Here is a 288358-nt window from a genome sequence, read left to right on the forward strand (position 1 = left end):
ACTACATTCCATTATCCTCGTTTTGCTTTTGTTGATGTTCATCTTATATCCTCCCTTCAAGACACCATCCATTCCGTTCAACTGCTCTTCCAAGTACTTAGCTGTCTCTGACAGAATTACAATGTCATCGGCGAACCTCAAAGTTTTTATTTCTTCTCCATGGATTTTAATACCTACTCCAAATTTTTCTTTTGTTTCCTTTACTGCTTGCTCAAATTGCTCAAATTAATAATAAGTTGATTTTTATGCATTGGACAGTGCTGTAGAATATCTTCTTACTTGGCTCACTTTGGATGCGATTATCGAAACATTTCGAATCGACTGTAGAGTGTACGTGGTGGGAGATTCCGCCAAAAATGAAACAGAACCGTAGGACAAGAGCTTCATGTAATGGGAATTTACATGAAAACCTTGTAGATATTACTAATGAGGCGCATATAGTGGAAAGGTGTGAGGACATTATTTCCTGATCTATCTTTGGAATGCATTAAGATAATTGCTTTCATTCATGTTATGTGAATAATCTTAAATTTCAATTAGAAGTCTTGGCCTTACTGATACCTGTTACACTGCGTTGTTATTGACTATGCTCCTACGTATGACTGAATTGAAAATTATTTTAACATAACAGGTAATTTCATTTTTTGTAGGGCTCGTGTCAAAAGGCGGAAAACCTGTACAGGTAATGTTTCGCAAAACAGCTCGAGCAGTGTGAATGAAACATGGTCAGCTATTAATTCGATGGGACACGACATTCTGGAAGAAATGGGAGTCGGTGAACTTACAGAAGACCCAAGTAGTGACTCCACCCAAGCCCCTAAGGTGTGTACGAACTTCACAATCAGTAAACTTGAATATTATAGACTTGCACTTAGAACGTTGTATGACATGTGGATTGATCATACTTTCAGGAAAATACAGTTCTTACTGTTAGACTAAAGGTTAGCTGTGTGACAGTGATGTAACGTTATAAGCGAGTAGTGGATTGCGTGGTTTATTTTGAAACTTAGTCATTTTTCAGCTGCAGTTCAAAGTTTTCATTTGGTAAATTCCCTGTTATAAATTGAGGGCGTTATGGACGTGTACCAATTAACTCTCAGCTTTTTACTTATGACAACGAATGTCGTTCGCATAGAAACATGTACTGAAGTACTTGTGAGAAAAGTGTCGGCGTTCTTAAATCCTGTAGCCTCCTGCTTGTTGCCATAGATTTTTATGCATTTTAAAGTAAAATAGTGTATTTTACAGATTCTCCATCACTCTTAAAGTGCATGCATATAGGTCGTAAATTGGTGGGGGCTACTACTTATCATTCGAAATGTACAGTCGAGCCCACTGACCAACAGGTGGGATCTTGTAATTCAGTACTTCAGTTACCCTAAAATTATGTAGATAAGTGATGTGTTGAGGACATCTCTTGTAATGTGTGTGTCGCAGGATAGAAATGTCAATGTGTTTTTCATCACTACTTTTGTGATGTTCAGTGTGACCCACTAAACAGAAATAATAGCTTTACTGTATGGGTTAAGTGGGGCTTGTTGATTGCTCTGTCAGTCTATAAATTGAAGGTGGTTTGATGTCTGCCACTTTCTGCTCATCATACCATTCCCACCCTTAAAACACTGAGCACATATCACTTATTAAACAATGAGAAATGCCAGATATGTAATGTATATCCTACTAGTATGTTGGCTGCCCATTGCAGGTCTTATCTTGCAGCACAGTGCCATCCTGATTACAACATTAAAGAGCTTGACTAGACTCAGATACATATTCATGCTACATGTGCTGATGAATAGTTCAGTAATCTACGTATCCTGTTAGACTGGGAGGCGAGTATTTGGATCGGCAGGTTTCTTGATTGTATCCTGGTTATAAATTTACTTTTGAACCATTAAAATCAAAAGGTGTATGTGCCGGAGCCGGTAAACTTCCATCATAGACAGCTTATTGCTGAGCTTTGCTAACCAGTTACATTAATGTTGCAGTGTGTCTGCTTGTGACAGCAATGGTTCAGCAATAGCCGCAGCTATGTCATAATTTCAAGCAAGTGATTCAGAAATATTGAATCTGCCTGTTTTAATATAATCACCACAATGAAATGTGCATGAAGTACAACCTCCAACACAACAGTAATTCCAATTACGTAACATAGAAGTAAAGTAAATGTTTTCCGTGTCCTGTTCTATCATTGTTTGCCTGCATGTATGTAACCTCACAGTACTTCAGACCAAAGCTGACAACCGGTACCACTAGTGTCATGTGAGTCTGATTTAATAAGCAGTGTAGTGAATAAGGCATTATGCAATAGTGTGTGTGGTGGTAGTGTCCCGTCACCTTTTCCTGAAATCGTGGTTTGGCGAAACTGATAATGTAGCCTTAGGTCTAGTTTTCATTGTAAGGTGAGATTGCTAGAGATTTGGCAAAGCCAACAAATGTGAATGTGAGATAAAGGGACATTCTGTAGTGACTCATTACATTTTGAAATCAGTGTTTTATTGTGTTGACTTATCAATGTCAATTACGAGTGTAAACCACAGACTGCCGGCTGCTCCAGTTGCAACATCACGTGAAAAATTAACTCAGCATCCACCGATAAAGATAGGTCCATTAAGAATAACAGATTGTGCAGTGCCATTTCATCCAAGTTTATTTTCGAGGCTGATTATGTGTTTGTAAACTGGCATTTGGTGGTGGTGGTGGTGGTGGTGGTGGTGGTGGTGGTGGTGGTGGTGGTGGTGGTGGTGACGATACGTCGACAGGGCATAGTTCTTCAATGCTGTTGCAGATCAAGCTCACAGCAGAATGGTTCCGCTAGCAGGCCGGTTTATTTTTTAAATAATCATTATAAACTGTTATTCAGGCAAAGATGTTGAAGTGTTATTTAAGCAGGGAAGAGCATTTAAATTAAATAATAAGAATGTAATTTGTTGTGACTCATGTTACAAATTTGGGACATCCTATTCCTAACGTGCATTTTAGGTCAAGTGTCCTCCATTCAAACGACAAGTACTAATTTCTAAAGGTATTTATACTGTGTGAAATATTGTAATAGATTGAAAAAGGTGCATGACTCAATGTTACGTGACTCAATGTTACTTGCTACTTATTGTTGGAAAAACTTTCTCTGCAAGCAGAGAAATGAAACTGACATGTGCCAAAAAGGTAAACTTAACATTCACTTTTCAAACACTATGAAAAATTATAAGAACTTGACATCTTGGATAATGAACTGTAAATTCAATTAAGTCAGAACTGAGAATATCCTCTTGCATTGACATCAAGTGGATTTATTTTCTTTATAATTTCATCACATTTTACAGGCTATTTCCAATAGTGACCAGCACACTCCATTGCACTGATTAAGTATGAATTTCCAAAAGACTGCACATACTTCTCCAGCATTGAATTTACTGTCATATCCTACTTTGTACAAGTCTCCAATTTTCTCACTTTCCATAGTTTCTTCAGTATGATGATCTGTAGCAGCAAAAGTCTTTGTAGACCGCAGATATGTTTGTAGTACTCCTTCCCTGTAGTGAAAGCGGTGAATGCTTTTTATGTTTGGTACTGATGGTGCTGAAGAAAATATTTGAGCCAGATTAAGTTTCACATTGATTCTTGAATTTCAACAATACACATGAAAAGCCTGCACAGTTGTGGTACCTGCAGCTACCTGAGTGAAAGTTGATGCATTACCTACTGTGAATTTTCACTTTTTTACTGCATTCCCCACTATCCGTTATGCAACTGCACCAATTCCATCTAAGGCTTTTTTACCATGGGATGTAGTAAATAAGTTCCAATAGATTTCCACATTATGAAATGATTGAAATTGAGGTACAGTGGCAATAATATATTTGTTTTTAAATTGGCAGGTCCCTCTGACCAGATTGAAACTACCTTTATAGTTTCAGGTATAGTTGACAGTACCTTGCTAATGTAAGAAATTGCAGCACTCTAGCACTAAGTGACTTACAGGGTGACAAACTTGCTTTACTAGGTTGCTGATCTTGCATCTTATGTTGCCTAAGTTTTCTCTCTCTCTCTCTCTCTCTCTCTCTCTCTCTATGTGTCTGTCTCTCTCTTTTAGCTCGTCTTCCTTCTAACAACAGTCCTTGCTTATGTTGACTTAACTGTACAAACTTTTGTTTCTGCTTCTACTGGCCTTTTCGAGCTTCTTTCAGATACTTCTTCTTAAATTCCATATTTTCCTTCACTCTGTAACCTTTCCCTCCTCCTGTCTTTCTACTGATGCTGCTAAGGCATCCTCTTCTTTTGATCTTAAAATAATGCAACTGTGACTCAGATTACATAACTCACATTACACATTTAATTTTCTGTTTTTACAGTATTGGTTGAAATTGGGAAATTTGTAGTAGTGGTAGTAGTTACTCATTCACATTAAGAAGTAAATTACTGAACAAGATAACTTTCTCTGATATCTCTCTTGGTCTAAAAACTTAATTACATGAAAGTTCATGCTGTTGTATTGTATTGAAGCTATAATTTACCTACTTAAGTTTTATACTCTTTATCCAATAGGTTAGGGCATGTAACAGTAATATAAATGATATGCTAATTCTTACCTGCCAATTAATTGAAATGAAAGTCCAAAATCTCCAATAACTCACTCTTTCACATGAAAAACGTATGACATTATAAGAAGGGCTACAAATTATGGAGGGAAGGCAATAATGAGTGACAAACCACTGTTACCATACAGTAAAACGTCCAGCCTCTTCAAGAAATATATAAAAAAGTACCAAATTTTAAACTTTTAAATATTGTGTGTCCTCCTTTATGTGGAATATCCCTAAAAGTTCTGGCAATACTGATCTGTAAGCCAGCTTGCTCTTTGTTTGTTAAAAATTTAATGCAGTTTTCATTCTGAAAACTGAAGCTGCAATGTAATTTCAGAATCTGTATTACATAATAGGAAAATCTGAATGTTTTGATACAAATTATGTACATACATTACAAATCACCAAAGAAAATGTGTGGGGGAATGGGCACTATGTAAATTCTATTGACCTCATGATCAATGTTTCGTAGCCACATTATACCCAATTTCTAGCCCAGTCGAGCCCAGCTCCAGAACCCACAACATGATTAAAGGATCCATTTTGAGGTTCAAGTAAACAAAGGTTTCAGAAATGAGTATGCAACATTTTCATATCTTTGATGATGGGCAACAAAATAAAAATGTTCAAACTCTGATATAGCCGGTGTCATTAAATTTCTAGTCACTTGGTTTGTTTGCTGAATGTTTTAGTTGCTGCCAGTGTAAGGAACTGAAGTTACTTAAAGTTCCTTCTCATTCCAGGGACCTCTGTGTGGTGTCACAGAATTAATGTTTGAGGAGCAAATAGGAGAGGTTCCTGGTTTGAGCAATCTCAGTTGGCTTGTGTGATATTGTTTTGTTTACTTAGTTGGTGCTATCAGTATCCTCTTTGGCTGCATGCACAAGACTGGTATGACTGGTGTGTTGGGCTGGTATTTATTTTACCATGAAGTGTGTAGTTAATTTTTAACATATATGGGGGCTTCCGGAGGGCTGTGGGTAGAAATAAATGAATCTGTGTGGTAAAGTGTGGAGGAGGGAGTGGGGAAGAGCGTCTTTTCGTCTTTTTTGTAATTTATGTTCACTCAGTTTGATATGACTGAGCATATTTATTGGTTTATATTAGTGGCTGTTGTGTAGTGTGATCTGGTGGCATTAGTTTGTGGGGGTGGTGGTATTGTGGTTTTTGGTTGAGTTATATAGGTCAAGTGAATTTTGCAGTATGGCGTTTTTAGGTTGTATAGGTGTTAATGATATCAGAGGCTATATAGCTGATGCAAACTATTTGATTCCAGTTGTTTGTCATTTGCATTGTGGGTTGGTTTAGGTTTCAAGGATTTAGTATTATTTTTGGTTCGTTCTTGTTTTGGAATTGGGTCATTTTTATTGTAGTATGTTTAGTTTGTCCCCTCCTATTATAGCCTAATTTCTGTTGTCCCATTAGTTTCATGTTTTTGCTCAAGTGTGTTTTTTGTTTGTTCACGAATGTAATGAGTGGTGATGGGTTGCCATATTGAATATGCTGAAAGTATGCTTGGCCACCATCTTGACATCACAGGTCAAAGCAGGCAGATGGAATAGGTACTTTTGGTAATCCCCAAAGTCCTGCTTTCATCTTATACAGCCCAATACTGCAGCAACAGGTGGGAGTTGTTGACAGTGGGCAGTAGGGCCAGGAAACAGTGTGTTAAACATACAATTTTGGCTTTAGTTCGTTCATTTGTAATCTTCTATCCTAATTTTTATATGCTGGATATGTTCTACAAGGAAGTTCTAAACTGTAGATTCTCGCTGGTAGTGATACCAGCAAGGCTAAACTCCATTATTTTGCAACAAGGCAACTTTTGTAGCCTTATGGTAACATTTCTATGATTGTTGTAATTCAGTTAAGATTATTTTAACCATTAAGGTATTGGTATCTCTGTGGAGGATAAGTCAGTTTATGGTCGACACATTTTACTGAAGCCTTCCGGCATTAAAAACTTGAAAATATCTGGCCACAGTGGTAAAATAAGGGGTTTTCAGTGGGGACACAAATATAAGTGTAGCATATGCGATGAATATTTTAAAATATTGTCACACATTTCTTGGCTTTTCAAACTTAACAAAACAGTGGCCTTCCACCCTGTGTAGACCTCGAGTTATGCTAAAGACAAGCATCACCCAATATTTGTTTTAAAAAATGTATCTTGTTGTTGAACACTTGTTCTTTCCAACTTGGTGTTCTAACCTAACTTACACCCTGGACTACAGCACAGATAATTGTCACCACAACAAAGCGAACATTATCACTTGCCGAAGCAGATTGGCAGTATCTCAGTATTCTCTACACCTTTTTCCAAAACTTATTTTCTTATTGTGATCTTTAATTGGCATGTGCATGTATCTTATTATCTAACATAGCTGAATCATTGTTCTGTTGGTAGTCTAATAAGAGAAGTACTGATAATGCAGTGAGTGGTGGACAAAGCACAGTACAAGAAAACAGTTCTGAAGTTCCTGCACATAGCAAAAAAGTGTGCACCATGGACGAAGTTAAAGCTGACGATGATGGTGCCATTTCCAGTGACTTCTTTCTCTATCGAAGAGCTCGGTCTTCTGCCATTCAAGGTGAAGGTAAGGTCCTCAAAAGTATTAGTAAAATTAAAATAGCTGATTCACAAATTGTCACAGTTAATGTATAGTTTATCTAAATAGAAAAAATGTTACATTTTGTTTTGCATCATTGGTAGTTAAGTTTCTTCTATGTATTTGCATTATTATATAAAGCTTTAGGTATTAGTTTGTGGGAGGAGGCACAGGGCAGATTTGTCATGGGCAAAAATATTTGAACGCAAATACATATTGTTATGCTCTTTCACATGTAGTAAATAGAGCAAAATGTGATGTGACTGACAGATAAGATACTTGACGAGGGGAAGTTTATTACTTAGTCAGCCAAAGCAACTATAGTCATATGTATTAAAACTGTAGTGATTAACTGCAGAACTGACAGTGTCGGGTTTGAAGAGCTCCTAGAAAGCAGTGGAGCTCACATATGGAGGTGGTTTGATAAGTCTGGTAAAAATGCAAGAAAAATGTTTGTCATGAACTCACTTTCTTGACAGTCTCCTTTGAGTGATATACACTTGTTCCAGTGATTCTGATGCCCACTGGAAAAACAGGTTCTGTCAAGCTGTGCAAAATACTAGTGCCTGCAATTATTGTTCCCTCATTTGTTGAAAATTTCTTCCTAACAAGGGAGAGTTTAAAGTTACGGAACAGGAAGGAGTCACTTGGAGCTAAGTCTGGTGAATAGGGTAGATAAGCAACCAATTCAAAGCCTAACTCAAGCACTTTCACCATTAACTCTGTGTGGGTTGGTGAATTACCCTGGTGAAATAGGATGGTGCATTACCCTGGTGAAATAGCACCTTTCTCCACACCAACCTTTCTTTTTTTGGCCAGAAAAAGTTTCAGATGACCCAACGATGATGCATGAAGGGGTCCAGTTATGATTCTGCTTTTTTCTAAGTAATTTGTGAGGATTATTCCATGGGAATCTCTAAAAAACTAGCCATCACATTGGCAGCTGACAAAATTCTTTGCCTTCTTCGGTGAACTTCCACTAGCCTTTGACCATTTTGTCTCTGGCGTGTAATAGTGGATCCAGATTTCATAAACAATCACAAATTGGCAGAAAAAAATTCGTGCATTGCATTGAACATTGCCTGATGTGTTGAGATGCTATGCCAGATGTGCTTCTAGTCAACTGAGAAATCGTGGCAGCCACCTCTCCCACAGCTTCTTCACAGCCAATTCTCCATGCAGAATTTTATGCGCTTGCTCATTTGAGGTGCCTATAGTCTCGGCAATAATTATTTGGCAGTCTTGCATTACCGTATCGTGGATTTTAATGGTTCCCTTTGTGTGACCTCAGTTGGACAACTGGAATGCACTTTGTCTTAGGTGTTCGTCCAACCATGTTTAGATTCATTTATCTAAAGTAAATAGTCTTAAATTATGGTGTACTCCCTGTGAACTTGATACAGTTCTGTTTTGATTTGTGCAGCAGACCAATACTTAAAATAAAAATATTTAATAACAACACGAAAGTAGGTTTTCTTCATTTTCTATCACAGTCAACACACCAAACAATTCAGATGGCTATCAACAATAAACTGTGTGTATTACAGTGTTGAAATTCTTTGTACGATCCTTGGAATAATCAAGCTTGCTTACCATGAAGGTGCTACAATAACACTCCATTATTTCGTGGAAATTTTTCAGATTTATCAAACTACTCTTGTACTAGATACAGGAAACTGGTTAGAACCTGAAATAGATAACAATGGTATGTTGGGGGGAAGCTTACACATATATTGAATAGATAGACTATTATGTGATCAAAAGTATCCAGACATCCTCAAAATATACATTTTCCATATTGGATGCATTGTGCTGCCAGGTACTCCGTATCATTGACCTCGGTACTCATCAGACATTGTGAGAGAGCAGAATAGGGTGCTCCGTGGAACTCACGGGCTTCGAACATGGCCAGGTGATTGGGTGTCATGTCTGTACGTGAGATTTCCTCTCTCCTAAACATCCCTAGATCAAATGTTTCCAATGTGGTGGTGAAGTGCAAATGCAAAGGACACGTACAGCACAAAAGCGTACAGGCCGATCTCATCTGTTGACTGACACTGTCAACAGTTGAAGAGGTTTGTAATGTGTTATAGGCAGACATCTATCCAGACCGTCACACAGGAATTCCAAACTGCATCAGGATCCACTGCAAATACTATGACAGTTATGCGGGAGGTGAGAAAACTTGGATTTCATGGTCGAGCGGCTGCTCATAAGCCACACATCGTGCTGGTAAATGCCAAACAATTTCTCGCTTTGTGTAAGGAGTGTAAACATTGGATGACTGAACAGTGGAAAAACATTGTGTGGATTGACGAATCATGGTACACAATGTGGCGATCTGATGGCAGGGTGTGGGTATGGCGAATGCCCGATGAACGTCATCTGACAGCTTGTGTAGTGCCAGCAGTAAAATTAGGCAGTGGTGGTGTTATGGTATATTCGTGTTTCTCATGGAGGGGGCTTGCACCCTTCGTTTTGCGTGGCACTATCACAACACAGGCCTACATTGATGTTTTAAGCACCTTCTTGCTTCCCACTGTTCAAGGGCAATTCGGGGATGGCGATTCGATCTTTCAACTTGATCGAGCACCTGGTCATAATACACAGCCTGTGGCAGAGTGGTTACACAACAATAACATCCCTGTCATGGACTGGCCTGCACAGGGTCCTGACCTGAATCCCATAGACCATCTTTGGGATGTTTTGGAATGCTGGCTTCATGCCAGGCCTCACCAACCATCATAAATACCTCTTCTCAGTGCAGCACTTTATGAAGAATGGGCTGCCATTCCACAAGAAACCTTCCAGCACCTGATTGAATGTATGACTGCGAGAGTGGGAGCTGTCATCAAGGCTATGGCTGGGGCCAACACCGTATTGAATTCCAGCATTACCAATGGAAGGAGCTACAAACTTGTAAGTCATTTTCAGCCAGGTGTCCAGATACTTTTGATCACATAGTGTAGGCTAATGGTAAGTGGAGGTGGTGTTTGTCACAGTAGATAGTCAACACCACTGAGATGGAAACTGCATGTGAGACTGTTTGGGCAAAACTCAGTATCAAGGATCCTTCTGTCAACCACAAGGCTCACCCCCGATATTTCTCAAAATATAAGAGAAGGCGTAAGTTCATCAGTGCAAAAGTTTCCCAATCATACTGTCACAGGAGAAGACTTCAATCGTCCAATAATCAATGAGGGGCAATTGGTTTTGTAAATGCTGGGCATTACGAAACATTACTACGGTAAATGCCTTCTCTGAAAACTACCTAGGGCAGATGTTTCAAACTCCATCTCACGATGGAAACATAATGAATCTAATAACAAATTGACCTGACCTCTTAGAAGATTTCAGCATTGAAACTGGTATCCATGTCTGAAACAGCTGTAGCAACAAAGATTAACCAAAGTACAAAGGGCAACTGAAACAAGTTGAATTTGTGTGTTCAACAAACTAGATAAAGATGCAGTAGTGTCGTATCTTAGTAAGGAACTTGAGATGTATCTGTGAAGAGGACCTGTGGCTCAGGTATAAAAGAATAGTTGACCTTGAAATTGAGGTGTGCCTTGGAGAACAGTTCATGATTGGAGGGCCACTCAGTGGTATACAGTCACCCCAAAGAAACTTCTAAAGATCGTACAACTGCATAATAGTTGTAAAACAGTGTAGGACTATAGGGAGAAGCTGTTTGAAATGTATTTGGCTGTCAAGAGGTCAATGTATGAAGCCTTCAACGAATGTCTGAGTAAAAAGTTACTGGAAGGCCTCTCATAAAACCCAAAGAAATTCTGGTCATATTTAACGTTTGTCAGTGGTATCGAGGTTGCCGTCTAAAAACTCACAAATGAGACAGGCTACAATTAAGGGTAGTGAAGCAAAATGCTGAATGCCATTTCAAATGTTCTGTTACAAAGTAAAATCCAGGGATACTGCCCCATTTCAATTCTTGCACCACTGCAAGGATGAGCAATACAGATGTTATCAGGGGTTTTAAGAAGCTGCTGACATCGCTAAAATTAAACAAAGCCCCAGGGTCTGCCAGAATCCCTATCAGATTCTATATTGCATGTGAGTTAGCGCCCCTGCCCCCCTTTAAGCAAGAGGTAAATACCACTTTAGTCTGTGACACTGTAGTTATGAGCTCTGGTCTGTAGACAAGCCACTGGAATTGCCCAAGTATGTATTACTTTCTACAGTCACTTTACTTCTAATGCTTCCTTAACAACAGTTACTCCACTTCTGGTGTTTGTGCTGTTACTTCCTCTGACAGTGTTTTGATTTCTGCTCCAGTGAAGCTTTTGTTACTTGTTGCCACAAAATGTTTAATCTGTGCCCAAATTACTTTGGTGGCACTGAAGTGGCAGTGGAATGGTGGAAGCCTAAGAACCTTGTGGCCATTTCTTTAGCTACCTCGCCCACAACCTATAGTTGAAACTGTCGCTTCTTTTTTTCACAATTTTCGTGGGCTCCGCCTTAATAAATCTTCCTGAATTTTCTTGTTGTGGGCTTCAGCCATTCAAAAATGTCTCCTTTTATTGTTGCCATCATTGGAGCTTTCTTCATTAATTGAATAATGTGGGACATTATCCATTACAGTGCAGACAGCCTATTTGTTTTCCAATAGTTGCCTGTTAAGCCACTTCAGAAAACAATTGTGGGTCACCACCCTGTGGCTTGCTTTCCTCAATTTGAAACCAGGACACAGATAGGAATGAAAGCAGATGTGGTTCATGCATATTAGACAACTCTTGTTCCCTTTCCCACGGGAACAACAGAACTTCCACATATGTCATCTTCTGTCCAGTCTTTTCTGATGGAATGGCTGGCATTTATCCAGGTTTTGTTGAGCCATGCAGTGTCTTCAAATGGCACATTAACAATATTTTTTAAAAATGGACAACACCACATTAAGATATTGCCTCTTTGTTATAATTTTCTGTCCATCAAGTTATTCACACCAAAAACTGAGATTGTGGCAACTGTTAACAATTATGTCTTGCTGCCACTGAATAACTCTGTCTCAGAAAGAGTAACATGCAGCTTTTTTTTGTAGTTGGATGTTCTTTTCTCTCGTAATATCCATATATGTGCTGACAAACATGTTGTTGAAGAGAATTCCGGTTTGTTATTCGTGGTTCTGTCCTCTTCTCCGGGTTTCCACTGTTTCGATGAACCATGCTCTTCTGCTTCTGCATACTATTTCTCCTTACAAATTTTGGCAACAGTATTCTTGTGTATCTTCAAACTGTCTACAGTTATACTATCTTCATTAGAGACAATAGAGTTGCACCATTCTCTCTCACTTCCTTGAAATATTCCCACACCAAGCACACAAACTCATGTCTGACCACACAAAACATGAGCAGATTGCTGAACTTTAAATTTAGCAGCCAATTTTTTTCACATTTCCACTATAAGCTTCAAACATTCTGTAGTGCAAAATAAACTTGCCACACAGAGAAACAAAGTGCACAATGAAATGGACAACTGTTTAAGAGTGTCGTATGCAGCTGGCTACAGTAGCCATTATCAGCAGTGACAGATTTGACAACAGTAAATGGAACAGGTATGACCAAGTGTCTTCTGTGATTGGCTGATGCAATGGTAGCAGCCCTGTAAACAGCTAGATGTCACTTTATTCTGACCTGGGTATAAGTTCAGTAAGGATTAGTTTTAACACACAATTTGTTTCTAAATGTACTACATTCTGGTAAGAAACAGGTCCCTATATATCGTATTTACTCGAATCTAAGCCGCACTTTTTTCTGGTTTTTGTAATCCAAAAAACCGCCTGCAGCTTCGAATAGAGTACAAAGCAAGTGGAAGTTCTGAAAAACGTTGGTAGGTGGTGCCGCTGCAACTAACTTCTGCCACTGAATATATGTAGCGTTACACAGGCATGCTTTGTAGGCACAAAGATAAATACTGGTGCCAAAACCTCTGCGTCAGTAAATAAATTTAAAAAAAATCCAACAAAGTAAATACAAATTCCATATTGTTCATCTTCGAATGTAGCAGAATTTTAATGTACTACGAAAATCCGACAGGCAAGACTGACTGGGATGTTTGTCAATATGGCCAACTCTACGTTCTGAATTTTTTCCTAGCTGTGAGAAGAGATGGTTGCTAATAGGAACCTGACGAAATGTGAATCACATGCAGTATTCTCTTCAACATAAGAAAGAATATGGATATAAACATTTTGCCACGTATTCTTTCATGTTTGCTGCTATCTCATTTAAATCCTGTCTGCCTAATAAACTACGAAACTAGAGTGAGACAACAGCAAATGCAGAATAATATACATATCGTGTCATGTTTATATTTGTATTATTCTTATGCCTAATAGTGACACAGTCAGAAATGAAGCACGGCAACTGACTAGATTTTTAAATCTAAGATGACTCTAATTTCTGTGCAGAATTTGATGTACTAAAGAAGTGGCCGTAAAGATTTTCAAACTGAGAATAATTTTCGCCTAACTCGTTCAGAACATGTTCTATCATACGCAGTCTATTATTTGGTTCTTGTTAATCATTATCAAAGAAAGCAGCAGTGTAAGTAACAACAAATAGCAGTCTCTTGCCATTGTTTCGCTAATGAGACGATTCCTCTCTTTTTTTAAATTGTAAGCGGCGGTAGCGCGCACAAAAGCAAGCCATGCCGTGAGCGGCGACAGGCCGTAAACACGCTCTATCAGATGCGACAAACAATGCATGACACAGTACAGTAATGCATTTTTAGCTTAATGGCGTAAACACCTATAACAAAGAAAATGGCACTTATCAGATCAAAGCACAATAAGCAATTGATTCAAACCAAACGAAGCACGTGAGAAAGGAATGGTACCCGTATAAATATGGATGGAGTGCCTGGCGATATAGCAATGGCTATCTGGTAAAGCTAAACTGCTAAGCTTAAGACTCGAACCAAACTACTGTAGCTGCATCATCATTCATTCGAACTAAATTGTCTTGTATTACAATGGACCAACTTTGTTTCGATTTGGAGGTGCAGCCTAAAACTCTTCTCTCCCCTTGAATTTAGAGTCTCAAATTTCACGTGTGGCTTAGATTCGGGAAATTTTTTTTCCTTTATTTCGAGTATCATTTTTCAGGTGCGGCTTAGATTCGAGTAAATACGGTACTGCCACAAAATAGTCTAATACATAAATTACTTTTGTTTTATTTCATTTTTGTTCTTATGTTTGAATTTAATTAAACATATAACATGCAATAGCTCAAAAATATGGCCTTATAGTTAGCAATTACTTCCACCGACCTCTTCAGATATTCACTCAGTTCATAGTAAGATTTTGAAATGGTGTATGGATTGGTAACTTTAAGTGTTCAAAATTTGAAACTGTGCACTTCACGAAACAAAAAAAAAAGTATCCTATTACCAAAGTAGCAAACGACCTTGCTACAGTGATAACACCAGTTCGGTCAGATCACCGAAATTAAGCACTGTTGTGCTGGATAGTACTTGGATGTGTGACTGTCTGGGTGTGCAGAGTGCTGTAGCAACTGTGGTGCACTCAGCTCTTGTGAAGCCATCTGATGACCTACATCTTTGAGAAGTAGCAGCTCCAGTTACGAAAACTGCCAACAGCCATGAGAGTGGTTTGCTGACCACGTGCCTCCTATAAATCTGCATGCAGTGATGGCTATGGGCTGAGGATGACACAGTGGTTGATCAGTACCACGGGCCTTCTGAGGCCTATTCATATGGAGTTTTGATGACTGCAGCAACAGTAAGTTACAACTGGAATCAGTCAGCTGATACAAATGCCAGTGTATAATATTTTGTAGGGGTACACATAGGCCCAGTCGCACGAAAAAGCAGGTGGCAGACTTCAGTTTGATAGATTACAAGGGAAATGCAATTAGTCTACAAAGGAGATTAACAAATCACACATGCAATCTATTCTAGAATATCATTGTGTGACCTGTATCAAATAGGACTAACAGGGTATATTCAATGTATACAGAGAATAACAATAAGAATGTTCAGATTTGACCCATGGGAGTGTGTCCAGAGATGTTGAGGAAACTGAACTGGCAAACTCTTTGAAGATAGTTGCAAACTATTCTGAGAAAGACTACTTACAAAGTTTCAAGAATTGCCTTTAAATGACGACCATAGGAATAAACTATGTTGCTCTCGTAGGGATCATGAGGACAAGATTAGATTAACAGAGTGAGGTGGTGCAGTAGTTAGCACTGAACTCACTTTGGACTGCAGTGGTTCAAATCTCAATCCAGATTTAGATTTTCCATGGTGTCCCTAAATTGTGCCATAAAAATGATTGTTCCTTTGAAAGGATAAAATTTCCTTCCCCTTTCTTGAAATATTCAGAGCTTATGCTCAGTCTCAAATGACATCGATGTTGATGGGATGTTACACCCTAATCAGCAGCAAGTTGTTTAGGAATGTCCCTTCAATGGGGCCCATAAAAGGTTAGTACAAAAGGAACCATTGTGATATCCATAGCATATCTCTGCTTGATCTGTAGGTGTGGCTCTCAAATGTGAAGTTGTTAAAGAGTAAGTATGAGTTGGCTGAGTAATAAGATATTGTAGACACACTTCTGGGTGGGTATTGACTGAGTCAGTATTTTAGGGTTGAAAGGCCATGTGTATGTGGGATATTAGCTTGGGTTGCATCAGCAGTGACAGTGATGGACCACAGATGTGTAGGGAGTAGGAATGGGCTTGACATTCCAGTAAGTGTTTGGTGTCTTAGGTAGGATGGATGTTGCTAAGCTACCAGGACTGAGAGCAAAATTGCACAAAATCTTTATTCATAATGAGTACAGGAAAAATTTTCATTATTCATAAATAATAACTTTTGCTTGAACTGTTTCTTGTTTTAACTAACATCTAGCATCATGTATATGTATAGTGTTGACTAGTGAGTGAGTGTATGAACTGAAAGTTGCCTCTTCAATATGTCAACAAAGTCATGAGAATGATCACTGCAGTGGGCCATTATTGTGGTCAGTATGTTTTATGACAAGTTGTCATGCCACACATCTAAACACTACTGATAAATTTAACATCCTCTGTGGAGTTCTGTGGTGTAAAACAGCAGATATTCAGATTTTTGTGTGAAAATGTTTATTGCACTGATTCTTTGATTTATAAAACAAGTGTATTTTTGTTACCTTCAGATTAGTTGTCAGAGCAATTCTTTTTTTTCCTCTTTTTAATGTTTAATCACAGTTCGGCTTGGTAAGATCAGCCATTGAATATCTGACCCTGGGAGTATGCGTGACTATGCTGTATTGTGGCTGGGGGTGGAGGGGTGACTACAATCCAGGGTGGCAGACGGTAGAGGTTTGAGGTGGCATAGGAAGCTGCTGAAGGCCCAGAGACACTCATCTGTTGGGCATGTGGAGAGCCAAATGACCAGTGAGATGGCAACCAGCCAGCTGACTGCACATGTGCACCATACTTTGCTGATGTCTGTGCTCAGTGTGTTACAGGTGGTTCTGTTGCATTAGTGGCACACAGACAGTTGGGAATCTTGCTGTGGTAGCCAGTTCTGCAATGAATGTCTGCTTCCCAGTGACTGCAATGACAGACGACTGCCATGTATGGGATATATTGTTGACCCCTGGAAGGGAGTGCAGTTTGATGATGGGCTGAGGCTGGAATGGCCTGCTGCACTGTGGTTTTAAGTCTGGAAGATGGACTTAGTGCAGCAAGTTGGTACAACAGTGGAGACCGGAATTTACGACTTCTGCTGGTGACTCTGTGTGGTCTCTTTATCTGACAGTCCTCACATCCTGTAGAAATGCTGGGCTGTGAATGAAATTGCTAACAAGATAATAGCTATTTATGCAAGTTAGCAACATATGAGCTTTGCCAATGTGCTGCTTCCAATCATGTTCTCAGCAGCGCACATGAAACCCAGTGGGAAAGAAATCCCTTGCCTGTACTGTGAGAAATGCACATTACTGCTGCACTGGCTGGTTGTGCCAAGTGAACCTGGCCCACCTTGCAAAATTTAAACAGCTCTGTCCCTATAAGTGAAAAGACAATACCATGTGCTTGCTAGCCACCAGTGACTGCTGCAATACTCCACCACATATTCCCACAAATTTGCAGACTGCTTCAAACTGCATATATAAATCATAGATGTTTGAGACCTGAAAATGTCTCTGTAACTATGTAGTTTCATTTGACCTGTCAGTTGATTGCCAGTGTATCGTCCTTGCCATTTACAACTGTATCTGGAGCAACGGTAGGTTTCCATCTGAGGCAAGAGTGTGATCTCCCTGGCATCAAAACTACGTAAACACTCACTTGATATGGACAGCAATTGCCAAATTAGTGTGGTATCTAGAGTCTCAGGATCTTTTGGTTGTGTTCCAGGGTGGTTTTCACCAAGGCTGTTCTACTGCTGACAGTTTGGTCTGCCGATAGTCCATTATCTGGTCAGCTTTCGCCTGGTATCAACACCATATCACTGTCTTTGACTTGCAAAAGGCTTATGACACCATCATCAACGTAATACTATTTATGTTTAAGAAATGTTTAACATGGTGTATATGCAATGCTGGGCCATGGTGAGGCATAAAATTTCTTGTTGACTGTGATATTAAAATGGAACGCTTCTCTTTAACCTTGTAAGCATAGACCCTAGCTTAACTGAATTGGACATTGTTTGAGGAGTGACTGTTTATTGAAGGAAGGAATAGAAGGAATGGTGGAGGGAAAAATGGGAAGAGGAAAAAGAAGATATCAAATGCTGGACAATATCAAAGGAGGCAAATATTCAGAAATGTAGACTGGCTATGGACACACAAAAGTGGAAGAGACTTAACCCATGACAAGACCTGCCGTAAGGCAGAATACCGTACTACTACTATTACTACTACTACTACACCAAATGGCGTAGGGGTCCTGGGTTTGATTCCTGGTGGGGTCAGGGGTTTTCACCTGCCTCAAGATGACTGGGTGTTTGTGTTGTCTTCATCATTCATTGAAGTGGTGAGATTGGACTGAGCAAAAGTTGGGAATTTGTACGGCCACTGATAATGGCGCCACTGTGCGCCCCACAAACCAAACATCAACCAAATGGTGTGATTAGTCTCATTACCATATGTGAGTGGGGTTCCAGCAACTATTCCAATTTTTGTCCTGAACTTCTTGCCACACCATACTTTCTGGGTTCAAGTTGGTGCTTCCCACAATACCCTCCCCTCACCTAAATATATAAGAGAATGTGGTCCTGCAGGCCTTTGTATTGAATATGTCTTATCGAGTGGCTGTCAATGGTCTAGCTGCTGCTGTGGTTTCTGTAGAATCGCTCTTCCTGTCTGCTGATGTTCCTTGCCTTTACTATTGCTTCTCCACTGAGAGGTTACTGAACATGGACTGCAGGGTGCCATATGGTGCCATTGTGGATGCTGGACCGAATCTACCATTTGGGGTCCAACTTGTGACAGGTGCCTTTCAGGCCAGTCCTATGAACAGCCTATTTGCAGAAGCTGGGATTCTTTCATTACAGATCAGGTGCCAGAAAATGCTGCTCAATTATGCGGTACACATTTATTGCTCCCCTGAGCAGCTGAACTAATGTCCTTTTTCCTAGCAGGGAGATCCACTTGCCACAACAGTGGCCCAGGACTCAGGTCACAGTTTGCAAAGTGTCCCTGCTCTGAACTGCAACTTTCTTCATTGTTAACCTTGTCCTGGATTGGTTGCTGATGCCCAATGGTGTGTGCCCCAGGTAGGCTACCAGGATGCCGACATTGGAGATAGTACTGGATCTTCAGTTGACTCTTCAGTCTGTTGTTGTAGGCTTGGAACAGACTGGTGTGCCCTTGTTTTCCGAACAAAATACGAGCAATGAAGGGGAACATAACCATGTGGCAGTCTTCCCTTTGTGCTTCTCACAGGGAATCTAGTATCCTGTGTCACCTTTGTATTGGCTACACTTGGCTGACCATGGCTGGCCACATCCTATAGCTGTTGACGTGATGTCTGTCTGTTGGTGGTCTATATCTTGCTCAATTGCTCCAGTTTGATCACCTTGTGGCAAAATGTTTATCATGCTGACATGCTGCATCTGATGTTACCAGGTGACTCCAAAGCAGCTGACCTGGTTTTACATTTTACTTGCGAAGGTGGTTTCCAGGCATCCTGGTGAGGTAGGACACACAGGCCTCATCAGCCACTTAATGGCTTGAAGAGCTGCCTCTTTGCCTGATCTAATCCAAGATGCCTATGGCTACCAATGCTTTGTGGTTTGGACTGGATCCTGCCTTTCCCATCACTTTAGTTATTTTTATTTTTTACACCTGGCTTTTGTTTACTGTATTTTACTTGCGAAGGTGGTTTCCAGGCATCCTGGTGAGGTAGGACACACAGGCCTCATCAGCCACTTAATGGCTTGAAGAGCTGCCTCTTTGCCTGATCTAATCCAAGATGCCCATGGCTACCAATGCTTTGTGGTTTGGACTGGATCCTGCCTTTCCCATCACTTTAGTTATTTTTATTTTTTACACCTGGCTTTTGTTTACTGTATCATTGTCATTTTCTTTCCTGAGGTTTTGTCAACTCGTCCATGTCGTTAGTTTTCTTGTGGTAATGGAGAGTGAGGAAACATTAGATGCAGAGGGTGTATCCCAGTGCATGACATGTCCCAGTGACCTCCAGCAGATTTCTAGTTGGAGCAACTCACCCACCTTCACCCTGTTGTCCTCAGCTGCTTTCCTCCTCTGGAAACAGCAGCTTGAAGCTTCCTGCATGTATTTTACACCTTGTCAGGAGGAATCCTGCAATGAACCTTTTACTGTATGAGAGCTGCTTCTGGCCCTGTCTTCTTCCCACTATTCAGCTCCTGGCCCAGATTCCATCCATAACCAATTGCTGAAATACCTCAATCCTCCATGACGACAATATGTCCTCCAGGTGTTTAACCATATTTGGCGCCAAGGCATTTTTCCCCTTCAATGGAGACACAGTAATGTGGTTTGTCCTCAAGCTTGGCAAGTATCTATTGTCCCTTGATAGTTACTGGCCAGTCAGCCTGACCGATGTCCCCTATAAGTTACTAGAATGGATGGTGGCTCATCTGCTCAATTGAGTCCTTCAATCGTGGGGCCTTTTATCTCCTTACTAGTGTGGCTTTTGGAAGAGATGGTCTCCAACTGATTATCTGCTTCAACCGGAAACCGTAGTTAGGCAGGTTTTGCCTCATTGCCACCACCTTGTTGCTGTCTTCTTAAATATTCATAAGGTGTGAGACATAGCTTGGTGCTTCATATCCCCCTTATGCTGCACGGGTGGAATAATGGGGTCACCTCCCACTTTTTATTTCCCAGTTACTGTCACACCAGTTGTTGAAAGTCGGGATTGGCACTGTTCACAGCTCTCAGCAGACCCAGGAGAATGGCATTGCCCAGGACTCGGCATTAAGTGTCCTTTTCCTAGTGGAGTTGTAGCCTCTACCGGACTGGTCACCCCTGTTCTGTATGTGGATGATTTCTGTATTTGAGATAGGTCCCACTCAGTGGCCTGTGCAGCACTACAGCTCTAAGGTGCCATCTGGCACACTTCCACGTGGACGCACTTGCATGGTTCTCAATTCTCTCCCCTTAAGTCAAGGGTGGTGCATTTGTCAACATGCTGCAGTCTATCCTGACTTGGAGCACAAGCTCAACGCCCAGCACCTGGTCGTGATTCCCCAGTTCCGTTTGAGTCTTCTTCTTGACAACAAGCTTACTGGGTTGCCCCATATCAGTCATCTGAAGGTTGACTGTTTTCGTAAACTCGATGTTCTTCACTTCCTTGGCCACAAGTGGGTTGTCCAACCCTTTCCCGCCTACACTGGACATTAGTTCTCTCTTTTCTGGTCCACGGTTGTCAAATTTGAGGATCAGTTGCTCTTATTGGACCTGGTTCACCATAATGGAATCTGTTTAGCCACCAGTGCCTTTCACACTAGCCTTTAGTCTTCTGGTTGTTGCTGGGATCCCTCCCCTTTAGATTTGACTGTCCCAGCTCCTGTGTTCATATGCCATCACTATCTGCTCTTCCCCTGCTCACCCCTTCTCTCCTGTTCTTTTGCGGCTTCGGGCCATTACCCACTGGCTGCCCCCCCCCCCCCCCCCCCTCCCCCCGCAGGTCCGGGAGTTTGAATAGGCCTGAGGTATTCCTGTGTGACGTAAGAGGGGACTAAAAGGAGTGTCTCACCTTTTGGCCTTTGTGATGCTCCCCTGTCAGATTTGACCTCCATCTTTCTAAATTTTGCCGAAGAGCGAGCCAATTGGGAAGTGCACGTTACATAGTGCATCGTGTCCATCGTGCATTGAGATCTTTAGCCCACTTTCTCGTCGTCGAATTTCAGTCCCGCTCATTCTCCATCTCTTGGGCGAGGAAACCTTCTGGGGAGCCTTCTCCACCTTGCACTATGCAATGTCACTTTCTGTGCTGACAATGACCATGGACTTCTTAGCACCTCATATCCAGCACGGTAGCCAGTCCGTTGTGGTGGGGCCACCATGTACCGTGTTGGTTGTAGCCCCCTGACAACACAGGGATCGCTCTACTGATGCCTGCGCCGTTAACACCCCTTACGTACCGTGGAGTAGATGCCCATCTCCCTGGGGCATCGAGACTCCCGGCAATGGCCATCTTGCCAGGTGGCCCTTGCTGAGGCTGGGTGGTGCCCATGGGGAGGGCCTCTGTTCGGAGTGGGTGGCATCAAGGCGGATGATACGCCATGAAGCATAGTATGTCATCTCTTGTTGGTGGTCCGCCACCAGCAGTCTCTAAGTGGCTAGTATAACTTCAGTGCTAAGAAATATGACCCCAAATTGTTCCCCTCCCTTTCCACACCATGAGAGGAAAACCAGGCTAAGGATGGCTGTGAAGCTTATTCATCCCGGTACCCCGTATGCACGAGACTTAATTGGGAATCTTTCTTGTCCATGAAGACTCAGTTTTTTGGGGAGCATTTGCAGGACAAGTTTGGGGAGATGCAGGGCTTGTCCAAACTGCGCTATGGGTCAGTCTTGATAAACAGTATCCTCTGCACAGTCAGGGGCATTGCTTGTGACAAGTTGGGGGATGTTTTTGTTACCATCACCCCCCATAAGAGCTTAAGTATGGTCCAGGGTATTAAATTCCACAGGGACCTTCTTTTGGAATCTGACGATGAGCTGTACGCCAATTTAGAGCAGTGAGGTGTTCATTTTGTGTGGCGTGTCCATCATGGTCCAGGGGATAATCAGGTTGCCACTGTTGTCTTCATTTGGCCTTCAAGGGTGACACATTGCCCAAGAAGGTCAAGGTGATGATCTACCGCTGTGACGTCAAGTCATATATCCCTCTCCCAATGCGATGCTTTAAGTGCTGGAAGTTCAGCCATGTCTTCCCACTGTACTTCCAGCATCACATGTCAAGATTGTGGACACCCATCACATCCCAATACGCCATGTGCCCCGACTCCCGTCTGTGTCAACTGTGAAGAGCTTCATTCACCTTCCTCGCCAGATTGCACGTTTTTACAGAAAGAGAGGAAAATCATGGAACATAAGAACCTTGACCGACTGACCTACACTGAGGCTAAGAGGAAATTTGAGCACCTACACCCTGTGGCTAGGACCTCCTTTTATGCCACCACTACGAGAGCAGTTATCGCCCCATGAGTTCCTCGCATTCCTGTCGCCACTCAGAAACAGAAGACTACACTTTGATGGTGGGGGGCACTTCCCTCCATTGCTCCCGCACCACTTACTTCAGGAGCAACACCCCTCCAACAATCGGGGACATCAGTCCCCACTTCTGAGTCAGAGAAGTGTAAGTCTTCTTCGGCTTCTCTCACTAGGAAGGGGTCCTTTGGGTAACTCCCTTACCAGTTTCCTCGTAGTGGGAAACAGGACACCTGCCAGTGGCTGAAGAGCCCAAAAGCAGCTGGGTGTAGGGCTTCACACTTATCCTTAGTCCTGGAGACAGTCGTTGAAGTCCTCCCAACCCAAGGAGCAGCGAGAGAAATCCAAAAAGAAGGTCCCCAAGACCAAGGGAATTGTGGTGGCACCCACACCACTGCTTCCTACAAGCTCTGCATCTGTGGATGAGGTGGAGATGCTGGCATCCTCTGAGGGCCTAGATCTTGCCGGACCCTCAGCCACAAGACATATAGACTGCTCAGGCAAAAAGTCAGTGGCAGCAGGTGACCCTGAGGTCTAAACTGCCTCATTGAATGTTCCATGCCTTCCCAGTCTCACAGTGACATCATCCTCCAATGGAATTGGGGTGGTTTTTTCCACTGCCTGGCTGAGCTATGGCAACTGTTAAGCTTTACACCTTCTTTCTGCTTTGCCCACCAGGAAATCTGGTTCCCGGCAATGCAGACCCCTGCCCTCTGCAGCTATAAGGGAGACTACAGGAACCGTAGCAACTATAATAGTATGTCGGGTGGAGTTTTCGTTTGTCCTAAACTCAATCTGTAGTGAAACTGTAAAACTTCAAACCCCTCTTGAAGCTGTGGCTGTCAGAAAAAGGATGACACAGGAAATACCTGTCTACAATGTATATCTTCCTCCAGATGGTGTAGTATCCCTGAATGTATTAGCTGCACTGATTGCTCAACTCCCAAAACCTTTCCTGCTTTTGGTAGATGTTAACACTCATAACCCCTTGTGGGGTGACACCATGCTTGCTGGCCAAGGCAGAGATGTCGAAACTTTACTGTCTCGGTTTGACCTCTGCCTCTTAAATACTGGGGCCAGCACAAATTTCAGTGTGTCTCATGGTAGGTACTCAGCCATTTATTTATCGATTTGCAGCCCAGGACTTGACACATCCATCCACTGGAGAGCACATGACCTGTGTGGTAGTGACCACTTCCCCATCTTCCTGTCACTGCTCCAGCATTAGGCCCACGGACGCCTGCCCAGATGGGATTTAAAGAAGACGAACTGGGAAACTTTGACCTCAACTGTCACCGTTGTATCTCCCCCACATAACATCGATGTGATGTTTGAGGAGGTGACAACAATCATTGCTGTCCCAGAAAACACAATCCCTCACTCTTTAGAGTGCCCCACGCTTGGTGGTTGCCGGAAGTCGCTGAAACAATTAAGGAGTGTCGGCAAACTACAGCGGCATAAGCGACACTCTTCCCTGAAGCACCTTATAGCCTTTAAACAGCTCTGTGACCGTGTTCACCAACTTAACAGATGACGGAAGGAGGAATGTTGGGAGAGATGTCTCGACCATTGGGTGCCATACGTCACCTTCCCAAGTCTGGGCAAAGATCAAATGCGTTTTCGTTTACCAGACCCCAACAGGTGTTCCTGGTGTTAACATAAATGGCGTGTTATCTACCGATGCAAGCTCAGTTGCCGAGCACTTTGCCGAGCACTTTGCCGAGCACTTTGCCGAGCACTTTGCCGAGCACTTTGCCGAGCACTTTGCCGAGCACTTTGCCGAGCACTTTGCCGAGCACTTTGCCGAGCACTTTGCCGAGCACTTTGCCGAGCACTTTGCCGAGCACTTTGCCGAGCACTTTGCCGAGCACTTTGCCGAGCACTTTGCCGAGCACTTTGCCGAGCACTTTGCCGAGCACTTTGCCGAGCACTTTGCCGAGCACTTTGCCGAGCACTTTGCCGAGCACTTTGCCGAGCACTTTGCCGAGCACTTTGCCGAGCACTTTGCCGAGCACTTTGCCGAGCACTTTGCCGAGCACTTTGCCGAGCACTTTGCCGAGCACTTTGCCGAGCACTTTGCCGAGCACTTTGCCGAGCACTTTGCCGAGCACTTTGCCGAGCACTTTGCCGAGCACTTTGCCGAGCACTTTGCCGAGCACTTTGCCGAGCACTTTGCCGAGCACTTTGCCGAGCACTTTGCCGAGCACTTTGCCGAGCACTTTGCCGAGCACTTTGCCGAGCACTTTGCCGAGCACTTTGCCGAGCACTTTGCCGAGCACTTTGCCGAGCACTTTGCCGAGCACTTTGCCGAGCACTTTGCCGAAGTGTCGGAGAATTACTCCCCGGCCTTTCACAATCTCAAATGGCGGCTGGAAGAGGAAATCCTCTTGGTCACTACACGCCACAGTGAATCCTATAACACCTCATTGAGTGGGAGCTCATCAGTGCGCTTGCACGTTGCCCTGACACAGCTCCTGGGCCAGATTGGTTCCATAGTCAGATGATTAAATATCTCTCATCTGACTACCAATGATATCTCCTCATCATCTTCAACTGGGTCTGGTGCAATGACGTCTTTCCATTGCATGGGGGAGAGCACCATCATTCTGGTGCTCAAACCTGGTTTACCCACTTGATTGCGGATAGCTATCAACCCATCAGCCTCACCAACGTTCTTTGTAAGCTGCTGGAATGTATGGTGTGTTGGCGGTTGGGTTGGGTCTTGGAGTCACATGGCCTACTGGCTCCATGTCAGGGTGGCTTCCGCCAGGGTCACTCTACTACTGATAATCTTGTGTCCCTTGAGTCTGCCATCTGAACAGCCTTTTCCAGGCCTCACCACCTGGTTGCTGACTCTTTTGATTTACGAAAAGCTTAAGAAACAACCTGGTGACATCATATCCTTGCCACATTATAGGAGTGGGGTCTCAGAGGCACGCTCCCGATTATTATCCAAAACTTCCTGTTTCTTTGTACTTTGTGTCCAAGTTGGTGCTCCTGTAGTCCCCCCCCCCCCCCCGTACTCCTCCATATCCAGGAGAATGGGGTCCTGTAGGGCTCTGTACTGAGTCTTTCTCTATTTTTAGTGGTCATTAATGGTCTAGCAGCAGCTGTAGGCCCGTCTCTCATCTCCTCTGTATAAGGATAACTTCTGCATTTCATACTATCCACCAGTACTGGTGTTGTCAAGTGACGCCTACAAGGAGCCATCCACAAGGCGCATTCATGGGCTTCAGCTCACGGTTTCTAGTTTTTGGCCATAAAGTTGTGTGTTATGCACTTCTGTCAACGTTGTACTATTCATCCAGAATACACACCCTCTCTGGGGCCAGATGTGCAGCTTTACATCAAATCCCTTTTTGCTGAATTGTGAGCTGACTCTTAGGAGGCAGCCCCTCTAATAAAATTTGCACTATCTAGCAGAATCCCACCATGTGGTGTTCTTCCCTTTGCCCCTCCTGGCGGGAATCCACCATCATGTGTTTTCATATTGGCCACACTACGTTTACCCATTGTTTCTTACTCTGCAATGAGCCGCGCCCCTTCCACCCTCCTCCGCCTTTCGTAGTTCTGGGATTCTCATAATGGTGATACATATTTTGCTGGACTGCCCCACCTTTTGGTCCTTTGTTCAAAATAGGCCCTCCCACATTCCTTGTCTCGGGTGTTAGTGGACAACTTTTGAATGATTACATCTGTTCTCAGCTTTCTTCGTGAAAGTGGTTTGTCCTCTCAGGTATAAGTCCTTGAAGTTTCGTCTGAAACTTGAGTCTGTCAATTAGTGTGGGTGTTGGTTATGGAGGCCTTGAACTTGGCTCCACACCAATCTGATTCTCCCCGCCTGTTCTGTACATTTTGTTTGGTCTGTTGTACTGTTTTGTTTCCCCTTTTCTTGTGTCTTTTCCTAGTGTTGTCACTGTTATATCGTGGTAACAGTATGATGTGGGTGTCAAATGGGTCGATGCTGTTGCTCCACTGTCTGTAGTGTTTCTAGGGTGCACCTGCTCTCCCCACTTACATCCACCTCCCTGTTCTTTCATCTTCCTGTTGCCATGATGTCCATTTCCTCTCTTTGCCTGTTATCCCTTCCTCTTGACTGGATTGTGCTCTTTTTGTTGTTCCTCCCTTGATTACTGCCATCATAGATCATGAGACCAATGGCCTCTCTCTTTGGTCAGCCCCCCCCCCCTCCCCCAAATCAGCCAGCCTCTTACCCATGTCTCTTTCCTTGCTTCTGTCTCTTGGTTCTATTAATTCTCAGTTACAATAAGGTTTACCAGAATTTGTTTCCTGTGTCCTTCCTCTGAGTACTCTTGCTTGCTTGACACATGGAGGGACTGACCTTGTAGTATGGTCCCTTGAACCCTATCAGTCCACTCCAGTCCAATTCAATTCTAACATCTGACAGACACAGAGAAGTGCCACTCTTATGTACTGGGAACTAGTGAGATGATCAGAACGGACATCTTTATTCCGAGATAATTAAATTGAAGTCACCATAATTCATTATGCTCCTGTGGATCTTTCAAAGGACAGGATATGTCTTAGTAGGGTATGTGATCACTATGGATGTAATGTGTTTCCAAGCTAGCAACAATGTTGGTAAGGAATTCTTGTGGTAGGGCATTCCATTCCACCTTCAGTGCAGTAAATTGCTGGATCGTCATTGATCCGTGTAGATTGTTTCTCCCCAACTCATGCTTGGTGGGATTTTAGTCAGGGGAAGGAGCAGACCAGTCCATTCACCAAATATCATTACAAGCCCTCCACCTGTGCATTTCAATGTGGTCACATATTGTCATCCATAAAAATGAAAATACACATTTGAAATGATGCAAATGGGGAAGCAACAGTGTCACAATAACTTTGAACAGTGAGTGTATGGTGTTCAAAGATTTGGAGGTCAGTATATGTATTCAACATTTTCCCCACAAAACATGTGGACTGCCAAGATGTTCATGTTTGACAGTGTTCCAGGGTGCATTGTGTGTTTCTGCCTCACTGTATGAGGATGTCCAGAATCACTGCTCAGAGTGAATCTGCTCGTATACTAGAAGAGTACATAACCCCACTTCTCATTGGTCCAGTCTCTTTGCTCACGGAGCCCTTGTAAACAGTGCTGCTGATGTGCAGGTGTGGAGCAAGGAGACGAATACTGTGCGCTCACCATGCCACTGTGGAATGTGAGATTGCATGCCTTGCAGTCTTGCTAAATGCAAAACTGTTAATTGCACCTACTGTTTCACGTGTCCTGTCTTGCCTGTTGCCCACTGTAGTGATTATTTGCTGCTGTAGTTGAGTGTGGTTGACTAACACCTCTCTAGGCAGCAGTGCTTGTGGTTTGAAAGGCTTCCCATGCATGTGAAATAATCCTGTGAGCAGTATCAAACTCCTTGTCACACTTAGTTCTTCCAGTCTCCTGCTAATTCTTCTCCATGTGAAATGCTCCGGATGTTGTGGGACCATGTTGTAATGATCTCCACCATCACGACAGTGCACCATGAATGCTTACTGATTGACTCACATGTCTTTCCCCATTTCTTAAACTGCATTGAGTTGTGGGCCAGCCCATTTGGCTTTACTGTAATGCTGACACCCAACTTCTTGTGCATCACTAGAAGACTTCTGGCAACATGCTCCCGCACTTTCATTTGTTTCCACAGAGTAATTACTATGTTATGTTACTTTATCTGTCTTGTCCTTAAGTTTTGTGGAGCAATGTATTTTGCCACCTTGTGATTACAGCAAACAGTATCTTGATGGTGTTTAACAGGAATTCCCAAGAGGGAGATTTTCCCTAGTCAGTGGACAGAAAGTGCCATTGTACCAATACTGAAGCCTGGTAAGAGACACAATATAAACTGGAAGACAATCTGAGCAATTCTCTTAGATTGTTTGCAGATGATGCAGTCATTTATTGTCTAATAGTCGTCAGGGGACCAATTGCGAAATGATTTAGACACAATACCTGTATGATGCGAAAAGTGGCGATTGACCCTAAATAATGAAGAGTGCGAGGTCATCTACATAAGTACGAAAAGTAAATCATTAAATTTCGATTACACAATAAATTGCACAAATTTAAAGGCTGTTAGTTCAGTTACATACATAAGAATTACAATTATGATTAACTTAAATGATAGATAAAGCTGTTGGGAAGGCAAACCAGAGACCGCGTTTTATTGACAGAACACTTAAAAGATGCAACAGGTCTACTAGAGACACTGCCTATGTTTCATATGTCCATCCTCTGCTAGCGTACTACTATGCAGTAGGGGATCCTTACTAGACTTGATTGACAGAGGACGTTGATAAATTTCCAAAGAACAGCAGAACAGCAGCTTGTTTCGTATTACAGCAAAATGGGGAGTGTGGTCATGAATATGATACAAAAGTTTGAGTGGCAATCATTAAAACAAATGCATTTTTTGCTGCAGAGAGATCTTTTTGTGATATTTTAATTTCCAACATTCTCCTCCGAATGCAAAAATATTTTGGTGACACCCACCAATGTAGGGAGAAATGATCGTTGTAATAAAGTAAGATAAATCAGAGCTCGTGTAGAAAGGTTTGTGTTTGTTTTTCCTTTGTGCTGTTAGTGTGAAGCGGTAGAGAAATAGTCTGAAAGTTGTTCGATGAACACACTGCCAGGCATTAAATTGTGATTTGCGGAATAGTGATCTAGATGTAGACCTATCCATTTAAGTGACCCCTTTGCAAACTCTTGGACTAGACGATCAGTCAGACTGTCTTGGTGTCCAGAAACAAGTTTATTTTCACCATTTAAATGTGGATTTGGAGGTTCAGATCCGAGGCAACCACTTTTAATGACTAGAGTATGCTGATGGGGAGGCATTTATGGTTCAACACACAGTAGCGGTCTACCTCTAATTACAAAGGCTTGTGATACAACAAGACACCACTTAGGTATGCCACATTGTTAGAATTAGTGACACAGCCTATGAACTTTCATTAAAGACTTCTTGTCCCATGGACACTTCAGAGTTTGATTTGGTATGGCCCTTCCTAATAAATGTGTACAGAAAGGTGGGTTTCCACAGGATTCAGTCTTGAGCACTATTCTCTATTATAGTGTTTCATAACCTTTTCAATCAGGGGAACACTTTTTAATGCATTGTTTTATTGCAAAGCCCCAAGATTGTTTTTATGGTATGTTTATTTATTGTTTCATGTAGTATTTACAGTGCTAGGCCCATGCATATTTGGCCACCACACTCATGGAAAAGCTTAGAGGGCCAGAAGAGTGTTGTCTTCCCTCCAAAGTTTCCAATTTGGGCTCAGGAAGCATTTCTGTAATACTTGCATGTTGATCAAATCACCTGGTAACAAATCTAGCAGCATGCCTCTAAATTGCTTTGATGTTTTCCTTTATCCCAAACCAATAGGAATCCCAAACACTCAAGCAGTACTCAAGAATGGGTCACACTAGCATTCTATACACTGTTTCCTTTTGTAGATGAGCTACATTTTTCCAAAATTCTCCCCACAAAAAGAAGCTGAGCATTCGCCTTCCTGACTGTCAACGTGATGTGCTTGTTCTGTTCATATCACTTTAACGTTACACTTAGATATTTAATCAGTGTGACTATGTAAAGCAGCACATTGCTGATGCTGTATTCCAGTGTTGTTTTTTGCTGCTCATCTGCATTAACTTACATTCTTCTACATTTAGAGCAAGCTGCCATTCACCACACCATGAGAAATTCTAAGTAATTTTGTATCCCCCTGCAGTCACTCAAGGATGACACCTTCCCATGCACTACAGCATCACTAGAAAACAGCCATCATTGCTATTTATCCTGTCCACTTGGTCACTTCCCTGGTACACTCCTGAGACTACCCATTTATCTGAACATTTGCCATCAAGAACACTGTACTGGTTCTGTTACTTCAAAAGGCTTCAAGCCACTCGCATATGTAGGAACGTATTAGATCTGCTTAGACTTCCATCAACAGTCCTCAGTGGGACAGTTCAGATAGCTGAGAAATCAGCTTGACTAATAGAAAACATTATATCAAGTCTTTTCATTGTGGTATCAATCATAAACAAAATGGAACATTCTCCATGGATTTCTTGTCTTCATTAGCTGGGGCTGTCCCAAATGCAACAGTGAACTGCAACCAATCAATGCTGCATAGAGCCTGCAATTAGTCATGTTGAATTTTTCGAAGAGGAGACTAATAAAAGCCCTCTTGGTTGGTGAACAGTTCTTTACTTCCACAGGTTTGCCTGCATTTGAATCCTATAAAATGAAGGGAATCATCAACTAAAACTTAAAAATGAATCTTGAGTTCAGGTATTTTATTGCAACAGTTAAACCATCAGCAAAAACAGCTAAATTTTTTCTTGGTCATCAGTGCAAGCACGAAACACACAATTATCTGAATGAATCTGTTTGAAATCCAAAAATTTGATAAAGTAAATGTTTTCCTTCCAACATCAAGGAAACTGCTTCAGTCCATTAAGGCATTCTTCAATTTCCAGACTAAATTTATGTTATCTCTGTTGAATCCTGAAAAATGCAGTTTTCACACCAAATAGCTTTATGTCCATCTTATACACCCTAGCCAAAGCCAAAAGAATGAGCTGATTCATACCCAACAGGTGAAAAAGTTTCTTTGTAACCAATTGTAAGTTTCTGGGAATATCCTTTTGCATATAATCTAGCTTTATACCATCTCGTTTCAATTTAATTTTATAAATCCACTTACAGCCAACAGCCTGATGATTTAGAGGTAGGTCAGGATGTTATTTTTGGTCACTGGAGACATTTCATCTTTAATGATACATGGAATATGAAATTATCTAACTAAATAACTTTAATTTCTTCATACTACTTTTCAGAGTTTGTGGATGTCATTACCCCTTTGAAAGTTTCTGGTTGATCAGTGACTGCTGTGCAAATCAATAGTTTTTGAAAGAAACTGGAGGGTGAAGGTAATCTGTTTCTATGATTATTTCCTAGTTGAACAACCATATTGGTAGCACAGGGTTCTTGGTCTTGTGAACTTAATCATTTTTAGCAGGTTCTTGAACTCCATCTCGTCCTGCATCGGTTGGGAAGTTGTATTGATATGGAATGTTGTCCTGATTTCTGTAGGATACACTTAGATATTTTTGTTAAATACCATATCTTATGAAAGTCATTTTCTTTGTTGAAATTTGGATCAAAACTGCTTAGAAGTGTGCATGAAGCATTTGCTCCAAATCTTGTCATAGGCTTTAATGATGTTTTCTCCCAAAATAATTTCTCATGTGGTATCTTATCACAATTAAACTTACATGAACAGTGATTTAATGTATAGACTGCACAAAGTGTCTGTGGAAGGCCAGAATTGAGAAGTAATGTATGAGCACTTTCTACAATAGATATGATTTCACTTTCAACTTCACCATTCTGCTCTGGTTTATACTGTGAACTTGGTTCATGGATGATATCAGTCTTCTTTAAATGATTATGAAGTCACTGATTAACAAACTCTGTTCTATTATCCAATTTCATGACTGCATTTCCACCAACGGAAACACTAAGAAACAGAAACATCACTTTTGTTTCTAAAAAGAATAGCCTGATCTGTTGAAGTACAATCATCTGTAAAAATAACAAATAGAAGACTTTTGTCAACAAAAATTGCTACATTGTTTACTGCCAAGCCTCCTGCAGCTACCACAGCATCCGGAGAGGGTGCACGATGCACTGATAGGTGGCATGCAGATCGCAGTAAACAACACTAAAATTGCAGGCACCTATTTGCATCCGTGTTGTCACTTGTCGACGTGGCACCATCTATGTATCCCTCCACTGGCCGCTACTTAGGTCACTGCTCAGTTCCTCAATGGCCAGTTCAGTTGTGGGGCCCCACACTGATTGCCAGCAGTGCTCAAGCCAACACTATGGACAATGTCTGCCTTCACCAGAATCCCAGCTGCTGTTGTTGGACAGCCACTTCAGAAGAACCTGCCTCCTCAGCTCATTGCCACTACTGACAATCACAGACGTTATCATAGTGGACACTTGCTATGCATCAGCACAGAATGACATTTCAGTGTATTCTTGTGTGCACCTTCATCCTCAAATCTTTAACAACCAACTGTGTTTCTCAAAGCATGTGTAACCCCCACTGCCACCACCACGATAAACTCAGCAGGATACTTTAGTTCTGCAGTGGGATTATTCGCGACAAAAATTGTAATTATTTCAAATAATGTTTGTTCACCTCAAAAACTAATTTCAAAATTAACAAAAAAGTGCTTAAAATAACTTAAATTTACAGTCATTAAATGGGAGTTTTAAATTTTAATGATATGGTTTTTATTTTTTATGAGGTGTAGCATGACCATTGTAACCATTCGTTTTAATTCCCTATGCACACCAATTGTGCTAGCTGGATTGCTGGTAGCAATTTGAACTCGCAAGTGTTTCCTTCTGCTGATTTTATGAGGTTTTTTAAACTGTATTCTGCGATATTCAATAGTGCATGCCCATCAGTACATGGGGTCCGAGTGGTTTTTGTTTAACTGTGGTTGTTCCTTCATGTTCACACACATGGTGATTGCGTGTCAACTCATGATCATGAAGTTCCTGTGAAAAAAAATATATACTAGACCTTTATATCATAAGTGTTAAGAAATAAAGTATTTTTGTTTTATCTTAATTTTTATGAGTGGTATGGCCCTTTGAAAATTGTGTGTTTCGTAAATAATTCTTAACAGTAGAGAAATAAATTTAACTAATAAACCAAAAGTACTGGAGAACTGGTAGATGTTTTGCGTTAAAGCTCCCACTCAGTGTATTGAAATTTAGTTACCAACCACACACTTATGGGCTTCCTTTAACTTAAAAATTTAAGACGAAGATATGAAATTTAAGGTAATTTTTCCACTTTTTTTCTAATTTGGAAAGTCAAAGAATGCTATCTTTTCTGTCATATTACCAGATTTTACTGACATAATTATAAACAGTGTCTTCTCTGCTCCAGCTATTTGTTATGTAAATATTTATTACTGAAAATGTAAAAAAATTGCATTTTTACGAATTATTTACTCGAAAACCCCCAATCCAAAAGCTTTTGAGAATTAAGCAAAATATTGTTTGGTTAATGTTAGTAGTCAGTGCAAAGACGGTGGTCAGTATTTTTGGTATTGGCAACACTGTTTCCAGTGCTCTTCTGTTTATAACAAACAAGTGAGACCTTGAACAGAAACCATTCTGTAGAGTTTTGTTTGGTTTGAACTTTTTTAGATACAGTGTCAGTGAGGAAATACAGTTGTAAAAGAAGAGTGTGTACTATAAAAAGACACAAGGTGGTGTTTAAGAAAAGTGAAAAATTTTCAGTTGTTGGAAATCTGCCTGAGGTATGCAGAAATATCTTGGTCCTCAAGTAATGGTATTAGCATCACATCCATTGTGCAGGATAACCCACCTGAACTATCATCTGAATGTGAAACTGAAGATGACAGTGCAGATGTTTATATTCCTGGGTGTGAAGTTGTGTTAGCATTTCTACTGTAGCCCCTACTATATCCCCCCCCCCCTTAAACGTCCAGGAAAGATAAGAAGAAAAGCATGTAAAAAGAAAAGTGAAAGAAATTGAAACAATGTTTACACAAGCACCATCATCAAAACTCTGTGAATTGCATAATGTAGATGCACTTGGTGCAGAACCTGAGAGGAGAGTTGGAGGAGACAGTGGATCCAGAGAACTTCATTAGAAGTTAGGCTTTGGGTCATGAAAGGAATAGCTCACCATTATATCTGAGGATTCAGAGACGGGCAATATGAGTAAAATCAGCCACATCCCATTAGTTCTTCATTTTGACTTTGCTGGGAACTGATCTGTTGCTTTGCAGAATGAAATTCAGAGTTACAACTGGCACACATCACAGGTATCAATACTCACGTGTGTTGCTCACTTCCTTAGAACATAGCACACAGTTTTGCTATTGTCAGTGATCATCTCATTCATGACAGTGTACAAACATGCTACGTTGTCAGCGTGATAATTGAGGACATGGCATCTAGAGGCCATGCATTTCCTAAACATGCGTATGTGATTGACGGTGCAGCATCTCATTTTAAAAACCGCTTTCAGATTTATGGGCTTGGCCAACACTGTAGTGCATAGATTAAAACAAAAATGGATATTTTCAGCAGCAAGTCATGCAAAAAGTGCATGTGATGGTGTAGGTCTCTGTAAACATCTTGCAACAAGATTTAATCTCCAGCATGAAGCTGTTGATGCTGTAAGAGATGCTACTGAATTTGTTCACACCATATGAAAATTAGTAACAAACGTGAAACTCTTAATTCTAAATGAAAGTACATTAAGGGATTTGTGTTAGAAAGGAGGGGGGTCTGCTATGAAGCCTGTGGCAGGAATTTAATCATTGTGTCCTGGAGTGGCACATATATTGCAAGAAAAGTTCTCCACAAAATGCAGCCTGTTACTGTGTGTGAAATTCAGAGACCACAGTATAAATTAGAAATATACATCTAGTGAGCCACTTCATTTCTTGTGTGTATGACAACCAATGGGGGGTGGGATAGACAAATGTCTGTCATGAGCTGCAAGGTATTACTGTTCCCTTTGACATCTCATGGTCCTGCTAATGCTTTCAGATGGCTATCACCAAAGATCAGTGTGCAGTTCTCATTTCCCAAGTACTGCTGTTATTGGATCATCCTTGTCCACGTGCAAATCTAGCTCAGCTAGACAAGTTCAATGAGAAGCAGATAAAAAGCAAATGAACTCTTCAACAGTGCTATGTTGATCGTTACATTGTAGCCCATTTTAATTCATGGAAAGTCATGATGTAAAGTCATGACAGAAGACTATAATAATTTGATAATATCAAAAAGAAAAATGGGTATAAATAGTCTGTATTTCATTTTTGTAATGAAATGCCTTCGAAAAAAATTCAGAGTTGTCTTCCCATTTAAATTTTGTAAAGCAATTATTTTGATTCAGAAATACCAGTTTTGCACAACATTTACTTAAAATCAGCGATAAATTTAAATATTTAAGTGTCTGTGATTTTTTGAGCTTGAGAGTAGTTACGTCAATCTAAAAAAATTCTCACATTTTGTACGGACAAGTATTGCCCACTCTGATGGTTCGTTCCCTTAGTACAATGACCAACTAATGTACCATGAAATTTTTAGAACCTTTAGGATGGGGGTTTTGAAGAAAATAATTTCTAAATAACCAAAAAAATTTGATTCTTTCATCTTTATGTACAAATATTTTGATAGTTTAAGAATTTCATGCATTAATATCAAAGCTGACAGTAATCCTTCCAGTTTATAATTTCTCAAGACAGTTAACATCCTGTGACTTCATATTTTCAGAACATAATTTTGAAATTCACAAAAGTTACAAATTTTCAGTTTTTTTTTAAACGCTCAGAAGTGTGTGTGTGTGTGTGTGTATTAATCATGCTTCATAGTATTGGGAACAAAGTATTTATTGAAAATAAATTCAGCTCTCTCTCACTTTTGGTTTCTTTATTACAATTTTTCAATTTTCCCTTTCGTTAAGACAGTTTCACAAATACTCTCATTGATAGGTCCTTAATGTTTTAACAAATCATCAGAAAATCAAAATATTGTAGTTTTGGAGATGTATCATGTGGAACTTCAATACATATTTTTTTCAGCAACCTTTAAAATAGTGATGTGATGCATTCACTCTTGACCACTATTGTTTGAGAGGAAATTGCCCATCAGTCACCACTAGTCGACTTGGGTCAACTTTAGAAGGTTAGAGATGCCACTGATGGATTTATTACTCAGGTGACATCCTATGATTAGTCCATGTTTGAAGTCGCTGAGCATTCCTGGCCAACTGATTCTGCCCTTACTGCTTCTCTACTGAAAACACAATACTGATTGCCCCCTTTTATACTGGTTGGTCCACTTCTGACATCTAGTGGTCAATTCTGTATTCCTTAGATGTGTCTAGACACTTCTGATAGTGTGAATGTAGTTGCAAATGGTAAAAGTACCAACATAACTTTTAAAACAATTATGAATATAAATCCTTTAAACTGCATTGGAGTTCCGCTAACAACATTGATTTAAATATTTCTTCCAACCATGAATTACATCTGTTTGGTCAAAATTTCGTATTCCTCCGCTTTCGTGGTCAAAGGTTGTGCATTGACAGTTTTTAACCTAAAATTTATTTTGATATTTAATCTGACCACCACCCATTGACCCATAGATCTAGCTGTTGGTGGAGTGGCTTGTATGCCTCAGGGATGCAGATGGCTGTACCATAGGTGTGACCACAATTGATGGATATCTGTTAAGAGACCAGACAGTGTGTGGTTCCTGAAGAGGGACAGCAGCCTGTTCGGTAGCTGCAGGGCAACAGTCTGGATGTTTTGGGTCTTGTACCACAGGAGCAAGAGAGGGGATGTTTGGTTGCCGGTGTCCTCTTTCTACAACACAACTGCACACATGTATTAACAGGGTTCTTTATTTACATTAACAGAAAGCTGCTTATCTTAAGAGTGTCCAGGTCTTATGGTATTAGCTCTAACCTCACTGCTGGTGAAGTAAAAGTCCTGCTATGCGATGAGACAGACGCCGAACTGGAATGAGAGTTAGTGCGCCAGTGACTTGGCAACTCTGTGCTTGACTGAGACTGAAACAGACTGACTGGGACTAAGCTAGTAATTGAAACTGGACCAGACTGAGGCTGGATGACTGAGCCCTCCATTCTGCGGAGGTGATCTAAATACTTGCGGTCGAGAGGGCGTTGGTGGAGTGTTGCTTGCAAGTATCTCTGTGGCCTCTCTCCTGATACGCAAGCTTGATTCAGTGCCTACTGTCAATCTTAGTGCTACATCTTTGTTGACCAGTGTACTGGTGACAGCTTAAACTGTTGTGTAGGGAAGATGGCAACGACAATGGAGATGGAGGCAGGACACTGGACGTAGAGATGAGCCGGAAGCCGTGACTGTGGAGGACGGTGTACTCCTTACTGTACTCTGCCATCTGGCTTGCGAGGCATCAGGGACATCATCCCAAAAACTGCTACCATGGCACACATCCAGGCCTGAGGGCGTGTTGTGGGGCAATGACTGATGGCGATAGTGGGCCCAGGTTCCTTTGGTTGGCAAGTGGTGATGGTGGGGGGTAAGGGCAGATTGTCCATCCACTCCTCCTGGGGTGCCCTGGTGGCACCAGCGGGCAACTGTGAAGGCCGCATGGACACATGGGGTCTTGAATCTGGGGTAAGAAAAGCAGCAGAATCACAGGGCAAATAACACGCACCAATTTGGTTCTGGTGGCGGTGTTGCAAACCATCGGGACCTGCAATCAAGTTCATAAAAGAGCCAATGTGTTCCTGGATCACACCTGTTTCCCAGCACCCATGGTTGCCATAAACTCTGAAACGAACAAGATCATGCGGTGCGAAGCGATACTTTCGGATCATTGGGGGCACCTGATGCTGTGGTGGGTATAGCAAGTATAGCAGCGTCCGATGGTGGTGGCCATGCAGAAGTTCCACCAGTGATAGTCTGTCTCATGGATGTGAGCGATGGGAGGCAAGAGTTGCAGCGCTTGTTCCCATGTGTGGTTGATGCGAAGCATTGCCGTCTGTTACTTCAGTGTGTATGAAATGTTCTGATTCTCCATTGGACTGCAGTTGAAATGGAGCACTTGTTGGATGATTAATGTCATTTCAATCACAAAACTGTTCAAAATCGTGTGAAGTGAACTGTGGTCCGTTGTCAGACCAAAGTACTTCTGGCAAATCTTCTATACAAAATATGGAGGACAACGCTTGAATGGTGCTGCATGATGTGGTAGAAGCCATAGGCACCGCAAATGGGGACTTGCTAGAAGTCTACCACTGTGAGCCAACGAGTGTTCCAAAATTGTCCTGCAAAGTCTATGTGCACTTGTTGCCATGACGATTGAGTCTTGGGCAAAGCTGAGAATGTCTATGGTGGAGCAGATTTGTTTTCTGTGCACTTGACACAGTGATGTCATCTGTTCAATGTGGGTGTCCATGCTCTGCCAAGCACAGTGCCATCATTCTAATCGTTTAGTGCGAGCAATTCCCCAATGTCCTGGTGGAGCAACTGCAACACATTCTTTTGCAACACTTTGGGATTAAGAATATGCGATTGTCCACTGTCATTTTGAACTAGAATTACACCATGCACAACTGCAAGGTTATGCCGACGTGCAAAATATCAGTGTTCAACTGAATTCTGGATGCTGTTCAATGAACAAGGCCAAGATGTGTGAATATAATGCAACAAAATTTTAGATCTGGGTCTGCTTCTGTGGCCTATGCAATTTTTCTGGAGTGCAAGGGAAAAGATTCCAGCAATTAAGAGTCCTGTGCATTTTGGCAACAAGATGCGGCAGATGCATCAAGCTCAGTCTGGGCCAATTGGAAGGTGAGATAGGGCATCTGCATTGCCATGCTTTGCCTTAGGTCAGTATAAAATTTCATACTGATACTGTAAAAGCAACAAAACCAATCGTTGCAATTTTTGAGCAGTGCGTGTAGGAACCAGCTTTGACGGGTGAAACAAGGACTGCAAAGGCTTTTGATTGGTCACTAAATAAAACTTGTGGCCATACAAATAGTAATGGAATTTTGTCACATCATATCCAATAGCGAGAGCCTCTTTTTCTATTTGAGAATAATTGAACTGAGTTTGAGTGATCAATTTTGAGGCAAAAGCAATGGGTCTGTTTTGTACACCAATTCTGTGCAAAAGCAAAGTGCCAGTTCTGTAGGAAGAAGCATCGACTTGCAAAATACAGGCTGGGCAGGGTCAAAATGCACTAAACATCTGTCACTAAGCAAAACATTTTTGAGTTTCTGAAATGCGTTTTGAGACTCTTTAGTCCACACAAAAGGTAAATTTTTCATGCAGTGGAGCCACAATCTGAGTGGCATTTGGTATGAACCAAATGTAGTATGTCATCTTGTCTAGTACTGACTGCAGTTGAGACACCTTGCGAGGAACAGGCAGGTTACAGATTGCAAGCAAATGAGATTGGACGGGGTGCACACCGTAACAGTTTCACATGACCTAAGTACTGTAGTTCAGTTTGAAAAGTCACTTTTCGAGACAACACTTGAGTCCTGCTTCTGACAACATTCAAAAAAGAACATGCGAATTGGCAATGTGTTCCTCTGGTGTACAACCTGAGACAATAGTGTCAAGGTAGTTTGAACAAAATGGCACTTCTGCTGTTCAAGTTACATTTAAAAACGGCGGATGCAGAAGCTCTGCTGAAGGGCAAACACAAAAAAACTTGAAGAGTACTAAGTGTGTATTTACCACACTCACTTTCTGTGATTCTTCATCCAATGGAATTTGCAAGTAGGCATCACACAAATATCTATCTTAGAAAAGTAATGTCCTGCACCAAACCTGTCCACGAGTTCCTCAGGTTGAGGTAAGTGTCCACTACTGTCTGTGGGTTGACTGTAGACTTGAAGTCAACACAAATACAAATGCGACCAGAAGGTTTAGACAACAAAACAAGATGACTTGACCGTTGACTAGCTTGAATGGGAGCGATTACACTGTTATTTTGCAGTTCTCTAAATTCACTGGGTGCTTTCTCTCTTGAAGCAATTGGAACGGGGCAGGCCTTGAAGAACTTAAGATGTGCATTGTCTTTCAGTGTAACCTGCACTATTAAATTATTAGCTTTTCCCATTCCTGCTGAAAATAGTTAAGGAAATTCTTTAAACAAGCTAGCGACATTGTCTTTTGCATCAAAAGCTGACACTGAAAGGACATTGTCTTGGATGCTAAGGCCAAACAAATCTAAACCAAAAATGTTCTCACCGTCTCTGAATTTCAACACAGTAAAATTCACTGTCCTAGTGTGATTTGTTAGTGGCAGGCAAACTACAATGTCCGACCACTGGACTTTCCTGTCTGTTGTGAGCAGTGAGCTGCTTGCTAAATTAAGAAAGGCCTGGTGAGCCTAACTGTTTGTACATGGCACGAGTAAGCAAAGTTATTGAGGCACCTGTGTCTAACTGGAAGTTCCCATGATGGCCAGCAATTCGTAATGAGACAAATAGTTCGTTCAAACGTCATTGCACAGCACTAGCGTGAGGCGACGGCTCAACCTTGATCTTGCTTTTGTCAGAATCTGTTGTAGGTTTGAAAAACACAACGTTCATTGCATGTGCATAGCCTATTTTCTCTGGGAGTAGGCAAAATTGGCATTTTTGTGCTATTGCAAACAAACTGCTTGGACATAGCCTTTTTTTCCACTGTAAATCACTGTAAAAGTTGCCACAGCTACATTTAAATTTACACTTCCTAGTCATGCCTGTTAATTCTGTGTACCACTAGCAGTACATATGTTCTAGCTTTTTCTGTAAGTGAAAAAACTGATATCTAGCTGCAACTACTTGGACTTGCTGGTCATAATATTGAGTTAATGCAGCGATTACTTGGTCATAACTGAGTTCGTTGGGAGATGCTGTTGGGAATAGTTTTTAAATTAACCTGAACACTGGGGACCCTCACAATTGAAAGGAAGTACTTGACAGTACCATTAATATGATGAACTTCACAATGTGCTTGGAACTGAGTCAGGTATTCGTTGGTATGTCAGCCAATGCAGCTTGTGCAGCCAGTTGTTGTTGTTGTTGTTGTTGTTGTTGTCGTTGTTGTTGTACTATCATTAGTAGGACAGTAATTTGTTGGTTCTGGAACTGAAAAGCTTGTGTTAGATCCATCACCTTGGCAATCTGTGGCTGAGGTGTGGGGGCAGGGGGTGGAGGGAGCTGGGTAGACATGGTTCACACAAATACATGAGAGCAAAAACCAAGTAAAGCTTCTGAAAAGAAAATTTTGATTAGTTCTGCAGCTCCCCTCCTGGAATACATGAAAGAACGCAACAACAATTGAGCAAATAGTAATGAGGGCACTTGCAGGCTAAAACACGAGAAGCAAGCAAAATCTTTGGCCAAGTTGATTAACTTCAATCACTACTGAATTGTCCTCATCGCCACTTTTGGGCTTGTACCATAGGAGCAAAGCAAGGAAGAGGATGTTGTTTGGTGGCTGGTATCCTCTTTCTACAACACACATGTATTAACAGGGTTCTTTATTCGCATTAAGGAAGCTACTTGTCTTACGTGTCCATGTGTTGTGGTACAAATACTTCAATATTAGTCCACATTAGCCTCACAGCTGGTGAAGTAAAAGTCCCATTATATGATGAATGACAGACTTCAAACTAGAATGTGAGCTAGTGTGCCAGTGATGACTGCACAAGTGCCTGAGACTGAGCTAGTAACTGAGACGGACTGACTGAGCCATCTGGTCTGCAGCAGTGGTCGATCTAAATACTTGCAGTTGAGAGGGCATCATGGCATGTTACTAGTGAGCCTCTCTTTGGCCTCTCTCCTGATAAGCGAGTTTGATCCAGCGCCTACTACCAATCTTCTCGCTACATCTTTGCTGACCAGTGTGCTGGTGACAGCTTACACCAGCACATTATGATTGACTGATATGGCCTTGTAACATCAACCAAAACAGCCTTGCTGTGCTGGTACTGCAGACAGTTGAAAAGCAAGGGGAAACTATAGCCATAGTTTTCCCAGAGGGTATGAAGCTCTACTATATTGATAGATGATGGTATTCTCTAGGCTAAAATATTCTGGAGGAAAACAGTCTCCCATTTGGATCTCCAGGTGGGACAATCAGGAGGATGTCATCAGGAGAAACAAAACTGGTGTCCAGCAGATCAGTGTGTGGAATCTTAGATCCCTTAATGAGGCAGATAGGACAGAAAATTTAAAAATGGAAATGGTTAGGTTAAAGTTATAGTGGGAATAAGTTAAGTTTGGTGGCAGGAGGAACAGGACTTCTGTTGACGTGAATGCAGGGTTATAAATACAAATCAAATGGGGGTAATGCAGGAGTAGATTTAATAATGAATAAGAGACTTGGAGTTCAGGCAAGCTACTATGAACAGCATAGTGAACATATTATTGTAGCCAACATTCACGGATCCCACATCCATCACAGCAGTACAAATTTACATGCCAACTACCCTCACAGATAAGATTGAAGAAATATATTATGCGATACAAGAAATTATTCAGATGATTAAGGGAGCTGAAAATTTGATAGTGGTGTGGGACTGGAATTAAATAGTCGGAAAAGAAAGAGAAGGAAAAATAGTACGTGAATATGGACTGGGGCAAAGGAATGAAAGAGGAAACTGCTTGGTAACAAAGAACTTAATTGTTGCTGACACTTTGTTTAAGAATCATGAAAGGAGGATGTATACATAGGAGACCTGGACAATGGAAGCTTTCAAATTGATTCTATATTGTTAACACAAAGATTTCAGAACCAGATGTTAAACTGGAGACACATCCAGGGGCAAATGTGGATTCTGATCACAATTGAGTGATTATGAACTGTAGATTAAAATTGAAGCAATCGGAAAAAGGTAGGAATTTAAGTAGATTGAACCTGGATAAACTGAAAGAACCAGAGGTGGTTGTGAGTTTCAGCAGGAGCATTTGGGAGGCATTGACAAGAACAGGCGAAAAGAATATAGAAGAAAAACAGTTAACTTTTAGAGAGGAAATAATGAAGGTAGCAGAGGATCAAGTACGTAAAAAGGTAAGGTCTAATAGAAATGCGTGGGTAATATGAGATATTAAATTCAGTGGTGAAAGGAGAAAATATAAAAATGCAGCTAATTAAGCAGGCAAAAGAGAATTCAAATGTGTATAAAATGAGATTGACAGGAAGTGCAAAATGGCTAAGCAGAAATGGTTAGAGAGCAAATGATCTAGTAGCATATTTCACTAAGGGAAAGATAGATAATGCCCATATGAAAATTAGAGGCCCTTAGAGAAAAGAGAAGCAGATGTATGAATATGAAGTCAGATGGAATACCAGTCCTAAGCAAAGAAGGGAAAGGTGGAAGGAGTATATAAAGGATATATACAAGAGAGAGGAGCTTGATGGCAATATTACAGAACTGGAAGAGGATGTAGCCCGGGTTCCCGGGTTCGATTCCCGGTGGGGTCAGGGATTTTCTCTGCCTCGTGATGACTGGGTGTTGTGTGATGTCCTTAGGTTAGTTAGGTTTAAGTAGTTCTAAGTTCTAGGGGACTGATGACCATAGATGTTAAGTCCCATAGTGCTCAGAGCCATTTGAACCATTTTTGAAGAGGAGGTAGATGATGTGATGGAAGATATGATTTGTGATAAGAATTTGACTGAAAGATCTAAGTCGAAGCAAGACAAAAGTGGTAGATGACATGGACAGAATTACTAACAGCCTTTGGAGAGCCCTCTGACAAAACTCTTCCATGTGGCGTGCAATGTGTAGGAGACAGGCAAAATACCCTCAGACTTCAAGAAGAATATAATTATTCCAATTATGTAAGCAGGTGCAGACAGGTGTATTACCGAACTATCAGTTTAATAAGTCATGGTTACAAAATAACATAGATTATGTACAGAATAATGGAAAAACTGTTAGAATCCAACCTCGAGGAAGATCAATTAGGATTCTGGAGAAATGTAGGAAAACGTGAGGCATTACTGACCCTACAACTTCACATAAAAGGTAGGTTATGAAAAGGCAAACCTATGTTTATGGTATTTGTAAACTAGGAAAAGCTTTTGACAATGTTTACTGGACTGCTCTGTTTGAATTCTGAGGGTACCAGGGGTAAAACATAGGGGGAGAGAGGCTGTTTATAACTTGTACGGAAACCAGGTGGCAGTTACAAGAGTGGAAGGAGAGGAAGGAAAATGAGAGGGAAGCAGTGGTTGAAAAGGGAGTGAAAGGGGGGGGGGGGGGTAGCCAGTCACCAGTTTTATTTGATCTTTACATTGAGCAAGCGGTAGAGGAAACCAAAGAAAAATTTGGAGCATGAATTAAAGTTCAGGGAGAAGAAATAAAAACTTCAAGATTGTTGATGACATTGTAATTCTGCCAGAGACAGCAAAGAACTTGGAAGAGCAGTTTAATGGAATGGACAATGTTTTGAAAGGAGAGTATAAGATGAACATCAACAAAAGCAAAATGAGGATAATGGGATGTAGTCGAACTAAATCGGGTGATGCTGATTGAATTAGAATAGGAAATGACACACTTACAGTAGTTGAGTTTTGGTATTTGTGCAGCAAAATAACTGGTGACGGCTGAAACAGAGGATATAAAATGTAGATTAGCAATTGCAAAAAAGAGGAATTTAATGCCAAATATAGATTTAACTGTCTTGTTATTCAGATATGAAGAGGCTTGCACAGGATTAACATGGAGAGCTGCATCAAACCTGTCTTTGAAGACCCCCAACAGCAACATTTAATCTACTCTTCATTTGGAAATACTAATTAAAAACTTCATTTCAACATTTTAGGTGCCAGATAACTTCTTCAGTAAATTTCTCTTATTTCCACTTCTTCCTCTCACTAGAATGCATACATTGTCCAGAATTATATATTCTTCCTGAAAGCAAATGTTTTTTGAGAGCTGTAAATACATTTACTTGCTTGTCTTAAGAGTTAAAAAAAAGTGCATTGATATATGTAAAAATGTTGCTTAAATAGGTAACATGAAGTGGACAATTTCTACCAAATAATCTTTCAATTTGAAACTGTGCACTAAAAACCACATACCTCATCCCTCATCTAAAAGTGAGTTATCAATTCTTGAGATAAGCATTTGCCTTCAATATGGAAAGTGAGATGCAATTTCTTCTGTGGTTTCAGGTAGATCCCATTTCATTAGGTACAACAGATGCTTTTCCCATGTCCTCATTACTATCTTGAATAAAGGATTATAATGTTGTAGTTTTTATGATGTTGATGACATAAAGCACTTTCTTTTCCTTCCTATGGGTCATTCTGTGGATACGAGAACAGTTTTTGGTAATATTTTCAAACAAAGGAAAATCCAAGACGGAATGTAACAATATAACGTCCTCCCATCACCACCTACCAGAGTCCCGACACAAACATCACCTATCCCATCAAAACCAGTCATTTGATCTACAAGCCAAGCTGCATTGTATATGGGCATGACAACCAACAAGTTGTCTGTCTACCTGAATGGCCGCCGACAAATTGTGGTCAAGAAACAAATGGACCACCCTGTTGCTGATCAAGCTGCCAAACAAGGCATCCTTCATTTCAGTCGTGGCTTCACAGCCTGTACCATATGGATCCTTCACACCAACACCAGGTGGGAACTTTCTCTGCAGTACATCCTATGTTCCTGTAACCCTCCTAGCCTCAACCTTCATTAGTCACTGTCATCACGAATCCAGACCCTTCGCTGTTCCCATTTCAGCACGACACAGCTGTCATTCCACCATCTCATCCAGTCTTTTTACTTCACTCCTGTTCCACTACTCCCTACCCTCTCTCCACCTCTCTTCTGCTTTCCATCTAACCTGCAGCACTTCACTGTCCGCCACCCCTACCATACATCCCTCCTCCTCCCCACTCCATGCCCCAGCCTCCTCATTAACCCCACCCAGTCGCCACTCCCATCATGCGCTGGTGCTGCTGCTCACAGTTTGGTTTCAGTTGCCTGAGACTGCAGTCTTGTTTGTGAGTTGTGTGTGTGTAGTCTATTATTGACAAAGGCCTTATGGCTGAAAGCTTTGTGACAGTCTTTTTATTGTGCCTGTCTGTGACTCAACATCTCCACTTTTTGGTAATATTTTAATTTTCTGTGCAACATTATTAGTTATGCCTCTCACATTCTTTGTTCCACTGGCACAGCAATGCAGTTGCCTTGTGGTATTTTACTCTCTTCGAGGAAAGGATTTAGGAAATCAAATATTTCACCTCCAGTATTAAACGTTTGTGAGCCTTGCATAGAACAACCTCCAGCAATGAGATGTCTTGGTGGTACCTAACAATTACAGTTAACACTGAGAGACTAACTACGCTTTTGTGAAGGAAACTTTAATGACTTTTTAAGTAAAGTAGGTTCATACTTTATATTGGTTGCTAAATTTATGATGCACTGAGCTGCCCTGTTGTCCTAAAGGGGGATTCTATCTGTTTCTTTTGCAGACTGTTCAGCTAAAATACATTTTGCTGTCTCTGTAAGTTAAGGTTTAATATCATTTTCTGCGGCAGAGTAGACTTGACCATATTGAGTTCTCATAGCCAACTTAAGTAAAAAAAAAAACCTTGATTGCGGTTTGAACCATAAACATTATTAATTTTAAATGTAAAGTCACATTTTCAAATGAAGGATTCAATTTTTTCTGTAAGCTCACCGTGAGCAGGTTCCTAGTTTTTTAGTACTTGCCTCATAGAAGCATTAACTGGCATAACTGCTGTTGAGGTACATCCATTGGTGTCATTTTCATTACTACTATAGTTCTCTTTAGTTAAAGAGCAAGGTATAAGGTTTGAAGTACACATTATGTTCTGCAATAGAATGCTTTAGAGACCTCTCCATCCTGCAACAAACTATAGTCGCAGCTACATTTTAAGATTGAATGAAATTTGGAGGGTCTCATTCACAATATTTTTAACAGCAGAAATATAAAACTCAAAGGGAACTATTAATACAGGCATTCACTTTTATGATTTCATTAAAAAGGTGGATCAGGGGAGTTTTATAGGAATTGATAACAAATGTACAAGCACTCGTCATTTATAAATAAGGTTTACAAAGCATAATTCACCTGGTCTCTAAAAAATACACCCTTATTCAGTATCATGATTCATACCAATTGTACAAATTGGTAAGTGGATGTGAGGGTTAGCTGTTCTATTTTTTAGAGGTGTTGATTTTTGTTTTTGAAGTTACATTATTGAGTGTTATAAAAGGGCATGTGACTTCCACAGGACCGTTGTGTAATCTCCATGGAACCCAGAGTTCAGTGGAAAACAGTTTAAGAAACACTTCTTGATGCAGTTACCATAAACAGAATTGCTGCTGTTGTAGTATTAATTGTATTGTTGGTCTCTTTTGATGACTTTTGTCTGCACTGTGGGTCTATGACTTTAAACTCAGCAGAATGTCTTCTTCAAATAGCAAATCAGGAGGCATGTTATGGATCCAAAAATCACGGGTGTAGTATTCATGTGCATTTCTGTGTAATTTGATCAAAGGGTTATTAGTAAACTCAAAAACCATCAAATGCTGTCCTTGCACTGTTTCTAGGTATAGACTCCCAAGCTATTAAGGGAGATGGTTTCTTTGAAGAAGGTAGCTCATAAGTCTGTTACAATGAGAAGGTAATACATTTTAAAATGACCATGTTTTAGATAGAGGTACACTGATTTATTACACTTCCTGAAAATGTGCTAGAGTAATCTGAAGAATAACCCTTCAGTTTAAATGCGATTGGCTATTTTGACTGGAAGAAATGCAGTTATTTATATTTCTCATCTCGTGTCATAAGTCTCCCCTGACCTGCAGTTCTTGATGGCTTTCCCGAAATCTACCCCTTTTCCTAGACCTCTCCAGTCCTTTTCCTTCACCTCTCTTCCTTCCCATTCAACAGTTTTGCCTGAAGGAGGAGCCACTGGCTCTGAAAGCTCGCCTGATTACAATCTCTTTTGTGTGTGTGTTCTGCTGCTGCTTGGTGAGTAGATTTTTTACCTATCCAATTACACTATGCTGCTTAACTTTGTTAGACAAGATTATTCTCTTTGTCCTTATCTACTGTGATTTAGAATTAGTGAAGATTGTGGGAATCAGATTATGTCTAATGTGTAATGTATTAAGTGAGCCTTGAAACAGATATTCCTGAAGTGTGTGCTTTTGCTGTAGATATGTTCAACAAACTATCAGATGAGATGGTATTAATGGTGTTCCGTTGGCTACCAAAAAAGACACTTGCACTCACAGCACGTGTCTGTAAGAGATGGAAAAGGATTTCCTTAGATGAAGCATTATGGACTCGTATAGATCTTGGATCCCGCGTTTTACAGCCTGGAAGTATGGAGCATATCATGAAAAGAGGTGTCCTGATTCTTCGTCTTTCACAGGCAGTTGTAAGTATTTAATATTCTTGCAATTTCATTATGTTTGCTCTATACTTCAGAATTACCAGAACAATAATTTGTTTGAAAATAGTAGCCTATACATTTATTACACAATAAAGCTCTTCCCATGTTAAAGAAATACACACCAGACATGTGCAAAAGAATCCTCAAGTTTTCATTTATCTTTGCTACAGTTGTTTGTTTCTGTAGCTGGTAAATGTATCCACTTACTCTTCAGTATTGTTGCTAACAATAGAAAGGCTCAGTGTAATGAAATGTGAAGTTAGTTCAAGATGATCTTTGAGCTTGTTTTTGAATCGAGCTAGGTTTTCTGATCTGTTTGAGGTAGCATGGAAGAAAAATAGTTTGGAGAGAAGCTGCAACCTTGATAATGTGTATATAACATTTTAAGGAGACAGTATATCTGGCCAGAATGTGTTAAAGTGAAATGTGTGGTCCTCCACTCTAATAAGACATGCTGAACAATTCGTACTTAGTTGCAGAAGCGCTTGAACATTCCTCCATTACAGAGATAAGATTTTCTGTAGTCATTACAAAATTCAGTTATTACGATCAAAATATTATTTAGAACCATTAGGCTGGAAGAACCTTCAGTATTCTTAAATGGTCTCTCATTAATATTTTTCCACATATCTTTGCCATGACAAATTGCCTTTTCACTTCTGCCTGTTTCTTCAGCAGACATTAGTTTGAACATTTTTGTCACCCGCCTGCATGAATGGCTGACATTGTCAAAGCTTCACCTTCCAATGCTGATGGCAGACTAGTCGAATTTGTGACTGCAGATAAGTCCCTGGCATGCCAATGTCTGAGGCTTTTTCTGTGGTTGTTACCACTGTAGTTATCTGTGCTACCTGAAATAAACATTTGCTGCAGCATGGTAATCTAGGATCCATTCTCCTTGAGGCTTTTCTCTTTCTTGTTGTTGTGTATGGATTTCTATAGCTACGTTGAATGAGTGTGTTTGTTAGCTCTTACCTTCAGCAAGAACACCATCACTTCACACAAGGAAGGTATCATCGACGTAGCTGCTCCACACCTTAATTTTACAGTCTCTCATCGTGAGACATGCATGAAAGAGCTATTTCATGTAGAATGGCAACTTTACGAACAGCTGTAATGTGTCTACATGGGTAGTCCACTTAGTCAGGTGGTGGCAAACTACTTCATAGGACATTTCGAAACATAGGCACTGGACTTGAGATGTTATAAAAGTAATTTGTGGTACAGATACATTTAAGATTCCTTCATTGTTGGGAACCATGGTGAGGAACAGCCCATTGTGTTCGTGAGACATCTGAACAATCTTGATTTCAACATAAAATTTACTATTGTGATAGAAAAGGACCAACAGCTAAACTTTCTAGATGAGGGGTGGTGAAAACCTGGAACACAGTGTGTACTGAAAACTAACACACACCGACTGATGCCTGCATAATCTCTCATCCACTACCTGAGCCAGACAAGAGGGTTGATTAACACCACTAACTTGGTGGGGAAGGCCGGCAGACTTAAATACATTATAAAATGCTCCGCATGTGGGGACAGCCTTTGTCCTCACCCACGAGATTTGCATGCTGTTTTTTTGTCAGGGCACTGATTACCATGATGTTGAGAGCCCCCATCAACATCATTAGGGATGATTAATACACTCGTAAATCTCAAAATATAAATGTGGGAGCCACAATACCTTATATGTGAGATGTGACACCTGAAAAGCATTCTGAAGAGCAATGGGTACTCCATTAGTTATGAAACAAGTGTCATGGAATCACTCGGCAATGACATGTTGGAAGAAGAAACGTTGCATACCGACTGCCTGCCATATATTCCCGGAGATACAGATTCAGCAGTCTATTGCATAAACAAGGCCTAAAGATAATGTCAAAGATGATCAGAGGTCTCAGATTTGCAAAGGATAAAAGCCACTTGCAATGTTGTGAGTATACTGCATACTAGGTACATGTGGTAAAGTCTGTTGGAATGACTGGATGATCAATCAACACCAGGATCACCGAAAATAAACAGCGCTGCTGGTTGGGACAAATAGTCAGTTGTGGCAGAGTATGTGCTTTGTAAGGCTTACCACATAATAAAATTTGCCGACATTGAAGTTCTTGGCGTGAAGAACAGCTACCACACCCATTTTTTCAGGGAAGCTATAGAAATCCACAAAAATAACAGCTTAAAGAGGAAATCCTCAAGGTGAATTCAGCTTGGATTGCTGTGCTGAAGTGAACAGCCATTGCAGGTAGCAAGGGAGGAACCACAGTGGTAACAACCATGTAAAAGCCATAAGCTTTACTGCAGTCCACCACTATCAGCGGACAGTGAAACTTCAACATTGCCAGCCACTCATGCTGCTGAAATGTCAGAATAATCATCAAACATTGCTCACAGAACCTGAGACAGAAACCAAAGGCAATTTGTCAAGAAGTGGCTATGTAAACATAACAATTTTGCATGTTTGCCTTGTTTTTGAAAGTGAAAACTCATAATTGATATGGATGAAGTGTCTTTGGATGTGGGAAGGTCCATTTCTTTCTAACGGATACCAATTATGACTACATTTCAGTTTATAAAATAAACATACTCAGTAGTGAAACTAGAATCGTTTGCAAGTTTTTCTACTGTGCCCCCTCACAATTCCTAAAAAGTCCATTGCTGTTGACATAAATTGATAGATAATACTATTGAAGTTTTTGCCAAATATTTAATCATGGTTTTTGTATCTTAAAAGCTTAATTTTTCCTTTTTCTTTTTCAGATTCCTGACCCGGTTTTCCTATCCAGCAGTCCACTGACAGAAGAATGCAGACTACAATATTTAGACCTTAGTATGGCTAGTGTGTCTGAAAAAGGTAAAGCCAGCTTGTGGTTGTGTGGATGTTACATTTGGTGACTTTTTGAACTGTTCGTATGGTAAATATTTTTGATAGTTGCTGAACTTCCTGCGATATTTCATTGCTTATAGTGAGAAATGCACTAAATCCTTTATCTATGCAATGTAAGGTGTTTTGTGTAGATGGTTTGTATAATGTCAAGTGGCACTGAAACTTCATGCAAGCCATTATTGAGAGCTTTGAGAGTTTATGTACTTAGAGTTATTTGGTTTCCTGTGTTGTATTAAAACATAAAATCTTGTAAGAGTAGACCCCTGCAGATACAAAAGTGATTGTCATACATTATTTGTGGGATAAAAAAACGTTAGCCATCATCCAAACTGCATTTTTGTGTACACTGTTGTGTCTAAAGTTAAATGCAGTTCTTTAGTTTTTGTGCACAAGTGTATTAATGTGCCCTAAACATTTCACCTTACAAAAATTAATTTTTGTTCCTAGAATTTTATCCCTAATAACTTCAGAATTACAAAGTGTGAATTCCAGTCAACATTGCCAACTTTTGTTAATTTTACAAATGTTGTGTGTTTTTGTCTCCCCAACTTGCCATTGCTGTTCAGTTTAACTTTCTCACTTCTTGTATTTTTTAGTAGGCCTAACAATGCAATTTGGACTCGGTTTACTTATCAAACATTGATGTATCCTGCATACCAGGTGGAACAGTTTTACAGTTGATTCTCCCAAGGATCTAAATAGTTCAGAGTGAATATCTACTCCAGGTATCTTGTTTTAACACTTTGCTGTCAGTGCGTCTCATAAAAAGTTATTTGCTTGGTGCTGGCAGCGCTAATTTGGATTACTTGGTTTGTCGCCAGCCGTTCTTGAGTTTGAGAGATAATAAATTGTTAAGTTTTACTAATCTCATAGTTAGATCTCATAAGTTCTCAACCCTGTTCCCCCACTTTCATGAAATTTCAGTGATACACATACGCAAATAAGTACAAAACTTGGTTCATATATTTATTTGCATTGTCTTTGGTACTTAGTATTTATCTTTTATATGATATGCAACAAAACAGTCTCCAAGATGTAATGCAACTCCACAGGACTTGCACTGTAAGTTTGTTGTTCTGTTTTGTTTCTGGACAATGTATGGCAGTGTCTTAGTTTTCGTTTCGGAAATATGGAGGCCTATTAGTTAGTGTTGCTTTATGTTACCGGAAAGTATGTCAACCGGATCATGACCCCCCAGGGGTCCACAACTCTTTTGTGGATACGTGCGTAGCGAGCACGGGACCCCGAGCTAATGTGGCCTTCCTTCCTTTCTGGGCTGCATACCTTCCCTTTCCGCATCCTTCCCCATCCCCTATCTTCGCCCCTCCTCCCCTCACCTCTGGCTCTTTCCTTCCCTTTCTCCCCATCTGGGAGTATGGTTTGTGCCTACGTCCGGAGACGGACGCTCTACACTGTTACAAATTCCTTGCTTTCTATACTTGCAAGTCTTCGTCCTTCCTCTGTCCTTCTCTTTTCCTTCACTTTTCCTTCCCGCTTCTCTCTGCACTTTTCTCCGCTGCAGCGTTTGAGACTTCTCTTCTTTCCTTTCCTTTCTCTTTCTCTTTCTTCCTCCCTGTGCGTGTCTGAAGGCCGACCCACGCCTTTTTGTGCGTAGCCGGTGACGGGGTAACGCGTAATTCCCCGCCCCGGGTAGACAGGTAGGACACGTACGTACCCCCTGGTAACGGCCAGGCCCAGGGAGGGGTGATTACCTGAGCTGATACCTTCCGAAAGTGCCGATTGGTCCCTCCGTCCGTTTGTCGGGAGGTGTGACCTGAGGTGTGAACAATCACCTAAGGCGGGAGTGCCCTCAGAGAGGGCCCCCACAAGGGAGGAGCGCGCCATCGGAGACGCCGGTAATCATGGGGGATTCTTCCGCAATGGTTTCCTCACCTTCCACTATGTCTGCTCACATGCGTAAGTATACTGAGTCTCAGCCACAGACGGTTCTTCCATCGTTGCCACAGTTCCTTGTTGCTTCTCGGTCTGACGAAGGTCACGACTTCTCCACGGTCAACCCTTTCATTATTCAGAAAGGTGTCGACGCAATTGCAGGTCCTGTAAAGTCTTGTCCCAGATTACGGAATGGCACCTTGTTGTTAGAAACACACAGTGCCCTCCAGGCACAAAAATTGCTGCGTGCTTCACTGCTCCACACCTTCCCTGTCCAGGTTGAAGCGCACCGCACTTTAAATTCCTCGCGTGCAGTCGTTTATACACGCTCCCTCTATGGATTGTCTGACGAAGAAATTCAGCACTATCTTTCTGACCAGGGCGTAATGGCTGTTCATAGAGTTATGAAAAGGGTTGACACGAACATCATTCCCACCCGCACTGTCTTCTTGACATTTGACAAAGTTCAACTCCCATCGAAAATCAAAGCAGGCTATGAGATAATTTCCATTCGCCCTTACGTCCCAAACCCTACGCGTTGTTATCGGTGTCAGCGGTTCAATCACACCAGCCAGTCCTGTTCCAATCCGGCCAAATGTGTTAAGTGTGGCAAGGATGCCCATGAGGGTGCTTGTCCACCTCCATCCCCTCGCTGTATCAACTGTATGGGTGACCACGCTGCTTCCTCTCGAGATTGCCCCGTTTTTAAGGACGAAAAGTTCATCCAGGAAATCACAGTGAAGGAAAAGGTGTTGACCTTTGCTGCTCGAAAATTATTCGCCAGTTGACAGCCCACCGTGCCTCAGACAGGAAAATACAGCACTGTCCTTGCTTCTCCTCGGCCAACAAAGGAGGTGGCCACGCAGACTTGCGACCTCACCTTTAGTGCCACGGTCGTCAGATCGGCCAGCGCAAAGATCGTCCGTTCAACCTCACCTCTTTCGCCTGCCCACTCTATGGCTCACCCTTCATCGGGTTCTGCTAAATCTCGAGCCCAAAAGTCCGAAACCAAGACTTCGAAAAAAGAGCATACTCGTGAAGATTTTTTACGTACCCCAACTTCACAACCATCGGTTCCTCCTTCATCTAAACATCATAATTCCAAGAAGGCTACAAAGAAACCCAGTTCATCTCCTTCTCCGCCAAGGCGTGTCCCATCTACAGCACCACCTGGCGGAAATCGCCCTCGGCCGTCTTCTGTGTCGCCGAGGCGCACTGCTGGTGGCCGGTCAACCGGCCGATTGCTGGTGGCAGGAGCTGCTCCTGACCAACCTATGGATCAGGATCTTCTGCCTTCGGCTGAATGCCATTCCATGCTGTCGGTCGCTAGCTCCGAGCAGTCCTTGAGTTGACAGCAACTTTGGTCACACTCCTCCATTTTCTGTTCACCCCATGTCCATTATCCACTGGAATATCCGCGGCATTCGAGCCAATCTGGATAAATTGTCGGTCCTCTTACGATCCTACTAGCCGGTCATCTTCTGTCTTCAGGAAACAAAGCTGCGTCCCCATGATCGCTTTGTTCTCCCTCATTTTCAGTCCGTCCGATATGACCTCTCCTCTGTTTAAGGCACTCCAGCCCATGGAGGACTCATGATTCTTCTCCATGATACTCTCCATTATCACCCAATCCCCTTAAACACTTCCTTCCAAGCTGTCGCCGTCCGTCTTTCCCTTTCTGGATACACGTTCTCTCTTTGTACTGTATACATTCCATCGTCCACACCAATGGCACGAGCTGATCTCCTTCATCTTCTTGGTCAGCTTCCACCCCCCTATTTGCTGGTTGGGGACTTCAATGCCCACCACCCGCTTTGGGGATCTCCACATCCTTGTCCACGTGGCTCACTATTGCTAGACGTCTTCCACCAAGCGGATCTAGTTTGCCGCAACACTGGGGTCCCTACCTTTTTGTCTGCCTCCACGACACATTTATCCCATTTGGACCTTGGGGTCGGTACTGTTCCGCTGGCTCGGTGCTTCGAATGGTTCGCCCTTGATGATACACATTCGAGTGACCACTTTCCATGTGTCCTTAGACTGCAGCCTCAACTGCCATATATGTCAGAGATGCTGGAAGTTTGCCCAGGCCGACTGGACACTTTTTTCGTCTCTAGCGACATTCGATGACCGTCACTTTCCCAGCGTTGACGATAAGGTCACACACGTTACCGACATTATTCTTACAGCTGCGGAACGTTCAATACCACGCACCTCCAAATTGCCCCCCCCCCCCCCCCTCCCCTCCGTTCCAAGAAGGCAAGCTGGAAATTCTTTATTAGCTCATTTAACACCTTCACTCCCTCCTCGGAAGTTTGGAGTCGGCTTCGACGGTTCTCAGGCACGCCTATTTTGTCCCCGGTCTCTGGGCTCACTGTCGCGCATGATACATTAGAGGTCCCCGTCGCAATTTCTAACTCATCGGGTCAGCTCTTTGCTGAGATTTCGATCTCTTCAAATTACCCGCCAGCGTTTCTCCCGAAGAAACGTGCAGCGGAAGTGCGACCTCTTGCTTTCTCCTCTCAAAATTGCGAAAGCTACAATACTGTTTTCTCCATGCAGGAACTCCAACACGCACTCTCTTCTTCTCGCTCCTCCGCCCCAGGACCGGATGGTATCCACGTCCAAATGTTGCTGCATTTATCAACCCATAGTCTGCGTTACCTCCTTCGCCTTTATAATCGAATTTGGACAGACAGTACTTCTCCCAGACGATGGCGGGAAGCTATCGTCGTTCCTGTTCCGAAACCTGGAAAGGACAAACATCTCCCCTCTAGCTATCGCCTCATTTCTCTCAAGAGTAGTGTCTGTAAGGTTTTGGAGCGTATGGTGAATTACCGTTTAGCTTGGTGGCTGGAATCCCGCAGTCTAACACCTGCCCAATGCGGATTCCGAAAGCATCGTTCTGCAGTTGACCATCTTGTTGCTCTCTCCACTTATATCATGAATAATTTTCTCCGGAAACGCCAAACAGTAGCAATATTTTTTGATCTGGAGAGAGCATACGATACCTGTTGGAGGACAGGTATCCTCCGCACACTGTTCTCTTGGGGCTTTCGAGGTCGGCTGCCCCTTTTTCTTCGCGAATTTATGGCAGAGCGCACATTTAGGGTGCGGGTGAACACTACTCTCTCCCGTACTCTCCCCCAAGAAAACAGGGTACCCCAGGGCTCCGTGCTGAGTGTTGTACTGTTTGCCATTGCCATCATTCCAATTATGGATTGTCTCCTTCCTGATGTCTCGGGCTCTCTCTTTGTGGACGATTTTGCGATCTACTACAGCTCTCAACGGACCAGCCTTCTTGAACGACGTCTTCAAGGATGTCTCGATCGCCTCCACTCTTGGAGCATCGAAACCGGCTTCCGTTTCTCTCCCAGTAAGACCGTTTGTGTTATTTTTGGCGACGTAAGGAGTTTCTTCCACCCTCATTACATCTAGGACCTGTCAACCTTCCGTTTTCGGACGTCGCTAAATTCTTGGGTCTTACGTTTGACAGAAAACTGTGCTGGTCCTCCCACATTTCCTATCTTTCGGCTCGCTGTCTGCGATCGCTTAACACCCTCCGTGTCCTGAATGGTACCTCCTGGGGAGCGGACCGAGTGGTCCTTCTCCGCCTCTATCGCGCCTTAGTGCGCTCGAAATTGGATTATGGAAGCATAGTCTACTCCTCTGCTCGGCAGTCTATTCTTCGGCGTCTCGACTCTATCCACCACTGTGGATTACGTTTAGTGTCTGGTGCTTTTTACACTAGCCCTGTGGAAAGCCTTTATGCTGAGACTGCTGAACCTCCGCTGTCCAATCGGCGAGCAGTCCTTCTGAGTCGTTATGCTAGCCATCTGTCTTCCATGCCTGCTAATCCAGCCCATGACCTTTTTTTCGACGCCTCCTTTGATGTAGGGTATGCAGGTCGCTCCTCCTCCCTATTACCCCCGGGAGTCCGCTTCCGTCAACTGCTCCATTCTCTTTCCTTCCGCTTTCCAAAAACCTTCTTGACAACTTGGGGTACAGCACCGCCTTGGCTCCGTCCCCGGATGTGCCTGCTCCATGACCTTTGTCGATTTCCCAAGGATGGTACCCCTTCACTTGTTTATCGTCGGGCATTTGCTGCTCTATGTGCACAAATGACGGACGCCACATTTATTTACACCGACGGCTCGAAAACATCGTTAGGTGTAGGGAGTGCCTATATTGTTGGCGACACTCCAAATCAATTTCGGCTTCCCGACCAGTGTTCGGTGTATACTGCGGAGCTTTACGCTGTTATCCAGGCTGTCCACTACATCCGCCGCCATCAGCGGATACAGTACGTTATCTGCTCAGAATCTCTCGGCTCTCTCCTCAGTCTCCAAGCTCTTTACCCTGTGCACCCTCTGGTCCACCGGATTCAGGACTGTCTGCGCTTGCTCCACCTGGGGGGCGTCTCGGTGGCGTTCCTCTGGCTCTCAGGACACGCTGGTATCTGTGGAAATGAGGCGGCCGATATAGCGGCCAAGACTGCAGTCTCTCTTCCTCGGCCAGCTATTCAGTCGCTTCCCTTCACCGATCTACTGAGCGGTTTATGTCGCAAAGTTGCTCAATTATGGCATGCGCATTGGTCAACACTTCCCGATAATAAATTGCGCGAAGTGAAAGCCCTTCCTTGTGCTTGGACCTCTTCCTCCCGAACGCGTCGTCGGGAGGAGGTAATTTTAACTAGACTCCAGATAGGGCACTGTCTTTTTAGCCATCGACATCTTTTAATCGGCGATCCTCCCCCACTATGTCCCCACTGCTCTCAGCTGTGGACAGTAAGACATCTTTTAATTGAATGCCCCTATTTTAATCCGTTACGCTCCCGTCTACAGCTATCGCCTGATCTATCGTCGATTTTAGCAGATGACACGCGCTCAGCCGACCGCGTTCTCCAGTTTATTAGTGACAGTGAAATGATGTCAGTCATTTGAAGCTCTTTTTTTTTTTTTTTTTTTTTTTTTTTTTGACAACCAACCCCTTTCTGTAGTGGATTTTTAAGCATTCCTTCTGCTTTTCGTTTCTCCAATTTTATGACTTTGTTCCCATTGCTGTATGCTCTGTGCATTCATCGTAAATAATTGTATCATCTCTTTCGTCTGCCACGACGAAAGTGCACAAATACTTACAAAAACAAAAAACTTGTTGATGTATGTAAGTTATTGTTACCTAAACAGAACACCAACAAAATGCAAAAGATAGTAAAGTGCTGTCACTGGCCGCCGTGCGATACTATGCCCGCGACACACGTGGTATTGCCGGACGGCAGTGTGTTAATTTAGCCGTTTCAGTGTTTTGTCTAATTTTCACATCTCCCTTCCCATCTTCATTCCTTTCCATAATATTGTCTTAGTTCATTACCTTTCCCTTTAATATATACCTTCCATCTTCCAGCTTTCCCTTCTTTGCTTTGTTTTGGCTTGCTATCTGAAAACTTTATATTTATGCAGCCCTTTTTTTTTTAATTTTTTATTTTTTTAAGATGTCTTCTATTTTCCTACATGGGTTGTCCATCTTTCCCATAGTCATGTGTGCTTCTACAGTCTTCCGTTAGTTGTCTCACTGTCCTTGATATACAATTTTGCACTTTCTTTCATCTCATATTTTAGATATTAGTTTTCTGTTTTACTTACTTCATTTGCTGCCTTCTGTATTTTCTTCTAGTTGTTCCTCTGCTGCCTTCACTATTTTATCTCTTGAAACTACTCATTCTAATTTTACTGCATTTATTTATCTTTTGTCATCCAAGGACCCTCACAATGATAGGGGGTTTGTCAAGGTAATACAGTGCCAGTTAATTGACCAAAATATGATGCAACATACATACATTCATAATGTGCTTTAAGAGGATAGGACAGGTAGCCTGTGGTGATAGGACAGGTGGTCAGCCGTGGTCTTGATTAAGGAACCATCCCAACATTTGCATAGCAGACCAGGAAAAAGCCCAATCAGGACGGCTAAATGGAACAGCTCCATCTTCCCAAATATGAGGTCAATGTCTAACAGCTGTACTGCCTCACTCAGTAATTCTCTATTGTATAGTCCAGTCACCATAATTTCCTACAGCAGTTTCTTCAGTTTCAATCTGTCATCCAAACAATAGAAAATCCAGTATGGAATACTGACAACATTATGAAGAAGATATTTGCTCCTCAACATGTAGCAGAGATACTGAGTCACAGATAGGCACAACAAAGGCTGTCAAAGCTTTTGGCCAAACAGGCCTTCATCTGAATAAATCTCTAGCTGTCAAGGCCAGACTGTGAGCAGCAGTGCGTGATGGTAGAAGCACGCTGGGTTGTGGAGTTGTAAGGAAGAGGATGTGGTGAGGAGGACAAGGACAGCAGAGTCAGGGTGGGGGACAGTAAAGTGCTGCTTGTGGGAGCATACAGGGATATAAGGTGGCACGAGGGTAGGGTAGCTAGGTGCAATTGGGAGAGTGGAGGGAGAGTTCAGTGCAAAAGAGGTAAAGACTGCAGGTGCATTGATGGAAAACACAGCTGTGTAGTGCTGGAATGGGAACAGGGAAGGGGATAGGTGGATAAAGGACAATGACTAATAGAGATTGGGGGCCAGGAGGATACAGGAATGTAGGATATACCGTAGCGAGAGTAACTACCTGTGCAATTTAGAAAAGCTAGTGTTGGTGAGAATGATCCAGATGGCACAGGCTGTGAAGCAGTCATTGAGATGATTATGTTGGGCAGTATGTTCAGCAACTATATGATTTGTGCAGACAGCTTGTTGGCTGTCATGTCCATCTAGTATTCAGCATAGTGGCTGCAGCTTAACTTGTAGATCACAGAACTGGTTTCACAGGTAGCTCTGCCTTTTATGGGATAGGTAATGCTTGTGACAGGACTGGAATAGGTGGTGGTGGTGGTGGTGGTGGTGGTGGTGGTGGTGGTAGGGACAGGTCTAGCATGTCGGCCTGTTAAAGGGATATGAACCATGAGGTTAGGGGTTGTGAACAGAGGTTGTGTAGGCAGGGATATTGATATTGTGAAGGTTCAGTGGATGGTGGATTACCAAAGTGGGAAGGGTGGGAAGGATAATGGGTAGGACATTCCTCATTTCTGGGCATGATGAGACTGTCGAAACCCTGGCAGAGAATGTGATTCAGTTACTCCATTTCTGGGTGGTGCCAAGTCATGAGGGAAATACTGCTCTGCGGCCAGATGGGGCTTTGGGAGGTGGTGGGTGACAGGAGAGACAAGGCACGGGAGATCTGTTTTCGTACTGGGCTGGGAAGGTAATTACATCCTGTGAAGGCATATGTAGTGATGAGCAGTCCCTCTTTAAATATACTGAGTGTATTTAAAGGAGGACTGCTCATCACTATATATGCAACAGCCCTGACAAAAGTCCCCAACAGCCCGTCAAGTGCTGTAGCAGCAACACTCTCAACTGGTATGCGGTTCTTCTTGTCTCCAGCTGTTGTGGCGAACTCGATGTTCTGATGGTTTTATACACTGTGTCTAGAACGGCGACGATTTCTCCTGTAAGGCATCGTGTTCATGAGTGAAGGGAGACAATTCATATGATGAATCTATAAAATATACAATCTTCCACTACCTTCTTGAACTTGTTATAATATTATCGTGTTACATTACACAAAGGCAAATCATAAGTCACTTCACGTAATGTAGCATGGTAATTTTGTAGCAAATTCCAGAAGGTACTTGTTGTTGTTGTTGTTGTTGTTGTTGTTGTTGTGGTGGTCTTCAGTCCTGAGACTGGTTTGATGCAGCTCTCCATGCTACTCTATCCTGTGCCAACTTCTTCATCTCCCAGTACTTACTGCAACCTATGTCCTTCTGAATCCGCTTAGTGTATTCATTTCTTGGTCCTCCTCTATGATTTTCACCCTCCTCGCTGCCCTCCAATGCTAAATTTGTGATTCCTTGATGCCTCAGAACATGTCCTACCAACTGGTCCCTTCTTCTTGTCAAGTTTTGCCACAAACGCCTCTTCTCCCCAATTCTGTTCAATACCTCCTCATTAGTTACGTGATCTACCCATCTAATCTTCAGCATTCTTCTGTAGCACCACATTTCGAAAGCTTCTTTTCTCTTCTTGTCTAAACTATTTATCGTCCATGTTTCACTTCCATATATGGCTACACTCCATACAAATACTTTCAGAAACGACTTCCTGACACTTCAATCTATACTTGATGTTAACAAATTTCTCTTCTTCAGAAACACTTTCCTTGCCATTGGCAGTCTATATTTTATATCCTCTCTACTTCGACCATCATCAGTTATTTTGCTCCCCAAATAGCAAAACTCCTTTACTACTTTAAGCCTCTAATTTCCTAATCTAATTCCCTCAGCATCACCAGACTTAATTCGACTACATTCCATTTTCCTAGTTTTGCTTTTGTTGATGTTCATCTTACATCCGCCTTTCAAGACACTGTACATTCCATTCAACTGCTCTTCAAAGTCCTTTTCTGTCTCTGATAGAATTACAATGTCATCGGCGAACCTCAGTTTTTATTTCTTCTCCATGGATTTTAATACCTACTTCGAATTTTTCTTTGTTTCCTTTACTGCTTGCTCAATATACAGATTGAATAACATCGGGGAGAGGCTACAACCCTGTCTTACTCCCTCCCCAACCACTGCTTCCCTTTTTCGTGTCCTGCAACTCTTATAACTGCCTTCTGGTTTCTGTACAAATTGCGAATAGCCTTTCGCTCCCTGTATTTTACCCGTGCCACCTTCAGAATTTGAAAGAGAGTATTCCAGTCAACATTGTCAAAAGCTTTCTCTAAGTCTACAAATGCTAGAAACGTAGGTTTGCCTTTCCTTAATCTTTCTTCTAAGATAAGTCGTAGGGTCAGTATTGCCTCACGTGTTCCAATATTTCTACGGAATCCAAACTGAATCTTCCCCGAGGTCGGCTTCTACTAGTTTTTCCATTCGTCTGTAAAGAATTCGCGTTAGTATTTTGCAGCTGTGAGTTATTAACTGATTGTTTGGTAATTTTCACATCTGTCAACACCTGCTTTCTTTGGGATTGGAATTACTATATTCTTCTTGAAGTCTGAGGGTATTTCGCCTGTCTCATACATCTTGCTCACCAGATGGTAGAGTTTTGTCAGGACTGGCTCTCCCAAGGCCATCAGTAGTTCTAATGGAATGTTGTCTACTCCCGGGGCCTTGTTTAGACTCAGGTTTTTCAGTGCTCTGTCAAACTCTTCACGCAGTATCATATCTCCCATTTAATCTTCATCTACATTCTCTTCCATTTCCATAATATTGTCCTCAAGAACATCGCCCTTGTATAGAGCCCTCTATATACTCCTTCCACCTTTCTGCTTCCCCTTCTTTTCTTGGAACTGGGTTTCCATCTGAGCTCCTGATATTCATACAAGTGGTTCTCTTTTTTCCAAAGGTCTCTTTAATTTTCCTGTAGGCAGTATCTATTTTACCCCTAGTGAGATAAGCCTCTACATCCTTACATTTGTCCTCTAGCCATCCTTGCTTAGCCATTTTGCACTTCCTGTGGATCTCATTTTTGAGACGTTTGTATTCCTTTTTGCCTGCTTCATTTACTGCATTTTTATATTTTCTCCTTTCGTCAATTAAGTTCAATATTTCTTCTGTTACCCATGGATTTCTACTAACCCTCGTCTTTTTACCTATTTGATCCTCTGCTGCCTTCACTACTTCATCCCTCAGAGCTTCCCATTCTTCTTCTACTGTATTTCTTTCCCCCATTTGTGACAATTGTTCCCTTATGCTCTCCCTGAAATTCTGTACAACCTCTGATTTAATCAGTTTGTCCAGATCCCATCTCCTTGAATTCCCACCTTTTTGCAGTTTCTTCAGTTTGATTCTACAGGTCATAACCAATAGATTGTGGTCAGTCCACATCTGCCCCTGGAAATGTCTTACAATTTAATACTTGGTTCCTAAATCTCTGTTTTACCATTATATAATCTGATACCTTCTAGTATTTCCAGGATTCTTCCATGTGTACAACCTTCTTTTATGATCCTTAAACCAAGTGTTAGCTATGATTAAGTTATGCTCTGTGCAAAATTCTACCAGATGGCTTCCTCTTTAATTTCTTTCCCCCAATCCATATTCACCTACTATGTTTCCTTCTCTCCCTTTTCCTACTCTCGAATTCCAGTCACCCATGACTATCAAATTTTCGTCTCCCTTCACTACCTGAACAATTTCTTTTATCTCATCATACATTTCATAAATTTCTTCATCTGCAGAGCTAGTTGGGTTATAAACTTGTACTATTGTAGTAGGCGTGGGCTTCGTGTCTATCTTGGCCACACTAATGCGTTCACTATGCTGTTTGTAGTAGCTTACTCGCATTCCTATTTTCCTATTCATTATTAAAGCTACTCTTGCATTGCCCCTTTTTGATTTTGTTTATAACCCTGTATTCACCTGACCAAAAGTCTTGTTCCTCCTGCCACCGAACTTCACTAATTCCCACTATATCTAACTTTAACCTATCCATTTCCCTTTCTAAATTTTCTAACCTACCTGCCCAATGAAGGGATCTGACATTCCACGCTCCGATCCACAGAACGCCAGTTTTCTTTCTGCTGATAACGACGTCCTCTTGAGTAGTCCACGCCCGGAGATCCGAGTGGGGGACTATTTTACCTCCTGAATATTTTACTCAAGAGGACGCCATCATCATTTAACGATACAGTAAAGCTGCATGCCCTCGGGAAACATTACGGCTGTAGTTTCCCGTTGCTTTCAGCCGTTCGCAGTACCAGCACTGCAAGGCTGTTTTGGTTAATGTTACAAGGCCAGATCAGTCAATCATCCAGATTGTTGCCCCTGTAACTACTGAAAAGGCTGCTGCCCCTCTTCAGGAACCACACGAAGGTACATGGAATATTGTATATATCCGCCGTATGTACTGTAGTCTCTCTCTACCCCCCTCCATTACACCTTTGTTTTCCCCTTAGATTAGATGATGGCAGCATAAGACTGTTGAAACTAGTCATCTTGTAGCAATAAGTATTTGCACTGCGATCACACACACATGGTGTGTTCATTTTCAGTTTCTCCTTTGTATTGTGGTTCTTCCCCTTTTCTGTACCAGCAATTGTTAAGATCTACAAAAAGTATTATTATAGGTTGTATTCACAATATCTGATATTACCGGGCTTACAGCTAAATAATTGCCCCCCAGGGGGTCCACAACTCCTTTGTGGATACGTGTGTAGCGAGCACGGGACCCCGAGCTAATGTGGTCCACCTTCCTTTCCAGGCTGCATACCTTCCTTTTCCGCATCCTTCCCTCTCCCCCATCTTCGCCTCTCCTCCCCTCGCCTCTGGCTCTTTCCTTCCCTTTCTCCCCCTCGGGGAGTATGGTTTGTGCCTACGTCCGGAGACGGACGCTCGTAAATGTACCGCATTCTTCGCCTTCTCTGCTTGTATGTCTTCATCCTTCCTTTGTCCTTCTCTTTTCCTTACCTGTTCTCTTTACCCTTTTCTCCGCTGCGGCGTTTGAGACCTCTCCTCTTTTGTTTCCCTTTCTTTGTTTTTCCCTTTCTCTTTCTTCCTCCCTGAGCGTGTCTGAAGGCCGACCCACGCATTTTTGTGCTTAGCCGATGACGGGGTAACGCGTAATTCCCTACCCCGGGTAGACAGGTAGGACACGTACGTACCGCCTGGTAACGGCCAGGCCCAGGGAAGGGTGATTACCCGAGCTGATACCTTCCGAAAGTGCCGATTGGTCCCTCCGTTCGTTTGTCGGGAGGTGTGACCTGAGGTGTGAACAATCACCTAAGGCGGGAGTGCCCTCAGAGAGGGCCCCCACAAGGAAGGAGCGCGCCATCGGAGACGCTGGTAATCATGGGGGATTCTTCCGCAATGGTTTCCTCACCTTCCACTATGTCTGCTCACAAGCGTAAGTTCACTCAGTCTCGGCCACAGACAGTTCTTCCATCGTTGCCACAGTTCCTTGTTGTTTCTTGGTCTGACGAAGGTCATGACTTCTCCACGGTCAACCCTTTCATTATTCAGAAATTTGTCGACGCAATTGCAGGTCCTGTAAAGTTTTGTTCCAGATTACGGAATGGCACCCTGTTGTTAGAAACAGTCAGTGCCCTCCAGGCACAAATATTGCTGCGTGCTTTACTGCCCCACACCTTCCCTGTCCGGGTTGAAGCGCACCGCACCTTAAATTCCTCGCGTGGAGTCGTTTATACATGCTCCCTCGATGGATTGTCTGACGAAGAAATTCAGCACTACCTGTCTGACCAGGGCGTAATAGCTGATCATAGAGTTACAAAAAGGGTTGACACGAACATCATTCCAACCCGCACTGTCTTCTGGACATTCGACCAAGTTCAACTCCCATCCAAAATCAAAGCAGGCTATGAGATAATTTCCATTCGCCCTTACGTCCCAAACCCTACGCGTTGCTATCGGTGTCAGCGGTTCAATCACACCAGCCAGTCCTGTTCCAATCCAGCCAAATGTGTTACGTCTGGCAAGGATGCCCATGAGGGTGCTTGTCCACCTCCATCCCGTCGCTGCATCAACTGTATGGGTGACCACGCTGCTTCCTCTCGAGATTGCCCTGTTTTTAAGGACGAAAAGCTCATCCAGGAAATCACAGTGAAGGAAAAGGTGTTGACCTTTGCTGCTCGAAAATTATTCGCCAGTCGACAGCCCACCGTGCCTCAGACAGGAAAATACAGCACTGTCCTTGCTTCTCCTCGGCCAACAAAGGAGGCGGCCACGCAGACTTGCGACCTCACCTTTAGTGCCACGGTCGTCAGATCGGCCAGTGCAAAGATCGCCCGTTCAACCTCACCTCTTTCGCCTGCCCACTCTATGGCTCACCCTTCATCGGGTTCTGCTAAATCTCGAGCCCAAAAGTCAGACACCAAGACTTCGAAAAAAGAGCATACTCGTGAAGATTTTTTACGTACCCCAACTTCACAACCATCGGTTCCTCCTTCATCTCAACATCATAATTCCAAGAAGGCTACAAAGAAACCCAGTTCATCTCCTTCTCCGCCAAGGCGTGTCCCATCTACAGCACCACCTGGTGGAAATCGCCCTCGGCCGTCTTCTGTGTCGCCGAGGCGCACTGCTGGGGGCCGATCAACCAGCCGATTGCTGGTGGCGGGAGCTGCTCCTGAACAACCTATGGATCAGGATCTTCTGCCTTCGGCTGAATGCCATTCCATGCTGTCGGTCGCAAACTCTGAGCAGTCGTTGAGTTGACAGCAACCTTCGTCACATTCCTCCATTTTCTGTTCACCCTATGTCCATTATCCACTGGAATATCCGCGGCATTCGAGCCAATAGGGATGAATTGTCTATCCTCTTACGATCCTACTCGCCGGTCATCTTCTGTCTTCAGGAAACAAAGCTGCGTCCCCATGACCGCTTTGTTTTCCCTCATTTTCAGTCTGTCCGATATGATATCCCCTCTGTTGAAGGCACTCCAGCCCATGGAGGACTCGTGATTCTTCTCCATGATACTCTCCATTATCACCCAATCCCCTTAAACACTTCCTTCCAAGCTGTCGCCGTCCGTCTTTCCCTTTCTGGATACACGTTCTCTCTTTGTACTGTATACATTCCATCGTCCACACCAATGGCACGAGCTGATCTCCTTCATCTTCTTGGTCAGCTTCCACCCCCCTATTTGCTGGTTGGGGACTTCAATGCCCACCACCCGCTTTGGGGATCTCCACATCCTTGTCCACGTGGCTCACTATTGCTAGACGTCTTCCACCAAGCGGATCTAGTTTGCCTCAACACTGGGGTCCCTACATTTTTGTCTGCCTCCACGACAAATTTATCTCATTTGGACCTTGCGGTCGGTACTGTTCCGCTAGCTCGGTGCTTCGAATGGTTCGCCCTTGATGATACACATTCGAGTGACCACTTTCCATGTGTCCTTAGACTGCAGCCTCAACTGCCATATATGCGCCGGAGACGCTGGAAGTTTGTCCAGGCCGACTGGACACTTTTTTCGTCTCTAGCGACATTCGATGACAGTCACTTTCCCAGCGTCGACATTATTCTTACAGCTGCGGAACATTCAATACCACGCACCTCCAAATTGCCCCGGCGCCCCCCCACTTCCTTGGTGGAACGAGGCATGCCGTGACGCAATACGTGAGCGGCGACGTGCTCTCCGCGTTTTCCGCCACCATCCTATTGTGGCCAACTGTATCCGCTATAAGCAGTTCCGAGCACGATGCCGTCATGTCATCCGCGATAGCAAGAAGGCAAGCTGGAAATACTTTATTAGCTCATTTAACACCTTCACTCCCTCCTCGGAAGTTTGGAGTCGGCTTCGACGGTTCTCAGGCACGCCTATTTTGTCCCCGGTCTCTGGGCTCACTGTCGCGCATGATACATTAGAGGTCCCCGTCGCAATTTCTAACTCATCGGGTCAGCTCTTTGCTGAGATTTCGATCTCTTCAAATTACCCGCCAGCGTTTCTCCCGAAGAAACGTGCAGCGGAAGTGCGACCTCTTGCTTTCTCCTCTCAAAATTGCGAAAGCTACAATACTGTTTTCTCCATGCAGGAACTCCAACACGCACTCTCTTCTTCTCGCTCCTCCGCCCCAGGACCGGATGGTATCCACGTCCAAATGTTGCTGCATTTATCAACCCATAGTCTGCGTTACCTCCTTCGCCTTTATAATCGAATTTGGACAGACAGTACTTCTCCCAGACGATGGCGGGAAGCTATCGTCGTTCCTGTTCCGAAACCTGGAAAGGACAAACATCTCCCCTCTAGCTATCGCCTCATTTCTCTCACGAGTAGTGTCTGTAAGGTTTTGGAGCGTATGGTGAATTACCGTTTAGCTTGGTGGCTGGAATCCCGCAGTCTAACACCTGCCCAATGCGGATTCCGAAAGCATCGTTCTGCAGTTGACCATCTTGTTGCTCTCTCCACTTATATCATGAATAATTTTCTCCGGAAACGCCAAACAGTAGCAATATTTTTTGATCTGGAGAGAGCATACGATACCTGTTGGAGGACAGGTATCCTCCGCACACTGTTCTCTTGGGGCTTTCGAGGTCGGCTGCCCCTTTTTCTTCGCGAATTTATGGCAGAGCGCACATTTAGGGTGCGGGTGAACACTACTCTCTCCCGTACTCTCCCCCAAGAAAACAGGGTACCCCAGGGCTCCGTGCTGAGTGTTGTACTGTTTGCCATTGCCATCATTCCAATTATGGATTGTCTCCTTCCTGATGTCTCGGGCTCTCTCTTTGTGGACGATTTTGCGATCTACTACAGCTCTCAACGGACCAGCCTTCTTGAACGACGTCTTCAAGGATGTCTCGATCGCCTCCACTCTTGGAGCATCGAAACCGGCTTCCGTTTCTCTCCCAGTAAGACCGTTTGTGTTATTTTTGGCGACGTAAGGAGTTTCTTCCACCCTCCTTACATCTAGGTCCTGTCAACCTTCTGTTTTCAGACGTCGCTAAATTCTTGGGTCTTACGTTTGACAGAAAACTGTGCTGGTCCTCCCATATTTCCTATCTTTCGGCTCGCTGTCTGCGATCGCTTAACACCCTCCGTGTCCTGAATGGTACCTCCTGGGGAGCGGACCGAGTGGTCCTTCTCCGCCTCTATCGCGCCTTAGTGCGCTCGAAATTGGATTATGGAAGCATAGTCTACTCCTCTGCTCGGCAGTCTATTCTTCGGCGTCTCGACTCTATCCACCACTGTGGATTACGTTTAGTGTCTGGTGCTTTTTACACTAGCCCTGTGGAAAGCCTTTATGCTGAGACTGCTGAACCTCCGCTGTCCAATCGGCGAGCAGTCCTTCTGAGTCGTTATGCTAGCCATCTGTCTTCCATGCCTGCTAATCCAGCCCATGACCTTTTTTTCGACGCCTCCTTTGATGTAGGGTATGCAGGTCGCTCCTCCTCCCTATTACCCCCGGGAGTCCGCTTCCGTCAACTGCTCCATTCTCTTTCCTTCCGCTTTCCAAAAACCTTCTTGACAACTTGGGGTACAGCACCGCCTTGGCTCCGTCCCCGGATGTGCCTGCTCCATGACCTTTGTCGATTTCCCAAGGATGGTACCCCTTCACTTGTTTATCGTCGGGCATTTGCTGCTCTATGTGCACAAATGACGGACGCCACATTTATTTACACCGACGGCTCGAAAACATCGTTAGGTGTAGGGAGTGCCTATATTGTTGGCGACACCCCAAATCACTTTCGGCTTCTCGACCAGTGTTCGGTTTATACTGCGGAGCTTTACACTGTTCTCCAGGCTGTCCACTACATCCGCCGCCATCGGCGGATACAGTACGTTATCTGCTCAGATTCTCTCAGCTCTCTCCTCAGTCTCCAAGCTCTTTACCCTGTGCACCCTCTGGTCCACCGGATTCAGGACTGTCTGCGCTTGCTCCATCTGGGGGGCGTCTCGGTGGCGTTCCTCTGGCTCCTGGGACACGTTGGTATCTGCGGAAATGAGGCGGCCGATATTGCAGCCAAGGCTGCAGTCTCTCTTCGGCCAGCTATTCAATTGATTCCCTTCGCTGATCTACGGAGCGTTTTATGTCGTCGTGTTGTTCATTTATGGCACGTGCATTGGTCGACACTTCCCCAAAATAAATTGTGGGACGTGAAAACTCTTCCTTGTGCTTGGACCTCTTCCTCCCGAACGCGTCGTCGGGAGGAGGTAATTTTAACTAGACTCCGGGTAGGGCACTGTCTTTTTAGCCATCGACATCTTTTAAGCGGCGATCCTCCCCCACTCTGTCCCCACTGCTCTCAGCTGTGGACGGTAAGACACCTTTTAATTGAGTGCCCCTACTTTAATCCGTTACGCGCCCATCTACCGCTGTCGCCTGATATATCATCAATTTTAGCAGATGACACGCGCTCGGCCGATCGCGTTCTAGAGTTCATTAGTGCCAGTGAAATGACGTCAGTCATTTGAAGCTTTTATTTGGGGACAACCAACCCCTTTCTGCAGTGGATTTTTAAGCCTTCTTTATGCTTTTAGTTTCTCCAATTTTATGACTTTCGTTCCCATTGCTGCTGGTTTCCATTTTCGGTTTTTACTGTTTCGTAAGTCACAGACCGGGCGCTAATGACCATAGCAGTTTTGCGCGCTAAAACCAAAACCAAAACAAAACAAAAAAAAGCTAAATAATTGTTAAAATCTCATATCTATAATCTTTCAGTTTTGCAAGTTTGTGAAGTATTTGGAAGGTCCCTTAAGTCGTGCAGATAAAAATGTAAATGAGACACGATAGGCATAACATAAAAATGAGTTATGTCATTATGGCTGCTCAGTGCCATCTGCTGTTGTGCATGTGGATTACTATTTTTCCAGTGCAGCTGAACTGCAACACTCACTTTGGAAAATGCACGACTGTCAGTCTCAGCACAAATCTTTCTTTGAGCTGAACTCCCTACTGTGGTCATAAAATGATCCATTCAATGGGGATTTACTAATTGTTGTTGTGGCATGAAAAAGATATCGGAACTTCTCCCCTCTCCTACAAAAAAGTTAATCTAAGCTACATTATCTACTTTACTCAAAGTACTCGTTATGGGAGTAGTATGACAGGGTGCATACGACCCGGGAAATCTGGGAAAAACCTGGGAATTTTTTCATCCAGGAGAAAACCGGGAAAAACCTGGGAATTTTTTGTAATTTTGACTGGTAAGAATTGGTTCTCTAGCAAAGAATGTTACTGTATCCTGCTACTGGAGAATGATACTGCATCAATAAAATATGAGAGGAAAAAAATAAAACTTTAGTGGCAACGGAAATGCTCAATTTACAACAAAAACACTGTGCATGCACAAGCGTCTGCAAATAGCAAAAATATGTCAAAGGCTGTAGGGCTAAGATTATGTAATTCTTCGCAACAATAAACTGCTTGCTGTGAGCATGACGTCGCAACTGTTAACATTAGGTTTATTTGACCACTTGCCAGCGGGCTGATGCGCATCCGTAGTTGACTCACATATGGGCAGTACCTTCTCCCGCTTCCTGCTACTTGAAGTGTGGCTGTTAGCTGCTTCTCTTGGTTAACAGCTCCCACGTCAAATGAAAACAAAATGGGTTACTGTGACTGGGAGCTATCAAGTGAACTAAAATACATTCTCATAATTACAGAGGGGGGAAAAATATATTATTAGTTTTCTGGTTTTATTTCCAAGTTACTAGCAGTCAAGCATTAATTGCCTTGCAGAACAGTTAAGTTATTTTTGCGAGTTTGCTAAAGAAATTTGGCTTTATTAAATGTTCCACTGAGGCAACATTTTATTTGAAACAGTGTTTCATTCCACAGTATTGGCTAGTTCCAACTGTTTGCTGAATTTGAAGTGCACATCATCATCTTCTTCTGCCTTGTATGGCATTATGCCATAATAAAGAACCAAAATTGAGATTGTAGAGTATCAGATGGAACCTGCTTCAGTGTGAACCTGGAAAAACCAATGTGCACTTAAAGCCGAATTATGCCTTTCAGTATGGTTTACGAAATTACGATGCCCTTAGGAGTATCCTCTGATGCCTTGTTTCTTTTATGGTGTAATATAAGCTCTCTTACTGCTCTATACATACAAACATGCGGGCTTCCTACACCACTGCAGCTGCACATGTGCAATAATGCCTGTTTCTGGCGCTCTCTGGCAACTGGTAAATCGAACCTATTTCTAAGTCTCCAGATAGTATTGCAAACAGTGGTTCAAAAAGCGTTACTTTCAAAGTAAATTTCTTTTTACCCAAGATGAATTATGTTACGTGTGAGAAAGTGCGATGAATTTCTAAATCGCAGAGCATTTAAAACTGAACACTTTGAGGACCAGCCACTTACAAGAATTTCGAGCCCAGACATTTATGTCATAATTTTAAATTTATTGGCACGTTTGTTTGATGTATCTTAAAGTATAACACTCGCAAAAAACATCAATATTACATGTGAAAGCTTAGCTTCTGTTGTAGCTTGTTAATTGTAGAGACCAATATTATATGTGAAAGCTTAGCTTTTCTTGTAGCTATACTATGTATATTTATATAAACCTTTAACTTTTCCTCTTTGTGTGTTCGCACTACGTAACCAGTGATCTGGCTATTGGCTGACTATAAGATGTGTCCTATGCTCTGAATATCTGCTGTCATTGGCTAGCAAGATCACGTGGCATGAGATATGATTGGCTTACAAAAGGACATCACAACCTCGGTTTCAACTCTCCTGGAAACTAACACGCTGTGTTTGGTGCAATTTTAATTTATACTTTCGTAATACGAAAATATGCAGCGCATATGTTGCTGCAGATCAAAGGTCTTTCCAAAAACTTCTCTCCCCTGTCATTTCCTTAGTTTTCCGGGAAGTTCTAAATGTGTGTGTATAACATTAACCATTGAAAGTATTTGTAAGTTTTACAGCTCCGAGGGAAAATCTACGGAAAACCTACTGTCACTTAGCACGGAAAAAGTGTATTTTTGCCTGGGAAAAAGCATATTTTTTTAAATGGGATATCCGGGAATAATCTGGGAGTAATCAGGGATTTTTTTTCCTTGTCCCCGTGTACACCCTGTATGACAATACTGTTCTTTAATTTGAATGTATGAGCACTTGGATTGAAGGAATGGTTAAATACAGCTGTCTTGTGGAGAATGGTTGCATTGTTAAGTACTGATACTGTTATTACATAAATGGTGTGTTGGTATCTTATCTCGCTGGTAAGAATCTGACCAAGTATTGTTCCCAAACAAGTTCTTTAATTACTAAATTGAGGTAGAGGGTCTGCCTTTTTGCTATAGCCAATGTGGGGATTGAGGGACGGCTATGATGCAGGATAGCAGACCAGTGAAGGCCCAGAGAGACCTGGCTGTCGATATTAACACTGTATTTTACTCGTACATTTCTGCTAAATCAGTGTCTGGTAGCCTCCACTCCACCTGGGGAGAACCTGGTGGCCAGCGAGATGACAGCCAGCTTTCAGACAGCTGGCTGCAGCTTTGCTTATGTCTGTGCTTGGTGTGTGATACATGAGCCCATTGCACAGCTCATAGTGCACAAAGGCTGTTAACAAACTTGCTGTGGTGAATGAGTGTCCCAGCGGCTGTTGGTGTGCAGTACACACACCACAATAGTGGAAGACAGCTGTCGTGCTACCCCTGTGGGCAAGAGTCCAGGTTGCTGATGGAGTGTGCCTGGGTTGTCCCACTGTACCGTGGCACTAACCAGGGAACCGCATCTGCACGCCATCACCGATATTATTCAAATTTGTGGTATATGCATGTGATTGAAGTGGGAGTTGAGGATGACGAAGCATTAAGAAAAAAATAGCATGTCTGACATGAGTCAAGAGAGTCAGGAGCTCCAATGCGGCAGTTGACGCAGCAGGAAGTGTATAGAATGTTAATTGTAAGGTTATGCGATAACCTCTGTTTTTTATTTTCGATTTTTTTATGTTGCAAATTAACCAAAATAGTTCTCAGTATATTATATTTATTATTATTTTCATAATAGACACAAAAAGGAAAGAAACAGGAAAATTTAGATTTCAAATAAATTTTTCAAGAAAGGCTATATTTAAAGTGTCCACAATTACTCTAAAAACGTTCTAAGAGGTGCTTGCAATTAAAACTTAGTTATAAAAGTGGTGTTTGTAACTTTAAAGATGTTGAGAAAATTACTGCTTGCCCTGTTTTTATGATGAATATCACCACAGTGTGTATAAATTGACAATTGTAAAATAATGTGTGTCTGATTTTACATATGGAGCTCTCATGTATGCCTTAACATTCCTTCCTGGAAAATTATTTGCAATCCATATTTTTCCCTTGTCTTTCCTTTTCATGTCTCTTATGACAATGTATAAATACCATATACTGAGCATTACTAAGGTTTGTGGTGTAACATGAAAATAAAAATAAGATGGTCCGTATATGAACTCAAGCCCATGACCCTTGAGTTAGCATTCTGTACTCTTTTCGCTGCCCCGAGTGCTGCCTGGGAGTACTCTACCACAAATGGCTCATTCATTGCCCGACCAGTGCCAAAAACGCTGTTTTTTCTAAACACATGGCTGTCTAGAGCTTCCACTTGCGACATTCATACCTGGTCAAGCCCTGCCTACACCATAAATTCAGGTGAGATTGATGATGATCAGTAGGCATGGTCCTTTTGTAAGTTCAAAAGTTGCATTTAGAGCAGGAAGGTGGTACTGTAGTGGAGAGCCAAACACGTGACAGCAGCTTGCGGCTCCATGTGGTCTCCTCATCTGGTGTAATCCCCATGTCCTGGTAGAATTGCTGGTCTGCAAATGAAACTGCTGCCAAAAATGACAGCAGTGCACCTGTTATGCCAATGTGCCACTTCTAGTCATATTCTTGGCAACACCACTGGAACATGTTGGTGGAGAAATTCCCATGCCTACATTGCAAGAATTGTGACCACTGCACTGGCACATTTCACTAAGTGAGCTTGGTCTGTCCTGCTATAATTCAACAGCTTTGTTGCTGTAAGTGAAATTCTCCACCACAAACTCGCAGATTTCCCCATGAAGTGGTAGTGGCACTATACTGCTATCATATTTTTGGATTAATTAGCACCTATCCAAACAGCCTTTTTTAGCAGACTGTCCATAGTTATTTGATACATAAGGAGTTTCTTGTGAGCTGCGTAGCTAGTAGGTAACAGATTTTATGCAGTAATAATCACTTACACTACAAAATCTCTAAAATAATCACAGAAATATGTAATCTCCACTTATTCAGTATTAAAACAACTGAGTTTGAAGTAAAATTTGCTCTAAATGCTTAAAATGTTAAATAAGGCTACAAAACATGTCATAAAGTCATTATTTTTCCTTAAATTTTACTGTAAAGTATCATTTGTACAGATATCCACCTCCCTTTTGTTCCAGAGTGTAATGAAATTTTGGAAGAATTCAAAGATAAATCCCTTCCTTTTGTTTATAACAGGAAGAACTTCTTTTTGCGTTACAAGGATTTAGTAGTTTGTGTAAAACAGTACTTGCTTGCTCTGTTATGTATTGCTCATAAAACAGTGTCAGTTAACGTCTCCAATATTCAAAATTGGATGTATCCTAAGTTTCTTGAAGAGCATTGCAGTATTTAAAGAGCACTTATGCAATATATTTTTTAAATTAAGCAACCATAGCTGCTTCCTTGGTGAGATTAGTTCTCTCTCCCTTGTGCAATACATCTGCACATTTGCCATGTTCAGTTATTTGAGTCAGCTGTATCAGGCCAAAGCCCCAAGATCACCAGATGAGAGAACCATGGATTTTGGAAATTATAGAATATTCAAAATTAAAAACAGACAAGAGTCCTTACAAATACTTGATTTGGAGCTACCTTAATATGTTCTTAGTTAGGTAATTGTGAACAGACTGTATCAAAATGTGCAAATAAAATGTAGAGTGGAACCTTGTGTGGCGTTTATAATTCGTTCCAGAATTTTACTCATACTGTGAATCACTCGTTAAGCAAGACAATTTATCCCATATAAATTTATGTAAAATGTTCCATGCAGAAAAAGTATTAGAAGTTTTGTTTTATTCATACTATTTATTCAAAGAAGATTATACATAGAGTATTATGTACTTTATTAGTCACAATACATAACTAATTATTGTGTACTAGGAAGCTATCTGTGACCATTTGCTTCTGCTGACACTTCAACACTTGTCAAAAATGTGACACAGCATTATTGCCAAATAAATTTTTAGCATGTGTAGCCACTGCTTTATTGGCGTGATTTTCAGTGTACAAAGCAACTTATTTCCATGCTTTCAACATTTCTCTTATTGCGCCCGATGATGATGCTTTGCAATTGCTGCTGCTGCCTCTTAGGAACTCCTCTCCACAACTTCCTGCTGTGAAACACACTGCAACTCCATAAGCTCTTAGTGATCATTTCTTGGCTGTGATCTTCCACAAGCTTATCAATATTGTTGTTATCCACTTCTAGTCCCATGATCTTGGGTAAAGACACAATCTTGTTGACTACAGGCTCCACAGGCACTGACTCAAATGCCTGTCACATTTGACAATGCACTCAGGCCAAGCAGAAGAGAGTCATCTTGGTAACCCCTTCTCACACCTTGTTGATAGCCTTGATGCAGTCAACAACATTGAAGTGATAATTTTAAAAACTCTGAGAGTGAAATTGGTAGCTTTTCAGTCAACTCAAAGCAATGCTCGGAGAGTGTTTGAGTGTAGAGCCTATTAAAATTAGAAATCATTTGCTGGTCCATAGGCTGATTGAACGGAGAACATTAATGAATGTCTTCATAGTCAGCTCCATGCATTCACTGCAGGACACAAAGATATTGAGCATTTTTGGTCGGAATTTAAAGGTATTGTCCACCACGTGCTAGAGAAGTATGTGCCTAGCAAAAATATACCACCTTGGTACAACAAACATATTAGGAAGTTGCTGAGAAAGCAGAGAATTTTGCACAGTCGTTTTAAACGTAGTCACTGTCCCGCTGACAAACAGAAATTATGTGAAATGAAATCAGATGTCAAAACGTCTATGGGAGATTCTTTTAACGAATTTGAAAGCAATATTTTATCTGCAGATTTTAAAAATAACCCCCAAAAATTTTGGTCCTACCTAAAATCTATGAACACTACAGATAATTCAACACCTTCTCTTGCTGACAGTATGGGTAATGTAACGGATGATGATAAACAGAAGGCCGAAATTCTAAACCTAGCTTTCGAAAACTCGTTTACGGTAGAGGACTGCAGCACCATTCCCCCTTTCAATTATTGAACAAACGTAAGAATGGCTGACGTAGTGTTTAGTGTATCTGGGATTGTAAAACAGTTAATATCCTTAGACACCAGGAAGGCATCTGGCCCAGACAGTATCCCCATAAGATTTTATGTTGACTGTGCTAAAAATATAGCACCATTCTTATCCATCATCTATCTGAGATCAATGGAAGAGCAGAAAGTTCCATGGGACTGGAAGAAGGCCCAGGTCATAGCAATCTATAAAAAGGGTAGAAAAGTGGATGCACATAATTATTGGCCAATTTCACTGACATCGATTTGTTGAAGAATTGTGGAACATATTTTGTGTTCAGACGTAATGACCTTTCTAGACTGAGAAGCTCATCTGCAGGAACCAGCATGGTTTTAGGAAACAGCGGTTATGCAAGACACAGCCGGCCCTCTTTGTGCATGATATACAACAGGCTCTAGATACTGGCTCCCAGGTTGATGCCATGTTTCTCGACTTTCAAAAGGCATTCGACTCAGTGTCGCACTGTCGCTTGCTTCAAAAAGTGCGCACTTACGGTCTGTCCGATGACATATGTGGTTGGATAGAAAGTTTTCTGACAGACAGAGAGCAGTATGTCGTCCTGAATGGGGTGACTTCAACAGAAACTTCAGGTGTGCCCCAAGACAGCGTAATAGGTCCACTGCTTTTTACGATTTACATTAAGATCTGGTTGATGGTATTGACAGCAACATTAGACTGTTTGCCAATGATGCTGTAGTCTTCAGGAAAGTAGTATCACATGAAAGTTGTGAACAAATCAATGAAGATTTGCAGAAAATAAATGTGTGGTGTAATGACTGGCAGTTATCTCTCAATATTAGTAAGTGTAACCTACTGCGTATAACAAGGCAAAAATCCCCATTAATGTAAGAGTACAAAGTAAATGCCCAGTCTTTGGAAGTGGTAACATCTGTCAAGTAAATGGGTGTGACTATTAATGATCTCAAATGAAATGATCAGATTACACAAGTAATGGTCAAGATGAACTCTAGATTGCAGTTTATTGGTAGAGTCCTGAAGCTACGCTGTCCTTCAACAAAGGAAATTGCTTACAATACTTTAGTTTGTCCAGTCTTAGAATATTGTTCGTCTGTATGGGACCTTTATCAGTTGGGTCTGATTCAGAGAGATTGAGAAGGTCCAAAGAAGAGCAGCAAGATTTGCGACTGGTACATTTAGCCATTGCGGGAGTGACACAAATGTCATAGAAAGTTTGAAGTGGGACACACTTGCAGGTAGACGATGTGAGAAACGGAAGGGGCTGCTCACTAAATTCCGAAATCCAATCTTCACCGAGGATGTAGGATGTATATTGGTACCACTAACTTTCAAACCGCGCAGTGATCACCATTCAGAGATAAGGGAGGAGGCGTTCAGACAGTAGTTTCCCCTTGCACGATCTGCGACAGGGATGGGGGGGATATGACTTTGGTGGGAATAGTGCCCTGTGCCACACACCACTTGGTGGATAGCGGAGTATATATGTAGATGTAGTTTCCTTCCAGATTTTTTGTCAACCTTGAAAATAAACAGTGCTGTCAAGCAGTAACTGCTGTGCCATCGTACCTCGTGTTTAATTTATTATGCCTTCTTTTGCACGTTCTGTGTGTAACTATTTGTTAGCTAATTTCTTCTGTAAAAATGTATATTATTGCTGTCAGTTATTCAATTCAGACTATATTTTGATGCAGGTAGATTGCAGTTGAAACATGGTATATGTTGATAAAAAGCAGGCAACACAACAAAATTTGCTGCCCTTTGCCACTACCTTCTCCATATTCAGGTGTGATAGTGCCACTGCCACCTATCCCACCCTTCTGGAATCATCAAAGTAAATATGCATGTGATCTCGACTCCAAGCTTCATCTATGGCCATAAGTCAACCCCTGTACTGCAGAAACATTCTGTGTATATCTCATCATATGCACTAGATAAATGTTTGGCCAACACAGAGAAGAATAATTAAGGACAGGCACTAACAACAAACAATGCTGTGCAATATACAGACATCCAGCAAAATGTGGTATCTGCGTAGCAGAACAAAGGATATTCTGCTAGCATGTCCATTGGCGGAGAGCCATCTGCCAACCTGATTTGCCCATACTATTGTGATTGTCGTATTAATAATTATGTATTTGACATAAGCTACAGGGCACAAAAGTAAGACATTCCCAGTCCACTATCTACCGACCCAGCGGATTGAGAAAAAAAGTTAGAAGAAATTGACGAAATCTTGTGGGTTACCAGTTACCGTACACCACATGGTGATGTGTAGTGAAGAACAGACAATTTGTAGAATATAACTAATGGTTTGAGAGAAAATTCACCTTAGGTGCATGGGGAAAAATGAAGACACAGTAGTGTTGTATTTCACAGATCCAGCAGCAGCTTATAATTAGGACTGGTTTCTTTCTCCTCTAAATCTTCTCTAATTCCGTACATAATGCTAAATGGTTTTCCCATAACCTCTCCAGTTATTTGTCTCAATGATCACCTAATTTCTACCCCCTCCCGCAAGTTCTGCTCGTGGTTTGTTCCTTGCAATTATGTCCGTAATACAAAGGGAACAAACACCTACACCAAAACTATATTTTCTGCCTCTAAACACACTTAATTCCTACATCTGAGTTTTAACCCTAAGCACTGACTACCTTCTCTGACATAATGTCCAGGTGTCCTGTTGTGGCTGTTATACCCTGTGTGCGCAGCTGTATCATGTGAAAACCAGTTCTTTCCACTTACCACATTCAAGGGGGGGACATCATCAGCTGTGGAAATGCTGCCTTGTGCTACAGCAGAAATCAAACCTTTTTGCTCAGGAGCCAGTACCAACATTGTGGGGTGGTGCCTTGAGCTGCATATTGCAGTTTTTATCAATTGAGAACTTACATAAATTGTAATGAGCACACAATAGACTAGCTGTAGTAAGGGCGCAACACTTGACAGCCAGCCCAGCTAGTACTGATTGTTAAAAATTGGCACCATTCCTAACACTTAGTGTCAACTGTTCCCCATTTCAGATTGCTGCCAACCTTAGTGATCCCAGAGTTGTGACACTGTAACATTGTCAGACAGTGTTGTCTGTGTTAGCAGACAATTAATTACTTAACAACAGTAAATGCCTTCTTCTTCTTACAGCATGTCAGCTGTGTGTAGGTCTACTCTATACAAGTTTCCTCCATTCTGCCCTCTCCGGCACACTTCCTGTTCTTCCAGTTTCCATCCTAAGGACATGTCCAAGCCAGGCTATTCTCCTACTTTTGTTCTTACAATGTTCGCTCCTTGTATGAGGCGATCCAGCTCAGTATTTGTATTAGATCTCCAGAAACCATTGTTATCTTGAACTATCCCATAGAGCTCGCACAGAACCCTACATTCTAATGTACTAAGCTGCTGCTCATCAGTACTTTGTGACCGTGTTATGATATCTAGGAACAACAACAATAAGAATAAAACTATACTTATCTTTAAATCGATTATGCAGTATGAAACGGTCACAGATGTTTTCTAAAGGCCTTGAATGTTATTTTTCTTCTACACATTGCATTTTATTGCAACAACCTCAATTAATTTAATGTTCCTTGCTACAAATTAGTACTGCATATGAAAAAAACTGTGTAATGCGCATTCATGAATCCATGTAACTTCTGTGGAAAAAGTTATACCATGTCAGGAAATCTGTACTAGGCACACAGGCCCGTGATATCTACTGGAAGACAAACCACAAAACATTCCTGCTCTCTTACACTCTAAACTGGCAGTGGCCAAGCTACTTACCCCTCGGCCCTGAGGTAAGCGGCCAGCTTTACACAGCTTATGGCAGAGTTCACTAACGTCAATTAAAATTTAGTATGTTGTGAAATATTACTCTCTCTGTAAGTATTTTTGTTTGTTACTGAGCAGGAAAATTGCACTTAATGAGAGAGAACTGTGATTTTAATAAGCTGTTAGTGTTAGTTGACATTTCTGGAATGGGGTAAAAGTTGATAGATGCATGTCAGTACAAAATACAGTTGAGATCCACATGCCGCAAGAATACTGGATTGGGGCACATGCGGCCCACAAGCTGCCGTTTGATGACTACTGTGCCACAGCTTGTAGCAATAGAGTGCACTGCTGATGGTAGGATACCACACTGTAGAATGGTACAGCTGCATTATTGCAGGGCCTAGCGGCAGAATTATGTAGGTGGCTGGCCTGCATACCCTTGCAGGTTGCAATGGTCTGATTGAGGCCAATGCCGGAACAACTGTTACACAATGTGTAAATATTGACCTTAACAATTAATGCTTTATCTTTTACTGAAACACTAAATGGTACAAAATCCATGGTAAAATTCAGGGTGAAATTTCAGAACATTTTGAAATTGAAACAGGAATGAGACAAGCTGATGGACTCCCTCCATTGCTTTCCAACTGTGTCTTAGTAGTAGTACTGTATTTAAACAGAGTAGAAGACGACCCTTCTTTTTCTCAAGAAGCTTCTTGAGAAAATTCTATTTTTAACATATTTTGACTAATCAGTTACAAAATTTTGACAAAGTATCTGCCTAAAAAGTCAACATTATACCTGTTCTAAATTTGTCCCCTTTATTGTCTACATTTGAATAATACAAGAAGAAATAAAATAAACAAAGAGAAACAGTTTACATTAATTTGCGGACCATTTTCTTTCCTACATATTTTGCTTTCTAATCCTGCTATCTGTGGTTTCACAATTTTTAATCATCGTGCAAATAGCACAGTGTGAAATTTATATCTTTGATTCCCATATCTTTGGCTGTTTCTTCTGAATGTTGATTTCCGAGGTTGTGGTTTCTGTGGGACCAGAGAACACATCAATTTTAATTTGAACACATCAGATTTTGCTACTATACTGACATAATGGTAGTGGCTCTTGCTTTCAAATGTATTGTCTGCTCACCACTCTCTCATTGTTTCCATAGAACCAGCAGCTGACACGACGACTTGAGTTTCCATCATAAGTCAGCTGAGTGTTGACAGCATTGCAACACGAAACACACACACACACACACACACACACACACACACACACACACACACCACTGGCCCCATCTAGATTTTTGCAGTCTCCTGAACACATGAAAACTATGTTGAGTTTTTGTCCAATTTTAAATTCAATTCAGACTACAAATGGATTCAGGCAAACTGCAGTTTAAACATTGTAAATGTTCCCAAAATCCAAAGTACAGGTATAGATTCCCACAGTTAGTAATATGACATAATTTGCTGCTAGCTCACTGCTCCCCTCTATGCACTTGTCTACTTCTTAGCCAAAACTGGAACCAGTGTTCCTCCTCCAACCCTTCTATAGTGCTGTGCTTGAGCAACTGTGAAATATGAACCGCAATATCTTCTAGGTTGCAGGTCATAGGTAACAGCAACTAATACGTAAATAAGATCTCGTACTTTGTTCGTTTCTTTGAGCTACTCATGAGTGGTACTATCTCCACAACGGGTCTTTACACTGCAATTTATTCTCGTGACAATAATCACAGTTAATAGGATTTATTGTGTTTTTTAAACATGTATTATAGATTAATTTTCCTTATGGTTTCATCTGAATGTCACCATAATGTTCTAAAGCTGATTCAAAGCTGGTAGCATTTTTACCTGGTATTAATACGTGAACAGCGAATGAATGTATTTGCAACCTACTTAATAAATTATTACAGTCTCTCATAAGCAAATAAAATACTGATCTGGGTTCAGAATAAAGTAATATTTCTTGAAGGACATTATTTCTAATTTTGAATGTTACTTATTCTTAAAAAGCAGCATTCATTTTTGTACATGGCATCCATAGATGTATGAACTTTTACTCCAAACCTGTTCAGGTACAACAAGAGTTTGTGAGATAGAATTTAGTGCTATTCCCTCCTGTGCCTCACAAAATTGTCGAATTTTAAGCAGATCAACAGATTTTTTGTAGTGGCTAGTTCATAGTTTCTTGTGTATTGTGTGTACTATGGCGTGAGAATAAAGTGTCGTGTGACTGTTCGAGCACCATCGATATTGTATCAAGCACTTCAGAAAATCTTGAGCCTGTTGGAACACAAGTATCATTTGCCCAGCCCTTCAGATTTCTTCAAAATAAAGCTGCACATGACCTCGATAACCAAAGCTTCATCTGTAAATGTAAGACAATCCCTATATACTCTATTAAACTACGTCAAAATGTTAGCATCCGCAGCAATCATTTAATCTGCAGATGTAAGATAACCCTGTATTTTTCAAATGACAAATCTGGGAAAAAACTGTCTTATATTCAGGTAAACATGATAATCCAAGTGTGGCAGAAACTAAAATCAGTTAAAAATGAATGAACCAGTCAAATTAGGAACAAGACAATATTAGGATAGAATGCTCAGCTTTTTCAGACAACCTGGCAGTTCCATGTCACGACAGTGAAACAGCAGAAAAAATAGAAATTCTTGAAGGAACAGTGGGAAGAGTAGGCTTAAAATTCAGCACTTTTCAAAAAACTTTTACTTACTTTGGGGGCACTTCGATATAAGAGATTTTTCACAGTAGCAAAGATTAAAAAGTGCTCATAGTTCTTAAGGTTGTCATTTTAGAGCCCATATTTATGAGACATTTTTGTTTTAATGTGTGGAACATGTCCACAAAGGTTTCTCGTAACACACTACATTGTATGAGGAAAAAAGATACATGTCCAACAACAACCTGCTATCTACAATTCTGAAAACTAATATGGGAAAATTTGAGTTCAATTAAAGTATTTACTGTATTTTATGGATTGTAAGATGTTATGGACTATAAGATGCATCTTAATTTCAGGCATTTTTAAAAATTTTACAATTTTTATTTGATTACAAAACCAGATAGTCTTAGGTCATAAAACTGAACTGACCTTTAAAATCCTGGAAAGTAATGTGTGTGTGTGTGTGTGTGTGTGTGTGTGTGTGTGTGTGTGTGTGTGTGTGGCGCGCGCGCGCACACACACACACACACACACACACACACACACACACACACACACACACACACACAGTGTCACCCAGAACTGTGCGTCAGGGGAGACTTACTGGCTCTTTCCTTCTCATCCTGTCTGGTAAGTCTTCCCTGACCCACAGTTCTCGGTGACTATTCAGAAATCCACCCCTTTTCCTTCACCCCTCTTCCTTCCCCTTCAACCCTTCTGCCAGGAGGTGGTGCCACTGGCTCAGAAAGCTTCTGCAAGTATAACTTTCTTGTGTGTGTGTGTGTGTGTGTGTGTGTGTGTGTGTGTGTGTGTGTGTGTGTGCTGCCATCACTTGATGAGTAGGCTTTATCTTTCCAATTACATTGTTGTGTTGCTTGATTGTAGGTAGTTTCAAAGCTACCTCTGGAATGAATTCATGTTGGGTTTCATCCATTTGTTCCATTTCTCTTGTTTACACTTTAAATGATTCATTTATTGAGACATGAAGAGGTTACAGTTGTGAAGTAAGTCCTCCCAGAATAACAGCAAGCTCTGTATTTTCCTTTTTTGTTTCTCGTTAATAGAATTTTTCAAACGACTAGTAAACTGATCTAGCACAAGAAGAGAACTTCTATTCAATAAAGCACCTTTCCTTATCTCCCAAAATGTTGATCCATAATTTCATACCAGCCTTGTCCGTCCAATACTTGTAATGTACGTGAACACCACCTGGTGGTATTTTGGAAGGTTTTGGCATAGTTTTGTGCTTGACAATTATTGTTGGATTAAGATTAGTATCAGCACAACATCAAAGGACAACAGTGTAGTGCATTTCTTGTCCACTTTTTTCATAGTAATAGTTTTAGCACCTTTCATGCCAACAGTTCTGTTATTTGGCACATCAAATGTCAGAAGTACATATTTGCTATTTGGCTTAGTTCCACGTTGATTTTCTTTTGATGTTGAATAATAAAGTGACAGAAACAGATTACTCTTTATACTCTTTATGGCATTTTCTGAGATATTTTGGTTTTGGTTCGCATGCTAAGTACATGACGCTTCGTAAACCTGTACCAACAACTCCACCCTTACACTATAGCGCTAACTTAAGAGTGTGTATTTGAATCATTTTTTTAAATTAATTTCAATGCCATTTTGATGGTATGCTTGAATCCATTTCAATACGTGCTCTTCTAGTTTTGGCGATTTTGGATTCAGTGCTCTATTTGCGCATTTAGTCTTCCTAAATTTTTTCAGTCCTATGCTAGTCCACCAATCGTGAATGGTTTTTTTCTGTTGGTGGGGGACTGAAGTGCCACTCAGCTGCTCTGTTACCGTGTTCTGCACATGCTATTAATTTAAATTTGTAGCCCACATCATATGAATACCTTTTTATTTTTTCCATTACAAAAGTAGCTACTATCACTTTCAATTCAGGATGCCAAATTAAAAACCTTTCAGCCAAACCTTCCTTTACTTGGCAACCAGTTTCAGTGTTTCGATACGCCATCTTCAGGCCCCTGACTCGCGTGTAGGAAGATTCTACCTCGGTTGTGATCAAAATAGGCCAGCAATACTGGTATTCGTAGATTTGCTATAGCGATCACTTCAGCCCTCAAGATAGCATATTAAAATGCTGAATGTGGTTGCCAAATAAAATAAAGTTGGAAACTAGATGGCTGAAGGGTGTTTATTTTGACATCCTGTATCAAACAGCTGAGTCCTGCAACCATCTCTGCAAAGATGAATGTAGACTTTGTTCAATTTCACTGGTGCTGTAGACTGCAATGATGCATCATAGGCTAGATAGTGTTCCGGGTTTTTGATGACGGTGCAGGAGGAGAAGACTGTTAGCGAGCTTGTGAATCCCCGCAACTCATGTTGGTCGCATTGGTGCTCTGCTGCTACCAGTTGAATCCAATGTTGCCAGATAAAGATAGGTTTTACACATCATTGAATATATGGCCATTTTTAAAAGTGACAGGAATTTAAAATCAAACACTGGACATTTTTATATTAGAGTATGATGGAACGTGAATTTCGGAGACAATTTTTCGAAGGAAGAAGTCCATGTTATAGTCCATAAAATACAGTATGTGGCAAGTTTTCAAAATGCTGGCATTGCATGCACTGTAGTGGAAGTCATTTTCTGTATCATATGAGACTGCTCTAACTATGCTACTCTACTATTATTTATATTGTGCCAGAGATTTTTTCAGTTTATGTGTGGATGCTTGTGCTCAGTTGGGTTGTGTGTGGATTCCATTGTGAGCATAGCAGATAGTTTGGCTGTGGTGACAACATGGATCAGAATTCATTAATTGTAAGTAGAACTTAGGTACATGATCCAGTTCTGATTTATAGTGGCAGGATTTATTGGAGTTGTCTTATCTAGTGGCTCACAGGTAAACAGTTCCCTCTTCTGTGCTGTTGGGTGGTTGTTGTGTTGTATCTGTGTTTCTGCAGAGGAATAAAGCCTCGCATTGTTGTTGGATGCTTAAACACCAGTAGTCCTTGCGGACATCTGAGTTGAGTAGTTTTGAAGGCAACATAGAAGGTATTACCTTGCCTCAAATACCAAGTGGTGCAAACAAGGATTCGTAGTGTCATATGGTATGGGATGCAGTGAAATATAATCTGCTATACACATAAATATTGGCCACTGAAATTTTCTGTATACAGTTCAGATTCTGGTAGTATGTTCCTAGAAAGCTGTCATAGTATTGAGCTTCTCATTGATTTGTGTTCGTCGTTTGGGGTTCTAAGTGATTACCATTCTCAGTTGCTTTCTGGTGTCCGTCTGCTGTGACCAGATGGACTGAATGTAACAGATGGGTTTCCTTTTCACCCACTTTTGCTTCACTTGCTGTAGTGTACATAGTAAGCATGAGTGTGTGCTTGCAACAACTCTGCAGCTATTGCATGAAGTGAAGTGTCACAGATAATGGGCATCTCTGTTCTATGGCTTGTTTCATCTTGATGGGTTGTATTAAATGTCAGTCTATTTTTATTTTGGAATGGGTGCCAGTAATGCCTTGTTCAGTTATTTTGGTTGCTTTCTTGCTGAAGCGCATTCTAGTTACTTAAAGCAGAAACACACACTCCATGAAGTTTGTAGCATGCAACTTTCAGCTCATCACATTGTGGCAACATGTGTCCTATATACTGATATTAGGGCAGTCCTCAGTCTCGATGGAGATCTGCCCACCATCCTCACAGATACTGAGTCCAGTGTTAAAAAGAGTGGTGAAATTTTGTGAACTGTCAGGGCTCCTCCCTAAATTGTTGGGGAAAGGAGGCAGACTTTAATACATTATGAACTGTTCCGCATGCAGGGACAGCCTTCGTCCCCATCCGTGAGATTAGCATGCTGACTTTTCGTCAGGGTGCTGATGAGCATGATGTCAAGTGCCCCTCACCTTAAATCATCGTGATATTCCAGTGGTAAAATAGCCCCCCATTAGGATCTCCAGGTGGGGATTACTCAGGAGGAGGTTGTTATCAGGAGAAAAAAAACTGGATTTCTACAGAAGGTTAGAAAATTTAAAAAAGAAAATGGATAGGTTAAAGTTATAGTGGAAGTCAGTGAAGTTTGGTGGCAGGAGGAACAGGACTTCTGTCAGGTGAATGCAGGATTATAAATACACAATCAAATACGAGTAGTGCAAGAGTCAGTTTAATGATGAATAAAATAGGAAATGCAGGTAAGCTAGTATGAGCAGCATAGGGAACACACATGCCAACTAGCCCAGCAGATGACGAAGAGATTGAAAAAATGTATTATGAGGTAAAAGAAATTAAATAGTTGAGGGAGCTGACGAGGGACTGGAATTCGATAGTAGGATACTGCATAGCATACCATTCATTTCTGGGATCATTTCAAAGAATATGATTGAGTTCCTGCAACTGTCTTCCATCTTTTGGACTGACTGTATGAAAACTTGCACTATTTTATTCAAGACCAGGAAGATCTCATTTTAAACTTCGAAAGGCATTTCAAGGAGGAGTGGACATATTTGCACCACTGGAAGGCTTCACAGAAAGGCATCCATCTCATTCACTGACGTTTTATCACATTACATATAAGAAAAAAATTTTAAATTATTTTCAGATTTGTCTAATGGGTCACCAGGCCGAGATTCCTGACATCTGTTAACACAACATTACAGTAATACAAATGGAAGACACAAAAGTTAGGGGTCCACTGATAGTGATGTGGAAGCAAAAAGTAAAAAATGTAACTTCTGTCTAGTTCATGTTTTTCAGTAAGAATCTTTTCCCATGAACATTAGCTTTCTTACTTTGTGATGAGTGCTTGAAAGGTCATGAAAAAGGAATAAAAATTTGTTCATTTCATTGTCTAAAAGGCTTCTGTTTCTTGTTTACCACCTAAGTAGGACCTAAATCTTCTCATTTAGTTTTCAGTTAGTGGTCTATGTCACAGTCTGTAAGTGTGTGATCCGCTAAAAATTTGTGATCAAAAGCTTCCTGTGGTAACCGATCAATAACAACTTAAAATGGTATTATAGTTATGCGAGAGTTCTTGTTCTGACCACCACTTGTTGGAATAAATAATTAACTGCTTGAATTTTGAAGCCAAGCCACTTAGATGTGTTACAAAGCACAATACCACCAAGTCATCTCCTCAGTTGTCATCCTTCGCTACACTTTTAACTGTATGGTTATCCTCCTTGGGATAGTGTACAGTCATAATAAAAGTCTATAGAACATGTTTGTAGAATGCCACACTACTTTGAGAGAGTGATAAAAACTCTGATTCATGGCACAAGTAACAGTTCTTTTATTGCTATCAGTTTAAGCACTTTCCTTATTAATGGCATTCAGCTTGTATGCTGTCAGTCAGTACTTAATGAAGTCATTTCTTTCAGAGGGTCTGACTTCTGTTGGTCTGATGCTTGAGAAATTTACATGTGGAGCTTATCACAAGCATGGCAAACATCCTTCAGTGGTTTCTTGATATGAATATTCAGCTGGTGAAACAGTTTTGGATACACAGCTAAATGTACGGGCTGCTCAGGCTCAACATGTGTGGGTGTGTTGTTTGTAGTGAGGTGGGAGGTAAGGTTTAACTTTTTCTTGTATAGTGACTTCCGTATAATGATGTAGTGTTTATGCGCTACATTCCTTACAGCCTTGCCATCTGTGGATATAATCTGCAGTGGAAAGCAGGTGGTGCTGAAATATACTGATAACCTTACCAGAGCCTTCACTGTCGGCTCATCCATAAACAAATCTCTTGTGCCGTCTGCTCCTCTGAACCGAGCGAGGTGGCGCAGTGGTTAGCACACTGGACTCGCATTCGGGAGGACGACGGTTCAATCCCGTCTCCGGCCATCCTGATTTAGGTTTTCCGTGATTTCCCTAAATCGCTTCAGGCAAATGCCGGGATGGTTCCTTTGAAAGGGCACGGCCGATTTCCTTCCCCATCCTTCCCTCACCCGAGCTTGCGCTCCGTCTCTAATGACCTCGTTGTCGACGGGACGTTAAACACTAATATCCTCCTCCTCTGCTCCTCTGACGCCAGTAAACCTGTTAACTAGCCTCCAACCAGTATTCTTCTGATCATCCAGCATCACTGTGACATTGAAAAGCTCACCATATCCTCCACCAGGGTTTAGACTACCTTTTGTCATCCCCTGAGATAAGGGATATCCTACTCACATCCCCCAAAGTAGTGTTCCACCACACACGCAACCTAGAGACCATCCTTGTCCATACCTGTTCCAAAGCTGCATCCCATGGGTCACTCACTTGTGGTTGGCCCAAGTGCAGAACCTGTCACACCCCCACCTACCACGTGCTACTGTGGTACAATCATGGACTTTCCTTTCCAATAAAAGGCAGGGATATGTGTGAAAACATATCACCTGTGCTGCAATTACTGTACAGCATTCTATGCAGGCATGACACGTAACCAATTCTGTATTCTCATGAATGGCCACCACCAAATAGTAGCAAACTGCAAACTTGGCCATCCAGTTACCAAACAGGCTGAATACCATAGCACAAATGACTTCAGCAGCTGCTTCATTATGGAGGCCCTACAGATACTCCTTTCTAGTGTAAGTTACTCTGAACTGCGCAGATGGGAATTCTCTCTTCATCAAATCCTGTGTGCTCTCAATCCCCTTGGCCTAAATCTCCCCTGTGATGTGGGTGTGCATGATGTTTTTTTCCTATCCTCAGTGCTCTTTGCATCTTGTTATGCAAATGTGGAGTCATCTGTCCAAAGAACTGCCTGTTTCCCACTACCCCCATTTTGTATCCTCCTCTACCGTCTCTCCTCATCTCCCTTCAGCTCAGGCAACTGCTTTTATTGATCAGGTACCAATAATCAGTAGTGCCATGGCCACAGGAGTGTGAGAGAGACTGTGTGTGACGGTGGGTACTTCTGCTAGAAAAAGATGCATGAAAGTGTTAATGTCGTTGTCTGTTACGTGTTTTTATGCTCTATGCATCAGTCTAAGGTGACTGCCTTTCTTCTATTTTTCACATTACATTTTACATATTACTCCATCCAGGAGTTTCCATTATTGTTAAATTATAACTAATTTAACTTCAACTTGTTCCATAAATATTTATTTATCTTCACATTTCTAGTGAAAGGCACGTTCTAATTCCCGAAAATACATGCGAAAACTTTAGTTTTCTGGCTGTAGAAGTATCAGATGAGCTGTTCGACAAACAGTTTGTTTTATTTTTTCAAACAAGTTAGTGTTCTCTTTCTGCTTCAGTGACCTCCCATGTGCTTGGTCAAATGCATTTTCTGTTGTCACCAAAACCAAAAATACACTGCTGACCACCCAAAATGCAACATTCTGAAGGAAGCAACCAAATCTGGTGAAATTTGCAGCACGTTTTTCTGGCAGTGAGAGCTGCGCGTGATTATCATTTCAGCGAAGGTACACATCATGGGTGCCAGTAATGGCATGTGCAAGCTCTACATAAAGAGGAAATAGATGGGCATGTGGACATACTGGAATTGTTCTTTCATGCAGTTGTTTTGCATAAGCAGCTTCAGTATGCCTCACAGAAGACAGCAAGCATCATTAGTGCATGTTTTGGAGTTAGACCGAGAAGAAATAGTTGCCTGCAGGGATTGTGGTTTATCCTCCAGAGACATGGGTGATAGTGTCAGACAGAACCAAGCAACTGCTAGATGCAGGGAGGAACGATAGACTGATGGGACCAATGGAACCTCCTTGTTGCACCAGTACACGTGACCACAAGCATATTGCGTGCATGGCATTGATGGATTGCTCTGCCACATCGTGAACCATATAAAAACAAATCCAGTCCATTGCACAACAAGCAATGTCCACACATACCATTCAGCATTGTTTGTAGTAGAGCAGACTGTCCACAGGATGTTCATTGCCATGTTTACGGCTGAGTCAACACCAAAGACATTTGTGCTGGCAATGGTGCGATGAATAACAGATGTGGACAAGAAAATGGAACAACATTCTTTTCTGACAAATCCCAACTCTGCTTGCACCACTATGATGATTGGATTAGTCTCTTGACAGATTGTGTTGAGAGACTGTTGAACTGTTGCCTTATGCATTGCCACACTGGTCCTGCAGCTGGTATTATTTGGGGTCGTATTTGATTCCACTCCTACACCCCCTAGTACGCATTGCCAGTACTCTAACCAGCTCTGAAATGCTGGAGCCTGAGCTTGCGGACAGCCACATTGCAACAGGATAATGCACAATCACGTGTGGCATGCAGTGTTAAAGTTAAAGATAACTTTGTCACTCATCGGATTGTGCTGCTGTCTTGGCTTCCCTTTCCTCCGTATCTGGTTGATGACTGCAGAATGAATGCTACATCAGATCAACTTTGGCAATATGTGGAAGCAGTGTGAATTACTACACTGCATCAGCGCAACCAAAGCCCGTTTGAGTCAATGCTGAGATGTGCAGCAGTAGTTATAGCCAGCAACGGCAGCAACAGGCAGTATTGATTTCATCATTTTACTCACTTCATGGGGGCTGTATTTTCAACTGTGATTTTTGTACAGTGTATTATCCCCCAAATCTGACTGGCTGTGATATCTCTGGTCATTCTTGGTGTTGCATTTTTGATGGCCAGCAGTGAAGATTATCCTTCTACTTACGTTCTAAGGCTGCGCAATATTTCCAATGACCATCTTGTCCATTTTGGAGTCAGACTTTACTCTGCTTTTTCTCTTGATCAGCTTCTTCGTGTTTTCATTCTTGTCATATGGAACAACCAAAATTTCAGTGTCAATCAGGGCACTGCAGACTTTCATACAATCATCAAAGTGTACAGAATTGTCAAATGTCACATTTTTTCCCATCATGAGGATGGTCCCGGGTGTCATGATTAAGTGAATGAATTTCACTGCTCTCTTGTTGTGGCAGTTGGTTCTCTGGCTCATTGATGATCAACATTTATTGGAACAGTTCAAAACTGTCACAGTAACTTGTTTCCATGCTTACCAGTAATGATCATCACTGCCAAAACTTATGTTCAACATCATATTTAACACCATCCAACACAATTGTCTCAACTTATTTGCAGTACAAAGTTTGAAAATTCTGAATTAGTCTGTGGCCAAGCAGTTGTAATTTCAAGGAGGGGTTCTCGGGTAAACAGTAAGTACCACATTACCTGGAGGTGGTGGGATAGTGTAAACTGTGCAATTGTCTAGAAAATGCTCACTTTCACATCTGCTTCCCCATATTTTTGTCCAGGTTCAAGGGCCACTGTTGGAGCAATAACAGAGGAAATCATCTAATACCCATGAACTATCTAACGTTACCAGCTTTTATTACCACAAGACACTTCAGTTTCTTACACCCATCCATGTTCATTACAAGCAACAGTGCTAACCTTCTTTGTCATGTTTTCTCCCTTCCTGTAGAATGACACAGATCTTATCTTTGCCAGCAGCCAAATTACTTGATTTTTCCATGCTAAATAAACTGTCATCAGTGCTCACATTCTCACCATAAAGCATCATAAAAATTGTTTTTTTCTTTTTATTTCTTAACAAGGTACCCCTCACTAGCAGTGAATGACTTAGCCTTATCTACACTCCTGGAAATTGAAATAAGAACACCGTGAATTCATTGTCCCAGGAAGGGGAAACTTTATTGACACATTCCTGGGGTCAGATACATCACATGATCACACTGACAGAACCACAGGCACATAGACACAGGCAACAGAGCATGCACAATGTCGGCACTAGTACAGTGTATATCCACCTTTCGCAGCAATGCAGGCTGCTATTCTCCCATGGAGACGATCGTAGAGATGCTGGATATAGTCCTGTGGAACGGCTTGCCATGCCATTTCCACCTGGCGCCTCAGATGGACCAGCGTTCGTGCTGGACGTGCAGACCGCGTGAGACGACGCTTCATCCAGTCCCAAACATGCTCAATGGGGAACAGATCCGGAGATCTTGCTGGCCAGGGTAGTTGACTTACACCTTCTAGAGCACGTTGTGTGGCACGGATTACATGTGGACGTGCATTGTCCTGTTGGAACAGCAAGTTCCCTTGCCGGTCTAGGAATGGTAGAACGATGGGTTCGATGACGGTTTGGATGTACCGTGCACTATTCAGTGTCCCCTCGACGATCACCAGTGGTGTACGGCCAGTGTAGGAGATCGCTCCCCACACCATGATGCCGGGTGTTGGCCCTGTGTGCCTCGGTCGTATGCAGTCCTGATTGTGGCGCTCACCTGCACGGCGCCAAACACGCATACGACCATCATTGGCACCAAGGCAGAAGCGACTCTCATCGCTGAAGACGACACGTCTCCATTCGTCCCTCCATTCACGCCTGTCGCGACACCACTGGAGGCGGGCTGCACGATGTTGGTGCGTGAGCGGAAGACGGCCTAACGGTGTGCGGGACCGTAGCCCAGCTTCATGGAGACGGTTGCGAATGGTCCTCGCCGATACCCCAGGAGCAACAGTGTCCCTAAATTGCTGGGAAGTGGCGGTGCGGTCCCCTACGGCACTGCGTAGGATCCTACGGTCTTGGCGTGCATCCGTGCGTCGCTGCGGTCCGGTCCCAGGTCGACGGGCACGTGCACCTTCCGCCGACCACTGGCGACAACATCGATGTACTGTGGAGACCTCACGCCCCACGTGTTGAGCAATTCGGCGGTACGTCCACCCGGCCTCCCGCATGCCCACTATACGCCCTCGCTCAAAGTCCGTCAACTGCACATACGGTTCACGTCCACGCTGTCGCGGCATGCTACCAGTGTTAAAGACTGCGATGGAGCTCCGTATGCCACGGCAAACTGGCTGACACTGACGGCGGCGGTGCACAAATGCTGCGCAGCTAGCGCCATTCGACGGCCAACACCGCGGTTCCTGGTGTGTCCGCTGTGCCGTGCGTGTGATCATTGCTTGTACAGCCCTCTCGCAGTGTCCGGAGCAAGTATGGTGGGTCTGACACACCGGTGTCAATGTGTTCTTTTTTCCATTTCCAGGAGTGTATAAGCATATACCGTAACCTCCAATAGGCATATTCTGCCACTCTGTGTCCTACGGGCCCAATAAACTACTGCTTTTCTGTGATAGACCAACTCCTTTGAAGATAGTTTTACTACATAATTTATGTACTGTGATATGTTACATATTGTTGAGTAAGCAAAGGGATATTGCAGTGGCTTGAAAGACTACCAGAACAGTTAAGTGTTGGATAGGTACTGGCTTTGAATAAGTGTTTTCTGTTTCCTGGTGATGTGTTGTGACAACCATTTCAATTTGAGTGCACCAGAACACAAGATTTCTTTGATTTATTGGGGCTTTTTTGCAAAAGCACAAGCAATTACTGAATTTATTGAGGAATTTGATTCATCAGGGTTTGAATTAGGAAGAGTAGATTTAATACCCTATTGATAAAGTTATTCCCTGGAAGGAAATACTATTATCTTATTTTTCTTTTTTTTTTTTTTTTTTTTTTGTCTTACAACTTTCCAACCAAAGAAAAGTGAATTTCTTACATAATCCATACACCATCATCTATTACCTTATTTGTTACATTGAAATTACAGGCATTAAGAATCTGTCTCCCCCATTGTTAACTGTGGTGATTTTTATGTGACATTTCTCACAATAGTAAATTGATTTGTATATATTTCCCTAGGAATGGCCCAGCTCCTGTCAGCATGTCACTTGCTGCGCAAACTTAGTTTAGAGAATTGTTTTTTGAATGCTGATTGCTGTGCAGCCATTGGTGAGAATTCTGGTTTGGAAGTCCTTAACATGTCTGGCTGTGAAGGTGTGAATGAGAGAGGAATTACCAGTATAATCACTGGTTGCTCCAGGTACGTTTGTTTAGCATTGTGTAGATAGACTGTATATCAGTGATATAAGTAAACATTAACTTTAATATTTTCCCTTGCCTGTCCACAACAGTAGATCATAAACTATGTTTTGGTTCTTTTCAACCATCATTTTATTATCTGAAGCAAAAGAGAATTTGTATGCCAGTAATAAATCAATACAGCACAAGAAATTAAAGTAATAAAGTTAACTACATTTAAATATTTTGCTTTCTTAGCTTTTAAGTGAAACCTCAGAGAGGAAAGGATGTAAATGTTTTGCTAGCTCATATTTGAAAGTATTGGACGTTGTCGCTCAGTGAGACTTCAGTCAGCCCCAGGCATTTAGAATGAGCCCATTTCCTCTGTACCTGGTCAGCTGAAAAACTTTCACGCCAAACATCACCACCACGTGGAGTAATAAGCATACAAAATAAAGCTGTTCTATTCTACACTTGTTTATTAATATATTTGACTTTCACATCCATAGCTTCCACCTAAGTCGCAAAATGTGTTCAGAACGTAACACAAGGTGTTGCTATAACATTGCACCATATTTAACTGAAAGTTGTTGTTTGCTGAACTGAGAGTGTTAAATGGTTTGACTGGAAATACTCTCTTCTTGAAGCAATGATTAAGAGTGCAGCATGGGTTTTAAAATTTGTTAGGAATCGGGGCTTGCCTCAAATTGTTAGGGAACAGATTTAGCAGTTGATTGGCTAGTTACTTCATATATTTTTTATATCGATACTCAGCTAGTCACATGTGCCCCCAGGAAAGATTGAGCCTAACTAACCTTAATTTCACAAAGTAATATTTTATGTTAAAATTGCCATCATTTTGCATGGAAGGACATGTTCTTGAGTGTACTTGGTACCACAACCACTGTCATTCATACTTTTATTCTTTGTTTTAATATATTTCTTATTTTAAAGTGTAAAAAATTTTAAATGTATAAAAAGTAACCTTTGTGTTTTAAGGCTACCCATCCAATGTAGGTTTTTTTAACTAAGATGATGATAATGAGATGGTGTTGGCATTTGAGTGTTGGCTCTCTGCATGTCTTGTAATGCATACTCTCTCAGAAACTGACATCATAAAACTTTGTCAGAAAACACTAATTTACACTGCTGGAAAAAAGTACAGTGCTCAAGGACTGTGGTCAGGAGCACTGAGGTATAAAATGTGTATACTGAAGAGTTCGTGTTGGTGATTCATCAAGTCAGATGGTGCTCAAGTGACCTGTCTGGGCACCCTCAGTTTGGACTCTGCGGGCAGTAACTGTGCCAAGTTTAGAGGTGAACAGTGTTGGCATAATTCATTGTAGGCTACAACTATACCCCACTAAATAGTAGATACTCCTGCTGAACAGCTTCAATCACTAGAAGTGGGTCCCATAGTGAGCATGTGGGAAGCTGGAGAGACATATCAACAGATTGCTGCACATATTGAGCACAGTGTATTGGTAGTGTCACTGCTTTCAACAGTTGTCTGCGGAACATTCCCACACCTGGTCCACAGGTTCTGAACATCTGTGTAGTACAGATGCATATAAAGATCTTTGCTGGCCTACAGATCATCCATGGATGTAATTTGGACACATGTTTCACCTCCTATGTCATCAGGGACCATTTGGCACCATCTGCTTGCGGCAGGATTAAGATAAAGGGTGCCTCTGGCCAGGCTGCCACTCATACCACAACACAGCCAAGGATGGCTACTCTGGTGTTGTGAAAGAGTTGACTAGAGAGTGGAATGGTGTGCTGCTGTTTTCACTAATGAGTGTAGGTTCTGTCTGTATGTGAATGATGGACATACCTTCTATGGCATAGACCTGGTGAGCTGCCTATTCCAGAGTGCATTTGCCCAAAACACACAGGTCTGATATCAGACTTTATGGTGTGGGGTGCCATCATTACAACTTGCAGTCACATTGATATTTCTACAGGGTAAACTAACCAGTGTCTGTTACTTTGCAGAGCCTATTAGCCCCACACCACTGCCATTTCTTCGACAGGAAGGTGACATATTCTTTCAGCAGGACAATGAATATCCACATACGGCTGCTGTGCCACAGCATTCCCTTTATGATGTCCAAGTGGCCTGACAAGCAAGGTCACATATGGAACATGATGAAATGGGGACTTACTACAACAAAAGTTGCGAGCTGCTAGGAACAATTTATAACAAGATGCCATTTAACACCTTCATGATAGTTTGCATACAAGAATATACGTATGCGTCCCTTATAGAGAGGAGGGTACACTATGTGTCAATAAGACTATTTAGGTACCCTTTACTGTGACATCTTTCCTTCATTCCACTACTGGTGAGGTGCAATGTAAACAATGTCAAAACAATAGCTTAAATTAGTGCAAGTTACTAATTTTTCTACAAAAAAGAATTTTCGGTGTATTCAAATCCAGATAACCAGAAAAAACAAAATCAAAGCAGCAGAAAACACTCCAAAGGAGAGGGGGCGGGGGCAAGGTGTCAGCAACCTTCAAGGCACAGACAATGTGCCAGAAACAAGCAGTGGTCCAGCCGTGCATACTCTACACTTGTTCGGAAAGGACTGTACGGGCAGTATGTAAAATTTACACATGCACATTCAGCAAGGGTGCTGATAATCAAGCCATTGAGTACCCTAAAACTAGAATTGTCTTCATTCATCCATCTTCTCCTCCTCCTCCTCCTCCTCGTCCATCATCATCGTATCTTGTCGCACAGGAATAGGGCACAGTTATCCATGGTAATAAGGTATTTTCAAGATTGAACTTATCGATGCGTTCAACCAGTACCAATTCTACTGTACGATATTTTGAGAACTGCAGTTTGCACAGTATTTGGTCTGTATGAATTTACCTGAATGCCATCTGGGCTTCTTGGCAAAGCACAAACCCTTCAGCTATTCATGGATGTACATTTAGCATTCTGCTATATGTATGTTGATGGCATCTACACTCATGATGTCGCAAGGGTCTCTAAACTCATTTTGAGTATGCATGTGGTGGGCATGGAGCCCCAAGCCATTGCTGTACTTCCTTCCTGTGCTGCAGTCTCTCTCTCTTACTGTATTTGTACTCAGGCATAGTCTCTTAGTATAGGTTCCCTGTTGTAAACTAAGCTTGTTCGAAGGACATACATTGTGGCCTGTACAGCACTCTTGGATTTTACACATTTGTCTTCCACAACTTCAGAGCCAAAACCAAATATTTGACATTGAATGCTCAGATACTCTGCATTTGTTTCCAGTCTGTCTTTCTAAACAGGACAATTTTCCGAACTTATTTAACATTCCTTGTTAAAACTGTAGTCACTGGTGTTATAACTGCTGTTTAATCCCTGTTTCTTTTCTCTTTAACTATTTTGAAAATTTTAAATTTTTTAGTTACTCTGAAGTCATACTAGAAGTCTCCAATATTTGCGCTGCTGCCGAAAATGAATTACTGCACAACGTTCCAGTTTATCAGTTGATTGTGTCATTTTGTTTTGGTTCTTTCAGCCGCATGCTGTGGTACTGTGGCATGAGGATTTCAGTGGTTAGCAGGAATGGAAACATCTGCCTGCAAACAAACAAAAATTACCTAACTTTGTTTGAGGTGATTACTAGAGCTAACTACACCTAGTACTCTAACCTGAGTAGCAGCTTCTGTTTTGTAGTGTACATCTGACTTCTTGCACGGAGCCCTACAGTTGTACAGCCAATATCTGAGTTTAAGATGACTACATTGGAAACTGTCATAGAATTGTCTGAGCCTGCTTGACTGCAAACCAGAGGATCACAATTGAGTACAATACTGCGAAAGGGAGTCATGCTTCTACCATCTATGTGAGGCTAGGTGTCTTGTCTAATTCAGTCAGCAGTTCAAACTATCAGGATGGTCTCAGAGCCGAGGCAGTGACCATAAGCTTTCTTGCCAAGGTCTTTCTTCAGAGTCTAAATTATTTACAATTGACAAACTGTCATGCTTGATGTACAAATCAACAAATTACTCCGTCAGGGATATGACTTTCTCAAGTCAACCCATGAAATGAGATCATCCCTTAACAAAATTCTCCCCACACCACCCAGAGTTGCCTTTCGTCGCCCCCCTAACCTCTGTAACATCCTTGTTAAACCCTACAATATTCCCAGACTACCTTCTCTACCCAGCGGTTCCTACCCCTGTAACCGACCCCGCTGCAAAACCTGCCCCATGCATCCCCCCCACAACCACCTACTCCAGCTGCGCTACTGGTAAAACATACACAACTCAAGGCAGGGCCACGTGTGAAACTACACATGTCATTTATGAACTGACATGCCTGCACTGCACAGCCTTTTACATCGGTATGACAACAACTAAACTGGCTGAGCGCATGAACGGGCACAGACGAACTGTCCGCCTAGGAGATGCCAAATACCCAGTAGCGGAGCATGCCCTCCAGCATAATTCTAGGGACCTAGGAACCTGCTACACTGTATGTGCCATTTGGCTTCTCCAACCCAACACCAGTCCCTCTGAACTGCGGAGACGGGAACTTGCACTCCAACACATCCTTTCATCCCGCCATCCCCCTGGACTGAACCTATGTTAAACAACCTCACTCCCATTTACTCTTCAGTCTTCTCCTCTTTCCCTTTCCTCTTTAGCCATTCATGCATCTTTTCATCCTACATAGTTGTGTTTATCTTTATACTATATACCTCTTTACTTCTGTATGCATCCTCTTTGGTTTGAAGCTGACACAGTACTTACAGAAGAATATCTTTGGCTTCCCTCTGACAACCATGCCTCCATCCTTGCTACACTCCTTGTTTTCCTTTCCTTGTTGCTTCATAACCTGGGTTGTGAGTAACTGAATCTACTTTCCCTTCTTTCCTTTCTTTCCTTTCTTTCCCCTCTCTCCTCCCTGATGAAGGAACATTTGTTCCGAAAGCTAGGAACGTAAATTTTCGGTTCTGTTTTTTTATCCAATCTATTGGCTGTACTGAGCTGAGGTAAGTACTGGCCAGCCCCTCTATCTCTTTGTTAGTATTTGTTTCAAATCTTTATATGAGATCTTCCATTAATCATTTAGAAATATTAGACATGTCTATCATCCCAGCAACTTTCCTGTATATTGCTGATTTTATGGAGATAATTTTGGCCTGGTCTGGAAATTGTCTGGTGTGATAGCCCTTGAGTGGATCAGAAACTGTCCATCACATACTAGTGGAGTGGTGCAGTTTGGTGGCCTTCAATGAAGATTGTCAGACTCCTTGTCACTAAATTGCAATACAGTAACCATAGCCACTGCATTTATGATATTCTGAGAACTCTGTGTATCATTTTATTGACGTAGCTTTGCCAGTCTATTATCTGTAGGTTACAAATGAAGTATGTGCCAATTTTAATTTGATGACAGGAACATGTTCTGTAAGTAGTGTTACCATCACCCGACCAGCATGGTTGGCTGAGTTGGTGCTGAATCAGGAACTTCCTTATGCAGATTAAAACAGGCTGGAATACGTGGTGGTCTTTTGCAGTCTGTTGTCCATTCCTCCAGGTAATGTGGTTTCACATACCAGCTGAATCACTTTGAATTAGTTTTCAGTGTCTGTAGCATTACTACTGCAGTGAAAAAGCAGCCATTTTTTCTCAAATTTCACTCAGTGCTGAAATAATGAGATGAAACAAAATACAATGGTTGCTGTATGTCTGCCACATTTTTCTAAATGATAAATACTCGGTGACTGAAAATCACAGATTGGTATTTGTAGACAAAAGCTGATGTTAAAGCTTTCAAACCTGATGATTGGGGAGGGACTCTTTTATTTCCATATCCTAAAACACCTTCCCGACTGGATGAGGCATAGTAAATGGGAAAGCAAATCAAAGTTAGCTTTTGTTTTTGGGTTCCACTCAGTTACTGAGTAGGGTAGCTCAGTTTTAGCACACTGGACTCGCATTCGGAAGGACAACAGTTCAAACCCAGGTCCAGCCATCCTGATTTAGGTTTTCCGTGACTTCCCTAAATTGCTTAAGACAAGTGCTAGGATGGTATCTTAGAAGGTTATGGCCGCCTTCTTTCTCCATCCTTCCCTAATCAGAGCATGTGCTCCATCTCTAATGACCTCGTTGCCGATGGGATGTTAAACACTAATCTCCTCCTCCTCTTCTTGGTTACGTCTTAGTAAATAAGCAGTTTATACCTTTGTTTCTAGTTTGCAGTGCAGCTGCTTTATCTAACAAGAGTTGCTGCTCATAATGTGTAACTGTAGTTTGATCACATACTTCCATGTCAATCTTCTGGACTTCATCACCAGAGCTGTATATATTCTTTTATACGAAAAAAAGTTGTTTCTTTGACACTAAATTTCACAATTAAATTTCTGTACCAATTGTAATCTAACATTGGATGTATTTGTCAATATGTAAGGTGCATTAATACCTTCAAACAAAGCTGAGATGTTATTTCACAGTTAAGTAGCTTTCTCTCTTCCAAAAGTTTGTCTAGTTTTCTTTTCAGTATGATTGTTTTGTTGCTATATTTTTTCTTGCAAAATCTGTGTATCTCCAGGATAGGGTGGCAATCCGTGAGATGCTTATTTCCACGTCCTACAGATATTTCTTCTTGCTAAAACCCCATGGCCGCTGTCTCATGCTGAAGATGTGCATTGTTCCTCAATATAGCTCTCCATATGCACAACAAAATAAGATAATGCAAGATAGCTGAATCTTGATATTGCATGTCTTATCCTAAGTTGCTATTTTCTTAATACATAAATTACTGTTGTATCATTCATTGGTGACATGTAGGGATACACCTCACTTCCCTAGAGTGATGTGTAATTCTACAAGTTTTGTTGCTTTTGTAGATGTCACATTTTAATATTAAGACTTTCTTTGCTTGCCATAGATTATCATCACTGAATCTGGCCTGGACTAATCTCAGTAAAGGTGCACTAGAAATGTTGTGTTCTAAAGTACCAAAATCACTCCAAAGACTGAATATAAGTGGCTGCAAAAAAACAATGGAGGACAAAAGTAAGTGATTAACCTTGTAGAGCTTTGGTATTAATATTGTTGTAGTAAAAAACTAATACTATTTATTTAGAGCAGTGGTTCTCAAATTTTTTGAACTTCGGGTGCATTCAAAAGGCCACAAATAATTGTGGGTGCACTACAGACACATTTCTGAGGAATATTTTACAACAGTCAATACAGGAAAAAATACTGTGATAAAATAACAATTAAGGTATTTATTTTGAATTTTCCGCTGATACTACAGAAAATACAACTTATGTCAATAAAAACCACGCAATTATCACAATATGAACAAATAATTTTTGTATAAAAAATGAGTCATGAAGCACAATTTTTACCCAAATGTGACTGTAGAGTGCATTTTGCCTCCTGCCCTGCAAAGACAAAAGGCAAGAGAAACTATTAAGTGAAGCATATTGAAATGAAATAATGCAATAAAACTAAAGATTAATTCAGACTATAGAGAAAAGTAATAATGCAATACAAATGAAACGTACCTTACATCTACTCTTTCTAGTGATCATGAGAAACGTGGGCCTGATATGTCCTCGTAATTTCTTCAAGGGTTGGAGATATATTTTAAAGACAAACTCTCATTTCCTCATCAATACATTCAAGAGTTACTCTTTTTTTTACATTTAATTGTGGTGAGGGCAGAAAATCCCAATTCACATAAATATGACATTGAAAATTGAAGTAAAATGTTGAAAGACTTTTTAGATATTGACACACAGTATTCTTTTATAGAAATCCAAAAGGCTTCAAGAGACAATTCCTTGAGCTTAATCATCAGTCCATAGTCAGTAGATATAGCTGCCAGTTCTTCACCTGTTAAGCCAAAATCACCTGAAGTTTTCATGAATGAATTTCGAATCCAATTGTACTGTTCAGTGTTGAGGGATGAAAAATATGAGCTCAGTTTCTCCTCTAAACTTATTAAATGATCTACTGCTATTGGAAGTATATCATTTATGCACATGCTTGTTACCAATGGGAACATTTCCAACAACTTTTCTCTTCCATATTTGTAGTTTTCTGTGAAATGCTTTAATTTTGTTGAATGTGAGGATATTTTCTTCTTTCCCTTGCATGCTAGTGTTCAAAATATTGAACTGCTGAAATGTCGGCCAAATACTGCACAAAGGCAGTCAAAAATTCACTCTGAAGGAGGTTTCAAAAATGTAAATGTTCCAGATCTTCGAAAATCACGAAGTCCTTGTTGTAGCTCATGCACACAGGTAAGTACTTCCCCCTCAACAACCACCTGACTTCTATGTGTAAAAGCAATCATCTCCGTTCCAACTCCATGTCGATACAAAGTTTTTCGAATAAACTGATTTTGACAGGTTTTGTTTTAATAAAGTTTACCATCTGAACAACTTGGTCGAAGACATCTGTTTTCTTCCATTGATTTTGCTTTTAACACCTACGTATGAAGAAAGCAGTGAGTTACGATAACACCTTCATTTTGTTTTTTTTTTTTTTTTTTTACAAAAGTAGTGAGGCATTTAACACAGCCTACCATTGAAGGGGGTGCCATCTGTACAAATGACTACACATGACTTCCATGTTAACTGCCACTTATTAAGATGATCATTTAAAATGTTGAAAACCACCTTACCTTTAGTAGACATATTTAATTCTTTGCAAAAAGAAACTGATTTACTATTTGATCTTGATTAATGAAATGGACAAATGCTAAGAATTGATTGGTTGGTAATATCTGTTGATTCATAAACTTGCCATGCAAAGTTTGAGTGCTTGAGTTTATTACTGCATACAGTTTTCTCAATATCAGTAGATATTTCTATAATATGCCTGTGAACTGTATCATTCGACAAAAGAATCTTGCTTTTCATAGCTGCTTCATTTCCTAGCATCGTCATGACCATTTGTTTACAAGCAGGCAAAATAAGTGACTCACCTATAGTATGAGCTTTCACACTATTTGCTATTAGTTCAGAGCCTTGGTAGGAAGTGATCAGATCTTTATCAGAAACTGACATTACACTTTTGAAAACAATTTGCTCCTTTGTTTGCTGTTCAGACAAGCTCTTGAAATACATTATGGGCTTACCTTGCAAATGTCAGTGCATTGTTTTAAAGTGCTTGCTCAGTTTACTAGGAAACAGATTCATTTGCCCACATACTAAGCATTGTGGGAAAGGATAATCTTCACTCACAGTCAAAGTGAAACCATGACTTAAGTAGCTTTCATTATACTTATGAGTAGCCTGCTATTTTGCACTTAGTGTGTCACTTCCAGAATCGGATTCTTCGATGGCATGCTTGTTTTTTCACTTTTCTGTCTGCCTCAGACATATATGCATAATCGTTAAAGCCAGGTTTGTTGAGAAGAGAACACTCAATGAAAGCAAATTCTGAGAACATGGAAGTCCAAGTAAAATGACGGATCAAAATACAAGAAACAGAATATCACTGATGATAGCTCTTGCAATAGACTGTATTAGATTGAATTGTGGCTGCCTGACATGACCCTTTGCTGTTGCTACTCATCATAAATGAGTTGCAAAAAGGAACAATGAAAACCAATCCCTCCAACCAAAGACAATCTAATCCTAACATTGAATCCTGCTTCTCCCAGTTTGTACCTCCTCCTCACCATCCTTTCTCAGCTTCCTTCCTAAGAACACGAACAGTTCAGCAGAAGAAAGAACAGCCACAAAACTGATCCTCACCTAATTATCTTACTTGCAGACAAAGGTTCCACCAGGCAGTGACTGCCTGGCAGAAGGCCTGTACCAGTTGTCTGACTCATCCACCTATAAATTCTGCCATAGTGGTCCCACCTCAGAAGTCCAACATAACCTCCAATCCCTGCTTCAAGCTTTAGATCCTTCCCAGAACCTCCCCTTCCAGGAATCATTTCCCTCCATCCCCCCTCCCTGCGGGTGTGGGGGCTAGAATAGGCCTGAGGTGTCCCTGTATGTCGTAAGAGGTGACTAAAGGAGTCTCTTACTTTTTGGCCCTGTAAGTTCCGGTCCCATATTGTGGTTTGACTTGCCACTTTCCAAATTCTACAGAAGTGTGGGCCATATGAGGAAGGACACCTCAAGTGGTGAATGGATTATCCATAGTGTCATTAGATTCGACCTCCTGAACATCTTCTCATGGCTTTGCATCTCCCCTTGCAATTCAACTATCTGGGCAAGGACACTTTCCGGGGTATGTCATCTACTTCCGTTGTCTCCTGTCCTCTTTTTCCACCATGACTATTGGATTTCTCTTCACCCAATATCCAGCACAGTAGCCAGTTTGTTGCGGTGGGGCTGTCGTGTACCCATTTGGTGGTAGCCCCCTGACAACACAGGGATCCCACTGCTGATGCCTGAGCTGTAAACTCCCTATGTACGCCAAGGAGTAGATGCCTGTCTTCCTGGGACATCAGGACTCCAGGCAACAGCCATAAAGCCAGGTAGCCTTTGCTGTGGCTGGGTGCCGCTCGTAAGGAGAGCCCCTGATTTTAGGGGGTGGCATCAGGGCAGATGACCTGCAATGAAGTGGACTAAGTCATCTCTTGCTGGTGATCGTACAGCACCAGCAGTCTCTAACAAGGGCAAGATCGAGTACAATGCTGACAGATATGACCCTAAATCGTTTCCCTCACTTGCTACTCCATGGGAGGAACGTAGGGCTACAGAAAAAGTGTGTCATATTCGCCTCAGTATTTAGTCTGTAGCAGAATGGGCAGGGACTGCTTTCTACCTATGAAGTCTCAGTTTTTTGTTGAAAAATCTTGAGGATAAGTTTGAGGAAGTGACAGTGCTGTCAAAGATGACAAGTGGTGCAGCATTCCCAGCCCAATCCCTGGCGTTACTCGCTTATGACCGGTTGGGTGACATTCCTGTTTGTCACTCCCCATGAAAGCCTCAACATGGTCCAGGGGGTCATTTTTCATTGCAACTTCCACGTGCAGTCTGATGATGAGCTCCACACCAATCTAGAACGGTGGGGTGTTCATTTCATTCGACGCGTTTATAGGGGACCCAAAGACAACAGGGTTGCTACCGGTGCCTTCATCTTGGCCTTTGAGGTCAAGGTGATGGTTTACCACTGTGATGTTAAACCATACGTCCCTCCCCCTATACGGAGCTTTAAGTGCTGGAAGTTCGGGCAATTGTCTTCCCGCTGCACTTTCAATGCCACACGTCAAGACTGCGGACATCCACTGCATCCAGATACTCCCTGTGCCCCTACTCCCACTTGTGTCAACTGCAGAGAGCAGCACTCCCCCTCCTCACCAGACTACACAGTACTCCAAAAGGAGTGGAAAATTGTGGAGTGAAAGACCGTGGACCGGTTGACTTACCAAAAGGCTAAATGTAAATTTGTACGATTATATCCCATTTGGTTGACAACCACATACGCTGCAGCTACATTACCATCACAGTTACCAATTGTATCTCACACTGTGCCACGAACAGTGGGCCCTCTGGGCCTCCAGAATACATCTTCCCCTTGGAGGTAGGGGGAAAATCTCCTCCTGTTGCTCCCAAAGTACATACTTAGGGAGCAAATCCCCCCCCCCCCCTCCCCCAAGCACAGGGGACATTGGTCCCTCCTCTCCAGCCGGAGAAGCAACAGCCTCCTCTGCCTCCTCTCATGTGGAAGGGGTCCCTTGGGACCCTCTCTCCCAAGGTCTCCACTAATGCCACAGCGGACACTCGCCTGTGGCTAAAGGAGCCAAAAGCTGCTAGACAAAGAGCTTCACAATCCTCCTCGGTGCCTGAAGCTACTCCAGATAAGTCCTCTCAGTGAGCACCTAAAGAGAAGTGAGAGGGCAAGCAAGCAAACAAACAAAGAAGTCTGCTAAGAAAAAGGATCCTCCGGTGGTGGCACCGCCGCCACCACCACCTACCAATTCTGCACCTGCAGATCAGGTGGAGATATCAGCATCCCCTGACGACCTGGGTCTCACTGATTCCTCATCCACAATAGGAATGGATACAAATACTCAGTCGGTGGCAGCAGGTAACACTGAGGTGTAACCTGCCTCTTTGCATGCTTCATGCCTTACCAGTCTCAAGATATCATCCTTCAGTGGAATTGCTGTGGTTTTTTCGGCCACCTGACTGCGCTACGGCAACTGTTAAGCTTCACACCTGCTTTCTGCATTGCCCTCCAGGAAACCTGGTTCCTGGCAATGCAGACCCCTGCCCTTTGCGGCTATAGCGGATGTTAAAAGAACTATAGTGACTATAATAGTGTGTCAGGTGGAGTTTGCATTTATGTCCTAAACTCAGTCTGTAGTGAACCTGTGCTCCTTCAAACACCTCTCAGAATGACGACGATGCAGGAAATAACTGTCTGCTATGTATATCTTCCTCCAGATGGTGCACTACCCCTGAATGCAATGGTTGCACTGATTCGTCAACTCCCTAAACCTTTCCTACATTTGGGAGATTTTAATGCCCATAACCCCTCTTGGGGTGGCACTGTGCGTACTGGCCGAGGTAGACATGTCAAAACTTTACTGTCTAGTTCGACCTCTGCCTCTTAAATACTGGGTCCTCCACACATTTCAGTGTGGCTCATGGTAGTTATTACTCTGCCATTGATTTATCCCTCTGCAGCCCAGGACTTCACCAGTCTGTCCACTGGAGAGCCCATGATGACTAGTGTGGTAGACCATTTCCTGTCACTCCCCCAGCGCCATTCCCCTGGACATATACCAGGATGGGCTTTAAACAAGGCAGACTGGGATGCTTTCACCTGTGCTGTCACAGTTGAATCTCCCCCACATGGTATCATCGATGTGGTAGTCGAGCAGGTCTCTAGAATGATCATTCCTGCGGCGGCAGACACGCACCCTTGTTTAGTGTGCCTCCAGCGAAAATCGGTACCTTGGTGGTTGCTGGAAATCGCTGAAGCCATTAAAGAGCATCGGCAAGCCCTACAGTGACATAAGCAACACCCTTCCTTATAGCACCTAATAGCTTTTAAATAGCTCTGTGCACACGTTGGCCAACTTATAAAAAGACTGAAACAGGAGTGTTGGGAGAGGTATGACTCTGCCATTGGCTGCTGTACATCACCTTCCCAAGTCTGGACAAAGATCAGACGTGTTTGTGGGTACCAGACCCCGACAGGTGTTACTGGCATTAACTTCAATGACATGTTATCTACCGACACAAACGCAATTGCCGAGCACTTTGCTGAGCACTATGCTCGAGCCTCCACATCAGAATTATCCCCCAGCATTTCGCACCCTCAAACAGGGGATGGAAAGGAAAGCCCTCTCGTTCACTGAACATCAGAGTGAACCCTATAATGCTCCATTTACAGAGTGGGAGCTCCTCAGTGTCCTTGCACATTGCCCTTACACAGCTCCTGGGCTGGATCAGATCCAATCAGATGATAAAACATCGCTCGTCCGACTAAAAGTGACATCTCCTAGTAGTCATCTTCAACCGGATGGTGTCTTTCCATCGCAATGGCAGGAGAGCACCATTCTTCCAGTGCTCAAACCCGGTAAAAACCCATATGATGTGGATAGCTATTGGCACATCAGCCTCACCAACATTCTTTGTAAGCTGTTAAAATGTATGGTAAGTCAGTGATTGGGTTGGGCCCTGGAGTCACGTGGCCTACTGTCTCAATGCCAGGGTGGTTTCTGCCAGGGTCGCTCTACCATTGATAATCTAGTTTCCTTCAAGTCTGCCATCCAAACAGCCTTTTCCAGGCGTCAGCACCTGGTTGCTGTCTCTTTTGATTTACGAAAAGCTTAAGAAACGACCTGGTGACGTCATATCCTTGCCACATTATATGAGTGTGGTCTCCGGGGCCCGCTCCCGATTTTTATCAAAAATTTCCTATCGCTCCGTACTTCCCATGTCAAAGTTGGTGCCTCCCATAGTTGCCTCCATATCCAGGTGAATGGGGTCCTGCAGGGCTCTGTAGCGAATGTATCTTTATTTTTAGTAGCCATTAATGGTCTATCAGAAGCTGTCAGGCTGTTGGTCTCATCTTCTGTGTATGCAGACAACTTCTGCATCTTGTACTGCTCCTCCAGTACTGGTGTTGCCGAGCGGTGCCTACAGGGAGCCATCCACAAGGCAGCCATGGGCTCTAGCCCACAGCTTCCAGTTTTCAGCCATGAAGTCGTGTATCATGCACTGCTGTCAGTGTCATACCGTTCATCTGGACCCAGAACTTTACCTTAATGACGGTCCACTCATGGTAGTAGAGACCAATAGATTCTTAGGACTGATTTTCGATACCCGATTGACGTGGCTTCCTCATCTTTGTCAGCTGAAGTGGAAGTACTGGCAGCACCTCAATGCCCTCTGTTGCTGCAGCTCTACAGAGCTCTTGTTAAATTCCGCCTTGACTGTGGGAGTCTGGTTTATGTTTCAGTAGTGCTCTCAGCACTGAATTTACTTGACCCAGTGCACGACTGTGGTGATAGGCTAGAGACTGGAGCTTTTAGGATGAGTTTGGTGACCAGCGTCCTGGTGGAGGCCGGAGTCCCTCCACTGAAGGTTAGGTGTGCACAACTGCTCACTAGTTACATTGCACACGTTCATAATTCTCCTGAGCATCCGCAGTGGTTCATCTTCTGCGTTGGACGCCCAGGTCAGGGCTTAAGATAGCAGTTCGCGTCCGATCTCTCTTGTCCGAAGTGGAGTCCTTGCCTTTACCACCTATACTAGAGGTCCATTCACATACACCTCCATGGTGTACACCTAGGTCGTAGCTTCACCTGGACCTTTCGCATCAGTTAAACCCGCAGCTCTTTGCTGTCCCTTCCTCTCAATTCTTGACGTGTACCGCGACCATGAAGTGGTTTACACTGACGGCTCAATGACTGTTGGTCACGTTGGCTTCGCGTATGTTCATGGAGGACATATTGAGCAGCACTCCTTGCCACTGCAGAGCTGGCGGCCATTTCTCGTGCTCTTGAGCACATCCACTCATGTCCTCGCGAGTCGTTTCTCCTCTGTACTGACTCCTTGAGCAGCCTGCAAGCTATTGACCAGTGCTACCCCCGCCACTTTGCTAGCGACCATCCAGGAGTCCATCTATGCCCTGGAACAGTCCAGTGTGGTGTTTTTGTGGTCCTCAGGCCACGCCGGAATCCCAGGAAATGAAATTGACGACAGGCTAGCCAAACAGGGTACGTGGAAACTGCTTCTGGAGATCGACATCGCTGTAACTGACGTGTGATCATTATTACGCCACAACGTTTTTCCAGCTTTGGGAGACTGAATGGCATAATCTCGGTACGCACAAGAAACTGCGTGCCCTTAAGGAGACTATGAATGTGTGGAAGACCTCCATGCGGGCCTCTCACAGGGACTCTGTGGTTCTCTGCTGGCTCCGCATTTGCCATACATGGCTACCTCTTCCGACACTGACACATCTCGGTGTCACTGTGGCTCACATATGACTCTTGTCCACATCTTGCTGGACTGTCCACTTTTAGCTGTTCTGCAGCAGGCTTTCAACCTTCCCAGCACCCTACCTTTGGTGTTCGGTGACAATGCCTCAACAGCAGACTTAGTTTCAAGTTTTATCCGTGCGGGAGGGTTTTTATTGTACCATCTAAGGGTAAGCATTTAGCCAACTCTCCAAGGTAGCCACCCTCCCTCCATTTTAACTCTATCGCACTTTCTTTGCATCAGTTTGTCTTGGTGGTCATCTTTTCCCTACATGTGTTCATCTCAGCTTGTCTTTTTGGGGTGGACATTCTAATGTGTTGCAGAGTGGCTGGCTCACTGGCTCATCCTCTTTTTATTATTGTGATCAGTTAGCCCATACCTTCTGCTCTACATGGTTTTAATACCTTCTTCTACTTTTCCTTGTGGTCCATGTTTCCCCCTTTTTTTTTTTTGTTTGTTCCATTTGTTTGGTGTTGGGTGTTTTTTGTACCTTGAGCCTTGCTTGTGTCAGGAAAAAGGGACTGATGTCCCTGTACTTTGATCCCTTTGTACCCTCAACCAACCAACCAACCAACCAACCAACCAACCTGCTCACCCTCATGAAATGCGTGTGCCCCCTGCCGCGCGCGCGCACGCACGGCACTGAAAGAATGTTGGCCCTCGTTGACCAGTGCCTCAAGCAAATTGCCTTATATCTAGCCTCCCATGTCAATGATATCAACCACTTTCTTCACTGAATCTTCACCATCCCCAACCCTTTACCTCCTGGATTCAGACTCATCTTGTTGATGCCTTTTCCTTACACACCAACATCCCTTATGTCCATGATCTTGCTATTATTGAACACTACCTCTTCCAGTGTCTTTCAGACCCCAAACCCGCCATCACATTCCTCATATGCCTTACTAATTGTATGAACCTAACAAATAACTACTTATCGTTTGAAGCGAAGGAATACGAAAAAAATAGGTGGCACAGCCATGGACACTCACATGGCACCCTCTTACACCGTGTTGTCATGTAGAGGAAACCTTCCTAGTCTCCCAAAACTCCAAACACCTGCTCTGGGTCAGGTTCATTGGTGATATCTTCATGATCTGGGCTATTGACAGACATCCTACCCTCATTACTTCACAACCTCAATACCTTCTGTCCCATTCACTTCACCTGGTCCTACTCACCCTGCATGTCACGGTCCTGGATATTGACCACCTCATCTCTGATGGTTCCATCCACACCTCTGCCCACATTAAGCCCACCAACCACCTGCGATTACCGTATTTACTCGAATCTAAGCCGCACCTGAAATTTGAGACTCGAAATTCGAGGGGAGAGAAAAGTTTTACACCGCATCTCCAAATCGAAACAAAGTTGGTCCATTGTAATATGAGACATAATTTAGGTCGAATGAATGACGATACAGCTGCAGTATTTTGGTTCGAGTCGTAAGCTTAGCAGTTGTGCTTTACCAGGTAGCCATTGCTATGCGTCAGGCACTCCATCCGTATTTATACGGCTACCCTTCCTTTTTCGCGTGCTTCGTCTGGTTTGAATTGATTGCTTATTTTTCTTTGCTCTGATAAGTGCTGTTCTCTTTGTTATAGGTGTTTACGTCACTCTAAGCTGAAAATGCATTATTGTACTGTGTTATGCATTTTTTTGTTGCATTCTGATAACGAGTGTTTACGGCCTGTCGCCGCTCGTGGCATCGCTTGCTTGTGTGCACGCTACCGCCGCTTACAATAAAAAAAGTGGAATTGTCTCATTAGCGAAACAATAGCAAGAGACTGCTATTTGTTATTACTTACACTGCTGCCTTCTTTGATGATGATAAACGAGAACCAAATAATAGACTGCGTATGATAGAAGATGTGAACGAGAGTTTAGCGAAAATTTTTCTCCGTTTGAAAATCTTTGCAGGTGCCTCTTTAGTACATTACATTCTGCATAGAAATTAGTCATCTTAGATTTAAAAATCTACCGTATTTACTCGAATCTAAGCCGCACTTTTTTTTCCGGTTTTTGTAATCCAAAAAACCGCCTGCGGCTTAGAATCGAGTGCAAAGCAAGCAGAAGTTCTTAAAAATGTTGGTAGGTGCTGCCACAACTAACTTCTCCCGTCGGATATATGTAGCGCTATAAAGGCATGCTTTGTAGGCACAAAGATAAATACTGGCGCCAAAACCTCTGCGTCAGTAAATAATTTTTTAAAAAAAAGGGTGGAAGACGAGCTTTTTTCTCCGCCCTGAGTTTCGACCACTGCATTTTCATACATTATTCAACGAAGTAAGTACAAATTCCGTATTGTTCATCTTCGAATGTAGCAGAATTTCAATGTACTACGAAAATCCGACTGGCAAGACTGTTGGGATGTTTGTCAATATGGCCAACTCTACGTTCTAAATTTTTTCCTACCTGTGAGAAGAGATGGTTGCTAATAGGAACCTGATGAAATGTGAATCACATGCAGTATACTCTTCACCATAAGAAGTAATGCGAATATAAACATTTTGCCGTGTATTCTTTTGTGTTTGCTGCTATCTCATTAAAATCCTTTCTGCCTAATAAAGTACGAAACTAGAGTGAGACAATAACAAATGCGGAAGAATATACATATCATGTCATGTTTATATTCATATTATTCTTATGCCTATTAGTGTTACAGTCAGAAATGAAGCACAGCAATTGACTAGATTTTTAAATCTAAGATGACTCTAATTTCTGTGCAGAATTTAATGTACTAAAGAGGCGCCTGCAAAGATTTTCAAACGGAGAAAAATTTTCGCTAAACTCTCATTCAGAACATCATCTGTCATATGCAGTCTATTATTTGGTTCTTGTTGATCATTATCAAAGAAAGCAGCAGTGTAAGTAAAAACAAATAGCAGTCTCTTGCTATTGTATCGCTAATGAGACGTTTCCTCTCTCTCTCTTTTTTTTTTTTTTTAATTGTAAGCGGCGGTAGCGCACACAAAAGCAAGCCCATGCCGCGAGTGGCGTCAGGCCGTAAACACGTGCATCACAATGCGACAAACAATGCGTGACACAGTACAGTAATGCATTTTCAGCTTAGAGTGACGTAAACATCCATAACAAAGAAAACGGCACTTATCAGATCAAAGCAAAGTAAGCAATCGATTCAAACCAGGCGAAGCAAGTGAAAAAGGAAGGGTACCTGTATAAATACGGACGGATCGCCTGACGCATAGCAATGGCTACCTGGTGAAGCTTAACTGCTAAGCTTATGACTCGAACCAAACTACTGTAGCTGTATCGTTATTCATACGACCTAAATTGTCTTATATTACAATGGACCAACTTTGTCTCGATTTGGAGGTGCGGCCTAAAACTTTTCTCTCCCCTTGAATTTCGACTCTCAAATTTCACGTGCGGCTTAGATTCCGGAAATCTTTTTTTCTTTTATTTCGAGTCTCGTTTTTCAGGTGCGGCTTAGATTAGAGTGCGGATTAGATTCGAGTAAATACGGTAGTCAGTTGCCGTGCTTCATTTCTGACTGTATCACTATTTGGCATAAGAATAATACGAATATAAACATGACATGATATGTATATTCTTTCGCGTTTGCTGTTGTCTCACTCTAGTTTCGTAGTTCATTAGGCGCATAGGATTTAAATGAGATAGCAGCAAACACGAAAGAATACATGGCAAAATGTTTACATTCGAATTATTCTTATGGTGAAGAGAATAGTGCATGTGATTCACAATTCATAAAAGTTTCTATTAGCAACCATCACTTGTCACAGGTAGGAAAAAATTCAGAACGTAGAGTTGGCCATATTGACAAACATCCCAAACAGTCTAGCTAGTCTCAGGGCGTAGGAAAAAAGCTCTTATTAAATTTTTTTAAATTTATTTACTGACGCAGAGGTTCTGGCGCCAGTATTTATCTTTGTGCCTGCAAAGCATGCCTGTGTAGCGCTACATATATTAGATGGCAGAAGTTAGTTGTGGCGGCACCTACCAACATTTTTCAGAACTTCCACTTACTTTTCTCTAAATTCTAAGCCGCAGGCGGTTTTTTGGATTACAAAAACCAGAAAAAAAGTGCGGCTTAGATTCGAGTAAATACGGTAACCTTTCCGCATCAAAAAATCACTCCCATACAGCCTTGCCAACTGTGAGTGGCTAGTATGCCAAAGGTCTCACAAGGACATCAACAGGTGCATGTTTTTTCTTCCCTGAAGAAGGCTTTGACCAAAAGCTCAATTTGTAACAGACTTGTTGTGACTGTCTGCAACTCAATGTGTCATCTTTATAGTGAATGGCAATCTATCCTTTTTATAATATTGTTTGTATACCAATTTGGACTTTCCAAAGTGTGTACTTACCTATTACTGAAAGGGGAACAATAGGATGCAAATTATTTTTACTACTGTGTGTGTGTGTCTTTTCCTTAGTGGAAAAAAAAGTTTAACATTAGGTGCTACATATGCTGGAAGAAAATATTGCTCCAAACGCAGGACTGATGGAGAGACAAGCGGCAGTACGAATTTAAAAATAACAGTGGGGTGATAAGGTGTTCGTAGAAGGTGGTGGTGGTGGCAGCGGCGGCGGCTTGTTAAGCTCCTTATATGGATTGTAATACTTGCTACATCCATAGCATATTTACTGGTATGTCTTGCCTCAGTGCCATACAGTTAGCAGTACAGAACATATCAACAGTGATGGAGTTTTGATTTGGCAAAGCTGAGGTTCACAAGTTGACAGTTAATTAACATTACCATTAATTTAAAAACATAAGCTGTGAGTGTTCTTTTGTGACCACCTTTGGGTGCTGTGGTGGAATGTTGCCACTGGGACCTTGGCTTGGCTACCTGTTTCACGAGAATGATAAAGGCACAAGTTCTTCAGAGGTTAAACTACCAAAAAACTGGAGAGTTTTGAAGCCTTTTGGATAGAGAGAGAGATCCCAAGGCATTGTAAAGAAAAGACTGAGGTAAGAATTCCTGAGTTAATCCTTTGATTGTATAGGTGAGCACCTGGATGATTTCAGTATAGGTTCAAGGTGTAATGAGAAGTAGGGTTCTCCAGGACAGCAAATAAAAAGTTGCCCAGGGAGTGACAAAAATTGCACTTTTTTTGTTACCAGCTGCCATGACCCATGTTAATCAAACAATTGCTGAAGGAAGTGGGTAACACACAAGCTGTAAGAATGAAATAGTTTACAACTACACTTTCTCTACGTGATAGGAAATTTAACACTGTCCATGACATCTCTCTCTGCACCGAGAATTCTTTTTAATCTCTCAAGGAGCACAGTTTCCTTACAAGGAGGCAAAACATGCTATTCAATTAAAACTTGGGGAGGGCCCATATCTGCATCGTGAATAGTATTGCTTTTGCTATTTGTTTGGAGTAATGCCTTAGGTTGGTTTGTCAATTGCAGCCTTGTCTGGATCATGTAATCGAGCAGTTTCTTATTCACTTTTAGTGTAGATTCAGACCACCACCAGGCATAACCTGACCCTGCTGGATATGGCTTTGCAAAATACTTTCTCAAAGAGGCATGAGAAGTGGTATGGCTCTGCTTGGAGGCTCAATATCCTCATAAGTTGTAGGGACATCATCCCTGTTTAATTACTAAGTTGATAGCATCTTGTGATTTCATTTCATGTCAAAGAATTGTATGCCTAAAGTAACTTTAATTGTGAATTTCTTGAATGGTTGTAAATATTGTAAGATACAGTGGGCATCCTATTAAATGTTCCTAGTTTATGAGGATTTTTAAATTTCCTGCCCTTCTACTCTCTCAGCATTTGCGTGGCAGTTGTAGTTAGCAACTAGCAGGCTGGATGTGTAAGGAAAACCAGTTCAAAATTTTAGCGTGAGAAATCGGCGTGTGTTCTTCTTAACCGTGACATTGATGTTAATCTTCCTGAAACTTAATATGACACCATGTCATATTTGAAAGATTCAGTTGGTTCTCTAGGCCTTACTTTCAGTAAGTAGGTTCCCCAGTTGCCTTAGCTGAATGAGCTGTAAAATGGTTGATCATTGTGTTTGATATTATATTTTAAAATTCATCAGGCACAAAACATGGATAGTAGGAAAAAAACTCCTCTGCATTTGGTTTGGTTATGTTTGCACAGCAAATGAGTCTGTACCCACCATACATGTGATGTCAAAGCAGGAAATCATTGGCAAAAGTCAATTGTTGCTGAATGTTCATACAAATCTTAACACGCACAAAAGATTACTGATATGTTTTTGTGTTAGTTATATCCTGTTGCAGACTTGCTGTCTCTTACTGTTATCAATTAATCGCAGCACTGTGCAGTTCAAAACCTTTCATATCAAATAAACTGCTGTTGGATTACCCCTTGCTCTGAACAGAGAACATGGTGATCATCATCCTGACTGTTGCTGATAGTTACTGAATATTTATTCTAACTGAACTTGATGCTGACCATATGCACAGTGCTGTCAAAAAGTTTCTAGTCTAACAAATTCAAAATCAAAGGTCTAACTGTTTTAAATGTTTACTTCCACCAAATAGAATCCATTAGAAGCAATAATCGGTGCAGTATTAGTTTGCAATCTCATGGTGTCACTGTCAGAAGCTTCTTTTCATTAAGAATTTGTAGATCATAACTTTCTGGATCTCCAAGAGTCACACCTTGTTTTAAGTACTGGGAAGAGAAAATATTCAGGAGCTGATATATCAAATGACTAAGGTGGATGATGTTATATTGACTTTTTATCTAGAAACTGGTGGTTCATTGCTAGAAAATGAGTGTGGTATTGCCATGCAGAGTGCAGGCGCACACACACGTGCGCGCGCACGCGCGCACACAGGGGAGTGCCTAACAGTGGGTAGTAATAAGCCATGCATGGTGAGGTCCAGCCATCACATTCATCATACCAAACACTATGGTGCAATGCAGTCAGCCTGACCTCTTTCTGACTAGAGCACTGTCCATTAACATAAAACTGCACCAGAACAACCCCCCCCCCCCCCCTCCCCATCTACACGCTGGACATCAGCCTTACCTTTTAAGCTAGAAGTTTAAGTGTGTTAGAGTGGTTCGCGTGCTCATTTTTGGTTCATAGGGGACTAACTACATTTGTGGGTTTCGTTGGTTCCGATCTTTCAATGATCACACGTGCTCGCTGCCGCCGCCATACATACACACTTGCTTTTAAATGTGTTTAACAAGTAAACCAAAAATACTATAATTTTTTTAAGTGATTGATCGCTTTTATTTTCCAGATGTTGAACAGTTAGTTAACAGGTGCCCAGACCTTGTAGAACTGGATTTAAGTGATTGTATTAACCTGACTGATGCTACATTAACAGCCGTTTGTCAACTAAGTAAAATAGAGTATGTTGCTTGCAGTCGTTGTTATGGTATAACACCAGCTGGATATTAGTAAGTAATTACACAATATTCTTTATGATAACATGTTCTATGTACCATCCTTTTGAGGTAGAATTAGTGCCAGTACTATAAAATGTGACTCTCAAAAAGAAATGCTGTTGGATTTATAGTAGACATTACACATACTAATATGTCAACAAAAACAATTAATTTTTAAAAATTTATTAAGTGGCTATATTCTGGTACTACTGATCCACTCTGTGCTATCCTCATCTCGAATGTATTAATAAGTTACTTCGACAAGGCCATAACTTCCTAAAATTGTGCCCTGATGTTGTTGTGGTCTTCAGTCCTGAGACTGGTTTGATGCAGCTCTCCATGCTACTCTATCCTGTGCAAGCTTCATCTCCCAGTACTTAGTGCAACCCACATCCTTCTGAATCTGCTTAGTGTATTCATCTCTTGGTCTCCCTCTACGATTTTTACCCTCCACACTGCCCTCCAATACTAAATTGGTGATCCCTCGATGTCTCGGAACATGTCGTACCAACCGATCCCTTCTTCTAATCAAGTTGTGCCACAAGCCCCTCTTCTCCCCAATTCTATTCAATACCTCCTCATTAGTTATGTGATCTACTCATCTAATCTTCAGCATTCTTCTGTAGCACCACATTTCGAAAGCTCCTATTCTCTTCTTGTCCAAACTATTTATCGTCCATGTTTCACTTCCATACATGGCTACACTCCATACAAATACTTTCAGAAACGACTTCCTGACACTTCAATCTATACTTGATGTTAACAAATTTCTCTTCTTCAGAAACACTTTCCTTGCCATTGCCAGTCTACATTTTATATCTTCTCTACTTTGACAATCATCAGTTATTTTGCTCCCCAAATAGCAAAACCCCTTTACTACTTTAAGTGCTTCATTTCCTAGTCTAATTCCCTCAGCATCACCAGACTTAATTAGACTACATTCAGTTATCCTCGTTTTGCTTTTGTTGGCGTTCATCTTATATCCTCCTTTCAAGACACTGTCCATTCCGTTCAACTGCTCTTCCAAATTCTTTGCTGTCTCTGATAGAATTAAAATGGCATCGGTGAACCTCAAAGTTTTTATTTCTTCTCCATGGATTTTAATACCTACTCAGAATTTTTCTTTTGTTTCATTTACTGCTTCCTCAATATACAGATTGAATAACATCGGGGAGAGGCTACAACCTTGTCTCACTCCCTTCCCAACCACTGCTTCACTTTCATACGCCTCGACTCATAACTGCCGTCTGGTTTCTGTACAAATTGTAAATAGCCTTTCGCTCCCTGTATTTTACCCATGCCACCTTCAGAATTGAAAGAGAGTATTCCAATCAAAATTGTTAAAAGCTTTCTCTATAAGTCTACAAATGCTAGAAACGTAGGTTTGCCTTTCCTTAATCTTTCTTCTAAGATAAGTCATAAGGTCAGTATTGCCTCACGTGTTCGAATATTTCTACGGAATCCAAACTCATCTTCCCTGAGGACGGCTTCTACCAGTTTTTCCATTCGTCTGTAAAGAATTCACGTTAGTATTTTGCAGCTGTGACTTATTAAACTGATAGTTCGGTAATTTTCACATCTGTCAACACCTGCTTTCTTTGGGAATGGAATTATTATATTCTTCTTGAAGTCGGAGGGTATTTCGCCTGTCTCATACATCTTGCTCACCAGATGGTAGAGTTTTGTCAGGACTGGCTCTACCAAGGCCATCAGTAGTTCTAATGGAATGTTGTCTACTCCCGGGGCCTTGTTTAGACTCAGGTCTTTCAATGCTCTGTGTAACTCTTCACGCAGTATCATATCTCCCATTTCATCTTCATCTACATCCTCTTCCATTTCCATAATATTGTCCTCAAGTACATCGCCCTTGTATAGACCCTCTATATACTCCTTCCACCTTTCTGCTTTCCCTTCTTCACTTAGAACTGGGTTTCCATCTGAGCTCTTGATATTCATACAAGTGGTTCTCTTTTCTCCACGGATATCTTTAATTTTCCTGTAGGAAGTATCTATCTTACCCCTAGTGAGATAAGCCTCTACATCCTTAAATTTGTCCTCTAGCCATCCCTGCATAGCCATTTTGCACTTCCTGTCGATCTCATTTTTGAGTTGTCTGTATTCCTTTTTGCCTGCTTCATTTACTGCATTTTTATATTTTCTCCTTTCATCAATTAAATTCAATATTTCTTCTGTTACCCAAGGAGTTCTACTAACCCTCATCTTTTTACCTACTTGATCCTCTGCTGCCTTCACTACTTCATCCCTCAGAGCGACCCATTCTTCTTCTACTGTACTTCTTTCCCCCATTCCTGTCAATCGTTCCCTTATGCTCTCTGTGAAACTCTGTACAACCTCTGGTTCTTTCAGTTTATTCAGGTCCCATCTACTTAAATTCTCACCTTCGTGCAGTTTCTTCAGTTTTAATTCCCACGTTTTAGCAGTTTCTTCAGTTTTAATCTACAGTTCATAACCAATAGGTTGTAGTCAGTCCACATCTGCCCCTGGAAATGTCTTACAATTTAAAACCTGGTTCCTAAATCTCTGTCTTACCATTATATAATCTGTCTGATACCTTCTAGTATCTCCAGGGTTCTTCCATGTATACAACCTTCTTTTAATGATTCTTGAACCAAGTGTTAGCTATGATTGCGTTATGCTCTGTGCAAAATTCTACCAGACGGCTTCCTCTTTCATTTCTTTCCCCCAATCCATATTCAACTACTATGTTTCCTTCTCTCCCTTTTCCTACTCTCGAATTCCAGTCACCCATGACTATTAAATTTTCGTCTCCCTTCACTACCTGAATAATTTCTTTTATCTCATCATACATTTCTTCAATTTCTTAATCTGCAGAGCTAGTTGGCATATAAACTTGTACTACTGTAGTAGGCGTGGGCTTCGTGTCTTATCTTGGCCACAATAATGCGTTCACTATGTTGTTTGTAGTAGCTTACCTGCACTCCTATTTTTTATTCATTATTAAACCTACTCCTGCATTACCCCTATTTGATTTTGTGTTTATAACCCTGTATTCACCTGACCAAAAGTCTTGTTCCTCTTGCCACCGAACTTCACTAATTCTCACTATATCTAACTTTAACCTATCCATTTCCCTTTTTAAATTTTCTAATCTACCTGCGCGGTTAAGGGATCTGACATTCACCACCCCTATCCGTAGAACGCCAGTGTTCTTTCTCTTGATAACGACGTCCTCTTGATTAGTCCCCGCCCGGAGATCCGAATGAGGGACTATTTTACCTCCGGAATATTTTACTCAAGAGGACGCCATCATCATTTAACCATACAGTAAAGCTGCATGCCCTCGGGAAAAATTACGGCTGTAGTCTCCCGTTGCTTCAGCCGTTCGCAGTACCACCACAGTATGACCGTTTTGGTTAGTGTTACAAGGCCAGATCAGTCAATCATCCAGACTGTTGCCCCTGCAACTACTGAAAAGGCTGCTGCCCCTCCTCAGGAACCACACATTTGTCTGGCCTCTCAACAGATACCCCTCCGTTGTGGTTCCACCTACGGTACGGCCATCTGTATTGCTGAGGCACGCAAGCCTCCTCACCGATGGCAAGGTCCATGTTTCATGGAAGGCATGCCCTGATAAGAGGTCCATTTTACCTGACAGAAGGGTTTTTCCACGACATGCATGTGGGCTGCCGAGCTATCTGCTCAAGACAATTTTCAGAAAACATGTTCGTAAGTATTTCACATGACTTGTCTGTCTGTACCCCCCACCCCACAATGAATCCAGACATCCTAGTCTATATTCGGCAGGTTAAAGTCGCCTCCAACTAGTATTGCATGATTTTGGTAATTGTACGCTGTTGACTGTAGACTTTCTTTGAATGACTCTAGAACACTCATAGCAGAAATGGGTGGCTGGTAAACACATCCAGCAATTAACTTAGTTTCACCTTACCTGTTACATGCAAGATGATTTCACTGTCACACTCGGCTTTGACTTGACTAGAGACAATAATTTTGTCAACTGCAATGAACACTTCTCCTCGTATGGCCTCTAATCTGTCTTTCCAATGTATGTTCCATGACTCACTAAATACCTCAGAGCCTTCCACTTCAGGTTTCAGCCAGCTCTTGGTACCAAGAATAATTTGCGCATGAAAACTTTCCTGGAGGGCAGTAAATTCGATAACTTTATTATTAATACTACAATAGTTTGCTGACCTATCAAGAGGTGCCCTACAAATCCCCACACGATTCTTCTTGCAGACTTAAGTTTCTCAGGACTCCGCAAGTGAAAACTGGCGTTATAACATGTCCTTGGTTTTCGCCACCCACCTGGCCTCCGTTTACGTAAATTTCTTCGGTTTGGCATTTATTTTCAGTAAGTATTGCTTTTTTCCCTGCCTTTAGTTTTCTATATATTTTACCTTCTGACTTGTCTATTTTTCATTGCCCCCACCCCCATCTCCTCCTGTCTACCACATAAAATACACTTAGCTTTCCACTCTTATTACATCTTGCATGATATTCTGTCAAAATCTCTGTCTTGCTTATTACCCTTCTTCATCATCAGAGCTATCATGTTCTCAAATCCTACCCATTGCAGTCTCCAGCAGTCGGCCTTTCCTTCTCATTCCATCAGGTAAGTCCCCCCTCTACCTGAGGGTCTGGGCAACTTTGCAGCAACTCTACCAATTTCCTAAACCTTGGCAGTCCTTTTCCTTCATCTTTCTTCCTTCTTCTTCAATCCTTCTGCCAGGAGGATCCAAAAGCTTGCATATTTCCTTACCTTTTGTGCCTTTCCTCCTGCTGCTGCTGCATGGTGGATAGATTTTTTACCCATATAATTACATTACATTACACACTCTTAATTTTTATAATGTTTATGTATCACCAGTGTTTGTGAATAAATGTTCAATATACACAGTTGTGTCCTTCTGCAAGTATTCCAAAAGCTGTTTTTAATACAGGAACTGCTGATCCAGGAGCCTGACTATACAATGTTAGAAGAAAGATTCTCGTGATAAAAGCGGCAATCTTTTAATGTATTAAAACCACTGTTATTTGTATTTGCTTACCATTACTGGTACTTTGATTTATAATGTAATTGAAGTAATTGGATAGTTAGTCTACTCACCGAGTGGCAGCAGGAGAACACACACAAAAAAGGTTTTACATGTACAAGCTGTAAGACCCTGAACTTCCATCCTCCTGAAGGATTGAAGGAGAAGGAAGAGAGGAGTGAAGGAAAAGGTCTGGAGAGATTTAGGAAAGGGTTAGAGTTTGGGAATGTCATCCCGAACCCCTAATCAGAGGAGACTGGAGATGGGATCCTTCTCATCCCATCAACTATTTCTTGCTGCCTCAGGAGGTGCCCTATCAACCTGTCATTTTTTCTTCCCATTTGCTTTAGTACCTGTTCGTTGGTTATTTGATCTACCTGTCTGTTCTTCAGCATTATGTAGCACCATATTCCAAAAGGTTCTGTTTTCTTCTGTGTTTCACTTCCACATGCAGCCACATTCTAAACAAATACTTTGAGAAAAGACTTCTTAACACTCAACTTTATGAATACTAGGCGTTGTGCTTCAGTGAATGTACACAATATAAAAATAAAAATGACATTCAAATCACAATTTACTTTCATTCTGCTGGAGGCAGTTGGTATCAGTTATATTATCAAAGGACCAAGCTAATCTGACGACTTAGTTATAGAAAGAAGTTACCTCCAGTAGAATGAAAATAAACTATGATTTGGGCTGTAACTGTCTCTTACTACTTAAATTTATATTCAGTGTTAACAAATTACTTTTTCAGGAAAGCATTCCTTGTTATTGGCAATCAGATTTTGTATCCTGTTTACTCCTGTCAACAGTTATTTGCTGCCCCAATACCGAAGTTACATACTACTTAGTCTCATTTCCATTTAACTAATCGTAGTCTGTTGTAGTCTTTTCCAGATTTATGAAATTATTACCAAAGCTTAAATACTCTTCCTCCTGAATTTCGCTTCTCTTTCCAAATTTCTCCTTGGTTTCATTCTCTGTTTGCTCGGTGTATAAACTGAATGACATGAGGGATAGGTTGCAACCCTGTCTCACTACTTTCTGAACTATTGCATATCTTTCACATCCTTCAGCTCACATAATTGCAGTCCATACAAAAATTACTTTTTTTTATTACTTTTTTTTTTGCAAGTCTAACTTACATTGGAACAATTTCTTTGACAAGAACTCTAGTACATATTGAGCAAGTAGTGAATCTTAAATATTAGATCCTCATATGTTTGATGATGCTGGGCTACAATAATACCCAAATGTGTGTTGGAAATCCATTCCTGGTTAATGGCTAATAGGCTGACATTAAAATACATAAAACACATTACATTCAGCTCCACACCTGTCTGATATGGATGACATTTTACTTATCTACAAAGAAGATTAGTGAATTATTTTAATGATTGAGGATAAACACATGTTGCAAAATAAGTTTAATGCAATTCCCTTTTTTAATTAGAATATTTTCCACCTTACCTGTGATACATGTAAACTGGTTTGCTTCACATACTCCCTTCCCTAAATCGTATGACATATGTTGGGGTAAACCAGTATAGTTGTAAATGACATTTTTAGTTTAAAAGTTTGCTTTTGGGCCCATGTGGCATTAATATATGAAACTCTTGTAGATGACTGTTTCACAAGCTGGTGACACTTATTCCATGATCACTATACATCTTCCCTCCAATGAGATATGTTAATAAGTGCTAATCTGAAAATGACTTGGAGGTATCTGTATGTGCTGCACAAGTTTTTATTTGCTATCAAGATAGTACAGCATATGTTTTAAAGAGGGCTTTTACATTGTTCGCCATTTGTCCTTGACAACAATCTTGTTTTCAAGACCAAGTGAATATTTTTCTCATGGTTAACTTCTTTTCTCTGATAAAGCCCACTTCATGTTATCAAAATGAAATTTCAAACATAATATTTGCGTAATAACTCAGCTATGCTACTTAGTTATCTTGATTTCTCTCTCCCAAATCATTCCATGTGAGTGCTGTGACAGTTATCATTCAACTTTAGCTGTTACTATCCCCATTGTCAGCCATAATTAGTAATTTGATATTGACATCTTAAACAACCATGTCATTTTTTGTATTTATTCTTCTCTCAGTATAGAGCCATGTCCTGTGCTTATTGCCAAATTGTCATGGTCCTGCAAGTAAAATCTGTTTGTAATTTCTCAGAGGTTATAACTGAATGCAGTCTGTTGATGCCAACTGAAATCCTTGTAAAAGGGAAAATAATTTAAGTTTTATTGTGGATACAATAGGTGTGATTTTCAAATTAAAATTTGGTGGTTTCCAAGGCATTTGTGATACCAGAACATTTTGACAACTACAGGGTTTGTTCAAAAAATATTTAATTTGCTTCTTTCTCCGTAAAGCGATGCTTTGTGCGGTGAAGGTGTAGTTATGGATATTCACATGCAGTTGTGAATTTTTTTCACTAGCAGAATGTGCTACTTGCAGGAAGTCAACCTATGAGTAATGTTACGTAGTGAGCACTCGTCAGTTTTCAGTAAGTTGTAATACGACGGAAAGAAGTAGAGCAGCGATATTGCATTAAATTTTGCCAAAAGCTTGGTGATACACAAGCTGAAACTATTTGCAATATTCAGCTGCCTTCCAAGGAGGTTGCCGAGAGCAACTAATGGGTAATGGAGTGGTATAACCGCATCGAAGATGGCCCCATCTGTGGACAATAAACATCATTCAGGCTGATCGCCAACAAGCCTAAAAGGCAATGTTGTTGAACAAGCATGCATTTTGGTTGTGGAGGACACTGTATCACAGTAGGAGAACTTGAATGAGTTAGAGATAAGTGCTGAACTGCTACATTCAATTATGACCAATTTGTGCTTGAGGAAAGCATCTGCGAAACTTGGACCAAAGTTACTGGCAATGAAGGAGCAGCAATGCCATCTGGAAATACCATGGGACATGTTGGAAAAGGGAGTTACCCCAACTTTCTGAACACTGTGAGCACAGGTGATGAGACATCGGTTTGTGGATATGACCAAGAAACAGAGATGCAGTCATCACAATGGACACATCTGTCATTCCCAAGGACAAATAATAAAATTTGCAACTTTGTGGAAATATTGAGGTCAAATCAACAGTTTTCTTACATTCATGGGGTGGTGCATCATGAGTATGATGCCAAATGATCACAAAGTAATGTATTATGAGGTCATTCTTCACCATCGTGGTCCTATACAGTGCAAATGGTCAGATCTGTAGGCACAAAAACTTGGTACCCATCCTTTCTGGGCATCTATTTCAACTTTCCTCGCCAAATAAAACATTCATGTTGTTATTCAGGCTGTCTGCTCCTATGACATATCTCTGTGACTTCTATTTCCCAATCTGAAAAGTCACTAAAAGGAACATAATTTGAGTCAGGAGAAGACAGTGCAGAATATGATGGCCTTGACTCATCATTATTCCAGAATACTTTTCCAGGAGTGTTACCAACAATGGTGTCTGTGCTGTTAGAAGTGTGCATGATACCAAGGAGCTTTGAAGCAGATAAGAGTTCTGTTCTTTCAAACCAATAAATGTATTTCTGCTAACCAAAGGTCCAATACTTTTTGGACGAACCACATACATACCCTAATGTTCTGTTCATGCAAAATACTGTTATTAGGATGGCGCTACTTGTCTTTATTATTGAACAAAGTAAGTTTACTCTTCAATATTGTTTAAAGTACTTTCACTGACTAATATTTTTCTTTGTGTGTTTTTATTTCATATAGCCAGTTAGCATCAGTTACTTCACTGGCATACCTGGATATATTCAACCTCTTTCAAAAGCCAGCACTTGCAGCAATACAGTTAAAACTACCAAATGTTGAGATAAACAAGTTCCTTTTCTCAAGTGTTGCCCGCCCTACGGTTGGTATACGTCGCACTAGTATATGGGGCTTACGTGTACGTGACTAACATGCTGCTTATTCTTGTGATTTTTGGATTGTAGTACTTTCATAGAACAGTAGTTGTGAAATATGCTCAAGTATTGAATTGAAAGGTCTATGATCTCAGTTTCTGTGAAACCGCTTAAGAATGTGTTCATACATAATAGTTCAAAAGCAAAAGTATTTCATAAGGTGTCGTGAAAATGAAGAATTTGCATTTTGATGTGACAGTATGTTTATTTATTATTGTTTAGTTTAAGTTAATATTTGTTGTACTGCGGTTGAGGATTGTACATGTGCGTGGTTTGAATTTAAGGTCCCTCCCTCCACAAGTCATAATATCAGAGTAACTTACCTTTAGTGCCAGAAGCTTGTACAAAGGTTTATTCATATTTACTGTTTGTACGGACATAACAAAGTTAAAGAGATTGTGATTTACATGAAGCCTGTTTGTGCAGGGCTATTCTTTAATTTTGCACGTTGGTGACGATTTTTAACCAAACGGAATCCAAATTCAAATATCTGTGATAAATTTAATATTGTATATTTGCTGCATACTATCTGGAAAAATTTTTTCCCCGAGAGTGACTTTAATTCAATATTTTTGCAGCTTATTTTTGTTAATATGTTGTTAAAAACATTTTCGTATTGGATATGAAATCTGTCATATTTTTTAGACCTGTTTTATCTGTAAGTGTGTGTGTGTTTTTTTTAAGAATAAGTTTACATAAATTTGTTGCGAACCTTCCAGAAATATTCTTTTCAGCTGTGTAATATGTTTGTAAAGTGTAATATTGAAGTTAACTGCATAATTATCAGCTGAGTATTTGCAACAACCCCTCATTTTATGCTATTGGTTGTAACATTTTTTTATGTTAAATTTCAGATGTGTTGTACTGGTTAGTGTAAATAGAACCGGATCTATGTTATGTGACTGGGTGATCATTTGATCATCAAGTCTGTGGTATGTTTGTAATAAAACCATTATTTTGAAATTTGGTTTATCAAATTTTTGTCCCCATCAGTTCACATAGTTTCAGTGGTCACTTGGGCAATAGAACAGTGTGACAAGTGTAGACTACAGTGTGATAGCTACAATGTTACACAAATGGGCCATATAAGATACTTCCTGGACGTGCATTACAAGTGATACCCCTTGCATGTTCTCACACTCTCATGTGTGAATGTACTTAATGTTGCATAAACAACACAGAACATTTCTAAGCTTCCAGACAGTGTCCCCCTCCTGAGCAAACTAGTAACAGAATACTCATACACCTGCATGACTACACTGTCACAGCTGGCTACATTCTAGTGACATTATAGTTCACTTCGGTTGAGTGGCTGTATTGAGTGAAGCTGGTTATAGGAGAAAGGTATGGGCTACAGTGGTTACTAAATCCATCAAGAAGGCTAAGAGAGGTTTTATCCTGGATAGAGCAAATAAGTGGCTGTTAACTTCTCACTTAATGAACAGATGCGATTTAGTTCTAATATGATGAACATACAGAAATAACGGATCAAGTTTAAAGTGTAAATTGTACTCTTGAGAAATATGTTCCAAGTAAGCGAATTATGGATGAAAAAGACCCACCTACGTTTAATGACAAAATTACTGAGAAAAAAAGATTGTTGCAGTCTCTGTTCAAAAAGACACAAATGTCACCAGGTGAAAGTTAGTAGAAATTCATCTGTTCATGAAAAGAGCCATGAAAGAAGCATAAGACAAATTCTGCAGTCATAGGTTACCAAAATGACATGCTGAGAATCCTAGAAAATTGTGTTCCTGCATGAAGTCGCTAAGTGTGTTGAAGCCTTCTGTGCAATCATTTCTACACCAATCTGATTTGGCAGAAGAAGACAGCAAAGGGCAAGCTGAAATTCTAAACTTTGTATTTAGAAAATTGTACACGTAGGGTTGTACGCATAACATCGTTTGACCACCTCCCACATGTAGGGCATAGTAGTAGCATCCCTGGTGTCGAAAAGCAGATGAAAGAGTTCAGAACAAATAAGTTGCTAGGTCCAGATGGAACCCACAATTCAATTTTACACTCTGTGGTTGGCCATTACTTAGCTTGCATGTATCGGAAAAGTCGCACCAGGTGGAAAGTTCCAAGAGACTGAAGAAAGTGCAGGTGACTCCCATGCAGGAAAAGGGTAAAAGTACATGCCCCTCAAAATTACAGGCCAATATGTTTTAACATTTGTGTGCTCCAGAATTCTTGAGCACATTAAAAGTTTGAGTATAACAAATATCCTTGAGAGAAGAGCTCCAATCTGCATATCGATACGGATTTAGAACACATTGCTCGTGTGAAACCCGGTTTATTCTCTTCTTTCACAATGGCGTACAAACCATATATAAAGGGCAGCAGGCTATGTTCCATATTTCTAAATCTCTGGAAAGCATTTGACACTGCTGACTGTTAACAAATGTCTGAGCATAAAGAATAGATCCTCAGATATGTTAGTGGCTGAAAGACTTCTTATGTGATCGAACCCAGTATATTGTTCTGTGGTGTGTTCATCAGAGACAAAGGTACCATCAGGAGTGCCTCCAGAAAACGTGATATGACTGCTCTTTTTCTCCATACACACATACATATACACTCTGACAGATGGGGGTGCAAACAATGGAAAATCCAGGATGGAATGTAACAATACGCAATACATGAAAAGGAAACTTGCTACTCATCATATAGTGGAGGTGTTGAGTTGCACGTGCACACACACACACACACACACACACACACACACACACACACACACACACACTGCAGCCTCTGGCAGCTGAAGCCACAGCGATCAGGACTGTTTGCTGATGTTGCTGTCGCTTGCAGGACAGTGTTGTCTTTGGTAGGATGAGACAAGATGTCAAGACAGAATTTTTAGGTGGTGTGATGAACAGCAGATTGCTCTAAATGTATAAAAATGCAAATTCATGCAGATGAGTAAAAACAGTCCTGTAATGTTTAACTATAGCATTAGCAGTGTGTAGTCACATTGATTAAATATTTGGACATAACTTGCTGAATGACACACAATGGAATAGGTGCAGAAGGTTGGTTGCAGGGAATGTGAATGAACGACTTTGGTTTATTGGGAGAATTCTAGAAAAGTGTGGCTCATATAAACTGAAGAACCAAAGAAACTATTACACTTGCCTAATATCCTGTAGAGCCCCACAAGCACACAGAAATGCCACAACACGATGTCTCATGGACTTGACTAATGTCTAAAGTAGTGCTGGAGAAATTGACACCATTAATCCTGCAGGGCTGTCCATACATCTGTAAGGGTACGAGGGGGTGGGGATCTCTACTGAACAGCACATTGCAAGGCATCCCACAAACGCTCAATAAAGTTGATATCTGGGGAGTTCGGTGGCCAGCAATGTACATTTAGTGTAGGGACCGCAACAAGATGATGAGAAATTGAGGCTCACACAAAAGCATACTGGTAGTCGTTTTTCCCTCACAGCACCAATTTTGTCAAGGTAGCAACAGTGGGAATGCTTCTTGCATACCTTGCTTATTTTAGATCTCTACCAAGTTAATACAGCAGGTCGTCTGAATCTAAATGTAATTTGACCTAAACAATTTTATAAATGAACAAATTCTTAGCAGCACCAGTAGTATACATTTCTATGGGAGACACGTGAACTTTGACATAGTTAGGTTCACACAGCACAGCCGAAACATGGGATCATAAATGAAACAAGAGGTTCAACTGTGGTGCCAGAGCAGTTATTCCTTGACACCATTGTTGATTTTCAAGGTTGGCAACAAATGATGTGGAGCACTCTTAGCCCAAAGTCTTCAATTTCTGAAAATTCAGCAGTGAGGAGCTGATAGAATAACATATTATTGTTATTCCTTTGCTTAATAGGAACAGTAAATTGTGGTGATAGCTAATAGATGCAAATCACAGCCGTCACTCTATTGAGAAATTTTGATCGAAGACTGTGCTGTTCATAACTTAAACAAACAATACAAAAGTAATTTTAAGTTAGTGGCCGTTTTGACACAGATGACAAACAACAATGCAGTGGAAGAAAGTTTGATTTCACAAATGCAAAAGTTTGTAGATAGCATCAAATGAAGAATGATTTATTGTTGGTAGTTCTACATGCCATGCTTTGAGGACCAAATTGGGAATTAAAAAGTACAAGCTGATGCATGATGAAGAGGAGGGCTGGAATTAAGTTACAATGCATAAATACTCTAGATCAGAGACTTCTTGCAGTTTTTACTGAAAAACTACATGCATGTCTGTGTCCTACACTGTAAAATCTAAGAAAACAGTATGACTCTTTTAAATAGGTACTGTTAATGTTTTTAGGTGTTCTTAAGATACCTTATCAATAAAATGGTTTACAAATTTGATGTGAGAAATAAAAATTTCTTAAGCAACCTCTTCAAAAAAGGGTTATCTTATATTCAGGGTTGGCTCATTGTCTGGGAAATAAGATAGTTTTATTACCCGTGAAGTTCCTTACATCGCTCATTAGATGGTCAAAAATTTTTTTTTCTGGCTGAATGCCTCGTTCCTTTGTGCCACACTGAGGGTTAGTGGTTAACAGTGTAAACCATTTTTCCTGCTATTATTTTTATGAATGTTGTTGTTTCCAAACTGTGATTGAATGTTTGTTGACTACAAACTACAGCAGAGAATAAATGTACTGTCAGTATGCCCAACTGTTTAAAAGAAGTGTCTACAAGAGATTCGAGAGTGGACACTACACATTATCCTTCTGCTTATGGGGAACAATAACTTTTCAGGGTTCCATACCTCAATCAGTAAAAGTAGACACATTATTGGATGCTTTATCAATCTGTCTGTCCATCTGTGAAGACCCCTTTTTTTTACGGGGAACAGATAGATATTACATTGAAATTTGTCAAATACTAAGGTCTTTAGTCCATCGGTAATGTAATGTAAAAAAAAAAGCAAGCTTCTAAGTCAGTGCAGTGCAGATACTGCTTGCACTTGCCTGATTTTTTTTTTTTTTTTATTTTATTCCCCCCTCCCCTCCCTCAGTGATGAGTTACCCCAGAAGTGATGCTATATGACGTTCTATTACTTTATTTCTTGAACTTTCGATGTCCATTTTCTGAACTGCTTCAAGGAAATGATTTTTAAATAAGATTGCCTTCTAACCATTATGATTTATTATTTGGCTTTTGCATTATTAGTGACGTCCTCACATTCCTTAACTGTTATGTTTCCCTTTTAACTAAGCCATATAAATTTAATTTCATTATCTGAATTACTGATTTCAGACATTGTGCAGAGATTTAGGGTTAAAAATAAGTTTTCTTGAGACAACACACTATTTCCTTTAATATGAAATTAATCCTACTTCTGGTCGTCCTAACTATTTCAATTTCATTTTACTTGCACATGATTTTAATCCCTAAAGCAGCTGTTAAAGATTGATAGTAACCTGTATGTAAAAATATATTTGTGATTGGTGTTTATTCCATTATAAACACACCTCCAGTCAGTGTCTTGTAAGGCTGCCTTGAAACTTTCTGTTGTCTGTTCATTAATTACTGTTTCCCATGATACCACTTCATTTTAATCGGGTAAGTTGTTTGGTATGACTAGTTGTGCATCATGGTCAGAGACGATTCTCTATGGGATAAACTTTTATGTTTGTAGGAAGTACAGTACTCGGTGTAGTAGTTATGTATAACAGTGACTAATATGTACGATTCCAAACAAATAAATGTTATTGTGTACAAGGTACAAAGCATATTGTCACAAACATGATTATAGTGAACTAACTGCAGGTCCTGAGAGGATAGCTGAGCTACCTCACGGCAGCTAGGTTTTTCTAGACGACTCCATGGAGTTACGTCCCCACACTAGCAGCTCCCCCTCCCACCCATAGTGTGGAGCATGTGAGAGAAAGCTGTGTGCGCTAGTGGGATGTTGGTGCAGTGGAGGTGTTAATCACTGAAATATTGTAACCTGCAATGTGCACCAGTGGGCATAAGGTGCGGCCAGAGTGTGAATTGGGTGGAGTCGCCGGAGGCTGAGGTGAGGGGGATGGCGATATGGTGGAATATTGGTCTGCAGTCGGCGAGGCAGCAAGAGGCATGACATCGGCACAGAGGAGGGGGTAGCATACCAGGCATGATGATTAGAGGCTTGCAAGGTGGCAGGAGATACAGCATAGTGAGTGGCAGGAGCAGCGTATACAGGGGCAGTGGTGATGAGGGCTCTGTTGGTCATGAAGCGAAGTGTTAAACCCACTGTAATAGTGGAGAAGGGTAGGGGCAGGGACATAGCATGTTTGATTGACCTGGAGACTACATTAAGGCCTGCCTGCCTTTTTGCAAAACTGTCAGAGATGACTAAACAGTGAGTTGCGTAGGGTGACATAAATATCTTACAGCAGAAGGTGACTCATATTTACTTGTACTCTTTGAAGTGAATGTCTGTTGGTTGCAGGGCATGCCACCGGAGAATTGCTAAAGTCCGTTCAGGCTTCAGTCAGTTTAAGGACACTTTAGTGGTCTTTCCCATGATGATGTCAAACGTGTTGGTGCCCTGCTTGACTACACATTATGGGCCGATGTAGGGAGGATGCTTGATGGCATCTGTGCACAGCATAATGTGAAAACTTATGTTTAAGTCCATGTGAACAAATATTGTAGGCTTTGAATGAGGGGAAGGCGGTGGCTCGCAGATGATGTGTATATGCTCACGAACTCACTGCATTAGTTCGTCGGTCATGGTCCACTGTAGCTACAGCTTGAGTGACAAATTATGCAGTGAGGCAGAGCATCTCATCATATAGGACCTCAGCAAGCGAGGCTTTCAAATCTTCTTTATGGGCAGTCCTAATTCAGAGAAGCACCCAGAGTAGGGCAACAATCCACGACTGCAAGTGGCAGATTAATGCTGCCTCGAGCATAGAGTGCCATTGTTTCACTAGGCCATTTGACTGTGGGTGGTGAGCACTCGTATGGAAACAATGGCAACCACAAAGTGGGCACAGTTCTTTGAACAAGACACTCATATTGCCAGCCTTGGTCTGTTGTTAGCAATGTAGGGCAGCCGAACCTCATAATCCAATTGCAAACAAAGGCCTTGACAACTGTGTGGGCTGAAATGTCTTAACGCGGCAGCCTCAACCCAATGCGTCATACAGTCAGTCAAGCATAAGACTTACTTTGAACCCTCCGACTTGGGGAGTGGCTCAACTTAATCAATATGAACATGTTTGGGATGGGGATTATCCCAAAGGGGGGACTGAATGTAGCATTCTACCTTTGCCTGTTAAAGGATGCAGGTCCTGGTCCATGAAATGCAATCCTGCTTAACCTTGGGCCAGTCTAAACGTTCCATGACTAATTTGAATGTGGGATGTGTCAGATTGTGTAGCAAACTGAAAGCAGTTTTACGATAGGATTTCAGGGCTAATGGTCTTATCTCGCACCAAACAGGTTTGGTGGCTCCTGGCAGAGAGCACTGTCGTTGTTGTAGCTCAGTGTCTTGTCCAGTGAGTAGTTGCTGTAGGTCAGCAATGGCCTGTGTGTCAGTGGTAAGATCAAAGTCCAGCTGAATGGATGTGGCTGCCAAGTGAGACAGGTAGTCCGTGACTGTTTTCTGCACCTCAGACATGTCTGATGTCGGTAGTAAATTGAGAGACCAGGCTGAGGTGGCTTGGGATTAACAGAAGGGTTTTTGATCAAATTGCAAGAGCCTTGTGGTCGGTGCAAATGGTTACAGATAATACTTCAGTATCATCCTGAAAATGCAGACAACCTTATAGATGGCCAAGAGCTCTCTCAAAAGTTGACCACTACTTCTGATTTATTTCAACCTTCCAGCCAAGTAACACAGTGGCTGTGTTACACCAGTGATCTCTTATTGCAGTACCGTGCCAGTCGTACAGTCGTTGGTGTCTGTGGTGATCACAAGGTGGGTTTCTTGTGATGGAAGGGCAAGGGTGATAACCTGTGCGAGGCCAGATTTAAGCTTGTCGAAAGTGGTTTGTATTTCAAGCATCCACGTCAGGCGTTGTTTACCAATAGTGTTCTTGCCGCGCAGTGGCTCAGTCAGGGGCAACAGTGTTTCAGCAGCATATTGGAGATGACAGCTGTAAAAACTGATGACTCCAAGGAAATGTGGTAGTCATGATAGTCGGGGGGGGGGGGGGGGGGGGTAGGGTAGATTTATTCCCTTTTGTTCTTACATGTGGCATATCCCCAAAGTGTCAACCAAATATCCAATGAAGGTGACAGAATTGCCATAGTTGGCATTTATTGTTATTAATTATGATTCTGTGTGCCCCTAACTTGTCAAACATGGTACGAAAATTAATCTTGTGTTCATCGGGAGACTGCAAGAAAATTATCACGTCATCTATGTAAATATAGCAGAAGGACACATTAAATAGTTCAATGAATCTCTGCCAGGTCTGAGCTGCGTGTTTGAACCCATATGACACAAATAAAAACTTGAACGGACCAAGTGGTGGGATAATTGCAGTTTTTCATATATCCTCATCAGCCATAAGTATCTGTAAATAGGCAGTTTTACAGTCAACAACATGGAATATAGCGGCACCAACAAGTTTGTGAGCGAACTCTTGTAAGTTTGATACAGGGTAACTGTCTTTTATAGTCTGCGCATTGAGGTACCGATAATCACCACACAATCGCCGAGTGTTATCCTCTTTGAATAGAAGCTTGATAGGAGAAGCCCACATACTGTCAGATGGCCATACAATACCAGCATGCAAGAGTTCATTCACGATGGCTTTTGCCGCTTTAAGTTTGTGGGAGGTAGGTGTGGGGACAATAGCGGACCGGCGGGTCTGGGATTGTGTTGATGCATCCCATCACGGATGGTACAATTAGTCTATGGCTGGATGGGCTGGCTTGCAGTTGGGACCAAGGGCATAGCAACAGGTGTTGTAACACCATAGTCAGCAGACAAACCAGTCACGGAGGCACCATCAATAACACCGGGTGTGATAGGGCGAGCACCATTAGGTAATGGCACTTGACTGACATGTCTTGAGTCTGACATTATGTCTTCGTTGTTGGGCAGTGGATGTAGATATTGTAGAACGGTGAGTTGCTATTGAAATGTTTGAAGCTGATTACATGTCTTGGCAATGCATGAGTGGAGGTGGTCATTCGTTGCTCACATATCAGAGTTATAATGCTGGAGATCTGAGTGCATGGTAGTGTCATGCGGTGCTTATATGGAAGCGTTTTGACACTTCCAGATAAGATTGAGAGGCATCTCTGACTACGAAGTAAGAGACGGAGGTGTATCATATGGGTTCCACCGTATCAGCCAAGTACATCCAGGGCATATGTGCGTGGTTGCTGAGACCGAAAGTGATGGAGGTGGTGCCAGGCACTGATATCAAGGGGGTCATCAGCTGCACACAGTTGCATGGACGAGATAAAAGTGTAGGGGGAGCAAAAGACAGTGGAATCGTGCTGACATTGACTCCATTGTCAACCAGAAGGTAAGAATTCAGTTGTGTGTCATAAACGATGAAGTGAGAGCCATCCGATCAGGAATGAGACCTGCAGCGCTATCACAAAGTAGTGATTTATGGCGATCTAAGGAGGACAAGTGACCTGGTGCACTGGTATCAGACTGAGAGATCTTTGGGTATGAGCAAGGCTGTCTACAATGTAGTGCGCTGGAGCCGAAGCGATTGTGGAACCAGCACAGGCAGTGCGCATGGTTAGGCATAGTGCCTGGCCGGCTTGCATTGTTTTGACTGTCAGGTATGGGTAAGTGACTGGGTGGAGGCACACTGATATTAGTCTGCACTGTAGGTGTTTGTTTATGTTTGTCAGCTGGCAGACCCCATGGAGCAGTAGCAGGTGCCAGATTGGCTAAGTTCAGCAAGTCAAGGTCGACATCAGATGGCCGGTGTCTGTGCGGTAGGAGGTGTAATGTAGTGGCTGGGACTGCAGCCAGGTCATTGTCTAGGCCCGCCCGGGGTTGTATGTTGTCAGCATTGTAGTTGAGGTCTTTGTCAGCTGTAGTATGGTTATGAAGAGAATTAATAAACAAGTGATGCTGTTGGAGTGCTAGCATTATGTCAGCCAGGTGTAGTTTGAAATCTACTTGAGTGTCCTTGTACTTAAACATAGCCATTTGAATGCCCTCCGGCAGTTATAATAGCCATAAGATTTACAGGGCACGATCTGGGTGTAGGCTCGTATCAATTTGCAGGCAAAGCTAGCACCATAGCGCAGAAGGCGTACTGTGACAGTGAGGTTTCACTTATAACTATGTGAAGTTGTTGCTCTGGCAAACAGGATAGGCATTGAACCAGAAGTGCTTTGATAGTCTCATAATTGTTTGTTTGTGTGTGTACAGGAAGCAGAAAGTAACTAATGAGATCGATGATATCACCGAGGTGGTTGAGAAGTACTGCAAATTTGTCGTCTTCCTTAGTGACGCCTGCAGACTGCATTAGGCACTCACTAGGTGCGAATCATATGTAGGTGAGTCCATGTCCAACAGGGGGCATTTTGACCGAGGACGTGCAGAATGCTAAGGGCTACGGTTATTTTAAGCTTGCACCATCATGATGTGAGCATAGCCCAGCATAGTAGATGTGGCAGGAGAAGAGGCATTGTGGATCAGTGCATTATAAAGTGGTGAAGAGATATGTGACACAGCAGGCGCGGAAGCATTGGGAGTGGCGCTTTGTCTAATGGTAGAGAAATGCAGAAGAATCAGGGTGGAGTGCGTCATACTGAAACAGGCGTGTGCAGCATGTTAGACGCGAGCCAAGCATGAAGGTAGACATGATCAGCAGTTGTGATTTGTAGTGCTGGTCCACGGAAGGTGCTGGATGCAGTGAGTATGTGATATGCTCATGAGGTTATGAATCTAGTAAGGCAGTTGCATTGAATCCTGGCATTACACAACATGGAGGAGTTGGAGTGCCTGTGCGTTGTGTGTAGTGGTGGCAGCTGCAAGCAAACATGGTGTGGGTGGCGGAGTTGTGACGTCACTCAGGTGATGTGGTGGCCATCACGACACAGATGACAATTGCGAATGTTGCTTGATGATATAGTCCGTGTTGGGTAATTCACTTTTACAGCCAGGAAGACCTCTCGAACGCATGTTATTTTGTTCAGGATGTGGTAAATAGTTGGAAACGATTTGAGGATTGTTTAGCGGGGCCATTGTTGACCAACTGTTGTGGCATTCTGGTGGATGTCCATGTAGTTTTGCAAAACACTGGGAATGTTAATGGGCGTTAATTCACTGGCACCAAAGGAATGTCCATGGGAATAAATGTCATTATTTCCTGCGTGAAAGTTCAGGGCACTATGTGTACTGAGGAATGGGGTGGCAGGAAGCCATTGTTCATGCAGAATCTAATTCGTTGTAGCAGAAATGCTAGGTAAATAGTAGTCACCCAGCCATTACAGTGCTATCACTGATAATGACACATTGAGAATTCGAGACACATCATCGACCGGTTTGGTGTGAAGTGGCAAGAGTTTGACACGGTAGACGTGGAAACAGTGGAAGCATTTTCATCGGTTCACTACACGCTGCTGAATCGGAGGTTTTTTTCAGCTTTGACGAAATTGTACCAAACTAAGGTATGGAAAGTTAGTGAAGTTCAGAAGCTCTGATAAAGAGGCGAGTGTGACATCCCTCGAAGTAGGAAAGGTTGAGCTGGAGGAAGCTGTTGCATTACAATGGACTGGTGCAAGAGATTTTACATTTTAAACAAGGCGCGGTTGAAATTTCTGGCACCACTATAGGAAGTATGACACTTGGGATAGCAGTTACATGTAACAACAGAAAACAGGTCGTACTATTCCACACAGATATATTTTATTGTCCTACAAGGTACAAAGCATGTTGTCACAAACATCAATCAGAGCTAACTAACTACAGGTCCAGAGAAGTTAGTTTAGCAGCCTCAGGGCAGCGATATTGTTCTGGGCGACTCCACGGAGCTATGTCACCACATGTTATTAAGATCACGTACAAAAATGTTGTCTATTAGTTTTTGCTTTCCTGTTTAATACTGTAGGAAGATTAACAGAACACATGTTATAAGTGTTAAGTAATGTTTCCAAATCATTCCTTTTATCTGAACATTCCAGGAAATTAATGTTAAATATCTCCCCAGACTATAATTTCCTATCTTTTGTCTGCTTGGTGGCATAATGACAACTCACATTTTTGTAAGACTATTTGAAAGTTTTTCAGTGGGGGTATTACATACTTCAATAATTATCGACGACTTTTCTGGTTGTATCAGTTAGCAAGCACTGGCTTCCAATTGTTTTTCTAAGCAGAAACTGCTGATATCAGTAGAATTTAACTTTACATTAATTTACATACACAATAATTCTCATTTCTCCACATTTTTCATACGGAATTGACTGTTAATTTATAGTCCTATGTTTAACATATGGATGTCCGCCACCGTAGCTGAATGGACAGTGCATCGGCTTCTCATGCAAGAGGGCCCAGGTTCGATTCCTGACTGGGTTGGAGATTTTGGGTGTTTGTGTCATTTTCATCATCATTATTTCATCCTCATCAATGCGCGTGTCACCGAAGTGGCGTCACCTCAAAAGACTTGCACCAGGCGTTTAGGCCTACCTGCTGGGAGGCCCTCGCCACACGACATTGCATTTCAACGTATAGATTCCTGTTTTTGCACGGCCCTCATAGACATAATACATAGTTCTCTAATGATCTTATGCATAGTGATAAAGTCATTCAAAGAAGTTTCTTTGTTTTTGGCATTTTATTTACCAGGACGCCTTTTAATGAATGAGATGTTTAACCTAAAATAAGGCTTACCTCTCTCACCTTTAATCACATAAATTCTACCATTGGTGACAGTATGCCCCGCCCTCTACCCTGTTTTGTTTCCAGCCATCAGTATGGCTAATCTGTCTTGCCTCTTCCTGTTAAGTTGTAGACAATGTCTTGTGTAGTCCCACCTCCCACTAGTAGCAGCTGACACAGCACCAATGTGACCTCATTTGTCAGTTCCTGGTAAATGCTCCTGATGGCTTTGTTCATCCAGGGTTGATTGTTTCAGTGCTGGATCCCACGGTTGTTTGTGATGTTGCTGCACGTAGCTTCTCAAGGTCATTCTTGGTACTGTATTGTCTATTTTTGACCAGGGTGTTGTCTGCTCCCTCAGTTGTCAAGACATGGCTCTCTTCTCTTAGAGCGGTGGTCTCGCGGTTCTGGCGCTGCAGTCCGGAACCGTGGGACTGCTACGGTTGCAGGTTCGAATCCTGCCTCGGGCATGGGTGTGTGTGATGTCCTTAGGTTAGTTAGGTTTAGGTAGTTCTAAGTTCTAGGGGACTTATGACCTAAGATGTTGAGTCCCATAGTGCTCAGAGCCATTTCTTCTCTTAGATCCCTAGAATGTGCCTCAATATCCTCTATTACTTGGCCAAGGCTAGTGCTATGTTTTAAAATAATTGTGACCTGGTACCTTGGACATAGTACATCCTGCAGATGTTGTCATACACCTATCCTGTGGCTGAGTGCTACCTAGCAGCAAGACCTCTCTCTTTCTATTCATCTTAATAACCTATTTATCCATGGGACGGCCTCACTATGAATCCCACCTTCTGTCACACTGCAGTCACCTCAGTGAAACCATTGTTCAGCCCCTACACACTAATCTCAAACTATTAACTAACCTATTGCAACATGCACATTTGTCTCCCGCAGTTGTACCATTATCAATAATTAAGCTGATAGCTGTTTTTGTGTATTAGTGATGCAACATGCAAATTTGTCCCCCTTGGTTGTTCTATTATAATTAATTACACTGGTAGCTGTTTTTATGTATTAGTGACCTGTTACGGTTGTGTTTACACTGACTGATCCCTCTAAACAAATTATGCCTAAAGGTCGTGACTTCTAACACTGAGTAAACTTACATAAAATTGACCAAAATCAAACCTGCATTAACTTCTGTTTATAAACTCTAAGGGTTTTCTCACTTAATCTTCTATGTGAAATGTAAATAAATAAATAAATGAAAATGAATTTTAACCCATGTTTAATAAACAAATTTTAGCATGTGATTTTCCTTCTAATGAATTTTTTTTAAATTGATAATACAGCTGCAAACATGCAACATTTTTATTATGAACTGGAACAGGCACAAATACATTTATTTACTATGCAGTATGGACACAGTTAATTGTTAAAATCCAACTAATAATGCAACTTCGCAGTAGCGTAGAATGACAGTATCTCATCTATTATAATGTGCTGCCGTAGTTACCGGTACATGAGCATATGGCTTTCACTCATGTGATAGTGTTTTTCGTACATGAACAGTATCACAATTGTTTGGAGTAATATTTATAATATTTTATCTTACTTATAACTGCTCAGTAAAGAATGTTTATAGGAAAGAAAACAGAATTATTATCTGAATGAAATCATGAAAACAGCATTATTTTGTGTACCAGGATGGCGAGTCTTCTAGAAAACCTAGAATTCTCAGTGAATAAAATTATACCTATAAAAATCGGGGAAATATCTGGGAATTTCATAAAATCTCAGGGAATTTTGTGCTTTTAACCTAGCATTGAAATTTGATTTTTAGTTTTATAAATCACAAATTTTAAAATACATAATACTTCAAAGTGTGTAAATTATATGAATATTATTCCATATAAATTGCTGATGTTTAAAAACTGAGGTTAAACTACTGTTCATGGTTAGTACATCTCAGCTGAGAAGAGAGGAAAGTTGTTACTGTGGCAGGCTACCCCACCCATATTATCCCACCCTCCATACTCTCATACTCACTGCCCCCCCCCCCCCCCCCCACTGTTAATTTATCAGGAGCTTATTAAGACAACATTTTCCTCATTTCCATGCATGGAACTCGCAGTGATTCTTAATAGCCACACTGTGTGTGGACATATATCACAGTTTATCTGCTTATGGCTACTTGTTGAAAATGAAGATGCAAGTCATTATGCAAATGTCTGCTTGTGTCTGTGTATGTGCAGATGGATGTGTGTGTCTGGGGAGGGGGGGGGGGGGTGCGCGCGAATGTATACCTGTCCTTTTTTCCCCCCTAAGGTAAGTCTTTCCGCTCCCGGGATTGGAATGACTCCTTACCCTCTCCCTTAAAACCCACATCCTTTCGTCTTTCCCTCTCCTTCCCTCTTTCCTGATGAAGCAACCGTTGGTTGCGAAAGCTTGAATTTTGTGTGTATGTTTGTGTGTCTATCAACCTGCCAGCACTTTTGTTTATTAGATTTGATAGGTTGGAGTATTTTTCAAAAGTGTGGTTGAAAAATTAACAAAACCAGTATGAGGGGACTTCAGAAATTAAGTCAAGTAATAGTAAATGAGTCAGAATGTTTTACCAATCATTCAGTTCATCTACAATAGAAATCTGCTCCTTGGTCCTGGAGCCATTCGATAACACCTGTGTGAATGCCATTGTTTGAACATATTTTTCATATTGGTCTTCTTTCAGCATGCCAAAAAGTTGGAAATCGCATCGTGCAGGAAGTGAACTTCCCAATAAGCTTAGCTCCATCTGTGCAGCACATTGTTGGCAGAATTTCACTATGGGATGTGACATTGCATTCTGTTTGTATGCTGCCAGTACTCCATGTTGAATCTGTATGCACTGTAGATTTGTGCCCAGAAGAATTATACAGTCTTGCATACTTCAACTTTAGAGTACATTTCCAGTTGGCACGCCATTTGTGTTGTGCACTATGATGCATCTGTTTTCAATACCACAGTGGAACTCTGTCTGCAAGAAACATTGAACATATTCTCTCTTCTGACAATGTGCTACTCTTGTTGCACAATGGTTGTGGCGTGGGACATAACTTCAATTATTTGATTTTTTCATCAATCTCAATGCCAGGTAAGATACATTTGAATCCAGATATGGGAAGAAAGTTTGAAGACTGCAAATAAAAAAAAAATTAAACCAGTTGCTAAATATACTTCTTATTCATGTTGTAAACACAACGCAGTCAACTGTGGAACAGACATGGCTGACTATGTTTCAGAAATTCAAAGTAGGAATAGACTTCACATAGTTTACAAGATTCATTGTGACCCAAGACTAATTTTGACTTGTTTGTTAGACGATTTTCATTATGGCTGCTAATATCAGTTACATCCAAGCTTGTATTGGCTGATGCACATTTTGGTACCCAACTCTAGGGCATGTTCTCTCCATTCTGAAATTTACCAGATTATAAACTGTTATCTCAAGATTATATCTCCGAGTGTGTAGAGAAACTGTTTGTTATTTCACACTTTGGTTGAATGCATATATTAAAAGTCCCCCTTCCATTTTGAAATTTACGAAGTCCTGCCAACTTTGTGCCTGCTTAAGTTCATATGTATGGCTGTATCAAGAGTGTTTTTCAACTCTCACAAATCAAATTCAAAACTTGTATAAACTTATAAAAATCGCATCTCAGTGCTGGTTGTCTGTAATTAATTTTCTAAACGGAGAAATGCCCTGAAAATCCTTGTGTGAACCACATATTTGTCCATGTGAGCTGATAAAACTTAAATCAGATTTCATAATAATTGGTGCTTCTGACACAATTATGTTCAACTACTTTTGCTATGTCTAAGTTTACATTGCACAAGCCATCTTATTGCCTCTGACACTAATGAGAGATATTCAAGAATATAAGGTGGTTTACCATTCACTCTTCCTCCAGTCATTTTGTGAGGCATATTTGGTAGTAATCTTGTTTGATTCTTCTAAAACTTACTCAAAATTTTAATGCTAAATCATTCCTTTTACAGAGATCGTTTCCAAAACACTTTCAGTGCATAATTTGGAAATTAATTTAAAACTATAACTTCTAAGACTTGTCTCTTCATTTGTTGAATGGAACCTCATGCCTCTAAACAGGTTCTTTCTTTGCGTTTGATCCTCTCTTTTCATAAAAAAGATCCTGTCATTTAAATCCATATTTAAACATTTACATGCATATTTTATCTTGTTTATAAATAAAGCTGCCCATCACAGTGGTTTTATAATTTACCTGTTCAGAACATTTTATACTAACTAAACGTTTTTTGTGCAAAAAAAAAGTAATAATTAAAACAAAGTCTTATGGGTCTGTGCTGGAGTTGCATATTTCAGTACTACAGCTTCCACCAGTTCTATCATCCGAAAGGCAGCTGGATGCATAGTAGTTTGTCTCCTGTTGTGTGATGTCATTTTGTGTTCCACTAACTATGGACTGCTGCTTGAAAACTCAGAATTTGGTAAATGCAAAATACAGATTGTGAGGGAACACATTGACATAAAATCTAATTTGTTTTATTCTCATTTTGTGGTTCTGTATGCTTTTGTACCTTATCATCTACTTCCCTTGTAAGTAAACATGGCTAGTTACCAATGAAATTAATGAAAACAAATGTATTTGAACTATTTGAGTTCTTAATACCTCTTGATATCAACTGTACTCTTGCAAACTGAGATTTATAATCTGTTCATACAAACTGCTTTCCCAGAAATACTTTCTGTGTTACATTTGATTAAAGTTTTCTCTATTAGTTTTATTCTCTCTGCTGCTCATCAAACTAACTGTTATAAGTATTACTTACATACTTACCTTTCTTCTTGTCATGTCTTTTCTTCTACTTCTGAAGTAGAACAGTTATAGATTTTCTCCCTAATACTTCATAGATATTCTGTAAATAATTTTGCAAGTTCCTTTCATATTACTTTACCATCAGCTATTAACATTTCTGTTGAAATACCATCCCATTTTAGTCCTACCTAGAATAACTTGTTTCTTGTAATTTTGCATTACTTCCAGAATGGCACTATTTTCATTACAAATTACCTGTTTTCCTAATTCATCATTTGCATTATAACATACATTCATTTTGTTACTGCGTCTTTTGCTGTCTAAACTGATGAAGTAGGGTCTTCTCATCAGAAGTTTGTTTTATCTTCATACTATTACTGTTATCAGTTGTTTATCTAGGTCAGGTTTCAATATATCTTCACATATCCTCTAAAAGACAGATTTTTGAAAACTACACTGTATTTGATCTTGTAGTACCAGATTCAACTGTCAGGCATGTGACAAAGCTTCTTAGAATTCTCGTAGCCCTACTAAACATATTTTCAAAATAGTATTGTTTTCTCGCCTTCATGATACAGTTTCTTGGCCCAAATGAGCTATCTACATGAATGCACAATATTAACAGTGCAATTTATTTTTTGTGTATACGTAATAACCAGACACTTTTGGGATAATTTGCATAGGAAATACACCAGATGTGTTCTGGCACATAAGAGACAATTGCTCACTAAGTTAACTTTCATTGATGTCACTGAGCACAATCAGTGTGACCCTATGTTCTGGGATAATTTGATTTCACTTTTAATGACCTCCCTGGGCCCTTTGTCTCAGGCTTCACAGAATCAAACTGAGTGTATTTGCATGACTCAGATACATTTTGTATTCGCTTTGTGGGACAAACAATGACTTGTACTGGCTTGGCACTGCAGTGACTCCATGGTGGAGAGTAGTACTTCCTCAAATCCTTCATCATCTTAAATGACTGAATTGACTTAGGAAAGATCCATTATAAAGAATCTATAACCTTAATGTTACATGCCAAAGTTCGTCACATATGTTATCACTTATCATACAAAACACAACAACTGATTTAAATTACACACACCAATTTTCTATTAATAGTTCTCCAACATATTACATTCATGCAAATGTTCCCCAATAATCTTTCTCATAGGAAGAACGCAACATAGCTATAACCGAAAAATCCAATAACTAATAAATGGATACAGCAATTCAGCTTTTAGTTGAGGCAGTGCTTCTGGTTCACCTTGGAATGGGTGAATTCTACTCAAATGGACAATTGTACGGGTTGGGAATCATATTTTAGTATTAACTGGGGATGTTGCTTTGACTTCCTGGTGGGATCTTTGGTACTACAGAATTAACTATTTTGTTTTCCTCTTTGGAACATAGTGTTTAGATATCGTAATCTACTGCCCAATTTGATAGCTTGATTTCACTTTTTTATTGTGATTGTTTTCCTGTCTTTCTAGAGTCGTTGTGTTCCTTTTTTTTGACCTGACATCATACTCCTTTTACCCTTTTAGTAAATCATGAAATAGGATACATCCTCCCCTGTAGTAGTTCAATGTAATACAAAAGCTGAGGGCATTTTCTGAGCAAAAACGACCTTGTAGGGCTAATTACCCATGTTTTTGTAGACTTATGAATCGTATGTGCTGACAACATAATGTAATAGGGTGTCCCAATCATTGTAGCTACTATTCACATAACAAATTTGCATTTTACGCAGTGTCTTATGAGATCTCTCTGTTCTTCCATTCACTTGTGGGTGAAGGACACTGGTTAGTAACTTCTTGATGCGCAATAGTCAACATAGCTGCTTAAATAGTTCTGACATAAAGTTCGTGCCTTAGCCTGTTGTCATTGCTTTTGGTGTGCCAAATTTCAGTAGCCAGTGGTTAATGAAAGCATGAGTCACAGTGTCTGCTAGTAGATATGGTATTGTGATCATGTCCAAGTGATGTCAGAAATGATCAATCGTAGTTAACACATCTGTTTCCCACTGGTGTTTGTACAAAAGGTCCAAGAACGTTAAGGCCGACCCTTTGGAAAGGTTTCTCTGCCACAGGCAGTCTTTGCAATGGGATTAACTGTCAGCTCAGCTCGGCACTTTGAGCGCAAGAGATACAGTTCCTTAAGTAACATTCAATGTATTGTTTCCTCTGTAGCAAACAGTAATTTTCCATAATACTTTGTCCTGTAAACAGGCTGGCAGCACAATGTGACGGCTATACCATTTTTGCTTGTAAAGCTCTGTCACCAGAGCTGAACGGCTTATGTTTTGTGTACTGCTGACAATAGAGGTTGGCAGCATGAGCTCTGTGCCATTCCTCTGTGCTTATTCCAATGCATTCCATCGCTTGTACTTTGTAGCTTAAACCTGTCAACTGATATGAGACTTCCCTGGATGATGTATTGCCTCAAAATTGAACTCACTGAGCCTTAAGGCCCAGCATGTCTGCCTACTGGCTGTATCCTTCAATTCCAGAAGACATTTTAGTTCAGCATGTTCTTTTATGACATCAAAATGCCTCCCATACAGATAGCAACCATAAAATGAGATACCAAATATTACTACCAATATTTCCTTTATTGTTGTTGAATAGTTCTTTTCTACTTTATTCAATTGCCTGGCAACATAGCCTATGGGGTGTTTCTTCCTATCCACTTCTTGGCTCAGAACACAGCTGAGGGCATGGTTGTTTGAATCATAAGACAAAATCCAGCTGTTTTTTATAGTCTGGAAAAATGAGAACTGGAATCATGGTGAGTAATCCTTCAACCGTTGACATGTCTTGACAGTCTGGAATCAAGTTAAATTTTACACCATCTTTAGCAAATGTCTAAAGGGTCTTCCTACTTCCCCATATTTTGGAATATATTTTCTGTAGAAAATCATGATCCCAATACACAATTGTGCTTCTTTTACCTTGCTAGGCATTGTAAAATTGAGGGTCAGTACACACGCTGTACTGGTCAATAATGTGACCAAAATAGCAGACTTCCTGCAAAATAGAGTGATAATTTTCTGAGTCAGATGTGCTGCATGAATCCATTCAAATACTTCTCGCAGTTGCACCGTGTGCTCCTGGATGACCTTTTAGTGTATTGTTATGTTATCTAGATACACTAGGCATTGTTGTGGTTTTAGGTCTGTGAACTCTGTCTAATAAGTGTCTGAAAGTCGCCGGCATGTTTTTCAGACCAAAAGGTATTCGATGATACTGGAAGTCTATAACCAGGACTGAAAATGCTGTCTTGGATGATAGCTACTGCATAAATCTAAGGTTGTGAAATAATGGAATTGCCCCAGGTTGTCTAATGTTTGTCTAATATTAGGCATGGTATGCACCAGTGAACTTCACTGATTTAGAAATCTATAATCAGAGGAGAATCTATAAGTGTTTTTCCCATCAGAGAACTCCTTGGGTACAATTACTACTGGAGCTGACCAGAAGCTAGTACTTTCATCTATGATTCCTTCCCGAAGCATTCGGGAGGACGACGGTTCAATCCCGCGTCCGGCCATCCTGATTTAGGTTTTCCGTGATTTCCTTAAATCACTCCAGGCAAATATCGGGATGGTTCCTCTGAAAGGGCACGGCCGACTTCCTTCCCAATCCTTCCCTAATCCGATGAGACTGATGACCACGCTGTCTGGTCTCCTTCCCCAAACCAACCAACCAACCAACCTTCCCGAAGCTGTTGGTCAATGATCTCCTCCGTTACCGATTGCTAATGGTCGGGGACATGGTATTGTTTCTTGTATACTGGTTACTCTTTCCCAGTGGTAAATCTGTGTTGTACCAGAAATGTAGCTGGTAGTGGTCCAGGTGGATTAAACAATCATGCACATTCTTCTAATAAATTCTCTATATCTTCTCTATCACATCCTTTGAGTGATACATTTCTCCTCAGTGTAGTTAAATTGACACTGTCCTCGCTCCTGATTTTCTGCACTGAAATCCCTTTCTAATTCATCCTCTAAAACCAGTATTTCTTCTGAGAAAAGTACTGCCTCTGAACCAAAATTATCTATACCAATAGACACTACTTGGCTACCATTTAACTCTTTCACATATGGCAAATTACATCATACGAAACATTGCACCCGATCCAGTACCTCATTCTCTGACAAGCGATCAGCCACACATATAGTATTAACTGGCAGATCAGCTCCTACATTCGCCCAGACCAGTCTTCCTGTGCCTTTTGATATTGTATTCCATGAGTAGATTCTAAAAGACTGTTCATGCTGTGCACTGGGCTTACCCAAAGTCTCAGGTGTTCTTTGCGAAAGTTTGGCTCTTTCAGTCATAAAATCAAGACAGTACAATGTCTCATCCAGCTCTACTGTGGGCTGTGCAGATCGACTTTGGCATGACGTTTACTCAGGAAGTCCAGACCCAGCATGATGTCATAGCTAACACCCATGGAAAGCAGAACTACCACACACATTGACTCAAAAACTCACATGTGGAACTGAGAGAATTCACACTTTTACCACCCATACCACTTAACCTACAATGTGGTGGGCTGAGACTCACCATCTTACATGACTTTCCCTTTATACTGCAAATAAACAAACTTATTTTGCACCAGGTGTCCCATAGTTGAACTTACTGGGAGCATTACACATTGTCACACCACCCTCCTGGCCTGTTTAACCAAGGAGCCCCTGTGCTTCATAGATTGCACCACCTATGCACCTGTGGACATTTCTGAATAGAATGTTCCACTTGCTTGCACTTCTGACATTGTGGCTCCATGCAGAAATGTTGAATGTGGCCTAGAGCACCACACCTATAACATGCAATGTCTGCGTTAACTACTACCCATTTTCAGTTATAGAATCAATTTCAGTCAAAGCTACTGCAGTTGCCACTGCCTCGTCCAGGGTTCTCAGAAACTTCATTTGTACATTCCAGGTGACAGTTCCCACAAAAACTCGTAAGTGTCCTTTGTTCTGCCTCCTGCGCAGTGGCTTTATTGACACGATTACCATTCATTAATTCGTACATACTGACCCTGATATTCCTGATGCGATCCACAAAACTCTTTATTCATTCTCCTTGCTTTTACGTTACACCAAGACCAAGTGTCCCCGCAATTTCTCTATGCACATCAGGTATGTCCTGACATCCCCTACCAATCTAAGAAGCGCTATACTTAACAACCATTTATCACTCCAGTTCCCTAATTTTTCAACTGTATGCAAACTAACCAATACAAAAATATCTTCCCCAGACTTACTGGGAAACAGTGTCATCAATGATAGGTGAAGGCATGCCTGAAGATTGCCCTTGCCTTCTTTCATCCTTAAAATGATTCGCTTTTCTACACACTACTTCATTGTCAGCTCTAATCTTAGCTACCTCATTTAGTAGATGCTGAATTGTCTTCTGGGTTGTTGCTTTCTCAGGGACATTCATTTCAATTGGAACCACCACAAGCATATAATATACCCAAGACAGAAGGGAAAAGACTCACACACTAGGCATCTGACTTGTGAGCAGGACAACCAGGTCCGAATCGCAGATGTGGCACAAATTTTAATTCGACACTTTAGTCTGCATATATACAAGAGTAAGACAGGCCCAAAACAAAACACTGGTTGCCGGTACTTGCTTGAAAACATGCTCTGAACCCCAATGTTGCTGCACCACCTCCTCCTCAAGGCTCCTTTGGACAACCAATTCCAACCCCAGCAGGTATTCTGACACCAATATGGTAACAGATCATCTGTACGGAAAGTTGTGGACAAGTGGTTCTCTGCTGGAGATTAGTGATGGAGCAGGAGAAGAAGGTGGCCAATCAGCTGACAGAACACTTTGACAGACGTGAACAGGAATTGTTCAGCAGTTCCGAAAGACAGACAGACGCCAGATGAGAGGGGTTGATCCTTGGACCTCAACACATCAGTGTGGATGTGCTGATCCAGATATTCCCTGTGGAAGGTGGCAGTGGCCCAGCTTCCATAGCGTGCTGGCACATGCAGCTGATGGCCGCAAGCATGTGGCGTGGCAACAAGTGGACACTCAGGCAGCGGTCGTTGGTTTGCAGCCAAACGGAAGCAGTGTCATAGGTGCCACGAAGACTGACACAGACTGTGCATCATTGGATGGCCCAGTTGTGATGACTTACTGACCAGATGATCCTGATGGTTTAAGTATGCTTTCTATGTGCCGACAGTTGTGGCAGGCCCCTGTGTCTGGACCCCCCAGGGACTCGTGGTTCTTTAGTGAGTTCGTGCATGGCACACGAGGCCCCGAGCTATTGCAGCCCATTTTTCCTTCCCTGGCTGCATTTCCTTCACTGTGCCCCCCCTCCCTCCCTCCCTCCCTCCCTCCCTCTCTCTCTATCCTCACTCCATTTTCTATTTCAGATTGTACTGTTTTCCAACAGATCACTTTACTTTTGCACCATTTGTTTTAGGTGAAAGGGCAAATGGTGACATCTTTACTATTTTTAATAAGATCTTAGTTTTCATAATTCTGAACCTAAGAACCTTGTTGCCTTCATAATCTATTTTTAAAATCACCCAAGCTCTTCTCTCCGTCGCCACCGAGTGAGGGAGGATGACGGTTCAAATCCACATCCAGCCATCCTGATTTAGGTTTTCTGTGATTTCCCTAAATTATTTCAGGCAAATGCGAGGAAGGTTCCGTCAAAAGTGCATGGCCGACTTCCTTCCCTAATCCAATGGGACGGATGACCAAGCTTTTTGGTCACCCTCTCCTGAATCAACCAAGCAACTAACAAACCTCTCCACCCCAGACATTTCTTCTTAAATAAAAAGCATTCATTGCAGAACAATGAGCAGTAAAAATCAAAGTGCTGTATGGATCCAAATATCTGGGGATTGGTCTCCAGGTAACCCCACAATTTTTGTCAGCTATCACTTCTTTCAGCTTTGGCAATGCCTGATAACGTGAAAAATGCTGACTTGCCCCTAGGTCCCTGGTAATTGGAAGGACAAGTCAGTTCAAAGGTCTGAGAAAGGCAAAGGTGTACCATTTCCCACAGGGCCAAGTGTGGCAAAGCTCTGTGATTTTCAAACAAACCATTGGTTACGTAACAGCACGTTACATACTAATGTTTGATGTAGATGACTGTTTAATTAATTACATATGCTAATAGCTTTACAATACATATATTGCCTTGTGATGATTATTCTTATTCACTGTTGAAAAAACAGCAGTCATTTTAAAATTTATAATAGAATTTTTTAAAGTCACAATTTAATGTGAAAGAAAAATGTTTATTAAGCAATGAAGAAAATCAAAAATTTCTGGCGGACAATAACAACCTCATTAAGCACTCTACTTATTATAAAAGGAACTCTTGAGTATTCTGTTGACAATAAAGTCAACACTATAAAACGTTTTTGGAGTGTGGCATCAATCTACAGGTTTCTTGTTTCGTGGGAACCTGTCCCCATACACATTCTCCAGCTTCTCTTTCATCTGCTCATGTCCTAAGTCGTCTTTTATTGATACTCTGTTCACTGTTCTTCATAAGTCCTTTCATGTGACATCATCAGAGCTTTTGACCCCACTCTATCCTTTATTACTCGCAAAAGTCGACTGTTGACTCATTATTATTTATTTAGCATATGGCTAATACAGACATATCATGAAATTAAATTACATATACATATTATGTACATATTGACACACAAGAAACATAAGTTTGTCTTTACAACTGAATATCCAGTCCTTCAATCCAGCGCACTGCATCTGGAGTTGCTGGCAGGAAGTCCTCTTTGGCGCCGTGATAGGCTCGAATCGTGCATTAACTGACAATGTGGTGAACAATCTGGTATGGAGCCCCGCAGTCACAGGCTGGATCAGGCAGCTTCTTCCACTTAAAGAGAGCATTCCTGCATCGACCATGGCAGGTACGGATTCTGTTGAGAGTAGTCCAGGTCTTGCGTGATAGGTCGAATCCACTTGGAAGTTTAGCACTTGAGATGATGTTATGCAGGTGCACATCTGTCACTGCTTCCCACCGACCTTTCCATTCTTCAAGAGGTTTGAAATCTTTAGCAGCCATGTCAACAGCATCGCACAGAGCTGGATGGCGTGATTTCAGCCTCTTGTGATTTAAAAGTGACAGGTCACTATGTACGGGTAGGTTAGAACTCCTGGAGATCTTATGGAATTCTCTCATAAGGGCAGTACATCTGCGTAGATAAGGAGGCATTATACCGGTTAACAGTGGAAGCCAATAAACTGGAGTAGATCTGATTGTGCCAAATATTATGCGCATTGGGTATCAACAAGCCTTGTATGATGACTGTTCATCCAAACAGGTGCACAATACTCAGCACTTCAGTACACCAAGCCCAGAGCTGAAGATCCCCAGGTAGTTCCGCATAGCCAATGGAGGATGTTGTTTCGAGTCCTCAACTTCTGAGCTAAGTTAAGAAGGTGTTGTTTGAAGCATAGTGTACGATCCAGGATGACACCAAGATATTTTGGGTTCCAGTTATGACGAAGAATTCTGCCTCTGAAACTTACTTCCATTTTTACGTTCGCCAACCGGTTATTTAGATGGAAGCAACACACTTCTGTTTTACTCACACTGGGTTGGAGTCTCCAGATTTTGAAGTAATTATCTAATGCAGACAGGTCAATTGGCTAGAATCTCTTCTGTTGTCTTCATTTCCTGGTGTTTTACGGCTAGAGCCAGGTCATCGGCATAGCAGTATTTTCTGGATGAAGTGTCAGGTAGATCAGATATATATAGGTTGAACAGTAAGGGTGAAAGGACTGACATTTGAGGCAATCCGATGTTCAGCTTCCTCTCCTTACTTATGTTGTTTCCAGTGATTACCTGGAACTTCCGATCACTTAGCATGCTGTTAATCAGTCGAGCCATTGTTCTGCAGGGTATGATGCGGAGAAATTTGACTCACTGATCATGGGTTAGAGAGACTAATAGTGACACTTTTGTGTCGCTTAGAGACACCATTCATCACCCCCATAAATATTTAGGTGTATAGGTTTTGCTGATCTATATACCTAGCAATCCATAATTGTGCCACATGACTTGGGTTGCTGGATTGTAGTTGTGCCTTGAACAGTGTAAATAAGCAGTCAGTTTTCTCAGGTGTAAACCTCAAACTAGTGTGTGCTGCTGCAGGACTGAAAGAGCAAAATATTGTGAAATCGTGCAAAAATAGGGAGGTCTGTACTGGCTCCGTAACTGTGGACACAATGCTGTTAATAACAATGGCAGAGGCGCTAAAGCTCAGGACACATCAATGAGGTACAATTCACCTACTCAAACTTGTCTCTCATAACTTCTCTAACCCAGTACCTGGAGTTTATTATTTATTTAGCATACAGATAATAAACACAGTTGTCTACAGATGTAGACATTTATGCAAATGAGGAACAATGAACTTGACAAGGTTACATGTGTTTCATAACTGAATGTCCAGTTCTTCAATCCAGTGCGCATCATGTGGTGTGTCACTTAGTCTGGTATGGAGTTCCACAGACACAACTTGGAGTGGGCAGTGTTTTGCACTTGTAGGGTGCACCATTGCTCTTGCCATGGCCCATTTGGATTCAGTTCAGGGTAGTCAGTCTTGAGCGATAGGTGAAGTCCACTTGGGAGTTTAGCACCAGAGACGATGGTATACAGTTACACATCTGTTACTACTACCCACCAACCTTTTGGTTCTTCAAGTGGTTTACAACCTCTGGCAACCTTGTCAGAAGAATTGTGCAGAGTAGGATGTCATGATTGTGGTCTTTAAAGATTTAAAAATTGCAGGTCACTATGTGTGGGCAGATTAGGATTCCTTGAGATATTGTTGGATTGTCTTATAAGAGCAGTAATTCTGTACAATTCAGGTGACTTAATACCTGTTAACATTGGAAGATCTGAAAGCACCAGATATATTCACATGGTTGTATTCAGTTGACTGTTGTCACCAAACTCAAGGCTGAAGATGGTTGTGTGGTTCCTGATGATCGCCATGTAGTTACACACAACTTATGGAGGATGTTGTTGTGGTGGTGGTGGTGGTGGTGGTGGTGATGGTGGTGATCTTCAGTCCTGAGACTGGTTTGATGCAGCTCTTCATGCTACTCTATCCTGTGCAAGCTGCTTCATCTCCCAGTACGTACTGTAGCCTACATCCTTCTGAATCTGCTTAGTGTATTCATCTCTTGGTCTTCCTCTATGGTTTTTACCCTCCACGCTGCCCTCCAATACAAAATTTGTGATCCCTTGAGCCTCAGAACATGTCGTACTAACCGATCCCTTCTTCTACTCAAGTTGTGCCACAAACTCCTCTTCTCCCCAATTCTATTCAATATCTCCTCATTAGTTACGTGATCTACCCATCTAATCTTCAGCATTCTTCTGTAGCACCACATTTCGAAAGCTTCTGTTCTCTTGTTGTTGGAACTATTTATCATCCATGTTTCACTTCCATACAAGGCTACACTCCATACAAATACTCTCAGAAACGACTTCCTGACACTTAAATCTATCCTCGATGTTAACAAATTTCTCTTCTTCAGAAATGCTTTCCTTGCCATTGCCATTCTACATTTTATATCCTCTCTACTTCGACCAACATCAGTTATTTTGCTCCCCAAATAGCAAAACTCCTTTACTACTTTAAGCCTCTCATTTCCTTATCTAATTCCCTCAGCATCACCCGACTTAATTCAACTACATTCCATTACCCTCGTTTTGCTTCAGATGATGTTCATCTTATATCCTCCTTTCAAGACACTTTCCATTCCGTTCAACTGCTCTTCCAAGTCCCTTGCTGTCTCTGGTAGAATTACAATGTCATCAGCGAACCTCAAAGTTTTTATTTCTTCTCCATGGATTTTAATATCTACTCCGAACTTTTCTTTTGTTTCCTTTATTGCTAGCTCAATATACAGATTGAATAGCATCGGGGAGAGGCTACAACCCTTTCTCACTCCCTTCCCAGCCACTGCTTCACTTTGATGTCCCTCAACTCTTATAATTGCCATCTGGTTTCTGTACAAATTGTAAATAGCCTTTCGCTCTCTGTATTTTACCACTGCCACCTTCAAAATTTGAAAGAGTATTCCAGTCAACATTGTCAAAAGCTTTCTCTAAGTCTACAAATGCTAGAAACGTAGGTTTGCCTTTCCTTAATCTATCTTCTAAGATAAGTCGTAGAGTCAGTATTGTCTCACGTGTTCCAATGTTTCTACGGAATCCAAATTGATCTTCCCCGAGGTCGGCTTCTACCAGATTTCCATTTGTCTGTAAAGAATTTGCATTAGTATTTTGCAGCCGTGACTTATTAACCTGATAGTTCGGTAATTTTCACATCTGTCAACACCTGCTTTCTTTGGGATCGGTATTATTATATTCTTCTTGAAGTCTGAGGGTATTTCGCCTGTCTCATACATTTTGCGCACCAGATGGTAGAGTTTTGTGAGGCCTGTCTGTCAGTAGTTATAATGGAATGTTGTCTATTCCTGGGGCCTTGTTTTGACTTAGGTCTTTCAGTGCTCTGTCAGACTCTTCATTCAGTATCATATCTCCCATTTTATCTTCATCTACATCCTCTTCTGGTTCCATAATATTGCCCTCAAGTACCTCGCCCTTGTATAGACCCTCTATATACTCCTTCCACCTTTCTGCTTTCCCTTCTTTGCTTAGAACTGGATTTCCATCTGAGCTCTTGATATTCATACAAGTGGTTCTCTTTTCTCCAAAGGTCTCTTTAATTTTCCTGTAGGCAGTATCTACCTTACTCCTAGTTAAATAAGCCTCTACATCCTTACATTTGTCCTCTAGCCATTGCTGCTTAGCCATTTTGCACATCCTGTCGATCTCATTTTTGAGACATTTGTATTCCTTTTTGCCTGCTTCATTTACTGCATTTTTATATTTTCTCCTTTATTCAATTAAATTCAGTATTTCTTCTGTCACCCAAGGATTTCTACTAGCCCTCATCTTTTTACCTACTTGATCCTCCGCTGCCTTCACTACTTCATCCCTCAAAGCTACCCATTCTTCTTCTACTGTATTTCTTTCCCCCATTCTTGTCAATTGTTCCCTTATGCTCTCCCAAAAACTCTGTACAACCTCTGGTTTAGTCAGTTTATCCAAGTCCCATCTCCTTAAATTCCCACCTTTTTGCAGTTTCTTCAGTTTTAATCTACGGATCATAACCAATAGATTGTGTTCAGGTGGAAATGTCTTACAATTTAAAACCTGGTTCCTAAATCTGTCATACCATTATATACTCTATCTGAAACCTTCCAGTATCTCCCGGCTTCTTCCATGTATACAACCTTCTTTTATGATTCTTGAACCAAGTGTTAGCTATGATTAAGTTAAGCTGTGTGCAAAATTCTACCAGGCAGCTTCCTCTTTCATTTCTTACCCCCCAATCCATATTCACCTACTATGTTTCCTTCTTTTCCTATTCCTACTATTGAATTCCAGTCACCCATGACTATTAAATTTTCGTCTCCCTATCTGAACAATTTCTGTTATCTCATCATACATTTCTTCAATTTCTTCGTCATCTGCAGAGCTAGGTGGCATATAAACTTGTACTAATCTAGTAGGCATGGGCTTCGTATCTATCTTGGCCACAATTATGTCTTCACTATGCTATTTGTAGTAGCTTACCCGCACTCCTATTTTTTTATTCTTATTAAACCTACTCCTGCATTACCCCTATTTGATTTTGTATTTGTAACCCTGTATTCACCTGACCAAAAGTCTTGTTCCTCCTGCTACCGAACTTCGCTAATTCCCTCTATATCTAACTTTAACCTACCCATTTCCATTTTAAATTTTCTAACCTACCTGCCCGATTAAGGGATCTGACATTGCACTCTCTGATCCATAGAACGCCAGTTTTCTTTCTCCTGATAACAACATCCTCTTGAGTAGTCCCCGCCCGGAGATCCGAATGAGGGACTACACTCCTGGAAATTGAAATAAGAACACCGTGAATTCATTGTCCCAGGAAGGGGAAACTTTATTGACACATTCCTGGGGTCAGATACATCACATGATCACACTGACAGAACCACAGGCACATAGACACAGGCAACAGAGCATGCACAATGTCGGCACTAGTACAGTGTATATCCACTTTTCGCAGCAATGCAGGCTGCTATTCTCCCATGGAGACGATCGTAGAGATGCTGGATGTAGTCCTGTGGAACGGCTTGCCATGCCATTTCCACCTGGCGCCTCAGTTGGACCAGCGTTCGTGCTGGACGTGCAGACCGCGTGAGACGACGCTTCATCCAGTCCCAAACATGCTCAATGGGGGACAGATCCGGAGATCTTGCTGGCCAGGGTAGTTGACTTACACCTTCTAGAGCACGTTGGGTGGCACGGGATACATGCGGACGTGCATTGTCCTGTTGGAACAGCAAGTTCCCTTGCCGGTCTAGGAATGGTAGAACGATGGGTTCGATGACGGTTTGGATGTACCGTGCACTATTCAGTGTCCCCTCGACGATCACCAGTGGTGTACGGCCAGTGTAGGAGATCGCTCCCCACACCATGATGCCGGGTGTTGGCCCTGTGTGCCTCGGTCGTATGCAGTCCTGATTGTGGCGCTCACCTGCACGGCGCCAAACACGCATACGACCATCATTGGCACCAAGGCAGAAGCGACTCTCATCGCTGAAGACGACACGTCTCCATTCGTCCCTCCATTCACGCCTGTCGCGACACCACTGGAGGCGGTCTGCACGATGTTGGGGCGTGAGCGGAAGACGGCCTAACGGTGTGCGGGACCGTAGCCCAGCTTCATGGAGACGGTTGCGAATGGTCCTCGCCGATACCCCAGGAGCAACAGTGTCCCTAATTTGCTGGGAAGTGGCGGTGCGGTCCCCTACGGCACTGCGTAGGATCCTACTGTCTTGGCGTGCATCCGTGCGTCGCTGCGGTCCGGTCCCAGGTCGACGGGCACGTGTACCTTCCGCCGACCACTGGCGACAACATCGATGTACTGTGGACACCTCACGCCCCACGTGTTGAGCAATTCGGCGGTATGTCCACCCGGCCTCCCGCATGCCCACTATACGCCCTCGCTCAAAGTCCGTCAACTGCACATACGGTTCACGTCCACACTGTCGCGGCATGCTACCAGTGTTAAAGACTGCGATGGAGCTCCGTATGCCACGGCAAACTGGCTGACACTGACGGCGGCGGTGCACAAATGCTGCGCAGCTAGCGCCATTCGACGGCCAACACCGCGGTTCCTGGTGTGTCTGCTGTGCCGTGCGTGTGATCATTGCTTGTACAGCCCTCTTGCAGTGTCCGGAGCAAGTATGGTGGGTCTGACACACCGGTGTCAATGTGTTCTTTTTTCCATTTCCATGAGTGTATTTTACCTACGGAATATTTTGCCCAAAAGAACGCCATCATCATTTAACCACAGAGTAAAGCTACATGTCCTCGGGAAAAATTACGGCTGTAGTTTCCCCTTACTTTCAGCCGTTCGCAGTACCAGCACAGCAAGGCCATTTTGGTTATTGTTAGAAGGCCAATCATCCAGCCTGTTGCCCCTGCAACTACTGAAAAGGCTGCTGCCTCTCTCCAGTAACCACGCGTTTGTCTGGCCTCGCAACAGATACTCCTCTGTTGTGGTTACACTTATGGTACGGCTATCTGTATCGCTGAGACATGCAAGCCTCCCCACCAACAGCAAGGTCTATGGTTCATGGGGGGGGGGGGGGGGGGTATTGTTAAGAGTCTTCAGTTTCTGGGCTAGGTTCAGGTGGTGTCCATAGGAGGACAGCTTTGGCTGAAGATGGCTTGTAGACATTTTGGGTTAGAGTTATGATTAGGTACCCTGCCTCTAAAACTTACATTCAGTTTCGCATCTGCCAGATAATTATTCAGAAGTAAGTGAAGCATCTATGTTGTGTTCACTTGTGGATGGAGACTCTAGATTTTAAAATAAACACGTGTGTGGTCGGTATCTTTTCTGTTTGTTCCACTCCCTCATGTTGTATGGCAAAAGCAATGTCATTGGCATAGCAGAATATTCTAGTCTGGACAGTATCAGGAAGTCCAGACAGGTATAAGTTTAACAGTAACAGTAACAGTAATAGTAAGAGAACTGCTCTGTGGGGCAGTCTGTTGCTGAGCTTACTCTCCCTGCTTATCTTGCTTCCAGTGATTACCTGGAATCTCTCACTTAGCGTGCTGTTAACAAGTCATGTCAACTTTATGCAGCATATAATTTGAAGTAGCTTATAGATTACGCCTTCCCTCCACACTGTGTGGAAGACAGCAGCGAGACCAAACACCATGGATATTTTTAGCTTTATTTGGAACCCTGTAAGAGACAAAATTTGGTCACAGTAGCTGCACTGTGGTTTGTAGCCTGCCTGAACAATTGGAATGTTCCCTAGGACAGCATTACTTATTCCATTATAGACGAGCCTTTCAAAAAGCTTGTAGCAGCAGTTAAGAAGGGCTATGGGGCAATAGCTTTCTACCTCGTTGCTAGGTTTACCAGGTTCCAAATTATATATTGTTTTCACCTTCTTAAACTCCATTGAAGGCGACAAGTAACCAGGACATCAGTAAAGAATTCTGTCAGATTGCTTGTTGGCTTACCTTCCCATATGAATCAGGAATTCAGGATGTATGCCATCAGATCAAGTAGCCTTAAAAAGTTTGAAGTCCTTCTGTGCTAAGTCAATGTCTGGATCTGTGAGGGCCTTGCATATTTTAATGGAGATGCAGATGTTTCCAGATCATAAAACTGACATCTAATACAATTGGTGTGCAGTAATGATGTGGGAATCAATGTGATCTGCTGTCACTTGGAAAATTTTCTGCACACTGGTCCACTTCCTCGTGATCTTCTCAAAAGACTCTGCTTTCCTGCTCAAGTGAGTAAAGTCCATATCCCTGACTGTACTGCCCACTTTTGTCCTGGAGATAGGTCCAAGCTAGATAAAAGTACAGTTGCTATCTCAGGTCCCCACTTTGCTGGAAGTATTGATACAGTGTTTCACTTTCTATCCCAGAATTTAGTCTTTTCGATATCCTCTTGGCATAAACATTCTACCTGTTGCCGTGATTGAACCCGTGAAGCATTGGTAACTGTCATGTGATAGAAGGTTACAGCAAATACACTTGTCGAGTTTCTACAGAAAACTTCTTCCAGTCATATTTTTGGAAGTTCATTGAGCATGTGGAGCTGATCAGATGACAGGGGCTGTGATGCCAACTTTAGTAATAAACGTTTGTTGCTGCCTGTGAGGAAAGGCATGTATCACTTGTCTTGTGATGTTTATGGGAAAGCCCTTTTCATTGTATCTAACAAAATATATTGTGGAAGTTGAGTTCGTGCGCTAAGCAGCTGACCTGAAAGTACCTTGATTTGTTTGCCTCAAAACACCTTTCTGCAAGCATGCATCATTGATGGAGTACTTCCAAAAGTTGTTGTGACTGTTGAAGTGTCTTGCATAATGGCAGGGTGTTGTGTAGTCTGAATGACAAAATTGGAGAATTGTCTTAGGTTGTATGTAAAAATTTGTGATATGATACAACAGAATTTTATGACAACAATATAAATCTCTGTCTACACATTTTCACTAATTGGGGAAAGCCTCATTTGTATTTCTACAGACATATATAGCAACTCCATATGACCTGTGGTAAGTTACTCCAAGCTCAGTGTAACCAGGAATTTGACATCTACTTCAGAATTGTTTGTTGGAAGCAAGTGTTTACTGAATGGTGACAATATCAATATCATTGTCCAGCAAGAATTTTGACAAGTAGTGACACCTTGCTTCACTAATACTTTTGAAGTTCATTTGACGGAGTTGGTTAATTGGTCCCATGTTCCTCATTAATGATCTCTGAGAAGAACTGTTTCTGCTGTTTGGTTGATGTGTCGTGTGCAACTCCTGGGAGATCCAGAGGATGGTCTGGGTTCCAGTATCGCTGTTGTTCATTTATCACTAGCCAGGAATCATGTGTTGCTTAAAGAATTCTATGAATGTGAACAACTTTACCTCACAATATCTGGAGTATCAAAAAGATAGGAAGAACCATAAAAAGGTGAGGAAGTTTACCCAGCACCAATACTGATTTTGTTTTCCAAGGATGTTGCACCTCCCCAAGTGGCATTACAGGCCTTCTAAAGATTGAAAAATACACAGACTAGGTGATGTCTGCATAGGAAAGCCTGCTGTATAGCTGTCTCAAGTATTCAGGTTATCATTGGTCATGTGATACCTCTTTAACCACAATTGGAAGCAGACTAAATAATTGTCTGGTTTCAAAAACATACACCAAATGGCAGCTCCCTATTCACTCCAGAACTTCCCCATGTGAGGTACTACTACTACTACTACTTCTACTACTACTATAAAAAATACAGTGCCCTCCTAGTGCCAGGAGTGGCAATTAGACTGCATCCTCAGTGTGTTGGAAAGGGGTTCTGTGTCCCCCTATTAGGTTGCAGCATAGTTGAAACAACCCTGGGCCAACCCACTTGTTGCCACACTTGTATAGAGTATGCAGCAGATGTTTTGTTGGGACACCCTTACTCGATATGGTCCTGATCTCTCCACCCAAGTGATTTCCATATTTTTTGGAGCCTTGAAGAGAGACATCCATGGCTGTCAATTTGCTTCAGATGAAGAGGTGCATGCCTGGGTATAATCATGGTTCTGCAGGCAACTGCAAATATTTTTCCATGAAGACACTGGCCATTGTGTCTTACAGTGGAATAAATGTATTAACAGTTATGGAGATTATTTTTGACATAGTAAACAGTTTACTTACTTTTTTTTCTGTCTGTCTTGTTTTGACTTTACTATCTCTTATATTTTATTGTAACTAGATACCTTGCCATGATGAGTCTACCATGCTGACTGCAGCTTCCAGTTAAAGAAGGAGCAGTTAAGAAATTCCTCATTCACAGAACAAAAACATCTATTGCCTTGTCAATTACGGCATTGTGCTTCTGTGAAAGTGATTTCTGGCCAGCTATAGTTGTCTCTCTGGTTAAAAGTTCTGTGATTGTGTTGTTTCTCATGTTCAACTGTAGACTATTATTTCAAATTGGCTCAGTAACTGGGCACTTTCCACCATGTTCAGAAATGTTCCTCATAGTTACCCATGCAGTGGTGGACTTGGTGATATGATTTTGGTGTTAAGCAAGTCACGTCACAATCTCTTCCTGTTCTTAATAATTTGGCTGTAACTACCGGATAAACTGCAATATTTTCTCCAGTTAATTGGCATTTTAATAAAATCAGAGCATTATGCCAGTCCTTATTTGCAGAGCCACACTCCTAATTTAACCAAAAGTCAGTCTCTCTGTCTTTGCCAATTTTGGTGACTTCCTTTCGGGCACTGTTCAGTCTGTTAGGTGATTCTAGGTTGGGAAGTTGGCACAGGTGTGCATATAGTTTTCCACTTTCCTTTGAGAAGAAACTGCAAGAGTTGGAGAGCCTAATTTGAAATTAATGACAGATGACATCCCCATAGGAATACTGAAACACCCAGTGCATCCTATTTTGTCTAGAAAAACCCCCTGGGGCAGAGGGGTTAGAGCACCATAACATGCCATGTACAAATAAAGTTGAGAAGTATGTTTGTCATGATGCTGATTTAAGAACTAAAAAGTAGCTACAAACACACTCAACTTTGATGTCGTCATGACTTACATGATATAAAATCAATGCGTACTCTCATAATTAGCAATATTTCACTTAGCGTTAAGACTGTCAACACAGACATGCGTATTAAGCCAATGAGGCCATGTAAATGGATGTAAAATCAGTCTTTCTGTTACTGAGTTGCTGTGTTTCCCTTACTGTCTCACCTTACTGAACTTCCTGTGAACTGCTGGTTCATCATGTATGGTCATAGTAACGATGCCAGGTATATTCTCAGGACCGGGTGTGGTCACATTGTGGAGGGTGCCTTGATTATTTTCTGCAGGCTGTTACGCAGCAAGCCTTCACTTGGACTAGACTTCAGGCAGCTAACTTTATTAAAATGTTCTTGTAATTTTTTTAGAATTTCTTGTCATTTTGACGACACTTACTTTTAATTTAACTGCATGTCAGTTAAGAAGTTTTGTAATTGATATGTAGAGAAATATAAATGCTTTTAATAAAATATTCAACGGGTTGCATTGTGGGATGGGGGGCTCATGATCATCTGTGACTGTCATCCCCTTTCCCCTGAAAACTACTCATGGTTGTACCATTATAAAATATGTTTAGAAACTGCTGCCAAAGTAAATTTGTAACCACATTTAGATACAAGAAGAGAAAAGGATCTACATAGATTTTGTAGAGACCATAGAATCCGCAGATCGATCCACAGGGTATGAAATGTCATATGCGCTATTTAAAACAGTGTAAAGTTATTCGTGAATGAAGGCAATGCACACACAATTCTACAATACTATAAAAACTACTATATATTTGTATCTTTTCAACTCCTTCCTTTTTCCCCCAAAAGGTAGCATACTGAAGATATCTTGCATTAGTATAACATTTTTTTGTAATATGGGGTATTGCTGTGTACATATCCATGATGATTTCTAGTTCCATAAATAACTTGGATTGATGCTACACTGCTGGCCACCGTAAATGCAACACCAAGAGAGACAAGAGGTAGCACAACAAAATTTATTTTGTAGATAACATGTTGACCAAGTGATAAATGATTACGTTTACAGACGTCTGTGACATGTGGTTCCTGTCAGAATCAGTAGCCAGAGTAGCTGCTACACGTCTCGGCATTGAGTCAGAGATGTTGGATGTGTTCCTGGGGTACAGCAGCCCAAGCAGCTTCCACACGTTGCCAAAGATCATCTGGTGTGACAGCTGGGGATGTAATCTGGGTCACTCGTTGAGCAACCATGGACCACATGTTTTCTATCGGCGAAAGATCCGGAGAGCGAGCCGGCCAGGGAAGCAATTCAATCTGGTTATTGACGAAGAGCCTTTGGACATTGCGTGCCACGTGTGGTCGAGCATTATCCTGTTGAAATATGGCTGTGGCCGAGCCCTGAAGGTAAGGAAGGACAACTGGCTCCAGCACCTCGGATATGTAGCGCCGGCTATTTAAAGTACTGGCAATGCATACTAGAGGTGTGCGAGAGTAATATCCAATACCGCCCCATACCATAATACCCGGTGCAAGACCAGTGTGGCGGTGCATAATGCAGCTGTCCTGCATCCTCTCTCCACGGTGTCTCCACACTCGAATCCGACCATCGTGGTGCTGCAGACAGAAGCGTGCCTCGTCAGTAAAGACAACGTCATTCCATTCTGCCGTCCACATCCGTCTGTCATCACACCATTGGCGACGGAGACGTCTGTGGTTCTGTGTCAATGGTAGACGAAGCAATGGACGTCTTGCGGACAGACCACCCTGCTGTAAATGGCGTCGAATGGTACGCGCAGACACTGGATGATGCGTTACAGACGCAATGTGCTGTGCTATGGTTCGGGATGTCACTGAGCGATCCGTCACTGCCATGCGCACAATTTGCCTATCAGCACGTGCAGTGCCCGGCAGTGGTGCACCGAGGTGAATGCGATCGACCACGTCGGTCGGTCGTACCCTCCTGCATCCAACGGTCACATATCCGCATTACAGTTGTTTGGTTTCGTCCAACACGACTAGCGATTTCTCTGTACAATAATCCACAATCTCGGTAAGCCACTATCCTTCCTCTGTCGAACTCGGATACTTGATCAAAAGAAGTTCGTTGTCTTCTACGAGGCATCGTCTTGTGAAACAACCACAAGGTAAACACACGTGCCGAACGTACACTCGTCGAAATCGCTAAGCCTTAAATGGCGCTATGAGGTGGCGCCACAGGCGCGCGTGATGTGCGTCTGCGCTGAAATTCTAATCAGCTGCATATCTCATCGCTGCAAACTCGTGGTGTAAATTTCACTTGATTCGGATGCTTCCTTCAGGGTGTTGCATTTACGGAGGCCAGCAGTGTATAAATGCTTAATTAGACAAACATGGTTTGGTGAATCTATCAATAATTACTTTATTTCTCTAAACTACTATCCCATTGTAGGTAAATGGCTATTTGTATATTAAGTTCACGCCTTATTTTCAGAAAATATGGACTAAAATAAAACAAACTTTCCAGGTCTTTACTTAAGCACTGTAATGATAAAATAATAAGATCTTTGCACAGCAAAAAATATATATCTTTGGTTGTTAGGTCTGCTGAAAGTGTTTGTTGATAGTGGTTCAATGCGTGTGCCAACCGTGCACGTCAGTGTCAGGTATAGTGATTCACGGACAAAATTGGAACGGAAGCATGGGTGTTGTCAGTTTTTAAATAGTTCTGTGTTTCCTTGTCTTTTATTTCGAGGGGCTGTATAGCTCTTAATATAGTAAGAGGCCGAAAACTACAAAGTTTTTGTCCCGAAAGGTACTGGCCTCAACGAGCCCAACAGAATTGTGGAAGTATAGTGTATACGGCATGGAAAATTTACTGGAACACGAGCGAACAGCTGGTGGTGTACCAAGTGTGTCACCAGATGTGAGAATTAACATAGAAGGAAGAACGGAAAATAGTCTTCCGACAAGTAATGTGGACAATATTCTTTTGTCAGAGGGTGACAACAATCGGAATCCCGCCGGAAAACCATCGAAAGACCTAAATGCAGCGTTTATTCAAAAGGAAAGTGCAACAACAGATGCTTTAGGAAGTGCGAAAAGAAAGCGTAATAATAGTTCAGAAAGTTTAAGTAATGCTGATGAAGTAGAAGGGGAAGGTAAGTATATATTTTTGACACTTCTCATTCAGAACTGGTATTACACCATAACGGTTGTTAGGAAGTGGGCACATGTTTGGGCTTGGTTACATTAGCGAACATTTTGTGATTATTGTTAACGCCCGTAACGAATAAGATCATTCAAGAATGTGAAACGAATCGAGGTTGACATTAATATGCGAAAGACGCCGCTGTCTGACAACAAATTATGTATACGATTACCGATGTTTGTTATTAATAGGTAGTCTTTGAAATATACTTCTACTAAACCGAAATGACAATTTCTTGCTTGGCATAAAAGAATCTGAGCAGAAAACAGAACAAAATTAGAGATAGTTAAAAACCAATGCTACAACGAATAGGAAGCAATGACAGCTTGGAATACAGACAGTAAAACTCCAAGGTGAAATCTGGACAATTCTTTGACCAATACTATTTTTAAGAAAGGTAGGAAAATAACATAATTTATTAAATAATAGGAATGTACATCTAAGTCATGTAAGTGGTGGCATTTCTTGCACACAACTTTTCGCAAATTTACTACTGGACGTGATACTAAGTCTCGGTGAAAAAAAAAAAAAAAAAAAAAAATGTTACTACCGTCTGAATTTGTGAACTGAATACCGAGATTGCATGTGTAACCGAACGTTGGCTTCGCAAAGACTATGTTAGGTCAACTATGTTCCCTATATGCAAACTTTCCATTTATTTATTACAGAACCAATAGTAAGTGTGATGGAACAGCTATTTTTGAAAAAGATTATTTAAATTTTGCAGCAGTAGAAAAGTATCAAAACCCGACAAGAAATAAGTGTGTGAACTATCTGTAACTAAATGATATAAAATGTGATGAAATGAAATCGGTTGTGTGTGGAAGTTTAAATGTGGTCTTTTTGAAAGAATCCGATTATAGAAATGAGATGTTAAATGTAGCCAGCAGTTTTGGTTTTATACAGACAGTAACTCTCCAACTAGAATTGCTGTCAAAAGTGTAACTGCTGTTGACCAAATTTTTGTAAGACTATGTGACCTTAACTATAACATCAACATTATAAATTTAGGTTACAGTGATCACAAAGCTCCTGTCCTTTGAACTAAACACTGACAGTAAATGCGGGCCAAGAACTAAAGTAATTGATCGGTGAGAGTTCAGTGATGACAGTATCAGAGTGTTCAATTTTATGCTGTCAGGGCAAACATGGGAGGAATATCTACTGTAAAACTGAAGTGAATAGTGTATTTGACAGTTTCCACAATGTGTATCTGGATCATTCCGTGGTAATTCATGTTACAAAGTGATGTTTATATTATAGGTTTTGGACGATTAACAGAAGGAAGTGTTTCTATTAAATATTTTTTACACCTCTAAACATACCTTATACAGAATGCTCTATAAACCTATATCACAATAATTGTTACATTACTACATTTATAAAACCATATCTTATAATTATTCTTGGTAACTCAAGTTACATTTCCAAGATATGGCTTTCGCATATGATACATTTCTTGTAAGATTTACACACAATACCAGAAGATCTTACAAGTGTTTTATCAAAGTTCCAAACATTTAATCTCCAATAAAATAAATATTAAAACATAATGAACAGGTAACTCGCATTGCAACATATGGTAACTCACGTTACATTGTCACAGATCAGTCAAACTTGAAATAACCACGGGAATTTACAACACTTGGAGTGCTCACTTTTCTGACAGGCTTGTCTTTAGTGTAGTATATCTCATCTATAATTTTAGGCCACTTCCAAAACTTCCCATCTTTCATCATAACATCAACTATAAACTCACCATTTCTAATTTTAGTAACATTACCAGGAAAATATGAATTGTCACATTTTACCACCACCCAGTCATCTACTTGTATATCTAGTGATTTTTCTGTTCTGTTAGTGTTTTCCTCTGCAGCTGATGTAGTGGTGTGTCCTACAACTTAATTATTATAGAGTTCCAAGTGATTAATTTTAGAAATGTTCAAGAAAGGTTTGCAGTTCTTGATTAAGTCAGAGAGATGTAGTTTTTTGCTTCTTTGGCTAAAGTCTTATTCACCCATAAGAACTGCTATCACATTAGAAGAAGAATTCAACAATGCTTTTACAGAAATCTTTTGCATTGTTTCCAACACATGTCCTGCTTTTCACATTAGACCAAACTTGGCATTTGACAGCCCCACCAATTCCATCCACTGGCCCCTTCCCATGAGAAGTTGCAAAGCTCTTCCATGTAATTCTTTTGGCATGACTTACTCTTACTTAGAACTTTTATAGCCTCTGCAATATATCTTTTTTAAACTAGGAAGCAGGACCATCTGACCACATTGTATCTTCTCTAATATTTTTTGGCAGTTCTTCAAGAAATCTATCAACATAGGGAACGACAGTGTTTTTTGTGTGGTCCATATTATCAGATATCGTCACGTAGGGGTGAGAAGTACCTGATTGCCAAATCATGGCAGTAAAAATACTAATTTGATTCTGCTGTCAATGTGCACATTGAATTTCATCTTGACTTACACATGTAAATTTTTCAGAAAAGTAGATTTGCATCATGGCAGTTGGCATCGCAGAAGGCAGTGATTGCTTATCACTCTGATAGTTCTTGGATTGCTCTCTCTTAAAGTAGCTGTGCTCTAAAAATTTAAGTCCCATGGTAAGAATATGATCAATAAGATTCTGTAATGTACCTTCTTCCTCTACCTTCAAAATTCTGCCATCACTCTCCTGCCACACATACTATTTCACACCATACTCTTGCACACAAGTATATAAATCGAGAAGTTTGACTGCCAATAAATCTTTACATTTCATTCACTTTCTCATACAACAATTGGCTGTAGGCTCCGCACATAGAAAAAAATCTGGCAAGTTACTGGTGTACTTTGGTATTTGAGGTACTGGGCTATGAAGAGAGTTAATAGCGCAGATGAAAATCTCATCTCTGCGTGCACACACACACACACACATTATGTGGAAGTTTATTGGCAAGCATGACATGTTCGGGTCTTAATCCTGCGAATTTATTTTTACCAATCACTTTGCCATTTTCTTCACAAAACATTGCACGGGCTTCTTTCAAAGAAAACATGAAGTGTTGTGACTGTAAAAGATGAGAAAGGTAAGAGTAAGTTGCAAATACAATGTCGTTGCGTCCAGGGGCCTGTCTGCTAATGTCATCCCTTTCATAGAATTTGCTCACTGCGCTTACTATTTCATCACTTATTTTTTATTTAGAGATTCTTTCTATTTGTAAAGGTTCAACAAATGTATGATACAATGATCTAATAACACCTTTGTTTTCTGGGTGGTGCGGGAAGTACACGTTTCACTTTTGATATGGCTTTTCCCATTGAAGACCTATTTTTATATTGTGGAGAAGCAAAACTATTTGGTGCAGCTGAAGATGCTTCCTTTAGCCGCTTCCTGTACTGGGCAGCTCTTTCTCTAACATTCCGTTTCTTGACTGCAGCAATCCTTTCTTGTTCTCTTGTACTTAAACATTTTTCCTGCTTCTGCTTCTTTTCCCTGAATTTTTTCATAGATTCCTTGTGTTTGATTTTATACTCTTCATATCTGCCTTTGTCTTTCAATTTCTGCCTTCTTCTTCTCATCTTTTTAGCTACACTGAAAGGCATTCTGCAAAAAATTGCAAATTGTTGTAAAGTAGAAATTTGCTATTCCCTATGAGATTTTATGTGGCATGTGGAGTTAAGTATACATTAAGTTTGTTGAAATATATTGTTAGTTGTGTTGCATGTAATTCAGAACCAATCTGACAGCTCAAAATTATATAACTAATCCTACAACAATTATTGTAACTCACATTACGTAAGTAAAGATAACTCATGTCACGTGAATTAAATATCCTATACCAGAAGGCTTCCAGGAGGAAATTTATTTGAGATTCCAAATTATCAGGTACACTCATGTGAATGACAGCATGGCATATAAGTTTCTATACTTAAATGTATTTTGTGAAAATCTTAAAAAAATTGGCATTTGGTAACTCATGTTACACATTTTGGGTTACGTTATATAAATGTTTTTATGTTTATCATGATTAAATTGTTTGCTTCTAGAAATATACCAAACAGAAGACGTTACACTCTTTAAAGTTATATATAAACCATAAAGAATTATTATAAATTTCATGATTTTTTTTCTTACATTCAAATTGATCAGATCTTCTGCATGAACAGACTCAACAATATAGTCTTCAAAACAATGGCTCCCACAAGTAAACAATAGGTCTTGGAGGGAAAAACCAATCTTGCCAACAAAATTCAATACCCATCCTACATATGTAATGGATATTCAAGAAGGTTGTAAAAGATGGCAAATAAGAACCACATTTCAAAGTGCAAAAAATAAAATGAAAGCTGTCTTGAAGGCTATTGGAGCAGAAGCTGGCACAGAATGGTCTTCATCAAAGAATATATCTCTGCAAATTGAAAATAACTCGCTCACAGATCCAAAGGAGGTAGCTCATAAGTTTAACGTGTATTTTATGTTTATAGCAGATCAGTGTGAATACAGACCTATGTGGCTACCAAATTTATTTAGGCTAAATACTATTGTCAAGTTGTGTTCCTTCAAGAAGTCAGAGAGAGAGAGAGAGAGAGAGAGAGAGAGAGAGATATGAAGCAAATACTGAGGTCACTCAAAAACAAATATTCTTGTGGGCTGGATGGTGTGCCAGATTGCATATTCACAAACTCCTCTCATTATGCAATAAAATCACTAATGTATGTTCTAAACATACCCTTATCAACTGAAATCTTTCTCGGAAGTGTAAAAGCAGCTAAAGTAACTCCTCTGTTCAGAAAAAAGGGGACACTGAAAATGTAAAAAACTATTTTACAGCATCACAACTCAATGTTTTCTCAAAAATAGGTTTCAAAGCTACACTACAAAAAAAAATTCATTACTGTCACTAAATCAGCATGGCTTCAGCAAGTCCAAATCTTCATTAGGCCTAACAGCTATGTATGAGTACTTAGCTCTTTTTAAAGCACTGGATGCTTATATTTTTGTAGGTCTCTCAAAAGCATTTGACATAATTGACCATTACCTTTTTTAGTCACAAATTAGCTCAAAATGGTGTCGGAGGGATCCCAAATCAGTGTATAAGATTTTACATAGAAGACAGGCAGCAGATGGTGATTTTAAGGCATAATAACATTAAAGAAAATGTCATTATATCAACATCACATCTATCCTATAAACAATCAATAAAGTGTGGAGTGCCACAAGGCTCCTTGCTAAGAAGTTTATTTTTCCTTCTTTGTATTGATGATTTAAATGGCCTTATTAAAGTGAAAAAATAAATCTTACATAATGGCGGTGAAGACACTGTGCAAGTTCAAAAAATCACAGAAAATGACTGGGAAACGACAACAGTAGTAAAACTCGACGTGTTATCACACCTCAAAGAAAGGAGACAAACACCCAACATCAAAACCATTACAAGTTGTAGATTGTGCAGCAGACCACAGCTACCAACATAAACATTCAGTAGTTTCATGTGAGAAAGGAAACAAAGTAATCCACCGAAGATAGCACAAAAAAGTGATGCAACATGTCTGGGTGAGACAAAATTCCAACGGTCTCTTGCATAAGGCAGGATTCCTCATCCAACAGTTAAATTATTCAGCAGCCCACCTAATGAGTTAAAATTGCAGCAACATAAAAATATATTTAAATATAAGCACACGCACACAAATAAGTTTGACTTGTCTTATATTCAGTACACCATTTAAGTATGTAATGAATCAAATGGACCAAATAAATGAAATTAAATGTCAGATCAGGTGGAAGTTTACTAGTTTGTTATGTTTTTATTTTTGTAGTCAACGGAAAATTGCATTAGGTAAGTACAAACAAACCAAATTGTATTCTATGAAAAACAAGTGTGTGTGTTGATGACACAAGCTTTCATATTTTTCATATGAAAGTGAATTTGCTGATGGAAGCCACTACTGTTTATGCCATTTCTTCTCATTTTCTGCCCTACTGTTAGATAAGTTGGAAAGGATTAATTTACTTTACCCTTTACTTGCTAAATCATTTTTTTCATTGTGATGCAGTGTAACAAACTAGATTCTTCATACAGTTATTTCCAAATGATTAAAACTTTTAATGCATGTTAAAACTCACATTACCCAGTGTTTCACTAGCAGACACATAAAATGGACACGCTAGTGATAACCCTTTTTGCTGTTAACTGTACATACTGAGTAGCTCCCAATACCTTGTCACATTTACATTTAAACACTGAGACCCATACTACACTGGGAAAGAATTTTGTCAAATATTTCTTACAAAAGACATTTTAGAACATCTTTGACAGTGTACTGGAGTATTTTTATCATAACTTTTTTAAAAGTTGAAGCATTGTCCTTGCTTTCATAAAAGGTCTGTCAAAAATCTTTGACAGTGTAACATAGAGCTAGTGACCTACCCATGACCGATTTCACAGCATAGCTAGGTACATAGCCTTTTTCGTAAAGAAGCCATCAGTAATGCAAATTTCATTTAGTGCAGTTAATTAATGATTCCATTTTTTATACTTGCCTCGCATGACTCATCTTGGTAATACTGGAGTCAAAGATTTGTATGTTGGCATAAGAAATGTTCGTGTAGTATGATTGTGTTTAGTGCCTATTTTGTTTCCTACTGGGTAATAATATATGAATATTATTGTGGTAAGGAAATGCCAAACCCTTCTGCCTCTACATCACAAATGACAACATCAAAAATTTGTGAGTTGTAGTTAGATACATAGTTTTTCTGTTTATAACGGATGTGAGATAGTGAAGTTTGGTCCTCCTCAGTTTAAAGTGAATAGGCAGACATGTTAAATATATGCTATGTCTTTACACACAGTTTTAGTTGTCACTTGGCTAATATTTTTAAGCACCGACATCACATTTCCTGAAAGACTGTTGAAGCTGTTTTAGCTTAAGCAGAGGAAGACTGTGGTGCAGTTTGGAAGTACTTAAGCTACAATCAAAATAATTGTGTGGCTTAATTAGTGAAGTATAAAGTGACAGTGATAGAAGAAACAGAGAAAGTCAAACAGATCTCTTGTATTTTCTAATTACCCATTCTGTGTCATTCACCAGCCACAGCTGGACAGACAGCATCAAGTTTACGGTAATATTAGTACAATAAAATGATATAATGTTGCAGTTCAAACTATGACATTAAAATGAACACTATAAAATATAAAGTTAAGAATTAGATTACAGTATACTTTACAGTAAAAAGATAATCAGTATTAGAATACAGTGTAGTAAAATATCAGAATTGCTGTTTTGATAATCATTAGAGTTCCAGCTCAGATAGGCACTGTTTTATTACCAGAGAAGCATTCTTCAGTACTGTACAATGGTTACTCTTTTAATATGCAAAAAAAGTTCTAAATTGTTTGATGAGTAATGAATGAATATTGTTAAGTAGAGGATGAATAATGTTAGTGCCACCAATGGGAAGCCAAAGTGTGCCTTAGTTGACAGACATGCTGACCTGTCTATACTGCCTTTGTAGTGAGTGCTGTATTGATGAACTTCTTTTCTCTTTCTGTGGGTCTTATTACTGGTCTTTGAGTGAACAAAACAACTGAAAGTATATTGACTGAAAACAGTCGGGTCTCTTAAACTGGTTTGCAATGGTTTTTTTTTTTAATATATACTCACCCCAAAGGTCATAAAATGTCAGTACATGAAATTACAACAGCCAAAAAAGACAAGCCATAAGTTTAAGTAAACACTATCAACCATATAACATAGGAATCAGCTTAATTTTTCAAGAAACTCCTAGACAGAATAGAGGGAAATTTTTCAGTCTCATTTGAAGCGTGTGGATTACTGCTAAGATTTTTGAATTCTTGTGATAGCTTATTGAAATTGGATGCAGCAGTATACTGCACACCTTTCTGCACAAGTCAAGGAAATGCGATCCTAATGCAGGTCAAACTGCTCGTTTCCGAGCCAAAAATATTCTTTGATAATGGGAAGAGTTACCCAAAATATAATACCTTACGACATAAGCAAATGAAAATAAACAAAGTAGACTAATTTTTGTGCCTTGTGATCATTTAACTTCAGATATCGTTTGAGTGGGGGGTGGGGAGAGGCAGCATTAAGTCTTTGAACAAGATCTTGAGCATGGGCTTTCCACGACAATTTACTGAACACCTAGAAATTTGAACTTTTCAGTTTCACCAATCATATGCCCATTCTGTGAAATTAAAACATCGTGTTTTGTTGAATTGTGTGCTAAAATAGTAAAAACTGGGTCTTATTGTGATTTAGCATTAGTTCATTTTCTACAAGCCATGTACTTAGGTCACGAACTACCCTGCTTGAAACACAGCCATTGTTGCACATAACATCCTTTACTACCAAACTGGTGCATTAAACAAACAGAAATATTTTACAATTACCTATGATACTCTAGTATTACAGGCATATCATTTATATAAATAAGGAACAGGAGTGGGCCCAACACTGATTCCTGGTGCATCCCCAATTTGCTGTGCCCCACCCAGACTCAACATCACACCATTCTCAACACTGTGAATAATGACCTTTTGCTGTCTGTTGTTAAAGTAAGAGGTGAACCAATTGTGAGCTACTCTCCGTATTCCATAATGGTCCAACTTCTGGAGCAATAGTCTGTGATCAACACAATCAAACGCCATAGTTAAATCAAAAATTCTGCCTAGCATTCGAAACCTTTTGTTTAACCAATCCAATACATCTTGGAGAAAAGAGAATATAGCATTTTCAGTTGTTAAAGCACTTCTAAAGCCGAACTGTGCATATGATAGTAAATTATGTTATATTAAAAAATGATCATTATCCTTACTTTTCAATAACTTGAGCAAACACTGATGGCATAGAAATAGGTCTAAAAATTATCTACATTAGGGTCAGTCCATTTCAAATCACCCAGGCGATGTTGCTCAACATTCTTGATTTTCTTGATTTTTTTTATCATGACTTCCCTATAGACAGACATTCACAAAACACTGTTTTAAAAAATTTTATAAGTGATTTTCTGGCAGCAGTTTTTACAATGGCAGTTGGGCAAATTTTAGTGGAAATCGACGTTTGCCATGTTATTTTAAAAGATATCAGAATAATTCAAAAACAAGTGTGCTCAGCATGAAATGAACTTCAGGCATATTTTTTTTTTTTAATTTTTCTATCATGCAAGAGTCACTCAAACTCTTTCTGTAAAGACACTGATAAAATTTATCGATCTTCACTTTTTAAGGCCTTCAATTTTCATGAAGGAAGAGACACTCACTAATAATATGTTATCTCTGTGTTGTGTACTTACATAACTACCTGCAGTAAAAGTTGCAGTCCTGAGAATGCACTCCTGTTTTTTCTAGAGCTTTTAAAAAATGGCCAAAACCCTTATAACGTCAATTTTCGCAGGTCAGTATCTAAAAGGGGACTGAATGAAAACAAGTGAAAATTTTACAGAATGTTCTTTATTCTCATGGGAATATCCCACAAAAAAATTATGACTGAGACTCAACTACATTGAGAGTAATAGAGCAGCAAATTTCAGTAAAAACGCTACCCCTCTACATGCTCGTGCAGTGCCAAGTTAGCAAACAAGGGCTTGAAATTATTACAGTTGACATTGGTCAAATGATGTTTAAATCATTACATACAATAAATGATCAAATATTTCTACTTTTAAATAACAATGGACAGAGATTACAATTGGTTAGAGTTCTATTTCTTAAAGTTAACGGTACATTTGTTGTACTACACTTGCGTACAGTATACACATAATAATGTTTCTCCATGTACACAGATTTAAAACTTCAGTTGTAACTACTTGCAAGCTGCAATTTTCGTTAGGGAGTGAAACAAACATGATATTTCATTGCATAGTTTATCAGTTATGTTGTGTGTTCTACCGGACACTGTTGTGAGTTCCAGTGGAGTCAGCTTTCGTACTATTTTATTTGCAGGCACCCAAGCAGTGTCATTTTTGGAAAGTTGGAAGGCAGTTCTTGGACCAGAAGGGTGAAAGAAATGCACTAAAACATCATTGTTATCTTTGCTTTTCTCTTCAATCTTTCCAAGCAACCACTTCTCATCATACGTACAAACAACAAAATCGTTATTTGTAAATGATGATGCATTTGTAAAAAGTATTGAAGTTTGATGATCATCAAAGTTGGAGCCTTTGGAAGTAACAAAACATCTTATTTGATTGTCACTTATGGGGACATATCTGTGATAGCTTCTTGTTCCTTTCAGTGGTAAACAACAATCAAATCTCAGTCAGCTTTGTTTTGATTTGTTCAATTCCAGTTGAAGAAACAAATATATATCGAATTCCACTAATATTCTGTTGACAATATTTGAACTAATCGTGTGGAGTCAGGATATGTTCGCTGTAAGGTCTTTGAAGGGAAGCTCGTGTAACTTCTCTTTTTGTTGTTCCGCCTATCCCATCGCAAGAATTCTTTCTGTGTGATGAGGCAAAGAAATTCCACTCTGCTGGTAAACCAAAATCATTTTTGTGTTGGCAGATATTAATGAAGTTTTTCTTATTTTTGTACTGGCTGCTTGCATCATCACTAAAGTAGATTATCTTTTCAACATTACATATGATATTCTTTATTTCTCTAATGAGGTGATGTTGAAATGCATACACAGTCATGGTATTATGTTCCAGGTGGTCACTAATTACACAAATAGATTTGCAACACAAGTTGTCTTCTTTTTTTAAAGTAGATGACAAACAGATGCAGTGTCGCTTGTGCATTAGTCCAGTGAAAACTTTGAATTTCATCCTGTACTGTAAATGTATAGTTTTCTGCAAAATCACCAATCACTAAACAGTGGGTTTCTTTCAGGTTTTCTTTCGTTTCCTTAAAATATTGGGCTTGAGCTTTTGAGATAAAGTGATGGGATTTTAAAAGCACCAGCTTATCGACAAGAGACGGTAAAAATTCCTCACTGGGCATTACCTTTGTAATAAGGTCAACTCTATCAGTTTGTACCCATTGTTTGAAAACTACTTCATCAGGCAAGATTTGAAGTTCATTTTTTAAGATATCAAGTAGGTATCTGGTCCAGGACATCCTGCACATATGTCAATCATACATTTTTTATTATCAATATCACATACCATGAAAGCTATCAGGTCTTTATAATTCGCATTAAGCTTTGCTCCTTCCATCATAAGCTTTGCGTTTTGATGATGTTTGCAAACACATACAGTATGAGTTCCTGATGAACCCGGAAGAACACACCACTTTGGTCATAGAACACAAAACATAGAGCGACCAATTTTGTTATCTGGGTATTTTTGTTTATAGAGGCTATAGAGCTCATTCAGCGAGAGAAGAATTAACCTTTTCTGCTTTGCATCTTAACATTGTCAATCACAGTTGAAACACATTCCTTTTTACCAGGACACATGCGACTATTGTCATCATCCTCGTAAAATTCTTTAACACTATTAATAACAACTTCACTTATTTTGTTGGCAAATTGTCTTTTCAAAAGATGTGGTAAGATACCTTGATCCATAACTAGCTGCCTAGTTAACTTCACCCTGTATTCAGATGCACCAAATTCCTCGATTATTTTTTTCTTTGACCATGATCTTGGCAAGAGGCTAATTATCTTAATTTTGTCATCTTTACTGGAAATTTTGAATTTTTCGTTCATTTTGGTGATAAGTATATCACACTCACTTTGTACATTTTCTGTACTATTTCCATTCTGAGCATCTAAGTCATTATGGAAAGATTCTTCCAATTTTCGCTTGACAGCACTTTTATCAGTTTTTCTTTGTAAAGCTGATAGTCGCTGGTCTTTGTTGAGCTTTGTTATTTTACATAAAGGAGATAATTCCAAAGTTTCACAGATTGATTCTACTTGATGCAAAGGATCATACTCAACCAATTCAAAAGGCCCAGGAAGAAATTCAGGATCATTCTCAACACTAATTGCCACTTTTTCAGCTGGTTTATTTACAAATATTCTTGATGTGCAAGTTGGGCATAGAGCTTGTCCAGGAATTAGGTTAATATCCACTTTTTTTTTGTTTACGTGTTCAACTACTATTTTACGCAAACCATTTTTAACTGGCTTTTTGTGAGTACCAAATGGGTCACAACACTTTTTACCAAAAATGTGGTTATATTTGTCTAAATATTTATCTTTGTGATAATAACAAATACTAGAAATTTCTTTCGAACTTATTAATTTTAACAAACATTGTTCTTCAGCTGGCAAGTCACTCACTCTTATTAATTCTTGATGTACTTTCTTCTTGTAGTGTTGTTTATGGCACTGTTCACTTATTAGTTCACCCACAAAACAACTCATTTCAATACTTGAAAAATCTACTATTCTTGAAAACAGTTGAAGATTGGAGACTTCAGATCTACACTTACAAAACTACTATTCACTTGTTTATTGGCTTGGGTCCTGCAAAGAAAGTAATATGAAAAGTAACTCCAAAGGAATTCACAAAGTGTCTGGTAGAACACACAACATAACTGATAAACTATGCAATGAAATATCATGTTTGTTTCACTCCCTAACGAAAATTGCAGCTTGCAAGTAGTTACAACTGAAGTTTTAAATCTGTGTACATGGAGAAACATTATTATGTGTATACTGTACGCAAGTGTAGTACAACAAATGTACCGTTAACTTTAAGAAATAGAACTCTAACCAATTGTAATCTCTGTCCATTGTTATTTAAAAGTAGAAATATTTGATCATTTATTGTATGTAATGATTTAAACATCATTTGACCAATGTCAACTGTAATAATTTCAAGCCCTTGTTTGCTAACTTGGCACTGCACGAGCATGTAGAAGGGTAGCGTTTTTACTGAAATTTGCTGCTCTGTTACTCTCAATGTAGTTGAGTCTCAGTCATAATTCTTTTGTGGAATATTCCCATGAGAATAAAGAACATTCTGTAAAATTTTCACTTGTTTTCATTCAGTCCCTCTTTAGATATTGACCTGCGAAAATTGACGTTATAAGGGTTTTGGCCATTTTTTAAAAGCTCTAGAAAAAACAGGAGTGCATTCTCAGGACTGCAACTTTTACTGCAGGTAGTTATGTAAGTACACAACACAGAGATAACATATTATTAGTGAGTGTCTCTTCCTTCATGAAAATTGAAGGCCTTAAAAAGTGAAGACTGATAAATTTTATCAGAGTCTTTACAGAGTTTTGACCTTGTGCTGTTAACCACACTTTCTTGGTAACTGACCGTGTAGTTGTAATTTTATCCTGTGAATTAGCTATTGTTTTTGTGTACCACACACTCATTGCCTTCCTAATAACATTTCTAAGTACCTTACAATACTGTTTGTAATGGCTACTGTAGCTTGATTGTGACTTCTCTAACATTTTGATGTAATTCCAACTTTGCTCTACATGATATCCCACTAGTCAGCTACCCAGGCTGCCTCTTGCTGCTAGTCCTCTGTTTAGAGCATTCTACTGGAAAGCAATTTTCAAAGAGCATGAGAAATGTGTTAAGGAAAGCACTATATTTGTCATCTTTGTTATCGGCATTATAAACATCTTGCCACTCTTGTTCATTAACGAGGTTTAAAAGCACTCTGTTGCTGCTGATTAGCTATCCTACATAGTTTGTAATCATATATAACATTTGCTTGAGTACAAAAGCCTTTTAGTGTTAAAATTTGTGCATCATGGCCATTCACCCTTTTACTAGTAGAATGCCCATCTAGTAATGAAGAATGAATAAAAATATTTTCTACGGCTGTGCTACTGTTCCCCTGCTTCATGGTTGGAAAAAAACCCAATCTACATCAGATCATATGAGTTTAGGAGATCTACCAACATCATTTTTCTTGCACAATCATATACAAAATTAATATTGAAGTCACTACATATAGCTAATTTTTGGTACTCCCTATAAAGTGAACCATGAACCCTCTCTAGCTTGAGCAGAAATGCTCTGAAGTCAGAGTTAGGGGACCTATAAAAAACAATTAAAAGCTTAGTTTCATGAAATTCAACTGTCCTTGCACAACATTCAAACATCTGTTCAGTGCAGTGCTGTGATAAGTCTATGGACTCAAATGGAATACTGTTTTTTATGTTCAAGGCTACTCCCTCAGTCTGCAAAGAACTACTTGAAAAACAGCCAGCTAATCTATATCCTGGTACAGGAAGCCTCTGAATTGTCAAATTACTTAAGTGGTGCTCTAATAAACCGGTAATGCCTGAGTCAACATCTATAAGCAGTTCACTATTTCTCTAATACTTGTTATATTTTGATGAAATATGCTGATTCCTTCTCTACATGGATACCTGACCTCCTCTGAAGGTGATTTCTTTGTTAGAGGGACTTCCTTTAAGCAGATATACCTAGCTGACTTCTGTCTTTAAAAAAAAGGTGCAGTCTAACACCAATTACTGCAGGAATTTTTCCTAAATGATCCCACCAGCACCCACTACACTGTCACCTATAAGCTTTGCCAGCCTTCCCTTCCTACACATACCGAGGAGAAAGCCATGCCTGCTGAAACTCGACCTATTGATACTCAGCTAGCATCACCGCAATGTGAGCCATGCCCTCCGGCCTCCGCCATCAGTGCTCTCTCCAGCCTCAAATTAACACATCTTCCTGCAACATTAAGCTGATACTGATCATGGTGCTGAAACAGTTGCACATAGTGCCACCAGTTTGAGTAGTTATCTTGACCAGGTCACCACATAACCATATTCCCTGACCCTACCAAGACTGTTCCCGGCTCCACCCACAATCTCTACCTGATCCTCTTTCATAAAATTCCTACATAACTTCCATATGCTGTCAGTCACTTGAGCCAACCCTGCACTAGGCTTCACAATGCTGGTGGCCTGGTACTCACTCCCCAAACACTTCCTGGCAACTGCTATCCCGCACCTCTACTGTGCGAACTATCTAGCAGCAGAATCTTCTTCTATCTGTTAGAATTTGCAACTATGCTTCCTAACTTCTGAGGACTGTTGCATATTTCCTACACCTACACCTACAAGAGGCTCACCTCCTCTCAACTCTGACAGTTAGTCAAATCTATTGCATAAACACGAAGTACAACTGTATGAATATCTCGTTCTCCTAGTTACCAAGTGCCAGTTTCCATTCCCCAGCACCCTTGACCCTCCTCAACCTATGTAGTTCCTCCTTTGTGTCGTGTAACTGCATCTGAAAGGTCCAGATCTTACACCCCCCGCTCCTCTATCAACTTAACTCTACTACAGATTCTGCATTCTCAAGAGAGGATCTCGCTAGAATGCCCACTGGCTTCCCCACTGCATAACCACCCCCCCCCCCCCCCCCATGAAAATACTTTGAACACATCCAACACCATAACCCACTACTCACAAACCTACGACAAAGCCCACACTTCTCACTATTGGCAAAATTTTAACAGTTACTGAAAAAACTAAATGCTTACGTTACCTAAGTTCGATTATATTCTTTAGTTTCCTTGAAATGTATAGAACCTGCGAGTGTTTGGAACATTCATATGTAGTGTGTTGTTGCCAGGGTATTTGTATTGGCAAAAATGCCCAGAAACTTAAAACCTGCTGTCACCCAGTGCTTCAGTACCAGCCTCAGTGTTTTGCCTTCATTATCTTTCACCTTGTTCATAATAAAACAAGGCTACAGAATAGGACTTCGACTGACAGCCTGAACTACATTCTCCCCTTTCTTATGTCATTAATGAAAATTAAGAACAAGAGAGGCACTATTATTGGTCCACGTGGCCATGTGGCATACCGAATTTTAACTTCAACTGAGTCTGTTCGTCTCCTTGCACTGATACAATATGTTGTCTGTTATTTAGATAAAATTCAGTTATTATTAAATTGTCTTTTCCAAATCCACTCCAGTTGTCCAGTTGCAGAAACGAGACCTACAGAGTAACATGGAAACCGAACCAACGTGTTGTTTCATGTGACTCCTCACATCATTGAGAGGTGAAAGCTAGGTAAAACACAGACTGAAAATTCTGTGGCCCAACTGGGATTCAGTCCCACAACCTCTTGGTTACTGCTAGATCACCAGGCCCGACTACAGGGCCTTATTTGAGAACAATCAAATGCCTTATTAAGGTCGCTTAATGCCATTGCTATAGACTCCTTGCCTTAAAAATGCAGACTATTTTGTAACTAACACCCATGTGGGCCCCGGTGTTAGAATAGGCCCGAGGTATTCCTGCCTGTCGTAAGAGGTGACTAAAAGGAGTCTCACACCTTTCAGCTTTTATTTGATGGTCCCCTGCAACGTTTTATCTCCATTTTTCAAAATTTCCCGAAGAGCAAACCAATTGGGGAAGGGTGCCTAACGTGATGCATCATGTCCATCATGCATTGAGGTCTTTAGCCCACTTTCTCGTCGAGGCATTGCAATCCTGCTCACCTTCCATTTCTTGGACAAGGACACCTTCATGGGTGCATTTTCCTCCATCCAGTATGCAAAGTCGTTTTCTGTGCCAACGATGGCCATGGAATTCTTTGCACCTCATATCCAAACACTGTAGCCAGTCCGTTGTATTGGGGCCACCATATACCCTGTTGGTTGTAGCCCCCTGACTACACAGGGATTGCTCTGCTGATGCCTGCAACATTAACTCCCCTCGTATGCCAAGCAGTAGATGCCTGTCACCCTGGGGCATCGGGACTCCCGGCAATGGCCATCCTGCCAGGTGGCCTTTGCTGCGGCTGGGTGGCGCCTGTGGGGAGGTCAGAGTGGGTGGCATCAGGCCGGGTGACGCGGGATGAAGCGTACGACATCACCACTTGGTGGTGATCAAACACCAGCAGTCTCTTAAGCATTCCAAGTCTCAGTACAATGCAAGGAAGTATGATCCTAAATCATTCCCCTCCCTGGCCACACCACGGGAGGAAGGCTAGGCTAAGGATGGCAGCGAACCTTATTCGCCCCGGAACCTCATATGTTCGAGAGCTGATGGGGGCTCTTTGTCTCGATGAAACCTCAGTTTTTTGTAGAGCATTTAGAGAACAAGTTCAGGGAGGTGGAGGGCTTGTCCAAAATGCGGTCAGGTTCAGTCTTGATGAAAACAGCATAGTCTAGTCACAGGTATTACTCACTTGTGAAAAGCTGGGGATGTTTCCGTTACCATCACCCCTCATAAGAGCTTAAATATGGTCCAGAGTATTATATTCCACAGGGTCCTTCATTTGCAGTCCGGCGACGAGCTGTGCGCCAACTTAGAACGTTGAGGAGTTTATTACATCTGGCACGTCTCTTGGGATCCAAGGGATAATCAGGTTGCCACCCGTGCCTTCATCTTGGCCTTTGGGGGTGACACATTACCCAAGATGGTCAAGGTGATGGTCTGCCTCTGTGATGTCAAGCCATATATCCCTCCCCCAATTTGGTGCTTTAAGTGCTGGAAGTTTGGCCATATGTCTTCCTGCTGTACTTCCAGTATCACATGTTGAGAATGTGGACACCCATCCCATCACAATACTCCAAGTGCCCTGCCTCCCATCTGTGTCAGCTGCGGAGAGTGTCGTTCCCCTTGGTCACCAGACTGCAGGATTTTACAGCGAGAAAGGAAAATAATGGAACACAACACCCTGGACCGACTGACCTACACTGAGGCTAAGAGTAAATATGAGTGCCTACATCCTTGGCTGTGACCTCCTCTTATGCTGCCGCTATGAGAACAGTTGTAGCCTCCTCAGTTCCACGAGTTCCTGTCAGCTCTCAGGGCCAGAAGCCTACACCTGCCCCCTTGATGATGGGGGGCAGTTGCCTCCCCGTTCCTCACGCACCACCTACCTTGGGAGCACTGTCCCCCCAACCATCGGGGACACCAGTCCCCACTTCTGAGCTGCAGGAGCGTAAGTCTTCTTCAGCTCCTCTCACTAAGAAGGGGTCCCTTGGGTCACTACCCTTCCCAGGTTTCTGCTAGTGGGTAAGATGACACCCCCACAATGGCTGAAGAGCCCAGAAGCAGCTGGTCGTAGGTCTTCACGATCATCCTCCATCCCGGAGATGGACACCCTCCCAGCCAGAGAAACCCAAGGAGCAGCAAGAGAAATCCAAACCAAGGGAAATGTGTTGGCACCCACACCACCACTACCTACAAGCTCTGCGTCTGCGGATGAGGTGAAGATTTTGGCATCCGCTGAGGACCTAGATCTCACCAGACCCTCAGAGACAATGGATATAGACTGCTTAGGCAAAAAGTCGGTGGCAGCAGGTGACTCTGAGGCGTAGACTGCCTCATTGAGTGTTCCATGCCTTCCCAGTCTCATGATCACGGGTTATCCTCCAGTGGAATTGTCGTGGTTTTTTCCACCCCCTATCTGAGCTATGGCAACTGTTAAGCTTTACACCTGCTTTCTGCATTGCCCTCCAGGAAACCTGGTTCCCCTGATGCGGACCCCTGTCCTTCGTGGCTACAGGGGATAATCTAAGAACCGTAGTTAATATAATAGTGTGTCAGGTGGAGTTTGTGTTTATGTCCTGAACTTGGTATGTAGTGAACGTGTGCCCCTTCAAACTCCTCATGAAGCTGTGGCTGTCAGGATATGGACAATGCATGAAATAGCTGTTTGCAACATATACCTCCCTCCGGGTGGTGCGGTACTCCTGAACATATTGGCTGCACTGATTGATCAACTCCCGTAACCTTTCCTACTTTTGGGAAATTTCAACAGCTAAAACCCCTTGTTGGGTAGCACCATGCTCACTTGCTGTGGCAGAGATGTCGAAAATTTACTGCCCCTACTCGACCTCTGCCTGTTAAATACTGGGGCCGCTATACATTTCTGTGTGGCTCATGATAGTTACTCGCCCATTGATTTATCAATTTGCAGCCTGGGACTTCTCTTATCTATCCATTGGACAGCACATGACAACCTGTGTGGTAGTGACCACTTCCCCATCTTTCTGTCACTCCTCCGGTATATGCCCATGGACGCCTACCCAGATGGGCTTTAAACAAGGCAGACTGGGTAGCCTTCACCTCTGCTGTCACCGTTGAATTTCCCACACACGGTGCCGTCGATGTTGTGATTGAGCAGGTCACTACAACGATTGCTTCTGTAGTGGAAACGCAATCCCTTCTTCTCTAGGGTGTCCTCGGTGAAAGACAGTCCCTTGGTGGTTGCCAGAAGTCGCTGAGGCAGTTACAGAGCATTGGCGAGCTCTACAGACATAAGCGGCACACTTCCCTAGAGCACCTAATAGCCTTTAAGCAGCTCCGTGCCCGTGTTCACCTGCTTATAAAACGGTGGAAATAGTAGTGTTGGGAGAGATACATGTCAACCATTGGGTGCCATATGCCACCTTCCCAAGTCTGGGCGAAGATCAGACGTCTTTTTGGGTACCAGATCCCAACAGGTGTCCCTGGCGTTAACATCAATGGCGTGCTTTCTACCGAAGCAGGCACGATTGCCGAGCACTATGCTCGAGCCTCTGTGTCGGAGAACTACCCCCCAGTCTTTCGCACCCTCAAACGGCAGATGGAAAGGGAAATACTCTCGTTCACTACACGCGACAGTGAACCTTATAACACCCACTTTACAGAGTGGGAGCTCCTCATGACTCTTGCACATTGCCCCAACACAGCTCCTGGGCCAGATCGATTCCACAGTCAGATAATTAAACATCTCCCATCTGACTACAAGCCATATCTCCTCATCATCTTCAACCGGGTCTGGTGCAATGGTGTCTTTCCATCGCAATGGCGGAAGAGCACCATCATTCCAGTGCTAAAACCTGGTAAAAACCTGCTTGATGTGTATAGTTATCAGCCCATCAGCCTCACCAGCATTCTCTGTAAGCTGCAGGAACGTATGATGTGTCGGCGGTTGGATTGGATCCTGGAGTCCGTGGCCTACTGGCTCCACGTCAGGGTGGCTTCCGCCAAGGTTGCTCTACCACTGATAATCTTGTGTCCCTCGAGTCTGCCATTCAAACAGCCTTTTCCAGATGCCAACACCTGGTTGCCGTCTTTTTTGACTTACGTAAAGCATACGGTACAACCTGGTGACATCATATCCTTGCCACATTGTGCGAGTGTGGTCTCTGGGGCCTGCTCCTGGTTTTTTTATCCAAAACTTCCTGTCGCTCTGTACTTCCCGTGTCCTTGTTGGTGCCTCCCATAGTTCCCCCCATTTTCAGGAGAATGGTGTTCTGCAGGGCTCTGTATTGAGTGTATCTCTATATTTAGTGGCCATTAATAGCCTAGCAGCAGCTGTAGTGCCGGCAGTCTCCCTTTCTCTGTATGCGGATGACTTCTGCATTTCGTATTGCTCCTCCAGTTCTGGTGTTGCTGGTGTGGCACCTACAGGGAACCATTCACAAGGCACAGTCATGGGCTCTAGCCCACGGCTTCCAGTTTTCAGCCATGAAGTCGTGTGTCATGCACTTCTCTCGCCATCGTACCATTCATCCGGAACCATCTCGGCATCGTAACATTCATCCGGAACCAGAACTTTATCTCCGACGGGAGATTTTAGAACAAGTCCGGTGGCGGGCGGAGTCCCTCCATTGTGGATTCGGCATGCACAACTGCTCGCCAGTTATGTTGCACACATTCATAGCTCTCCTGAGCATCCGAATTACCGTCTCCTTTTCCCACCCGCAGCAGTCCATCTCCCGCATTGGCGGGCCAGGTCAAGCTTACAATTCCGGTTCACATGTGATCCCTTCTCTCCAAACTGGAGTCCTTGCATTTACCTCCTCTATTAGAGGTCCATTCACGTACACCTCCATGGTGTACACCTTGGCCGAAGCTTCGTGCAGACCTTTTACATGGGCCATAAGGACTCCATTAACCCCTACGCTCTCTGCTGTCACTTCCTCTCAATTCCTGACATGTTCTGGCGCTATGAAGTTGTTTACAGCAATAGCTCGATGGCTGATGGTAATGTTGGCTTCGCCTACGTCCTCAGCATTCCTTGCCCGCTGGCTGCAGTGTATTCACTGCCGCGCTTGTGGCCATATCTCGTGCACTTCAGTACATGGAGTCCATCTCTGCCCCGGAACGATCCATTCGCTCAGTGGTGTGTGTGTGTGTGTGTGTGTGTGTGTGTGTGTGTGGGCGCGCGCGCACACTTTAACTTTCCCAGCACCCTACCTTCGGTGTTGGGAGACAGTGCCTCAACAGCAGCTTTAGTTTTACGTCTTATTCGTAAGGGTGGGTTTTATCATTTGATCTGAGTTTTAGAGCATGTCCTTTGTCCCTCTGTGTCCTTCACCTTAGGACTTTTAGGGTGGAGGCTTTCATGTGTTGCAGAGTGGCTGGCTTCTCGTGTTGCAGAGTGGCTGGCTTCTCCTTTTTTATTCTCATGGTCAGTCAGCCATGGTAATACTGCTTTCTTGTTTTTAATCTCTTCTTCGTGTTTATTGCATGTCTCTGGTTTACTTGTCCTGCTTTGCCCACTGTAGTGTTTGTTGTCCTTCTGTCGTTCTTCTGGTTTTTCCTTTTCCCTGTTATTGTACTGTACGTCTTTGTTTTCTACTTTTTCTTGGGATTGTTCTACTGGGAACAAGGGACCGATGACCTCGCAGTTTGGTGCCCCCCCCCCCCCCCCCTTTTAAAGCAACCAATCAGCCTAATTTGTAACTAAATCAAGTACCTGCTGCTGTTGTTGAATTTCTCCACTGAAAGCCGTGCTGTGTGTCATAAAAGAGGTTATTTCCTTAATAACAAGTTAATAGCTGGTAAAGAAGTGGTAGTAAGGGCAATGCAACACCTGTACTTAGATGGTGGAAAAAGAGGATGGGAACCAAAACAAGTTGGTGAACTGGTGACAATGGCAGGTACTTAAAGCACCCTGGAGATAATGTTAATGCATACAAGGTATGCTGTACTGAAATGATCTTTCTATAGGAAGGAAGTGGTTTGGCTATTTAGTTAACATGCTGCTGCCCAGCATAAGGTAAAAGAACATCTCCAGGATCTGTTCTGCCAACTAATCAGGGAACCTTGAGACCCACATGACTAAGTTATTGCCCTTGAAAGTGGCATTATTCTCCAATCTGAGCTGTCTCTAAAGATCTTGTTGGCAAAATGTTAAATGCTAGCCCGCATCTCGTGGTTGTGCGGTAGCGTTCTCGCTTCCCACGCCCGGGTTCCCGGGTTCGATTCCCGGCGGGGTCAGGGATTTTCTCTGCCTCGTGATGGCTGGGTGTTGTGTGCTGTCCTTAGGTTAGTTAGGTTTAAGTAGTTCTAAGTTCTAGGGGACTGATGACCATAGATGTTAAGTCCCATAGTGCTCAGAGCCATTTGAACCATTTTGTTAAATGCTAACCTTCATTCCTTCCTTCTTTCTTTCCAGCAGAAAACTTAAGATTCACCTAAACTGACATTGATATAACAAGATAGCCAGAACAAGAATAAAGAAGTGTTAACATTGGATTTACAACCATGTGCATTTGACTAACTGATTCTGTAGCCTTTTCTTGGTCATACGGTATTACTGTGTGTGTTGGGTGTTGCACGTAAGATGGACACACCTGTTATTTCATTAAAAATAAATAAAAATGTTGAGGCATAGTCCATATCAATTCAGGCAGGCTAGGAAAAAATCTTACCTTCATAGTCTTGGATGTTTTTGAATTTAGCATATGTTAAAATGAAAGACTAAGTAAGGTTCACATCCACCCCATCCCCCAGCACTGCGCATATCATTTTGAAGACGCAATTTTGGGAAAAAAATTTAAAATGCTGTATATCTGGAACAGTTCTATTGGTGGTGTTTTTTTTAAATAGATAGTTGCTTTATGATTACAGAGAAATCCTCCTTTTTTTCTGTTGGTTAGTGCTATATTGTTCTACATTCCCTGAAAAGGAGAGCTTCCACTTTTAGGTTGAACAGGTTTTTTAAACAGTTGAAATTTTTGCCGTACATAAAACCTGTTTTATTATCACATAACAGGCTCATAAAAATCAAAACCTAACCTTATTTAACATAATTTTAGTTTTGAAGGATGCGTAAGAGACTCATTTTTCAAGCATTTTAAATGGTTCCAAAATGTATGTGAAAGGTCCAAAGACTTAAAGGTTTCAATTTATGCAACTTCTGTGCACTCTGTTCTGTACTGAAATTAGCCAGTTAATGAACTAAAAATGTGTTCCACTGCTTCAGTATCTTTCTATGATATAGGGCGATGCCTTCCTGTTGAACCAGTAGGAACTGGAGCACTTACAATCTTCAAAACATTGGGACAGGAAGTGAGCACTGATGGTGTCGTTGCTGTCCTTCAGCTGGAAACCTATATCCAGCAGCTGGTGCATGTGATAGCATAAAGATCACTCATAACTGGTGTCTGTAATCTATGCAATCCACCAGTCACAGTCATACACACTCGCTACAAACATCCCCCTTCTTAGGTTGTGAATCTGAATATTATCCTGTTGTTTCTGAGGTGTTGGCTGAACCAACTTGCTCTTTCGAGTGCTTGCAATATGAGTTCACCCATCACTTTTGAGTCCACAAAGTTGTCTTCTGAATTCCTTTCACAGGAGTAGTTTATATGGACCATTCTTCTTTTTTCTTCTCACAGAATTCTTCAATTTCCTCTTTGGACAAAATAATGAGGGCTGTGGATGTGTTAAGATTTCACGACTCTCGTAAAATCCTCAGCATTCTGAATCGCAGCTGTAAGGCCCCTTCCCTGACCAGTAGCACTGTATAACCAGTCAGTTGGCATAAACGACTTACTCAATTCAAACAGCTGGTAATGATTTTTAAAATGACTAGGAGCACCATCAGAAATAATGATGGTCTTCTCTGCCCCTGTTTGCAGTTGAAGAATTTTGCGCATTGCCAGCAAAGCATGTGCCGAGTCATGTCTTGTGACATCACTTATAACTGCAATGCTTGTGGTATTGTTTTGAAAATATGTCACTCCTGTAAAAATTGAAACCTGATCATTGCTCCAATGATCCCTTGCATCCCTTGTACTTCTTGTGGTAGAATTACAGACCAGTTCACAGCAAAATCACAGTGAAGCACTAAACATAGTTCTTCAGCTTGTACACAGCCTTTCACTTCTGCAATGTGTTGTTGTTGCAATTTCTTCAGATACTGGTGTGTTGTTGCTTTCACTGACCATTTACCATGTTCCTCAATGAAACTGTCAAAGGCAACAGTTTTATTAATTAGTTTATTTTCCTCCCATGTTGCATATGTAATTTCTACAGAGTTATCTGCTACGTCTTCCAGGCCAACTGTATGTAAAGACAGTCCTCCCTTTCGAGGGCAGTCACCACATTCTTGAAACATACAAGTCTCTCACTTTACGTCACAGACTACCAATGACTTCATACGCCCAACCAAGGTGTCGTATGTCACGTGCTCCAGTAAGTTCTTCAAAGTTACCACACATAGTTCAAAATTCACGCAGTACACACGTAAACAGACATCTCTAGGCAGGTGTGGAACTATCCACTTAGGTCGTAGTGCATAAAATTTTGATCTTCCAATATATGAAGTTGTGTAGTTGCACTTATAAATTGCAAAAGTTTCTTTAATACTGCGAGTCATGTACCACTTCACTTCCACAACTTTTTGACCTTCAACTGTTACAGTTATAGTGTCTTTTCTTTTCTTGGCATTCTGGCAAGAACAGTCCCATTTATCTTCCAGTTAAAATGACTACACTATTTGCACTTGAGCTGCTTCTACAGGATGACCATAATAGGGATCTGGTTTTCCAAAGACCCATTTTACAGACCCCACATTTCTTGATTTGTCTACCATGTACTTTGATACCGATGGAACATGGTTTAAAAATTGTATTCTTTGAAAATGTCTCTGGAATAATAATTAAAACTTGCACCTTTTCACTGTAGGATGCACAGTATTCAACAGCTGAATTGATATTTGTGAAAAATTCCTGCCAAGAGATGCAAGAGTGCTTTGCTTTATTTTCTTCTGAAAATGGAATTTCTACTTTGAATAGTGTGGTCAGTTTTGCTTTACTAATTTCTCTGCACTTTTTTGATGCATAGAGCTAATGACTTGACTTCACTGACTATGGTTTTTAACAGGACTGACACCTACCTCTGTAGTTGACTGATTCAGGGTATTTAATTCTTCCTCTATTGATGCAAAATCTTCATCATCTGCACCATGGGAGGCTTCACCTTGTTCACATACTATCATTGTTGTTATTCTGTCAAAACATTTAGAACTGAAAAGCTGTCATTGAAAACATCTTCACTTTGAAACAGTCTTCAAATGAGAACACTTATTCCCAACCTGAACAAAGTCTGTTTTTTTGTCTGTGTTATATATTGCTCTTTTAATGATATGCAAATTGTCAGCTCTCTTCACTCTCCTGTGGCCCCAATCAGTGGTCCCAGTCAGAAGACATTTCAAACAGTCCTTTCCACAAAACACATTGCTACTGTGTGAACTGGCAAATTCCTCATGAAAATGCATAACTCACTGGATGGTCTCAGATTTATTAGAAGCCTCTTCAGTGAACAAATTAGCACTGAACAAATACAAGACAGAAACCTGCAGTGAACAACGATAAAGAAACTGACAAGAAACTACAACAAAGTGTAGGGTATATCTGCAACAATGAAAGTGAAAAGCAATAAGTGCAACAAAGAAAGAGATAAGAAATAACTGCAACAAAGACAATAGAAATAAACATTGTAACAAAGAAATTAGCAACAAACAACTTCAGTGAAGACATACGTTACCCTTGAAAGTTAAAAAAATGATTTTTTAAAATAAAACCTGTTCAGCGTGGAAATGGAAGCTCTCCTTTATAGAGAATATAGTACTACATCATACTAATCAACAGAAAAAATTGAACTTTTTTGGATTGGCATTTTTGAAGAAAAAAAGATTTCTGGGAATTATAATAAAAATTCGAAAGGCGACACTAAAAGAACTTTGACAGTTATATCCAAACAGAGGATACTGTTGTAATCATAAAGCAATTATCTTTCAAATAAAAAAAAACTCTAACAAAATATCTAGAACTGTTACAGAAATACAGCATTTGAAAATTTTTTCTGAAATTCGCATCTTCAAAATGGTGTTCGCGGTGTTATCTTTGGTGGCCTCTATCTCGGGGCAAGAATTTTTTTGGAGAAAGCATGCGCGTTTCTTGCTTTCTCCTGAATTTTAACATGTGCTATATTCAATAACATCAGAGACTGTGAAGGTAACCCCCCTGCCTGAAGTGATACGAGTTATGCCTTGACGATATTGTCACGTGCAGGGACCAGCGTTTCGTGTTGTACGTGCTCGAAGCTCTGCCAAGAAATTCAAGTAGAGTTGTGTACTGGTCTGAAATAAGTGAGAGTGTAAAGAAAAGTGAAGCCTAAAGTTATCAGCACAGTGAAAATTTGCAGCCATTAATATGTAAACAAATATAGCATTGCTTAAACTTAGTTATGTCCAGATTTACGACTAACTTTGAGAAACATTTAACTGCAGAAGTTAACGGGCATTTTTGCTTAACACTGTAATACCATAGCTTTAGATGATGTTAAAAAACCTGCAAATTCCTAATGCCTCCCATAATTTCTGAAAACATGTTGATATGAACCATTTATGAAATGTTAGGTGTATCCAAGTTGTGTGTGACACCATGTATAAAATAAAAACAGAGATTCCATGACTTACCAAACAGGAAAGCACTGGTAGATAGGCACAATAAAAAACAACACACAAACACACACACAAAATTTCGAGCTTTCGCAATCCCCGGTTGCTTCGTCAGGAAAGAGGGAAGGAGAGGGAAAGATGAAAGGATGTGGTTTTTAAGGGAGAGGGTAAGGAGTCATTCCAATCCCGGGAGCGGAAAGACTTACCTTGGGGGAAAAAAGGACAGGTATACACTCGCGCGCGCACACACACACATATCCATCCACACATATACAGACACAAGCAGACATATTTAAAGAATATGAATGAATATGAATAAGAATGGTCTTTAAATATGTCTGCTTGTGTCTGTATATGTGTGGATGGATATGTGTGTGTGCGCGCGAGTGTATACCTGTCCTTTTTTCCCCCTAAGGTAAGTCTTTCCACTCCCGGGATTGGAATGACTCCTTACCCTCTCCCTTAAAACCCACATCCTTTCATCTTTCCCTCTCCTTCCCTCTTACCTGACGAAGACGAAGCAACCGGGGGTTGCGAAAGCTCGAAATTTTGTGTGTGTGTGTGTGTGTGTTTTTTTTTTTTTAATTGTGCCTATCTACTAGCGCTTTCCCGTTTGGTAAGTCATGGAATCTCTGTTTTTGATATATTTTTCCTATGTGAAATGTTTCTTTCTATTTTATTTATAACATGTATAAAATAAAATACATTAATTAAATTTTATTGTTGTTCAACTGCTAAAGCAGTAGATTGTCAAGTTACAAATGTACACACACAAAAAAGTTTTGCATCATCCTGTTTCCCAGAGCTCCTGAAGATAGAAGTTGACAGTGGATATTGTATCACCGACATAGTCCCTTCGACTGTTCATAAACGTCACTGAACCCGCCCAAAGATGTAAACAACCATACATGAGCAGTGCATATTAGAGGGAGGGGGTCTGACAGCCATTCAGTTCCAGTCGTTCCACTAGGAAGGAGGTACACAGCTCAAGTTGTCTGTAGTTCAACCATGCCTAGGTGGTCAATACCGCAGTTCTATCGCGTTCACATTGCTACTTTGTGCCAGGAGGGCTCTCAACAAGGGAAGTGTCCAGGCGTCTCAGAGTGATCCAAAGTGATGTTTTTTGGACATGGAGGAGATACAGAGAGACAGGAACTGTCGATGACATGCCTCGCTCAGGCCGCCTAAGGGCTACTACTGCAGTGGCTTGGAGGAACCATGACAGCAATGCCACCACGTTGAATAATGCTTTTCGTGCAGCCACAGGACGTCGTGTTATGACTTAAACTGTGAGCAGTTGGCCGCATGATGCGCAACTTCAATCCCGACGTCCATGGTGAGAACCATCTTTGCAACCACGACGCTGTGCTGCGTGGTACAGATGGGCCCAACAACATGCCTAATGGACCGCTCAGTACTGGCATCACGTTCTCTTCACTGACAAGTGTCACATATGCCTTCAACCAGACAATTGTTTGAGACATATTTGGAGGCAACCTGGTCAGGTTGAACACATTCCACTGTCCATTGAGTGCAGCAAGATGGAAGTTCCCTGCTGTTTTGGGGTGGCATTATGTGGGGCCTACATACACCGCTGGTGGTCATGGAAGGCGCCGTAATGGCTGTACGATACGTGAATGCCTTCCGCCGACCGATAGTGCAACCATATCGGCAGCATATTGGCGAGGCATTTGTCTTCATGGATGACAATTCGCGCCCCCATCGTGCACATCTTGTGAATGACTTCCTTCAGGATAATGACATCGTTCGACGAGAGTGTAGAGTGGCCAGCATGTTCTCCAGACATGAACCCTATCGAACATGCCTGGGATAGATTGAAAAGGGCTGTTTATGGACTATGTGACACACCAACCACTCTGAGGGATCTACACCAAATCATCGTTGAGGAGTGGGACAATCTGGACCAACAGTGCCTTGATAAACTTGTCGATAGTATGACACGACGAATACAGACATGCATCAGTGCAAGCGGACGTGCTACTAGGTATTAAAGGTACCAGTGTGCACAGCAGTCTGGACCACCACCTCTGAAGGTCTCGCTGTATGGTGGTACAAAATGCAGTATTTGGTTTTCATGAGTAATAAAATGGGCAGAAATGATTTTTATGTTGATCTCTATTCCAATTTTCTGTACAGGTTCCAGAATTCTCGGAACCAAGATGATGCAAAACTTTTTTTGATGTGTGCATATAAATATACATTACATACACAAAGAAGATTAGTTCATAAAAGCTAAAACTTTAATGAGTTAATTTTCAATAAAGTACAATATTTAAGCTGAAACAATTTGACCAAGATGTCTTACATTAACAACACTAAAGAAATCATGGTACACTTACCAGACAATAACTACTAGGCTATCACATTTTCACATTCATAAATTCTTTAACCGAGTAAAAAGAATTAAGGGATAACCAACAGTACAATCTGTCATTAAACAAGTTGAATGGAGCTTCTGTTCATTCTAGAGCCAGTTATGCTGTTACAGGCTAGTGTGGTGGTAGAATGTAGCAAAAGGTAAAGCCGAAGTTTCAAATTTCACATTTAAGAAATCTTTCACACAGGAGCAACATGCATTACACCACTTCAAAAAAATCTCCAACCTGTTCACCTCCTACTCTCACCTTGAATTACAACTATCCACCCCCTCTGGAGAGACTCCAAACCTCCCTCACCTCCCTTCATAGCCGACAAACCCTTCCTTGCAAGCCTACTACATTTACCACACCCTCAGAAACTCCTTCCTACCACCATACAGAATCCAGAACCTAAACAGACTCGAAACACGGCCATGAACCTTTCTTCCAAAAGCCGTAGTCCCACAGAAGTATCAGTCACTTCCAAAAGTCTTATTTTTTGCTCCACTCCCAAGTTTAATCATGCTTGACTTGTTGACAACCTTCTCCTGGTCCGTGGAGTGGAAACACTTTTTCTCCACCAACCTTACCAATAAGACTCATTCCAAAACCAATATTTAACCCTTGCTCCATTGATGTCCAGTTGCAGCTTGAGCTTTGCATTCCCTGCTGCTGGTATGGGCACCAGCAATATAGCTTGCAGCACACTAATAGTCAATGTTGTTGTGGCCAAGGCAGATACTTGCTAGGTGCTCCAGTTCGAAGCATGCAAAACGGGTGATGTCATGTAAATGACAGTGACTTTTTTGATGCCATGTGTCACAATCTGAATACAATTTTATGGCAAAAACTTTTTGGTACCTTTTGATGATGGTGAGGAGGAAATTGGGCATGAGGCTCTGCTCGCTTTGGGATATGCTGAGGGTAAACAAAGCGCTTCTGTTTCTGTGCGTCCAGTGACAAAGAGGGCCGTGGTCCCCTAATTACTGTACTAACTGCTGAATCTTGTGTAGCTGGACTACCGAACAAACGGATACTTGGAAAATCGGATGATGAGGTTGATTGGAAGTCGTAAGTTGATCGTAGAGCACAGTGGTGACTAATACCACTAACAATGTTGATACCAGAGGAATCATGTAAGATAGCTTATGCTGATGCAATATTTCACACAGGGTTGCATCCTACGACTAAAGCCTTCGCACCAACTTCTCTGACAGCATCGAGATGTATAATACTATCGCAGATTAACGATTCTGCATGCAATGCAGCGCACTGTTTAAAGGTAAAAGCATACTTGTGTGCCATGCCTTGCAAGTGAGCAGCTCATGCTGTGTAGGATTGCTTACATCGCTTAAGACTTTGATTAAACTGTAACCTAGCTGCGGTGGCGCAAACGACAAACCTCAGAGAAACTCTTAACTACTAGGATTTGAGAGTGGGTGTAGTTTCTGCACCACTTTGTGAAATTTATTATTAAAAGACCGTAAGAGTATACACTTATGTTCAGGCTCAGTTATTTGACTTGCCTTGCAGTGAAGAATAAAGTGAGGTACATAGACCTCCCGAGTCTCATTTGCCTCATTTAAGCAAGCATATGGTAGAGGGGGAGGTGAGGAAACTGCAGCTGCTTACTATTGTGGTTTTGCAGCAGTTGTAACAGGAATATCTGCTGTTGCTGGGTAAATTGCCCCTGTTTTAATTACTGTTACAGTCATTGTTGCTTTTGCAGCTGAAGCTGCTGCTGCCACAACTTTAGAAACTCAAATCCATGCTTCATTGGAATAATTGCACATTTAGAAGAAAAGGGGGCTATACATTCGTCATATGTGGATGAGTTGAAAATTTGGTTCTGATGGGAGGCATGCTAGGGTAGTGGATGACCATTGTGTCTGGATGGCCTAGCGGTCAAAGCAACTGCTGGTAAGCAGGAGACCGGGTTTGAATTCTAGTCCAAAACAAATTTTCGACTTTTCCCATTGATTTACATCAATGCCCACTTGCAGCCAATGTCTGTAATTCATTTGTGTATGGAAAGTTCTTATCGCCACCTTTCTGTTTTACTCTACATAGGTAGAACACAGTTTATGACCACTCACATTGGTGGTAATGCAGAGACCAGTGGAACCAAAAGGCCATTCCTTAGGTCTATGACAGCATCTTTAGTGCATTCAGCAGTTCATGGGGCTGTCAAAATCACAAATGTAATGTAGGAAGATCAGAATTACTGTTCAGAGGTGCGTAACTAAAGGCTTTAAAGACGGTCAAGTGTCAGGCCATGGTGTTTACAGCGAGTCTCTCATCAGTGGATGGCTCCATGTGATATGCTTGCTACAGGGGCAGTGCCTTACCCGGAAGCAAGCTGTGGCTGGAGTATGTAGCCCAAATATCTCTGACCTGTTCTCCATATCGACACTCGGGCTGGGCAAAGAATCCAAATCATTCAGATATTGAATTAGGTTGAAGCAATAAAGGCTCCAGATGATTTCATCTGTGTGGTGTTGCTCATGACTCAGCAAATGTGGGCCCTGAATTGTTTCATTGTGGCCGTTCATAGCCGTCTCACATTAAACAAGCTTTAAGCAGTGAAATATGAATGCTCAGATATGCTATAGAGCTATATGCTACGTCACACCATGCCTTGTTGCCACTGCAACTCTTCCATTCACCCCTCTTCAGCTGTAGTTTTTAGCACCTCTGCCCTAATATTTGCAAAACCTTCTGTCTCTTCATTTTATTGTGTTTTCCATTTGGTATTGTGTCTCATTGACCCATTGCTTTACAAAAGACCTAATCAAGTTTGAATACTGTATGGTCGTTTGGATGTGACTGTAAGGGATTGTTCTGCTGCCAGATTCTGATACATATGAGCTTCCAGCTACAGAACCGTATTACTAGATGACTGAATGGCAGGATACACATTGCAGTTGCTTCTCAGTTGGTATCATCTACATCACATCATCTCTGCTGAGTGAAGCATCACAGTGGTCAAAAACACTGGACTCACATTTACAAGGAGCGGATGTCAAATTCCTACCCAGACAGCAAATTTTGGTATTCCTATGTTTTCCATAAACTAAGGACAACGACAGGAAAGGATGCAGCTAATACTGGGCCATGTTTTTATCTATAGATGTTACTAAATAAACATCCCCACCACTTTTTTCTGTATGTATGTGAATATTCACCTCAAGAAACTACTGTAGGGGTTTTTATACTGTTTTAATAGGTAAACTGGTTCACCAGAAATGTTTGTGTATATAGTTTATTAATGTTTTATGCAAATTGACTGAACTAAAATGATTTAAAATCCCCTGCCACAGCCGAAACGTGCGATCCATTTCAAAAGAAATACCCGTGCCACCGGTAATGGAACCTCGTCCGCCCATCTGATGAAGCGGTCCACTGCAGTGAGGAGGTAATGGTATCCTTCCGATGGCAATAGAGGTCCCACGATGTCCAGGTACACATGTGTGAAACATTGCGTCATACGTGCTTTGTGCATGTGTCGTCCAATCTTGACCCTCTGACAGTCTAAGCATGTTTTTGCCCAACTACGGCGGTCCTTCTTTATGTTGTTGTTGTTGTGGTCTTCAGTCCTGAGACTGGTTTGATGCAGCTCTCCATGCTACTCTATTCTGTGCAAGCTTCTTCATCTCCCAGTACCTACTGCGGCCTACATCCTTCTGAATCTGCGTAGTGTATTCATCTCTTGGTCTCCCTCTACGATTTTTACCCTCCACACTGCCCTCCAATACTAAACTGGTGATCCCTCGATGTCTCAGAACATGTCCTACCAACCGATCCCTTCTTCTAATCAAGTTGTGCCACAAGCTCCTCTTCTCCCCAATTCTATTCAATACCTCCTCATTAGTTATGTGATCTACCCATCTAATCATCATCATTCTTCTGTAACACCACATTTCGAAAGCTTCAATTCTCTTCTGTCTAAACTATTTATCGTCCATGTTTCACTTCCATACATGGCTACACTCCATACAAATACTTTAAGAAGAGACTTCCTGACATTTAAATCTATACTCGATGTTAACAAATTTTTCTTCTTCAGAAACGCTTTCCGTGCCATTGCCAGTCTACATTTTATATCCTCTCTACTTCGACCATCATCAATTATTTTGCTCCCCAAATAGCAAAACTCCTTTACTACTTTAAGTGTCTCATTTCCTAATCTAATTCCCTCAGCATCACCCGACTTAGTTCGACTACATTCCATTATCCTCGTTTTGCTTTTGTTGATGTTCATCTTATATCCTCCTTTCAAGACACTGTCCATTCCATTCAACTGTTCTTCCAAGTCCTTTGCTGTCTCTGACAGAATTACAATGTCATCGGCGAACCTCAAAGTTTTTATTTCTTCTCCATGGATTTTAATACCTACTCCGAACTTTTCTTTTGTTTCCTTTATTGCTTGCTCAATATACAGATTGAATAACATCGGGGATAGGCTACAACCCTGTCTCACTCCTTTCCCAACCACTGCTTCCCTTTCATACCCCTCAACTCATAACTGCCATCTGGTTTCTGTACAAATAGTAAATAGCCTTTCGCTCCCTGTATTTTACCCGTGCCACCTTCAGAATTGAAAGAGATTATTCCAAACAACATTTTCAAAAGCTTTGTCTAAGTCTACAAATGTTAGAAACATAGGTTTGCCTTTCCTTAATCTATCTTCTAAGATAAGTCGTAGGGTCAGTATTGCCTCACGTGTTCCAACATTTCTACGAAATCCAAACTGATCTTCCCCGAGGTCGGCTTCTACCAGTTTTTCCATTCGTTTGTAAAGTATTCGCGTTAGTATTTTACAGTTGTGACTTATTAAACTGATAGTTCGGTAATTTTCACATCTGTCAACACCTTCTTTCTTTGGGATTGGTATTATTATATTCTTCTTGAAGTCTGACGATATTTCGCCTGTCTCATACATCTTGCTCACCAGACAGTAGAGTTTTGTCAGGACTGGCTCTCCCAAGGCTGTCAGTAGTTCTAATGGAATGTTGTCTACTCCAGGGGCCTTGTTTCGACTCGGGTCTTTCAGTGCTCTGTCAAACTCTTCATGCAGTATCATATCTCCCATTTCATCTTCATCTACATCCTCTTCCATTTCCATAATATTGTCCTCAAGTACATCACCCTTGTATAGACCCTCTATATACTCCTTCCACCTTTCTGCTTTCCCTTCTTTGCTTAGAACTAGGTTCCCATCTGAGCTCTTGATATTCATACAAGTAGTTCTCTTTTCTCCAAAGGTCTCTTTAATTTTCCTGTAGACAGTATCTATCTTACCCCCTAGTGAGATACCGGTACGCCTCTACATCCTTACATTTGTCCTCTAGCCATCCCTGCTTAGCCATTTTGCACTTCCTGTCAATCTCATTTTTGAGAGGTTTGTATTCCTTTTTGCCTGATTCATTTACTGCATTTTTATATTTTGTCTTTCATCAATTAAATTCAATATTTCTTTTGTTACCCAAGGGTTTCTACTAGCCCTCGTCTCTTTACCTATTTGACCCTCTGCTGCCTTCACTATTTCATCCCTCAAAGCTACCCATTCTTCTTCTACTGCATTTCTTCCCCCCATTCCTGTGAATTGTTCCCTTGTTGTCTCCCTGAAACTCTGTACAACCTCTGGTTCTTTCAGTTTATCCAGATCCCATCTACTTAAATTCCCAACTTTTTGCAGTTTCTTCAGTTTTAATCTACAGTTCATAACCAATAGATTGTGGTCAGAGTCCACATCTGCACCTCGAAATGTCTTACAATTTAAAACCTGGTTCCTAAATCTCTGTCTTACCATTATATAATCTATCTGATACCTTTTAGTATCTCCAGGGTTCTTCCATGTATACTACCTTCTTTCATGATTCTTGAACCAAGTGTTAGCTATGATTAAGTTATGCTCTGCACAAAATTCTACCAGGCGGTTTCCTCTACTTTTTTATTCATTATTAAACCTACTCCTGCATTACCCCTTTTTGATTTTGTATTTATAACCCTGTATTCACCTGTCCAAAAGTCTTGTTCCTCCTGCCACCGAACTTCACTAATTCCCACTATATCTAACTTTATCCTATCCATTTCCCATTTTAAATTTTCTAACCTACCTGCCCGATTAAGGGATCTGACATTCCACGCTCCGATCCGTAGAACGCCAGTTTTCTTTCTCCTGATAACGACGTCCTGTTGAGTAGTCCCCGCTCGGATATCTTAATGGGGGACTATTTTACCTCCAGAATATTTTACCCAAGAGGACGCCTTCATCATTTAATCATACAGTAAAGCTGCATGCCCTCGGGAAAAATTACGGCCGTAGTTTCCCCTTGCTTTCAGCCGTTCGCAGTACCAGAACAGCAAGGCCGTTTTGGTTAGTGTTACAGGGCCAGATCAGTCAATCATCCAGACTGTTGCCCCTGCAACTATTGAAAAGGTTGCTGCCCCTCTTCAGGAACCACACGTTTGTCTGGCCTCTCAACAGATACCCCTCCATTGTGGTTGCACCTATGGTACAGCTATCTGTATCGTTGAGGCACGCAAGCCTCCCCACTAACGGGAAGGCCCATGGTTCATGTTGGGCCACACAAATCTGTCCGTCATCAGTTTGACGCTGGTTTTTATTCCTGGATGAGCCAGCTCATGGACGCTGCCAATAATTGCCATCGCATTTTCGTAGGTACGAAAGGTCTTGGTTTTCCCTGTGATACATCGCCCGAAACTCTCAGACGTTCACCAGCAGGTTGTCTTTGCTGCAGACATAACCCAGATGTGTTGTCGCAACAGAATTCGACGAGTTATTGGTCTGTATCTTGCGCAGCAGCTAGCTCCTTGTAGTCAGTATCCCGAGAGATTGAATCCAACTGAGACAGGAAATCTGCCATGACGTGCTCAGATCCTTTTATATGCTGCAGGTCAGTCATGAATTGAGCGATGAATTCAAGTTGTGTAAATTGTCGTGGTGAGCAGGCATCCTTGTTCCTACTGAAGGCGAAAGTAATCGGCTTGTGGTCTGTGAAAACTGTGAATGGCCTGGCTTCCAATTGTGGCCGGAAATGTCTGACAGCTTCATAAATTGCCAGCAATTCCTTATTGTAAGCACTCCATAGCACTTGTGACGACGTAAGCTTACGGGAGAAGAAGCTCGGGGGCTTGCAGTGGCCTTCGACATGCTGGGGTAGAGCTGTGTCGGAGTCACTACTTTGGTCACTACAGCTTATCTCTGTCCGCTGAAGAAATACAATGTAGTAGTCAAGCAATAACTTTTTATTAACTAAAGCTTGAACACAAATCAACTGCACAACATGAGTCAATACAAAGAATACTTACAAAAATCAAAGAGTAAAACAGATTGTCCGTTATTACTGCTATGCCACTCAAGTCTGTGCAAAGCCAGGGCAGGTAGATAGTTTCATTTAAGAAGGTACTCTACTTCAAATGACCTCTTCAGCAAGAGGTGTTAAATCTCATTTTGTTGCCTTCACTTCTCTCTCTCATCTCCTGCATAGAATGAGTGTTATATCCTTGACTGTAGTTATTTCCAGTGATCCAACATCTCTGACTGACGTGGGGCTGCAGATAGACAGTGACATAATGGTTGAAAACAAATCACCTTTTGGAAAGAAATTGTTATTTAGCTTCTTGTACTGTGGTGGGCACTTAAAAGTTTAGTACCATTCAACACATACAAGGGATAATCATAAAGCTTTAATTACATCCTTACAAAAATCTCAAGTTATGTAATGTACGAGGGCAGTTCAATAAGTAATGCAACACATTTTTTTTCTGAAACAGGGGTTGTTTTATTCAGCATTGAAATACACCAGGTCATTCCCCAATCTTTTAGCTACACAACACTATTTTTCAACGTAATCTCCATTCAATGCTACGGCCTTACGCCACCTTGAAATGAGGGCCTGTATGCCTGCACGGTACCATTCCACTGGTCAATGTCGGAGCCAACGTCGTACTGCATCTATAACTTCTTCATCATCCGCGTAGTGGCTCCCATGGATTGCGTCCTTCATTGGGCCAAACATATGGAAATCCGACGCTGCGAGATCGGGGCTGTAGGGTGCATGAGGAAGAACAGTCCACTGAAGTTTTGTGAGCTCCTCTCGGGCGCGAAGACTTGTGTGAGGTCTTGCATTGTCATGAAGAAGGAGAAGTTCGTTCAGATTTTTGTGCCTAGGAACACGCTGAAGTCGTTTCTTCAATTTCTGAAGAGTAGCACAATACACTTCAGAGTTGATCGTTTGACCATGGGGAAGGACATCAACAGAATAACCCCTTCAACGTCCCAGAAGACTGTAACCATGACTTTATCGGCTGAGGGTATGGCTTTAAACTTTTTCTTGGTAGGGGAGTGGGTGTGGCGCCACTCCATTGATTGCCGTTTTATTTCAGGTTCGAAGTGATGAACCCATGTTTCATCGCCTGTAACAATCTTTGACAAGAAATTGTCACCCTCAGCCACATGACGAGCAAGCAATTCCGCACAGATGGTTCTCCTTTGCTCTTTATGGTGTTCGGTTAGACAACGAGGGACCCAGCGGGAACAAACCTTTGAATATCCCAACTGGTGAACAATTGTGACAGCACTACCAACAGAGATGTCAAGTTGAGCACTGAGTTGTTTGATGGTGATCGGTCGATCATCTCGAATGAGTGTGTTCGCACGCTCTGCCATTGCAGGAGTCACAGCTGTGCATGGCCGGCCCGCACGCAGGAGATCAGTCAGTCTTGCTTGACCTTGCGGCGATGATGACACACGCTTTGCCCAATGACTCACCGTGCTTTTGTCCACTGCCAGATCACCGTAGACATTCTGCAAGCGCCTATGAATATCTGAGATGCCCTGGTTTTCCGCCAAAAGAAACTCGATCACTGCCCGTTGTTTGCAACGCACATCCATTACAGACACCATTTTAACAGCTCCGTACAGTGCTGCCACCTGTCGGAAGTCAATGAAACTATACGAGACGAAGTGGGAATGTTTGAAAATATTCCACAAGAAATTTCCGGTTTTTTCAACCAAAATTGGCCGAGAAAAAAAATGTGTTGCATTACTTATTGAACTGCCCTCGTAGTTATTTGTCTGTAGTTTTGGTACACATTGAAATCACTGTGCCCCAGTTCTGCAGTACACTGGTAGAGGAGCAAAACCGAATGGGTCAGGCAACTGATAAACTGGAGATGGGCTGTGGTGCTATGTTTTGCCTCCTCTAGTGTGTGCTGCACTACCTTAGCATGGGAATTTCAGTGTGTACCAGGATGGAAAAAATGTACCTGCAGACAAACAAAATATTAAATTTGATGAGACTTTATTTTATGACTTCCCCTTGTAGAAGCAGACTTTTGATTGTGTCATATTAGCCTTGCATCGTGTACTGTGGTGGAGTATAGTAACATTTTTAATCCTACCTGCTAGGCATAGATAAGTGTGTAGAAGACATTATACTGATGCAAATTCTACCCACCTCATGTATTCCTTTCATCTGATAGTCTCGTAGAATAAATGATTGTGCCCATGTTGCTACAATTAAAAAATTCTCAAGTTTACTGTATGCAGAACTTTTTCTTGGGCTATTGTAGTCACATGATAAGTTTGATCACAGGTAGACTTCACTTGCACAAAGACTGGTTCCTTTATCTTTAGTAGCATGCTTCAATATGAGGAGAACAGCCTCAGTGAAAATCTTTTTTCCGAAATGGTATCGGAATATTGAGATGAATTCTGTGATTATCTTGACCTGTCTGTCTTGTATATTTGTCTTTAGGTGTTGCACAAAGTGTCATTTTTTTTAAAATATTTTTATGTTTTTGCTGCAGCAATAATATTATGGTAGCCCTTGTCTTGTGAGTATTATTGTATTCCCCAGTACTATTAATTAAGGATGTTACTGTTTGCTTGAACAGCAGGAGCCAGTCCAACCATAAAGAAAAACTGACTAACAAAAAGCCCAGAGAGTTGTTAAATCACTGACTGTACCTTTTGTATAATTTCTCCTAAATATGTCATGAGAAGTGTGTACCTCCATAGTATCTAACCAGAGAATTTTTTTTTCACTTGAAGCATGTTATGTGGAAAATCTGATTTAAATTATGATAAATTGAAGCAGTTGTGATTCTCGAAACAGATCAATCCTTCAAAGTTGAATTATAGCTCCGAAATGTGTTGAACTAAAATAGAAAATTGAAATATTGATATTGGAGACTGATTTGAGGGAATACCTGGAAACAAAGTAATTGTTAATTGGGAATGAACTACTTCTTGTTTATGTTATCCTGACAGTCAGATGCAAAACATAGACAAGTGATGAGATAGTGGAAGCACAGACAGAACAAGTTGCACTTCTTTCACACATTACTGGGCCTACACATATGCTTACTGCTTTGTCACAGCATAACACGACTGCAACTTCATAATGGCTGTTGTAGACATATGTAGTGGATTTTGAGATTGCCAATATTGACTGTCACAAAACACATATAGCCTGTAGTGTAACATCTTCAGCCAGTCCAGAAATAGGGAGCCCTTGGTCAAGTTGCTGTTTACAAAAAGTATGTGTAACTATATTTGCAGATCTATGAAGGATCTATTGAAAATGCACCAAGACACTTGTTTACATATTAGGAAGGCTAAAATGTTGCAACACGATGTATATTTTCATATAATAGAATGGACTAACAAGAATAAAAGAAGTGCAGGATGAAGAATTAGAGAATCGTTCTGACGTATTTTGTAGTACATCATAATCACTGCGGAAAATCGTAACACGGTCCCTGACTTCAGCCGTCGCACGGACGCCAAAATGGAAAATATTGAAATAAACGATATCGGAATTGAAAAACAACTGCTATCACTTAGTAGCGGAAAAGCATCCGGACCAGACGAGATACCCGTAAGATTCTACAGTGATTATGCTAAAGAACTTGCCCCCTTTCTATCAGCAGTTTATCGTAGATCGCTGGAAGAACGTAAAGTACCTAGCGACTGGAAGAAAGCGCAGGTCGTTCCCATTTTCAAGAAGGGTCATAAATCAGATGCGAATAATTATAGGCCTATTTCGCTTACGTCAATCTGTTGTAGAATAATGGAACATGTTTTGTGTTCTCGTATTATGACGTTCTTAGATAATACAAATCTCCTTCATCATAACCAACATGGATTCCGCAAACAGAGATCATGTGAAACTCAGCTCGCCCTATTTGCCCAAGAAATTCACAGTGCCGTAGACACTGGCGAGCAGATTGATGCCGTATTCCTGGACTTCAGGAAGGCATTTGATACGGTTCCGCACTTACGTTTAGTGAAAAAAATACGAGCTTACGGAATATCGGACCAGGTTTGTGATTGGATTCAGGATTTCCTAGAAGAAAGAACACAACATGTCATTCTTAACGGTTCAAAATCTGCAGATGTAGAGGTAATTTCGGGAGTACCGCAAGGAAGCGTGATAGGACCTTTATTGTTTACAATATACATAAATGACTTAGTTGACAACATCGGTAGCTCCGTGAGGCTATTTGCAGATGACACGGTTGTCTACAAGAAAGTAGCAACATCAGAAGACTCGTACGTACTCCAGGAAGACCTGCAGAGGATTAATGCATGGTGCGACAGCTGGCAGCTTTCCCTAAACGTAGATAAATGTAATATAATGCGCATACATAGGGGCAGAAATCCATTCCAGTACGATTATGCCATAGGTGGTAAATCATTGGAAGCGGTAACGACCGTAAAATACTTAGGAGTTACTATCCGGAGCGATCTGAAGTGGAATGATCACATAAAACAAATAGTGGGAAAAGCAGGCGCCAGGTTGAGATTCATAGGAAGAATTCTAAGAAAATGTGACTCATCAACGAAAGAAGTAGCTTACAAAACGCTTGTTCGTCCGATTCTTGAGTATTGCTCATCAGTATGGGACCCTTACCAGGTTGGATTAATAGAAGAGATAGACATGATCCAGCGAAAAGCAGCGCGATTCGTCATGGGGACATTTAGTCAGCGCGAGAGCGTTACGGAGATGCTGAACAAGCTCCAGTGGCGGACACTTCAAGAAAGGCGTTACGCAATACGGAGAGGTTTATTATCGAAATTACGAGAGAGCACATTCCAGGAAGAGATGGGCAACATATTACTACCGCCCACATATATCTCGCGTAATGATCACAACGAAAAGATCCGAGAAATTAGAGCAAATACGGAGACTTACAAGCAGTCGTTCTTCCCACGCACAATTCGTGAATGGAACAGGGAAGGGGGGATCAGATAGTGGTACAATAAGTACCCTCCGCCACACACCGTAAGGTGGCTCGTGGAGTATAGATGTAGATGTAGATGTAGATTATTTATTCCTGCTGCATAGTTTTGATATTCTATGCCTTTCACTTTCATATAAATTGTCTGGAGAAAATATTCTGCCTCTCTATTAACTTCTGTTAAACCTGAAGACTTACAGGAAAAGGCACAAACTTAAGTAAATGAAATAGCTCCAGTAAGTCGTAGAACTGCTTAAACCAATATCCAAACATCTGTTTGTGTAGTGTTACTGCTAAAATTTAAATGGCAGAAAGATATTTTTATTTGATATAATAACAATTTAATGAGTATCAGATTTTTTTTACTTTATTTGTACTGAGTAACATTGCTTCTAGCCGAATTTCATGATTCGGTGTCAGTGAGAAGTACCTTATGGGTTTTGATGAGTGAGTTTGCAAGTGCCAAAATATGTGACATATACGACTGAATCTTTTGATTGCATTGACTTATAACCTTAAATTTTTTACTCTGCCAAGGGGCCATAGAGTTTAGTACCATGACATAAATTTGAACTTGATACACCAATCTACTTGAAAGAAAAAGAAGTCTTATAAGATGAACAGCCAGACAGGCAGCTAAAAAATGACAAAAAAATATATGTATTGTGTGATCTAATAACAAATTAAGAATTTTTGGATTTTTTCCTGTACTTGTACTGTGAAACCTTGCTGCTTGCCACACTGCACAATTCTAGGTCAACAGAAAGGACCCTATAGATTTGAATTTTCAAGTATCAAAGAGTTACAGATGCAAAAGTAGGGCACAAAAACTAAAAATATCATTTAGCACACTCTCAGTAGTATCACAGTACTTTCAGTAACATGTACTATGAACTGTTCTGTGGCAACCACAAAAAATTTTAAATACAAGTTTCATTAATTTTTGTTAATTTTAACTCTCAGCATACTTTTTTAAAGAAATATTAGCATGTAAGTAAAGCCCTAAAGCTGAAAATATTGTATATGACATCACTGGAAAAAGTGACATCTACTACTAATACTTCACTTCTTGTGTTAAGTTTAACTGAAAAATTTCTCTTCTCTGGTAAAAGAAGTAATTAAAAACATTATTTTTTAAGAGTTTTAAAATATAAAAAACTAATTAGATTTCAGTATTTTCAAAATGTGTACCTAAAGTACTCCCCCCACCCTTTGTATTGTGAGGATTAATCTAAACTGTACAGAAATTTCCTAGGACCTATGTCACCTAAATTTTTTTCAATTAACCAATTTGTGGTAGCAATCAGCATGTTTTCATTAATTTTTGAATAAGGTTTTGACGTGCAAAATTCTATATAATTAGAGAATACTGAAGAAAAACAATATTACGAAGGAGTGAAAAGTGAGAGATTGGTCAAGAACATAGGCCTACATCGGCCTTAGAAAGACACTGGCTAAGATAATGAAAGGATTCTGATATGACAGAAACTTTTGGTTCATACTCTTGAAAAGAAATAGATATTGTCTAGGTTATTCAGTATCAATTCAGAAGTAATCCAGTAACATAATTAGAACTCTCTCTCTCTCTCTCTCTCTCTCTCTCTCTCTCTCTCCCTCCCCCCCCCCCCCCCCCCCCCTCTCTCCCTTTCTTTCTCGTATGTAAAAGTTTGACCTAATCTACATAATGTTTAAATATTACCTTGTGGTGAAGCTTCCAAACATAATAGTTCAGTGAGTGTAGGCAAACAACGCAGAAATACAAGCTCATGGCTGTGAGATAGATGTAAGCTGTTTAGAAGTTGTAAGGCTTCCATGGCTTAACTGGGATGCCTGCATACGTTTTACTGAATGTAGTGGCGAGCTCACTTTTCTCTTTAATCCAGCAAAGATGCCACTGGTGCTTAAAAAGAGAAGAGCAAAATTTCATATCAAGGGTAAAAAGTGTAATTAAAGTATTAATTTATGTACTGAATGTAGTTTTCACCCTGTATGGTATTAGAAGTCTATTGTAAATTTCAGAAAACTGTGTGAAAGTAATGTATTAATGAAGTTGTTTTTTAAACAAAAAATAAAAAAGGCTGTCTGTACAGTTAGTTGGTGTATTTCTGTCACAACCTTTTGTTTAAGAATATCCAACATTTCCAAAAATAGTTTCAGGTATACTGGAAACAGCTTAAGAATAGTGTAGTATTTTTATTTCTGCTGCATATCAACTTCCTCTGTACCCCATGTGTCCAAACATATAGCAAGAATTCATTACCACATATCCTTGTAGCACTTCTTCTTGTATGTTTGCTTTCAAGACCAGATTGGCCTTTGGAATACACAGCATGTTATTTGACTGTACTTGTCAAGAATATAATACTTATCTTAGTGCATTTGATACATGGGATGACCTAGATGCAACAGTAAATCATCATGAAATAGCAATTTTCAATCCATGCCCAGTACATGCTATTACTATGTCATTTGCAGTGGATACTTTGCCACAAAGTGAATGTGTTTCTTCTGGAACAGATCTTAAGCTGTACATAAGCCTTTCTCTGACGATCTGTTATTCTGCAAAATGATTCGAAGGAACATAATCATGGATTTTGGAAGAAAGTTGGGGGTGGAGGAGGAGGAGGAGGAGGGGTTAGCAGCAGCAGAGTGAGACTTTATGTTGCCCTTCGAGCTGTTCTGAGGTAGATAGAATGGCTGTGAAAGCCAGAAATTGTTTTTGTGCCCTAATCTAGCACATTGATTCAGTAAGTCTCGTTCCCCAGAAGTGAATCATTTCAGTATGCATTGTAGAGCCAAAATGATTGTAGCACACAGTTCACCAAGTAAAAGAAAACTATAAGATTACCTGCTCCCATCTATATACAGTTTCTGATTATTCATAAAGTGAATGAGCTGAGAGTGGGAAATGTTATCTATTCTTTGGTAAGTATTTCAGTGATGATAAATAGAGAAAATGGATGGTGTTTTGGTTTTCATTATGAGTATTGCCACCATTTGTCTTTATGTACACAAATTTGACAAAAAATCATATACTTTCATTTTGTTAGATTGATTACAAAACGAAGTATGAGGGTAATGTTGGTATTTCAATGGTTTGTAGAGTTTGGCCAGTTGAATAATAGTCTTGAGAGTTGCAGAGAAATGTAGCATTATAATTACATGAAATTATTTTGTTATATTAACACCAAGAATTTTATTAAAAGTAATTGTTGTAAGTGATGATTAACGTGTTGAAGTTTAACTTTCTGTCAATAAGATTTTAAACCAAAGAGAGACAGTAATAAGCTCAAAAAGAAGTAACATATTTGCATGAACAGTGGGCTCTTGTTTTTTTTAGGATAGGTACAAGCCAATGGTGCAGGGTAGTGATTTCATCCATCTTTGTTTTGAAGCTGCTCAGATGATTATTTTACAGGCTCTCTAATGTACTCGGGCGAATTTTGTCAACTATATATGACTACTGCAGCTGTCTTTCTTACCTTAAAATGATGACAAACTAATTTTTGATAATCATTTGCAGAAGAGAGTGTAGCATCTGGACTGGAATCAGATATAGAAGACAATGATTCTGATTTGGACACTAAGAAAATACCAATACTTCCAACATCTCTATCAGCATATGACACGTCCATTGACAAAAATCTGCCTGATACAGTAACATTATTGACAACACCTGCTGGCGCCAAAGTATATCTGATTGGCACTGCACACTTCAGTGTGGAAAGTCAGGAAGATGTCTCGAAGGTAAACTACATCTTTTGTGAAATTCAATCTTTCTTTTTTTCTGTCCTTGTCATAATTATCAGAATATGTTACAGTTACACATTTCACTGTTAATTTGTTTTAATTTTTGGCTAATAAGGATTTGTTTATACTGTAGATAATAAGAGCTGTGCAGCCCCACATCGTTCTAGTGGAATTATGTAGAGCACGTGTCAATATTTTACAGTTGGATGAGAAGACTATTTTAGAAGAAGCTAAAAATATAAATTTTGGTAAGATATTCTTTTCCGCAGTATGCAGGACTTTACTATTACTGTGGAAAACACTTTCCAAAAATTACTCTTATTCTTTTTTTCCCTTCATAAATTAATACACTCACCCTAGATTAAATGCTTTTCGCCTTTCTTCTTTAAAACTGGGGGTGGTGATCTAAATATTCTCTGTAATTGTGATGCCAGAATCCATCTGCAACCATTTACGCACAGAAGTAACTGACAAATAAAAGTAAGTATCCGATGTGCAGAATCTTCTGCATTTACAGTATTAAAAGTGTATAAAGTTGACACGTGTGTACACACCTCCAATTGTGAATAATAGTGGGGCAGTATCTCACTGTTCTGGAAGGGTGTTCACATGTTTGCAAAGCTTTCCCAGTGCTTTAAAAGTAGTTTTTGTGCCTTAAAATATTTATGAAGTTGGCACAATTCAAATTCTGCTTCTACTTATACTGAGATTGTTAAATTGCCTGCTGTACCATCTAGAGATTGTTAAATTGCTTGCTGTACCATCTTTGAAAGTGAAGATAATTGTTCTTAAAGACAAATGTAATATTGCTTTGCTTTTCTTTTCTTTTAGAGATTGTTAAATTGCTTGCTGTACCATCTTTGAAAGTGAAGGTAATTGTTCTTAAAGACAAATGTAATATTGCTTTTCTTTTCTTTTTCCTGTTTCTTTGCGTAAATACATGCAACTATACAAAATTTCTTCAAATTGTTTTTCTTCTTTGTCCAAACATCATAATTAAATTGTATGTAGCTGTAACAGATATTAATATTAAATTAAACAGTGGAAAATCCAGGATGGAATGTAACAGTATTATGAAACGGATAGTTGCTACTCACCACATAGTGGAGATGCTGAGTCGGAGTTATAGAAACAACAAAAGGACTGTCAAAAGTGAGCTTTCAGCCAACAAGGTCTATGTTGAAAATAGACAACAAAACACACACACACACACACACACACACACACACACACACACACACAGGCAGCCAGCTGATGCCAAACTGCCTTCTGGCAGTCAGTCAGTCAGAAGGCACTCTGGCTTCAGCTGCCACAGATTGTGGTCAGATGTGTGTGTGTGTGTGTGTGTGTGTGTGTGTGTGTGTGTGTGTCTTTTCAACAAAGGCCTTGTTGGCTGAAAGCTCACTTCCGACAGTCTTTTTGTTGTGCCTATCTGCAACTCAGCATCCCCCTTATATGGTGAGTAGCAACTATCCTTTTCGAGATATAAATGCTATTGTTTTTAATGTACACAATGACATGAAGTGTTTAGTGAAGTCATGTGGTTATAAACACAAATTATTGACTGTAATAAATACTCACAAGGAGGGGATTAAAACAATTTTAAAATAGTTCAACCCGTCTTCTTTCAAAGAAGGAAGGAAAAAAATGTTGCTGGATAGAAGGTAAATGACTTAGTCCAACAAATTGTTTTGCAACAACCAGAAAAGGCACTGTTATAGGGTTTCCTCATGTAATAACTGTTTGAAAGGCTCTCGGGTATATTGTTGTATGCTGTTGTGGAAACTACACAGTTTTTCAGCAAATAAGTAGTTCATCATCTTCAGGTCCTCTAATGAATAGGCAGTTCCTTGCACATTTTGACTGGGCCCCTCTGATTGGTGGAAGGTGACACTATTCATGGTGCTCCAATATATTTACGCTCGATGCCAACCATAGCTGTGTAACAGTGTTGTGTGCCGTTACAATAAGTAGCCATTGTGAACATAGTGTTGTTCTGTGTGCATTGTTGTGTATAGTGATTGCTAATATTATTTACAAAAATGAGCAAGCTTCTGCGTCACTTCTGCAATGCATCAGTCCATTACATGTTCATTTCTTTTCTAAGCTATGAGCTGGCTGCTCTGGGAAAAGTAAACTGGGCTTGTCTCAGTAGCCAGTGGACTACGAGCTGATAGCAACCTTCTGCTCCCAGAATCCTCCACTAAGGGCCAAGTAAAAGTGTGCAATCAGTATTACTTCAGTTGAAAAGTGCAGGAAGAGAAGAGAGGCTGTAAGATCATCATGTAAAATGTGATGTTAACTTCCAGAACCCTCTTCTGCAGAAACAGACTACAAATCACATTGTGATATCAGACTGCTGTCAGTGGTTCCTGTGAAATCCAGTTCTTGTCGATTAAATAATTCACCATACATATTTTGACCACTTCTGTAACCCCCCTGTGGGTCCGGGTGTTAGAATAGGCCCGAGGTATGCCTGACTGTCGTAAGAGGCGACTAAAAGGAGTCTCACACTTTTTGGCCCTATGAGTTCAGGTCCCATTCTATGGTTTGACCTGTCACTTCTGAAATTCTACAGAAGTGCGAGCCATATGAGGAGGGACGCCTTACGTGGTGCACTATTGCCCTTAGATTCAATCTCCTGAATCTCTTGTCGCGGCTTTGCATCTCCACCTGCGATTCAACTATTTGGGTGAGGACACTTCCCAGGGTATGTCATCATCCATTGTCTCCTGTCCTCTTTCGCCTCCATGACAATATAGGATTTCTCTGCACCCAATATCTAACACAGTAGCCAGTCTGTTGTGATGGGGCCTTCATGTACCCATTTGGTGGTAGCCCCATGACAACACGTGGATCGCACTGCTGATGCCTGAGCTGTAAACCACCCACATACTGCCTGTCTTCCTGGGGCATCAGGACTCCCGGCAATGGCCATCATGCCAGTTGGCCTTTGTTGTCGCTGGGTGGGATCCATGGGGAGAGCCCCTGGTTGGAGAGGGTGGCATCAGGGCGGATGACCCACAATGTAGCAAACTGTCATCTCTTGCTGTTGACTGCATGGCACCAGCAACCTCTAAGAAGGACAAGATAGAATACAATGCTGATAGGTATGACCCTAAATCGTTTCCCTCCCTCCCTACGCCATGGGAGGAATGTAGAGCTACAGAATGGAGAGAGCCATATTCGCCTCAGTTTTTAGTCTGTAGCAGAACCGACCTGGACTCTTTTCTACCGACGAAGCTTCAGTTTTTCGTTGAATGCCTTGAGGATATGTTTGGAGGAGTGACAGCGTTGTCCAAGATGCGAAACAGCGCATTCTTGATTCAGACAGCATCCCCAGCCCACTCCCGAATGTTACTCGCCTGTGACAAGCTGGGTGATATTCCTGTTTCCATCACTCCCCATAAAAGATTCAACATGGTCTAGGGGATTATTTTCCATAGTGACCTCTTGCAGTCTGACAATGAGCTCCGTGCCAATTTAGAACGACGGGGTGTTCATTTCATCCGGTGCATTTACAGGGGACATAAAGACAACAGGTTTGCTACTGGTGCCTTCATCTTGGCCTTTGAGGGTATTCATTGCCTGAAAAGGTCAATGTGATGGTTTACCGCTGTGACGTTAAACCATAATCCCTCCCCCAATGCGGTGCTTTAAGCGCTGCAAGTTCGGGCACATATCTTCCCGCTGCACTTCCAGCACCACATGTAGAGACTGCAGATGTCCACTGCACCCAGATTCTGCATGTGCGCCACCTCCCACTCGCATCAACTGTGGAGAACACCACTCCCCTTGCTCGCCCAACTGCCCAGTTCTCCAAAAGGAGCGGAGAATTATGGAATACAAGACCCTGGACTGGTTGACTTACACAGAGGCTAAACGTAAATTCGAAAGATTACACCCCATTCAGTTGATGTCGGCATATGCTTCAGCTACATCACCATCGCCGTCCCAAGTGCCAGTGGTTCCTCACTCTATGCTACGAATAGTGGCCCCTCTGGGCCACCAGAATACATCCACTCCCTTGGTGGTAGGGGGCAAATCTTCCTCCGGTGCTCCCAAAGCACCTACTTCAGGAGAAAGTCCCCCCACCCCCCCAAATGCAGGGGACATTTGTTCCCTCCCCCCTACCAGAGAAGCAACAGCCTCCTCCGGCTCCTGTTGTGCGGGAAGGGTCCCTTGGGGCCCTCTCTTCCAAGGTCTCCACTAATGCCATGGTGGACACTTGCCAGTTGGCTCAAGGAGCCAAAAGCTGCTGGATGAAGAGCTTCACTGTCTTGCTTCATGCATGAAGCTGCTTCAGAGAAATATTCCCAGCAAGCCCCTAAAGAGAAGCAAGAGAGCAAGCAAACTAAGAAGTAGTCTGCTAAGAAACAGGACCCTCTGCTGGCCCCAACACCACCACTCCCTATCAATTCTGCATCTGAGGATGCAGTAGAGATATTAGTGTCTCCTGTGGACCTGGATCTCACTAACGCCTCATCCACCATAGAAATGGCTATAAATACTCAGTTGGAGGCAGTAGGTGACCCTGAGGCATAACCTGCTTCCTTGCACGCCTCATGTCTTCCCACCCTCATGATAACGTCATCCTCCAGTGCAATTGCTGTAGTTTTTTCCACCACCTGGCTGAGCTACGGCAACTATTAAGCTTCACACCTGCTTTTTGCATTGCCCTCCAGGAAACCTGGTTCTTGGCAATGTGGAACCCTGTCCTCCACGGCTATAAGGGATACTACAGGAACCTGTAGCAACTATAATTGAGTGTTAGGTGGAGTTTGTGTCTATGTCCTGAACTCAGTATGCAGTAAACATGTGCCCCTTCAAACCCCTCTTGAAGCTGTGGCTGTCAGGGCAAGGACAATGCAGGAAATAACTGTCTGCGATGTACATCTTCCTCCCGATGGTGTACTACCGCTGAATGCATTGGCTGCACTGATTGATCAAGACCCTAGACCTTTCCCACTTTTGGGAGATGTTAACACTCATAACCCCTTGTGAAGTGGTACAGTTCTTACCGGCCGAGGCAGAGATGTCAAAAATTTACTGTCACAACTCGACCTCTGCCTTTTAAATACTGGGGCTGCCACACATTTCAGTGTGGCACATAGCACATATTCGGCCATTGATGGCTCAGTTTGCAGTCCTGGTCTTGTTCCATCTATCCACTGGAGAACACATGATTCCCTGTGTGGTAGTGACCACTTCCCCATCTTCCTGTTACTGCCCTGGTGTCAAGCCCACAGGTACCTGCCCAGGTGGGCTTTAAACAAGGCGGATGGGAAACTTTCACCTCTGCTGTCACCATTGAATCTCCTGCACATGGTAAGATCAATGTGGTGGTTGAGCAGGTTACTACAGAGATCGTTTATATGGCGGAAAACATGATCCCTCATTCTTAAGGGTGCCCCCGGCGAAAGACAGTCCCTTGGTGGTCGACAGAAGTCGCCGTAGCAATTAAGGAGTGTCGGCGAGCTCTACAGCGGCATAAGCGGCACCCTTCCCTGGAGCACATCATAGCCTTTAACGGCTCCATGCCTGCATTCGCCAACTTATCAAACAACGGAAGCAGGAGTGCTGGGAGAGATACGTCTCAACCATCGGGTGCCATACGTCACCTTCCCAAGTCTGGGCAAAGATCAAACGCCTTCTCAGGTACCAGACCCCAACAGGTGTTCCTGATGTTACCATAAATGGCGTGTTATCTACCGATACAAATGCGTTTGCCAAGCACTTTGCTTGAGCCTTTGCATCAGACAATTACCCCCAGCCTTTTGCACTCTCAGACTGAGGCTGGAAGGGAACATCCTCTCGTTCACTACATGCCACAGTGAATCCTATGACACCCCGCTTACAGAGTGGGAGCTCCTCAGTGCCCTTGCACATTGCCCCGATACAGCTCCTGGGCCTGATTGGATCCACAGCCGGATTATTAAGTATCTCCCACCTGACTACAAGTGACATCTCGTCATCTTCAACACTATCTGGTGCAATGGCGTCTTTCCATCGCAATGGTGGGAGAGCACCATCATTCCGGTACTCAAACCCAGTAAAAACCCACTTGTTGTGGATAGCTATTGGCACATCAGCCTCACCAACGTTCTTTGTAAGCTGCTGGAACGTATGATATGTCGTCGGTTGGGTTGGGTACTGTAGTCACATGGCCTACTGGTTTCATGTCATGGTGGCTTCCGCCAGGGTCACTCTACCATTGATAATCTTGTGTCCCTCGAGTCTGCCATTCAAACATCATATCCTTGCCACATTGTATGAGTGTGGTCTTCGGGGCCTGCACCCGATGTTTATCCAAAATAAATGTCGCTCCGTATTTTCCGTGTCCAAGTTGGTGCCTCCCATAGTTCCATCCACATCCAGGAGAATGGAGTCCCGCAGGGCTCTGTATTGAGAGTCTCTCTATTTTTAGTGGCCATTAATGGTCTAGCAGCAGCTGTAGGGCCCTCTGTTTACCTTCTCTGTATGCAGATGACTTCTGCATTTTGTACTGCTGCTCGAGTACTGGTGTTGCTGAGCATCACCTACAGGGAGCCACCCACAATTTGCAGTCATGGGCTCTAGCCCACGGCCTCCTGTTTTCAGCCGCAAAGTTGTGTGTCATGCACTTCTGTCTGCATTGTACCGTTCATCCGGACCCAGAACATTACCTTCATGACGATCCCCTCACTGTAGTGGAGACTATTGATTCTTAGGACTGGTTTTTGACACTCGATTGACTTGGCTTCCTCACCTTTGTTAGCTTAAGCAGAAGTGCTGGCAGCACCTCAATGCCCTCCGCCACCTGAGCAACACCAATTGGGGTGCATATCGCTCTATGCTGCTGTGGCTCTACAGAGAACTTGTCCAATTCCGAATTGACATTGGGAGTGTGGTTTATGGTTTGGGATTGCCCTCAGCATTGCATTTACTCCACCCTCTGCACCACTGCGGGGTTTGACTAGTGACAGGAGCTTTTAAGACAAGTCCGGTGACCAGCGTACTGGTGGATGTTGTGGTACCTCCGTTGCAGATCAGATGTGCACAACTGCTCGCCAGCTATGCAGCACACATTCATAGTTCTCCTGAGCATCCAAATTACCGTCTCCTTTTCCGCCCACAACAGTCCATCTCCCGCATCGGCAGCCCAGGTCATGGCTAACAATTGCGGTTCGCGTGCGGTCCCTTCTCACCTAACTGGAGTACTTCCCTTTACCACCTATGCTTGCGGTCCGTTCATGTACGCCTCCATGGTGTACGCCTCGGCCTAAGCTTCGTCTGCACCTTTCACGTAGCCCTAAGAACTCCATTAACCCTGCGGCTCTCCGCTGTCACTTCATCTCGATTCTTGACGTGTTCTGTTGCTCTGAAGTGGTTTACACCAACGGCTCGATGGCTGATGGTCGCGTTGACTTTGCCTACGTTCATGGTGGCCATATTGAACAGCATTCCTTACCCGATGGCTTTAGTGTATTCGCTGCAGCACTGGTGGCCATTTCTCATGCACTTCAGTATATCTGTTCATGCCCTGGGTTGTCTTTTCTTTTATGTACTGACTCCTTGAGCAGCCTGAAAGCTCTGGACGAGTGCTACCCTTCTCATCCTTTGGTAGCGTCCATCCACGCCCTGGAACGGTCCAGTAATTTAGTGGTGTTTATCTCGTCCTTTGGTCATGTCTTAAGCCCAAGAAATGAACTTGCTGACAGGCTGGCCAAACAGGCTACATGGAAACCTCTTCTGGAGATGGGCATCGCCGCAACTGACCTACGTTCGTTATTACGCCGCATGGGAGACGGAATGGCAAAATCTCAGTACGCACAACAAATTGCGAGCCATTAAGGGAACCACGAATGTGTGGAAGTCCTTGATGAGGGCCTCTCGCATGGACTCCGTGGTTCTCTGCCGGCTCCACATTGGCCATGCCTACCTCCTGCTCTCAGTGTCGGTGCAGTGCCCGGTTGACAGTGGCCCATATTCTTCTACTCTGTCCTTCTTAGGCTGCCCTGTGACTTCATCTTCGGTTGCTGGATTCGTTATCATTGATTTTAGCAAACAGCACCTCATCAGCTGATTTGGTTTTACATTTCATCCGTGAGGGTGGGTTTTATCATTCAATCTGAGTTTTAGCGCATGTCATTTGTTCATCTGTGTCCTTCACCCTAGCGCTTTTAGGGTGGAGGTTTTAATGTGTTGCTGGGAGAATGGCTCTTCCTTTTTATTGTCATGGTTCGGCTAGCCACTGTAATTTGCTTCCTTGTTTTATTCTCTTCTCACTGTTCCTTGCATCTCTCTATTCGTTTGTTCCTTTTAGTGTTCGTTGCCTTTCCTTCATTCTTGTGGTCTTTCCTTTCTTTCCGTTTTGTGTTATATCTCGTCTGTTTTATTCTCACACTTGTGGCATTGTTTTATTAGTAACAAGGGACCAATGACCTCGTATTTTGGTCCCTTTCCCCCTCTTTTAAACCAACCACCAACAGTCTCTTAAAAAGATGTTGAGAGCATTTTTATCAGCTTTTTTAAATAGATGTACTTTGTGTTTCTTTTTGATGGTTGTGGGTGTTAAGGTATTCTGCCTAGCAGCAACTGCCTTGTGGTTGCTAATCCCTGTATTTGTCATGATACTCCCTGTTTTTCCAGGATTATTTGTTGCTAAGAGGTCAAGTATGCTTTCGCAAGCATTTTCGCTTCGAGTAGGCTGATGACCTAATTGATCAAAATAATTTTCTGAGAAAGCATTCACTACAGTTTCGGATGACGTTTTATGCCTGCCACTGGCTTTAAACATATAATTTTTCCAGCATATCGAGGATAGATTGAAGTCGCCAACGACTATAATTGTATGAGTGGGGTTCCTGTTTGAAATGAGACTCAAATTTTCTTTGAACTGTTCAGCAACTATATCTTCTGAGTCGGGGGATCGGTAAAATGATCCAATTAATAGTTTATGCCGATTGTCAAGTATAACCTCTACCCATACTATTTCGCAGGAACTATCTACTTTAATTTCACTACAAGGCAAACTACTTCTGACAGCAATAAATACTCCACCATGAACTGTCTTTACTCTATCCTTTCCGAACACTATTAGATCGTTTGAAAAAATTTCAGCTGAACTTATTTCCGGCTTTAGCCGGATTTCTGTTCCTATAACTATTTGAGCTTCAGTGCTTTCAATTAGGGCTTGGAGCTTTGGTTCTTTCCCAACACAGCTACAACAATTTACAACTACAATACCGATCGTTTCTACAACTACTTTACTGTGCTTTACCTGCCCCCTTTTAGACGGATGCCCTTTCTGTGGTTTGCTGAGACCCTCTAACCTAAAAAACCACCCAGTCCCTTTCACACAGCCCCTGCTACCCATGTAGCCGCTTCCTGCATTTAGTGGAAGCGAACCTGGAAACCCACCACCCGATGGTGCAAGTCAAGGAATCTGAGCCTGCATGGTCACACAACTGCCTGAGCCTCTGATTCAGACCCTCCACTTGGCTCTGCACCAAAGGACCACAGTCGGTTCTGTCGACGATGCTGCAGATGGTGGGCTCCACCTTAATCTCGGAAGCAAGACTGGCAGTCTTTACCATTTCCACTAGCCGCCCGAAACCAGAGAAGATCTCTGATCCAAAGTGACACACGTCATTGGTACCGACATGGGTTGTCACCTGCAGTTGGCTGCACCCTGTACTCTTCATGGCATCCAAAAGCACCCTATCCATATCCAGAATGACTTCCCCCCCGTATGCGCACGAAGTTCACACTGGCTTCCTTCCCCTTCTTGGCAGCCATGTTCCTAAGGGGCTCCATTACGCGCCTAACGTTGGAGCTCCCAACTACCAGCAAACCCACCCTTTGTGAATGCCCAGACCTTGCGGGCTGAGAAGCTTCCTCTGGAACAGGGTGGACAACTGCATCTGTCTCAGATACTTCGTCAGTCACAGATAATGCTCGAATGCCCGAAACCTGTTCATCAACTGAACCGGGGAGGCCCTACGATCGGACCCATGAAAAGTCTTTCGCTGCCTGCCAGACTTCGGAATGATCTCCCACACGGCCACGGGTGAGGGGTCAACCTCAGTGCAGGCAGTACCCGGAGCAGTCACAGCAGTGGATCGATCGGGGGACACATGGGTCATGCTCGACATCTCTCGCATCCCTGCATCCGACCCCTCACAGTGATGCTCCTTGGCAACAGCCTCAAGCTGTGTGACAGAAGCCAACACTGCCTGTGAGCGAAGGGTCACCAACTCAGCTTGCATCTGTACACAGCAATCACAGTGCCTATCCATTTCTGAACATACTCTTGTTTGAAACTCATAAAGAAATGTATTAAACAAACGGTGTACTTGCCTTATTAGCAGCAGGAACTCATGGTGCTCTCTCACTGACGGGCTAACCGACACTCTTCGTCTGACTGCAAGCGACATCTCCTCATGATCTTCAACCGGAACTAGTGCAGTGGCATCTTTCCATCACACTGGTGGGAGAGCACCATCATACCAGTGCTCAAACCCAGCAAAAACCCACTTCATATGGATAGCTATTGGCCCATCAGCCTCACCAACGTTCTTTGTAAGCTGCTGGAAAATATGATGCGTCAGAAACGGACATTTTGAGCCCGTTGCTGTGTACAAAAGGCCTTTGTTTAAAGGCCTTTACAAATGTCTGCTTGTGTCTGTGTATATGTGGATGGATATGTGTGTGTGTGCGAGTGTATACCTGTCCTTTTTTCCCCCTAAGGTAAGTCTTTCCGTCCCCGGGATTGGAATGACTCCTTACCCTCTCCCTTAAAACCCCACATCCTTTCGTCTTTCCCTCTCCTTCCCTCTTTCCTGACGAAGCAACCGTTTGTTGCGAAAGCTTGAATTTTGTGTGTATGTTTGTGTGTCTATCGACCTGCCAGCGCTTTTGTTTGGTAAGTCTCATCATCTTTCTCTTTAGATATAAGACCATGATGAAAATGATTTGTTGGTGGATGAGACACGTAGCCAAGTAAGTGTATTGTAATAGACCAAGGACATAATGTGCTGAATTCCAAGAGGTACAAAAGAAGTGCAGTTGATGTCAAATGTATATTATGGCCTGATGGATGTCATCAGAAGCTCCACTAGACAGTTTATGAATACTGTTGTTATGCTTGGGGCAGTTGCAACATTTTGAAATTGTAGTGTAATGCAAAAAAGATCTGAAAACCCACCAAGTGGTGGGGTGTGCTCCATTGGCAGTTGATCATGAACAAAAGTGAAAGTAACTTATTGTGTATAAGTGTGCAGAGAGATCTATTATTGTTTGATTACACTAGTAATGATCAATCACTGGGAACAGTCACAACCTTCAAATATCTGGGAACTGCCTTTCTGATCATTTTTATGTATGATAATCACTTAAAATTAATTATGTGCAAGATACATGGGTGATTGAAATACGTTGGAAGAATACTAAGAAAATGTAATTAATATACAAGCAAGGCAGCTTACAAAACCCTAGTTTTACAGATTCTTTAATACATTTTGCCACTGCAGTATCTTTACCAGTTAGTTATGATTCAAATGTATTTCATCACATATTAAGTACTCATTGCAAATGTATCACAGGAATGTCTGTAAAAAAAATTTAGTGCCAGATAGTAAAAGAGAGGTGTTGCCCATCACACTAATGAAATTCAGAGAATGCATATTTCAAGAAGAGTTGAGCAACATACTACTTACCTCACAAGTAGGTCATAAAATGGCCACGATAATAAAATTAGACATATTGATCTCTTATAAAATATCTTTGCACAATTCATAAATGAAGCAGTAATGGTAGGCTGAATAACATTGGTACCCAATGTACTTGTTGTCACATACTGTAAAGTGCCTTGTAAAAACTGCTCATATGTAATAAGCATTGGAATGATAAGTTGTGAGTTGTTGTTGTTGTGGTCTTCAGTCCTGAGACTGGTTTGATGCAGCTCTCCATGCTACTCTATCCTGTGCAAGCTTCTTCATCTCCCAGTACCTACTGCAACCTACATCCTTCTGAATCTGCTTAGTGTATTCATCTCTTGGTCTCCCCCTACGATTTTTACCCTCCACGCTGCCCTCCAATACTAAATTGGTGATCCCTTGATGCCTCAGAACATGTCCTACCAACCGATCCCTTCTTCTGGTCAAGTTGTGCCACAAACTTCTCTTCTCCCCAATCCTATTCAATACTTCCTCATTAGTAATGTGATCTACCCATCTAATCTTCAGCATTCTTCTGTAGCACCACATTTCGAAAGCTTCTATTCTCTTCTTGTCCAAACTATTTATCGTCCATGTTTCACTTCCATACATGGCTACACTCCATACAAATACTTTCAGAAATGACTTCCTAACACTTAAATCTATACTCAATGTTAACAAATTTCTCTTCTTCAGAAATGCTTTCCTTGCCATTGCCAGTCTACATTTTATATCCTCTCTACTTCGACCATCATCAGTTATTTTGCTCCCCAAATAGCAAAACTCCTTTATTACTTTAAGTGTCTCATTTCCTAATCTAATTCCCTCAGCATCACCCGACTTAATTCGACTACATTCCATTATCCTCGTTTTGCTTTTGTTGATGTTCATCTTATATCCTCCCTTCAAGACACCATCCATTCCGTTCAACTGCTCTTCCAAGTCCTTTGCTGTCTCTGACAGAATTACAATGTCATCGGCGAACCTCAAAGTTTTTATTTCTTCTCCATGGATTTTAATACCTACTCTGAACTTTTCCTTTGTTTTCTTTGTTGCTTGCTCAATATACAGATTGAACAACATGGGGGAGAGGCTACAACCCTGTCTCACTCCCTCCCTTCCCAACCACTGCTTCCCTTTCATGTCCCTCACTCTTATAACTGCCATCTGGTTTCTGTACAAATTGTAAATAGCCCTTCATTCCCTGTATTTTACCCATGCCACCTTCAGAATTTGAAAAAGAGTATTCCAGTCAATGTTGTCAAAAGCTTTCTCTAAGTCTGCAAATGCTGGAAACGTAGGTTTGCCTTTCCTTAATCTATTTTCTAAGATAAGTCGTAGGGTCAGTATTGCCTCAAGTGTTCCAACATTTCTACGGAACCCAAACTGATCTTCCCCGAGGTCAGCTTCGACCAGTTTTTCCATTCGTCTGTAAAGTATTCGTGTTAGTATTTTGCAGCCTTGGCTTATTAAACTGATAGTTCGGTAATTTTCACATATGTCAACACCTGCTTTCTTTGGGATTTGAATTATTGTATTCTTCTTGAAGTGTGAGGGTATTTCGCCTGTCTCATACATCTTGCTCACTAGATGGTAGAGTTTTGTGAGGCCTGGCTCTCCCAAGGCTGTCAGTATTTCCAATGGAGTGTTGTCTATTTCCGGGGCCTTGTTTCGACTTAGGTCTTTCAGTGCTCTGTCAAACTCTTCACATAGTATCATATCTGCTATTTCATCTTCATCTATATTCTCTTCCATTTCTATAATATTGTCCTCAAGAACATCGCCCTTGTATAGACCCTCTATATACTCCTTCCACCTTTCTGATTTCCCTTCTTTCCTTAGAACTGGGTTTCCATCTGAGCTCTTGATATTCATGCAAGTGGTTCTCTTTTCTGCAAAGGTCTCTCTAATTTTCCTGTAGGCAGTATCTATCTTACCTCTCGTGAGATAAACCTGTACGTCCTTACATGTGAGGATATGCAACACAAAGCAAACAATTAGTAATAACTTGTATTAAGAGAAATAAACAGATTACATAACTTCTGATATGTTGAGCGAAGGAAAGTGCAGGATACAATGTCCATAGATAATGTGTTCTTCTGCGCTGGCTAGTTGGTGTACGTCTGCTGTATGGCTCGTCGTCTTCTCAGCAGGAAGACTCGGTGCCCTTCTTCTATTGGCTGCCTTGTGGCAGGGCGCCCTCGTGGCAGCCCGCAGCAGCTATGCTGCCAACCTGCGTTTCGTCTCGTGGCGGGCGTAGTATCGCAGCTATCGATACTGCAGAAAAAAGAATAAATATGTTCATTCTATCTTCCTCATCACCTTTAAAAATTTTCCCATAAAGTTTGGCATCTGAACACATTAGTGCTCTTTTTAACATGTAAATCATCTCTCACTCTCACAAGGTCCCCTAACTGTAACTTGCTCACACTCATTAGTTCATCACTGTAGGTCGCTCATACCCATTACCCCACTTGCCCATATTTACTCACTCATTCAGCCCAATAAATTATCATATCTCTTTGTGCCTCTTTAACTGTCACTGTGTCCTGTCTCACAGCCACAATCTGCTTCATTGTGTGCTTCTGCTACTTCCCGCTCTCACTGTCACTGTCTCCCTCTTGCTGCTAATATCTCATTCATTTCCTTCTCACAGCTGCTGTCTCTTCTCAGTGTCCCTATCTCTCTCTTCCTCATTGTTGTTGTACAAGATTCTCATTATTGCTTCCACTTTTTCTTTACTCCTCTGCCTCTGCCACTGGCACTGTCTCCTTCTATCTTTTCGTGTCACTGTTGTGGTTCTGTGTTCCACTGCTGCTGTGGTACCCAAAACGTGTTTTTGGGGTATTTCTCAGTAGTAGATAATATTTTTGAAAACTAGACAATGGTATTTCTAAATAAATGCTTAGAGAATATACCATTAAAATTTGAGCAATTTGTTGCAGTTAGTTCTCTAGATACTCAACACTGATGGCAAAAAAAGAAAAAAAAATTGTGACAAATGTTTTTCTAGGCTTTTCTGAGGAACCACCATTAACTTAAAGGTGCCCCCACAAGGCCTTTAAAACATACCATAGATCGCCTCTAATGCAAGAAGAACCAACTGATTTGCTCCATTTGCGTAAGCTGGAGGAAGTGTGTAATTTTAAAACTTTGAGTCTGTGCAGTAGGATAGTTATTAGTAAGATGATCCTTATGTTGGGTATACAAATGGTCCTATCCCAAGGGCTATCCAAAACACTTGACGCTCCGTGTTATCAATAGAACAAGAGTTATGATCCCCAGAAAAATCCCTTTTTATGTGCGGCATTTTGTAAAATGTTGATAGCGCATGCTGTTTCATGCTCTTCAATGTGGAACACTAGCTGACAAGGCAAGAGGAATGTCATTGCAAAAAAAGGGGGGGGGGGGGAGGGGGTCAAGTGGAAGGGGAATATGGAGCAGTCAAAAGGTAATACACCTGCATAAATTAAATCAGCTGGTGCCATTTCCAAGTAAATGTGTATTGAGAGGAGATACTAGTGGTACAATATGTGTGGCATGAAAGTGGGTTCATCTCATGTTCCGCAGCATGCTCGGCTGGATGTTGTCAGTGTAGACGTTTTACTTTTGACCTGAGGACTTGTGTGGTATCAGAGGCAGAGGTACCTGTGAAGGCAGTTGTGTTATATACCAGCTCATCTTTAATTTCTACACAGCCATTTATGTGGTCATGGCCAACAACAAGCTCTCCTCCTGAATGAATGACCCTTGCTAAACTATGGCCAAAAGGGAAGTTTACCACCAGTGGCAGAAAATGCTGCTGATCAAAAAACACTTGACTTCAGTAGCTGCTTCATAAACCAGGCCATCTGGATTTCCTGCCACACCATTCTCCCGCATCTCTCTCTCTCACCACCAATACCAAATTCTCTGAATTATGTAGACAGGAATTGTTCTTACAATACTGTCTTTCTTCTCAGAACCCCTGGCCTCAATATTCATTAGGCCAGTTACATACCCACCTCCACTTCTCATGCGTCTATCTTCTCAACATTAATCTACCCCACACACACTTTCTCTGTTGTATTCGCTTCCCAACCCCATTCTTTCATTCCATCATGTACCATACAGAACTCCCCTGCCACCTCTACAGAGGGAGGAGGGGTCATCCTGTTGGCACGTATCTATCCTAATCACTTATTGTATTTCCCTTCCAACTGTCAGTCTCCTTTTCAGCCCCTCCAAACTTCCTTGGTCCTCTCACCATGTCAGTGGGGCTGCAGTTGGCTGAGTGACTGTAGCAAGGGGAGTGGGGGAGTGAGAGAAAGCACTTCAACTGTGCAGTAGTGATTGGTTACTTTTACACAGTCCTTTAAAAGACATTAATTTTTGAATTTAATAAAAAGTCCATATCTTCAAATATGTGTAAGTTAAGGAAATGAAATAGACATAGCTATGGAAATGACTGAAATTTGGGCACACACAATAATAATAATAATAATACCAAGCAACAAACCTAGGAACCAACACAACTGGATACGTATCACAAGTATACACATCATTTATTACCAGATACACAGAATTAAAATTTTTAACAGAACAAAGACTAGCCGATCAGATCCGTGTAATAATCAAAAATAACAGGATACCCCAGTCAGAATTAGAAAACATCAAACAAGTACAACAAATACTGGAACAAAATAATGTACAGTCAGAAGAAAAAGAAAATACAGTAATTGACTCAAACATCCCAGAGCAAACTAACCAAGAACAACACGCATCAATTAAACAATCAGAGCAAAACAAAATCTTAAGACAGCCACCTAACGAGCACAAATAGAACACGAAGTGACACACATGTTAGATATAGAAGAAAAATTTCAGCTGACGTATATAGAACACAAAGACACAAATACAGACATTAGACCATTCTTGCATAGACCACCAAATAACCCACAAGTCGAAATAACAATAACAATTATCATACACAACAAAATAAATGAAAATACAACCATGGAAGAGTTACAACTACTGGTTTATGTAGGAGCACTCACTACATTAAATATACACACTAGGCAGAGATCAGAACCAACCAACACACAGAAGAAACCCACAAAACCAGCATGGCAACACAGGCTACAGATCAGAATAGAAAAGCTTAGAAAAGACATCAGACAGCTAACACAATTTATAAGAAATGAAATATCAGACAAAAAACGAAAAAGGTTAGGTAAAATCTCACAACAAGAAGCAATAGAGCAATTAGATGAAAAGAAGCAGAAATTACAAGCATTGGCCAAACGACTTAGAAGATACAAAAAAAGTGAAAATAGAAGGAAACAAAACCAAACATTCAACACAAACCAAAAGAGATTTTACCAAACAATAGATAACACACACATAAAAATAGACAATCCACCAAACATAACAGACATGGAACACTTCCGGAGCAACATATGGCCAAACCCGGTACAACATAACAGGCATGCACGGTGGATACAAGCAGAAACAGACTCATACAAGATGATACCACAAATGCCTGAAGTGATAATTTTGCAACATGAAGTCACCCGAGCAATTAATTCTACGCACAATTGGAAAGCCCCTGGAAATGATAAAATAGCAAATTTCTGGCTAAAGAAGTTCACCTCAACACATTCACATCTAACTAAATATTTAACAATTACATTGCAGACCCATACACATTCCCTGATACACTTACACATGGAATAACTTATCTGAAACCTAAAGATCAAGCAGACACAGCAAACCCAACTAAATTATCGCCCCATAACATGCCTACCAACAATCTACAAAATATTAACTTCAGTCATTACACAGAAATTAATGACACATACAACACAGAACAAAATTATAAATGAAGAACATAAAGGCTGCTGCAAAGGGGCACGAGGATGTAAAGAGCAACTGATAATAGATACAGAGGTGACATATCAAGCTAAAACTAAACAAAGGTCACTACACTACGCATACATTGATTACCGAAAAGCTTTTGATAGTGTACACCACTCATGGTTACTACAGATATTGGAAATATACAAAGTAGATCCTAAATTGATACAGTTCCTAAACATAGTTATGAAAAACTGGAAAACCACACTTAATATCCAAACAAATTCAGATAACATCACATCACAGCCAATACAGATTAAGCGTGGAATATACCAAGGAGACTCATTAGGTCCTTTCTGGTTCTGTCTTGCTCTGAACCCACTATCCAACATGCTAAATAATACAAATTATGGATATAATATTACTGGAACATACCCACACAAAATCACACATTTGCTATACATGGATGATCTAAAACTACTGGCAGCAACAAATCAACAACTCAACCAATTACTAAATATAACAGGAGTATTCAGCAATGATATATATATGGCTTTTGGAACAGGCAAATGAAAGAAAAATAGCATAGTCAAGGGAAAACACAATAAACAAGAAGATTACATATTGAATAACCACAGTGACTCCATAGAAGCGATGGAAAAAACAGATGCCTATAAATATCTAGGATACAGAGAAAAAAATAGGAATAGATAATACAAATATTAAAGAAGAACTAAAAGAAAAATATAGACAAAGACTAACAAAAATACTGAAAACAGAATTGACAGCAAGAAACAAGACAAAAGCTATAAATACTTACGCTATACCAATATTGACCTACTCATTTGGAGTAGTGAAATGGAGTAACACAGAACTAAAGCACTCAATACACTTACACGATCACAACTCCACAAATATAGAATACATCACATACATTCAGCAACAGAAAGATTCACGTTAAGCAGAAAGGAAGGAGGAAGAGGATTTATCGACATAAAAAACCTACATTACGGACAGGTAGACAATTTAAGAAAATTCTTTCTAGAACGAGCAGAAACTAGCAAAATACACAAAGCAATCACTCATATAAATACATCGGCTACACCATTGCAATTTCATAACCACTTCTACAACCCTTTAGATCAACAGATACAAAGAAAGTAAATTGGAAAAAGAAAACACTACATGGCAAGAACCCGTATCATCTAACACAGCCACACATCGATCAAGACGCATCCAACACATGGCTAAGAAAAGGCAATATATACAGTGAGACGGAAGGATTCATGATTGCAATACAGGATCAAACAATAAACACCAGATATTACAGCAAGCATATTATTAAAGATCCCAATACCATAACAGATAAATGCAGACTTTGCAAACAACAAATAGAAACAGTAGATCACATCACAAGTGGATGTACAATACTATCAAATACAGAATACCCCAGAAGACATGACAATGTAGCAAAAATAATACATCAACAACTTGCCATAAAACATAAACCAATAAAACAACACGTTTCCACATACAAGTATGCACCACAAAATGTACTGGAGAATGATGAATACAAATTATACTGGAACAGAACCATTATAACAGATAAAACAACACCACATAACAAACCTGACATCATACTCACCAATAAAAAGAAGAAATTAACACAACTAATCGAAATATCCATACCCAATACAACAGATATACAGAAGAAAACAGGAGAAAAAATTGAAAAATACATCCAACTGGCTGAGGAAGTCAAGAACATGTGGCATCAGGATAAAGTTGACATTATACCGATTATACAGTCAACTACAGGAGTCATACCACACAATATCCACCAGTACATCAACACCATACAGCTACATCCAAACGTATATATACAACTACAGAAATCCGTAATTATTGATACGTGTTCAATAACCCGAAAGTTCCTAAATACAATGTAACATATACCGTACAGTTAAAAGGAACTCACGCTTGATGAAGGTCCGCGTCACTTTCCATTTTTAACCAGACCTAAGGTCTGAGAAAAATAGAAATAATAATAATAATTCTCTCTTTGAAGTATTCATTGATTGGCATTCCACACTATAGTACAGTATGTATGTGAGGAAGTTTGCTGTTTATGAGATGAGAGTGCTCATCAATTCCATTCATCTGTTCAACTCTGATCTGTTTTCATACACAAATTATACTTTAATGAGGTTTGCTACTTTTTATAAATATTCATGTGTAAGATATAATTCAAGGTTACTTTATGATAATGATCATGTAATATGATTGAAATAACTTTTGTCGTTATGAATTTGAAGCATGATATTGTGGGGTTGGCATATGGTGCACAGTGTACCAAACTGCTACATTTTCAATGAGATATGTTTCTCTACAGAAGACATGCACATTTCAATAAAAACAGAAATTATTAGAATATTTATTCCCAGTGCTAGATTAGTCAGACACAAAATTATTTTAATTGAATTTCAGTATTTCTTTTATTGTCTTTGTTACTATATGGGCCATCTTCAAACTTTTTAAAATTATTGTTTAATAGTCTTTAATACTTAAACAGTTTAATTATTTATGCTAGCTCCACAGTTGTCCAAATATTTAGTACAGTTCACTAAAAAAATTTCATTCTCTTCGTATTTGATTTCATGCTTCTTTCAATAATTTGTTTTCAGAGAAGAAATCCTTGCCAAATTTATTGAAATTGTACATTGCTAAGAAAGAATTTAATTAGATATCTGAATTAATTTTTTAGTTTTTAATGACTTCCCCATGAGGTATTAATAGTAAAATTTTGTAATTTCACATCTACATAGCCAGTTGATAGTAGCTTCTCTAGCTTTTTTTGCCCTCCTTGTGTTAGTGTTTTATCTCTCAGGAAACAAGACAAACAATTTCTGTAAATTCCTGTGTATTAAAATAATATCCATTGCAGTTGCTTTTTTATTTATTAATGACATCATATGTTTAACTGTAAAAGCTAAAAGCAAACATGGTGTCATCTTAAAAAAATTATGAAGGCTGTAGATCCATATTACAAGTAGTTCATTGCAATTGTATTGTAAGAGTAAGATATGTTGTGGTTTTTGTTTCCCATTAATATATTTTGACAAAACATATTTAGTTTGAAAGTGTCCTGTCTGTAATTGTAATAGGTTACTATTAAACGAGCCAAGACTTGATTCTGATTACAGATAATTGCCATACATTAATGTTTGTTTATATGATCATTTGTCCTCACTGTGAATTACCAAGTTATTTTAACCAGACAGTAACAAGTACAGCTTAATAATATATCAATGGGAACCTCGTAACTCCATTTTATTAAGTTTAACAGGTGAAGCAGAATCAGTTTCTTAAAAAAATAATGAAGTTATATAGAAAGTCGCTACATGTGTAACCTTATAGTAGAAGCGTAGTTATTGAGAGATTGGAGAAATCCATGCACTTTCAAATTTCTCTTTGTTTATGGAGTGACTAGTTACTGGAATTACGAACTTTCACAGACAGATGGAGTCAGGAGGTTTTTATTGTCTACCATTGATGTGTATGTTTACTTAAAGAGCATTCAAAAACAAGTGAACATTAAGGCCTCGAATTTCATAAAGTTTTTCAGAGGTACATTCCCCCACTATATCTGTTTTTATAATATTAATGTTAGTGCGGGTATAAATTATCCATAAGTCACCTGCAGTATTCTTCCATCATTATTTACAGTATATAGTGAAAATGATTAAGTCCTAAGTGACTGAACCAAGCACATTTCACACTTATGTAAGTATTACTTGACAATGAAGTTAAGAGTCAGAAATTGAAAGCTATACTTTAGTGACTTAATTGTTTATAAGTACAATTGCTTCATGGTAACACAGTGCAAACATTTTTGTCTATATGTTTTACAGAAAAAATTCGGTCAACTATTAAGCAGAATGGCTTATTTCATGGACTGATGTACATACTGTTGTTAAGCATGTCGGCACACTTGACAAAGCAGCTGGGAATGGCTCCAGGTGGTGAATTTCGACGAGCTTTTGCTGAGGTAAGCAGTTTACGAATGACAGGACGTCACCTATTTTTTGTTACATTAATGAAATTGTGTGAGGGAACGTTTACAGCCTTTTATTCATTTGCCTTCTGACCATTACAAATTCCTTGCAGTATTGTTGAAATGTTGTAGGTTACAGTAAATCCTTAAACATAATAAAATGTTAATTGAAATTACACAAAAAAGAAATCTGAGTGTGGGGCTCTATGGTTCATGCACTTTCATAAACTCTCTAAGATAGATAAAATAGTGTTAGGTGCCATTCTCTCTCTCTCTCTCTCTCTCTCTCTCTCTCTCTCTCTCTCTCTCCCCCTCTCTCTCCTCCCTCCCTCCCTCCCTCCCCCCCCCCCCCCCCGCCTCTCTCTCTCTCTCTCTCTCTCTCTCTCACTCTCACTCTCCTGCTTTGTGTGTGTGTGTGTGTGTGTGTGTGTGTGTGTGTGTGTGTGTGTGTGTAGAAAGTTATGTTAAATTTAAAACTGGTGCTAGTGCTTCAGATATAACCAGAAATTGGCATATTTGTACATACTCATTATTACTTAGTGTATTTCTTATTCTTCATAAGCAAACTAATGCTTTCACTTACCTAGTTAGTTTGTTTTATGTTCCATGGATCATTTGCATCATAAATAATAGTCATGTGGAAAGTGTCAGTTTACGTACACAATGCATTCTGTGAGTGCTTTAATGTAGAAGGAATTTAGACATGTACATTGTTTATCAGTACAAGATATATTCTATAATATAGAGATGTAGCAATAATTTTTAGCCACATATCGGTATTCCTCTTCTTGTCATCTGTATATAAAGCACTTTGGAACATTGAAATTTTCTTAAGTGTGTGTAGTTTTAGAATCTATAGTACAAAAAGGACATAGTGAGTGGCACTTTAACCAGACATCCAATGATGTTGAGTATAAGTACAGATATAGGCTTTCTTGGGAAGCTAGTGTGGTTATAATATGCTTCACCAGTCAGCTCAGTTAAGCCTTGTCCGATTTATTCACCAATCTGGGCTGTAATTAAAGTACTGGACACTGGAGTCATACATGGGAGGTGTAGGATTCAAATCTCCAGCCAGATAACCAGATTATGTTTACCCTACATCACATAAAGTGAACTCCAGCTTAACCCCCCCCCCCCCCCCCCCCCAAGAAAAAAAAGGTTATATCTTTCCTGCCACATTCTTGTACAATCTGAGCTGTTGCACTGTCTGTGATTTGAAGTGACACAAAAATCTTATCTTCTTTCATTTGCTGTTATTAATCTCATAGTACTGTAATATTACTTAAAAATAGAAACAAATCAAATTACAACTGAAACAGTTGTGTGAAAGTGCCATTAAAACATTGTTCCAAATATGTTTCTTATATGCTTCATTGGATGTTCCCTCTCATTCTTTCTGCCCCCATAATGCCCTTATCTCCAAGCTTGCAGATGGGACTGTCCTTTGCTTCCTAATTTCTTTTTTTATATTTCTGGCCATCTCTTAGGTATATGCTTTCTTTCTCCTTTTGTATGTTTCTATTTTTCGATGTGTTTTCTTTCTGCTTGTGCCTTCTTTGCCCTCAATGAAAGAGTAAGAGGATAGAATTCTAAAGTTTTGTATCAGTTCTTAATTTTTGAAACCTTGAAAGACAGAACTCTAGAATATAGCACATACTAGTTGCCTCCATCAGTTTATTTTAAAAATCACATGAGCACTCGGCTTCTCTTCATATTGGTTATTACTTTCTGATGGTAAGACCTTTCTCTTTTGTATTATCATTACATGATTAGCTTATGCCAAAAGAGCCTTCTAAAATGAAGCGTTGGCTTCCACATAGTATTTACTATCGTCTGACACATGTTTTGATTTGTTGCTTACTTTATTTGATTTTGGAAGCTACCATGCTTTTGCTTAATTATAGTTAGTAAAATTTGTTAGTGTAACTCAAGAAAAGTTTTTATTTTGATAGATTTTTCTTGTTTTTCTTCAAAGGCACAAAAAGTTCCACACTGCATATTGCACATGGGGGACCGGCCAATTCACATAACCTTGCAACGTGCGCTGGCTGCCTTATCATGGTGGCAAACTCTCCGTTTGACGTGGCATTTGCTTACTTCTAAGGAACCTATCAGGTATAGTAGTGCCAAATAACTTGGTAAATAATGTGTCATCTCTCATAGCTTTTCTCTTTCAAATATATTTCTGTAAGTAGTACATTATCTGGTCAAAATTATCCAGGCACCTATTAGTGGACATTAATATGAGGCGTGTCCACTATTAACCTTTATGATGTGTAGAATTTTTTTTTTTTTTTTTGGGGGGGGGGGGGGGGGGGGCACTTTCAATGAATTGTCTGAATATCTGTGGAGGGTGGCAGCCCATTCTTCCTCAAACACTAAAACCAGAGAAGGTAATGATGTTGGGGTCTGAAGTGAAGTTGAAATTCTAACTCATCCCCTCATCCCAAAGATGGTCCATTGTGCATTTGACGGGACTCTGGGCAGGCTACTCCATTCCAGGATTGTTACTGTCCACAAACCATTGCCTCATATGTTGCTTTATGTCAGCGTGTATTGTCATGCTGATACAGTCAATCATCATCTCTAAACTGTTCCTCTAATGTATGCAGTACACAATGCTGTAAAATATGTTCATATCCATCCACATTTAGTGTTTTTGTAAGAGCAATAAGTTTATTATATCCTAACCATGGAAGATGTGGGCAGATGTGGACTCTGATCACAATCTATTGGTTATGAACTTTAGACTAGAACTGAAGAAACTGCAAAAAGGTGGGAATTTGAGGAGATGGGACCTGGATAAACTGAAAGAACCAGAGGTTGTAGAGAGCTTCGGGGAAAGTATTAGGGAACGATTGGCAAGAATGGGGGAAATAAATACAGTAGAAGAAGAATGGGTGGCTTTGAGAGATGAAATAGTGAAGTTGGCATAGGATCAAGTAGGTAAAAAGACAAGGGCTAATAGAAATCCTTGGGTAATAGAAGAGATATTAAATTTAATTGATGAAAGGAGAAAATATAAAAATGCAGTAAATGAAGCAGGCAAAAAGGAATACAAACATCTCAAAAATGAGATCGACAGGAAGTGCAAAATGTCTGAACAGGGATGGCAAATGGACAAATGTAAGGATGTAGAGGCGCATTAGGGGTAAGATAGATACTGCCTACAGGAAAATTAGAGAGACCTTTGCAGAAAAGAGAACCACTTGCATGAATATCAAGAGCTCAGATGGAAACCCAGTTCTAAGGAAAGAAGGGAAATCAGAAAGGTGGAAGGAGTATATAGAGGGTCTATACAAGGGCGATGTTCTTGAGGACAATATTATAGAAATGGAAGAGAATATAGATGAAGATGAAATAGCAGATATGATACTACGTGAAGAGTTTGACAGAGTACTGAAAGACCTAAGTCGAAACAAGGCCCCGGAAATAGACAACATTCCATTGGAAATACTGACAGCCTTGGGAGAGCCAGGCCTCACAAAACTCTACCATCTAGTGAGCAAGATGTATGAGACAGGCGAAATACCCTCACACTTCAAGAAGAATACAATAATTCAAATCCCAAAGAAAGCAGGTGTTGACATATGTGAAAATTACCGAACTATCAGTTTAATAAGCCAAGGCTGCAAAATACTAACACGAATACTTTACAGACGAATGGAAAAACTGGTCGAAGCTGACCTCGGGGAAGATCAGTTTGGGTTCCGTAGAAATGTTGGAACACGTGAGGCAATACTGACCCTACGACTTATCTTAGAAAATAGATTAAGGAAAGGCAAACCTACGTTTCCAGCATTTGCAGACTTAGAGAAAGCTTTTGACAACATTGACTGGAATACTCTTTTTCAAATTCTGAAGGTGGCATGGGTAAAATACAGGGAATGAAGGGCTATTTACAATTTGTACAGAAACCAGATGGCAGTTATAAGAGTCGAGGGACATGAAAGGGAAGCAGTGGTTGGGAAGGGAGTGAGACAGGGTTGTAGCCTCTCCCCCATGTTGTTCAATCTGTATATTGAGCAAGCAATAAAGGAAACAAAAGAAAAATTCGGAGTAGGTATTAAAATCCATGGAGAAGAAATAAAAACTTTAAGGTTTGCTGATGACATTGTAATTCTGTCAGAGACAGCAAAGGACTTGTAAGAGCAGTTGGACGGAATGGACGGTGTCTTGAAAGTAGGATATAAGGTGAACATTAACAAAAGCAAAACGAGGATAATGGAATGTAGTCGAATTAAATCTGGTGATGCTGTGGGAATTAGATTAGGAAATGAGACGCTTAAAGTAGTAAATGAATTTTGCTATTTGGTGAGCAAAATAACTGATGATGGTCGAAGTAGAGAGGAAATAAAATGTAGACTGGCAATGGCAAGGAAAGCGTTTCTGAAGAAGAGAAATTTGTTAACATCGAGTATAGATTTAAGTGTCAGGAAGTCGTTTCTGAAAGTATTTGTGTGGAGTGTAGCCTTGTATGGAAGTGAAACGTGAACGATAAATAGTTTAGACAAGAAGAGAATAGAAGCTTTTGAAATGTGGTGTTACAGAATAATGCTGAAGATTAGATGGGTAGATCACAAAACTAATGAGGAGGTACTGAATAGAATTGGAAAGAAGAGAGGAGTTTGTGGCACAACTTGACTAGAAGAAGGGATTGGTTGGTAGCGCATATTCTGAGACATCAAGGGCTCACCAATTTAGTATTGGAGGGAAGTGTGGAGGGTAAAAATCATAGAGGGAGACCAAGAGATGAATACACTAAACAGATTCAGACGGATGTAGGTTGCAGTAGGTACTGGGAGATGAAGAGGCTTGTATAGGATAGAGTATCATGGAGAGCTGCATCAAACCATTCTCTGGAGTGAAGACAACAACAACAACCACCACCACCATGGAAAACATCCGCATATTGTACCATCTCTCCTGTACCTCACTTTGGCACTAAACATGAAGGCAGGTAATGTTCTCCAGCCAATCACAACGAATTTTTGCATCCATCCTCCTTAGTGCTCAATGGTCCCTACCTGTCAGTACATGAGATCTGCATGGTCTTGGTTTAGTTGTGGTCATTCCTTCACATTTCCGTTTCAGGATCACATCACCAACAGTCGACTTGAGCAGCTTTGAAAGGAGTTGAAATGTATTTGTTACACAATTGATGTCTAGTGACTAGTCACTGAGGGCCCCCCCCCCCCCCCCCCCCCCCCGATTGGCCTGCTATTACTGCTTTTCTACTGACAACACGATACTCCCCATCTCCTTTGATACTGGTGGGTCTGCATTTATTGACATTAAGTGGTTAATTCCACAGTACATAGTGTTATCTGAGTACTTTTGATCAGATAGTGTTGATATGCTTTCAATTTTTTAGTAATGCTTTGATATCTGCGATTTACAGAATTTCTAAAAGTGAAATTTTATTGGGGTTGGACAGTCAGGCTGTAATGTGCAAAAGTTCTGTCTTCTACACTCTAATTTGTGCTGGGAGAATGTTTTCCACAGTTGACGGAAAATGTACGTTTGTCAGCCAGTGTGTCATATTTAACCAGTTACTTTTATAACAAGTTCACTTCCAGTATACAGTATGCTAACCCAGTTTATTGTGGCTAACAGTGCCTTAAAATTACCTAAAAGATAAAAAGTATGTGCCAAACTAGGATTTGATCTAAATTCTCATCTTTCATGGACAACAAAGATAGCCATATATATCTCTATGCACAACTCAAAGCTACATTATTTTCCAATGCACATAGAGCATCTCATGAATACTGTGGCTAACAAATCAAACGAGGCTGATTACATTGTTAGAGAATTATTTTTTGTTGCATAATAGCGGACAGCTGCCTGAAACTATATCACTGTGCTTTGCTTAGTTTAAGTAACATTTATGAACTTCATGGCAGTGGATGAGCAGTTTTCCAATGCCATGTTCATTTGCTCTAGAGGGAAATGTGGTGCATTATGTCTTACACAAGTGAGACAAATGGTGCAAATAAACTTAAAAAAAAAGTTTCACCTCAAAGGAATTACCCAATTATCTGAATGTGATGGAATCAGTAGGTGTGATGTACATGTACTGATAAACAATTGTTACAATTTCAGAAAAATTAAATGATTTAATCAAGAGAAAGAGTTTCACAAATTGAGCTAGTCAATAACATGTTGGTCCTCCACTGGCCGTTATGCAGGCATGTTTTTGGCTTGGCAATGATTGATACAGTTGTTGGATGTCCTTGTGAGGGATATGATGCCAAATCTGTGCAGTTGGCATTTTAGGTCATCAAAATCCAGAGATGTTTGGAGGACCCTGCCTATAATGTTCCAAACATTCTCATTTGGAGAAAGATCCAGCAACCTTACTAGCCAAGGGAGGATTTGACAAGCGTCAAGATAAGCATTGTAAACACTTTCCGTGTGCGGGCAGGTGTTACCTTGCTGAAATGTAAGCCCAGGATGGCACGCCTTGAAGGGCAACAAAAAGGACCGTAGAATATTATCAATATGCTGCTATGCTGTAAAGGTGCCGTGGTTGACAACCAAAGGGGCCCTACTATGAAAAGAAATGTCACCCGATACCATCACTCGTGGCTGTCGGGCTATGTGGCAGGTGACATTCAGTTTGGTAACCCACTGCTGACCAGGGCCTCTCCAGACAGCATTTGAGAAACTACAAGTAATTTATATGCACTAAAGAATGTTCTCCCACAAGACTTGAGTTTTGTTCCCTCATTTATTTAGCTTTTACACTAGCATCATATGTCTCCATTGATTCTATAATGTTTAGCTATGCTGGCGATCTAACAATAGTAACTCAGATCAAACAATGGAAAATCCAGGATGGAATGTTGTTGACGAAGGCCTTAATGGCCGAACGCTTTAACTGCGAGAGTCTTGTGTCTATCAGCGACTCAGCATCTCCGCTGTATGGTGGATAGTAACTCAAAGCAGCATATTCAAAGAAAGTGAACAAATACATACTAAAGATCTAGGAAAGTTTGAACAGTATTACAAAAAGTGGAGACTTTGCCCTAACTCTAAAAAACAGAAGTCAGTTTATTCCACCTGACCATCAGAATGGCAAACAGAGAACTAAATATAATCTACAATTAAAAATTATGACCTTGACGTATCCCTGACATTTAGGAAACACCTAGAACTAGCAGGACAAAAGCTAAAGTCAAGAAGTAATATATTAATGAAACTGTGTAGTGCTAGCTGGGTATATAATGCAAATGCTGTGGTAACCCCGGCACATGCACTTGTATATCCTGTTGCCAAATACTTTCTCCTATTGGGAGAAGAAGTAGCCATGCAATCAAAATAGATATCCATCTACATCAGGCTGTTCCAGCTCGTCGGCTCCGTTGTGAGCCGCGGAGCGCTCCCTGCTCCAGAGAGCCGCGTCACTCGCTGCGACCATTCAAGTGGGCCAGCACGTGGCACGGCTGGCTGAGGCAGGCGGCAAGGCAAGCGTTTTGATGAGCCAGCTGTGTCTTACAAGATCAACAACCTCAGACTCTTAGCTGCTAAGACGTGGTGACATGCTACACCAGGAAATACGATGTTCAGGAAATAAATAAGAAACAACTGTTTTACAAGAAATTGCATACTAAATTTATTGGGCCTCTGTAGCTTGACATTTTATTTTCATTACAAGATACGTAGATCAAAACATGCACATGATCTGAGTGGCATTGTTGTGAATCTTGGGAAATGTTTTTTGCTGTAATGAACGATATCATCGTGACAAATCCAACGTGTTGTAATATCTCTCTTTCAACAAAGTTGAATTTTGCAAATAAGTAATCTCCAATTGAAGTGACGATGACAAGTCATCTGGGGAAAAGGAGTGCTGAACACCTCAAGTTCCATTTCCAAACTAGTGAGGCCGCGGAATCGTGTTACAAACGACATGGTGAGCTGCTTTAACTTTGCTTGGTAATCGCCGAAAGCAGTACCTTCAGGTAGTTTTAAAAAAGCAAGACGACTGAAGAACGTTAAATGTCCATTACTCATCTGTCTCTCAAATAAACCTAACTTTTCCATGAACGCTTTGATCTGGCCGTGCATGTCAACGATTAGCTGCCCTTTGCCCTGCAATGACAGATTTAAATTATTCAGATGCATAGGTATGTCAGCTAGGAACGCCAGGTCTGATATCCGTTTTATATCTTTCAGACGACGCATTTCTTCCAGTTTAGTTTCGAGAAAAAGGGATATTTCCTCACGAATGGCAAAAAAAAAAAAAAAAAACATTAAGAACTTTTCCCCGACTCATCCAACGAACTATACTGTGGTAAGGTATATCCCCATACTCCGCTTCCATATCTTTCAGGAATCCTTTGAATTAACGATGATTCATACCGTGACGCCGCACAAAATTCACACACTTCACGACATCTTTCATTACGCCACGTAGCTCTACTGTTTCAGCACACAGTGCCTCTTGGTGAATAAAACAATGAAGAGTCAAAATGTCTTTCCCGAATTCGTCCCTTAGTTTATTTTTCAAACGAGAACCAAAACCTTTGTGACTCCCGATCATTTGTGATGCACTGTCTGTCGCTACAGAATGGAGCTTATCCCACTGCAAATTCATATTGTCCACTGATTCACAAACAGCTTTAAAAATGTCACGTACCGTTGCTGTGTAATTGAGTGGTACCACATCCGAGAGTTCTTCAGTTACTTGCAGCTCCATGTCGACACCACGCACAAAGACTGCAAGCTGAGCACAGCCCGATATGTCGGTGCTTTCGTCAGGTGCTAGTGAAAATGCAACAAAGCTCTCCACCTTTTTCCTGAGCTGTGTCTCTAAATCCGCTGCCATGTCCAGGATTCGACGAGACATTGTTTGCTTCGACAGGCAAACCCCTTCAAATCCCTGCACCTCCTTGGAAACAAACATTCTGCAACTGCTACCATGCACGATTTTACGAGTGGTCCCACCGAAAACGGCTTGCCACTTGTTGCAATTATGTGAGCGACCCTGTAGCTTGCTCGAATTGCAGATTCAGTAGTGTTTTCTCCGCTCCCATGCACCTGAAAATTATAAACGCATTACAGAACACGAACTATGTTGCATGTTTTGATACCCTCCATATTACGAAACCGCTTTTAAAATTACGTCTCCTGGTATGTCGTTCTTGAGCCTGGCTACCAGTTCTCTGCGTGCAACACCTTCTAAAAAATGGTTCAAATGGCTCTGAGCACTATGGGACTTAACATCTGTGGTCATCAGTCCCCTAGAACTTAGAACTACTTAAACTTATCTAACCTAAGGACATCACACACATCCATGCCCGAGGCAGGATTCGAACCTGCGACCGTAGCAGTCGCGCGGTTCCGGACTGAGCGCCTTAACCGCGGGACCACCGCGGCCGGCCGCAACACATTCTACCTGATCGTAGTGCGCAGCGTGAAGACGTGTATAATGTCGTTGTATATTGTACCTTTTCGCAGAATTAAATACTTTGTGACATACAAGAAGACACGGAGGACGACCATCCCTCTCGATGAATAGAAAGGTATCCTCCAATAGAGAGAGGTACAGGGCTCCCGCGGCTAGTCATAGCTGTCATTGAACATGGCAGTGAGTTCGCTTTCCCCCTCCACGCGGGCTCCGAGCTGCCGCAGTGAGCGCTCCGGCTCCCTGGAGCTCGGTTGGAACAGCCTGATCTACATGATGCAATGAGGATCATGATAGGAATTTTTAGTCCCACAACACCAAAGCTGTGAGTACTCTCCATTATTGCCTCATGCAAATCTCTGAGTGATAACACATGAATGAGTGAAACTCAAAAAAAGATCCAGAGACTTACAATTAATGAAACATTGAACAGTTTACCATGCACTCAACTAAACTCCAGAGAACCTATCTGAGTAAACAGCCAACCCCAGAAAGCTGTGGTCTAGGAGCAGAATGTGCATGAGATTATAGGCAAAACAAAGCTGACCACCCAACGACCAGAAGCAAACCAAGCAATAAAAATATGCAGATCTCTCAACCACGTCAGAAGTGACTTCACCATGACCAAAGCAACACTACGTAAATCAGGAATGTTTGATGATGACCAGTGTCTCTGCAGAACATTGGAACAAACACTGGACCACGTTTTCCACAACTGTCCCAAAAACAGTCATGCATACTTGTAAAGACTTTGCAGACTATGAGGTCACAGTGAAATACGGTTGAGCACCAGAACTTTAAAAAACAGATGCAGTTGTGCATGTGTGTCTTGTTGTGGCAGAGAAAGGAGGCACGGCAGAGCATTCAATTTAGTTGACAGCTAAGGAGGCATGCTGGTCTTGCTAGTCTGGACTCGGGGAGGCACCATTTGCCAGGAGGTGGCGGCAGTACTTGAGTCAGGTGGTGGCAGTACTTGAGTCACTTAACTGAGCAGACAACAGAGTTCAGTCTCCATGATTGGCAAAAACAATAGTATGATAAATACCACAGCTGCACGAATGCAGCAGGTAAATGAGTGATTAGGCTCAGCAACGGGAAAAACGTGACAGCACTCGCTATTGGAGAAGAGCGTGACAGGCTAGCTGCCATGACAAACAAAGACTACTCTACTTACTAATAGAACAGTCTTATCTAAAACCCAATTCAAGACAGCTACAAAATAACCAATCACATCCACAGAAAGGAAAAATTAAGTCGAGTGGCCAGGTTAAGACAATAGTTGGCAAGAGAATTGAAGTGACACCTGTTCACAGTACTGGTTGCCATTGATATATTCCTGCATTGTTGAAACAGCTAGTTACTTCCTACACCTTTGATTCAAATGAATACGCTCTCCTGTGTAATAGTAAGATTATAGAGATTAAGATAAATATCTTAGAACTTTCTCAGAATTCCATCACACCAACAAAATGAGTACGTGTACCCCACAAAAGACACAAGGCACAATGATGTCAGTGCAGGCAACCATGTGCAAATGCATGTAAGTATAACAATGTATGGAATGAAGAGTGGCAAGAAACATGGTGGCAGGAAGGCCACCAATATTGTAGTGTACAACCAATATACCTTAGAAAATTGTGGTTGACGTATTAAACACATTCAGTATATGATATGTAACATAAATGATAATTGTACATTTCCTTCAGGGAAACTTCCATAGTCCCAGTCTACTACTCCACAACATCATGTGCTGCGCGAATTATATAGAGGGAGGGGGTGGGGGGGCTGTAGCTTGAAACAGTTGAAACAGGATTAATCCAAAAGGAGCTATTATTCAGTAAGATTGTTACCTTTGCTCTGAATTTTTTTTCATTTTATCAGGACTTTCATTATCAAATGCTTCAGTATTAGTTGAGTAAAATTTCTATTTATTAATAAATATGGAATTGAAATAAAAGCATGGCACTACAGATATTTGGACTAGTGACCTTATTATTACAATCCTATCACATATTGGTCTGCTGGCAAACACATTAATATGCCAAAATTTTTAGTACTTAACAGTCCTAAAAAAATCATCTAATCTTCAGCAATGCATTAGAAATTTTATGTGTTGGCATTGACGTTCAAGTTCTAAGTACGAAGAAAATCAAAGCGAACCTGTCTGTAAGTTCTCCTGGTTGGACCAGGGAACAACGCTCCTCCTGTATTTCTGAGTATATTGCACATTCATCAGAAAATAACATTCCTAAGTGTGAGCTGCAGACAGTCGCTGTATTTTTCTTTTTTTAAATCTCGGGGGGGGGGGGGGGGGCGCTATCTATATACTCTTCATGATATCTGGTAGCACTCATTCCACGTCTGGAATGACTCTAGGTGGAGTCTTCTCCTCCTTGGCAGCCATTACACATGTGACAATAGAGCTCCCAACAGCCCCACCCCCTTCCAGTTTGTAGAGCACTGATGGGAGGATTAGTAAAAATATTTTATAACATTGACAAAAAATTTATATATTCTGTGCCTCCATTTACGTGAATTAAAACACTTATAGCATGAATCCCAAAACTGATTATTGCTTTCTTACATAGAACTTTAATGAAAAATTCTTGAAGGTAGCTTTGTGTATATCCATAAGGTCATAAAGTATGCTTCATTACATTTCTTTTTTGGGATAACTTATCGTGCAATAACTACATGCTGATAATTATTTGTGGAGTAAATTCAAGGACACCCTACTGAAATCCATTCAAGGACTTGTAAGGACTAAATACAGCTTCAAGGTATATGTATTTCTTCTTAGAGTTTATTGAAAATTAAAAAATCCCTTTTGTTTAACCAGTAGTTCAGTTCATAAATGAAATACTAGTGGTCAGAGCAATCTGCATGAAGACTTAAAAGCACTGAATTAGGTGTAATAAATTGGCCACTATACAATACCATATTATATTTTTAATGTCTTGCCAGCAACCACGAGAAGTTTAGCTGCTAATAGAGTTTAGGAAGAGCCGGAAGGACTTACTAGTGAGCAATTCCTATGACACCAATGAGTTTCTTAGCAGAACCGTATATGTCATTGATAATTTCAGAAAATAAAAGTGCTAGGTGATACTCAACTTCGGAACAACTTTACACTTAAGTTGTATTACGGTCAGTGTAAGTAACATTGTTGAGCTGCAATAACCCATGAATTACTTTACATCTCTCTCTCTCTCTCTCTCTCTCTCTCTCTCTCTCTCTCGAACACACACATACAAAATCGAGCAATTGAAATACAGGCACCTACCTGATTGCTTAACGTCATGGTAGCTGCATGTCATAGCATGGATTCTCCAAACATAGTGATTAGCTAGCGATGGATGCAAGTATTGGTCAACAGGATTGAGTTCAAATAAATTGGTGGACTACGCTAGGGTCTTCATGTGTACAGAGTTTTTGTGAAGAATTCCAACAAAATTTGGAAGAGATGGTGTGATGCATTGCCTAGCTGAAGGTAAAGGTCATGTGTGATGTCCTGCAGGCAAACAAACAGATGTACATTATGGACAGTAGTTATGGTTTGCTAGGTAAAGACATTGACAGAGGAATCGGATATAAGGATTCTATCAAAAGGGTATGATTCATCATTCAATGTTAATCTTAGATGTGGTATTCTTATAAAACAGGGTTATCAAGAGACAAAATAGATTCAAGGGATGAGAGTGTCACAGGTACCATCAGTGAAATATTCTAAAAAAAGTAATTGTGCATCATGAAGAAGATTGATCTTAAAATTCACCCTCCACCTAATGTGTTGAGACGTAAGGAATACATTACTTCCTCCCATTTATATTTGGTTCATACATAACTGTATATGCAGTTTTCACCTGAAACTTCATTTATGAGTGGTATTTTATTCTACAGGAGTACATTCATGATATGGCCGGACATTCACTTCAAAGGAGAGCAGTCTGAAAAATTTTGAAAAGAATGAAGGAAATTTTTTCTCTGTAATTCTGAATGTGTTTGTTATAAAGACACATCACTATGTTCATCTGTGATCAGCTTCATGTGTTGTTTTCAAACACAAGAACTGCTCTCATGCTAACCCTGAAAAATGACATATGATATAAAGGGTATAGCAGAGAAACTATTCCTCTGCATTGATCAGTTATAATAGTTGCTGGACTGAAGCCCTTAAAAATGTTTAACTGATTTTCAGCAGTGTGTCTGTCTGTTCCATTTTAATCAACAAATTTGCACACATATTGAAGATATTGTTTATGTGCCTTCACGGCTGAAGGTTTTGTATAATCTCAAAGACAAAGTGTTACTGTCATGGTTACCATTAACAGTGAGATACTGTACCACTTGTGAATCAGATAGGACTAACCGTACATGCGTGTGCCTTATACAGAAGACAAACTTGGTGCAAAATTTCGCCTCTCTCTCTCTCTCTCTCTTTCTTTCTAAAAGAAGTCTTACACCAGCACTTTATGGGTATAATAAGCATTTTGAAACCCTTGTACTCTTTGTTGCAAACCTGTTTTGTGACAGTATTGTAGCTTCAGTCCCTCTCCCAACAGTGCAATGTTGGACGGAAAACTGGAATTATCTATTTTTTGCTTTTATTTTTTATGTAAGTACAAATCTTATTAAAACTAAGAAAAAAGGCAGAACTGTATTTAGCAGTGTGTTTTTATGATGCAAAGAATTTGTTTTGCTGTTAATCATAGTAATGCTGCTTTGTGACATTTTACAGCTTTGACTGTAAAATATTGCCTTAAAATGACAAAAGTTGGGTCTAATGTATTTTTTATTTGCTGTTGAATTGGAAAACCAAATTTGTTCTCATGTATTTGTTTGCTGGTGATTTGTACATTCACTTGTTACAGTTTTATGATTTTCAAGGCCAGTGCTAGTGATGGGGAAAACATATTAAAAATGGCTTATGGTGTAATGCCTCATTGAGTTGTATTATTAATAAAATATATTAAATAATTCAGTAAAAGCCCGATATACTATGTATTCACATGTAAGACTGTAAGAACCTTATTACAATCTGCTTGTAGCATTTTGGTAATATGATTTACCCTTGTGACCTTCAAGCCCTGAAAACAATAGCCAAAGTGATAAAAGACATTGTTGATGCAGGACAAAATGAGAGCTGTAAATCTGACAGAGATAAAATTGATGAAAAGACACAAAGTAAACCAAACCTTATTTGAGCATGCCGCTAAAGAAAAAGTGTGGAATGACTTGCTACTAAAACCTAGCTGACTTCTTTAAGGCAGTGGGAAAATGAAGCTACAGTAGCTTGCAGACAATGCCTTAAACAGTTATGCTTTTTATAGTCCATAGTTCAGTACAGTATTTTATTTTGAATTACTGTTGTGTTATTTTTGGTCACCATTTGAGTGAAGTTTATCTGATTGCTACATTAACCAAGTTTTTTAATGTTTTACTTCTAATAGTCTTTAAATGTAAATACATTGAAATATATAGTAAATATAACATTGTATTATGTGCATTTCCAAACTTTTCATGCATAGTTTGTCATTCCACTGCTCACTCTCCACTTGCATGCACTATGATGCAGGACCGAGCGAGGTGATGCAGTGGTTAGCACACTGGACTCGCATTCGGGAGGACGACGGTTCAATCCCACGTCTGGCCATCCTGATTTAGGTTTTCCGTGATTTCCCTAAATTGCTTCAGGCAAGTGCCGGGATGGTTCCTTTCAAAGGGCACGGCCGACTTCTTTCCCCAATCCGATGAGACCGATGGGCTCGCTGTCTGGTCTCCTCCTGCAAAAGAACCAACCAATAATGCAGGGGTAGTCCATGTCCCCCTGCAAATACATCATATCAGGCTTTTGCCATACAGGGTGACCTTAAGCAGGTGCATAGGGCACTGAAGTAAAGAAAGAAAAATGAGAATCTTCAGAAAATTAATTACTGCATTAAATAACGGTCTGTATTGATAGACATAAAAAAGGAAGAAAGTTTTCTTAGTCTTTGAATTTTTAAGTTGATTTCATGTTTCCAGTTAACATTCCTTCTAATATATTTTAAATAACAAAGAGTTTTGTATGTATCTTTTGCAGTAAAGAAGAGGTTGAACGTTGTAAACAACGCGATTTGTTGGAGGAAATGTTGGCAGAAATGACAGGGGAATTTCCCGCCCTTTCAACAGTGTTTGTAAATGAGAGAGATATTTATTTGGCACATTCATTGCAGTTAGCAGCAGATCATCAGCAGCCAACACCTGCAGGTTGTGTATAAAGTTTTAAATTATTTTTTTCCTTGTAATGCATTGTTTTGTTAAACAATACTGTCTTTATTCAAAAATGATTGAAAGAATGTACTTTATTTGAGTGATATACAACATTAGCAATCAGAAGAGCATATGCACATTTGTAAATTACTATGAGGTGGCAACACTCAGTGTAAGTGATATAATATGGAAAGCAATTATACTCTTCCTCATACAACACCATTTTTGTAAGAAAAAGACTCCAGATTGTGTCAATCACAAAAATGCATGTCCTGCACTGACACCAGGTTTTGGAGGGCAAGTAAGAAATTCAGCTTCCTAAAGGTGTAAGACTGAATGGCAACAACAGCTGCAATCTTGTAAACGTGTGTGGTTGAGACGGAAAAACTAAAAGAAGCAAATCAAAGCATCTCAGATGTGTCATTACAGAATGGTGGACTGATATAAAAAATGAGGATGTTCCTTGCACAATTAGCAAGAAAAAGAATATATGGGGAAAACTAGTAGAAGGAATAGACTGATAGGATGTATTTTAAGACATTAGGAAATTAGTTGCATAGTACTAGAAGCGGGGTGCAGTGGACAAGCGCTGTAGGTGAGCACAGGTTGGAAAATATAAAACAAATAATTGAGGACATTGACTGTTAAGTGCTGCTCTCAGGTAAATATATTAGCATTAGAGAGGAAATGGTGGGGACTGCATCATATCAGTTGGAAGAATGATGGCAGGCCAGGAATGGGGCAGTTGTAAGAGATCGAATGGGGCCCTGACACCATCCTTGCTGCTTAGCTGTGTTTTCTTATACTGCCAGTAAACCTGACTTAAGCCACAGTGAACAAACATCAGCAAATAAAACATTCTTTTGGATGTAAATGATGGGCAGGCATTAGCAGACACCATTGGATCATGTTCATTTCACACTTGGTGGTGCTTGTTCCCCTGGTTGCCAGTCCTTCAAAGTAAGTTAACACACTCCACTTTGACTCTTGCCTTTTGTGAGCAACAAGAGCATTTGCTTTCACAGTATTATGTTTTTCTTCCATGAACTCCTTTTGTTATTTAATAAGAGTTGAGCAAGCAATGGAGCGATTCAGAAGAGAATATCAGAAGAGAATATAATGTTTATAATAGAAGAATATGGATTTCACAGATGCTTGGGAAACCAAGAAGTTGAGAACACAAAATGCTAAACAAGAAAATTGTCTTGATTGAAAATTGGAAAAGCACTCAACAATCAAATGTTGGAAAAGTTAGGAATAAAATTATTAGCTGCTCACTTCACGTGGGAAGGGAGTCAAAAGAACACAAGCTTGGGAATGGGTGAAGTGTGAAACGAATACTTAAGAGCACAGCTGTTTCCAGTTGCTAAGAACCATAACATAAGTGCTAGCCTTTCCTTAGTTGATATTGCTTCTATTTTTCTGTACAATAACAGTGAGCAGGCAGTGAAAGAACACTGCTGACTGATGTACAGAGTTTTGGAATGAGAACAAGAAAGGCTGGAATCACAACTAAATGAAAAGTGATCTACCATCATGCTTTTGACCATAACTAGTATTCTGTTTATACTCAAATGCAAATGGTAGTGAACACTAGTGAAATTGAATGTTCTGAGAATGTTCAGTTTGCATGTGTTCACTTCCATTCTTCTGGTGTAATAGGGCTTAAGAAAAGAAAAAAATTATAAAAAGGACAGATTGCTACCCATTGTAAAGGTGATGTGTTGAGTTGCAGACATGCACAATGAAAAGACTGTTACATATAAGCTTTTGGCTGAAACCTTCTTCTGGAGGGGGATTACAACACACACATTCATCCAAGCAAGTACACCTCATACACATGACTGGCTGCTCCAGCCTTTTCATAGTATTGTTGATATTCTAAACTGGACTTCCATTGTTTGAAAAAAAGCTTACACTAATAATGCTGTTCTGCTTCTATTCTGTCAGTCTCTGTGGCTTTTGAGTGACCTAAGTAGTTGTAGAAAGCTATATATTCTATGAAACATATTCACAATTAACTCTATGACATAAAACACACCCGTGTAGCAGATATTTAACTAAAGAAACAGCACTCACTGTGTGGAGTAGCTAGTATTGAGTTTAGTTCTCAAAGCAAACACAAATGTGTGCTCACCTTTCCCTCCTCCCCCACCACACACACACACACACACACACACACACACACACACACACACACACTGGGAGGGCAATATCATGGTTGGATTTCTAACATTGACCATGTTATCATTCTAGTGTATGCTTTTCACTTACTCCTTTACTACACCTTCTGCATCCCCTTTCTCCACAACACATCCCAAGAGATGCTAAAATCCATGGATACTAACATTCATATCTTATGAATTTTAAGTGTGTCTTGTTTAACTTTCACGTAGCATAATTGACTCTGGTTCTCTTTAATTACAGGTATTATACCATCACGAGTTGTAGGTGTCGTTGGCATTGGTCATGTGCCAGGTATTGTACAGAATTGGGGAAAGGTATCTCCAGAAGACATTCCACCAATTATGCGCATTCCTCCTCCAACACTAACAAGTAGAGTCCTCAAATTCACTGTGAAAGCCTCAGTGGTGGGTCTTGTTATTTGGGGCTGTTCCAGATTTGTACCTGTCCCTGGCCTAAATTCAATCAAGGCCAGCCTGCAGAACCTTACAAAGGTATGTGCCAAAGCGTCTTTATGTTTTATCTCTTTTCTTAAGATGTTTTGCAGCATTCAGAGACAGAGGTTCCTTCATGTCACAAAAGAGAGGAAAAGGTTAAAGGACATTAATCAAAAAACTATTAGAAGGTGAAATAGACAATGAAAGACAAACAGCAGGCCAGATTTGGAAATCTTTACAGTTATAACTCACAGATAGACTGTTTGACAAGTCACGTGAGGTGCTGTCTGAAAATTATAGTATAAAGAAAGAAGACAAAAATGTGCAACATCAGAGATACATGAAACAATTAGCAAATTGTAGAGAGAAAATAATCAGGTAAGGAAGGGTAATAGAAGACAGGAATTTGTTAAGAAGATGAGCAAGAAGAAATAAAAAGAAAACAGTAACAGTGAGTACTTTTCCTTTTTACCTGTGCTGCTGCTTGATAAATAGAAAAAATGGCCATCTGTGCTTGTTCAAGAACTGTGTGTTTCTTGTGAAATCAGTTTCAACGTTAATTGCCCAATTTAGCTCTGCCCAGCTCCCACCCCATCCCCCCACCCACCCCCACCCCCCAAAAAAAGAGAGAGAGAGAGAGAGAGAGAAAAAGAAAAAAATCACTGCCCTTGATCCTTTCTGCCTATATATTTATGATGATATCTACATCTACATCAGTTCTCAGCAAACCACTGTGAAGAACATGGCAGAAGGTACATTCCACTGTTCCCAGTTGTTAGGGTTTCTTTGCATTCCAGTCATATATGGAGTGCGGGAAAAATGATTGTTTTGGATTCCTCTGCACGTGCAGTAATTATTCAGATCTTATCCTCACAGTTACTATGTGAGTGATACATGGGGATTGTAGTATATTCCTAGAATTGCAATTTAAAGCTGTTTCTTGAAACTTTATTAACACACTTTCTCAGGATAATTTTCATCTATCTTCAAGAGTCTACTAGTTCCATTCCTTCAGTATCTCTGTGACAGACTCCCACAGATCAGTCAAACCTGTGACCGTTCACACTGCTCTTCTCTGCATACATTCAATATCCCCCCGTTAGTCCTGTTTGGTACAGGTCCCACACACTTGAGCAGTATTCTAGAACCAGTTGCACGAGACATTTTTAAGCAATCTCCTTTGTAAACTGATTGCACTTCTCCATTATTCTACAAATAAACCAAAGACTACTACCTGCTTTACCCACGACTGAGCCTTTTTGATCATTCCATTTTGAATCCCTGCAAACTGTCACACCCAGGTAAATATAAGAGACGGCTGATTCCAACAGTGACTCATTGATATTACAGGTATAGGATGGCTCATTGATATTACAGACATAGGGTATTACTTTTCTTATAAAATATACAGTTTTATGTTTGAATATTTAAGGGGGGTTGGAGTACCCTATCCCAACAATGTTAAATTTAGTGACTTTGCTTCCCTGTATTTCAGGAACCACTGTAGCCATTGAATGAAACTTCTACAGTTCTGAGTCTACTGAACTACAATAATTGCATTTCAGCCACTGCATTCGTAAATGCAATTTTTTAACTACACGGTTAAAATTTTGTATACTTTTTGTATGTTATTCTAAATAATTTTAATTATACAGAACATTATGTTCTTCTTTTAGTTCAGTAGACTCAAGATATGTATGTTATTACTCCGTGAAAATTTGAACACTCTACTCAAAGTGGTTTGTAAGATTTAGGGAAAAATGCAACAGGAAATGTAACTTTTCAGGAGCGGCTTATAAAGTTTCAAAAGACTGTAACTCGCTTAATTTTTTTTTATTTTTAGTCACTCAGAAGCACCCTGCACCATACTGTATATCATCCTCTTCATCTTTTTCCATGTTTTTTCTTCTTTCTGGACTCCTTAGTGGCCAACTGTGTGGCATACTCTGCTTTATCAATGCTAACCTTGTCCATCCTTTCAAGTTCTCTGATGCAGTTTTGCTCCAGGATTAACTCCCATATGCTGTAGCACTTTCACGCTACCAATGTTGCCATCATTAAAAGCAATAACAGCATAACTGACCCCCCCCCCCCCCCCCCCCCCCCACTTCAGTGTCTTCATTCCAACAAAAACATTTTTTTGGTAAGCAAGTCCATATAAGATTACTGAACAACTCATTGGGATTTTGAGTCTGACCATGGAGACACTTCAGCAATTCAGGATGTGCCAGGTGTCTGTAAATAGGTTTTATGATATCCACGAGTGCTGCTGGGATGGAATGTTTATGTCTGTATGAACTGTACAGGGGCATTGCGGTAAATGCACCATGAATCGGGTCCAGGAGGGCAAAGGTGGTGTACTGGTTACTCATCAGTTGACAGTGTGGAAGAAGGTAGCCATACTGCTGTAATTCATCAATCATTTTGTCTGCCAGCCTACCTCTTATGGTTTTACCATCAGAAAGTTTCTTGTCTGTTAAACTTTGTTTCAACTTCCACAACCCAGTGCCCATCCTCTTCTGGATACGACCAATACATTCCTGTTCCGTGATAATCTTCTCACCATAAGGCTGAGTGGCTACTACACTTGTTATATGCTTTTGTGTCTCCACTACCTAAGAACTTAGTGTAACACACTCCCCTTCCGTTCATAGATTGACCCAAAATTTCCATAGGTGCAGAGGCCTCCATACCACCACTTGTCCCTTCATAATTTCTGTCACTGATATGCCCTTCTTCATTCCCTGATTTACACTTATAACAGTGTTTGGTTAAAATCTGGAAATCTATTACCTTTCCAGTATCCATACCAGTCACCGTAGCAACAGAATTCGTAGAACCGTAGCCGTGCTTCTGGCAAGTGCCATCAAAAGCTACTGGTATGTCAGTCATACTATCATTTATTTCAACAGCTTCGTTTGCAGCACCCTTCATTGACTCACATTCAACAGATTCCACAGCAGCTCCAATAAATCATGTATACTTGTCGATTTTACAAAGGTGGGCATGGCATATTCATCCACGGCACACATTGTTTCTGCTACAGTGTGTCCTTTGCCAATAGCTCTCAATCCATACAACCACCTAACATTTACTTTACATTTATCAGAATTCCAAAATGAATGAGTATATTTACAACTGACACAATTAATGATAAGTTTCCTGGCTAGTCAGTTTGACACCTCACTGTCTTCATGTAAACTAATTGGCCCTCCATATATTTTACAACACACACATTCACGTAACACACTTGTTAGAATGTGTAAATCTGTCAGAATATAACCTAACCTACCATTTACATCACTTCTGTTTGAGAAAACAGTGTATCACAATGTTTTATTTAAATCTTTGAAGCACTAATGGGCGTTTCTCTAGATACTGACTAATTTGCCTGTATTTCTTTGTCTGTAACTTCATACACCACATGTTGAACACAATGTTTCCCTTTATTCGAAAATGTGTTACCATGAAACCCATGTTTCTTAAAAACACAGCATTTTGGCATCATACTTTACTTTTTGAGAGATTTACCAATCTATTCGTCACTTTTCCTCGGAAATACATTAGCACTTTGACATACAACGCGTGTTTTATACTATGAAACGATGCAATACTGTTGTTGACAGTGCTACCAATACAAACATGTAATTTAATCTTGATAACACAGCAATCCACAGCCTTCTACATAAAAAATTACAGATTTTATTAGATCTTGAAGTATGCGTGCAAAAATTTTAATATTTTCCACCGGTGTAGATTATATTAAAAAAAAAAAAAAAAAAAAAAAAAAAATAATACTTCCCATGTGAGTCTATAACTGATATAAATATACATCATTTTATTCAGAAAATGGCTAACTCCCCTTAAAGCAAGTTACCAACCTTTGCACCACTTCGAAATCTTTCTAGATCTGACTGGATATTTATACAGCTTCTTTCATATAGTACTTCTTTATAGATAACTGCATCTTCTAAGGTCATTACTATAAAACGTGAACAGCAAGGATCCCACGGCACTTCCTAGAGGCACACCTGAAGTTATTTCTACACCTGACGATGACCATCCATACTGCGTCCTCCTTACCAAAAAGGTCCTCAATCCAGTCACAAACTTCATTTGATGCCCCATAAGATTGTACTTTTGACAATAGGCATAGGTGCAGTACTGAGTCAAATTCTTTTTGAAACTCAATAAATACTGCAGCTATTCGGCTGCCTTGACCCAAAGCTTTCAGTATGTCAAGTGAGAAAAGTGCATGCTGGGTTTCACACGATAAAAGTTTTTGTAATCCCTAGTGGTTGGCATTGAGGAGGTCATTCTGTTCAAAATATCTCATTCTGTTTGAGCTAAAGCTGTTAGCTTAAATTTCTTCCAGGTAACAAATTCAGATTGTTGTGGTGTCTACAAAACACCTATACCATATCGACAGTATCTATTTGCTATAACTTCAAGTTGAACAAATATATTTCAAGGAAGACACAATTTGAAAGTCACAGATCAAGTAAACAGAGTAAGACATGTGTACACTTTAACAGTCAAATCATAACTGAGTCCGGGTCTAGCGGCCGCTGGCTGGCTGGCTGCTTAGGTCGCACTGCTGCTGCATGGCTCGCAGACGGCGCCGCATGTAGAGGGCGCGCGTAACTGCGCGGCGGCACTTTGAAAGATCGGTGAGTCACAACACTTTTCCCCCCTTTGAAGTTTTTGCAATGGTCTTGATGGAGGTGACCTGTAGATTGCTAACATCCATAGGTGTTGTTGACTGGCCGTAAAGTCTCGAGGAGGAGGCTTCCCTTACGGATGGAAGTGTCCCCGATGATAACGGGTCGAGATGACAGGAGACGTGGGGGTCGAAACTGCTGGGGCCCCGTGCACCAATCTGCCCGTTGTGGCAAGTCTGGTTGTTATAACAGGAGACATGGGCGATGTGTCCACGTCCGTAGGAGAAGGAGGCGAGTAGAGTTGCTCCGACAGATGGTCATCTGGTTCCTGCATGGGCATGTCTCCTGGTGGCGTCAGTTCTTGTGCTGGCACCGATATGATGGCGAGAGGACTGTATTGTGAGTAATGAGAGATTCCAGTATCCCGAGCGTCAGGTAGAGCCGAAGGTGGTGTAGCAGCATCCGGAACAGGCGTTGCCAGCACACAAGGCCGAAGCTGGTCCGAATGACGCACTGCAACACCCGTGTCCGTCTGGATTTCATACAGGCGTTGGCCACGGTGTCGTAAGATGCGGCCTGGACTCCATTTTGGCCGCCTGCCATATCCCCGCACCCATACAAGGTCGTCGGTGGTGAACCGGCCAAGCGAAGGCACCCGTGGCCGTGAGGTGGAAGGCCACAGAAGATGAAGTAGCATGTGGGGCTGTCGGCCATGTATGAGCTCAGCTGGGCTGTGGTCGCCCATGGGGGTGAAACGGTAAGAAGCCAGAAATTGGAGAAGTGCATCATCAGCAGCAGCAGAAGAAGTCAGGAGTTTCCTCATCTGAGCCTTAAATGTGCGGACCAGTCATTCAGCCTCACCGTTTGACTGTGGATGGAACGGAGGGGCCGTGATATGCATGACGCCGTTACGGGCACAAAAATCCGCAAATTGTGGACCATTATCAGTAACGATAGTAGAGGGCAGGCCTTCCGAAGAGAAAATGCGAGCTAGAGCATTGATGGTTGCCGTGGTGGTAGCCGACGTGCAACGGACAATGAAAGGAAAGTTAGAGTAGATGTCAATAACGAGAAGCCAATAAGTACCTAAAAAGGTCCCGCGAAGTCAGCATGAATACGGTCCCAGGGCTTCTCAGGCGAAGGCCACTGTGACAAAGATGACTTCAGGGCGGCGGCCTGTGACGCACAAGGGCCGCAGGCAGCGACCATGTGTGCGATTTGAGAGTCAATGCCGGGCCAGAACACATGACAGCGCGCCAGAGACTTTGTGCGAGAGACACTCCAGTGCCCTTGGTGAAGGAGGCGCAAGACCGAAGCACGCAAAGACGCAGGTACCACAACACGCGGCGAAGCATTTTCAGTGAAAAGGAGGATAACACCATCCCTAGCCTTGAGGCGGTAACACAAAGCATAGTAGTTCCGCAACGGATCTTAGCGGACGGACAATCTGACCAATCCTTCTGAATACAGCGTAAAACCCGGGAGAGGGTAGGATCAGAACCCGTAGCAGCCGCCAGCCAGTCCTCGGTGATGGGGAACCTGTCCAATAACCCGCTGCGTGGCAACATCCAAGTGGAAACACAAAAGTTCGTCCCTATCAAATGCCAGATCAGGACCCATGGGAAGGCGAGACAGTGCATCAGCATTCACATGTTGAGCCGTCGGCCGGAAATGAATCTGATAATTGAAACGAGACAAGTAAAGAGCCCAACACTGGAGGCGGTGTGCAGCGTTGTCGGGAAGTAACATTGATGGATGAAACAAGGAAACAAGTGGTTTGTGATCCGTAACAAGAAGAAATTTGGATCAATAGAGAAAAGCACCAAACTTATGAAGAGCATAAATAATGGCCAAAGCTTCTTTTTCAATTTGAGAATGCTTTTGTTGGGCATCCGTGAGCGTTTTGGAGGCATAAGCAATGGGTTATTCAGAACCGTCAGAAAAACGGTGCGCAAGACTGCACCAACCCCGTATTGAGAGGTGTCTGTGGCAAGAACAAGATGTTAGCCAGGTCGATAAGTAGCCAGGCACGGGGCCTGTTTCAGCATAGTCTTCAATTTCTGGAAAGCTGCATCGCATGATGCGGACCAGTGAAAAGGCACGTTTTTATGCAACAGGCGATGCAATGGCTGAGCCACCAAAGCAGCAGATGGTAAAAACTTGTGATAGTATGCTGTTTTCCCCAAGAAGGCCTGCAGTTCCTTAACAGATGTGGGGCGAGGAAGAGCATCGATTGCAGCGACAGTTTGCTGAAGCGGATGAATACCATCCCGAGAGAGTTGAAACCCCAAGTACGTGATAGATGCCTGAAAAAATTTTGATTTCTGAAGATTACACTTAAGACCGGCAGTCTGTAAGACATGAAAAGTGTGCGGAGGTTTTGAAGATGTTCGTCAGTGGTGGAGCCAGTGACAACAATGTTGTCCTGGTAATTTATACACCCATGGACAGTGAGCAGTAATTGTTCCAAGAATCACTGAAAGAGAGCAGTGGCGCTGGCAACCCCGAATGGCAATCGTTGGTATTGATAGAGGCCGAAAGGCGTGTTAAGGACCAGAAACTGCCGGGAAGCAGCGTCAAGAGGAAGTTGATGATAAGCTTCTGTCAGGTCAAGTTTAGAAAAATACTGGCCTCCAGCAAGTTTAGTAAACAATTCTTCAGGTCAAGGCATAGGGTAAGTGTCGATAAGACATTGATCATTTACAGTGGCTTTGAAATCGCCACAGAGGCGAGTATCACCATTTGGCTTAGCAACGACGACGACAGGAGAGGACCACTCGCTGGAAGTGACAGGAAGCAAGACCCCTGAAGCAGTGAGATGACCCAGCTCCCGTTTGACCTGATCCTGAAGGGCCACAGGAATGGGTCGAGCCCGAAAAAACTTAGGCCAAGCAGTGGGTTTGAGCGTGATATGAGCTTCAAAGTCGTTTGCATGGCCTAACCCAGGGGGAAAAAGGCACGAAAATGTCGTCGACAAGGAGTCCAATTGAGCATAAGGAATGGCATGAGAGACCATATTGAAAGAGTCATCTATGGAGAACCCAAAAACGTGAAAGGTGTCGAAACCAAAAACATTCTCCGCGTTACTTCGGTCGACCACAAATATGGGAACAGTGTGAACGACATATTTGTAAGATACCTCAGCATCAAATTGTCCCAAGAGAGAAATCTTCTGTTTATTGTAAGTTCGTAATTGCCTAGTGACAGGTGACAGGATTGGAGAACCCAACTGAATATATGTCTGAGAATTGATGATAGTGGCGGCAGAACCAGTATCCACCTGCATGTGAACATCTTGACCAAGTATTTGAACAATGAGGAATAACTTCCCTGAAAGGAAAGAAGTACAATTGACAGACAACACAGAATTAGAATCAGCATCATGTTCATGAACATTATGTATGCGGTCGTATTTGCAAATGGATGACACATGACACTTTATTTTTTTGCATTTGTGACACATGGCCCAACGTTGTGGACAATCTTCTCATGAGTGTTTCATAAAACACCGTGGACATGAAGGAAGTTGCCGTGGGTTTTGCTGCAGTTTCTTAGAGATTTGTTTACGGTTAGGCCGAGGCTGCGCTTGGGAGCATACTGTGGCCACGTCGGCTGGCGGGGGCACGCCACACACTTCGTCAACATCGCACAGAGGTTGTACTTCCCCGACATCACCCCATGCCTCTATTTGCGCTCCAGTGGCGTGAGAAATTTCAAAAGACTGAGCGATGGATAGGGCTTCATCTAGGGTCGGATTGGCCAACTGAAGGGCATGTTGCCTAACTTCTTTGTCGGGTGCCGATCAGGTAATAGCATCCCGTACCATGGAATCGGCGTAGGATTCTTTGTAAACTTCAGTAACAAATTGACACTTTCTACTGAGGCCGTGAAGTTCAGCAGCCCAAGCGCGATAGGATTGATTCGGTTGTTTTTGACAACGATAAAAGGCAACACGAGAGGCTACCACGTGCGTTTGCTTTTGAAAATAGATAGACAGGAGTGAGCACATTTCAGCAAAGGACAAAGACGCAGGATCTTTCAAAGGAGCCAATTGCGACAACAACAGTTACATTTGAGGTAAAATCCATGAAAGGAACAGAGACTTACAGGTTTGTTCGTCCGCGAAATGAAATGCCAAGAAGTGCTGTCGAAGATGTTTTCCGTAATCAGACCAGTCTTCTGCCGTCTCATCGTAAGGAGGAAAAGGAGGTAGAGATGTCGACGAGAGATGCCCCGATTTTGATGCCGCGACAAAATCACGAATCGCATGTGTGAGAAGCGTTTTCTGTTCAATGAGACCTAGCAGTAGTTGCTCTAAAGCAGCCATGGAAAAATGTGGGTCAACGATGGAAAAGAAAACTCCCATCCTTGTCGCCAATTGTTATAACTTCAAGTTGAACAAATATATTTCAAGGAAGACGCAATACATGAAAGTCACAGATCAAGTAAACAGAGTAAGACGTGTTCACTTTAACAGTCAAATCATAACTGAGTTCTAGTCTAGCAGCCGCTGGCTGGCTGGCCGCTGCTGCAAGGCTGGCAGACATCTCCGCATGTAGAGGACGCGTGTAACTGCGCGGCGGCACTTTGAAAGATCGGCGAGTCGCAACACTATTATGGGACTCTATCTGTACCAGTGATGTAATGACATTCAAAATTTACAGGATGCATTATGGACAAATGGAATTGTGGTTTATTTATCTCATGACACACATTTGCAATCCATTTGGTTTGAGTACAGGAGACATGTCAGAAATTTATAATACAGTTAACAGTGATTTTTACACTAATAAGTAATAGCACTAAAATAAATAATAACGCTATAATGATATTTCTTGGAATATGTAACACATTGTATCCAGGTCAAATTTCCAGTTCGTTCTGCACGAATTCGTCCACTGAGTAATAACATTTCAGTGTCAGTGCCTCATATAGCTGTCTTTTAATTGGACCTAATGCATCTGCATTAACTTGTTCCCTTTTAATTTATTACAAATTTTTGTTCCCATGTATTGAGGTCTGAGGTAGGGGGTTTGGAGCGTAATATTTTCTTTGTTTCTAGTATCATGTGACTGGGCAAAATGGTTTCCCTAAATAATTCATTTCTGGTGTACAAAACGGTAATATTTTCAAGTTTTTAGATAATAGATGAGTGGATGACATGGTTATTTATGATTTGCAGTGTACATATTTCAGATGATTTTTTTCTGTATTTTTACTATCCATACTATGTCGAGTTACCCAAAAAACCATATTGTACCTAATAATGTACTCAATGTAGCTTGTATATGCAACCTTTCGTGTGTCCATGTCAGTCGCAGTTGATAATATTTGCATTGCAAATGCAACACTGCTCCATTTGTTTGCTAGGTATTGAATGTGTGCCTACCAGCTCAAATTTTTATCTACATTGAAACCTAACAATTTGACCAATTAGATTTTTCTATATCTTGGTTGTTGTGAACAATATTAATCTGTTTACATTTTGACTGTTTGGTTTTGAATTGCATCATGTGAGTCTTAGATATGTTTAGATTCAACCTATTTAGCTGAAACTAAGGTACTGAGGGTACTGAACACATATTTGGGAATTTTTCAAAGTCCTGATTTTCAACTAAGACAGAAGTATCATCTACAAGCAGAGCTGATAGTTAATGGTGAGTTGTTAACATAGTGGGTTCCCCCCCCCCCCCCCCCCCCCCCCAGTCAGAAAAATAATTTGCGCCATTAAAAAAATGCTAACTTCTTGCTTTCTATTTGATAAGTGGGATTTAGCCATTGTAGGGCTTTGCTGCTAATGCCATAATTTTCAAGTTTGTAAATAAGCAATGCGTTGTTCACAGAATCAAACGCCTTTGTGAGGTTGCAGAAAATTCCTGCCACCTTATTTCTGTTGTCTAAAGATGTACTTATTTTCTCAATGAAACTGTTTGCTGCATCTGTGGTGTTTTTCCCCTGCTGAAAAACAAATTGATTGTTTAGAATATTTTGTGATGAAGTTTCAAGTTTGGGCAACAGCAAGTTTTTCAGATGTTTTAAATATGACTGGGAGAATTGAAATAGGACAATAATTTCCCATGATCTCTCTTGATTCCTTCTTGAAGAGTGGTTTGACTTAACATATTTCAGTGCCTCTGGGTAACAGCCCTCTTCAAAACATTGATTTATTATTTGAGCTAGTGGGTTTGCAATTTTATTGTGTACCACTTTAATAACTTTAGCGGATATTCCATCCCAACGTGCTGATTTTTTGTTTTTTAATGTTAGGATAGCGTTTTCTATATGCTTCACAGAAGTTTTCAGAGTTTTCATTCAGGCCAAAGGGATTTACTTTGTTATGATAATCTGTTATATCTACATCAGACTTTGCCACATTTGTAAAGAATTCATTAAAGTACTCTGGTATCTAAGTTGGACTTACAGTAATATTTCCTTCAATGTCAATTGAAATTTCTTGGTTACAGGCTTCAACACCTAACTCAGATTCAATGACAGACCACACAGCCTTTGCCTTGTTTTTATGGTTTACAATTAACCTGGTATTTGCCAGTTGTTTTGCTACCTTGACAACTCTTAAGTATAGTTCTATAGAGTAACATATTCAATGAAATCAATATCTTCATTATATTTTAATTCTCTGTGCAGTTGTATTTTCCTTACACTGGAAATTTTTGTGCCCTGGGCAATCACTTTAATTTATTTGTCATTATATTTCTGCAGAGTCTGGTTGTAAATGTTTCATTAAAGACACCAAGAAAACTGTTTAGGAATTTCTCAAAGTTTTCATTACTTGAGTTACAATGCTCAAAAGGCCATTTTTTCTCTTTTAGCTTCTTACTAAATATTAGCAAGTTCCTTCTCGTAAGGGTTCTCATATGTGAAATGTTCCTGTCTGTCTGTGGCAGCTCAATGAACAGTGCACAGTGCTCTGAAGTACCTAGGTCTAGACAAAATTTATACATATTTTCATATGCATAATTAATTAGAACATTGTCAATATGGGTTGCTGATTGCTCATTGTCTCTGGTTGATTCAAAGAAATTGAATTCGAAACCACATTTCTTTACTAAGTCAGTGAATCTTGAAGTGTAGCTACTATCATGTGTGATATCAATATTAAAACAGCAGGTAGTACAGTTGTTTTATTTTTTCTCTGCTAAGGTGTTCTAGCATAATTTGAAACTTAGATAAGAATCGTTCTATTGTTGACGGCCATAAGATTCTGTTTATTGACATTATAACATATATTATTCAGTCCACTATTTCTACACAGCAGCTCTCAGACACACTTAAATAATGATAACAGGTTCTGGTCTCATAATTTATATCCTATGTAGAAGTATACATGAGCCTCCACATGATTTGTTTCTTCTGAAAAAGCTACTTGCTAATGTGAAGTTCCCTATTTTGTTTAAAATTTTAGTTGTGTCCTCAGTAAGCCAGTGCTCATTTAAACAAATAACTCTAATATTTGCACTTTCTGCCAGAATGATTTCCAGTTCAGCTATTTTGGAGCTTTTCATGTCTGAAGCATCAGTGTTTAAACCATTTGTATTCCAGTAGATATCCTCTCTACTTTGACTATTACTTATAGGCTTTAGCAGTTTTCTTGCCAGACAACAGTTTGGTTTTGTCTTTCTTAATTGTCACTCCCATCACTACTTATCAGTTTCCCTTATTTTTTTATAACCTGGCAAGTAAATATCTATGAATCTGAATATTTTTGAGCCCAGCATATTCAGATGTAGACCATTTTTGGCAAAACACTTCTCACTTAGAAATTTGTTGAGATCAATGAAAATGACTCTTAGTTTAGTGCACTGTGCTTTTCATATTGCCATATATTCTCTGCACATAGCACTCATTTACCAATCTCCTTACACAATGCCACTAGTTGTTATTCTCGAATTTGTGTAGAGGCTTCTGGCTGTTTGAAAAAGGTTTATTGTGTTGTTTACAATTTCTTCTTTGTTGTTGTTTCGAATGGAATTTGTTACCGCTTGGATAAAAACACCCTTTGGATTTCTGTTACACTCATTTGCTGCGCTCTGTCTTGAGTTTGACATTGTTTAGATGTTTATGCAATTGCTGCGCCCTGATTCCTCGTCAAATGTCAATTTTGTAGTTTGGAATGACTATGTTGTTCAACGAAGTGTCACCTATAACAAAGAATTCACTTTCTGTCTTACTATAACTCTTCTTTTTGTCTTTTTATATGTTACAGTGGTCCACTTATATTACATTAGTTCTTCCGTTTCTTTTTCTTTTGTAATGGCGGCTGAATTTTTTCGGGTTTTGTCAGTTGTACCACACTGCCATCGTGAGATCATGTGATTATTTTTTATTGTGCAATATTTCATATTGCACAATATATTTGACTGTATTGAGAAGGTTGTGGAACATACTGACAGATTTACTGTAATTAGATTTTATTAAGCAGACTGCTTGGATTGTATAGTTTTTTTTTCTGGCTAATACTGCACACTTTTCTCAGCTCAGTTGTGTATGCCAGACTGTTTGTTTTGTGCGATTTGTTGTGTTGTGAAATGGAATCGGCTTTGAAGTCAGCAGAATGCCTGTGCATTTTAGTATTATTGGAAGTATATAGGGTTTTGCCAACTTTATGGTGTGTTAAATCAAACAAGTATACCAATGGTCAAAGGAACACAGAGCAGTGTGATGAGTTGTTGTTGAAATATGGCGAAATGTACCCAGAATTAAATTCATTGCATACAAATTATAGGAAAGAACTTAAAAGAATTAAAAGTGCAATATAAGTGGTAAACATTTTGGTACTTTGATGACATGAACTTTTTGCAAGGGCAAGAAATTTTAGTGCAATTTAAATAAAATGTGTGTACTTCTTGTTTTTAAAATTGGATCTAAATAAATATTACCTAGGTATAGTCATAATTGCAGGTGTAACCATTTGCAAAAGTATATCAAATGAGAAAGTGCCCATCCTCAGAAACAACCATTAATCATTTAACTCGCCTATCCTCTAGTAACTGAGGAAATTTTCATACGTCATTCTGCCTCTTTTCTTATACCACACCTTCATCCATTACTTTTTCTCCTCACTGTTCCTTATTTCCATACATGAGTGCAAAGCCAGTCCAAGAGCCAAATTACAGCCGACATCCATTTCTGCCATGTTTGCTATTTAACATTAATATTGTGCAATATCAACTTGCTGTCTGGAGCCACCATAAATATACTGCACAATATTATTGATAGTTTAGGAGCCGTTTAAAAGATCTAAATGCACCAGGAAGACACTTTCATTGTGGCACAGGTCATAAATTATTGATGGAACATCTGCACCCTTTCTCTTTACTTAATTAACGTATTGAACATTGCGGTCTGAGCAAGAGAGCCTCATAGTCCGACACAGCTTCTCACCTGTAGCCTCGGCAGAGCATTGTAATCTAGACACTTGATGTTGATCTCTTCTGCATTATATTGTTCTCTAGCATGTGAAGGAACTCTTTCCAATCTTCATCCTTTTATTGGATGTGGAAGGGCAGAATCAGTGCACTTGGATTTCGCTTGCTACCCTCGGTGTGTGTACATCGACACGACAATTATGCTAGCTGCAAGTCCTCACTCAGCATTCCACTAGCAGTAGCACAGCACTCAGCAACAGTGATGCACATGCTACAGCTGTCCACCCAGAATTGATGACGTGGATGTCCAGAAACGGCACGAAAAACTGTATAGCCTGCACCATGAAATACATGAAAGAGAATGACACCTTTTCGACACAAATAGCATAAACACACATTCACTTAAACAATTTCACTGACAAACCAGGTATATGTAGTTGTGGAAATTCATCTTACTTCAACTACTGCTCCATAAAACTTCAATATGCTAAGCCAAATCAACTGCCTCCATAAGCTCCCATTAAACAGCTTGGTGCACAGTTGTTGTATGGCATTGCCAACAGATGACAGCACAGCAGTCAGTCTTCTGTTTACTACAGTGTGGGTTTGTTCTCTATGCAGTTGCAGAAAAGAAAAGCGAGTTGCATGTATTGATTAGTGACTATAATGTATTAACCAAATGTCAGAGCAGGGCCGGCTCTAGGAGGAGGTGAGTCATGCTCCCACTCAGGGTGGCAGGTTTTTGGTACTGGCAAAATCTTAACTTTTAATATGGTTCCAAAAGACAATGAAAGTTTCATGTAAATGAAGAAGTGAGAGACTAAGTTGTAAATACAAATTATTTATAGAATCTAGTGTCTTACTGGAAATTGTCTACGGTGTTGTGAAACATGGCAAATGAAGCATTGGAGTTGGTCGTTGCCAACTCAGTTTTTACCATGTGCCTACACAACAATCGAAAGGTACGTCAATTTGAAAGCTCGCACAGAAGCGAAAAACTTTATTATGAAGAAATAAAAGTAAATGAAAGCAAACGATGGCCTAACAGTTACTATACAGCAACCAGGAACAGCTACAGCAGTACCACTGACAAAAACACTTTTTAATAAATAAATAAATAAAGAATAAGTAAAATATGCACTGCCCATCATGTCCCATGAATTGAGACATTGAGGTTGAGTGGCGTTAACAGCATGGAAATATGCATAGAGTGCTCCCCTCCCATTTGGCTCTGTCATTAATACCACTTACATTCGTCGTCATCTTGCCAACCTGCTACAAATTAATGTTTTCTGCTTTGTCTGTAGCTTCTTTTCAGTTTTCACTTATTTCATTTTCCTTTTTGGTGTTGCCATACTCAGTAGATATCAGTATAAAGATCATAACAGAAAAAAAAACCTGTAAAACCTTGTTTTGGAGCTGAAGCTACTTAACTACACTCCATGAACTGTTTATCCAGTTTCATTGTTTGTCACACTGTTTGAATTTCAACAACATTATTTGGGATTTAACTGTCATATTTCTCTACAGTAAATGAAAGTGTGTTCAAAAATGCTTGTTTTGAGCCATAAATCGTGGTCATGGAATGTCAGAAAGCACACCTTGCTGATATCCAATCACAGCCGTTTTTCCAACATGTAATACGGACACAGTAAATAAGGCATTGGCGATTTATACTTTTTTTTCCAAACAAACAAAACATTTGTATGAAAGTCAATCGCTGTCCTTAATTGCACAGCAGAAGCTCTGACGATACTGCCAACAGTACAGTACTCAGCTTTGCTAGTTGCTACTGGTCTCATACCGCATGATTCCTTTTGTGCAGGAAGCAAGAAAAAGTGAACAGATCTTAATTATGTAGTCTGCGAATGACGCAACTTCATATCACACGACTTAATTTTATTGGACTTACAACAAATGTATTACACTGTAAGCGTTTCACTTCTGTTTCACTACTGGTGTCCCATACCTGGCTCTAGTCTTAAAGAAGTATTCATGTCAAAAAGATCTACAAGTAGATGTGTTATGAAAAAATAAGATGTTAGGGATGAATGACATGAAAAAGGTTGAATATGTTTGAATACGATGTGACAAAACCAGCTTTTGTTTCAAATGAAGCAGAAAGAAATATGGAATCATTTACCCATCCAGTATTGCGTGTGGGAGCAAAAATTAAGCAGAGCACAAGTGACATATTTACAATGCAGTTCAAAGAGTGCAGTACACACAAGGACATTGTAATCAGGATCATATTTTCAATATGATGACAGCCACGTGATTGAAATTACAATGTACACTTCTCCACAACAATCAGTAAAACACACACACACACACACACACACACACACACACACACACACACACACACACAGAAGCAAGCACACCTCATACACACAGACTGCTAATTCCAGCATCTCAGGCCGAGACACTGGAGTTGGCAGAGAGAGAGAGAGAGAGAGAGAGAGAGAGAGAGAGTGTGTGTGTGTGTGTGTTTTACTGACGAAAACTGTGGGCGAAAGCTATATGTAATTGTCTTTTAATTGTGCCTGTCTGCAACTTGACCTGCCTTCCTTACGGTAAGTAGCAATCTGTCTTTTCCTACATTGTTGATATGCCTACCTGGAACTCCTATTGTTTGCTACTTATAATAGGCTATTGTACAGATCAAGAAATATGGCTCAAAAATATTTCAAAATTAATTTTACTCATTAAAGAACACCTTTCAAACGAAATTCGCCCTCATTAGAAAACTCTTATTAGTGTATTTGATGTTGCCAAATGATTCCTACGATATCCCGATTTTCATATCCAACATCTGTGGGGCCATTTATTCCTTCATCAACAGCTAAAAGCTGTTCAATTCCCATACGAATAATTTCACTTGTCACCATCTTGTGTTTCCAACTCGTGTGTAGAAACACTAACGTGCACGTAAGGGTAGTGGGTAGTGGTGGGAGGACGCACGTGTAAGAAATTCATGCTTATAGAAACCTGACTTAAGAGTGGTGAAGGCAATAATAAAGGGAGATGGCACTACGAATACTGAGAGTAAGCATCGGATGAGGGGGGGGGGGGCTGTCCGCCATATTGTTAAAACCAAAACGAGGATTTCTCCCTTAAAACACTGTGTGAAACTTACCCACTCTACTTAAAGCTACTGAACTGACAGTCACAGGGACATCTTAGTATGTACTTAGATACAACATCATTTGTCGGTACTCTGATAATCAGACGGTTCAAAACTTATTGTATCGATGCAAAATTACATTTGTTAAGCATTAACTACATGACAGCAAAACAGCTGACAGAACAAATGACTCAAGATCCTTCTGATCATTTCACTACCAGAATGTATGACTATCATAATATAAGCAGCATGTAGTCAGAGGCACACGACAGTATTGTATGAAAATTATTGATTGAGCTTAAATGCAATTGAGCATTACCACTAAAACCAAAAGCTTACACTAAATGTCAAGTAAAGCCTATTTTTTCTCTCTCTCTCTTGCACATTCATACAATTTTATAGTACAGGTTATAGCATCAGAGCTGTGATAAGAGTTAAATACAAGGAAGAAGAAACTCTAGTGTTGGATCGGAAAATAGATTTCGCTCAGGGATAAATCAGGTGCCAGAAACACCTTTATAGTAGAAATAAAACTCGAAAAGTAAAATGATGTCTGCTTTGGCAAACTAACCCACATGTGGCATGTAAATATCATCTTATTGCGTTTGTTGATGTCAATATGTTGAATAACTAATTTGTTGTTGAACAGCTGCCACATCACACTCGGGGGCTGTTCCCCACTTGTAATTCACAATTTGTACAGTGCTTGGTCTAGCAAACCATGAGGTTTATATGACACGCTTATTTGGTTACATATTAAGTCAATCATTCACGGTTGTGGGTTACATCATTTGTTTTCAAATATTGTCTGGCCGCTTGTGCAATTACTCCACAATAACTGCAACTGACTGTTCATGTTTCAAAATTCAGCCACCATGGAGCTGTGGTGGAAGACAAGTGGTGTCACAAACTATGACGGAGTTGAACTATTTGTGTCAAGACAAAAGTTGTGGCATTTTAGCAACACCACTGAAAACTAGGTGATAACGTATGCAACTGCAGTGCCACTGCGATGTGCCGACAGCTGTGGTATCATTGTAGTTGCGTGTGTGTACCAGGGATTGTAACGTCAAAAAGACTACTACAATGCAAGAGAGGCAGCACAACACACAAAATACTCATAAATATTTGCTCACGACTATGAGAACTTATTGAAATCTCTTGTGCTAAGCATAAAAAATACGTAACTGGTGCTGTTTTTCATTATTACATTAGCAGGCTTTCCAGAAACATCGATTCTGATGAATGAAATTGAGTCAAATGTTTCTGCTTCACATTTGTGACTGGCACTTCTTGGAACCGCGGTGATACAAAGTGTTAACTGTAGAATGAAAGGAGTTGGTAATAAATTTAAATGTCTTGCACAATGCGGCAGTTTTCCAAGCATCTCATATCTTCTTAACTATGTGTCATAGAATGATATAGTAGTGTAGGTATGTTCAGTAGCTTATGTGGATACTGTTTGCGAATAGAGGCAGGAGCAAGGAAGTAATAAATTTAAATGCATGATGCGGTAGTTTTTCACGCACCTTATTCTTTATGTATGGTGTTGTATCCCCAGATTTGTGTGTCGTACAGTGATATAATTTCACACTTGCGTTCAGTGGTATATGTGCATACTGTCTGTAAAATGTATCACAAATACAGTTATTAGTAAAGAAGTAGTAAATCCATAACATCATGCCAAAAGTGATACTTTCATTGCATGAACAGCAGAAAAGTAGGAAGCAATAAACATTTTTCCTTTCATCATTTTCTGGGGGTTGTCAGAGAGGAAAAATTTCGTATATGTTTGAAATTGTGTGTACAGTTCGTTGCATGTCACTAATTCTCAAATACGGGATGACAAAGTATGGGTATTCTCGCGTCATAGGCCGCACTGCTTTTTCACCCCCTCGATAAGTGGGTTGTTCTTACCCTCACAGTAATTCTTACCAGACCATAAATGATATCTGTACCAATTTGGCTGAAATCGGTCCAGTGGTTTAGGAGGAGATGTGGAAAACACATACACCTATTTTTATTATATGTATGGATAGTGACAGATTTGATAAGATTGTCTCATTGATTTTGGTAACATAAATTTTGTTGCTGATTGGTACTAATTATCTGCTATGTATTGTCAGTGTTAATAAAATACAATGTAGTAAATACCCAAACATTACAAATGCCAGAAATTGAGTGATTTCTAGAAAAATTATTACTGATTAAGTTGGTAAGGAGTGGCTGCAATGTGTCCAGTGGTTATGAATTTCATATGCAGTTTAACGTTGCCAATATAATTATGTGTAACAGTGCATCAGGTATATTTCTACCTGTGTTGCCTCCCCTACAAAGTGAGTCAAGTAAATTTGTGTGTGTCATTTATAGCAGTGAGTACAGTATGTGACCAACAATTATCGGATCTTGTGGTCCGATCCTTGTATGGAAGAGGTAAAATTTATTCATTTTGAAAGTGAAGTTATGGAAAGTGAGAGCTTTTTGCTTTCAATATCCCAGAAATCAAATGAAGACCACACTTCTGCAGAAAAGTTCCTCAGGGAATAAAATTACACCAGGATGTACTAAATTTTTGCAAGGTTGAGAAGTACCAAATCTCTAAAAGTCCAACAAGAACCTGGTACTTCTTCAGTTGTTTTCATCAACGAGAATGCTATGAGACTGAAAACACAAAGCAAGGTTATTAAACTAGAAGGAATACCTCTGGTCAGTTGAAATGTGATCATCCAGTGGCCACCACGTGGATAGCTTTCGTTGAACTGTAACCCATTGGAACTGGGAGAATGCCTTTGCTGAAAGCATTTGGATGATCATGGTGTTTGTGATCCTTAATGTCAGTTCACACTGACTGTCAAAACAATCCGTAATCCATCGCAAATGGCGGCATCCACACTGTTTGTTACATCATGGCACTGTCAAGGTTTCCTGGGAGGAAAGTTTTTTTATGGCTTACATCATCATATGTTTTGATCACGTAACCCCAAAGGTCATTTCTTGGGTAACCCACAGTTCACAAGACTTCCAAAAAATGTGACATAATTTTGATGTCACATTCTGTATCGAAGACAAAAAGAGCTGTCTATCGACTATCTACATCTACTTTCTGCAAACCACCTGAGTTGCATGGCATAAGGTACATCCTTTGTACCAGTTATCAGGGCTTCTTTCTGTTCCATTCACATATGTACCATGGAAAGAATGATTGTTTGAATGCCTCTGTGCTTGTAGTAATTATTCTAATCTTATCCTATGTTAGCCCTACATAGAGGCTTGTAGTATATCACTAGAGTCATCATTTAAAGTCGGTTCTTGAAACAGTTAATAGACCTCCTCAGTATAGTTTATGTCTATGTTCAAGAGTCTACCAGTTTAGTTCCTTCAGTATCTCTGTAGCACTCCGCCACGGATCAAACAAACCTGTGAGACACTTTGTGCTGCACTTCTCTGTATACGTTCAAAATTCCCTGTTTGGCGTATTTGGTACGGGTCCCACACACTTGAGCAATATTCTAGAACTGGCCTCACAAGTGATATGTAAGGAATCTCCTTTGTAGATCATTTTAAGATTGTGGGACATGTCACTGGTTTGCAAATGTTGCCCACAGATTGCTGCAGAAAATTAAACATAGGTTGCCATTCTTATGGTTAAGCTGCAAAAGTGTACTTGCCGACCACCGTTTCCGCGTTTTTCAGAAATAAAATGAAAACGTACTGAAACCGAATGGAGTACGGCAGTGTTGGGTGTGGAAACTCGGCGCCATTCACCTCAAGTGAAGAGATAACTGGAGGTTATGCTTTTTCTTTGCTGCAGGTATATGGTAGCCAAGACATTGTGTCATTTATAAAAACCTGAAGTTATGCATTCATGTGGCTGGGCAACGGATAAGGAGAATTATTGGCTACAATTAAATCCGCTCCTTATGAAAAAGTTGTACTGTTTTACCCAATATACCTTCATCAAAGCCGAAAATGAGGTGACCTACCGATTTACTAGCGAAAAACCTGAAGTCCAACATTGATTCCAATAATTTATATATTCAACAGTGTTCATTAAGATTTCTCAATAAAATATATGTTTAGAAACTGTGAAAACTACTGTCATAAGTTGGTCTGTCATTAGAAAGTACGAGTAGCAATTCCAGCAGGCAGTTTAAAGCAGCACCTCATTCATCTTTTGCCCTGTGAATAAATGCTATTTCAGAACACAGAGAATCTCTCGGAAACGTGCCATTATTGGTAACATTTGTTGTAACAAAATTATGAAAAACGTCATATTGCTGGTTGAAGATGTACTTCAATTAAAGACATTTTAGTTTGCCAAATAAGTGTCCTGAAAGAACCAGCCCGTAAATTTTCTGTTATACTTTATAGATGACAAACTAAGTTGCCTTTTAATTCTTTTGCAAATGTGTCAGTCCTTTCTATTCTTTTTAGTCTGTTGTTGTTGTTGTTGTTGTTGTCTTCAGTCCTGAGACTGGTTTGATGCAGCTCTCCATGCTACACACCTAAATTCAACCACACTGCCCTGGTTAAATATCTCCTCTCATTCACCTGGAACCTCAACTGGAAATACCACTTCACTACCAAAACACAGCCCCCAAATACTAGACCCAGTGTTGAACCCTGTCTAGAACAGTTCCGACTGCCTTCTCAAAGGGATCCTCCTCCCCTCCCCCAAAACCATCCCTTGCAGACATTTCAGGAATTCCTCACATCCAGTGTTGCCTCCCAGTCCTTGAAGAACGTCCCGACATCCCCCAACATCACCCCAGCTGAATCCCGTGCCATTAAGGAGCTGAAAATAGACCGCTCTATTGTCATCCTCCCGGCGGATAAAGGCTCCACAACTGTCGTACTTGACCGTGTGGAGTATGTGGCAGAAGGACTGCGTCAACTCTCCGACACCTCAACCTACAAAGCTGTTACCCAGGACCCCATTCCCTCCATCCAGACTGAGCTGCAAAAAATCCTAAAAATCCAAGGTCCCTCACAAGGCCTCACAATGGCTTCCATAGACTTACTCACTCCACCTGAGCCACGTACCCCTACCTTCTACCTATTACCCAAAATCCACAAAGAGAACCATCCTGGCCGTCCCATTGTAGCAGGCTTCAAAGCCCCCAACCGAACGTATCTCAGCTCTGGTAGACCAGCACCTACAACCTACCACCCGCAGACTCCCATCCTCTTCCTAGAATGCCTCAAATCCATTCCCACTCCTCTCCCACCAGAAACCTTTCTTGTCACCATAGATGCTACATCCCTTTACACAAACATCCCACATACCCATGGTCTCTCTGCCCTTGAGCACTACCTCTCCCAACGCCCACCCGAAGATCTTCCAAAAACCTCGTTCCTTATCACACTTACCAACTTCATCCTCACCCATAATTACTTCACTTTTGAAGGCCGGACCTACAAACAAATCAGGGGAACGGCCATGGGAACCAGGATGGCTCCGTCCTATGCCAACCTCTTCATGGGCCGCATGGAGGAGGCTTTCCTGAAGACCCAACAGCTGCTTCCACTGGCCTGGTATAGGTTTATAGATGACATCTTTGTGGTCTGGACTCATGGTGAAGAAACACTCCTTAATTTCCTCCATAACCTCAACTCCTTTTCGAATCTGAATTTCACCTGGTTCTTCTCCAAAACCCAAGCCACCTTCCTGGATGTTGACCTTCATCTTGTTGAAGCTCACATCCACACCTCTGTCCATATCAAACCCACAAACAAACAACAGTACCTTCACTTTGATAGCTGCCATCCTTTCCACATCAAACGCTCCCTTCCCTACAGCCTAGGTATTCGTGGCAAACGTATCTGCTCCAGTGACGAATCCCTCAACAATTACACCAATAACCTGACCAGTGCTTTCCTCTCCCGCAACTGTCCTGCAGACCTTGTCCACAAACAGATTTCCCGAGCAATACATTCCTCCCCGTCCAAAAACAATGTTCCTACCCCCAGACCACACAGAAGCATCCCCCTTGTCACCCAATATTATCCTGGCCTCGAAAACATCAACAAATTACTCTGCCAGGGATATGACTTTCTCAAGTCAACCCCTGAAATGAGATCATCCCTTGACAAAATTCTCCCCACACCACCCAGAGTGGCCTTTCATTGCCCCCCCCCCCCCCCAACCTCCGTAACATCCTTGTTAAACCCTACAGTATTCCCAGACTACCTTCTCTACCCAGCGGTTCCTACCCCTGTAACCGACCCCGCTGCAAAACCTGCCCCATGCATCCCCCCACAACCACCTACTCCAGCCCCGCTACTGGTAAAACATACACAATTCAAGGCAGGGCTACGTGTGAAACTACACATGTCATTTATCAACTGACTTGCCTGCACTGCACAGCCTTTTACATTGGCATGACAACAACTAAACTGGCTGAGCGCATGAACGGACACAGACGAACTGTCCGCCTAGGAGATGCCCAATACCCAGTAGCGGAGCATGCCCTCCAGCATAATTCTAGGGACCTAGGAACCTGCTACACCGTATGTGCCATTTGGCTTCTCCCTCTGAACTGCGGAGATGGGAACTTGCACTCCAACACATCCTTTCATCCCGCCATCCCCCTGGACTGAACCTACGTTAAACAACCTCACTCCCATTCGCTCTTCAGTCTTCTCCTCTTTCCCTTTCCTCTTTAGCCATTCACGCATCTTTTCATACTACATAGTTGTGTTTATCTTTATACTATATACCTCTTTACTTCTGTATGCATCTTCTTTGGTTTGAAGTTGGCACAGTACTTACAATAGAATATCTTTGGCTTCCCTCTGACAACCATGCCTCCATCTTTGCTACCCTCCCTATTTTCCTTTCCCTGTTGCTTCATAACCTGGGTTGTGAGTAACTGAATCTCCTTTCCCTTCTTCCCTTTCTTTCCCCTCTCTCCTCCCCGATGAAGGAACATTTGTTCCGAAAGCTAGGAACATAAATTTTCGGTTCTGTTTTATGTGTATCTATCGGCTGTACTGAGCTGAGGTAAGTACTGGCCAGCCCCTCTATCTCTTTGTTAGTATTTGTTTCACTACTCTATCATGTGCAAGCTTCTTCATCTCCCAGTACCTACTGCAGCCTACATCCTTCTGAATATGTTTAGTGTATTCATCTCTTGGTCTCCCTCTACGATTTTTACCCTCCACGCTGCCCTCCAATACTAAATTGGTGATCTCTCGATGTCTCAGAACATGTCCTACCAACCGATCCCTTCTTCTAGTCAAGTTGTGCCACAAGCTCCTCTTCTCCCCACTTCTATTCAATACCTCCTCATTAGTTATGTGATTTACCCATCTAATCTTCAGCATTCTTCTGTAGCACCACATTTCGAAAGCTTCTTCTCTTCTTGTCCAAACTATTTATCGTCCACGTTTCAGTTCCATACACGGCTACACTCCATACAAATACTTTCAGAAACGACTTCCTGACATTTAAATCTATACTCGATGTTTACAAATTTTTCTTCTTCAGAAATGCTTTCCTTTCCATTGCCAGTCTAAATTTTATGTCCTCTCTACTTCGACCATCTTTTACCAGATGATCAACATGTTTTGAATGTTTATTCGCATTTGCGTGTTACATGCCTGATTTGAAAGTTATTAACAATTCATATAATGTCGTATATTACAGAACACACTTCTATTAACTTAGTAAGGTAGACCCAGAACTTTGTTGAAATGTGAAGCTGAAGAAAAAAAAATGCAGACATGGCAGCGTGCGAACCTGCTACAAAGCTACACTACATTCCGTAACTAAACGCTTATACCCACAATGACTTAGCGAAAGCTTGCAATTTCTACTGTTACTTAGATCTCATGAAGGCTTTAACCGCCAGTACGTCATTATGTGACGCTTAATTATAACAAATCGTATCAATAATGATGTGTTTTTATAAATCTTCAGTGTGCCGTTGCTTTGAAGTGGCATACTTTTAGTGCATACAAGTTACAATACAAAGTTACAGAATCCAATATGCTTCCCAAGCACCCTGCATCGAACGTTAACGGTATTCAATAGCAGTTCCTGTGGTCTGCTGTATGTGCGTGTGATGTCAGAAAGACGTCATGGTTTTTTCAAACGAGCCCGTACACTTTCAAACGATGTGTCAGTTTAACCTCACTTTGAAGCAGACGCTGTTCGTGTTCGTATTTATTTTTATAGTAGTGAGAACGGCCACAAGAGCAGACAAAGGAGTGCTAGCATTCACTTCTGGACTGTGTTTAATGAAGAAGAAGAAGACTCTGGTCCAGGGAATGTCTTAAAATTCGAGTTTTATCCATGAAAATACTCTAAAAGAAACATTACGCTCACAACCCGTTGAGTTCATCAACTGTCTTCGAGTGGACAAACTCCTAAAAGACCAAACTGGCTGTCAAGTTCGCTCTTGTCTATCCACGAATGTATCAAACAAGCTCGTACGCCTACTAAGAAAGCTTGTCAATTTAACCTTAACTTTTGAAGTAGACACTTTTCGTGTATGGTTTATTTTGGCACCTGTGGGAATGGCTACAAATGCAGATAAAGCTATTCTAACATTGCCTCTGGCACTGTGTTTAAAGAAGAAGAAAACAATACGCCAGTCCAGAGAATGGTTTAAAATGAGAAATATGCAACTGGAAGTCTCTCAATGGAAATGTTTCACTCAGAACCTGATTATTACATCTACTTTCTGCGGAAGGACAGTGAACGTTTAATAACTAGTCTAACGTTACTTCACCCTCACATTGAAAAAGAAGACACACGTCTGCGACTATTTATTCTCTTCTGCTTGATCCACTAATGACAGGTTATTAAAGCATTGCAATGTGGCAACATATAGCCCACATCGTCCGTGGAAGAACCAGATAACTTCGATTTATTTTATTTCATTCCACTCCTCTTGTATGTCACTGTATGCGTTATAAAATATTGATTTTTTTCATAAACTCTTCATGCGCAATATACGTCGGGGAAGGTGTGGTACCTCTACCATCTTTCAGTCAATCAAAATTTCTCTCGAAAGCGTCCTGCGCGATCTATGCTTGACAAACACGTCAAACTGCGCTGTGCACGGTCAAATATTTCTCAAACTTAGTTACGTTTGACAATGTTCTACCGTTTACAGGGTCTTATGACCTGCAGTGGCACATGCTGTGACGTACGTGTCACGGCTACGGTCACAGTGGCTCCAATATCTGTGGATTCCGCCGACGACCGACATCGGCCGGAGGTGGCTGATTCTTTCAAATCAGTACGCCACTACGTGCGCGGTCACACTATAGCTGATAGTATCTCCCGAACGTACAGACTTCGGTCGACAATCGGTGAAATTCGAAGCAGTTTGTTTTCTTCGGTCAGATCGAAATATGGAGTGTGAGAAACTGATAAGTTTAGTCCAAGAAAAAGTGAGTTTGTGGCGTCCTGAACATGAAAATATCATAATTGGAACATAGTTCGGAATCCATGGACCGAAATCGCAGGTTTATTATTAATTTTTTTCTAAGCCTAATTTTGAAGCTATGCGTTGTGCATATTCACTAAAAAGACACTGTGATAACTTATAGATGATTTCCTTTATTAAAAGCTGAAATAATACTGCCACAAGAACCCTTGTTACTTCCTTTCTCAAACCAAATGAGCAAGTGTTTAAAAGACCACAGAAGCATCCTGTTCTAGAATCTGATTATCTGAATATGCAGCCACTGTTGTATTAATTTTCACCATTTTTAGAATAAAGTGGGCTGCTGTGAAACCCGCAGATATAACATTCATTAATTAAATAATTCTTCTTTCACACAAGTTTTATCCGTGCATCATATAATAGAAACAGGATCTGTCTTCACCTCGTATAACTTAACCGTTGTATGTTCGTAACCTCATTGGCAAAACCTTGATGCACAAAAGTCTCACATCCTACCACCGGTGCATAATAAACCATGCCCGGAACAACGTGTTTGGGAGAGAGCTTTAAAGCGGTGTATCGTTGAAACGACATATTTTCTTAATATACACGTGTAAATATGAAACACACCAAGAACGGCATTTTAGATTCAAAGTTAGCTGTTCTTTGTCACGCCAATCAGTGGTGGGAGAAGGAAAATGCTGACACAAAGTTGAAGCATTTTTAACTCTTGCATGAAGGCGTTTCCCTCCTCACTTCATTTTCATAAAATTTGTCGTCTAATTGATAATTCCAATAACTGATGACAATGTACAGTACTCGCGACGATCTTTTCGAAGCAGATATAGCTTATTTTCATGCATTCGGTATCTTTTTTATGGCAAACGCCGCACTGAAGCACTCTCCTCCAAACACAAAGGCGTCGTGGTATCAATCCCACCTTTGGAGGTTAAAATCTAACCTATACGTCTTACGAATAACAGATTCTAACCTAACCTAACCTCCTTGACCCTGCCACAAACTGACGACGGTGATCGTCAACCCATGAAATAGAATCTTTTTTTATTTTTTCCATAACGAAACTGATAAGTTTACTCAAAGTCGGACTTTGTGGCATCCTGAGCATAAAAAATCATAACCGACAAGAAGTTAGAAATCTATGGACAAAATACCAGGTTCATTGGAAACCTCAAGTGAGTAAAATCATCATCAGAAATTTTAGGTGTGGATTATAACGTGGAAAAATAATTTGTTCAAGTGCCAAGGATGGCTTACGTTTGCTTGAAGTTCCTGCAGTGGATCTTTTTGCGTTGTGGTAGGTAGACATCAACAGTCTATAAATTATTATTACTGCTTACCGGCAGTATGGTCGGGATTTGTTATAGGTGGTGATTCTGTTACATGAAGTAATTTGCAAATGTGCACGTATATGTTTCCCCTTTTCAGTGCTTTAGGCGTTCAAAGTATCTTGCACTAAGCTTTGTGTTTGTCTTTCACACGTATTCTGAATGAGTCACTGAAGGTTTATTGACGTACGCCTGCACAACGTTAAATAAATTCAGCAAAACAGATTTCGAGTAGGTCCGTACTTTGAGGTGTGTTAAAAATCCGATTCTCACATTAAAGATGCAGTTCTGGTTATAGTAAAAACCATATGTGACATCTTTCGGATAATTAGGCCTGTAACACTTTCTGGAAAGTACAGTTTCAAAGTTTCTGTGTGATATGTTGGATGTTATTTACGATGACGCAAGTACCGATTTAAATTCTAATATTTTCACTTTGACACCTCAAACAGGGATTGGAGCGCTTGCAAGGAGGAACTCGGGGTTCTTGCCGGGCTAACCGGCTTTCACAGGTACAGGAATACTAAGAAGTCTAATAATTCAGCCCAGCTACTAGTGCTTGGCCTTCCAGGTCCCCAGACCTTAGTCCGTGCGATTATTGGCTTTGGGATTACCTGAAGTCGCAAGTGAATCGTGATCGACCGACATCTCTAGGGATGCTGAAAGACAATATCCGACGCCAATGCCTCACCATAACTCCGGACATGCTTTACAGTGCTGTTCACATTATTCCGGTGGACATACTGAGCATTTCCTGTAAAAAACATCATATTTGCTTTGTCTTTCTTTGTTATGCTAATTATTGCTATTCTGATCAGATGAAGAGCCATCTGTCTGACATTTTTTGAACGTTTGTATTTTTTTGGTTCTAATAAAACCCCATGTCATTCCAAGCATGGGTGTAAATTTGTACCTGTCTATCTCCATTATTCCGTGATTTATTCAGTTTTCAAATGTATACTGACTTTTTGATCACCCGGTACATGTTTTTTTATATATGTGATGGTATCTTGATACGCTTAAATGTTCTACTAGTGCGCTTCAAAACTTTGAACAGAACGAAAAAAAATTCAGCATACAACAGCATTACGATAGCTTCCATGCAAAAGATTAGGGACACTTGGAAGGCGAACAGAGAGAAGCAGATGTGAAAATAAGTGACGAACTGAGGAAAAGTAAGGTGAGCATCTTATGAAAAAGGGCATTCTAGGGACAAAATAACTTGTAATGAATTCACTTACATTGTTCCAAAACCCATAGTATTTCTCGTTTCACGAGCTATCGATAGCCCATAAAAATTACATTCTTTCATCGGAAAAGTCGGTAGTTAGTGGAATAATACGGTAGATAATGACCTTTTGCATGATAACCATACAGGGAAATACCGTCCCATTTGTGTGCCAAAATCTCATTTCGATATCTCAAACCTTTTATGAAATTGAGGAATGTTGTGGGTATTTCACTCTGGCTTTATCGCTGACGCGGTGCGAACGCAAATGAGTGCGCTACGTCAGATCAATTTTCTCAAGATTGGTGACAGATAGAAACCTCCAACTAAGTCTAAAGAAAAATTCAATAAAGTGTCTTACTTCCGCATAAATGTCCCAATAACTATGAACATTAACGAAATGATGGGCACATCATAATGAACCTGACGTGTAAAGCTACAGGTAAAGCAAAAATGAAATTTTTTTGCGGATTAGGTCCTGTAAATTCCTTTGAGAAAAATTGCAGGGCGTGTGGGTAGATTCTGTCAGCGCCGACCAGCCGAAGGGCGGCAAATGCCCGTCTTCGCCCCCCCCCCCCCTTTTCTGACAAAGGAATTAACTCTACCAGCTCTTTTTTGGACGAAAACTGGTCGGAGCGCCTCGGCCACCTTATCCTGAGCGAGCTATACACGATGTGCCTAAACCGTACACCTATGCACCAGCGCTCGAAGCGGGCGTATCGATAACACAAGGCGGTTTTCACGTTGACATATTACAGTGTAATAATTACACCATCCACGCAGGATGCACCTGGCGCACATGCGCAGTAGATGGTAATAACGCGCAAAACGCAAATAGACCTGTGTATCTCTTGTAAAGTCGTTCGTTCTACCGCACGAAACACAAGGGAGACCATGTGACATATTGGAACGTCATCCGTTGACATTATTTCCGTGAAGCCCGAAGATCCGCAAGAATTTCGGAACTTCGTGAGGACGAACATGGCCAGTGGCAGCTGCATTGTAAGAGCACGGAGTGGCCGAGCGGTTCTAGGCGTTACAGTCTGGAACCGCGCGACCGCTACGGTCGCAGGTTCGAATGCTGCCTCGGGCATGGATGTGTGTGATGTCCTTAGGTTAGTTAGGTTTAAGTAGTTCTAAGTTCTAGGGGACTGATGACCTCAGAAGTAAAGTCCCATAGTGCTCAGAACCATTTTGTAAGAGCACCCAAACGTCCAACACTTAGCGGATTTATTTGTTATTTTTCTTTGAACTATGTTAATCGTAACATAGACGCTGCAATCTGAAAGACATAGTACTTAATATATACCGCGCCAAGACTCCATGAAATTTGGCAACAGTGTCGCAAGCACACCCTCAGTTGTGCACGTTTTAGGGAGTTTTTGCGCATGCGCAACTGCCATACTGGTCAAATACAACGTGCACGGCTCACGATGTGCACTGCTAGCCGTTGCCACTCAAGTATATGTCAGTGCCACCAGGTGGTAGGTAGCACACTACGACAGACTTTTATTCCCATTCGCTCAGCATGAATACTGCTAGATGATAGCACACTCTTCAGATCCGCAAATTCGCTCGTTACATACTGCTGTAAAATCAAATTGGTCGTCAGTATATGTTAAAGTTGTATTGACAGTAAACATATTCTGTAGGTTTCTGAATGAGTCGCTGACAAGGGGAACTATAAATCGCACCCCCTCCGATTTTGTGGTAAGAGGGCCCAGTGAACAGCAGGTCAAAACCTGAACACAGGTCAAGTATGAAAACAGGAAGAAGGTGTACTGAACAATGAAAAAAAAACTTGTAAATGGTCCAAGGAAAAGAAGTCAATATAGAGCAAGCTTATACGGTATTCGACTACTAAGCAGGCGACTCGTGATCAAATCCCCAGGGTACCAATTTTTTCCGTTGTTCGCTGTATTCAAATTGGTCTATGTCGTGCTGTAACGTCCGTTTGCGAAAGCGAGGTGTAAGGAAGGGACCTATAATAACAGTTCATTCTGCAAAACTGCTCTGTTAGCAGCCGAAAAGAAAAGTGGCTTTCGAATGAGGATCGCAAGCTGTTGGTGAAAACTCAACCGAATCCTCCACCGGTAAACACGCCTGGTGTGTCATACACAGCATTAGTGACAGTACGTGTGTCATATGATAGGAAACTCTTACTGATGCAACTAATTTATACTTCTGGTAAGTGAGACATGCCTCCTTGCTCGCTTTAGGTGTTTGTATGAATGTGAATGTGATCACTCCCAAGGAACTGATGAAAACATAAGCTGCAAAAAATGAACGCAACCGTTTAACAATCACACACTTTATCTGTGTTCTGCCAAAGTTTGAAGTTTTGACTCTTGAATTCCTTTGTTGTAACATAGTTTACATCCGTTTATTCGTTGTTTTCATTTCTGTGTGATGTCTATGTGGTATCTCGTCTGCCGTCACTATTCATCACATTTACTTGCGACGGTAACGTATTCGTACCACATGACTCATATTTTGTTAGCAGTGTGTAGCTTGACAACTGCCAAGACTACAGGAAGAGAACAGACATTTCAGTGACCGGACGGACAGTTCATAATGTTGTGAAAGAAAAATAAAATAAAAACATATGGCACAAAGGATTTTTGAACATGGCTAGCCCGATTCACTGTACAACACCGTGATGCCACGCCTCTGAATTCGCGCTTAATATTGCAATTGTTAACTGGGACTGTTCACTGTTTCTATTTTTTTTATACCGGGTGATCAAAAAGTCAGTATAAATTTGAAAACTTAATAAACCACGGAATAATGTAGATAAAGGGTAAAAATTGACACACATACTTGGAATGACATGGGGTTTTATTAGAACCAAAACAAAACAAAGTTCACAAAATGTCCGACAGATGGCGCTGGACAGCAAAACGCCGTCATTCCTAGCCTGACTGATAAACACCTGCTGGAACTACGATGTTTATGCAGGATGGCGCTCCACCCCTTATTGCTAGACGCGTGAAAGATCTCTTGCACGCGTCGTTTGGTGACGATCGTGTGCTCAGCCGCCACTTTCGTCATGCTTGGCGTCCCAGGTCCCCAGACCTTAGTCCGTGCGATTATTGGCTTTGGGGTTACCTGAAGTCGCAAGTGTATCGTGATCGACCGACATCTCTAGGGATGCTGAAAGACAACATCCGACGCCAATGCCTCACCATAACTCCGGACATGCTTTACAGTGCTGTTCACAACATTATTCCTCAACTACAGTTATTGTTGAGGAATGATGGTGGACATATTGAGCATTTCCTCTAAAGAACATCATCTTTGCTTTGTCTTACTTTGTTATGCTAATTATTGCTATTCTGATCAGATGAAGCGCCATCTGTCGGAAATTTTTTAACCTTTGTATTTTTTTTTTTGTTCTAATAAAAACCCATGTCATTCCAAGTATGTTTGTCAATTTGTACCTGTCTATCTACATTATTCCGTGATTTATTCAGTTTTCAAATTTATACTGACTTTTTGATCACCTGGTATTATTCAGTACACCGTCTTCCTGTTTTCATGCTTGATCTTCGTCCAGTTTCAGACGGGCTATCGAGACTTCTTCCCACTAAATCTGAAGGGGGTGCGTGGGAGTTTCCCTTGTGAGAAACATTGGGGCGTAAAGCACATCACCGTCCATTGTAAGACTGTAGGATTTATTCATGCTTCTGAAATCTGTTGATCTTATGGTGAGTCGGGTTTATCTGTGCTGTGGGCCCATATTGCATACATGAAAATTCACGAAAAGCTGTATCAATGTTTTCTCTGATATTCACTTAATTGTGGGACTGACAGCGGTGTGCCTTAGACCCATATGGATCTCAGCGTCTCATTTGGATTCTTATCAAGTGACCATGTTGGTAGACATTGCTACTTGAGTTTAACCATTTCCACAAACGGCAATTTGTGGCTCAAAATGGTTCTGAGCTCAATGCGACTTAACTTTTGAGGTCATCAGTCACCTAGAACTTAGAACTAATTAAACCCAACTAACCCAAGGACGCCACACGCATCCATGCCCGAGGCAGGATTCGAACCTGCAACCGTAGCGGTCGCTCGGCTCCAGACTGTAGCGCCTAAGCGCCTAGAACCGCACGGCCACTCCGGCCGGCGGCAATTTATGTTTGGAGTTGATTGTTTACTGGGCGGTAATTGGCTTTCATGTGAAGTGTAAACATGAACTATGTTGAATCTATTTCAAATGGTAACAGAAAAGTAAAGCTTTGAGGACGGGCCGTGAGTCGTACTTGGGAGCTAGGTAGACCAGGCGAAGGTCTGGAGTTCGAGTCTCGGTCCGGCACCCAGCAGTAATCTGCCAGGAAGTTGCATATCAGCACCCACTCCGCTGCAGAATGAAAATCTCAATCTGGGAACAGAAAATTAAATTACCAGGAAGAGTTACCGCAGAGGAACTACGGCCTCCGAGAACTGATCCTTTGATTGAGTAATCGTGATTACAAGTGAACATTTAACAAGGAAATGTACAGTTAGCTCAAGTTGTTGTATGGGTGCATCGTAAAATTATCTGATTTTTCAGTCCGGAAGTAAATTCGTGGACTAATACATCTCTTAGGGATCTTGCACATTTGTCCGAAAAAATAGAAAAGCACAAAAACTCCCACTTACACTAAAATGCGGTACGGCCAGTTGTGAAAGCTTACGCATTATTTCATTATTGCCCCGAAGTGTACATAATTATGTACAAAACAACAAAATTCCACAAAACAACACTTTTCTCAGAGAAGTTATGCACGTATTATATGGCTCTAAGCACTATGGGACTTAAAAATCTGAGGTCATCAGTCCCCTAGACTTAGAACGGCTTAAACCTAACCTAAGGACGTCACACACATCCATGCCCGAGGCAGGATTCGAACCTGCTACCGTAGCAGCAGCGCGGTTCCAGACTGAAGCGCGTAGAACCGCTCGTCCACAGCAGCCAGCTGCATCTTATTATAATAATTATTATTAATGTTGTTGTAATAGTTGGCAGTGGCTGTAGATTTATAAATTTTGTGGTAAGCATAACATACAGCATATGCTATTGATTTCATTCTGTCAAATTTTTCTGAATCTAAAAATTTGTGAACGCCTAGAATGTATTCTCACGAGCCACCACTGGTCATGGCCTGCTTCGAGATCCTGCCGTCTATGATAGAAGATGGAATTAGCAAGTGTGACACAGTCATAAGGGAGGTTACCTCGGCTTCTCAAAAGTAAGAATTAAATCACATGTTTATACGTCTCGTTATCATACCAGCCTAGATCACTGATAAAATACCGGTACGTGCCCTGTTGTGTTGCGGGCTGGCTGTAACATTGTTTCCTGGCGACTGGGGAATATCTGAATTTCAGCCACAGAATAGCACAGCCCATTTCAAAAGTTGTTGTGGATGTTGCATTGCAGTGGTTTGCAACTCCGTAAGGACCATTACTTAAAGGTGCACCTGCGTTATTTTTCAGAGTAGTACTCAGAGTTTTGCAGTCCTCGTCTGTTGATGTGTGGGATGTCCTTAGGTTAGTTAGGTTTAAGTAGTTCTAAGTCTAGGGGACTGATGACCTCAGATGTTAAGTCCCATAGTGCTTAGAGACATTTGAGCAATGTGCGAAACTGCACGGACTTTCTCGCCTATCATTGCCAGTTTCTCTTCCCTGGCATGTTGAAATAAAGCAAGAGATGCAATCAAATCAAACATGATGTTTCGTAAGCTAAGGCATTGCGATACAAATCAAAAATCACCGTGTAACCTTATATGCATATTACTCATAAATTAGCTTATTACGATACAGCGGGTCATGTATACACCTTCCCTTGGTGTATGTCTTAATTACACCCTTAAAAGCCTGTTAACTCCATTCCATTTCTAGAATACGAAGCAACCAGTGGAAAGAAAACTGAAAATTGCCACTAGTCACCGAACAATAAGCAAATAATTAGCAGAAAACACTGCCGTTCCCCCTTCTGCGCAAGTGTGCATGCGCTGATTGACGGCAGTTTAGAACTGCTCTTTATTCTGGCGCGCGTATGATGTGTATGCTTTATGTTCGTAGTTTCACCCGTCTAACCGCTAGATGGCTGTCGCGCTAGACCAGTATCGATCGCGGTGGATCGTCGTGCACACAATTTTAATTGTGTAGTGCCACCTCCGTCCTTTTACCTCCATGAAAAAAACCCGCGAAAAAAAAAACGAGCGAGGCCGGCTAATGTGTATTGGCATTTCCGAACGAACACGAAATCTATTCTGCGCATTTGTATGCTCACTTCACAGATATTCCACTCATAAATCAGCTGTATCGCCGTCTTTATCTTCAGTGTTGAAGTTGACAGATCATTCGGAAGAGGCGGTGATTTGCGTTAATTTCGTCTGGACTAAGACTGAAGTTTCCCAAGCACTGAGCGGTATATATGATTTGAATGTGCGTGACCATAATGTCATCAAAACATTGCGAAATAAGTAAATAATTAAGTTTGTATACAGCGTGGAATATACGGTACACAACCTCTGCAGGGAGTAAAATCAACACTGAAATGTCATGTGTAGTAGGAGACTCGTAACTTCTGCGTATATGCTTTTTCACACCTGTCCTCCCCGCCAGTTATTGTGTACAGTGGCGTGTGCTGGCGGCGAAGTCAATCACAGAAATGTGGAGTTAAAAAACTGTAGAATAATAACACAAGACTACTGTTAATGAATCGTTGTTTAGCGCCACAGTACTTACTCTTCTTCTTGTAAAAGCGGTCTGTTAAATGTTAACTTGCTTTAGTACATGATACTACGATAAAGTGAACGTTGCCGCTAAGCTCAAGACAAATTTATTACGTCTCATTTATCCAGTGCTTTTACATTCATTTACTGTTTATCAAATTGCAGTCCCAGTTTTAGTTATTTCCTATTACAATATATCGGAAGTTTATTGTCTCGTGCAAGAATTGGCTTTAATGTACAATAGGCTCGTCAATGTGTAATGATTTTTTTCCCCCTAAAATATCTTTAATATGATATACTGTACTGGATATGTAATTGATACACAGTTCATGATTTCAATTAAAATAACAAACTGTAATCATAAGTATGTGTTTTCTCCTTCTCAAATTTTCAAATCATCTTTCATAACCTCTTCAGTTGAATAATATCAATTCTGCACCAGTTTGTCATCTCCTCTCTCCCCCCCCCCCCCCCCCCCCCCAAGATATTCAGCAACTCAGTTTCACGCTTCCCATTCATACATTTGGGCACAAAGATTGTCCCCCCCTTTTAGTGTAAAGATATTTGCACACAAACTATATAACTTGTAGATACATGTTTGCTTTATGTTGGGTGTTATTTTTCAAG

The 288358-nt window shown here is 41.1% G+C and overlaps 2 protein-coding genes across 3 annotated transcripts in view; both read left to right on the top strand.

Annotated features, from left to right (window-relative positions):
* The first annotated feature begins 315 nt into the window (after positions 1–315).
* On the top strand, positions 316–128480 carry LOC126090345 (S-phase kinase-associated protein 2). Its single transcript, XM_049906980.1, has 9 exons — positions 316–448; positions 651–822; positions 6991–7180; positions 48668–48891; positions 51670–51763; positions 95581–95761; positions 102644–102771; positions 118405–118564; positions 127346–128480. Exons 1-9 carry the CDS (start codon positions 357–359, stop codon positions 127530–127532), a joined length of 1428 nt encoding a protein of 475 aa, XP_049762937.1. The 5' UTR covers positions 316–356; the 3' UTR covers positions 127533–128480.
* A 37888-nt stretch (positions 128481–166368) lies between these two features.
* The window catches only part of LOC126090361 (traB domain-containing protein), a 125244-nt gene continuing 3254 nt past the window's right edge, over positions 166369–288358 (top strand). Inside the window, exons 1-7 of one of the 2 annotated variants that reach the window (XM_049906981.1) lie at positions 166369–166919; positions 211758–211981; positions 212118–212232; positions 233430–233566; positions 235551–235690; positions 249070–249236; positions 251667–251917. In XM_049906981.1, the coding sequence (XP_049762938.1) occupies positions 166625–166919; positions 211758–211981; positions 212118–212232; positions 233430–233566; positions 235551–235690; positions 249070–249236; positions 251667–251917 (1329 nt within the window). In that variant the 5' untranslated portion in view covers positions 166369–166624. Of the gene's footprint in view, positions 166920–210032; positions 210169–211757; positions 211982–212117; positions 212233–233429; positions 233567–235550; positions 235691–249069; positions 249237–251666; positions 251918–288358 lie in introns of those variants that run through there. The other variant, XM_049906982.1, reaches the window with a different exon arrangement.

Source organism: Schistocerca cancellata, chromosome 1, assembly GCF_023864275.1.
Source record: "Schistocerca cancellata isolate TAMUIC-IGC-003103 chromosome 1, iqSchCanc2.1, whole genome shotgun sequence".
In the NCBI taxonomy this organism is placed as follows: domain Eukaryota; kingdom Metazoa; phylum Arthropoda; class Insecta; order Orthoptera; family Acrididae; genus Schistocerca; species Schistocerca cancellata.

Coding starts and splice junctions, on each gene's coding strand:
- LOC126090345 (XM_049906980.1), top strand. CDS start 357: ATGAAACAGAACCGTAGGACAAGAGCTTCATGTAATGGGAATTTACAT. Junction 95,762..102,643: donor ATAATCACTGGTTGCTCCAG/GTACGTTTGTTT, acceptor TGCTTGCCATAG/ATTATCATCACTGAATCTGG. Junction 102,772..118,404: donor AAAAACAATGGAGGACAAAA/GTAAGTGATTAA, acceptor TTTATTTTCCAG/ATGTTGAACAGTTAGTTAAC.